Raw genomic sequence first — 234,421 nt, forward strand, 5'->3', positions numbered from 1 at the left:
AGGAGGAGATGTACCCAGAATTCTAACCTCGAGAGTGAAGATTGAAGGCTGAAAAGCAAACCAGGGAAGGGAGTATGCTGGTATTGGAGCTGACCTAGGGGAGGGGTGATTTGCTCCCAAAAGTGCCTGGGAGAAGCCACGACAGTCCTCTAGATCTGAAGACATCTCTAGCTCATGGGATCCTCCTCCAAACCACAGAGGCTCTTCCCTCATTCAAACAACTACTGAAATTGTGTGTCCTCCAGAAACCCTGGCCGTGTGACCCTAGGTGCAGTGAGGAGCTGCCTGGGCAACGCAGGGAGCAAGAGCTTTCGGCCCATCTTGATGCTACAAGCACTTACAAATATATATATACCAAATGACATTGTTGAGAGTATCTAATCACCATCCCAAAAGGAGGTATCAGGTCATATTTTTTTCCCTCAATTGCACAGAGTCTACGTGCTACAAGAAGTGTGAATTTGAATATCTGAGTACATCTGTGCAACTCAGCCACACACTCTTGAGTGTCTGACTTTGGGTAATTTCCTCCAAGAGCCTCGGTTTTCTCATCTGTGGAATGGGGACACCGATTCTGTTACGCCCTCTCAGGGGCCTTGGAGGGAACTAACTGAAATAACGTGAAAGCCCGAGGCTTTGTGCGCTCTTAGGACACCATAAGCTCGAAGGCCAGGAGGGCTGGGTATAGGCAGAAACCCCCGGGCGCGCAAACAACTAGCAGCGACCTAGGTCAAGACCTTCTGAAGATGTTCCTTTCAGAAGGCTAGGGGAGCAATTACCCATCGGCAGAAGAACGGGTTGTAATATCTTCCCAAGGCGCACACGCACTCTAGCTACCGCCCCGCCCCTACTACTACCAGCCCCTCAGGGCAACCCCGAGAGTTCGGGGTCAAGCAGGCGGCGCCAAGAGCTCTTTCCTAAAACTGAACCCCGCCCACAGCAGCAGGAGCCTCAAGTGCAAGTCTGGGGCTCCGAAGTCTCGTCCCCGCCGGAACCTCGCGCTGTTACCAGGGGGCCCTCCGGGTCCCGGCTCATTCCTTCCCTTCTCCGTCGGAGGCGCACACCGGGCTGGGCGACCACGCGGGCGGCAGCGGCGGCGCCAGGCCCCGCCCCCGCCCCCATTATCATTAGCAGATATAACCCTAAACACTTGTTCTTTACCTCCTTTCTCCCTCCAGGCATTGGTGAGGCAGCCTGTCAATCAGCGCTCGGGCGGCAGCCCCCCGCGCAGGGGCTCGGCGATGCCAGCCTTCGCGACAGGCGGCAGTGGCGGCGGCGACGGCGGCCACGGCACAGACAGCCACCCTTCCACGCGCGCGCACTCGGGCAGAGCCGTTCGGCGGGCGGCAGAGGCACCCTCGGAGCCCGGCGCCGGGCGCGGAGGGGGCGTGCGACCCGGGACCTGCCCAGAGGCGCAGAATGGAGGAGGAGATGCAGCCGGCGGAAGAGGGGCCCAGCGTCCCCAAAATCTACAAGCAGCGCGGCCCCTACAGCGTCCTCAAGACATTCCCCAGCAAGAGACCGGCGCTGGCCAAGCGCTACGAGCGACCCACCCTGGTGGAGCTGCCGCACGTGCGGCCGCCCCCGCCGGCCTTCGCGCCGCAAGCCGCGGTCTCCATCAGCAGCAGCGAGCCGCCGCCGCCGCCACCGCAGCAGTTCCAGGCGCAGAGCTCTTACCCACCCGGGCCCGGCCGGGCCGCCGCCGCCGCCGCCTCGTCGTCGTCTCCGTCCTGCACTCCCGCCGCGTCCCAGGGCCACCTGAGGACCCCAGCGCCGCCGCCCGCGGCCCCCGCCGCGTCGTCGTCCTCATCTTTCGCCGCCGTCGTCAGGTACGGCTCGGGCCCGGCGGCAGCCGCCGCGGGCAGCAGCAGCGCGGGCGGCAACGGCGCCAGCCTGGAGCTCAGCGCAGGTACCAACTCTCGGGAGCAACTTTCCGTCCCGCCACGGGTTGGGGGAGGGGTGGGACCCGGGAAGGAGAAACCGGGGAACGAGGAGAGCCTCCCGCGCGCCGAGCCCAGCGGCGGGGGGGGGGGGGTGGGAGGGGAGAGCGGGAGGCGCCCAGAGCCGGCTGAGGGAGCATCGGGACGTCCGAGCGCACCCCCGAGGCCTCTACGCGCCGGCAGCAACTTCTGGAGGGAGGTTCACCGCCGCCGCGTCCGGGGCTTCCGATGGAGCGCGCGCCTCTTAACAGGTGGCTCCGCCGCTCGCGTCCCGCTCGGTGCCTGGGGAGCGCGGCAGGGGCGATCGGCGGGGCGGGGGCGGGGCGCGGGCGGGGAGTGGGGGCGGGACACCGTGGGGTGACAGCGGCGGTGGCGCGGGGAGAAGCGGGCGCTACTCTGGCGGTTCTCGGGGACACCCTCCCTTTCCCCTCCGCTGCTTCACTTTCTCCTTCTGCTTCTTCCCTTTATCTGCCTCTCTCCTCCGTTTGTTCTTCCTTCCCTTCTCATTTGCCCTTTGGTCCTCCTCTTCTCGCTCACTCTGTCGCGGTCACGCGGCTGGCCCTAGGGCTGCTTTCCTGCTTTTTTCCGGGCGAGCGCGCGCTGTCTCTGCCTCTCCCTGCCCCCCTTCCCCCGGCCACCCCAGAGTCCCCGCCGGTGTGTGCAGGACGCGGGGCTCCTCTGCAGCCGCCACGCGGGTGGAACTGGCGCTCGCCCCGGCGGCCGCGACTTCAGGGACGGAGACCTCCCGCCCCTCCCCCCAGCCCCGAGAACCCCGGGCGCTCTGGGCCCCGCCGGGTGGGCGCTGCTGCACCGCGGGGTCCCGGGCCCCGCAGAAATGACTGCCTTTCGGGGAGCACCCACCCCAAGGTACGCGACTGCTGAGGAAAGCCGGCTCTCCAGCCCGGCGGCGGGAAGGGCGACGGGCTGGTGGAGAGGTCACAGCCTGGGGCCTGCGCCCAAGTGTGCTCTCTGCTACCCGAGGACGCGCAGCCCCGTGTATCCCGCCGCTCAGAACGAAAAGTTCCTGCTCAGGCCTTTTACGGCACTTTGGAGCCCCCCAAATCCTGCATATCAGTGAATCCACGGCTTCCTTTTTTCCTAATGAAAATAGGAGCATTGTCTTGAAATGCGTTATAGATGCCTAAGCTCATGTTCTGTTGTTTGTCAATATTTTGACACAAGAAAGATTGGTTTTGAGAAAGAAAATCTAATTACAGGTTATAGTGAAGACTTGCTCTGTCACGTCCCTCACTGGCTGGGAGATGTTGGCGAGGTTTTTATGTGGATATCCTTATTGTTTGTGAGGTGTGGTTTATTTCCTGTATTTTAATTCCGTTGTGCTTTATGTTCCTTGTGAGGCTAGCCTAGTTTCACTTTCCTCGTTTTTCTTCTGTTTTCCCCCCTTCTTAGTGAGGTTTGTGTGCTTTCTGGGCTTGGGGTCTGGTTTTCTTATATACTACTTGTTGTTCACTCCTTGTTTATTTCCCGGCTCTGCTTTATCTTCCTTTATCTTTACATTGTTCAGAAGTTTGGGTCCTTTTTCCACATTCTATATTTCGCTTACTCCTTTGCACAGCCTCAGTGCCACCATGTTCATTGGGGTTTTCCCCCTCTTTATCTGCCCAGTTCAGTCTTTAATCTCATGCTGCTTTCTCCTTTCAGTCTTTGCTGACTGTCTTTCTTTTACTTTGATTAATACAGTATAAATCTGCCCCTTCTCATTTCCATTTTCATCCATAGTTTTAACCTTGCTTTTTCCCTACTATTTTTCCTGTATTTCTTTTTTCTGCACCAGTCACTTGCTATCCTTTCCATGGTGCCTTCTACTCTGGCAGTTTCCCCACTCTTTTTATCCATAAGGAGTTTTTGTTGTTGTTTCCTTCTTACCTTGTTGTGAATGTCCTCTTTCAGTGTTTCTTCTAACATCCTGTTTAGTTTGTCTCTGTCCCCAGGTGGAAATCATATCACTGAATTTAAAGGAGTGGAAAGGGGCTTTTTGATGTCCCTCCAACTCCCTATGTTTCTTATTTCCTTTTATTTTCAGTGCTGCTGCTGTTTTTTTTTTTTTTTTTTAAGAGAGGTCATAGAGAGGTAGGCTAGATAGCCCCAAGAACAGGATGCCATGTGCTTGTTGGAAAGATGGGAATTGAATGGTAGGTTTCTGCCATGCAGTGAGGAAAATGGTCAGGGGCAAAAAAAAAAAAGACCATAGTACTAGACATCATGAATTGTGGTCATACTATTAATCATTGGGGGACAAAGCCATCTCTTAACAGGCACAGTGACGTGAGTGGCCATCAGAGGGACAGTCACCTGAAGAGCTGATTGGCTCTTTGAGGAACTAGTGGTTCCACTTTGAACCAATAAGCATGTGTGTACAGACAGTCATCCTAGCACACTGGGTGGGGTAGGGGTAGGGGTGGATTTGCTTGTTGCACCCTCACAACAGTGGTACTGCAGGGTCTCAGGCTACCTCATAAACTGAAAACAGTCAAAATGTCGATGAGATGAAATGAGTCAAGGATGGAAGAGAGATAACTGAGTGTCCAGAGAAAATGCAGTGAAAAGATGAAAGGGTTGAAGTGAACCTTATTTGCCATTAAGGACCATAAACCATTGAGAGGAGAAATACATGATTAAAATAGATTTTTCAACATTCTTATAAAATCTCCTGAAGAGTATAATTTTCCTTAAAAGCGGTAATATGCCATGGTTCTAAAAGCATATTTTTCCTCTGTGGGAGGCTTAGAGTTAAAACCCACATAGATCTTGATATGCAGCCTAAATTTGGCATCAGGAAATGGGAAATTGCATCTTTAAGCAGAGTACAATCAAAAATGAATTACAATAAATCCTATATAATTGCATAGGTCATTCTCTTTAATGAGATTTTATTAACCTGACTGTCAAGCTTTTGAGTCAGGCAGATATTTTATCTTCTTCAACTGATAAAAGTGTCAGCTATAAACCACCATATAAATATTCATAAATCTACACATCTGTGGCAGCCTATCAGCATCATTCTTTTGGACATTAAAAGCATTCTAATTACTTTCTGTCTAGCAGAGCTGAAATGCTGCCTGTTATAGTATGTGCTTGGCAGGCATGATTGCTTTTGTTTGCCATCACAAATAGCAGCATCCTATTTTATATACCGATGGTCCAGAAAATATTCAGGGATTGACTGAGCAGGATGAATATTAGGAAGCACCATCTGGTTTTGATAGCACTGAGTATATTAACTCATCTGTTAATTTTTGACACATCATTGATTTATTTATTTAGAAAAATTGCATCCTGTTTTGCTGTGTTGATATTTGCCATTAGGAAAAAAAAATTGGATGGCATTTTTTTGAAAGACATACAGTAGTTCATTGATTTAAGACAAGGGTGATGCTTCCAAAGATGCTTTCATTTTCTAACTTCTATTTTCTATGCCACGAAGTCCTCTCATAAAAAGAAGTTATATTAATGTTTTAAGGAAATTATCTATTTTGAACTAGTTGCAAATCCTTTGATAGATGTAATATATGGATACATGGTAGTATAGGTCACAAAAAATTTTTTTCTGCTTCTGCATTTTTAATATTAATATATTTCACCCTTTGTGGGCTAAAATCAAAAGATTACCACTAATCTTGACTACTGTGATCTCCTTCATAGAAACAGAATACTCTTGGGGATCTGCTGTGATGGGCAAATTCCATTCAAGGCTTTACTTACAAAGAAGGATGTTAAAGTAGGGAGCCTGTGTTTCATTGCTGAGTTCCCATCCCTCTTCTTCACTTATCAGATTTAGGATGGATTAAACCACTTAAAATCTGAAGAAATTCTAGAAATGAATTTTTTAATTACAAAAATAACATGGGTTCGGATTCTGGAATCAGACTAGGCACAAGTTGCAACATGATATTAGATCCCAACAGATTGCACAATAAAGCAAAATAAATTAGAGAGATGTGGTCATTTTAGAGTGCTTTGTGATTGTGATTTATTAACGTTTTACGGTGTTTACTTTTAAAGAAGTTAGGAATAAACTAGGTTGTTTTAAAGCCTCTCTATAAACTGTTGACTTTGTACTTCCTTGCCATCACTTGACTGGAACATTCTGTGCCTAGCGGGGGAAGAGTTTAAAAATTTCAAAATACATGTTCACACTTTGCTCAGTTAAGAATCGTGGATCATTGGCCATTCAATCGTGTTCATATGAAAACAGAACTTTTCTCCATTTCTTAGCAATAACGGACATCACACAGTACTTGTGTTCTAATTATATTCTGTATGGAAAGCTGAAGCATTGCTGGCTGCAATATGTGTTAAGTGTAAAGATTTGCCATTTCCCACCAAGTATAATAGTAATATTTATCATCATACTCTTCAGTGTATTGACATAAAATACTATTCAAATATAAGGGAGTGAAAAGAAGAGAATTCAGCTTTAGGGCTACAGTTGGCATTTTTACATATATCAGTTCTGAGAACAAATTCAGAATGAAGCATTTGAAAAAACTGCAGGCAAGAACAGTTTTATGATTGTAACTATTCTCTGATATTCTGAGTGCACTTTATACATTATCTTCATAATGTAGTGTATTACATAATGATTTTTTTCTCAGCATGTTACGAGTTTATCCTTCAGTTAAGAAAACAAATCATGCTTGTCTCTACATCAGATTTTTTTTTTCCCTTAAAATCTATACCCTAACGTGATTTATCAATATGATTAAAACAACTGAGCTCCTTAGGACATTGGACAAATACATTCGAGCAGTTCTTTCTAGGCAATTCTGTTTTAGCCTTTCCTTTCATATTTTGTTCCTTTCATCAAGGTTATGTTATAGGTGTATAGGCTGTAAATCAATTGGGACTATTCTGATTAAAATGCAAACAGTAAATACAACTTTAGATCTAGAATAGGATTATAGGATTAAATGAATGAAAACTGCTAGTGTGCTAGAATTGAGAATCCCCAATCAATATCATCCTTTGATTTTACTAATAAAAGAACAAAAAGCCAGGAGTAAAGAAATGAGAATGCAGCATCCTAAACCTCCCCACTTGTATGGTTCAACTGTTTACTTTCTTGTTTATTCAGTTTTGGTCATTGTAAGATATAATACTCAATTATTTGAAGTCTTTCTCTATTAAGTTTTGGTTCAAATCATGAGCTCAATTATTCCTTTCCACCTGGCTGGGGGCAGAGTCATCATCACTTCCAGTGTTCAGTGTGCGAAATATCCTTCCCATATCCACATCCCTTTTTCTCCAAGGCAGCAAGCCGACTTTATCTTGGCTGCTACTTCAGCCAAGTTTCCAGCCCATCAATCAGCTCTAGCCTAAAACTGTACCTGGCATCTTGTTCTTTCTTTAGTACTCAAAATAATCGTGTAAAAAATAGGCCTGTGCCTAATACTTGAGGGATTCAGGGTAAGGGTACAAATGCTGTAAACTAAGATACTCTATTTATTTATAAGAGTCCCCACATGTATTCAGTAAATATTTCTTGAGATTCTGTGCTGGCCCTCAAACCCCTGTCCACTCATGGAATATACAGTCTATAAATCTCTCCTGAACTGAAAAGAACTGGCCTCTGTGTTCTGACTTGTCATTTTTCCTGAGAGATTTAGGAATGGGAGCATTTTATAGATTTGGGAGATATGAGAGGTGCTTCCTATATGCTCTGGGCTTTATGTATATTCTTATTAAATAAGTGAAATAGGAGACTTGTACCCCCTTCCCCTGATATCTTAGTTACTTCAGGAAGAATAGTAAGAAAAAACAAAGTAGAGGATGAAGAACCACCTGGAGGTTTCTGAAGGTTGGTTTCACTGGTCATCATCCTGGGTTTTCTAGAGAAATCAATTTCTTAATCACAGCTATTTAGTTTGTTGTCCCCATAGAAGCCCTCAGGCATCTCACCACTTTTCACTTTTCAAGGTTTTTTTTTTCTCTCAGAAAAAAATACAGCTAGTCAACATTTCCAGAGACAGCAAGTGACTAGCTACATTTCTATCATAAACAACGGATATCGGCATCTAGAATCTACAATATTTTGTTTGTTTCCATTACTCCGCGTAGGGTGGGAGAGGAAATGAGAGGTACCCTGGTAGCTCTATATAAGCCCTAAAAAAGTTCTCTCTCTCTCTGTGGGTATTTATTGATATAAATAGCGCATTCTGGGTGGTGGTCCAGAAAGAAGACAATATTCTTGGGACGTTTACATTTAGGGTGAATTTTCAAGCCCCTTAGACTGACAACATTAAATCACATTTTCACGACATTGGATTTTTTCTTTCTTTCTTTTTGAAGTGAACTGATTGTTTTCTGTTTGCTTTTTGCTTTCCACTGATTGACAGTTAATGTGCTTTAGAATACATTTGTGGAAACTAACTGGCACTCTCGGCACATACCATTTAAAAGATTTGGTGGGAGAAGCCCTGAGAAGAGGCACTATTGCTTTTCAGATGCTGCTGCTATAGATCAAGCTAAACACTGGCCTTGACAAGAAATCTAAGTTAGCAGATAAAGTAAAAGAATGGTGAACACAGATGTTGGATGACACAGTCTTGCTTCGGGGCTCCTCACCATTTGCCTTGTAGGCCCACTCTTTATTTTACCGTAGACGTTTAGTGAGCTCTTCAAAAAGACTTATCGTTCTTCTCCATTTTGCATCTGGGAGCAACGTACTCTCAGCAGGGATTGTATCAGCTGATTAATAGCAAGGGCATGAGGGCACTCCAGAAATAGACGTAATGATTGCTGTAAGCCCTCCTGTCAATGAGGAGTTGAGTCTGCAGGGCTGGCTCGATTCATTAGAGTGAGGATATTAATGAAGCCAAAGGTGTTAGTTCAGACCTGTGCAGGCCGGTTAATGCCACGGAGAGGGAGTCTCCATCCGGTGCCCCAGTCTCGCAGTCCAGCCATTTCCCAGAGTCAAGTTAGGGGTAGCTCATCAGGCACCCCACCAGTCACAGAGCAGCCGGAAGCTATGCATCCTATTAGAAGTGGATTCACCATGTCACCTGTGTGTGTAGCAAAGAGTAGAAGTCCATGTTTTTGACATTTTTTAATGTTAAACTCTAGATCGAGGACCTTCCTTGTCCCTTGTCTTGGCTGTCAGTCTCTGATGTGTCTTCTCTTGTATTTCAGAGAGTCGTATGATCTTGGACGCCTTTGCTCAACAATGCAGCCGAGTCCTTAGCCTCTTAAATTGTGGAGGAAAGCTTCTGGACTCCAGCCATTCTCAGTCCATGATTTCTTGCGTAAAGCAGGAAGGCTCAAGTTACACTGAAAGACAGGAGCAGTGCCCTGTTGGCAAAGGGGTCCACAGTCAGACCTCAGACAATGTAGACATAGAGATGCAATATATGCAAAGGAAACAACAGACTTCTGCCTTCTTGAGGGTTTTCACTGACTCCCTACAAAATTACCTGCTCTCCGGGAGCTTTCCAACTGCAAACACCTCCTCAGTCAGTGAGTATGGCCACCTGGCGGATGTGGATCCTCTAGCAACGTCCCCCGTGCACACACTAGGTGGCTGGACCTCCCCGGCGACATCCGAATCCCACGGTCACCCATCCTCTTCTACGCTGCCTGAGGAAGAAGAAGAGGAGGAAGAGGAGGGCTACTGTCCTCGATGCCAAGAGCTGGAGCAGGAGGTGGTTTCACTGCAACAAGAAAATGAAGAGCTCAGAAGAAAGTTAGAGAGCATCCCAGGTACCCTGCCCTGTTACTTGCAAGCCACCTGTAACTCATTCCTTTCCAGTGTCCCATCTGCATGTATGTATGCATGCGTGCATGTATGTGTGGCTTTTTGTTGTTGTTTGGGCCGGCGATGTAGAAAAGTTAGAAAAACGGGCATGCACAGTTTTAGCCTACCAGTGCCAAACAGAAATTTCAGGATGAGCCACTAGCCTTGTCCTGTGTTTAAGCCACAGTCTTCTGGGGTGTAGGCCTGAAAACTATGGTCCAATTAAAAGATGTCTCCACGGATACAAAAGTGATTCCTGGATGTAGTGCCATGAGATTGAAATAGGCCAGGTGCTGTGAGCTTGAATTTTCTTCAAAAAGTGACCCTGGTCCTTTAAAATGGCTTTTGTATTTTTAAAGACTTTGATATATGTGTTTTATTAGTCCATGATAGAAATTAAAATGAAATGATATCTACAGAGGCAGGGCTCAGAGAACAAATGGTCTCTTCTATTCCACTAATTTCTCCCGTCTTGTTAAGTTTCAACAGGCATGGTCTCTTTTTAGCATGCAAACTCCCCCTTAAAGTTAATATGCAACTGTAAACTAAAAGGAATAGCTCAAAAACAGACCAGTTATTAAGCTTGTCACAAACTAGTTGTGCTCCTGGCTAAACACGAGGCATTTTACCGCCTCGCAGAGACACTAGATCTGCAGAGTAGTGAAGTCATTTTTATGGCAAGGTCTTCTCTGGGTTGCAAAGCCATTTTTTTCCCTATTTGGAAAGCTCCTGATTTTGCTGTATCTTTGAGGTCATTCCTGCATGTCTGTGGCTTATAAAAGACATTAAGACCTTTATAATCATGCAGCCCCTTGATAAAAATTTTTGAGCGTGTATCTACCAATGTACACATTCATTGGTTATTTACATACATATACTTACATACTAATATGTTCAAAATAAAGCATACATAACATATTTAAAAATTTTAAGGCTGATCCATAAATAGAAGTAGAAATTATGTTCTTTTCCTAACTCAGTGTCTTTGTACCACCCAATTTGGCAGCTGATGTAAAAAGAAGGAAGTGTTGAAGAAAGTTACCCATTTGCTTATTAGAATTGCCACATCAGAAATTTGTTTTCCTTCTGTCCTTTTATTTAAGAGAATTGCCCAAATAGAGCTGAGGTTTGGCTCAGAATGTTTTGGCATTAGATTGAGTGCAGTTGTGGGAGAGAAGCAAGAGGTGAAGTAAATCTATTCTCTGTTGTTACATTTGAGCCCTGGGGTTCGATGCAGAGTCTTGGCGTTTTCCCTGCCAGGCATGACCTGACTGCAGCAGAGAGGCTGGCAGGACCCAGAAGAACGCAGTGAAACCAGAGCGCTACTGGTTTCTCCAAGTCAAAGAGATATGGGTGCAGCTAACACACTGGGATTTTACAACTTTCACAGTTTCATAAATCATGTTAACTATTGGTTTTACCCCCAAAAGGGTATGTTGCATCTTACTCCCCACTCCTCCTCTTTCATTAGGGGAGAACATAGTGTCCTGGAGATCAGCCAACTGCAGATCCTTACATCAGCCATTCAGAACTGTGGGGAAGAGTTTCAAGAGTGCAAGGACAGGTGACACAAATGTCCAGAGTACTATTGCCTAATTCCGAACCGTAAATATTTGGTGAGCCGTCTGTCCTTGGTAAACTTACCAAGCAAATTTGGGGTTCACTCCACCTCTTGTTTCCTAAATCTGTACAGATGAAATGTCTGTGTCAGGGATAACTCATTGCTGGCCTGCCACTAATCATTGTCCTTCTCTGCTTCCCAGAAAGACGAAAATGCTGCAATTTCTTGAGTCCTCTTGATGGTCAGACATTGAATGACAGTTGTTGAAATTAGGCTAATGATCACCACTGTTACTGTAAACATTCCACCACTGTTAACTGTAAAGAGTCCCCTCCATGAACTTGAACCAATTCTACGTGGAGAGCCATGATTGCTTTAAATAATCCATACTGAAATTCAACTATATAGAGGAAAATCAGTTTGTCAATTATGAATAGAAAAAAAAATAGTGTGAAATGCAGGAAAGATTAGCTATTTGTGATTACTTAACTCATGGATTCATTACCTAGGGATACCTTAGTATTGGGTGTCAGGTTGAAAGTGCCCCTCGAGATGAAAGACTTGAATCAGAGAGAGACATAACTGCCCTCTTGCCCTCCTCACCTCCCAACCTCCATCTTTGGCTAAACAACAAACCAGACTGTGGGTGATCACCCAAGAATCCGCTTTGGCATTCTACGAGCTATGCCTTTGGTGTGGGCAGGGCCAGGGGGAATCTGTTACTTTTATCCATATGAAGAAAAGTACAGCAATAATACTCTGGTTTTGCACATAACAAGAATATTTTGCAAGCAGTAACTTTCCTGTGAGATTTGGGATCGATTTTCCCTAAGCAGTATCCGTGCTTCCCAATGATCCCAGTAGGCCTCTGTTATCCTAGAGGCCGTACATTTCCATAGAAGGACCTGGGGCTTTCTTCCTGTAGAATCTGCCCGTATGTTGTACGATCACTCTTCTTACAGCCAAGCAGGATGGATGAGTACAAAGGGGAGAGGAGCATGCAGCAGTTAGCAGAGGAAATAAGGTGAACAAGATGATGGGGGCACCTGCAGTGGGTCAGTTCAGGGGCAGTGTTCCTCAGGCACTTTCCTCTCTCTCCAGAGTCAGGCTGTTGAGCAACTCTGAGATTCCAGTTTCTTTCTTTTTTTTTTTTTCCCCTGAAATAAAGCATTTATATCTGGGAGCAGTTCTTGAACTGAGAGTTCAAAAGAAATGAACCTATTATATTAGTCTACAGGAAAAAATGCTTTCACTTGGGCAGCTGTAAAAGGGGGAAAAGAAAGTGACAGCCCTCACCAAAAGGAGAGACTGGGGAGGGGTATTCTTTCTGGCACCACCCGAGAGGGCCTTTGTTTATTGTATTATTTGTGAAACATTCAACAAAGTCTTATTGATTATCAACTACATGCAAACAAGGGGCTTCTAGAAAGTGCTGTCTTAACTTACTTTCCAGAGTTACCTGCAGATATAGGCAATTAAATATTTTATCCCAGGAAATAGCATTAGCACATTTTCTTTTGCATTAGATTATCACACTAGAAAATAGAAAGTCTGTTGAAAAGTTTAAATTTTTTAAAAGAAAGTGAAAATAGGTTAAAAGAAAAAAAAGGTCACAAAAGGAAGACATTTGGATCAGGCATACAAAGAACTGAGAGGTTATTAAAAGAAGAATGGTGGGGCTTCCCTGGTGTCGCAGTGGTTGAGAGTCCGCCTCCCGATGCAGGGGACACGGGTTCGTGCCCCGGTCCGGGAAGATCCCACATGCCGCGGAGCGGCTGGGCCTGTGAACCATGGCCGCTGAGCCTGCGCGTCCAGAGCCTGTGCTCCGCAATGGGAGAGGCCACAACAGTGAGAGGCCCGTGTACCAAAAAAAAAAAAAAGAAGAAGAATGGTGATGGGCAAACTTCTCTATGGAGAAGATGTCAGGTTAGAGTAGTCACATTTATTCAGAAAGCTTACAGTCAGCACTGGGTGAAGAGAACTCATAAGGGAGGGTGGATATAAAATACCGTATTTCATCTAATTTAAGCCCCCATTGAATGTAAGACACACCAATACTTGATGTTCCACTAAGGAAGAAGAAAAAACACTGCAAATCGTAATTGCACATTATAATTATTCTTTGAACACCAAGTTCAGAGATTTAAAAATATGATAAAATGTGGATGTTAGGAATATAAAATACTGTATGGTAATTTAAAAAATCACTTCCACACTACTATATATAAAATAGATAATCAGCGAGGACCTACTGTGTAGCACAGGGAACTGTACTCAATATTTTGTAATAAGCTATAAGGGAAAAGAATCTGAAAAAATATATATATATATATATAAACTGAATCACTGTGCTGTACACCTGAAACTAAGACAACACATTGTAAGTCAACTATACTTCAATAAAATTTTAAAAATAATAACTTCCAAAGTAAAATAATTATGACACATTAAAAATACCTTGAAGTTTTCTAAGTGCCAAATATAGAGAAGATATACTTATTGTTGATATTAGTAAAGAACTTTCTAAAAAGTACATTTATGGTCATCTCAATTTATCTTCATAACTCCAAACAAAAATTAATATTCCCATTTTACAGGCAAAGAGGTTGCAACCTGGACTGGTAAAGTCTGTGGCAGACCTCAGATTAGAATCGAAGCCTCTTGACCCCAGAGCTAGTTTATTACCCTCTTCCACCCACAAAATGTAGTCGATTCTCATTATTTGCAGTCGTTCTATTCTGTACAGTCACTGTGAGCACTGAATCAGCAAGGCATTACTCTGAGGGGAAATACAGCCCTCGGTTCCCGAGAGCCTCTGGTCGCAACATTTTCATCAGCCAATCACAAAACCTCGTTTTAAGTATGTTTTTGTTTAATGAGCCCTTATTTAATATATAGTATTAGTTGGTTAAAACTGAATTCACAGCCAGCAACGCTGTGACTCAAGCCTGAACAAAGCTTATCTAACACGCATTTTCCCCTTGAAGCACATCACAGCCTTACGCTCAGGAACACTTAGACACCACTTCAACTCTCCGTTTGGGGCTCCTTTTTTTTTTTTTTTTTTTTTTTTTCCGGTACGCGGGCCTCTCACTCTTGTGGCCTCTCCTGTTGCGGAGCACAGGCTCCGGACGCGCAGGCCCAGCGGCCATGGCTCACGGGCCCAGCTGCTCCACGGCATGTGGGATCTTCCCAGACCGGGGCACGAACCCGTGTCCCCTGCATCGGCAGGTGGACTCAACCACTGCAGCACCAGGGAAGCCCTGGGGCTCCTTTTAAACAGCGAAATCACCAAGCAGAAAAAGCACAAAAATGCAAAAACCATGGCACTAAACAGGACATGAAAAGAACCCTTGTTATCGTATGAGGGCTGAAATGAGCAGGCCACGTGTTACCTTGTTCAGCCTCAGCCGGGGGTGTGTGATTCCAGAAATTCAGATTTCTCAGTGACTAGCCAAAGTCCGCCGTGACCACGAGAGCACCCCAAATACAGATTTGACCATTACAAATACATTTTAGCCAGTAGACAAATTCGCAGATCCAGAACCTGCAAGTAAGGAGGATCAACTGTACTAACTCAGGAGGCTACAAACTAGGGAATTAACCTTAGATCACGTACGAAGTGCTGATCCTAAGTAAGGATATTTTCCGTAAGAAGATTTTAAAAAGATAAATCAGTGTCCGTTTTTGGATAACTAGTTTTGTAAGATCAAAAAGCCCTTGGAGTAAGTGCAGTGTCGCAGTGCTAGTGCTCACCCGTGCTCGTGCCACCCTCCAGCCCACGTGCCCAGAAGTGCCTGTGGGAGAAGGCTCGAGTCGACTTCTGGTCCCGAGAAACACATTGATCATACTTAATGTGCGCGTTCTAAGGAGAATGAATGTTCTGGGTAAAAAACTAGAGCAAGTGATAGGAACAGAGAGCAATAAAGGATTGAGTTCTTTTACTCAGAAGTTGGTAAAAGTCAGCACAACTGCTGGCGGTAGCTGCGAGACTTGAGGGACACAGAACAGCGCGGGCTGAAGAAAATGGCCCTGGAGTCAAAGCTGGGTTTGGATTTCTGCTCCTGCCACTTGCTATCTGTGGTTTTAGGCAACTTACTTAACCATTCTGAGCCTCGGTTTCCCCTTTCTGTAAGGTGAGGTTAATAATACTGGAATGCTGGAAGTGTTAAGTTCATTAAGTAGCCACCGAGTGCCTGCTAGGTGTTCCAGGAAGCACTCAACAAAGAGCAACCTTAAGAAACAGAGAGGGACATAGTCCTGTGCCTGATCATACAGAAGTCTTAAGTGGTTTTCTCAGATTGTTGATGGTAGTCTTACCTTGTAAAGAGGTCAGCATTCAGTTAGTTACCCAGGTTGGGAGCCGCCGCAATTCCATCCATAACCACCTCTCTCCCTCCTTGATGTCAGCCTCCTCTACTCTGGATTCCACCTCGTATATACCCACCGGTGTGGGGTCCTCCCCCCTCTCCCCACTGCTTTCATCCAGGCCTGTCTCACCATATGGACTCTTGCAATAGCCACTCAACTCCCCCAGACGCCAGGCTCTGCCAACTGAAAAGGCCCACGTCACCCACTGCTGAAAAGCCTCTATTGGCCCATGGAGCAAATTCCAGCCCCCTCAGTGTGGCATGTGACATCCTTCACTGCCTTGAGTCTTCCTGTTCATTTCTGGAGACTCGCCCCTCAGTTCCCACCATAGACCGAGTGTTCCAACGCCTCTGGACAATTTGTGATTCCTGAGCTGCCGTGCACTTGCTTCTGGTCTTCCCTTAACTCCTGCTGTCCTTCCAACATACCCTCCTTTTCCCCACTCGAGAAACTCCTACTCAGCCATCAGTACCCAGGTCAGGTGACACCCCTCCATAACAAACCCCTCCCCCAGTTCCCAGGCAGAATTAACCACTTGCTGTAGTACATCATGCTTGCTTCTGTTGAAGTCTGTATCAGGGTCAGTTTTTACTCTCTGTGTGTCTGTCTCTCCTGGGGTCTTGATATGAGGAGAGGCAGGCTGTGTAAGGTCCTTGAGGATAGAGACTAAGTCACAGTCATCCTCATAACCCCGATTCCCAGCCCAGTGTCAGGCACATTCTATTCTGTTGTAGCAACTACACATGTCAATTAAACAGAGACAGGACATTGTGATAATCAAGAGAATTACCATGCATCTGTAGGCTGAGTAACACTTAAAGTTCATTGTTTATTTCTAGACATTTACAATTGAGGAACTTATACTTTACGGAGACGATATGAATAGGACACTTGAAATAAGCACACAGATGGCATGGTTGTCAGAGGACAGTAAACAATTTCAACCTCCCTATAAAATTGTATGTGGTATACTTTGAGGTAAACGTTTTGAGTCTTTAAAAAACAATTATAGGGCTTCCCTGGTGGCGCAGTGGTTGAGAATCTGCCTGCTAATGCAGGGGACACGGGTTCGAGCCCTGGTCTGGGAGGATACCACATGCTGCGGAGCAACTAGGCCCGTGAGCCACAACTACTGAGCCTGCGTGTCTGGAGCCTGTGCCCCGCAACAAGAGAGGCCCGCGCACCGCGATGAAGAATGGACCCCACTTGCCACAACTAGAGAAAGCCCTCGCACAGAAACAAAGACCCAACACAGCCAAAACTAAATAAATTAATTAATAAACTCCTACCCCCAACATCTTCTTAAAAAAATAAAAGCGGGGCTTCCCTGGTGGCACAGTGGTTGAGAATCTGCCTGCTAATGCAGGGGACACAGGTTCAAGCCCTGGTCTGGGAGGATCCCACATGCCGCGGAGCAACTGGGCCTGTGAGCCACAACTACTGAGCCTGCGCGTCTGGAGCCTGTGCTCCACAACAAGAGAGGCCACGACAGTGAGGCCCGCGCACCGCGATGAAGAGTGGCCCCCACTTGCCACAACTAGAGAAAGCCCTCGCACAGAAACGAAGACCCGGCACAGCCAAAAATTTTTAAAAAATTAATTAATAAACTCCTACCCCCAACATCTAAAAAAAAAATAAAAAATGAAAAGAAGGGCTTCCCTGGTGGCGCAGTGGTTGAGAGTCCGCCTGCCGATGTAGGGGACACGGGTTCGTGCCCCGGTCCGGGAAGATCCCACATGCCGCGGAGCGGCTGGGCCCGTGAGCCATGGCCGCTGAGCCTGCGCGTCCAGAGCCTGTGCTCTGCAATGGGAGAGGCCACAACAGAGAGAGACCCGCATACCGCAAAAAAAAAAATGAAAAGAAATAAAATCTTGCAGCATAGGAAATAAACACACACTTTTTTTAAAAAAAATAAAAAATAAAAGCAATTATATAGCAAAGTAGATTAAATAATGCTTGAGGAACAAGAAGAGAAACTGATCAAGATGTTAGTGCAATGATCTGCCAGGAAAATTAGGTACTCGAGACCCAAGCACCCTTAATATGGGCAAAAACAGAATCAGAGCAGTTCTCCTTGGAAGGCCCTTACTTAAGTGTCTCTCAGACAGTACAGCTGCCAACTGTGCAGAGTCAATTCAGTTGCTAAATGTGAGCCTTGTCTTTGGTCTTCCTGGCCTTCAGCCTTGTGCCCAGATACCACCCACAAGACCCACTTGCCTTCAGGAGAGCCTTACAGCCAGTAAAGTCACATGAAATTCCAATTTCTTCCAGCGCATGTGCATCAGCCGGCATCGCTTGGGGCTTAGCACTGCTGCCTAAATACTCGGGGTGTAGAGATGGGAGAGTCATCCTCCAAGCCCTTCCAGGGCTATACAGGCAACACTGAAGGTCATATATAGCAAAGGAAGGAGAGATAACAGTCATGTAGACATTCTTCAAACAACTTCTAAGTAGTTATAATCCATACCCACTGTAGAAATTTTTTTAAACTGGTTTTTACAAGGATGATAAAGGATAAAGGTAATAATAACTGCCCTAATTCTGTTACCAAAATATAATCATTTTTAATTATTAACACTTTGGTTTATTTCTTTCCAATCTGTTCTCTGTGCACATAATTACTTTTATCATGGTTGAGGTCACACTGAATATTCAGTTTTGTAAGCGTTTTTGTGCTTCACTTAAACACTTTTTCCCTAAACATATGTAAAGTATGGATAAAGTATCAGAAGAAGTTTCATTCAAATCTTAGTCAGTCAGTGAGTATTTACAAATTTTACTAAAACTTCCAAACTAAATTCAGAGTAATACCTCTCACATGTCACTTGGAAAAGCAGTGACATATACACAGTTGCATTGCTGCTACAGAGATCCTTCTTTTCAGCAATGTGTAGGAGGGACTCACACACAGAAGTTAAATGGAGTCCCAGATGCCACACAGTTAATGAAAGGCCAGAACTCAACAGCAAACTTGTTTCCCGTCTCCGTTAGCTTCTCAAGTCTTCTGCTTTTTTCCTGTAATCAGTGCCCATTGCCAGAAGATTCATTCTCACTCACTGTGGCATCAGCAAAGTGGGTTAGACTGTTTGTTTGTGGAACTCTAGTAATGTGGGAAATTATTGTTTGTCACTCAGTTAACTTGCTCAAACTTTTTGGTGAACACTGCAAACCTTTGCAGAAATGGTGTGGTTTAGAAAGTGGATTTTCTAGCTCTCAGTGACTTAAAAGTCTCTGCTCAGCCATACCCAGGGTGAAAGTGTCTGTCGGAACACAGAACTGTTGGCCAGTAAGTGCGCCCCTTAAAAGGAACTAGGGCAAGGTCTGGCAGAATTATAAATAAAACACAGGGTTTAGTTACATCAGGGTGGGCTCTAAAGTGGGTTAGTCTTTTAATAGGATGATGAAATTAGAGGTACTTGACAGGTTTTATTAAACTTTGGTTTAATAAAAGTCCTACTTCAAACTGATAACACACGTGCCTTCTTTTTGTTGAAGGCACAATCTTGTGGTTGTCCCGAAAATGCTTCTTTAATTTGAAGAATATATTCAAATGGGGCTTTCCTGGTGGCGCAGTGGTTGAGAGTCCACCTGCCGATGCAGGGGACACGGGTTCGTGCCCCGGTCCGGGAAGATCCCACATGCCGCGGAGCGGCTGGGCCTGTGAGCCATGGCCGCTGAGCCAGCGCATCCAGAGCCTGTGCTCCACAACGGGAGAGGCCACAGCAGTGAGAGGCCCGTGTACTGCAAAAAAATATATATATATGTGTGTGTGTATATATATATATATATATATATATATATACACATATATATATACACATATATATATACACATATATATATATATCTTCAAGTGACTATACAAGAGTGACCTATGACACAGGTCTGTAAGACACAAATCTATAAGGATGTTATTTAAGAAAATATTTTTTGGCAAGAAGAAAAATTTCCTAACCTACTTCTACTTCTTATCATTCAAATTCTTCAAAAGGATGTTGATGTAGTTTTTGATTTATGTTGCAATGTGATGTCACCTGAAAAACCCAGAGCTATTAGCAGGGGATAAAGATAATTTCAGTTTGCTCTCTTAAAAAAAAAGTGCTGAGAAAAACGAAGTGAAGAAAGCTCAGTGGTGATACTTTAAAATTAGGGTTTAGGTTAAATATTTATTATTTTCTTCAATGTGACAAAAACATCTTAAGAACACACACAGCCAAGACAGATGTCAGACTCTATGTTGAGTTAACATCTGTTCAGTTTTATTGTGATTATTCAGAGATTCTGTAAGACTGTGCCTCACAAAATATAGTGCAACAGTTAATGAAATACATAATAACCGAATCTGAATTGGACCAGATCAGGTGAGTTTCTGGAGAGGGGAGAAGTGAGACACTTACCGGAAAAACTACGTGGTCAGGTGTGTCTGTGTCAGGAAGCAGGTCTAAAGTGCATGGCTTACTACTTTGCTGAAGAACTAGGAATGAATGGCACTACAAATGAGCATTATATCATTGATCCAAAACCAGTGAAACATTAGTTTTCAGTACTTTAATTTTAAAAAGTACCATCGGGTGCTAATGTTACAACTTGAGTCAAAGAAGACATGTCTCTTCTGTGAGTTGTTCAGTGTGATATCATTATTAACCCAAATTCATCTTAGAGTAGGTTTGACTTAAAAGTTTTCAGTGAGCTGTGCTGAGCCTAAAAATTCTCCCCGAACCGTAGCATCTGTTCTATATTTACAAACTGAAATAACTACAGATGTCAAATGAGAGAAGATTCTATTTCCTTTAGAAAATGAGTCTTTTTTTTTAGAAGTTTGCATCAAAAATCTTTTTAAACCTTAAAGCTTTTTATTTTCCCGGCACAAAATAGCTAATGTGCAATTGTTGCAATTTCTTCTACCCAGTGCCCTGCCAGACGGTTTTAGACTACCTGAAGACGGTGCTTCAGCACTACAACCAGCTTGTGATCCCACAGCCAGCCGACCAGCCGGCCGAGGTAGGTCTCATTCCATTTGGAATTTCCTTAAGATGAAGCATCTTGGTAGTTTACCCATGTATATATATACCAGAACAGATTGGCTAGCAAAATACATGTTTGACTCTGAGGTTTATGGGTGAGTATATATCCTGTGGAGAAAGATCATGCATCATGAAGATTTAACTCTGTACTCTGAGGGGGAGAAAAAGAAATAGTTTAAATCCTGTGGGCAAGTCTCCCCCCATCCTTTTGGCACAGAGAACCCACCTGTCGTTCCCTCAGGCAGAGCCAGTGTTTGTTCCAAGTCTTCCCACCCTGAAAATCAGCCCTCCTTCGATTCTCCCTCCATCCCTCAATGATTATCTTTTCTTTCTCCTTCCATCACCCGAAGCATCCTATCGGCACCTTCATCCTACACCACAACACATCCCGCTCCTTGAAGGTCGGGCCCAGGTCTCGTCCCCATTGGCATCCCCAGTGCATGTCATCGAAGGCATTTGCTGAATGGGGACCTCATTCTTCTCCGTGATTAAACACTTGAAAGACTGGTGTATATTCATTGCTCCACTCTCAGTTCTCCTTTGCCCTCCCCTGCCTCCGTAAGCCAGCTCCACCTCCATGACGCAGCGAATGGTCTGCAAGAGCCCCCCAGCCTGCTACTCTCCCAGTTGTCCAGTCCAGGGGCCCATTTTCCAGCCCCCGTCATCCACAGGGCCTCACCCCTCCTCCAGCTGCTCCCTTTCTCTGGGGCTTTGTGTCAGGACTCTTGTGGTTCCCCGTCCCTTTCTTATTAAGCTTTAAGGAGTTTTCCAATCACTGTTCTCTGGACTTTGATCTTTCATCTCTCCACTGCCTTTCTCTGCTCAGTTACACTCTCTGAACATCAACCATGTGTGGGTTAACGAGTCCCAAACCTAGATCTAGACCCCAGTCCCCAGGACTCAACTCCAGACCACTGTGTCCTACTGCCTGACCAGTGGAACTCACGATGCCTCCTCTGAATACCCATCGTTAACTCCTGTGTCCTCTTCAATAAAAGCAGCACCAGCCCTGGGCAGAAACTTTCAAGGCATCACAGACTCTTCCTCTTCCTCATTCCTCGCAGTCACATTGAACAGTCTCTTCTCTCTAGTTCATTCTCAGTCACATGTCACCTGGGCTGTTGCAGTAGATTCTTTCTTCTCCGTGCTCCACACTGGAAAGTTGTTTTTCTAAAATACAGATCCAAGGGCTTCCCTGGTGGCGCAGTGGTTGAGAGTCCGCCTGCCGATTCAGGGGACACGGGTTCGTGCCCCGGTCCGGGAAGATCCCACATGCCGTGCAGCGGCTGGGCCCGTGAGCCATGGCCGCTGAGCCTGTGCGTCCGGAGCCTGTGCTCCGCAGCTGGAGAGGCCACGGCAGTGAGAGGCCCGCGTACCGCAGAAAGAAAGGAAGGGAGGGAGGGAGGAAGGAAAAGAAAGAAAGAAAAATACAGATCCAAAATAAATGTCACATGCTTAAAATCCTTAGCTCCCTAAAATAGGGTCCACATTTTTATTTATTTATTTTTTTAACCGACCCCTCTTTTAAACTCAAAGTCTTTCCAATCAGTTCCTTTTCTTTTTTTAAATTTATTTATTTTATTTGGTTGTGCCGGGTCTTAGCTGCGGCAGGTAGGCTTCTTAGTTGTACCTTGTGGGCTCCTTAGTTGCAGCATGCATGTGGGATCTAGTTCCCTGACCAGGGATCGAACCCAGGCCCCCTGCATTGGGAGCTTGGAGTCCTACCCACTGCACCACCAGGGAAGTCCCGGGTCCACATTTTTTAACTTGACATTACTATTATACAAAAAGCACATCTGAAAAGCCCACTTCTTCCAGAAGCTCTTCCTGATTGCCACACCCCTCTGTGCTCAGAGAGCACATTGTTCATGAGACTAAATCAGAACTTACTTAAAAGTTAATATACACCTCCGTCTTCCATCTGGATATGACTCTATGAAGACATTAAATAAGTGCTGTTGAAATTGGTTTGTTCAAAGTGACTTGACATAGGTCAGAGTTGGTATAGGTCACCAATACCCTTTTGGTGGCTAATATGAAGAGAATTCTATAAAAATATAAAAATAAGGGGAAAATCTACATTTCCTCCAGATAGGACTATTTAAACCTTTATTACCCATCATCATCGTTATTACTATATTATTTTTATTGTCATTTCAGGCAAATGAGCATCTTCTCAGTAGCATTATTTAATCACATTTGATTTCTGTTAGCTGTGCTGAAACAGCATGGGTAACCTCATCCACAACACAGAGCAGTCTGAGTTGTTTGGGGCTATAAATGACTTTCTCTCTTACTCCTTCCTTCCCTCCCTCTCCCTCCCTCCCTCCCTCCCTTCCCTCCTTCCTTCCTTCCTTCCTCTCTCCCTCCTTCCCTTTCTTTCTTTCTTTCTTTCTTGAAAATGACCTCCAAATGGTATTTCTACATTTTGGAAGAGCTGTTGAGCTCTTCTGTAGGAGTGGATGCTTTCAAGCTTGGAGAGGGCACCTTCCCTGGATTGCCAGCTCTCTCATCTCAAGTACCTCCCATCTTGAAGTAGCCTCAGCTCTTGTTTTAGGGGCAACTCTGAATATGGGGACAGGGTTCCCAGCTGTGCCTTCTGACTTGTGAGACTTTGGGAGAGGATTTAACCTTCTTGGCCAAACAGCCACGGGCATCCTGGCTTGCCAGATGAGCTCACACACCCGAGGGAAAGCTGTTTTTAAAACATACAGTGTTAGGTAAATAAAAGTTTTGAAAACTAGCTGCACAGTCTCCTTTTGTAAGGCTGACAAGCGTACTTACAGAGACAATGACCAAGAGGATGATTTCAAATTAAAGATGGTGGAAGGCCTCTGTCCTCAGTAGCCCTTTTTAATGGCCTCTTGTCTTCGGTGCTCTCCTTAAAGTTCTTTAACTTTGCCAATTTATACACAGTAGAAGCTCTTCAATGTCCCAGTACCACAGAGGTTTAAAGAAAAGTAAGAGGGCTTCCCTGGTGGCGCAGTGGTAGAGAGTCTGCCTGCCGATGCAGGGGACACAGGTTCGTGCCCCAGTCTGGGAAGGTCCCACATGCCGTGGAGCGGCTGGGCCCGTGAGCCATGGCCGCTGAGCCTGCGCGTCCAGAGCCTGTGCTCCGCAATGGGAGAGGCCACAACAGTGAGAGGCCCGCGTACCGCAAAAAAAAAAAAAAGAAAAGTAAACTCTTCATTGTAGCCACCGGTATTGAGTGTCTGCTCTGTGCCAGCAGCGGTAGTATTTACTGCATCAGTCACCCACCGGATGGATGTTCATTGCACCTAGTATATGTCAGGCACTGTTCTTCCTTGCTATCTGCCTCCTCCTCCCCCCAGCCATAACCTTCTGTTCCTTATCTTTGTGGAGGACACCCCCGTTGCACCTGGGAATCATCTTCACTCCTCAGTCCCCCGTACCCTGGCTCAGTGGATTGGTTGCCTGACCACCTCGGGTTTACATCTCTCATCCTCACTTCTCCATCGGCACTGCCCGTCACTCCAGTCGTCCCTCCATCTCTCCCCTCCTGCCGTGAAACAGCAGCCTGGGCTGAAGGACCCTTCGGAACCTCTGGGCTCCCGCCCATCTTTTGATCATACATAGTACACAGAGCCAAGGGTCGGTTTATGCTCCCGAGTACTCGTATTTTAAACCCAAGATAATTTAGTTCTCCCCATGTTATAGACGGGGAAACTTTGGTCCAACAAGTTAAAGTAATTTGCTCAAGAAACAACAAATAAAACCCAGAACAAAGATTTAGTTCAAACCCAGGCTGACTCTCAATTCAAACCACAAACCACCTCCCTCAGCTGCTTCCCTTAAAAAGGACACAGAGTCACACTCAAGCTATTTCAAGGGAGTATGAATGCTGCGGTGATGAGTTTCCATGGGTATAATTCAGTCACAGTTTCATAGCCATACCTGCCGCCTCTTTCTTTCCTGTTGGCTCCTATACCATTTGCCCTTCTCAGAGCTTAACTGAACAGAGCACTATTTAAAATTAAAAGCTATCAGTTCCAAATAGTGCCAAATTTATAACCTGTAGTAAATTTGCAGAGTTGTAAAACTGAGTGAGTTTCCCTTCTTTATTTTGTACACCTTCATTACTGGGGAAGAAGTACATTAAAACTGAGATCATGGGTTAATTAATTTGTCCTGGACTGTAGAATTTTATGGACAACCAGAACTAAAATAATGGTTGTGTAGGTGCAATTGACTAAACATGGCTTATAAATGTTACAGAAATTCCTGTAATTAGTCCCACTGCAACTATTTAGCCTGGGAATTTTATAGCAGACATAAATTATGAAGGTGAAAAGTAAGAAAAATCTTGAGTTGACATAGTGGCATTTGCAGAAGCTATAATTTGAGGAAACTTGTTTTGCATTATTATTAGTGATTATTTTTTTCTGTTTCCACAATTCCCCCTCTTTAAAATTCACTTTTTAATGTTTCCACTGAAATACAATGGCTATCAGATATTAGGTGCATGAAACACAAAAAAATACCTTATGGAAGTAGCCCACCAGCATCATTTCTAAAAGTACTTAACCGCCAACCAAAGGATGAAGAGACCTGTTTGATCACACTCTTCAAAGTCATTTTTTGCATATTTTAATAGACTGAAAAGGAAAGTTACAGGTTATATTTAAATAGTGTTCCCTGTCATTGGGGTCTTGACACATTTTAACCTACCTGTTAAAATGCAAGTTATAAATAGCTCCTCTTTCAAAGGTGTTCATTATACCTCATTGGCTCTTGTTATAGAAAATGCAAATGTAATTTGAAAAGTGCCCCGTTCTGAGTGTGAGCAATTACTTGTGCTCTGCAGTACCTGGTTCATTGTCAGTATAGCCACTTGGTTAAAAAGCATGTTTGCCTTTGAAATGGAGATCGCCTGTGCTGCTGGCTGGCTCGCCAGCTAAGTAGGTAATGAGAAAATATTTCGCTTTTCCAGGGAAGCAAGCAGCTGTTGAACAACTATCCTGTCTACATAACGAGCAAACAGTGGGACGAGGCTGTAAATTCTTCAAAGAAAGACGGGAGGCGGCTCCTTCGATACCTCATCAGATTTGTTTTCACAACCGATGAGCTTAAGTACTCATGCGGCCTTGGGAAAAGGAAAAGGTCAGTGCAGTCAGGAGAGACAGGTCCTGAAAGACGCCCTCTGGATCCAGTTAAAGTAACATGCCTCCGAGGTACTGCATCCTTCCACTCAGTGTCCATCTGTGATCTCATTTCACCGCATTGGCTGTGGCTCCCCCGTGCAAGTGTTCAGCCTTTACTGTATTTTGGTTTTTTTCCGCTGAGACGTTATAGGCTTCATGTGGCCCATCTCCTTGGTATCAAGAAGTTCTTTAAAAATTCTTCGTTTGCTTTAGCACTTAATGGCACATAAGCACTGCATAGCACCTCATGTTTCACGCTTTAAGTTCAGATTTTCTTTGCTGCCTGGGAAGGCAACCTCCAGCAAAACTGGAGCACTGGGGAAAGCACAGAGGAAAAGAAGCCAAGGAACCTCAAAAATTATCCCAATTTCATTTGCAGCCTATGACGCCCTCCCCCAATCTAGCTACCTTCTCAAGAATACTTGCCCCAACTCCTTAAATTTATTTAGAATTAATTTTCCTTAGGCCTAAAGTATTTCTCGCCCACTCAGATTTTATTCTGTTCGTTTTTTTTTAAGTTTCTCTATTAAAAAATACTACTCAGATAATACCATTTCTGCAGCATTAACAGCTGATTACTTTGTAGCTGATCCACACTATGGATAGGCCAGGCAGAGGGTAAGGAGGTGTATACGGTTGATTCAGTGGTTGCAAATAAATAAACACAGACAAGTGGAAACATTATAGTGCCAACAAAAGCGCATTCACACCTGAAAAATCCATATCAAATAGCTCAAATATTAACCTATACAGTTCAAGAGTGATTTTATTGGTTGGAAAGACAATAATGATTTACTCTGGATAGGGATCGGAATATTTCCTGGTGAAGAAATCACAGTGAAAAACCTTATCACTGACAAGGCCTTAGTCATCAGAAGGGACACTCACTCCTACACCCCTCTGGGCCTGCCCACAGTGACTGTCAGCATGCCTAAGGTGCCTGTGTAGTATTTGTTAGTAGTGGAGATCCCCAGACCCACCCTGAACTTCTGATTCAGGGCGTCTGGCGTGAAGACAGAGGAGGCACACATTACTGTACCTCACGACCACCCCAGGTGATTGATGCTGGTGGCCTAGACTTGAGAAAACCACCTAGAATGAAAACACCAGCATTAACTCAGCACAGGTGTGCTGGAGCACCCCCTGTTGGCCAGTCTGAAAATTCTACTTACTCAGAGTGACTGGGTGATGGAAATTTCCAGGGGCTGTCTTAGCAAACTAGCCATAGTTTCCTTTATTCCCCAGCATCATCAGAGCAGACGGAGGCAGCAGAGGCAGTGGTGAGCTTGGGTGTCCTGAGAGCCTGCTCCACGAGTACTCTGGAAGTTGCCCTGAGGCTTACAAGGGAATCAGGATAAGGGGCCCCACTAAGGTATCCCTTTCCAGAAATCCTTGTTAAACAATTTATATTTTAACAAGCAAGTCAGTGAAATTGAGGGATTAATATACGTCTCAAAGCACTAGTGTCAGTGCTGCGGGACCCACTGTGACACCGATGCAGCCCAGGCTGCCTGACCAGAATGTGCACTCTCCAGCAGGGAGAGCTGGGCAGGACCCACAGGCTTCCACCCGCCCATGGGTGGAGAATGCATAGGCAAGAACTGCTGATTGTGTCAGGGGCAGCTGGTTAGAGCATTTATGTCTGTCCCAAAGGCTGAAATCCTGGGGCCTTCCTGTGACCTAAATGGGATTCCCCTCCTGCAGGTTTATGCTTGCTGACTCCCAGGGTGGACATCCTTGTGGTCAGCAAGATTAGAATGGCCAAGGAAGCCTCAGACAGCTGGACACTTGAGGGATGGAAAGCAGGGTGCTTTGGGGAATGAAATCAAATTCTAGGCTGGCCTGTCCCCAGGGTGGTTTGACCCCAGAAGGAAGGGGGGTCAATGATGTGAGGATGCTTCCTATCCGTGTAACAGAATGAGCTCTACTTTTAGCCTGTAGTAGTCTGGCACAACGTTAGGGGGAGTCCTGTTGCAGCAGCGGGCGCTGAGGAGGGGGAGGAGGTGGGAGGTGTCACAGAGCAGCACGTTCTTAGAGGGGCAGGGCTGCAGCAGCATCAGCAGTTAGCCTTGACTTCCTCTCCTGCATACTTGGAGTCTTTCATTTCTTTGTGTTCATATGAGAGTGGGGAATCTGGATAGAGATAAACTACTTAAACAGTCATTGAATACTTACTGAACACATGAGGTAGGGAACTTGAGGAAGACAGAGAGGAATAGAAAACAGAATGCCTGAATTCTGGAGTTGATAGCTTGGCTGGAGATGATTTGAGGACATAATGAATAGATGTGAATGCAAGGAAAATAATAGGGAGAGGACTAGATATTTGAGCACTAGTGGTCCCAGAATACCTGCTTTCTCTCTGCTCAGCATTATAATGACCATGACCTAGGTTTGAAAAGCATTCTTCTGTGTTTCCTAGGCCTGTACCTCAGCATAAGCCATCTGGTTCCTGACAGTTTTCCAGGGCGAGGAGCTGAATAGACACAGTTGTGTCCCCAAGGAGGGCCACTAGGGCTGGGACTTAGGCGGGGTGAATGAGTCTCTCACCTCAGGCATGGAGTTGAAGGGGATGCTCCTGCGTCTCTGCTAAGATGGGCACAGTTCAGTTCATGGGATTTTTCTGGTCCAGGTACTTAAAAGCATCAGCTTCCGTGGGCAAATAGGGTCGGGATTTCACAAATAAATTTCAGACAAATCCAGTCCTACAACCAGAACCACTGTCTTGTAGAGGAAGCAGTGCTGGCGAAGAAATGGTGTGTAAATGGCAGTCACCTTGAACTTTCAGTCAGCTGTGACAAAAAACACAGTTTGACTTAGAACTTTTTCCAGAATGCTCATTTCAGTAGAATTTTTTCCAGAATGCTCATTTCAGTTTACAGATGTCCATATTAAAATAGCTGTGTAGGAACTATACATGTCCCCTGACTCCCTGAGAAAATAGAGGAAGGGTTAATATGAGCTCAACCCAAGGGAGTTTGTTTCATTGGAGTCTGAGCTACTTGTTATATATTCTTTCTTCCAGGCACGCTAATTGCTTTCTGGTGATATTAAATATTTAGAGGAAAAGTCATCTAAAAAATATTTGTCAGTACACTTATAGATATCACAATTAGAGAAATAAAGTATAGCCTATAGTAACATTTTAAGAATGTGAAAACCTCTTCTGAACCAAAACTTAGGCAGTTTCTTACTCATTGAGATTTTATTTTTTTGCACTTAATCTACAAATCAGTAGCTGGTTAAAGAATACCATCTAATGATATTTGCTATGCTTCTGGAGATAGTTAACACTCTAAAAGTGTGAGCATGTTAACAACAGGGTTTTGAAATGTACTCTTAACTTTTCTTACCAAGCATGGTGCATACCACGCCTTGCAAATCAAATTTACCTTTCATAGCAATCGTGCCTTAGAGGGATCACTCTCACTTATGTAATTTTTACTTTTGCACCTGAGTAGAAAATGTGTATGGCGTAAGTTGGGTCTAATAAGTGACATCATCATGGCATTACATTGGATGTCCCATAAAGCCTTCCTTATAGAGCTTTTGTTAAAGTTTAAGCAGCCTTCCTGTCATTCGCTGCAAAAACCAGCTGTTTTTCTCTCTCTTTTTTTTTTTTTTACTGTTGTGTGTATTCCCACAGAATTCATTAGGATGCACTGTACCTCCAACCCCGACTGGTGGATGCCCTCGGAGGAGCAGATAAACAAAGTGTTCAGTGACGCTGTGGGTCACGCTCGGCAGGGGCGGGCAGTGGGGACTTTCCTGCACAACGGAGGCTCATTTTATGAAGGGATCGATCACCAGGCTTCCCAGGATGAAGTCTTCAGTAAAAATTCCCAGGATGGGTCTGGTGATTAGTGGACAAAACCTTTCCACACTAGCAGCCGGTCCTCTCAAGAGTTCCAGTTGTGAATGTTCTGTTACCATCACTTTAGAATCCAAAGCACGTCACTCTGTTACATCCTAACAGAGTTAAGGTTTACACATCCTAAACCTTAACTCTTGACCTACTGCCACAGTTCCTAGTACAAACCCATTTTAGGGCTGTTTGGGAAGTCTATGGAGCCTACAGAGATTTTCAGAATATTTCAGAATATTACATTATACAAAGAAAGTTGATTTTAAATGATGACTAGTTAGACGGTGAGGGTGAAAAAAGAGAGGTGAGCTCCTGGTCACCTGTCTGGAATCTTCAAGTAAGCTCTGTTTCCTGAGCAGAGCTGGTCCCCACAGAGATTGGTTTGGTTAGTGTTCCTGCCCATGGGAGAAGGTAGAGACATGGCGTTATCCTAAGGGACAAGGAACAAGCATTCTCTTAATTTAATTCAAATAAGTTGTCTTTATGTTTTCCAAAGATTTGAATTTATACTTCTCAGCAAAGACATAGGATAGGTCACATTGCACGCTGTGTCTACATTGACAGAGCCTGTTATTAAAAAGAAACCAGAGGTCAGAAGCCACCTGTAGACAATGATTAATTGGAAGTCAGCTGTTATTTTTACCACACAAAAAAATTTCTACTGTGTTGATCAGGAAGGCACTATGTGATCTCTGAAGTTAACAAACAGTAATAGTTTTCACTGTATCAGTCAAGAAACATCCAAAGATTCAAAACCATTTTCAGATGCTCGATTTTGTAAGTTCACAGATCCACAGTTTCCATAGCCTTAAATCGGGCTTTGTTGACACAATGCCAGAGTGATGGGTTGAACAATGAGAATTTCAGTTAGCTAGTTGTTTGGTGCACTGAGGACCAAACAAGTGATGTGACTGATGGTATTCACTGCATTGACCAGATGTTCTGGAATTGTACACACACAGCTTCAAGGCCATTCTGACAACTATGCAATGGGCTTGTCTGTAATTTCTCAGAAATTTGAGGGTCTTTTTGTGCTGAGTTGATCTTTAGAATTTGCATAAATCTTGTTTCTTGTTGTCACCGATGGAAATGTTTCATCCCAACTGTTGTGTGCCCCCTTCCCGCCAGTATTCCCCTGAACTACTGGCTCTGGCTGAGTTAGCAGTGGCCACTCCCACCCACTTTCCCTGGTTTAATTTGTTGAGCTTCATCTGTGAAGTTAGTAGTAATGTCTTTGGAACCATTTCTTATCCACAGATGCTTTCTGAGAATCTTTCTGAGTGCTTCAGGTTTGGGTGGGAGGGGAGGCTTCCTTTATCACCCTAATCCAGACGTCTGCATTCTTTGTAGAGTCGAGGGCTAAATGGGCAACTGTTAGTGAAGGCTGCTAATGTCATCTACAAACATGACTAAGGGTTTTGAAAATGGTTTGGAAATTCATTTAAAGTTTATGAGCATCCATTGCATAAAGAGGGTTTTTTGCCACTTTTTGACAAAGTAAAATAATAAATTACCCTTTATCTTCTATAATTAGCATCAGCTCTGCATGACCCTAGCAATAGGTCCTTCTTTAGCTTTTGTTATGATTATTAGTTTCCCCCACTGAAAAGTTTGTTTATAGAGATGGTCATTTGTCAGATCTGTTAAATGGTATGGGGAGAACTAATATTTCAATCCTGTTTTGGAGCAACTTTGCTAAAATTTGCAGGTAAAGGAAAAGATAAGGGCAAATGCAGTGCTTCTGGGAACGATGAGACTAGTTAGTATCTTTGGCTATCCGAGGAAGAAGGATACTCCCTGAGGAGTTTTCAAGGTCTAGAAGTCAATATCTTATAAGAATCTTTGGTGACATGAAACCTTAGCCAGGAGAAAAATACCACCATAATCTCACCTGTCTCTCCATCTTACTTTTCCTTTCTTTGCATTGGACTTTAGTTATCCTTACTGCTGATTTCACTGTCCTTTTTTTTTCCTATAGCAGCAGTATTTGACCACTGCCTTAAAAAAAAACAAAAGAACTTCCAATTCTTATTGTTTCCCTGAAAGCTTGCGAATTCCACAGATCTTCACATCTACGCGTCATCATGGAGCCGTGTGTCGTGCTGATCTTCGCTGAAGGTGGCGATGGAGCATTTCTGCATTCACTCTCCATAGCCTTACAGGTTGGCATGCTTACGACAAGTGCTTGCTCCACTCCTGTTATCATCCCCTGAGAAGGCTCCTGGGGTCAGGAGGCTCTGCCCCTCAAGACCCGTGGTTGCACCAGCCTTTGCTCGAAGGTACACCTGGTCTCTTCCTCCCACCCCTATTTTCAGGTGAATTATCTCTCTATCAGCTGTTTTCCAATACTTCACAAATTCTAAAATGTTAAGAGCTGCACACTGGTCATCTCTTACGCACATGAGCAATCAAGGTCCAGCAAGATGACTGACTTAGCATCACACAGCCAGTTCCACCGCCTCTCCTGGGTCTAGGACCTACGATCCCCTGTCCCCAGTCAGACGTTCCATTCCACTCTTCACCGTTGATGTAGTTGCTGTGTTCCTTTAGCCGAACCCACCGCCTGACCCGGGCACTAATGGCCCTTGGGCTGTGACACAGTATCTGCTTGGCTGTTCTGCTTTGTCCTCTCCTTAGTCCATGTCACATGCCGCTATTTGCACTTCCCCTTTAAGGCTGGTATATTACCTGGCTCTTGCTGGTTGCCTGCATGGTCACCTGATTTTCAAATCAGGGTTTGCAAGGATCGTTCACTTATTTTTTTGGTAAGGCCATTGCAGCCTCTGTAGCAAGGTTAAAAGCTCACCAGTGAGAAGATTAGATGTTGTCACTGCTCTGTCAGCCTTTCCGTTGATCTCTTTGGAGACCTGGAGACCTGTATATTTTCTTATTTGATCTTCTACATCTTTGGCAGTTGGATAAATTGCTCTCTTGAGCAGACACTCATGTCAGCTTTTAGCAGCTTCCTTGAGTCATTTTAGCATTGGAATAACATAGATTGAATTAAAACAGCTCAGGATGCAGCTTTGCTCCACCTCATTGGTGAGAGAAAAGGTCATAGGTCTGGCCTGACACCACAGACCAAATTTGGTATTTTGTCAGTGACTGGGCATGGTTCATAATCCCATCTATCAAGGGAACCATACCTACTCTCAGTGACAGTGTCTTGATGTGTCCTGAGTTTTCCCAAATTAAAGTCACATCACAAAGAGCATGCCTGCTTTCCCAGTGAATGGAACGCCAAGTGCAGTTCCGCTTGGCCCAGCATAACCCTTCAGTGATCTGTTTGGAGGATGTAGGCCAGGAACCGGGAGATGGGGTGGGGGGATGCGTCATACTCTGCGAGCAGTTACTAAGCTCCCATTTCTCATGGTCTCTTTTGAGGGTCCACCATTCACAATCTCATGGTTTAACCTCAGTATTAAATGCTTTGGAGAAAATCTGTCAATTGAAAATATTCAGCCCTGAACCCAGGCACCACTCTCTTGGTTGAGAATTTCCACCACAGCACTGAGGCTACTGTCACCATTTACGTTTCATAAGGCTTCACTAGGAACGGAGAGGCTAGTACGAGAGCATTTGCTGGAAATGGTCATCATCTCCTTTGGTAGGGGAATTGGGAGGTACGTTATACACGTGGCTACTTCGTAGCTGTAGGACAAGTGGGTCATTTTATATTCTGGATCTTTGTTAGCCCTTCATCAGTCATAAACACATTGACCTGAGAGATTTGTTCACCAGAATTATAAGGCGATATAAATTACTCAATATCTTATTTGATCCAGCTCCTCCATGTGTCAGCGATAGAATGGTTAAGTCCAGTATATTCTTGTAATATCAGATGTTTTCCAAAAATCTAGACAATAATACAAACTTGGGAATCTACAAGTTCGTGATGGCTACATTTTCCTGCCACCTTTAATGGCTTGACCTCCTGTTGCTATCAGAAAATGGATGGAGCATCGAGTAGGATGAAGCATGCACTGTTTTCAGGAAGGCAAACATACGTTGCCCTCATTTGAATTCTGTCATTCAGCGTGTACTCTAGAACCTAAACCTAATACCCACTGACTACCTCCTTAGTTTTTCTTAGATTTCTATCATTTTAAAAAGTCTCATTCTTGGATAACTTCATTTTAAAAAATATTTAAACTTTTCTCATTTCACAGTACAGATGTTTGTAATTTTTGACAGCTCTTATATACCAGTTTTTAGAAATGTAATAGAAAGTGATTTTGCACATATGGTGCAAGCCTTGCTGGTGCGTGTTTAATGTGGTGACACTTGCCAAAACTGCTTGGCAAAACATGTCAAATAGGATGCTTGAGTCAGAACTCTAGTGTAAATGTGTCTAAACAGCAGTATGTATCATTATGATATATTTTTGTAAACATAGTGATGGCTTCTTTCAGTCGTGTAAGTACTGGATAAAAATAACCACTTCACTTGAATAATGTAGAAAAATGTCACCCAGTTGATGGCCCTCCGCAGTTACTTACATTTTATCAGCCAGTGGCATCACTTCTTCTATTTGTGTTATTATTTAGAGGAGAGTGAAGAATTGATACCAGACAACATGGAGTGCAAAAATAATAACTCACCAATATTTGCCTCCTAATTAAAATTCAAAACTATAATGGATATGTTTACACGTTAGAGACCACTTTTACCCTCCACAGTATATTCAATTGCAAGAAACATTGAGAGGTCTGGACTTCACTCATCTAATGACCAGCTCAGTAAGCTTGGCTCTTGAAAGCACTAAATTACCAAATCATTGTGGTAAAAGTGACCAGATTAAATTTCCTCATGACCATCCATAGCTGGCTAATATACAGGCTAGGTTTTCACTGAATCACAATTCCCCAAATTACAGTGAAAATTCATCTGCTAAGATGACTTATTCAGAAGACTCTTCATTCTCAGAATAATTGCCCCACTACAAGTAGCCTGATGGGTCTTGTGCACATTGGAGAACTATTTAGGCCCATTCAAAACCACTAACAATAACAGTAGCTATAGCTTATATACATTGAGCCCTTGTGCACCAGGTACTTTGGTAAGCACTTTAATGCATCATCTCATTTTGATCCTCACAACCACCCTCTAGGGTGTTATTGTTACCACCCCATTTTATTGATAAGGACACTGCCCAAGGTACTCAGCTAATAAGAGGAAATCTTTGGGTTTAGTAAGCAGAATGACTAGTTCAGTTTTCTCTAGTAGTTAAGGTTCTCAACCCCCTTAAACACTTTGGAATGGATTTGTTGTTTAATTGAAGTAGTGGATAAATTAAAATTTGTTCACATTTCTGTCATAGGTTCCCAGTACAAAAACGCAGGGATATAAAAGCAAAACTTTGAACTCAGTGAAGTGATGGTCTTTGGGAACGGCTAGATGGTAGAAATGGCACTGGACATCAGTTAGTCAATGTCCATTCACTTTTCACATTTGTTGTATTCATAGCCTTAGAATTAATGAGTCTGGTTTGGAAGAGAGGGTTTCAATCTATGATGTCACTGTGAGAACTGTCGTGAAGTTTTTGTAGGAAAATACAGTAATCTGTTCTTTCCTGTAGTTGTGGCTTTAACATCTCTGGCTGTGTTTAAGTTCAAGAGCTTGCCATGGCCATCAGGGCCTGGCTTTGTTTCTAAGGAATAAGGGCATGTCAGTCCATGAGAGGGGTCCTGAAACCTTCAAGGTCACTGGTCTAGTCCGACCCTGCCCCATTTAAGCATTGCCCTTGTGTGTCTCTCCTCTCTGGAACTTCATGTAGCAGCCTAACACTGGGGCCAACTTGCCTTTACTCTATTTTCTATGATGAACACTTGTGGAGAAACTGTGACAAATCCATTGATCCTAATATTTTTATTGTTGAAGTCTTGTTGATTCTCTATGAATAATTTCTACTTGATTGTACTGTGTAGAGTTAAAACCCACCAGAGGTATGTTAATAAAACTATAAATGCGTAGTGTAATATAGAATAGCAAGATTTTTTGTGAACAATTTATATAGAAGAGTAAGTTGTTTTTTAAGTGTTAGGCACTTTTCTTTTAGGAACTTAAAATGTTATAAGAGTTTTTTAAACATTCAATATTTTTAATTATAAGAAACATTTGTTACTAGAGCCAATTATTTCAGGTGTTCTAACTGGAGTATTGATTTTATTACCTCATATACCTCTAGAATGCCACATGTTCTGTTGGAGATAAAATTGCACAATAAATGTCAAGTCTCTGTTAAGTGTTTTAACTTGCTTTTTGCATCTTTCTCCAATTCAAGATGCTTTTCTGGTTTGTTTGTTTGTTTGTTTGTTTTTAAACAGAAAAGATGGTTATGTCAGGGAACTGACCAGAACTCATCCAAAAATTCACTTGATCTAGTGAATGAATGGGACAACCAATGATGATCCAGGAGTGACATGTAATCCAATGTTTCTGTACAGTATTTTGTACATTCACATTTTAAACATACATGCTTCTATAGTTCCATTCTATCAGGGAGAGGAGGAACCCTACAGCTGCTACTCTTGACTTTTAACAATAAACAGACGCTGCTTGTTTATGGTTTTTGAACAGTGACCTGACTACAAAAGTAAAGTAGCTATGGCTAAATAAGGTGGTGTAGTGGTGGCTTCCCACTTTTAGTTATTATGTAAAATATAAATCTGATGTATCAACCATTACTGAACAGCAAAACTGCATAAGTGTCATTCATAAGTTAGACTAAGTAAAAACTAAGACAAAACACATTTTTCATTTTAGGGAAAAGATGTTTTATTTTTGCACTACAAGATGCAATGTTCTGAACAGTAGTTTTGGATGAAAAAATAAAAATTTAGTCCAAATAATTTGAGTTTGAATTGGGATATCAATTAAAATGAAATTTAAATTATTTTATTTTTCTAAAGCATAAAAGAGGATTATTAAGTAACCGGTTTTTTAATATTTTATAGCAGGTCACACAGAGTAAAAGCTACAGATCAAAAAAGTATTAGGAACAAATTCAGCAAGGTTGCAGTATACAAGATCGATATACGAAAATCAACTATTTCTATACACTAACAATAAACACTCTGAAAATGAAACTTAAAAAACAATTTTATTTTCAATAACATCAGAAAGAACAAAATACTTAGGAATAAATTTTAAATAAATTTTAAAATTTAAATAAAATTTAAACTGCAAACTAAACACATTATTGGAAGAAATTTTAAAAGATCTAAATAACGGGAAGACATCCCATGATAATGGAGTGGAAGAATCGATACTGTTAAGATGGCAATACTCCCCAAATTGATCTACTGGTCCATTGCAATTTCTGTCCAAATTTCAGGTGACTTCTCTGCAGAAATTGACAAGCTTATCCTAAAGTTCTGATGGAAATGCAAGGAATCCAGATAGCCAACAAAACTTACATTTGTGGTCAATTGGTTTTTAACAAGGGTGCCAAGATAATTCAATGGGGAAAGAATAGTCATTTCAATAAATGATCCTGAGACAACAGGATATCCACATCCCAAAGAATGAAGTTGGACCCCTACTTTTATACCATGTGCAAAAAGTAATTGAAAATAGGTCATAGACCTAAATGGAAGAGCTAAGATTGTAAAACTCTTGGAAGAAAACACAGGAGTGAATCTTCTTGGGTTAAGCCATGGTTTTTTCAGTATGACACCGGAAAGCATAAGTGACAAAAAAAAAGAAAAGATAAATTGTACTTCAAAATGAAAAACTTGTGCTTCCAAGAACAACATGAAGAACAAAAAGATAACCCACAGAATGGGAGAAAATATTTGCAGATTATATATCTGATAAGAAACTTTAGCCAGAATATATAGATCTCTTACAATTCAACAATAAACACAAATAGCCTAATTAAAAGTGGGCAAGGTGGGGCTTCCCTGGTGGCGCAGTGGTTGGGAATCTGCCTGCCAATGCAAGGGACACGGGTTCGGGCCCTGGTCTGGGAGGATCCCACATGCCGCGGAGCAACTAAGCCCGTGCGCCACAACTACTGAGCCTGCGCATCTGGAGCCTGCGCTCCGCAACGGGAGAGGCCGCGACAGTGAAAGGCCTGCGCACCGCGATGAAGAGTGGCCCCCGCTCGCCGCAACTAGAGAAAGCCCTCGCACAGAAACGGAGACCCAACACAGCCATAAATAAATAAATAAATAAATAAATAATTTAAAAAAAAAAAGTGGGCAAGGGTTCTGAATATACATTCTCCAAGGAAGATACAAATGGCCAATAGGCACATGAAAAGATGCACAACATCACCAGTTATTAGGGAAATGCAAATTAAACCACAGTGAAATACCAATGAAAAAGATACACAATAACAAATACTAGCTAGGATATGGACAGATGGAAACCTTCATGCATTGCTGGTAGGAATGTAAAATGGTGCAGTCACTTTGAAAAACAGTTTGGCAATTCCTTAAAAAGTTATATATAGGTTATCATTTGACCCAGCAATTCCACTCATGGGTATATACCCAAGAGAATTGGAGACATGTCTACACAAAAACTTGTACACAAATGTTCACAGGAGCCCTATGATACCAAAAAATGGAATCAATCCAAATGTCCATTAATTGATGAATGGACAAAATGTGGTATATCCACACAATGGAGTGTTGTTCAGTCATAAAAAAGGAATGAAAAGAAATACTAATACATACTACAACATGGATGAACCCTTTAAAGTTGACTACACATTCATGCAATATATTTACTGAGAGCCTGATGTGCTTGGCCCTGTATCAGGTACCATGTCCCAAGAACCAAATAAATACAGCCAGCGGCTGAATAACTAGTTGGAGAAAAATGACCAAGACCTATTATGAATTATGAGAAAATCCCAAGTTCCAGTAGGCAACTTGTTCCCCCAATAAAGCTGTATTTACAAAGCTGAGTCAGGCATAGAATGAGAGAAAGTAAAGGTCACTGAGTCTGTCTCTATCATACCAATATAGTTCAATTTGACCATATCAGCCAAAGTACATGCCAATTCAGGGAAAGAATTATTCATATATAATTTGGTGTGCTCCCAAATCCTGGTTGAATCATTCTATTTGCTCTTTTCCTTTTTCCCCCTCCCCTTAAAGTTGTTGCTCAGGCCTCACATAGACACCATCCTAGTGGTACATACCTGGTGTTTCAACCAGTCTGTCAGGAAACAGATGGCACGGTTGATTTGAGAAGAGCTGGATAAAAACACTTAGTCCAAAGGTGTGAGCAGGGTAGCCTGAAACTACAATGGGGAGCATAGTGTCCAGACCTTGCACTGGCAGGGCACTGTCATCGGCCTGAAGAGGTGAGGTGAGCCAGTGGGTGTACTGGAATGAGGGCTCCCTGCTAGGAAATGTGATCTCCATGTGAGGAAACATGGTTAGACTCGGCAGAGCCTGCAGGGAGGGAGCCAGGAGAATCAGTACCCTTACTTCTCAACTCACTTCTGTCTCCTTATGATGCTCCCCTCTAGCTGAGAGCAACTGGAAACCAGAGGGCAGGAGAGCACCTTGATGTCCACACAGATCAGCCCCCTGGGACGTAGAGCAAGGCGGAGACAGAGTAAAGGGAAGAAGTTAATCACAATTGATCATGGGGATGAGTTAGATAGTTCAAAGATCCCTTTGGTTCCCCTTCACTGAAATCTTGAGAGTCGACATCTTTACATAAATGACCTTTTAATTTTTAATAATTTGAATAGTTAACATTTTTTAAGTCAGTAGTTGAGTGCTTTACTATCGTTATCGCAGTGAATCTTCCTACAGCCTACGAGGTAAACTCTAATATTATCCCCACTCTACAGATGAGTAAACTGATGCTTAGAGACATGTGCCCAAGGTCACAGAGCTAGTGGTGGTGAAGCGCTAAAGGCCAGATGCTGATCCAGGCGGCCCGCTCCAGGTGAGAAGCCCGTGTTTCACTGACTCCAATAAAACTGATCAAAAGATTTGCAAGGCTGAGGAAAAAAGTTGCAACAATGAGGCTGATAAAACAGTAACTACTTCTTAAGTCTACCCAGCTTTGGCTGATCCAACTATAATTCATTTCTCAATGTGGCCCAAGAAGATTGATGCTCAAAATCCTGAAAAAATTCCCAGATGAATGTCGGTGCAGTTTCTGGGTCCCAGGTGAGTCTTGGTTCTGATTCAGTCCTAAAGATCCATAGAGACACAGTCTCAATGCCTCTCTCAGTAGTCCTCTGTATTCATTGATCCTGATGTTTAAGAAATATGCTTGCTTCTATGAATGAATGGAGAGATAGATAGATAGATGATAGATAAGGGGGGATGAGTTACATCAAAATAGAATATCTTGTGGACCTTGTACTTATGCATTGTCAAGTTTTAATAAATGAGGTTAAAACATGGTTTTGAAATACAGCTTTAAGATGTTTATTCTCATCTAACAAAAATGTTATGGACTACAGTGGTTAGAATTCCAGGCTTTCACTCTCGGGGGCCCGTGTTCAATCCCTGGTCGGGGAACTAAGATCCCACAAGTTGCACAGCCCAGCCGAAAAAAAAAAATGTTATGGACCAGATTAATCCTGATTTTTTTTTTAACCTTCTTTACTCCTGAAAAATAAAAATTCATCAAGCCACATGAATACTTAAGAATACCACTAATGAAAATGAAATATAATGAACAGTAAGCTGTGTGGTTGGATAGAAGCAGAGAAATCGGAAAACATATAAATATAGACAGTTTTTAAAAGCTAAGGTCCACTTCCCAGCAATAAGTGAGATTTAAAACATTCTTCACTCTCTGCCAGATTCTAGGAAGAAATTCAGGCCCTGTCAAGATGTGAGGAACAGGGGTATGGAAATGTCTTCTAGTCTTTCTCTTTTTTGGTACCAACGACTATGATTCTTTCTATTTTCTGGCAACATAGAAGCATTTTCAGTTCCATTTTAAAAACATAATTTTTTGTGTTTTTGTGTTTTGTGTGTTTGTGGCTTGTGTTGTGTTTTCTATTAACACTCTGTACTAAATAATTACCCTTTCATTTCTGGTGTATTTTTGAATATGCTGTTTTTTCTGTGACTGCAGAAGAATGTCAAAGTCAAAACTAGGCATGTGGGCTTCCCTGGTGGCGCAGTGGTTGAGAGTCCGCCTGCCAATGCAGGGGACACAGGTTCATGACCCAGTCCGGGAAGATCCCACATGCCGCGGAGCAGCTAGGCCCGTGAGCCATAGCCGCTGAGCCTGCACGTCCGGAGCCTGTGCTCCACAACGGGAGAGGCCACAGCAGTGAGAGGCCCGCGTACCGCAAAAAAACAAAAACAAAAACAAAAAAAACTAGGCATGTGACATGAAATATGTTAGCTTTAAAATTGGTAAAGATTAGGGAATTCTGTCACGATTCTCTTTAAGGATACTAAAAAGGGAAAATCTTCATGAATCTACAGAGAACTATAAACACGTGTTTAATGAAGAAGTGTATAATCCTGATGAAAAGTATAAAGGAAGACATTTCTCTGAAGTGTCAATAACTGAGAAGTTACGGGTAAAGGAAATTTAGGTATCTAATTCAGCAGGCAGTTACTGTCACTTATAGGAAAGTAAGGCCTAGAACACTCTAGTAACTTGTTCAAGTTCATGCAGCTATTTACTAGCAGTGCCTAAATGAATATCAAAACAATACAGTCCCCTAGAACCATAAGATTTTTACAGCTACTTGTCCAAATTTCTTGTTGGTGTTTCCCTTTTTTCTTTGGCTGCCAGGAAGCCCGATGTTCAGTTATATCTCAACCGCAGCTTCTCTTAGCTCAGCTTTTCTGTCTGCTTGTTCTCTACCACCACCAACCATCTTTTTCTGTTCTTGATTTTGCATTTATCTTTGAAAGTTTACTGTAACAGCGCTGTATTATGATGCGCTATTTTTACCTGGAAATGGATGAAATATGGATAATAAGTTTATTCGAGTGCTTCCTAGAACGTAAGTTGTCATGTTGAAACGCTAAGTCCAGAAATAAGAAATCTCCTTCACACCTCCTACCACCTACTCCACCCACCTCTCCCCAGGACTGACAAAAACATTTCAAACTATTTGTTCCAACTTATCTATCTATCTGGAATTTATTTTTTCCACCTGCAGTCACTTCCCTTCCAGGGTTCTATCCCCTCTTTGCAATGAGGATAAGAATCTGGCGGGTGACAGTAAAAGACAAATATCATATGATATCACTTGTATGTGAAATCTAAAAAAAAAATTGTACAGATAAACTTATCTACAAAACAGAAGTGGAGTCACAGATGTAGAAAACAAACTTATGGTTGGGGGGGAAGGGGGAGGGAGAGAGGTAACTTGGGAGATTGGGATCGACATATACACATGACTATATATAAAATAGATAACGAATAAGGACCTACCATATAGCACAGGGAACTCTACTCAATACTCTGTAATGACCTATATGGGAAAAGAATCTAAAAAAGAGTGGATATATGTATACGTATAACTGATTCACTTTGCTGTACAGCAGAAACTAACAACTTTTTAAATCAACTATACTCCAATAAAAATTTAAATAAAGAAAACATCTGGTGGGTAAGGAAAAGTGAGGAACTTGTCCAGAGGTGAAGACATGTAACGTCCAGGGGACCTGATCCCTCTCTCTCTGGGGCCCTAGTTAGGAGCCTTTGAGCAGAATTAGCTCTGAACAAATATCTGTTGTCTGAGCTGAGTTGGAGGGGAAGTAATTTTAGGTAGTGAGAAACCACGGTGGTTTTAAGCTACCAAGGTCTCAAGGTTATTTTGTTACTGCAGCATAACTTAGGCTATCTTGACTCACACTCACACTACAAGATTCTAACTCTTTTGGGTCAATACCACTCTGAAAATCTTATAAAAACACAGGACTCTCTCCCTAGATACACTCAGGATTTTCCAGGAAATTCCAAGGGATTCTTGAATCCCCTAAATTTTACCCATGGTCCCATGTTAAGAACTCCTAATCTAGAACCTTCTCTCAGCTCAGAATCACTTTTTCCCTGAAAGCTTACCTTACAGGTTTTTTGTTTGTTTGTTTCTTCTTATAGTACTTGTTGGCTATATAGGAAGGCTTTGGAGTAAAATATGTTGCTCTAAAATATTTAAATGAAATGCCCAAATTATTAGTCTAGAAAGAGGGTATCAGAAAGACATATGGATGAACCTGTTCCAAAAATGAAATACCGCTATTAAAAAAGGATTGTGCTACAATTATTATCGAAACAAATCAGCTTTGCTCCCCAAAATACCCTAAAAACTAATGCATATATCTTCTCAAAATTATGCCAAGCCTTAATCTGGTGGGTTCTTTAATACTAAAAGCTTTAAGGTATACTAATAAAAATATTTATAAGGAAACACTTTTTAAGGACAATTATTCTGTGCTAGAAACAATCCTTCCCATTTTGTCGAGCAGACAAGCCTGCCCATTTATACTGCAGGCAGGCACGCACTACAAGTACAGCCACCCACATCATTCCCTCCATGTTCCTGCCTCCCCTCCCTCCCCTTCGCTCTAATCAGAAGAGCAAATGCAATTGTTTGAGTGTCTTTACTCTGCAGTGATACCTGTTCAGCAAGCAGATGTTTCTATCGCCTAGGTACTCAGTGTCTAACCAGGAAAATACTTGCAGAATGTTTAAAATCCGGTCACTTAAATTTGTTCCTAAAATAAAGCAACTTTTACAAGCAAGTCATCAGATAATGATCCAATGTTTTTGTAAAGTACCTTTAAAATCATTGTTTCTTGTCTCTTCCTGCTCGATTCTTATCTAACAATTAAACTGATTTTATTTCCATCTCCCTTTTGAGCTATCTGTAATCAAACACCCAATTTTATATTTCTTCTTCTTTCTTTTTTTTTTTTTTTAAAGCATTTATTGAGTCTTTAGTGTGTGCTAGGCACAATGCAAGTGGTCGGTCCTGGGCCTGCCCTTGGGTCTTTGGTTCCCTGTCACCAGGAAAAGATGGGATGCAGAGGAAAGAGTATTGTGGTCTTTTCAGAGTGACACTGGGCGGCGGCTTTCATACCGGCTGCAGCTGGTCACTGGGCTCCAACCAGTGGGCTCTGTTTGGAGAGAATCAGAAATAGCCCCTGCAAGATCTGGTCTTGTTGAGACAGGGAAGCAGGCTCTTTCCAGAACCATGCCTGGCTCAGCTTCTCCCAGGGCACAGCTCAGGATGAATGCAGAAGGATCTGGGTGAGCCCCTTACATGCTATAGGTTACATTGGTTACAACTTATTTTACTGCTCTTTTAAAATCATCCACAGCCATTTTTTAAATGGACTGCTGGAAGTGAAGAGTTTTCTTCTCAAGTCCTATGATTAAAGCCTGTACTGTAAAGAAAAATTCCTAGTTAAATCTTTACTCTTAAAAAGCCATCATTCTGGGACTTCCCTGGTGGTCCAGTGGCTAAGACTCCACGCTCCCAATACAGGGGGCCCAGGTTCGATCCCTGGTCAGGGAATTAGATCCCACATGCTGCAATTAAGAGTTCGCATGCCGCAACTAAGACCCAGCGCAGCCAAATAAATAAATAATATTTTTTTAAAAATCATTCTTTTCACAAATTGGAAAGAAAAGGATTAATAACTTTCAAGATAATTGCCGGTGACAGCCCTTCATACTCAAGAGACTCTGTTAGAAATATATCACGTGGCTCCAAGCATGCTAAAGTTGAAAGAATTGTTTTATTACTAACTTACCTTACTTATAGTCAACTTCTAGCTTGGTGGCTTTGTAATAGTTTCAAAGTCTTCAATATGTTTGTATAAGAAGAAAATGACTGTAAAGCAATTATACTCCAATAAAAATGTTTTAAAAAAAAGAAAATGACTTTTTCCATTGAGGACCTGCAAATAGGTCATCCTGTTAAACTATCATGGTATCCTGCTGCTTTCATAGCATTTATGACAGTATTATATATATTTGTATGATTCTTTGTATAAAGTTTGTATGCCTCATGAGACTTTTAACTCTATGATATCAGGGGACATAATTAATTCTTTCACCTTTTTATATCTTTTGCCTACGACAGAACCTGGCATATTGTATGGAGTGTCAAAATATTTTAACGTGTTAGTGTACTGTGCTCATGTATGTGTATATACATAGATAATGAACACAACAAGAAGCTTTTAAAAGATTTGAAGAGGTTTGTGGGAAATGACTTAGGTTGTCCTCACTGTGGCAGTGCCGGCACCATTTCATCCCACTCCCTCAACTGCAGAGAATCTAGGCACATCCTGACCTGTGATGGAGAGTGAAGACAGATGGGAAACCCCTCAAGAAATAATTCTATATAGCTTCATTGTAATTCGAAAAGCAAGAATTTATTTTAGTTATACAGGCATGCGGAAATGTAAATGTCAATCATATTCACAACCCTTAGAAGACATAGGGGTTTAGTTCTCCAAATTATTCTACACACAGGTAGCTAGAATGTATACACACACACACTACTACAGTAACTTGGCATTAGATAGAGTGCAGTGACCTTGGAAGACAGGGGACCTGAATTGAAATCCCAGCCCCAATACATACTGGCTGTGTCACCTTAGGCAAATTACTTAAATCTCTCCAAGTCTCAGTTTCCTTATCTGTAAAATATCTACCTCTTTGAGTTAACATAAGAATTGAAGCTAACATCTTGCTATTTGTTTTCTATTTGTCTCATCTTTTCTTTGTTCCTTGTTTATTGACTTGTTTTGGGTTTATTATTTATTATGTTTCCATTTTATCTCCACTGTTGGCTTATTAGCTATACCTCTTTGTGTGTGTGTGTGTGTGTGCGCGCGTGTGCACTTGTGTGTTTTAGCGGTTGCTCCATGACTACAATATACATCTTTAACATCGCAGGCTGCCTTGAAATAAAGACATACCACTTCATTAACAGTGTAAGAATCTTACAACAATGCACTTCCTTTGCGCTATTGCTGTCATATATTTTAATTCTACATTTTATGGGTTTTTAAACTCAATTCCATTTTGGTCAAAGAACATACTTTGTATGATTTAAATCCTTTTAACTTTATTGACACATGTCTTATGGTGAAGCACATGGTCTTTATTGGTAAATATTCCAAGTGACCTTCAAAAGAATGTTCATTTCTGTTTTGGAATGGAATGTACTATAAATATCAAATAGGTCAAGTTAGTTGATAGTGTCGTTCACATCTGTATGCTCACTGATTTTTCAGTCTACTTTTACTGATTATTGTGAAAGGGGCGTTGTGTGGATTTATCTATTTCTCTTTCACTTCTATCAGTTTTGCCTCACGTATTTTGAAACTCTGATAATGAGACTGATTTCTTTAACAAAGAAACCAGAATTTATATGTTCAGATAAGTATTATTCTTCAAATTAGTAATTGCCTTGAAAGGACATGAACTCATTAAAACAATATTCATGTTGTTTGTAGGGCTCCTCCTACAGAATGAAATGATAAGCTGCAAACACAAAATAGATTTCATTACAGTGTTCCTTATTTTTAACCCAAAATAATAATAACAAGCATACCCATCCACCATATTCATCAGTCTTGGATCCAGCTAGTTTTGACTGCTTCCCAAAACATTCCATTTATCCTCAAAAGATGAAGATATCTGTCACTTCATCAGGCCTATTTTTACAAATGAGTTACAAATACTATAGTTAAATCCCAAGCAGGTGTTCCAAACATATCCTAAAGATGACAGCATTGTTAGACTAAGGCAATAGCTTACACAAGGGATTATTTTTAAAGGAACACTTAGTTGAGCTTTAATGTTTATTAAAAATACTGTTGACATAATTTTATGATCATACTTTGGATACAATTCAGTATTTACTCCCAATAATTAATTATGTAAGAATGCATCCTTTATGAGAATTCATAGTGATCTCTCTTTAAAAAGTGTTTCAGGGCTTCCCTGGTGGCGCAGTGGTTGAGACTCCACCTGCCGATGCAGGGGACACGGGTTCGTGCCCCAGTCTGGGAAGATCCCACATGCCGCGGAGCGGCTGGGCCCGTGAGCCATGGCCACTGAGCCTGTGCGTCTGGAGCCTGTGCTCCGCAACGGGAGAGGCCACAACAGTGAGAGGCCCGTGTATCACAAAAAAAAAAAAAAAAAAAAAAAAAATAGTGTTTCAATTTTACAACCACAGTTGTAAATGTCTTTAGACATCAAATGTCTTTAGAGATAGATTTATTGTAAAAGATGAGATATTACTGTGTCAGCAGGCTTAATATACAACATCTGAAAATAATCTTAGCCTTTGATAGTCAAAGTGTGGTCCATGGGCCAGCAGCTTCAGCATTAATTACTTTAGAATTAATTGATACCTACTGAATCAAAAAATCTTCATTTTAACAAAATTCCCAGGTGATTTGTATACAGGTTAAAATTTGAGAAACAGAGCTCTAGCTGATCCTATGAAGAGACAACAAAATTTACAATGCCAATGAAAATAACTAATGAAGATAAGGAAACTCTTTTCTGATAGAATAGTCAGTGATGACTATCTTTATTAAGGAGAAAATTAATTCTACAGTTAAGTTTTAGGAATGTAAATCTTCAAGAGGAATTCAGCTGAATTTAGTGGACCACAGATGAATTTCAAAAAAATTAAGTAAGTAAACCATAAAACTCCTAGAAGAAAACATAGGCAGTAAGCTCCTTGACTTCAGTCTTGGCAATGATTTTTTTGGATTTGACACCAAAAGCAAAGACAACAAAAGCGAAAATAAACAAGTGAGACTACATCGAACTAAAAGGCTTCTGCATAACAAAGGAAACCATGAACAAAATGGAAAGACAACCTACCAAATGGGAGAAATATTTGCAAATCATGTATCTGATAAGGGGTTAATATCCAGAATATATATAAAGAACACATACAATTCAGTAGCAAAAGAAAAAAATCTTGATAAAAAATGAGCAGAGGATCTAAATAGACATTTTTCCGAAGAAGACATACAAATGGTCAACAGGGAACATAAAAAAGTGCTCAACATCACCAATCATCAGGGAAATGCAACTCAAAACCACGAGATGCCACCTCACACCTGTTAGAATGGGTATTGTCAAAAAGGTAAGAAATAATAGGCATTGGTGAGGATGTGGAGAAGAAGGAACCCTTGTGCACTGCTGGTGGGAATGTAAATTGGTGCAGCCACTGTGGAAAACAGTATGGAGGTTCCTCAAAAATTAAAAGTAGACCTATGATATGATCCTGCAATTCCACTTCTGGGTATTTATTTGAAGAAAACAAAAACACTAATGATGCTCATTGCATCATTATTTACAATAGATATGGAAACAACCTAAGCATTCATCAGTGGATAAATGGATAAAGAAAATGTGGTATACAAACCAAACAAAAACAAACACGTAGATGCAGAGAACAGAGTAGCGGCTACCAGAGAAGAAGGGTGTGGAGGGTGAAATCGGTAAAGGGGATCAACTGTATGGTGACAGATGGAAAATAAATTTTTGGTGGTGAGCGTGTTGTAGAAATATACACATGAAACTTACATAATGATAAATGTTACCTCAATAAGAAAAAAAAGAAAAGAAAATGTGTGTGTGTGTGTGTGTATACACACACAGTGGAATGTTATTCTGCCATAAAGAAGGAAATCTTGCCATTTGCAGCAACATGGATGGACCTGGAGGGTGTTATGAGCAGTGAAATAAGTCAGACAGAGAAAGACAAATAGGATATATGATATCATTTATATGTGGAATCTAAAAAACAAAACAAACAAAATCCAAACTTACAGGGCTTCCCTGGTGGTGCAGTGGTTAAGAATCCGCCTGCCAATGCAGGAGACACAGGTTTGAGCCCTGGTCTGGGAAGATCCCACATGCCACTGAGTAATGAAGCCCGTGCCCCACAACTACTGAACCCGCGTGCCTAGAGCCCATGCTCCGCAACAAGAGAAGCCACCGCAATGAGAAGCCCACACACCACAATGAAGAGTAGCCCCCGCTTGCCGCAACTAGAGAAAGCCTGCGCACAGCAACAAAGACCCAAAACAGCCAAAAAATTTTTTAAAAAATTTAAAAGACAAGTTCATCATAGGAAATCTCTAAATGACAAAAAAAAAATCATGTATGAGCATTGTTACTATTTAGTGTGTATATTTCCTTTTAGGCCTTTTTCTATGTACATAAAATTGAAATTATTCTTAATATACTCGGGTCCTATTTTTATTTTTCCACTAAAAAATTAGTCTTAAGCATTTCTAAAGTTGGCAAAACTAATTCTTGATCATAACATATTTTTGTATCAATAATGAAAAGTAAAGGACGTCTCCCACCCCAATCCCAACCTTTAACAGTAACAACTTAAAGTGATAGGTATGTATTCTTAGGTTTTTCTTTATCATAAGCATTTTGTCATCTTATTAAGTATTCTGCCAAAAATGATTCCAAAGACTGCATTATGGTCTGTCTATCTTACAAATACGCGATACTTTGTTTAACCATTTACCTAATTTTTTGCAAATTTTTTTATACTAGAGCAATGCCGTTTCCTTAGATTGCATTCCTACAAGTGAAATGACTGGGTCAAAAGGTATGAACATTTTCCACTCTTGATACCTACTAGAAAAGTATCCTCCAGAGAGGAGGCCCCATTTCACACTCCCATAAGCAACATATCAGCATGCCTATCTCACAAACCTAGTTCTGATGAAGATTAATATTACTCCACTTAACTGTTTTTGGATAAGCACATTATTACACTGTATTGTAATTATTTGTATGGGCTTCTTCTTTGTCAATTAACTAGAGTGTGAGTGTCTATGTCTTTTTTTTTTTGTCCCTGCCATGTGGTGTGCAGGACCTTAGTTCCCCAACCAGGGTTCGAACCCACACCCTTGGCAGTGAAAGCACGGAGTCCTCACCACTGGACCGCCCAAGTCTAGGTCTTTTTTATCTTTATACTTCTAGAGACAGCATCATACATAAACATTCACTTATCAACATATATTTATTGAATGCCTACTATGTGTCAGATGCCATTCTAGTTTCTGGAGATCCAGCTCTAATGGATGTTACATTCTAGTGGAGATAGACAATAAACAAGAATAAAATTATAGTATGCAGGTAATAAATGCTATAGTCAAAAACAAAGCAATGAAATATTAGAGGGGTAAGGAGAGAAATGGAGAGGGTTTGCTATTTTATAAAGGGTGGTGAGGAAAGAGCTCACTGATAAGGTGTCATTTAAACAGATATTTGAAGAAGTAAAGCAGCATGCTGTGCAGGTATGTGGCGGGAAGAGTGTTTCAGACAGTACAAAGCCTGTGGGTTGAGAGCATGCTTAGGATGTATGAAAAGCAGAAAGGAGGCCAGTCTGGCTGAAACAGTGAGGGAGAGAATAGTAGAAAATGGGGTCCAAGAGATAGTGGAGAAACTCATCATGGAGAACTTGTAAGCTTCCTCAGAACAGATGATGTTATTCTGTATGAGATGAGAAACCACAGGGAGGGCTTTGAGAAGAGAAGGGACATGATCTGACATGTTTTCAAAAAATCACAAGCTGCTGTGTTGAAATAGAATGTGTGAGCTATTAGGGGGAAATCACTTAAGAGGCTCTTTTGAAAATTCAAGCACGATATGATGATAGCTAACGTTAAGATAATAACTGAGATGAGGAGAAATGGATTCCAAATATATTTTGGAGGTAGAGCCAGTAGTTCTTGCTAAGGGGTTGAATGTCCATTGTATACGAAATGGAGAGGGTTTGCTATTTTATAAAGGGTGGTGAGGGACACTTTTTTAGGGTTTTCTTCCCTAATGTTCAGAATGTTGACTGTGTATTTGAATAAGAGATGAAGTTCAAACTATTTTGAAGATGAGAAATTTACTTGTTCAAAGTAACGCTAACTAGTTGGTAGCCTTAAGTTATAGCCCAATAACTAATTATATATCAATATATCTTTAGTACTGTCTGAAAGAACCTTTTGTGATAATGGAAATGGTCTATATCTGCATTGTACAACATGGTAGCCACTAACCACATGTAGCTATTGAACACATGAAAATGTGGCTAATGCACTGGGGAACTGAATTTTTTATTTTATTTAATTAATTTAAACATAAATAGTCACAAATGTCCACCATATGGTAAAGCACAGCACTATATTGTGTTACATCCTCTTGATACAATAATTTTCAGTGAACACAAAACTTTGAAAATTGGCTGCTTACTTTTTTTCTTTATCACATGATTTTAACTTTTTAAAAAATATTTATTTATTTGGCTGCACTGGGTCTTAGTTGTGGCACTTGGGATCTTCATTGTCACATGCAGGCTCTTAGTTTCGGCACTCAGGATCTAGTTCACTGACCAGGGATGGAACCCAGGCCCCCTGCATTGGGAGTGCAGAGTCTTAACCACTGGACCACCAGGGAAGTCCCACTGGCTGCATACTTTTTAAATTATAAGATTCATTAACGTTAAAGTATTTTACCATCTGTGTAGAAGAGGAAATATATACTATAAACTTGTATATATGTGTGTGTGTGCATATATACATCAAGTATCAATAAGGATACATCACAATACTTGTAACATTAGCTGCCTCTGGGAAGAGAATGGGTAACTAGGGGTCAGACTTGGGAAAGAGAATATTCCCTATATATCTGTTTTTTGGTTTGTTTTTTTTAATTTAATTTTTTTATACAGCAGTTTCTTATTAGTCATCCATTTTATACACATCAGTGTATACATGTCAATCCCAATCTCCCAATTCATCACACCACCACCACTCCCTGCTTCTTTCCCCCCTTGGTGTCCATACGTTTGTCCTCTACATCTGTGTCTCAATTTCTGTCTTGCAAACTGGTTCATCTGTACCATTTTTCTAGGTTCCACATATATGCATTAATATACGATCTTTGTTTTTCTCTTTCTGACTTACTTCACTCTGTATGACAGTCTCTAGATCCAACCACGTCTCAACAAATGACCCAATTTCGTTCCTTTTTATGGCTGAGTAATATTCCATTGTATATATGTACCACATCTTCTTTATCCATTCGTCCATTGATGGGCATTTAGGTTGCTTCCATGACCTGGCGATTGTAAATTGTGCTGCAATGAACACTGAGGTGCATGTGTCTTTTTGAACTATGGCTTTCTCTGGGTCTATGCCCAGTAGTGGGATTGCTGGATCTTACGGTAGTTTTATTTTTAGGTTTTTAAGGAACCTCCATACTGTTCTCCATAGTGGCTGTATCAATTTACATTCCCACCAACAGTGCAAGAGGGTTCCCTTTTCTCCACACCCTCTCCAGCATTTGTTGTTTGTAGATTTTCTGATGATGCCCATTCTAACTGGTATGAGGTGATACCTCATTGTAGTTTTGATTTGCATTTCTCTAATAATTAGTGATGTTGAGCAGCTTTTCATGTGCTTCTTGGCCATCTGTATGTCTTCTTTGGAGAAATGTCTATTTAGGTCTTCTGCCCATTTTTGGATTGGGTTGTTTGTTTTTTTAATATTGAGCTGCATGAGCTGTTTACATATTTTGGAGATTAATCCTTTGTTGATTCATTTGCAAATATTTTCTTCCATTTCAAGGGTTGTCTTTTCATCTTGTTTATGGTTTCCTTTGCTGTGCAATAGCTTTTAAGTTTCATGAGGTCCCATTTGGTTATTTTTGTTCTTTTTTCCATTACTCTAGGAGGTGGATCAAAAAAGATCTTGCTGTGATTTATGTCAAAGTGGGCTCTTCCTGTTTTCCTCTAAGAGTTTTATTGTGTCTGGTCTTACATTTAGGTCCCTAATCCATTTTGAGTTTATTTTTGTGTATGGTGTTAGGGAGTGTTCTAATTTCATTCTTTTACATGTAGCTGTCCAGTTTTCCCAGCACCACTTATTGAAAAGACTGTCTTTTCTCCATTGCATAGCCTTGCCTCCTTTGTCATAGATTAGTTGACCATAGGTGCGTGGGTTTATCTCTGGGCTTTCTATCTTCTTCCATTGATCTATGTTTCTGTTTTTCTGCCACCCTATATATCTGTTTGAACATTCTTAATTTTGGGTCATATGTTTTGTCTATTCAAATATAAGTTTAAATTTCTTTTTTAATTTTGGTTAATGCTAATTTCTATAACTTTCCCTAAATTTCTTTCCTGCATGGTTCAAATCAATGACTGGCAAGTGAACTAAATACAGTTTTCTGGATATGTCTCTAAGGTGGCCTTTAAGTAATGCTTGAAAATAAATCTCGAGATGACACACAATTCCTCAGCATCCACACATGTCAGTGTCCCAACCCCCACCCGACCCCACCAACTCCCCTGTTCCAGGCAGTTCAAGTTAGATCCAGCTAGTTGTTCTGTCTACTGAATATTAATTCATTTTCTCATTTTATACCGAAATGAAAATTTTGTCTCCACTTTCTATACAGTGTTAGTTTTCTTGGGCTCTTCTGCTTAGCAGAGTGACTTGTAGAGAACCAGACTATGTGAGTTCAAATCCTGACTCTGCCCCTTATCAGCTGAGTGTCCTCAGACACATAACTACTGTATCTCAGTTTCCTCATCTGCAAAAAAAAAATGAGTAATAATTCCCTCTTCACTGGCTCTTTGTAAGGATTAAATGGGTTAGAACAGGCATACCTTGTTTTATTGTGCTTTGCTTTATTGCCTTCACAGATACTGTGTTTCTTACAGATTGAGGGTTTGTGGCAACCCTGCACCGAGCAAGTCTATCAGCACCATTGTTCCAACAGCATTCACTCACTTTGTGTCTCTGTGTCATTTTGGTAATTTTTGCGTATCTCAGACTTTTTCATTATTATTATATTTGTTACTGTGATCTGCGATCAGTGATCTTTGAGGTTACTGTTTTAACTGTTTTGAGGCACGAGGCATGGTGTGCCCATGTAAGATGGCAAACAGTGGATAAATGTGTGTGTTCTGACTGCTCTAACCAGCCATTCCCCCATCTGACACCCCTCAGGCCTCCCTGTCTCCCGACACAACGGTATAGAAATTAGGCCAGTGAATAAGCCTACAATGGGCTCAAGCATTCAAGTGAAAGGAAGAGGTGCACATCTCTCACTTTAAATCAAAAGCTAGAAATGATTAAGCTTAGTGAGGAAGGTGTCTCAAAAGCCAAAACCGGACAAAAGCTAGGCCTCTTGTACTGAACAGCCAGGTTGTAGATGCAAAGGAAAAGCTCTTGAAGGAAATCAAAAGTGGTACTCCACTGAAAACATGAATGATAAGAAAGCAAAACGGTCTTATGGCTGATATGGAGAAAGTTGTAGTGGTCTGGTTAGAAGACAAACAAGCCACAACATTCCCTTAAGCCAAAGCTTAATCCAGAGCAAGGCCCTAACTCTCTTCAGTTCTGTGAAGGTTGAGAGAGGCGAGGCAGCTTCAGAAGAAGAGTCTGAAGTTAGCAGAGGCTGGTTCATGAGGTTTAAGGTAAGAAGCCGTTTCCACAACATAAACTGCAAGGTGAAGCAGCAAGTGCTGATGTAGAAGCTGCAGCAAGTTATCCAGAAGATCTAGCTCAGATAATAAATGAAGGTGGCTATATTAAGCAAGATGGCATGTAGGACTTTCATAGCTAGAGAGAAGTCAGTGCCTGGCTTTAAAGCTTCAAAGGAGGGGGCTTCCCTGGTGGCGCAGTGGTTGAGAGTCCGCCTGCCGATGCAGGGGACGCGGGTTCGTGCCCCGGTCCGGGAGGATCCCACGTGCCGCGGAGCGGCTGGGCCAGTGAGCCATGGCCGCTGAGCCTGCGCTCCGCAACGGGAGAGGCCACAACAGTGAGAGGCTCGTGTACCGCAAAAAAAAGAAAAAAAGAAAAAGAAAAAAGAAAGCTTCAAAGGAGGGACTTCCCTGGTGGTCCGGCAGGTAAGACTCCACGCTCCCAATGCAGGGGGCCCGGGTTCATGCCACAACAAACATCCCGCATGCCACAACTGAGACCCAGCGCAGCCAAAATAAATAATTTTTTTTTTTAAGCTACAAAGGACAGACTGACTCTTTTGTTAGAGGCTAATGCAAGGGCTAATGCAGCTGATGACTTTAAGTGGAAGCCAATGCCCATTCCAAAAGTCCTAGGGTCCTTAAAAGTTAGGCTCAATCTACTCTGCTTATGGTCTATAAATGGAAGAACAAAGCCCTAGATGACAGCATATCTGTTTACAAGATTAACTGAATATTTTTAAACCAACTGTTGAGACCCATGGCTCAAAAAAAAGGTTCCCTGCAAAATATTACTGCTTATTGACAATGCACCTAGTCACCCAAGAGCTCTGATGGAGATATATCACGAGATTAATGTTTTCATGCCGCTAATACAATATCCATTCTGCAGTCCATGAATCAAGGAGTAATTTCAATTTTCAAATCTTATTTAAGAAATACATTTCATAAAGCCACAGTGATTCCTCTGATGGATCTGGGTACAGTCAATTGAAAACCTTCTGGAAAGGATTCACCATTCTTGATACCATTAAGAACATGAGTGGTTTGGACTTCCCTGGTGGCGCAGTGGTTAAGAATCCGCCTGCCAACGCAGGGGTCACGGGTTTGAGCCCCGGCCCGGGAAGATCCCACATACCGCGGAGCAACTAAGCCCATGTGCCACAACTACTGAGCCTGCGTGCTGCAACTACTGAAGCCCGCATGCACCTAGAGCCCGTGCTCTGCAACGAGAAGCCACCACAATGAGAAGCCCGTGCACCGCAACGAAGAGTAGCTCCTGCTCGCCACAACTAGAGAAATCCACGTGCAGCAACAAAGACCCAACGCAGCCAAAAGTAAAGAAAATAAAAGAACATTAGTGGCTCACGGGACAAATTATCAATATTAACAGCACTCTGGAAGAAGTTGATTACAACCCTCGTAGATGACTTTGAGGGATTCAAGACTTCAATGGAGGAAGTCACTGCGGGTGTGGTGGAAACAGCAAGAAAACTAGAATCAAAGTGGAGCCTAAAGCTGTGACTGAATTGCTGCAGTCTCATGGTAAAACTTTAACAGATGAGAAGTTGCTTATGAGTGAGCAAAAAGTGGTTTCTCGAGATGGAATTGACTCCTGGTGAAGATGCTGTGAAGATTATTGAAATGACAACAAAGGCTTGAAAATACTATGTAATCTTAGTTGATAAAGCAGGGCTGGGCTTGAGAGGATTGACCCCAATTTTGAAAGTTCTGCTGTGGGTAAAATGCTATCAAATGGCATTGCACACTACAGAGAAACGTTCACGACAGGAAGTCACATGATGCGGTAAACTTCATTATCGTAAGAAATTGCCACAGCGACCCCAGCCTTCAAAAGCCACCAACATGGAGACAAGGCGCTCCACCAGCAAAGAGCCCCTCAAAAGGCCGATGGTTAGCATTTTTTAGCAATAAAGTACTTTTAAATTAAGGTATGTACATTGTGCTTTTAGGCATAATGCTATTACACACTTAATAGACTACATACAGTACTGTGTAAACATAACTTTTATATGCACTGGAAAACCAAAAAATTTGTGTGACTTGCTCTGTTTTGGTATTTGCTTTATTGCAGTGGTCTGGGACTGAGCCTGCAGTATTTCTGAGGAATGCTTGTACATATAAAATGGTACCTGGCATAAACAGTTCAAATTATCCTGTTGATAGCTATTATATACTTTTTTTTTTTTTTACTTTTAAGTCTATTTTAAAACCTCTACAAGCCCTTAAAGACACAGACACAATTCTGTATTTTGCTACACAAATTCTAAACTACAGTCCTTCTATTTTCAATACATTTTGATTTTGGGGTGGGAAATATGCCCTCTCAAAATACCAAATTACTTTGAATAATTACTTTGGTTTAGTTTCTTGTGAAAAAGAAAACACAGTTGCAATTCCTACAGGATTAGTACAGAATTCAACCTGGATCCCACTGCAGGCTGGCTCTAGGTTCTACCTTTTGGTGTTTTTAATTTTTGTATTTTTTCCCCTAAATATAATATATAGACACAGTCTCAAAAGAAATAATCCAACTAACATGTTTAAATAATCTTATTTTGTCAAAATGTAATCATATACTATTTGTCACTAAGGGATATAATTTTCTGAATTTGCACTTTACCAACTACATGACATCCTAATGGTATATTAATAATAGTTCTCTCTATACTTAAAGTGGATCATAAAACAATTATGAGTTTTTATATCTTGGTTTTGTAAAATGAGGACACCCACAAACTAACAAGCATACTCAAGGAATAATAAATTCTGTTCAAAAACAAAGGCATGATTTTTAAAGGTTAGCACATGAGGTAAAGAAGTGTTTAACAAACATTTATCAGCGGGGAAAATCCCAAACTAAGACGTGAACTGCTCTTATTTACATACAGCATTTATTAAGGAAAAATGCACCCTGATGGACCAGGAAAATCTTAACCTGCCACAGAAATCAGACAGATGAAATACAATGTAATAGAAACAAAAATTTTCTCTCTTCCATAAAACCAAGATTAGGGATGCTAGTAAACTTAAATGCAAATATAAAGGCTGCCAGACCAACCTTCTATATAAATGCCTTCCAAACTTCCATTTCAGAGACCAGGATGAGGGATTTACGGGGGAAAATCTTTGAATCAACATTTTATCTTCAATTCTTTGCTTCACTGACTTCTGACAGTTTGGCAAATTGGGGGTCATCACATTTAAAAGAAATGCCAAAGCCTGACAAATGCAATCTAAGAAAAATAGTATAAATTCCAAATGCCTGTGCAATTTTCTGTAGTTCCTAGCATTCTACCCCAAAGTTATCAGATTTAAAACTTAAGCCACTTCCTTTAGATGGTATAATTTTAGCAAAAACCACTATCCAAAGTACAGGATAATTAAGGTAACACTAAAATCATATACCCAAAATTCAAGTCTAATGCCCTTTTGTTGTTCTGGGTTATTTGGTGTGTAGGAGGATGTATGCAGATATTTTGTTTTCGAAAAAACCTGAAAATTTTCCAATCTGATTCTTAGTTTCCTCAGTATATGTTCAGGAATCTCCCTCTTTGGAACTGAATACTACTTACTGGCCACCAACATGGTCCACTTAAAAATAGATCTCCACCCCTCATCCCCCATCTGCCATGGTCTAAAAAATGTGCCAGCTTCCAGTTTGGGGCCTGTTACTTACAGCCAGAGCTGAAAACAAATATACTTCACCTTTGCTGGTTTCCAGATTTCAGCTTAATACAAACAGGAGTCATGGCCTTGACTGACCTCTTCTCTGTCCAACATTACTTTTGCAACTATTCTACTACAGAAGCTATTTTCCTTAAAAATATTAAGATTTATATGCTTAAATATTCAAACACTATGCATAAGGGTAAGACAAAGTAAGAAGTATTAATTTGGAAAAAAACAAAAAATAAGAAACCTGAACTAGATATTATCTTATTTTTAAAGAAAGGGGACCAAATTCCCTGGTTTCAAAATTCAAATTTGACTCGTTTAAAAGGAAGGAAAAAAAAAAAAAAAAGGGGGACCAGTGATGTCATACATTAAATTCCTAGATAGGCTGTACTTCTTTATGTCAAATTTCACTTAAACTTTAAGGTATCAGTGCAGAACAGAACTGCAGTGAAAGGACAGAAACATAAGTCTTCAATTTTTATTTAAGAATAGGTATGACTTCAATCAAAATAAGGTTAGAAAACCCAAAGAAATATCAGGAGTTGGCCTCTTTCAGGGAGTCCTTTAAAAAAATCTACCATTTGGAATAACTACTGCACATCAGCTTTTGAGTTTTTTTTTAAATGTCTAACTATGTGAAAATTTTTAGAGTAATTTTACTAGGAGGAAATTGGATATAATTTGGTACCTTCCCTCATGGCACACTGACATGGAATAAACAAAATGGCAGGTGGGAAAGGGGAAGGAGGAAGACACAGAAAGTATAATTATAAGGGGTAAAAAAGTTTTTTAAAAAGTAGGAGTGTATAATCTGAAACCATAAGAACAAATTGTGTGCGTGTATATACATATATATGTATAAAACAATTTCATATCTTAAAAAATAAAATTGGAATGTTATTTCACTTAAAATGTACAGCACACAAAATGTTTTGTAGTGGTAAAAAGTGTACACCAATGTAAATTTTCACAATTTTCCAGTAAGTAAGTTCTGAATCAAAAAATTACTATTACAAACCCTTTAACCAAATGTTTATTTTTTGTTTCCAGCATTATAACTTGCTATAATTCATAAACTTCAATCTAAGTAAGTTTTTATAGACAATGACCTAGGTCCTTAAGCACTCACTTATCCAGCAAAGAGATTATTCACCCAGCTACCACTCTTGCATGGACAATGCTCACTGGTACCTGAACAATTTAAAGTGCATATGAATTCTTTTGATGAATGGAGACACAGCTGTAGTTTTGCACTAAATTTTCAATTACTGAATTGCATGTTTTTTCATCTTGATACCTTATGATCACTAGAAAGCTACTTATCACATAATGTTATAATCATACATTATGCTAAATGTCCATTTGTAACTGCAACTCATGTTACAGACACACTACTGTCTATATTATACAAAAGTCATGGCCACAAGTTTCCGCATAAGAGGTTTACTTCTCTATCTCTCAAAGCAAGAACTATCCCACAGTTCAGATTTACACAAGTAGTGCCTCTTTTAAAATAAATTAAAAATAAAATGCTGTCCTGTCTGTGAAATTATAAATATTTCTAGTCCACTTTACATAATGTTAAAATGCTTATAAATGCATTATCTCCTAGTAAATACACATTATGGGACTGAAGCCAGTTAAAAAACAAAAACAAAAAATCAGTCAGCACACTGGCCCATGGAAATATCTAGGGCTATTTTATATTTCCTATCACTAGGAAAATTAAACTAAATAAGGGAAAAAAAGCAAAGAAGAGAAAAGAAATTTTACAAAATGGCAAGTAGCATGACCTAAAAGAGTGTACTGAAATCTCTTCCTTCCATTCAGTAACAACGCCCTTTCTGGAATGAACATTTATGGATAACTAGGTTAGGAAAGTGTTCCTCTTAGTGCTCAGGGCAAAAAACACAAGGTACGTTAAAATAATTTCTACATTCTAGAAGGAAAGACAGACTTTGAAATGGAGTGACTGTTTTAAAAACCGCAAACCAAGATTTAGCCAGAATGTTCAAGATTGACAGGTTTTGATGGAGTGAAATCTTCACTGGCAACAAAATTAAAAATCATAATCTTACAGATGCTGCTTATTTTTTACCAATGTGAAGGAAACATGATTGCAAGGTACAATACACACTGACAGCTAAAATGAAAAATTATGAACAATTTAGGTAACCAAAATGTTTCCTGCTGAAACATAAAAACATGATTTCCAAATTGATTCAACTTGTAATATGTCTCTTAGAAGAAGTTGTTTTAGTTCTGTGGACTGTTGAATTGCTCTTTACATAAATATTTCCTCCATCTTAAAAAAAAAAAAAAAAAAAAACGGCTTCTGAATGGCATTGACTCCTTCAGTGTGGGAAAGCAGTCTTGGCAAACGTGTTTCCAAGGCTCCCTCCAAGGTGATTCATTCCATCAAGTCTATAATATCTCCAGATCTACATGTCGAACTTCAGGATTTCGTTTCTGGAAGGAAAAAAAATCACCGCTACATTATTAATAGCAAAAGACAATTTTCTGTTTCCTTTTATTCCTTTTGATCACTAAAGCCAATGAAAACATTTGGTCAAACTATTTCATTGTAGCATACTAGCAAGAGAAATATTTACAGAGGGAAAAACATAAGATCAATAGATGAACAGACCAGTTATACACTCTAAAATATATAGTAAGTAGTCCAGCCTCCCTGAGTTTTGTCCATATGTTCATTAATACAATAATGGATTAAGAATCTAGTATGTGCCAAGCACTGCAAAGCACTGGAAATATGCTCATTTGTGATGAAAATCACTGCAAAGCAATAATAATAATCGAAAGACTAAATTGATATTAACTTATTATATATGTTCTAGTAACAATCCATATAGTCTTGATCTAAGCACTGTGCTAGAAAGTAGAGCTATGATTATTAAATAAGACTCTGCTCCTTACCCTGAGGGACTCAGTTTAGCCAGAGAGAAAAGTGTATGAATATCCTCTACGAGCAAAAGCATTATAGCTAATAGGGACTTCCCTGATGGTCCAGTAGTTAAGACTCCATGCTCCCACTGCAGGGGGCCTGGGTTCAACCCCTGGTCAGGGAACTAGATCCCACATGCATGCCACAACTAAGGAACCCATGAGCTGCAACTAAGGAGGCTGCCTGCCACAACTAAGACCTGGCACAGCCAAAAAAAAAAGCATTATCGCTAATAATAACCAGTTAACATATATTGAGCGGTTACTCTTGTGTCAAGTACTATGCTAATAATAAGGGGCTTCACGGGAAGTGTATGTTTTAAAATCCTCAAAATAACCCAATTATTTCCATTTTACATGAGAAAAATGAAGGTTAAAGAAATTAACTAACCTGTCCAAAGTCACACAGCTAGTAAGTGATGGAGCCAGGACAGATTCCAGGCCTGACTCCAGACCCCAAGGCTCCTATTTTAATGTACTAAATAACTCTGGAAACAAAAACATGAGATCTATTACTTTTGCTCATGAGATCCAGAAAGAATTCATGGAGGATATAGTATCTAAACAAGGTTTGAATACCGTGAATTTTCCAGATAGATGATGAAAAGGGACTAGACAAAAGAAATAGCATGAGCAAAGTCAAGAGAGCCTAGAAAGTATGCACTAGCAATATGGTATAGTTAGCACAGAAGCTGCAAAAAGCAATGAGGTTGGAAAGACAGGCAGAAGCCAGATTGTGAAAAATCTTAAGGAATTTCAGTAACGATGAAAAACATTTTTTAAAAAATATTTTTCTTTATTTATTTGGCTGCTCCAGGTCTTAGTTGCAGCACGTGGGATCTTTAGTTGCAGCGTGTGGGATCTAGTTCCCTGACCAGGGATCGAACCTGGGCCCCCTGCATTGGAAGCGCAGAGTCTTAGCCAATGGACCACCAGGGAAGTCCCTAAAAACATCTTTATTATATGCCTACACTGTACCAAGCACTGAAGTATACAACAATGAATAGGAAATAAACAGCAGTTGCCTCGAATGAACTTATCTCTAGTGAGGAAATACAGGTAAGTAAGCAGGCAATTGTAATAATCTGCTACTACAGAGCAAAGTAAAGATTTGAGGGGATTTTTCCCCTATGGATACATAAAGGAAGGACATCTAACACAATGTGGGGGGGGGATTAAAAGTTTAATAAAGTGAATATAATGATATTGTGAGACTGTAGGACAGAAGAGACTTATAAAATAACTAAATCTATACCTACCTAAGAGGAAATGTTTAAGTCAGGAGGAGCAATGTAAGATTCTTACGTAGAAATACTGCATTAAATATAAGAGAAATACTAAAAGTATTAAAAATGGTTATCTCTAAAGTGTAGAACTAACGATTGAGGAAGGTGAGGCAGGTGACACTTTTGTATAAGCTTTTCAGTTCTGTCTGATTTTGTAAACTGTGTGTATTATTTGATAAAAACCGTATAAATAAATCAACAAGGGGAAAAAAGCTCTTCTAAGGGATTCTAATAATCAGTCAGGATTAATAACTCCTAGCTTAAAAAATAATATCCCAGGAACATCTGCATATTATTCATATTAAACGAATTTAGATATAAAGACAAAAACCTGGTATAATACTGGAGTGTAGCTCCAGCTAGAGCACTCATTCTGTTTAGTGTGCACTGGGATTTTCCTTACAACTAGTGCTGGTCAACTGTACCTAGGGGTGCTTTTCTCTTGGGTCCTAAGGTAAGAGTGATCAGGGACCCCACAAGGGGGTGGCGGATGATACTTTTGTTCTCAATGTTTTCTTTATCTTAAAGGGACCCCACAAGGGGGTGGCGGATGATACTTTTGTTCTCAATGTTTTCTTTATCTTAAACTATTCCCTCTGTCTAGAATTTCTTAAATTCAATATGGAATAAAAAAGACTTCCTCAAACAAAAATGAAACTGAATTTTATTTTCCCATTCCAATCAACCCTTACTCATCCCAATATGACTTGAAAAATTTTAGCTGTTCATGGAAAGTTTAAAATTATTCAATCTAAAAAGCACTATATAACAAATGTGTACTAAGAAAAATCTGATCCTAAGAAAAAGAAACTAAAAAGTTAATTTACTCTGCTTTTTAAAATCAAGTTTTCAGAGAGAAAATTAACCAAATTCCTAAAATGTATGTGTCCATTACAAAGCAGACACACACAATGTGTTTGCTGAATGAATGAGAAAAGAAATAGGATTAATATCCTTAAAATTTAATGTTTAGTGCATAACAAGATATCATGTGCATAGTAGAAATTAACACATTCATATATTCATGAATATATAATTGTTAAATAGAACTGAAAATCAATAATTGGGTCCAACTTATAATTTTCATTCATTTTTTCACCAAATACTTATTGGTCTATTATGTCCCAGGCACTGTTCAATGCGAATTGGAATATTTTACACATCACAGATTTTGTTCCAACACTCACATTATGCAGAGATAAAAACCAAATTACATAATTTATTTTACAATGCTGTAGACTCAAGTAAACTAAATACTACAGGAGGATGTAATTAGAGATGCAAAAGACATAGTAAAGGGCAGAGCATTTAACTGGAATTTATTAGAAATTTGCTATGGCATCTTCCCACTGAATTAATTTCCAATATAATTATTTCCCCCCAAACAAAGAAACTTCATGGAGATATAGGACAAGGGTCTATCTACTGATTGAATATAGAGGTAAAACAACAACAACAAAAATCTATGTTAACAATTCAAACAATTTCAAAATAAGAACAAGATGTATTTCACATTATAATATGGGACTTTATAAATTAGCCTCTATTATTTGTAACATCTTAACATAGTACTATGTAAGTTACAGACTTCAAGCCAAAAATATCGCCTGTTCTAATACCTTAGATCAATGGCATTTACTCAAAGAGATGGCTATAATGCTGCAGAATTTTATCACTGAGTGTGACCTTCCAAAGTAATTCAATAATTATTAAAATTTAAACTTAGAAGGCAACTATGCTTAGATACTAAAAAGGAGCGAAAATACCAATGTACAAAGTTTTTGTTTTCAAAAGAAAATCAGCTTATTTTCATGCATTCTCTTGGTCTGGTACCTTAACTATGAAGAACTTTCTTTTCACTTGAGATTAATTATACCTTATTACCACCTTAGGGATGTTCCCACCTGAAAGTGTAGGCAAAATGTGGCTTCTTGGTTTGAAAGACTTATATAATTCAAAAACACGAGATAATTCAGTCTATTAATGATTTAATAGCTTCTAGTTAAAGCACAAAATTAGCTTAAAAAATAATAAGCATATCTGATTGTGATAAGAGTAAATACAATTAAGAATGGCCAACTTGTTATTCTTAAATCAGCTTCTGACACTGTTTCTATTAAAGAGTAAAGCCAAAATAGTTAGTTTTAAAAGTCCATTATTTTCCTTGCCAGGGAAATAAAAACAGATAGAATGGAAGTGCAACATTTATTCATTCTCCAATCACCCTGCAAAAAAATAATCATCTCACATTTTATTCAGAACAATGGTATTCAAAGCGTGGTTCAAGGATTACTGGGTTACTGAGACATTTTCAGGGGGGACTCCGAGGTCAAAACTATTTTCATAATTACAGTAAGATGTTTTTTGCCTTTTTTACTATGCTGACATTTCCTCTGGTGGCATGGATAAAACTGCTGGCACCTTCACACAACTCAAGGCAACTTGCACCAAATTATACTGGTAGCCATTGTGTTCCTTTATTGCCACCCAGTTTTTTTTTTTTTTTTTTTTTTTTTAAAAGCCAGTTTCGGGCTTCCCTGGTGGCGCAGTGGTTGAGAGTCCGCCTGCCGATGCAGGGGGCGCGGGTTCGTGCCCCAGTCCGGGAAGATCCCACGTGCCGCGGAGCGGCTGGGCCCGTGAGCCATGGCCGCTGGGCCTGCGTGTCCGGAGCCTGTGCTCCGCAACGGGAGAGGCCACAACAGTGAGAGGCCCACATACAGCAAAAGCAAAAAAAAAAAAAAAAAAAAAAAAAAAAAAAAAAAAAAAAGCCAGTTTCACTTTAAAATGTCCTTCATGAAGTAGTAAAAAGTATTGGTTTATTAAACCTCAACCCCTGAATACACTTTAAAAAAATATTCGGTGACAAAATGGGAAGTTGTGCTTCACGCTGAAGTCTGATATTGTCACAAGGAAAAGCATCCCTGTGATTGCTTGAATGAGCTCAATCAGACGGTTTTTATCTCAACACCCTTTTTACTTGAAAGAATAACTAACAAACTATGGTTATTCAAATTTGGGTATTTGGCAGGCATCTTCTTAAGAAATAAACAAAATGAGTCTACTACTTCAAGGAAAACAACAGTATTTGTTGCTAATAATAAAATACAAGCTTTCAAGTCAAAATTAGAATACTGAAAAACTCATATCCACCACCATGAGCCTGACAGCTTCCCAATACTTAGAAATGTATCAACATTTGCATGATGTGCATAAATTCAGTGAGCCAGTATTTTCCAAATGACCAATTCATAATGTTAAAGAATCGAGCATGGGTTAAAAAGATTCAGACACTAAAGATGTTAAAAAAAAAAAGATTCAATCAGAGTATAAAGACAGACCAACAGATTTTAATATAATAGTGTATAGGAGAGTGCTAATCATACTCAAAGAGAGGTCTGGCCTTTGCTCTTGGCTATTGGGAGGTAATATCTAGGTCCTTGGAATATTCTGCCTGATAATTATGTCTTTGTTTATCTTTGTCCACACAGTATCTGCTCTACCTCCAGAAGCAGGTGGAAACTAAAGGTGTCGGCTCTTCCTGAGAGGGGCTGGAGATGAAAGGTCATCCACTCAAGCAGTCAACTACAGAGCCCCAAAAACATTTCTGGACACCAAGGCTCGGTTGAGCTTCTGTGGTTGGCAATACTCCATGCAAACTGTCACACACCACTGTCAGGAAAATAATACCGTCCATGACTCCATGGGGAGAGGACAAGTGAAACTCCAGGTTTGGAACTCTGCCCTATGCATCTCTTCCTTTGGCTAGTTTTAATCTGTATCCTTTCACTGTAATAAACCATTCAGTGAGTTCTGTGAGTCCTCCTAGCGAATTATCAAACCTGAGGGTGGTCTTAGGAACCACCTGAACTTTGCAACTGGTGTTAGAAATGAAGGTGGTCTTCTGGACTGTGCCCCCTAACTTAACAAACAGTATATAAAAAGTTCATCGATATGGTTTCAGATTTCACAGCACAACTATGCTTTAAGAGGTTACCGGTTGTCAGGTTTTGGTGTAATATTAAAAGAGAATACCAAGTATCTGGAAAGACTGTAAGAATACTTAAAAAGGCTCCTCCTTTTTCTTCATATTCTTCAACCAAAATAACGTATGGTAATAGACTGAACACAGAAGCACAAATGGGAATCTAGCTCTTAGGTTTTTGTAAAAATGTAAAACAATACCATTCTTCTATTTATTTCATTTTGGAAATTATAGTTACTTTCCTTCAAACTGTTATTTATATTAACATGAAATACATTTATTATGTTTTCTAAATGAATAAATATTTTTTAATTTCTCAATTTTAATTAATAATTTGGTAAATATAAATAAATATAACTAAAAAAAACCTCTTTTGAGTCCTCAATAATTTTTAAGAATCCTAATATCAAAATATTTGAGAATTGTTCATCTAGAAATTCTGAAAATCATGCCTGATAAGCTCATGAACTATAATATTAACAAAATCATCTTTTTTGAAGGGCTTCTATTAATCCAATCACATATCTAGATTCTAAAAGATAGTAAAATAGTGATAGAAATGTTTCCCTTCAATTTTTGTCTTTGTTTCTCTTCAATTTTTAACAAAACTAAACAAAAACCAACATGAGCTAAAGAAAATACATTGCCTTCAACAAAAGTTATAACCGTTAAAGATCATTTACAAGTTTTCTTCATTGAAAACAATTAGAATTCAAATGTCAATAAATGACAATTTGAGAGCACTGACACTTTTTTAAAGGCAGTCTGGTTAGATAATATTTCAGTAAAAAAACAACAGGTTGTAATGATCTCCAACTGAACAGAAACAAACAGAAAGTATAAAATAATGTCAGACGGGCTAAAGGAGTATGTATGTATATGTTTAAGGTCACACTCTTTTTTTTTTTTTTTTTGCGGTACGCGGGCCTCTCACCGTTGTGGCCTCTCCCGTAGTGGAGCACAGGCTCCGGATGCGCAGGCTCAGCGGCCATGGCTCACGGGCCCAGCTGCTCCGCGGCATGTGGGATCTTCCCGGACCGGGGCACGAACCCGCGTCCCCTGCATTGGCAGACGGACTCGCAACCACTGCGCCACCAGGGAAGCCCCACACTCTTTTTTAACTTCAGAACAGAGTCTAAAGTTTCCCTTTTACCTTTCTCTAGAAACGTTAGAAATGCTTCTTATTTAAAGACAAACAAACAAGGAAAAAAATGTTGATTACTTTAGAAACTAAGCAAGCAGTATAGAATAGTGGTTAAAAGTATGGAATTTGAAATTGAACAGCAAAGGTTCAAATCCCAAGTCCTATACTACCTTGAGTATATTATCCAACTTCTCTAACCCAATCATTTTCTTGCCCATAACTACTGATACATTACGGGGTTACTTAGAAAATAAAAGTATACAACTGATGCAATTAGCATAGTGTCTGACACAGATAAGTAGTCAAAAAGTAGCTGACACTGTATTATATTATTATTATGAATATATCTTACTTTCAGTTCCTTCTCAAGTCTATCTACTTCAGCTCCTAAAGTATCAATAATATTTTCTCCATGTTTAAGCATAAAGGTCTCTAGTTCTTCAGGAGTCTTCACTTCTTGAATTTCCTATAAAGAAAATGATAGCAGAAAAATGAAACAGATTCTTAAAAAAGTCATAGTGGTACACTGATAATTTCTTTTAAAAATTATAACCAACACCGTTAAGTTTAATGAAAAATGAAAAACTTTCAAGCCATAGGCAATGGACCACATATTTCCAAAAAAAAAACTCAATTTGAGAAAAAATTGAGTACAATGGTCTACAGAGGTAGCACTGCAAAATCAGTGGGAAAAGAACAGACTAATCAGTAAATAGTGCTGGGGAAGTTATTTTTTTATAGGAAGAAAATACTAAATCCCTACCTCAGACCATTAAACAAGTAATTCTAAGTGGATTGAAAACCTAAGGGTAAAAAACAAACCTTAAAATTTTTAGAAGAAAAACAGAATATTTTTATGATAATGGGATACAGAAGGATTCCTCAAGAAAGATAATAAAAAGCATAGAGAAAAAGATTACAAATTTGACATAAAATTAAAAACTACATTAAGTCTTCTGTACAACAACAAAGTGGAATGATAAATTATAAACTAGAAAGTTATCTGCATATACACAACTGAGGAAGGATTAGTACCCAGCATATTAAAAATAAAACATTTATAAATCTGTCAGAATAACAGAAATTAAACGAACAAAGAAGCAAGTACAGGAAATCCCAATGGTCAATAAATTTCTATGTTTATTAACCTCACTACTACCAGGGAAATATAAATTAAATCAACAGGATACTATTTCATATCTATCATAATGATAAAAATTTCAAAACTCCATCAATACAATCTAGCGAAAATGTGAAGCAACAGAAACTTTGATACATTGATGGTGGGAGTTAAATTGACACACTTTGGAGAACAATTTGCCAATATCTAAGGAAGTTGAAGATATGTTCATCCAATGGCCCACCTATGCTTTAAATCTAGCTATGTAATGCCCTAAAGAAATTCTTGCACATGCAAACAAGGAAACATGTATAAGAATGCCACTGTGGCACTGTTTCCAATAGTTTAACACTTGAAACAATATAATTGTCCATGAAGTAGGGACTGGATAAGCAAACTGCAGCATATTAGTAAGATGGATTATTAAATAGCAAGTAAATTAATTAGAGGTATATATATTAACACAGAGGAGGAATCTCAAAAACATGCTGTTTAGCAAATTATAGAGGAAACCATATGATACAATTTATACCAATTTTTAAACATCTAAAATGTTACATATTACGCTAAGAAAAATATGTTGAAAAGTATAAAAAACTGAATGGAAATGACAGGTACTAAATTCAAGATAATTGTGAGTTCCGGGGATGGAGAAAAGAGAATGGGATCTATAAGGAGAAACAAGGACTGTAATATTTTTGTAATGATTTCTTTCTTTTTTAAGATCTTAAGCAAGTACAGTACAGTAAAATGTTAATATTCGACAAAGGCAAGTGGTAGCCTCTGCTCTGTTCATTATATTATCCTGTATAAATTTTCTTTTAAAGTACTCTTAATAAAAAAAGCATGGATTCTGGAGTCAGAGAGATCTGAATTCACATCTGATTCCATATGATGGCTCTGCAATTTTAGGCAAGTTACTTAATCTTTCTGTGCCTGAACTGGCCTATATATAAAAATGAAAATATTATTTCTTTACCTCACAGGTTGTTGACAGTAAATAAAGTAACATATATGAAACGCCTGGCACACAACAAGCACTTTAATAATAAGTTACCTCTTCTACTGTCTCTTCTGAACCAGCTGAAACCTGAAGTGACTTTTAAGACTTATAAAAGAAAAAGTTTTCTTAGGAAGTAATTTTTATAACCCTTGGCTAAATAAGAAGAAATCAATAAACACTTTAACTTACTTGTAGCATTTGGTCAAAATCTTGTTTTTCCAAATATGATCTCGTAACAACTCGTCCATCAAAATCTACTTCTGCCTTAAATCTTACTTTCCCTAATCCTAGATCTGTGGCTTTAACGTCATGAATTGCCCTGCAACCAATAACAATACATACAAGTTTATATACACAGACATACATTTTAATGGCAAAAAGTCTAGAATTCTTGTTTTTTACTACCAGTGATGAAAAATGGACTAAGATGGCTTTCAGAGTGTTCGCCATTAAACACCACCTATCATTTTCCAAACAAATGTTCATTTAGCTCTTTTTGCATAATGCCATACGAAGGTGTAAACAATAAATACTATTTTATGGTAATTTGTATATATATGGACTACACAGTTTGTGGATTAAAAAATCAACTCTAAATTGCTTTTCTACAATGTTGTCATTTTATCTTATAATCCCTTTTTCCTTTTTTCAATAGCTTCTTTAAAAGTCTTTATACAACTCTGTGAAGTACTCCATTAGCATGAGGTTAATAATAACTACCTAATGGGACTGATGTGGGGAATAATGAACCAACATATATAAAATGTTTAATATGCTACCAATTACACAGCAGGCATTTAATCAAAAACATTCATGAAGTAGATTAAGATGGCATCTTTACTTTACAGATAGAAGAATCCCAGAGGGGCATAAGAGACCTGCCTAAGGTAACTCATCTAGGCAACAGGAGAGCCAGGACTCACCCCCAGATCTTTAGATACCCAAACCTACTGGTCTTTCCATTACACCATTCTGCCTTCCAGAAAGGAAGCAGACGCTCAAGCATAATTGCTTTTCCATACCTCCTGCCCTAATCCTCAGGAATCAATTTTCTCCAGAAAACTACTGAGAAATTCCTTTCTTTCTAGAGTAATCATTATAATATCTTTTCTTTAGAGAATACATAAGAAAATTATAAACACTCTGAATTCTGAGGACATAGATATCCTACCGGGAAAGCAAGCTTAAGTGAGAATCCAAGTACTCTTAAAACATCTGACTCTAATTTCTGAGAGATCTTAAGCAAGTTACTAAATACTGAGTCTAAAATTCTTTATCTATATGAATAAAGAAGTATAGATGAAAATAAGAATTAATGATTTTATATTTATAAAGTTATGTATGCCCAGACTGAAAAAGAACTTGTCCAGATTGGTAAGAGGTTGTATAATTTATTCATTTAAAAAAACCATATCTAACTCAGTCTTAACAAAAGATTTAAAATACTCATGATTTGACTAATACTTAATTAGCAGTTAATAAAAATGTTCTGATATACTTCTTCCTTATGTTCTTACACATAACTGCAGACAGAAAACTTGATAGGCAGCTTCTATCATGGTTCCCAATGACCACCCCCCAACCCCCTCCTGTGTTCAGGCCCTTGTGCAACCCTCTCTCCTTCAACTGTGGGCTAGACTTAGCGATTTGCTCCTAACCAACAGAACATGGCAAAATGATGAGATGTTATTTCCAAGATTAGATGACGAACCTGTGACTTTTATCGTGTTCACACTCAATATCTATTGTCTTCTCAATATGCGTACTTTGATTAAGCAAGCTACCATGTTGGACAGTCCCACATGGCAAGGAACTAAATCCTGTTGATAATTACATGAGAAACCTTAGAAGCTGATCCTTCCCCAGGAGATGACTATAGTCCCAGCCAACACCTTGACTGCAGTCTATGAGAAACCCTAAGGTAGAGACCTAGGTAAACCGTGCCCAGATTCCTGACCCACAGAGGCTGCGAGGTAATAAATGTTGTTTTAAATCACAAAGTTTTGGGGTAATTTGTCACAGAGCAATATAGATAACTAATACACTGATTAAAAAACTGTATGGGGCTTCCCTGGTGGCGCAGTGGTTGAGAGTCTGCCTGCCGATGCAGGGGACGCGGGTTCGTGCCCAGGTCCGGGAAGATCCCACATGCTGTGGAGCGGCTGGGCCCGGGAGCCATGGCCGCTGAGCCTGCGCGTCCGGAGCCTGTGCTCCGCAACGGGAGAGGCCACAACAGTGAGAGGCCCGCGTACCGCAAAAAAAAAAAAAAAAAAAAACTGTATGAACTTTCTGGAATACTAACATTTATTTTTTCCAACAATTTAATCTACAGATCATCACTATTCCAGAAAATTTCAAATTTGCCACAGTGAGTCTTTCCATTTACAGTTCTTTTTTTAGACTTTAATTATAAACAATATATGCAAAATTATAAACACACATATACCTAGCAAATGGGTACCAAAATACATGAAGCAAAAACTGACAGAAATGAAAGGAGAAATAGGCAATTCAACAATAACAGCAGGAGACTTTAACATCCTACTTTCAATAATGGATGGAACAACTAGGCAAGAAGATCAACAGGGAACTAGAAAACGTGAGCACTATAAAATCTAACAGACACAATGCTCCATACAACAGAAGAATATACATTATTCTCAAGTACACATGGAACATTATCCAAGATAGATCATATGCTAAGCCATAAAACAAACCTCAGTAAATTTAAAATGACAGAAATAATAAAAAGAATGTTCGGCAACCACAATGGAATGAAATAAGTAACACAGACATTTGAGAAACTCACAAATATGTGGAATTAAACAACACACCCCTAATTAACCAATGGCCAAAGAAGAAATCTAAAGTGAAATTAGAAAATGTTTTGAAGTGAATGAAAATGAAGACACAGCATACTAAAATTTACAGGATGCAGTGAAAGCAGGGCTTAGAAGGATGTTGATAAATGTAAAAGCCTATATTAAAAAAGAAGATGGATATCGAATAAAAAACTTAACCTACCATCTTAAGACACTAGAAAAAGAGCAAACTAAACCTAAAGCAAGCAGAAGAAAGGAAATAATACAGATTAGAGCAGGAACTCATGAAACAGAGAAGAGAAAAACAAAGAAAATCAATTAAACCAAAAGCTAGTTCTTTGAAAAGACCAAGAAAATTGACAAATCTTTAGCTGGACTGACCAAGAGAAAAAAGAAAGAACACTCAAATTACCAGAATCAGAAATGAAAGAGGAGACATTAGTACCAAACCTAAAGGGATAAAGAGGATTACAAAGGAATACTAGGAACAGCTGTATACCAACAAATTAGATAACTTAGAAGTAATGGACAAATTTCTAGAAAGATACAAACTACTGAAACCGACACAAGAAGAAATAGATAATCTGAATAAACTAGTAACAAGAGATAGAATGAGTAATCAGAAAACTAACCATGCAGAAAAGCCCATGTCTGGATGGCATCACTGCTGAATTCTACCAAACATTTAAAGAAGAAATAATAACAATTCTTTATAAACTCTTCTAAAAAATCAGAAGAGGAGGAAACATTTCCCAATTCATTCTATAAGGTCAGTATTACCTTGATAACAAAATCAGACAAAGACATCACAAGGGAAGGATATTAATATGGAGTATCTCACATTAAGTTACTAAGCCTAATACTGATTCTAAGAATGCTCAATTTCAAATCTTGATCCAGTAGATAATTACTTCTTAAGAGTAAACATATAGAGCTTAGAATATAAATCTACTACTCACATACTCATTTGTTCTACTGATGAAGATATAGAGGTCATTTTTTAAAAATTAATTAATTTATTTATTTTTGCCTGTGTTGTGTCTTCCTTGCTGCACACGGACTTTCTCTAGTTGTGGTGAACGGGGGCTACTCTTTGTTGCAGTGCATGTGCTTCCCATTGCGGTGGCTTCTCTTGTTGCAGAGCAAGGGCTCTAGGCGCATGGTCTTCAGTAGTTGTGGCACGTGGGCTCAGTAGTTGTGGCTCACATGCTTAGCTGCTCTGCGGCATGTGGGATCTTCCTAGACCAGGGCTCGAACCCGTGTCCCCTGCATTGGCAGGCGGATTCTTAACCACTGTGCCACCAGGGAAGTCCAAGAGGTCATTCTTAAAAGATTTAATTTAAAGATTTTAATTAAGAAAAATACATTCTTATTTTTTTTTTTAATTTTTTTTTTATTTATTTTATTTTATTTTTATTTTTGGCTGCATTGGGCCCTCGTTGCTGCGAGCGGGCTTTCTCTAGTTGTGGCGAGTGGGGGCTACTCTTCGTGGTGGTGCGCGGGCTTCTCATTGCGGTGGCTTCTCTTGTTGAGGAGCACGGGCTCTAGGCACACAGGCTCAGTAGTTGTGGCTCGTGGGCTCAGTAGCTGTGGTGCACGGGCTCAGTTGCTCTGCGGCATGTGGGATCCTCCTGGACCAGGGTTTGAACCTGTGTCCCCTGCATTGGCAGGTGGATTCTCAACCACTGCGTCACCAGGGGAAGCCCACATTCTTATTTTAAAGTTTAATGTACGCGTATGTAGGTAAGTAGTAGAAAATCAGGATTTTTTTTTTTTTTGGGGGGATGTGGACCATTTTTAAAGTCTTTATTGAATTTGCCACAATACTGTTCTGTTTTATGTTTTGGTTTTTTGGCTGCGAGGCATGTGGGATCTTAGCTCCCCAACCAGGGTGAAGTCTTAACCGCTGGACTGCCAGGGAAGTCCACAAAAGCAGGATTTTAAAGGACTGTTCCTTCCCCTTCATTCTGAAACTACACTGCTGCTGAAATTCACTAAAAAGTCCTATTAGAACTCTGCATCTCTTCTGATTACCTCCTAACTCTTCAATTCTTTATTTTTATATCATTTAAAGATAAAGATTATATGGAAAAAACATTTAATATAATCTAAAACAAGAAGTCTATTTTCAAAAAAGTATAAATTATATTCAATTTGGTAATCATATCCCCATGAATAAAAATCTTAAGTTTAATATATTCAATTTGTAATTATAATACAAATGTAAGGCAAATATAAATATGAAGGTTTCATATAAGTGGTTCCACATTAAAGAGGCAAATACTTTGCAAACTTCTGTTCCCATTACATCATCTAACTGTCCCTTATTCTAAAAATTAAAGATATACAGAATTTAAAAGGAAACTTAGGGAGTTTCTTACATGCTTTCACTTGCTTTCTTGTAAGGTTGCAATGCTGCAAAGTAATAAGATTAAAAAGTTCTAAAGGCTAGGAATTCAAAACCTCTTCTGGAAGTATTTACAAAACAAGCATTCTATTTCTTAATACATTTTTGTAAACCTTAACAGCATCACTGGAATAAGCTGACCTTACTGATGGGTCGTTCTCCAGGAGTTCAGTAAGCCGCTGTACTTGTTCTGGCTGGATGGATCGCCCTAAGAGTGCTTCCGTGTTAGTGTAGATGAGGAATGCTGAGACCACACCTAATAAGGTGCCCACACCCAAAGAACCTAGGCTGTCATACAGTGGATTGCCTAAATAAAAGCACAAAAGAAGTCAGTAAATTAACATTTTCTATTATTTCAATGAGCTTTAGTGAGCAAAGAACCAGAATTAGTAAATCAAGGGACTGGAAATTCATTTCTAATGACTTTCTCCTAATAGTTTTACTATTCTATGCAGTTGAATTACTTATGATCTGTTTCTTGCACCTGGTCACATGGTGAGGGTTCAGAGCATTTTCAAATTAGAGACATACTAATAATACAATAAAGAGTCCATTTCTTTTTGATATATCAGTAGCACTTTTCCTATCCCAAGTTGACAAAATAATTGTAAAATCAAAAGCTAAAAGAAATAACCATTTTTGTGTCTTATTCTTACAAAGATTCTGTGAAAGAACTAAGCCATACAAAAAATTATATGAGGCACTCTTATCTCACTGAACCAAGGAAGTTAATTCCTTGCCTCTAATGGCTACCTCAGAGCAGTGGTTCTCAAAGTGCAGTCCTTTGACCAGCAGCATCAGCATCACTCAAGAACGCGGTAGTAATGCAAATTCTCAGGCCTCGCTCAAGACCTTCTACATCAGAAATCTGGGGTTGGGGGTGGGGTGGGTGTGGGTCTAGCGTTCTGTGCCTTCCCAATGCTGCCAGATGATTCTGATTCTAAAGTTTGCCTTAGGTTATTAGGGCTTTATTCTCTTCCAGAACCAATCAGAAGAGTTGACTTATTATCTATGAATGCATAGGTTAATATTTATATAACAGACATAAATAAATATTATACTTTATATCTTTATAATCAATTTTACACACAAGGCTTTTATAATGAAAAGTCTTTTTATTCCAAAGATCAAATGTCAATATTAAATTTAACTCTCTTAATGCTTGATAAAATATACATTTGTTTTACTAAAAAAAAAAAGCTCAATTTACATTAGTTTTATTAACATTTAGTCAAAATATAACACTAAAACTGAATGACTTATTTTGTATTACTAAAGTGTAAAAATATATCGACTTGGGTTTCCGTGGTGGCACAGTGGTTGAGAGTCCGCCTGCCGATGCAGGGGACACGGGTTTGTGCCCTGGTCCCGGAAGATCCCACATGCCGCAGAGCGGCTAGGCCTATAAGCCATGGCCACTGGGCCTGCGCATCTGGAGCCTGTGCTCCGCAACGGGAGAGGCCACAACAGTGAGAGGCCCGCATACCGCAAAAAAAAAAAAAAAAATATATATATATATATATATATATATATGTATATATATCCACTTGTAAAACATAATTCACTAGCAAGTTTGTAATTATAGAGTTCAAAAACAAATATTGCTCTTTAGAAATCCAAATTTAATTAATTATTTTTATTTTAAAATATACATCTATTAATAATCTTAACAAATCACAGAATTATTAGTTGGAAAATATTTTATTTATTTCTTGGCATGTTATTTAATTTAAATGACAATTTAAATAATTAAATAAAAATTAATGTGAAACTTTCTTGAAACAAAACTTTTTATAAGTTTGATTTGACTGGTTTATAATACTATGTAAAAAAAAAATCTATTAAAAGTCAACTTACCTATCAAGTGCCTAAAATTTTGCTAAGTAATAATTTAGGTCTAAAAAAATGTCTAAAATGGTAAGGTCAACCAGAAAAACAATCAAAACAATTAGAAATATTTTGGATCACAGTGAACATCAGAGAATGCTGGTTTAGTCTTAAAATATACATTCAAAATGAAAAAGACCTATTCATATTTCAGGCTATTTTAAGAAATACTGCAGAACTGTGGAAGCTCATCACCTAAAATTATTTAAAATACGCTAGGACAAACAGGTAAGAATGGTAGTACCATTTGAAGAGAATTCCAACCTCAGAAATTGAGTCTTTTCATACTAAATGGTTCCTTTGTGTTTTTTTTTGTTTTTTTGTTTGTTTGTTTGTTTTTTGCGGTACGCTTGCCTCTCACTGTTGTGGCCTCTCCTGTTGCGGAGCACAGGCTCTGGACGTGCAGGCTCAGCGGCCATGGCTCACGGGCCTAGCCGCTCTGCGGCATATGGGATCTTCCCGGACCGGGGCAAGAACCCGTGTCCCCTGCATCGGCAGGCGGACTCTCAACCACCGCACCACCAGGGAAGCCCGGTTCCTTTGTTTTAGAAAATAAAAATAATATCCGCCTGTGCTGTATTGGCCTTCAAAACATTTATCTAGCTACCAAAATGAGGATGGAAGCAACTAAAGAATCAAGGAAACAGGAAAGCAACAGCAGTTATTATTGGTACTAATAGTAGAAAAAGACAGACAAGAGCTACAATGTATATTTATTTGAACTTTAGAGTTTATTAAAGTTCTCTCTCATATATTATCTTAAACCTGTAAGGTCACTAGGACAAATATTATTAATATCTTTATAGGTAAAGAACTTAAAGCTCTGCGTAGTTGTGTAACTTATTAAGTCACAGCTAGAAAAGCTTAGAGCATTACAGAAATGCTCTATTAGCAGCCTTCTTTATTTCTAACTAAGAGAAATTTCTAATTCAAAAATCTGAACACTTTTACCATCTTATTTGTCTTATACAAACAAATGGTTAGTATGAAATTCTCATTTAACAATCTATTGGTTTAAAATTATTCAATGATATAAAGGAAAATTCCCACATATTAGAGAATTATTTTAGTAGCACAAATAAAGCACCTGTAATTTGAGAAATATTTACCTGTTATAGAAGTAAGGCCCATACAAGTGGCTGCTATTGTCACTCCCAACACTGCTGCAGTATCCTCCAATAATATAACATTTGTACTAGGATCACGACTTTCCATTACTTAATCATTGGGGTAGAGACAAGAAAAGAAACTTCTGAAATCTTAATTTGATACTATCAGGTAACAATTTAATAAGTATCCATTAATTTAATTAAATTAAAAGTAAAATTAAGAAGGAGTTCCCTAGTGGCCTAGTGGTTAGGATTACAGGCTTTCACTGCTGTGACTAGGGTTCAATCCCCGGTCAGGGAACCGAGATGCCTCAAGACGTGCAGTGCAGCCAAAAAAAAAAAAAATTAAGATTAAAAAATGTACGAGATCCTGATTTTTAAAACCCTGTTCAATATAAATATAATTTCTTGGTTTAAATGTTAACAATAACAGATATTTAAAGTCAAATTACTTTCCCAAGTTTATTATAATAAGCATACACAGAAATACTGTAGTTCACATAAGTTAAATCCAAATATAAAGTACTGCTGTTCAAATTACACTACGTTTCTCTTTTTAAAAGAGCTGATATATAAGTAAGAGCCACACAGGGAAGACACTGAGATATATTTTGTACACATCTATATGGAACAAAGCAATAATAGCACTAGGCAATTTTAAGGAAATAAAGAAGATGAAATAATACACCTAGGTTTCTAAAATACATACCATACTTGTAAAGTGACATTCCTTTGGCCCGAGCACTCCTACGAAGCTCATTTACAGCAACAAGAAGTGTTGCTGAAAGAAAAGCATTCATATCAGCAAGGAAGAAACTTCATGCCTCCAAACTATAAGGTGGCATCTCAAAAGGTAAATAAATAGGCACAACACTTTAATGCTAAGGGCTGTCAATAAGGAAAAGTTCTATATTAAACCAGTCATTATCAAGACCCCAATTAATCATTATGATATAATGAACCCCATATTTCTAAACCACAATAATTTAAATATCATTACCACCACAACAGCCTTAATTTATTAGACAGCTACTAGCTGGCAGGCACCACACTAAGCATAATCACTATCATCCTCCCAACCTCTTGAGGCAGGTGGTGCTATCACCATTTTATAAGACTGCCAAAGATGAAAGGATGATGCATAAAAAATGACAATGTTTTAGAAGTAAACATACTATGAATACAGCAGTGAATTAGGCAGTTTCATACATGATATTAGCACTTCTCTGTCATAATACTGCTGTGGCTGAAACTTTCAGAAACACTAAAATATTTGTACTGCAAAAAAGACAGTCCTCCCTGATAAACGTTACTAAAACTTGATTTTTAAAAACTCAGTATATAGTTATGTTTTTATACTCCATGGACCTAGAGACTGTCATACAGAGTGAAGTTAAGTCAGAAAGAGAAAAATATCGTTTATTAACGCATACATGTGGAATCTAGAAAAATGGTACAGATGACCAGGTTTGCAAGGCAGAAATAGAGAGACAGATGTAGCGAACAAACGTATGGACACCAAAACGGGGAAGCAGGGGGTGGGGTGGTGGTGTGATGAATTGGGAGATTAGGATTGACATATATACACTAATATGTATAAAATAGATAACTAATAAGAACCTGCTGTATAAAAAAATAAAAATGTTTTTTACTTTCCAAAAAAAGAAAAAGCCTCAGTATATAGTTATGTTTTTATACTCCATTTCAAATGATATGATACTCAAGAACAAAATAAAAAGCTTTTCCAAACTTGCCCCATCTTATAGGAACCACCATAGTACATTATACAAAGAATTTCTTCCCTCAAAGAGGATAAAACTTATATTCCTATTTCCACAGCTTTCTTTAATCAAGAGAATTTAGCAATCTATAAAAATAGACTGCTGAATATATATTACTAGGTAAAGAATAAAACGATTCTGTGACAATACATACCTCCTTCAGATACTAATGATCCTGCTAAAATACAATATGCCTAGGAAATATAAAAATAAAGCATAAGTTGATATCTCACTAAAGAATTACAACAGTTCATGCATAAACTTAATGTTTAAGATGGACACATAAATTCAAATCCTAGCCAGATAAGGATTTTGATGGGAAACAGCTCAAATGAGGACAATGAGATAGATGGTATCTTCATAAGAAACAATTAGAAGTTAAAAATTTGATGGCCATCTCATTTTTTAATACTTGAAAAACTAATACACACACGCACCCCCCCAGAGTAGAATGTTATACCATAACTAAAGTTAAATTCATGATATAAAAGAATTACTTAATTAGTAAAAAAAAAAAAAATTTGAACTTCAAAATGAACACAAGCATTTGAAATCTAGGGTTGTGGATACCAGATGCAGTAAGACACACAACCATACCCAGTAACTTTCGATTTTGTTTGTTTGCCCAGCACCAAGAGAATCCTTCCTCAGTCCCCATTCAGAAAGATAAGCAGTTATAAAAGGTAAACAATTTGGGGGAGGAAGATAACACCACTTTCCTTACAATCCCAGACACTCTTGAATTAGATAAAGATACCAAGAATAGCTTTAATCCAAGATATATAGAAAGAATTAACACAAATTTTTAAAAATTTTAAGTGAAATTCAAATCAAACATCTATAGAATTTTCAATATTACCTTTTCGGAACCCTAGGCTTCCCTGAAACAGAGTTTTAAAATTTTTGAACCCAGTCCAACACTCTTCTAATTCTGTTAAGGAAACTGAGATTTCCAAGGCTGTGTGGTTTGCTTGAGTAAATAGAAATGGTATCGGAATAAGAACTAGAATACAGGTTTTCCTAACTCAATTCTAGGCTCTTTCCACTGAATCTTACTGGCAACATCAGCAAAAATAGTCTGGAACTACACTGTGAGATACAGAAGCTCCACATGCCCAATCTGCACTTGTCAAGGGAGCTACAATCAGAGCTGCCAAGCAGAGTAATCTCCAAGAACTTCCCATGAGAGGAAAAGAAGACAGCTTTAGGGCTTCCCTGGTGGCACAGTGGTTGAGAGTCCGCCTGCTGATGCACGGGACACAGGTTCGTGCCCCGGTCCGGGAAGATCCCACATGCCGCGGAGCGGCTGGGCCCGTGAGCCGTGGCCGCTGAGCCTGTGCGTCCGGAGCCTGTGCTCCGCAACGGGAGAGGCCACAACAGTTGAGAAGACCGCGCACCGCAAAAAAAAAAAAAAAAAAAAAAAAAAAAGACAGCTTTAAGTATCTACAAAGGCCAGTGGAACCAGTGCAAGATGACGTTGGTGCCAGTAAAGTAGTACCTTTCTGTCCCCTATGTCTACCTTCAGTGCTGCCAGAGGCAACCTATGGAGTAGGAGAAAAGAGAAGCCCTTAAGTGAAAAAATACAGAAGGGAACCATACTCCAATTCTCTCAATGTAGGCTTCCTACCGGAATGAGGGAAAGGAGAAAGTTTAACTTTAAATAAAATTCTAACATATGACTGTTACAAAGGAATGGTTATTTTAACTACTGATAGGACATTTATTCTTGGGACTAAAAGTGAATAGAGGTCTTCTGGCTTTTCAAAAGTAACAGCAGAAATTAACAGAATTGCCCAAAATTTTAACCAAGGACGAAATGTTTAACAACTGTACCTACAGAGATACTCTTGCTCAACATCACTGAATCATATGGATTTAGAGGTCATGTCCATCACATTCTAAAAAACACAACTACAGATACATAACCCTATATTACAGTCAAGAAGGTATATTTAGTCCCATTCTTTAACATCAATATGACAAAAGCATTCTACTGTACTTAATCACTATTTCATATTACGTCAAAACTGAGGGGGGAGGAGGGGAGAAGATTACCCATAGAAGAGATTCTATTGGTTGAGGATTAAGCAATCCCATGACTCCATGGTACCAAGATAATCCTGCACCCATCATGAAAATACCAACACCACTAATTAGTGAAGCAATATAGCGCATATTTGAAAATCCATACCTGAAAAAAAAAGATAATATAGTTTACAAGAAATACAAATGATTTCCTCTCAAAATATGTTTAATAGGTCAATGAAAAAAAAACTTCTTATAACATCATTATGTTATGATTTTATATTTAAGTAAAATGTAAGTGCCAAACTCAAATCTAATCAGAAAATCAATATATAAAGTGGAAAAAACTGCAAGATCTTTGAAAACTATATAAAAAGAGAGTGAATATGATTTAATTCAGGTATTTTCTAATCCCTCTTTCATATAATTTTTTTTTTTTTTTGCGGCACGCGGGCCTCTCACTGTTGTGGCCTCTCGCATTGTGGAGCACAGGCTCCGGACACGCATGCTCAGTGGCCATGGCTCACGGGCCCAGCCGCTCCGCGGCATGTGGGATCTTCTGGGACCGGGGCACAAACCCGTGTCCCCTCCATCGGCAGGCGGACTCTCAACCACTGCGCCACCAGGGAAGCCCTCTTCCATATAATTTGCTTTGATTTACTAGAGCAACTTTACTTTTATGTAACACAAATGCAGGCAAAATTTATTTTTTAAATGCATTCATATGTTTAATAAAGATGGTAACATTTATATTTCCTTGTAATGCAGCTTCTAATTGAATATTTGTCTTCTATAATTTATATTTCCTACAATTTATATTACTTATAATTTAATGCATTTTGCTGTTTCTGTATAGTGTAACACAGTAACTAACTACTATCTTTTTTTTTTTTGGCTGCACAGGGCAGCATGTGGGATCTTAGTTCCCAGACCAGGGATCCAAACCACGTCCCCTGCAGTGCAAGTGCGGAGTCTTAACCACTGGACCGCCAGGGAAGTGCCACTAATTACTATCATTAAAAGACTAAGAGCTTCAGTTTTCTGGGTGTTTCGATGGTAATTTTTTTTGTTAAATCTCAGGTTTTTTTGAAAGTCTTTTGGTCAATGTGTGCATTATTCTGTATTACTATATGTACCAATAAAACACTGAGTAATAAGAAATTTAAAAATATGGGATACTACAGGAGGAAAAGAATCATTCATTAATAAAAATATTTTCTGGGAAATTTACTCCCAAACCCAAACTCTATGGCACCCTTCTAGCAGATGCAAATTTAAACAAGGGTTCTGAATTAAAATTGCTTTTTGAATTCTTTTTGAAAATATGTAATCTTGCCATAGGAAATTATCAATTTATTGATGTGATGGTGTTCTATCAGCTTGATTTAGAACAATTTATATTCTTCTAAAGTTTCCCCCCCAAAGTAAGAAAGGAGATATATTTATTTATTTTAGTTAAGGTAAATTAAGATCTAAATTAAATGGCATTACTTTCATTTTATGTGTTTTCAAGGAATTTGGAGATTCTTATTAAAATTTTTTTTTTGGGGGGGGTTGCACTGGGTCTTAGTTGCGGCATGCAAGCTCCTAGCTGTGGCATGCATGTGGGATCTAGTACTGGGCCAGGGATCAAACCTTGGCCCCTTGCATTGGGAGCCCGCAGAGCCTTAACCACTGTGCCACCAGGGAAGTCCCTAAAATTTTTAACTATGTAGATCTGCACTGTCCAATGTAAGTCGCTAGCTACATAAGACTATTTAAATTTAAATTAATTAAAACTAGATAAAATTTTAATACAGTTCTTCAGTCGCACTAGCCACATTTCAAGTGCTCAATAGCCACATGCAGCTAGTGACTATCACAATGAACAGATATAAATAAATATTTCTATTATTGTAGAAAATTCTATTGGGCAGTACTAAAGTAGATTGTTGAAAATATCTTAAGAAGAAATCTTTACAACCTAAAACTTTTAAATTTTACCCTGTTTTTAAATTTTTGGTATATAAAACTGGTCAGGAAAAATTTTTTTTTTCTTGACATAGTAAAATACTATATAATCATGTGTAATTAGCAGACTAGAAAGCTAGCTGTTCTCTGTACGAGCTTACTGATAGTTACAGGATATTCAATAATATGCTATTATTTATAAGAAAACAAGTAAAGAAAGGCATTTATATAAAGCACAGAGGCAGATTCCTTTATGGAAATAAAAGTGTATTTTTTTTTTGCCTTAAGGCAAATTTGGCTGCTCAAATTCTACTACTGAAGCTTGTTAAAAAAAGATAATACACGTGGAATTCAAAAATTTCACCTGGGGCTTCCCTGGTGGCGCAGTGGTTGGGAGTCCGCCTGCCGATGCAGGGGACGTGGGCTCGTGCCCCGGTCCGGGAGGATCCCTTATGCCGCGGAGCAGCTGGGCCTGTGAGCCATGGCCACGGAGCCTGCGCTCCGTGGCGGGAGAGGCCACAGCAGAGAGGCCCGCGTACCGCAAAAAAAAAAAAAAAAATTTCACCTGGTTATGTTAGTAGAAGCAACAGAAAAAAAGTCTTTGTATCAAATAACTAATATAATTCAAAATAATATATTCTAAAGAGCATACTCATTTTACAAATAAGTAATTTTGAAATATTAATAGAATCCTATTTCCAAATCACAACAGGGGGATTAAAATACATTAAGCATGAATTTAATAGAAATTATCACTAAAATTTTAGATTGAGTGGCCTATTAGTCCAAATGTGAAATATATATATCTCCTTTGACCAAATAAAACAGAACTCTAAGATGAAAACACGTGCTTTGTTATTAACTATCAAATACAAAGAGGACAGGATCTCTTTGGTATGTTACAAAGCATAAAAATAATTTGAACCTCATTTTCAAATTATATCTTGAATTTACTTTGACACAGAGGTTGAGTCCTGCATTTTAGATACAACAGCAGAAGAAATGACCAAATCTTTAACACAAAACTGCAGGTCTATAAACTGCAAGAGATTTCTATAATTCAACTACTTGCTGCCAAAACAAATGAAAACAAAATAAAGACAACGTCCTTACGGATGAGTAGGATCTGGTGTTTGAACAGACTTACTGATGCCCAATGCTAGTAAGGCCTATGGAGAAAAGAAGGTAAATAATCATTAGCAAGGGAATATAATAAGCCAGTCTAGAGGGCACAACCTGACAATGACAAAGAAGTACTTAACATGTGTATGTCCAATAGCCCAGCAATTCTTGTTTCCAGTACTTACCATAGAGAAATAAAGGTGAATCGAAAGGGGTTCAAAACAACACTGGATAATTATGTAAAATGTGAAAGCAACCTAAAACTCCTTCAGTGGGGAGTGGCAAAATAAATCATGGTATAACCAAACCATAAATTACTTCTACAACAGTGTAAAAGGGGATAGAGCTCTCTGTACTGACATGGTGAAAGCTCCTAGACATACCATTCAGTGGACGGGAAAAAAGCAAGTTTAGGAACGGTACGTACAATACAAAAGAAATTATGTTTTGTAGTTTTTGTAAATGACAATATAATGTAAAGCACAGGAAAAGGTCTGAAAGAACTCACATTTAACTCTGTTTATACCTCTGAGGAGAGAAGTAGGTTTAGGGTAGTCTGTAATATCTGATTTTTTACAGGAAGAATAACTTGTATAGCTGCATAAATAAAAGACAGTAAAAGTTTTTTTTTTTTTTTGACATGCACCATTTTTTAAAAGTCTTTATTGAATTTGTTACAATATAGCTTCTGTTTTATGTTTTGGTTTTTTGGCTGCAAGGCATGTGGGATGTGAGTTTCCCGACCAAAGACCGAACCCGCACCACCTGCATTGGAAGGCAAAATCTCAACTACTGGACCTCCAGGGAAGTCCCAAAGACAGTAAGAGTGAGTACAAACTGTATATGGACATGATACATTTACATTTCTAGTAAAACTGCAAAACCATGCACATGAAGTATACACATCAATGTATATAGAGCAGTGACTATCTGGGGTGTGGAAGGAAGAAATAAAGATGGAAGACTAGTCATAACTAAAATTTTATTTCTCTAAGGAAAAAAAGTCTAAAGTAAATATAACAAAAATGCAAGTCTTTAATCCTGGTTACCACCTTTCTCTCCTTCCTTCCTCCCTTGCCTTCATCTTTTCTTCCTTTTATTTCTGTTTGTTTGGGGTTTTGTTTTTTGGGGTTTCTTTTTTTTTTTTGCTGTACGTGGGCCTCTCACTGTTGTGGCCTCTCCTGTTGCGGAGCACAGGCTCCAGACGCGCAGGCTCAGCAGCCATGGCTCACGGGCCCAGCTGCTCTGCGGCATGTGGGATCTTCCAGGACTGGGGCACGAACCCGTGTCCCCTGCATCGGCAGGTGGACTCTCAACCACTGCGCCAGCAGGGAAGCCCTCTGTTTGTTTTTTGATTGTATCTTTTGTTAAAAAGAGTTATCCACTGGTACCGCTCAATATTATGCTTGCACTTAGTATCCTTTCTCTTAATTTGACGTAAATTTAGAAACCTGAAAAAAAGATTACACTAGAATTATTTATTTAATAAAAAATACAAAGCTTGAGTGAATACCCTATGTGATTTTTTTTCGACTAAGCTGGGTTTTTTGCATTTTTTCAGTATTGTATCAAATAATCAAATAGGTTAAGTCTTCAAGATTACCAAATTCTTCATGGATGAAGTTTCTCTGTAGGTTACTGGGCATTTATAGAAACATTCCCTCTTGTAAAATACATGGGGATTATACCACCTTGCAAATGGCTAGTCCATTCAGGGACTTCCCTGGCGGTCCAGTGGTTAAGACTCCACACTTCCAATGCCAGGGGCGTGGGTTTGATCCCTGGTCGGAGAACTACAATACATGCCTTGCGGCACAGCCAAAAAAAAAAAAAAGGCTTATACTGATTTTTAAGTTTTGGTATCGGAAATCCAATCCTAAATACACAGAATATTACAAGTTTTTTTCTACTGGATTCCAAAGGAAAAGAGAGTCAAAACTACCTAAAACATAGATGATGGCTTTTCAGTGAATTAAACTAAGAGAATGACAGTAAATTAAGAACATATAATTTTAAAATCTGTATATTAAAACATAATGAAATATTATGAACATAATATTTTAAAATTTTTAAATCTGTATATTAAAACATAATGAAATATTCATAATCAATTCATTATCAATTCACACTATATATATGTATCTGTGTTTATAATATTTACATAATAGTCAATGAGTGTTCAATTATTTTTAAAATACTTAATATTCAGGTTGGCTGTGCAATGAAGTGTGAGATATCAAATGTTTCATAAGTTGAATATGGGCCATTATTTATTAATTCTTCTTATAAAAATAAGATATCATAGACTATCGCTAATCCTGTTCTCACCCAAAGATTAAAGCCAAAGTTCTATTCTAGAACTTAATATAAATGGCATCACACAGTAACTACTCTTTTGTATTTACCTTCTTTTATTCAACATACTGTTAGAGATGCATATATGCTACTGACGGATAAGTATTTCTTTTTATTTCTAGATAATATTCTATTGTATGACTATACAACAACTTGTTTATCCCACTGTTGATGGACATTTGGGTTGATTCCAGTTTTTTGCCCATTATAGCACATTTATGGTGCTAGAAACATTCTTATACAAGTCTTTGTGGACATTTGTTCCCAATACTCTTGGTAAATACTTAGGAGTGGAATTGCTAAGTCAAACAGTAGGCTTATGTTTACAAGAAACTGACAAATTTACGAGTGGCTGTAACATTTTATACTCCACCAGCAATGTCTAAAAAGTCTGGATGCTTTACATCTTCACCAATATTTGATTGTCAGGCTCTTAAATTTTAGCCATAATAGTGGATGTGTGGAGATGTCTTGTTGGGGTTACAATATACATTTCCTGATGATTAATAGTGTTGAGCACCTTTTTGTGTGTCCATCAACCACATTCAGGTATCATTGTGAAGTACCTTTCCAAGTCTTCAGCTTCTTAAAAAGACTGGACTGTCTTTTTAATATTGAGTTATACAAGTTCTTTATTTATCCTGGATACCAGTCCTTTGTCAGATTATATGCTTTGTGAATATTTTCTCCCTATGAGCAGCTTGCTTATTTATTGCCTTAAAAGTATTCTTCAGGGACTTCCCTGGTGGCGCAGTGGTTAAGAATCCGTCTGCCAATGCAGGGGACACGGGTCCAAGCCCTGGTCTGAGAAGATCCCACATGCCATGGAGCAAATAAGCCCGTGCGCCACAACTACAGCCTGCGCTCTAGAGCCAGCAAGCCACAACTACTGCGCCCGCGTACCACAACTACTGAAGCCCACGTGCTTAGAGCCCGTGCTCCGCAACGAGAAGCCACCGCAATGAGAAGCCCCGGCACCAGGACAAAGAGTAGCCCCCGCTTGCCACAACTAAAGAAAGCCCGCATGCAGCAACAAAGACCCAACATAGCCATAAATAAACTAACTAACTAAATAAATAAATAAATAAGAGTCCACCTGCCAATGCAGGAGACACAGGTTCAATCCCTGGTCTGGGAAGATCCCACATGCCACGGAGCAACTAAGCCCGTGTGCCACAACTACTGGGCCCATGTGCCACAACTACTGGGCCCATGCATTGCAACTACTGAAGCCCATGCGCTCTAGGGCCTGTGTGCCGCAACAACTGAGCCCGCATGCTGCAACTACCGAAGCCTGCGCACTAGAGCCTGTGCTCCGCAACGAGAAGCCACTGCAATGAGAAGCCTGTGCACTGCAACGAAGAGTAGTCCCTGCTCGCTGCAACTAGAGAAAGCCCATGTGCAGCAATAAAGCCCCAATGCAGCCACAAAAAAAGTGTCCTTTAATAAGAGTATTTAATTTTGATGAAGTTTAATTTGTAAATTTTTTTATTTTATGGTTTTGTTTCTGTGTTCTGTTTAAGAAATCTCTGCCTACCCAAAGGCTTAGAAGATATTCTCCTAGGTTTCCTTCTAGTATTTTCATAGTTTTAGCTTGTACATTTGGGTCTGTGACCCACCTTAAATTTGTACATGGCATGAGTGGGAATCAAGGTCCTTCGTGTTTTTATCCATGTGGATATCCAATCTTTCCCATACCGTTTGTTGAAAAGTTTCTTTTCTTCACTGAATTGCTTTGGTGCCTTTGTCAAAAATCAACTGACTATGTAACTGAAGGTCTGTTGCTGGACCCTCTATTCTGTTCCACCTGGTCAGTTCTTGTGCCAATACCGCACTGTCTTAATTACTGTGCTCTGAAATAAGTCTTAAAGTCCTCCAAATTTCTTTCATTTTTTTAGATTGCCTTGAATATTCCAGGTTCTTTACATTTCCATATAAATTTTATTTATTATTATTATTTTTTTTTTTTTGGCCACGCCATGCGGCATGCAGGATTTCAGTTCCCCAACCAGGGATCAAACCCACACCCTCTGCAATAGAAGAGTGGAGTCTTAACCACTGGACCGCCAGGGAAGTCCCTCCCTATAAATTTTAGAATTTAATCAGTTTGTCAATTTCTACAAAAGAATATGCTGGATTATATGAAATCTATAGATTAATTTAGGGAAATTTGACATATTAACGCAGTTATCAAATCCATGATCATGGTATCTCTCTCCACTTCCTTAGGTCATCTTTAATTTCCCCTAGTTACATTTTAAGATTTCAGTGTTAAAGTCTTACACATTTTTTGTTAAATTTACTCCTAAGTATTTAATATCATAAATGGAATTTATTAAAAATTTCACTCTCCATTTGTTTCCTGATAGTAGAAATGCAATTGATTTTTTTAAAATAAATTTATTTATTTACTTATTTTTGGCTGTGTTGGGTCTTTGTTGCTGTGCGTGGCTTTCTCTAGTTACGGCAAGCGGGGGCTACTCTTCATTGCGGTGCGCCAGCTTCTCATCGTGGTGGCTTCTCTTGTTGTGGAGCACAGGCTCTAGGCGCGCGGGGCTCAGTAGCTGTAGCTCGCAGGCTCTAGAGCACAAGCTCAGTAGTTGTGGCACACAGGCTTAGTTGCTCTGCAGCATATGGGATCTTCCCGGACCCGGGCTCGAACTCGTGTCTCCTGCATTGGCAGGCGGATTCTTAACCACTGCACCACCAGGGAAGCCCCTACAACTGACTTTTGTATATTAACCTTCTATTGATTTTGAATGTTAAACTAACCATGCTTCTTGGAATAATACTCACTTGATTATGATGTATTACCATTTTTGTGTACTGCTAGATTCAATGTGATTATATCTTAATGATTTTTGTATCTATGTTCATGAGAGATACTGGTTTTTTTTTTTTTCTTGGAATAACTTTAAGGTTTTGGTATCAGGGTTATGCTAGCCTTACTAGAGGAGCTGAAAAGTGTTTCCTTCTACTCTATATTTGAAAGTCTGTGTACTACTGGTATTATTTTTTCGTTAAATGTTTGATAGAATTCTCTTGATAATGTCCCACAGGTCTAAGGCTCCCTTCATCTTTTTTAGTCTCTTTTCACTCTAGTTTTAGTATGAATGTTTTCTACTGCCATATATTTGAGTTCACTGATCATTTTTTCCACGACGTCTAATCTGCTGTTAATTCTATACAGTGCATTTTTCACATCAGATATATTTTTCAGCTCTAAAAGTTCCATTTGGTTCTTCTTTGTATCTTCCATTTCTCTTTTCATGACGTTCATATTTTCTTTTCAATACATGAACGTAGTTATAATAGCCATTTATCCTTTTCTGCTAATTCTATCATATGTCAATTGAGTCTTTCTATTGACTAATTTTTCTCCTGGTTGTGAGTCAGACTTTCTGCTTCATGGTTGTTTAATAATTTTTTTTATTAGATGCTGACATTGTGAATGTTATACTGTGTGTCTGGATTTTGTCTTCCTTATAATAGCATGTGGGGCTTTGTTCTCACAGGTAATTAAGTTACTTGTAAATCAGTGTGATCCCTTAGAGCTTTGTTAGAAAGGTTCTAGAACAGCAGTTGCCAACCTTTTTGGCACCAGGGACTGGTTTCGTGGAAGACAATTTTTCTACGGACCGGTGGCGGAGGGTGTGGGGTGGGGTGGAGATGGTTCAGGAGGTGATGCGAGCGATGGGGAGTGGCAGGTGCAGCTTTGCTCGCTCGCTGCTCACCTCCTGCTGTGTGGATCAGTTCCTAACAGGCCGAGGATCGGTACTGGTCTGCGGTCTGGGGATCCCTGTTCTAGAACAGTCTTTACAACTAAGATAATTTAGCCCTACCACTAAGGTCTGAGCCTTCTATTGGCCTGGGTAATCAATCAGGACTCTCTGTCTCAGAACGTCAGAACTTAATTAATCCAAGCCCATTGTGAACTCTAGGAATTACTCAGCTTAACACTCCCTGCTGGTTCTCTACCTGGTTTCATGGAGCTTTACCCTACACATGTGTAATCTAACACTCAGCAAAGATTCAACTCAAGGAAAACCCTATGTAGACTTCTGTAGCCTTGTAATTTCTAGCCACTTCAGACTCATTAACCCTAATTTCTACCTTCTCAACTCAATGATGGGTCTCCCACCCTGTTCCACTATCACAAATGCGCCTCCAAGCAAAACACCAGAGAAATCACAGAGTTCAATTCACCTGTTCCCCTTCCTCAGGGATCATGGTCTTGCACTGCTATTGTCCAATGTTTGAAAATATTGTTTAATATATTTTGTCTAGTTTTTTAGCTGTTTATAGCAAAAGACTAAGTCCAATCCTCATTAGTCCATCATGGCTAGAAACATAAGTTTTGTACATAATGTTTTGCAACTTGATTTTTTTATTCATATCATGGTTATTATTCCACATCAGTACATAGCTATCTACCATATGCTTTTTTTTATTAGTTTCTGCTTTATAACAAAGTGAATCAGTCATACATATACATCTGTTCCCACATCCCTTCCCTCTTGCGTCTCCCTCCCTCCCACCCTCCCTATCCCACCCCTCCAGGCGGTCACAAAGCACCGAGCTGATCTCCCTGTGCTATGTGGCTGCTTCCCACTATCTATCCTACCACATGCTTTTAAATCCCTAAATAGTATTTCAGAGTACAGACACTTAAAAATTGTATTCAGGGCTTCCCTGGTGGCACAGTGGTTAAGAATCCGCCTGCCAATGCAGGGGACACGGGTACAAGCCCTGGTCCAGGAAGATCCCACATGCTGCGGAGCAACTAAGCCCGTCTGCCACAACTACTGAAGCCTGCGCACCTAGTGCCAAAAGAGAAGCCACTGCAAATGAGAGGCCCATGCACCGCAGCAAAGAGTAGCCCCCGCTCTCCACAACTAGAGAAAGCCCATGAGCAGCAATAAAGACCCAACACAGCCAAAAATAAAATAAATAAATTAAAAAAAAATTGTCTTCAATGTTTTAAATAACAACTAATACTAAAATTAATAATATGTACACATCTCCTTGGCCAAATGTACAAATATTTTCACATTTTAATTTTCTTATGTTCACATAAGCTTTCAACAAAATAGGTACTGTGTGTCATATTTCTCCCACCCTCCTCTCCCCCCACTCAACGGGCAAAATATTATACAATAGTAGTTATTAAATATTTACTGAGTATAAAAATTTAATTCAAGAGAATGACTGTTAGTACTAATAGCAAATGCCTGTATTCTTTCCTTACTTTTACAAAACGTTTTAATCCATTTGACAGTGAGTTACATGAGTTCTCAGGTTTAATTTTATTAAGATTGCTCTCCCTGCTTCTTACCATTTTATTATTATTTTTAACTTTGTCTTAAATATTCTTATTATACCTGTGTCTTTTATTGTAAGTTCTCCCAAATCTGTTCTTACATAACAGGAGTATAAATAAATACTAAAAAGGTTTTCTCCTAACAGGCCACATTCTTTAAAATGTGAAATAATATACAAGTAGAAATGTTGTGTTCTTAAAAAAGGCTTAGATTTGTAGTATTCAAAATCAAAACACTAGTCTAAGGTGAAAATCATTATAATTCATCAATCACATGTGACTATTTCACATGTTTATTCAAAACACTTAAATCCACTGGCTCTTACAGTTATAAGAACTCATATTCACAGACCAAATTTCTACCTAAGATAAGAATCTCTTCTACAATAGCCTCTGTGACTGATAATCTTACACTTCATATTTGATTATTAAACGTTTTTAAAGCGTAACAACCTGCTTTCAAATACTATGTCATATTTCTATGTACGTCATCATTCAAAAGTAAAACAACTTTCATTTTCTTCTACAACCCAACTATAGGAATCATTCCATTTTTAAATATGTCAACTTTTAGACTAAGGTCTCAAAAAAAATATTACTTTAATAAGAAAGAAGCTTTTACCCCTCACCTGATTACAAGTATCAGATAAAGAGTGTATAGCTTCTGAGAACATACTTGCTGAACCCGTATAAATCCAGGCAAGAAATTTGAAGAAACAGTTTAATCCATTGCTAGGAGAGAAAGAGAAAATAACTTAGCATAGGTTTAAATAAAAATTCCCATTAAAAGCTTACTTAATTTACACACACACACACACACACACACACACACACACGATTCTGTTCAAAGTAAATTAGAAAGAATCCCTAGCCTTTAAGATTTACTATGTTTTAGGAAACAGGAGTACAAATTTGAAGAATACAGATTACGGTTTCATTAAATATTTAAATGAAAGAGGAATGATACGTGCCAGCAAATTACTTAAGTATGTTTTGAGAAGATGAGAAAAGAGGGTGTTCTACATATGAACAAAATGGAATCAGAGAGGAAATTATGTGTCTTATGTGCACTTGGTATTGTTCAGTAGGCCAGTGTCAAAGGGAAGACGTTGGTGAAGGTTGGTTTATTTAATTAGGCAGATGCCAGAGGTGAAGACAAAACTAGACCAAATAGTCTGTGTCATACGAGAAGGCCATACATGCTAAAATAAACATGGTTAGCTCTGAGGAAGCCAGCTGTACTCAGATTCCAACAGTAATAACTAGTATAATTTACATCAGGCACTATACTATAGTCACTTACCATGTTTTATTATAACTCTAATATACAAATGCTAACATTGTAGTAGTTACTACATCCTCATGCTAACATTGTAGTAGTTACTACATCCTCATTTTATAAATGAGGAAACTGTACATCCCCTTCCAGCTACCCTTTTCTCCTCTCCTCAATTTCAAATAATTTCTTGAAAGAATTATATCCACTCTTGCTGTCTCAGTTTTCCTCACTTTGCACTCAGTCTTCAATCCACTAAACAGTGGCTTCTGCCGCTAACACCTCATAAGATTGTTTTTATCAATATATCAACTATTTATTGCTATTAAATTCCTGAAAACATTTTAATATTTTCCTTAATCTCACAGAAGCATTTGCCACTATTTTCTGAAAACACCGTCTTCCTTGATTTCCACAATACTCCTGGTTTTCTTCCTATCTTTCTCTTTACTCTTCCTCAGTCTCTTCTGCAGGATCTTTTTCTTCTACCCGTTTCTTAAATGTTAGTGTTCTTCAAGGTTTTTTCTGAAGGGCTTTCCCTTCCTCATACACTACATACACATTCTCCAGGTGATCTTAACTACTCCTATGGCTTTAATTATCATCTATATACTAATAACTCTTGATTCTATATCTCTAATCCAGATCTCCCTCCTGAGCTTCAGAGCCATATATACTAACAATAATAATTATTAAGTACATATTACATAACAGGTACTATGCTAAGCAGTTAATATACATTACTACATTCCTCTAATGTAAAAAGCTTTCATTGTTAATCCTGTTTTATTAATGAAAAGAGTTAATTCTGCTGACCAACTCCCCTTGGGTGCCCTATAAATAACTCAAACTCAAAAAGGAACTCATTATTTCCTTTTCTCCCACCCTGCCCCCTCCTTCCAGCGTTCCTTCTCTCATTGATGGTGCAATATCTATCCAATTGTCCAAACCAGAAACCTGGGCACCATCGTTAACCAGACCACCTAAATACTCTTTGAAACTAACCGTGACTCTCCATCCCTACTAACACTCTCTTTTCTGTATTATTACAAATGACTTCTTCTAGTCTAGTGTCCCCCCAATCCTTGAAGATAAGAATTATGTATTTTACCTTTACATTTCCAGACCATATCAAAATTCCTGACACATGTAACATATGTATTTTAGAAATAAAAGAACAAACTAATGAATTATGGAATTAATGTTCAAACATCCTAAATTAGATTATTCAGTAAAATAGATAAAAGGTAGGCAAAATAATAGGAATCAAGAAGAAAGAGGAGTACACACTGCTATATTTAAAATGAATAACCTACTGTATAGCACAGGGAACTCTGCTCAGTGTTATCTGGCAGCCTGGATGGGAGGGGAGTTTGGGGGGAGAATGGATACATGTATATGTATGACTGAGTCGCTTTGCTGTGCACCTGAAACTATCACAACATTGTTAACTGCCTATACTCCAATATAAAATAAAAAGTTAAAAAAAAAAAAGAAAGAGGAAAAAAGAAAGAGGCAAAAGCATTAATTATGTTCTACCAAGGTTAAGTGGGAGAAAAATAAAAGTGCAGGTACTCTTCAGTAGTTATAACCCAGGTTGCTTTAGTTACTCTAAAAATAACCTTGGCCAATTCAACTTTTTAAAACAAACTTCTATAAATGCCAGTGAAAATGAGAGAAAAATTTTCAGATAGCACCTTTATCTTTATCTAGATACCAAGTAATAAATTTATACATTCAAGGATATATACATTAAAAATATTTCTATTTTAAAAGGCTTATATTTCAGTACTTACATGCAAATGGCAACCATCACCACCTTTCCTGGCCCCTTAAAAAAAACTGATGTCGTTCTAGAGCGTGGCTATAAGACAAAAACAAAAACAAAAAATCTCTAACATTTCCCAGAGAAGCATTGTGACGCTAATAAGTGACTCTTGACACACCAGAAAATACCTCCTTTATCAATGCCTCTAAACAACTAGATTTACTTATTTAATTCTTTTTCTCTAGAATTTCCTGTTTAAGGTGTGAGAAGATGGAAATTGAAAGTACATGTGGGTCCTTCTGCAGAACATTAATTGTTTATTTCCTTGTAATTCATTTCCTGCCTACTTCAGGAAAAATTCTGAGTTGGTTACATAAAAACCAGAAGTAAAGTGATAAAAATGTATTGCACTGAAACACTCTAAAATTTTCCCATTTCTTGAGCAACTTCTTAACTTATAATAAAAGGAACAGCCAAAGCCAACAAGTTTGTTGCTCTAATTTAACTCATGACTGTTCTCTAAAGACCAAAGACATCAAGTGATAAAAATGTGTTTAATTTCAAAACACACCAAAACAAAAGGAAATCAAACAAGAACATATTCAGGGAAAATATTTTTCTTCAGTCAAATGTTCTTCTGCTATTCCTTGAATTTATACTTTCTGTGTTTCTCCTCCTGCTCTTTTCTCTCCTTGGAATGCTATCATCTTCCACCGCAACCTGGGCAAGCTTTACTAATCTTCTTGTATATCCGGCCAAGTGTCACCTTTCTAGGTAAAGCCTTCCTTGGTCCCCCACAGAGAATACTCACTCTGCTACACATTTACTATTGTACTTTACTTTTCTATTGAAGCACGTCATATATTCTGCCTTATGTAATTTATTCAAGAAATATTTATTGTACGAGTACTATATGCCTGGCACAGTTCTAGATGCTGGGACACAACAGTAAACAAAACAGAGTCCCTGCCTTCATAGATCTCACTGCCTAGTATGGGAAGATAGAGAATAAGTCCGTCATATCTGATAGTGATAAATATAATAAAGAAACTAAAACAGAGACTGAGAGAATAGTGTTGGGGGGATATGATGGAGAGGGTTATTTTAGTTAGAACAGTGAGGGAAAGAAGTTCAGTGATGAGAAGGAGGCAACCATGAAAAATCTGGAAGAAAAATGGTTGAGGCAGAGCATACAACACACTCAATGATTCTCAAACAGAAGTAAGTTTCGTATGAAGAATGGACAAAAACAAGGCTGGTGACTTCCTTGTTTGCACAGTGGTTAAGAATCTGCCTGCCAATTCAGGGGACAAGGGTTCGAGTCCTGATCCAGGAAGATCCCACGTGCCACGGAACAACTAAGCCCATGCGCCACAACTACTGAGCCTGCGCTCTAGAGCCCACGAACCACAACTACTGAGCCCACGAACCACAACTACTGACCCCATGTGCCGCAACTACTGAAGCCCGCATATTGCCCATGCTCCACAACAAGAGAAGCCACTGCAATGAGAAGCCCATGCACCAAAACGAAGAGTAGCCCCCAAAACTAAAGCAACAAGGACCCAACGCAGCCATAAATAAATTAATTAAATTAAAAATAAAGATTTTTTAAAAATTTTAAAATTAAAAATAGAACTACCATATACCCAGCAATCCCACTCCTGGGCATAAACCCAGAGAGAACCATAATTCAAAAAGATACATGCACCCCAGTGTTCATTGCAGCGCTATTTACAATAGCCAGGACATGGAAGCAACCTAAACATCTATCAACAGAGGAATGTATAAAAAAAGATGTGGAATATATATAGAATGGAATATTACTCAGCCATAAAAAGGAATGAAATCGTGCCATTTGCAGAGACGTGGGTGGGCCCAGAAACTGTCATACAGGGTGAAGTAAGTCAGAAAGAGAAAAACAAATATTGTATAGTATCGCTTATATGTGGAATCTAGGAAAATGATACAGATGAACTTATTTGTAAAGCAAAAATAGAGACACAGATGTAGAGAACAAACGTATGGACGCCAAGCAGGGAAGGGGGGGGTGGGATGAATTGGAAGATTGTGATTGACATATATACACTACTATGTATAGATAACTAGTGAGAACCTACTATATAGCACAGAGAACTCTACTCAGTGCACTGTGGTGACCTAAATGGGAAGGAAATCCAAGAAAGAGGGGATATATGTCTACGTATAGCTGATTCACTTTGCTGTACAGCAGAAACTAACACAACACTGTAAAGCAACTATACTCCAACAAAAATTAGTTGAAAAAAAAAAAAGTAAGATTTGGGGCTGGTCATCAGAGGAACCAACCATGTAATTAGAGGGTTATAACTTTCCAACCTCCAGTGCTGAGAAGGAGGCTGGAGATTGAGTTCAGCCTCCAATGGCCAGTGGTTTAATCAGTCATGCTTATGTAATGAAGCCTCCATAAAACCCTGAAAGGAGGGGGTTTGGTGAATGTGTGGAGGTTCAGGGAGAGTGGCTGCCCAGAGAGCATGGAAGTTCTGAGCCCCTTCCCACATGCCTTGCCTCCTGCACCTCTTCTATCTGGCTGTTCCTGAACTATACATCCTTTAATAATAAACAGGCAATCTAGTTTAAAAAAAATAAAATAAAGAAGTGGGACAGTAAAGGTAAACTTTCTATACTGGTCCCAATATTAATTTCCTTCTGATAGGAAGGAAAACAGTTATTCTGGAACACTTGTCAATAAGGTAGTAAGTCTCCTAATGGAAAGATAAGGTACTTCTATTAGATTAGATCTATTTTTTCAATGAAATATAAAACAAGGTCATCAGCTGAAGAGGGAAAGTGAGTCTGCAGGAAGTTTGGGAAGAGAGGAAAAGGTATGCAATAAGTATCTCACAGAATGGGAGAGTGAACATACTACGGAAGTTTAGTAAGACTGACAAATATTGAGTGTCCATTGATTTTGTACACTCATATAATAAAGAAAAAAATCATCAAAATGGCTGTGCAATTTTCTCCTCTAAGGGCTGAGCTTCTTGGGTACAAGCAGAGGATTAGCACTTTGAATGTTAAACAAGGTTAAGAGTAGAAGGAAAAAGAATAAAGGAAATTAAAGGTGTATACAAGAGCTAAATCTTGCTAAAAATCTAACAAAATAAATCATCTATATCTATATGCTTATGTGTATAACACAGTTATGAATTTAAAAAGAACTTATGTCCCAATTTTTTTAATTTTAAGAAAAACAGACAGAAGCAAAGAGACTGTAATTCAGTAAATTACAATCTACTTAAGAAAATCTTAGTATAGGATCACAGACATGTTAGATTTTCACCATGGACTGATACTAGGATTTTCTGTGCAACACATACACACATAACATTAACCGAAAGATATCCTTACCTTGGTATTTCCCAGAAACTCTCTATATTCTCTCAATATTTTTTGGTTTCTAAATAACCCTATAAGAAAAGAATTACACAATACATTTAGGTCATACATATTCTTATCAGTCACATTTTAGATTAACACAATTATTCTAAGACTACATTAAATCATCTTCTACTAGCTACCAACAAAAATATGTTATTAGAAGAAATCTGAATTTGCAACTTGATTAAGAAATAGGCAAAGGATTTGAATACTTTTCTCCAAAGATGATATACAGATGGCCAACAGGCATATGAAAAGATGCTCGTATCACTAATCATCAGAGAAATGCAAATCAAAACCACAATGAGGTATCACTTCACACCCATCAGAATGGCTACTATCAAAACAAAAACAAAAACAAAAACAACAGAAAATAACAAGTATAGGGACTTCCCTGGTGGTCCAGTGGTTAAGACTCCACACTCCCAATGCAGGGAGCACAGGTTTGATCACTGGTCAGGGAACTAAGATCCCACACGCCACAGAGCACAGCCAAAAAAACAATAATAATAGTAACAAGTATAGGCAAGGATGTAGAGAAATTGGAAATCTTGAGTATGTTGGTAGGATTATAAAATATTGCAACTGCCATGGAAAACATGGAGGTTCCTCAAAACAATTAAAAACTACCATATGATCTAGCAATCCCACTTCTGGGTATATATGCAAAAAAAATGAAAGCACAGTCTCAAAGAGGCATTTTCACACCCAAATTCACAGCAGCACACAGTAGCACCATTCACAATGGGCAAGAAGTGAAAGCAACCAAAACATCCATGGACGAATAAATGGATAAACAAAATGTGGTATATGCATACAATGGAATATTATTTAGACTTCAGGAGAAAGGAAACCCTGTCACATGCATGAACCTTGAGGACATTATGCTAAGTGAAATAACTTAGTCAAAAAGACAAATACTGTATGATTCCGTTTATGTGAGGTATCTACAGTAGTCAAATTCATAGAAGTAGAAAAAAGAATAGTAGTTACTAGGGGCTCAAGGGAGAGGGAGAAGGGAATTGTTTAACATGTATAGTTGCAGTTTTGCAAGATGAAAAAGGTTCCAGAAGAACATTTTCTGGAAATGTTTCATAACAATGTGAATATACTTAGCACTTCTGAACTGTACACATAAAAACAGTTAAAATGATAAACTGTATGTTGTATTTTTGTAATGAGATAAAGGCAGTCTGCTAAGATTCTCTTCTCAGTATTAACTAAAAAATACAAGAACCAATTCTTCATTGTTAGCTCAAAGTTTAAAAATACAGGAAAAAATATTTTTCTATTACCGTGCTTTCTCAAATTCTGTACTTTAAATATTTCCTTTAATATATGTACAAGGCTATTCATGGTTACCATTATTTTACTAGCAAAATACTGGAAATGACCTCGGAGGAAATAACTGAATAAACAATGGTGTACCCCCCAAACTGGAGTATTATAAAAAAAATGAAGAAATATCTCTATTTCCTGCTATGGAATATTCTCCAGGACATATTATCAAGTAAAAAAAAAAAAAAAGCAAGCACAGAAAGTATGCATAGTATGCCTTATTTATGAAAAGGGGAGTCTAAATTACCAGTATGTATGCTATTTTATTGCATTTTTTAAAATTTATTTTTAATTATTTATTTTTGGCTGTGTTGGGTCTTCGTTCCTCTGCGAGGGCTTTCTCTAGTCGTGGCAAGCGGGGGCCACTCTTCATCGCAGCGCGCGGGCCTCTCACTATCGCGGCCTCTCTTGTTGCAGAGCACAGGCTCCAGACACGCAGGCTCAGTAGTTGTGGCTCACGAGCCCAGTTGCTCCGTGGCATGTGGGATCTTCCCAGACCAGGGCTCGAACCCATATCCCCTGCATTGGCAGGCAGATTCTCAACCACTGCGCCACCAGGGAAGCCCTTGCATTTTTTTTTTTTTTTTTTTTTTTTTTTTTTTCTTTTTGCGGTATGCGGGCCTCTCACTGCTGTGGCCTCTCCCGCCGCGGAGCACAGGCTCCGGACGCGCAGGCCCAGCGGCCATGGCTCACGGGCCCAGCCGCTCCGCGGCACATGGGATCCTCCCAGACCGGGGCACGAACCCGTATCCCCTGCATCGGCAGGCGGACTCTCAACCACTGCGCCACCAGGGAGGCCCCCTTGCATTTTTTTAAATGGAAAAAATAACCCCCAAACTAAATTTTTTTAAATTATTTTATTTTATTTATTTTCGGCTGTGTTGGGTCTTTGTTGATGTGCATGGGCTTTCTAGTTGCAGCGAGCGGGGGCTACTCTTCGTTGTGGTGCACAGGCTTCTCACTGTGGTGGCTTCTCTTGTTGTGGAACACGCACTATAGACGCGCGGGCTTCAGTAGCTGTGGCTCGCAGGCTCTAGAGCGCAGGCTCAGTAGCTGTGGTGCATGGGCTTAGTTGCTCTGTGGCATGTGGGATCTTCCCGGACCAGGGCTCGAACCCGTGTCCCCTGCATTGGCAGGTGGATTCTTAACCACTGCACCACCAGGAAAGACCCCAAACTAATTTTTTAAACAGTTACCTATGTTAGAGAGAGGGAGTAGGGTAGAGAAGACAGACATGGGAGCTAAACTTCTCTGAAGTGTTTTGTCTGGTAAAGGTCACTTTGGAATCGTGTAAACATTTTACAGAATTATAAAATAAAAATAATTTCTCAACATCTAAAGCAAAATGAAACAAATGAAGCTGATTTTACATCTGTTAGATGGTTTATGCATACAAAGAGAAATTAAAAGTGACTTTAAAGCGTAGACATTTGACTATATATCCCTAGTGGGATATATAATAAGGACAAAAAGAAAAACAGAAATCTTAAAACACCTTGACAGCAATATCGATCCTGTTAGTTTGAAACTACACTGTATTCTCTCTGTGTGTATTCACATATAGGAACAAACCAAAAATGTAATTAATTATGTTAATGAATTAAGAAATAAGATTTTCAGTGTAAGAGATACAAAAAGAAAAGAAACAACGTTTATCAGAAAAACCTACGTATTTTTTCTTAAGAAACAAAAAGTATTTCCTAACTCTGTCCACTGAAAAGACCTTAAAAATACCTCAACCTGTTAAGAATGAGTGTCCCTAATGCCCACAGGTCTCTCAATTTTATTTCCTATTAAAAGGAAAGGGTCTTCTATTAGAAATGGCTGATTCTCAATCTGGGGCAGGAATATACTAAATAAACCTGAAACATCTTATTGTACCTAAAAGCAAGGATGCTACAACAGTACCTGGATTATGACAAAAGTACTTCGGAGCCAATCTGAGATGTTTCCACTGGCCAAAGTGAAGTTGAGCACCACGACTTTGCCTACTTTGTTCTTTTCTTCCATTCATGTCTTCTTCACGTTCTTCCTGATCTCCTGATCTCCTTCCTACCCACTGCTGTCCCTCTTGACGCTGAACACCCACACACTCAAAAAACTCTCCCAACCCCTTTTCTTCCTGTGCTACTGACAACTGTCTCATAATTTCCACCTAGAAATTTCATCAGCTCATGAGGAGAAGGAAATATTGTCACCTTTAAGCCTTGGTCCTATGCAGAACTTAGAAATATAGTTAAAGAAGTCAGAATCCTCCTAAATAGGGCCTGACCAAAAAAAAAAAAAAAAAAAAGTCTAATTTTTGCAGACACTAGCACGTCTATCTCTGCTTTAATCCTGTCACATTACCGTTCAGTTCCATAGAGTAACAGAACTGTAACTGTAGTACAAGTATCTAATTCCCCAATGGATTATGCCCTACTCGAAGATTTCATCATACCCTATATTAGCACCTGTACTGCCTATAAAGAAACCCAATGGAAGCCAGTAACTGAATAGTGATACCACAATTCTGGGGCTCCCTGACCCTCACACATATTTCTTTCATCAAAAGTAAACATTTCATGGAATTCTGTGGTGCTCCAGTGGTTAGGACTCTGCACTTCCACTACAGAGGGCACGGGTTCAATCCCTGGTCATGGAACTAAGATCCCACAAGCCGTGCAGTTCAGCCAAAAAAAAAAAAAAAAAAAAGGTAAACATTTCAGCTACAGGAGAGGGTGCGGAGAAAAGGGAACCCTCTTGCACTGTTGGTGGGAATGTAAATTGATACAACCACTATGGAGAACAGTATGGAGGTTCCTTAAAAAATAAAAATAGGGCTTCCCTGGTGGCACAGTGGTTGAGAGTCCGCATGCTGATGCAGGGGACATGGGTTCGTGCCCTGGTCCGGGAAGATCCCACATGCCGCGAAGCGGCTGGGCCCGTGAGCCATGGCCGCTAAGCCTGCGTGTCTGGAGCCTGTGCTCCGCAACGGGAGAGGCCACAACAGTGAGAGGCTCGCGTACTGCAAAGAAAAAAAAAAAAAAAAACTAAAAACAGAATTACCATATGACCCAGCAATCCAACTCCTGGCCAGTTACGAGAAAACCATAACTCAAAAAGACACATGCAGGCTTCCCTGGTGGCGCACTGGTTAAGAATCTGCCTGCCAATGCAGGGGACATGGGTTCAAACCCTGGTCCAGGAAGATCCCACATGCCATGGAGCAACCGAGCCCATGTGCCACAACTACTGAGCCTGCGTGCCTAGAGCCTGTGCTCAGCAACAAGAGAAGCCACTGCAATGAGAAGCCCATGCACCACAACCAAGACCCAAAGGAGCCAAAAACAAATAAATAAAATAAATAAATTTATTAAAAAAAAAAAAGACACATGCACCCCAATGTTCATTGCGGCACTATTTACAATAGCCAGGTCATGGAAACAACCTAAATGCCCACTGACAGACAAATAGATAAAGAAGATATGGTACATATGTACAATGGAATATTACTCAGCCATAAAAAGGAACAAAACTAGGTCATTTGTAGAGATGTGAATGGACCTAGAGACTGTCATACAGAGTGAAGGAAGTCAGAAAGAGAAAAACAAATATTGTATATGAATGCATATATGTAGAATCTAGAAAAATGGTACAGATGAACCTGTTTGCAAGGCAGAAATAGAGACACACATAGAGAACAAATGTATGGACACCAAGCGGGGAAAGGAGGGATGGTATGAATTGGGAGATTGGGACTGACATATATACACTAATATGTATAAAATAACTAATGAGAACCTGCTGTATAGCACAGGGAACTCTACTTCACTTTGCTGTACAGGAGAAACTAACACAACATTGTAAAATAACTATAAGCCAATTAAAAAAAAAAAACATTTCAGCTACAGACTCAACACATCCCTATCAAAACCCCAAGGACGTTTTTCACAGAAATAGAACCAAAAAATTCTAAAAGTTTTATGAAACCACAAAAGACCCCAAATAGCCAAAGCAATACTGAGAGAAAAGAATAAAGCTGGAGGTATCATATGCCCTGATTTCAAACTAAGTTACAAAGCCATAGTGATCAAAACAGCATGGTATTGGCAAAAAAACAGAGACATACATCAGTGGAACAGAATTTAGAGCCCAGAAAGAGACCCACACATATATGGACAATTAATTTATGACAAAGGAGCAAATATCACACAGTGGAAGAAGGACAGTCTCTTCAACTCATTAGTTGGGAAAATTGGGACAATGGGACAGTTACATGCAAAAAGATGAAACTAGGCCATTATCTCACACCTTAAACAAAAATCAACATAGAACGGATTAAAGACCTCAGTGTAAGGCTTGAAACCATAAAACTCCTAGAAGAAAACATAAGCAGTACACTCTGACATCGGTCTTCACTCTATCTTTCTAGCTATATATCCTCAGGTAAGGGAAACAAAAGCAAAAATAAACAAACAGGACTACAACAAACTAAAAAGCTCCTGCACAGCAAAAAAAACCATCAACAAAATGAAAAGACAACCAACCTAATGAATGGGAAAAGAAATAAAATATCTGATAAGGGGTTAATATCCAAAAAATATAGACAACCCAATTAAACAACAACAACAACAACAAAAACCAATTAAAAAATGCAGGGGAGCTGAATAGGCATTTTTCCAAAGACATTTTTTCATACAGATGGCCAACAGAATATGAAAAGATGTTCAACATCACTAATTATTAGGGAAATGCAAATCAAAACACGATGAGACATCACCTCACGCCTGTTCGACTGGCTAGTATCAAAAAGGCAAGAAAAAACAAGTGTTGGTGAGGATGTGGAGAAAAGGAAAACTATATGCACTGTTGATGGGAATGCAAATTAGTGCAGCCTACTAAGGAGAACAGTATGGAGATTCCTCAGAAAATTAAGAATAAAATTACCATATGATCCAGCTATCCCATTTTTAGGTATTCAATCCAAAGAATATGAAAACACTAATTAGAAAAGATATACACACCTCTATATTCATTGTAGCATTTATTTTCAATAGCCAAGATATGGAAACAACCTAAGCGCCCAACAACAGATGAATGGATAAAGATGTGGTATTTTTACTCAATGGAATACTACTCAGTCATAAAAAAGGTGAACTCTTGCCATCTGCTAAGTGAGACAAGTCAGATGGAGAGATATAAATACCATATGATTTCACTCATGTGGAATATAAAAAACAAACAAACAAACAAATGAAATAAATGAACAACCCAAAGCAAACCAAAAATGTAGGTAAAGAAAACAGTAGTGGTTACTTGAGGGTGAAACAGGTAAAATGGATCAACTGTACAGTAACAGACGGAAACTAAATTTTTGGTGGTGATCACACTGTAGGGTAAACAGAAGTAGAAATATAATGTTGTACACATGAAATATATGTTATAAACCAATGTAACCTCACTGAAAAACAAATTAAAAAAAAAGAAACTAGGGCTTCCCTGGTGGCAGTGGTTGAGAGTCCGCCTGCCGATGCAGGGGACACGGACGGGTTCGTGCCCTGGTCCAGGAAGATCCCACATGCCGCGGAGTGGCTGGGCCCGTGAGCCACGGCTGCTGAGCCTGTGCTTCCAGAGCCTGTGCTCCGCAATGGGAGAGGCCACAACAGTGAGAGGCCCACGTACCGCAAAAAAAGAAAAAAAGAAAAAAGCTATAGAGGAGAAAACAAATAATACTGTTTTTATAAAATAATTGAATCCCAAAATGAAAACTGGTATTTGCTAGAAGCAACAAATCAAAGCCAAGAGGTGGGCAACCACTAGGGAGGGCATAGTTATCATAGGCACAGGTCTTACTTACAAGTTGCTTTTCAGTTAACCTAGCTGTAAATTTAATATACTTACTTTCTCTATATTCTATTTCTGCTTCCTTACGAAGTTTTTTCTCTCTGGCAAGAGCTTCAGGGCTTCCCCAAACTTCCAAAGATCTGTGTACACACAACCACCAATAATGACAATTTTAATGACTTTATTATAATCATATTTAAATCTAGATAACTAAAACTATATGAGAATTTAACAACAAAGCATAAGGTCCTTTAGGAAAAATATAAAGCACTTAAATTTTTCTAAATTAAATCTAAACAATAAGAGTAAGTTCAACGGCAAATTTTCTCATAAATTATGACTTTTTTGCTAACTAGTACATACTAGTAACTCTCAGATAAATTTAGAAATGTAAAAATATTCTGCTTTTAAAACATGTCATTTTAAAAATTCTGAGTCTGTCTAAAATACATTTTTATTAATCCCAAATTCAGCTTGTATTTTTATTCTAAAAGAACTATATTCTTACTTTGCCTCCACATCTGATCTCAAGTAAACAGTAAAGGACTCGGTATCTTCATGAGGACTTCGTCGTCTGATTTTTCGAAGTTGTTCTAGATCACTGAAGAAAGAAACATGTTGAATTTATTCAGACAAGGTTCATGTGGTTCATGTACTTAAAAGGATTACGGGCAGATAAAAGCCACTACACTGATCCTCAATTTAATAGCTAAATCTGTACAGCCTGTAAAAAGCAGTTTAAAGATGACATTTTGTACACAAAAGTGACTTAGAGACAGTTGAAACACTAAGAATTATTCTTGGTGCTCAATATAGATACCATAACATAATATGTAGAGAGTCAATTCCTTTATTAGTGCTTGCATTTTATCTGCTAGGGACACACCATTGCAATGTCTGATGTATGAAGAAAGAAAGCGAAAAGTGGAAAGAACATGCATTAGACTATTATCCCTCTATTTAAGAATTTAAATTTAAAATTTACAGTCATTTGTTTATATCCAGATTAATACTAAGTGGTAATATCATTCATAGATACCAAGTTATAAAGAATATGTGTCAATTTCATGCTATTTAATTATTTTCCTTTCTCTTAAATTCTGAAAGGTTTATACATTCATCAAGTCACTGCTAAATAGTCATACTAAATTTGATCATTGGTCTTCCTAAGGAAAGTTTGTAATAGCAACGAAAAGACCTATAAATAAAAATCTGGGGCGTTTCTTGGTGGCCTAATGGTTAGGATTCCAGGCTCTCACTGCCATGGCCTGGGTTCAATCCCCAGTCAGGGATAAGATCCTGCAAGCTGTGTGGCGCAGTCAAAAAATAAATAAATAAAATAAAGTAAGTTCAACAATCAACCATCACACATCAATAAAAAAAGTCTGGACCAAGTAACAAAAGATATATATTCTGGTTCCCTCTCTGTCACTGACTCACTAAATAAGCTACGTCATCACTCTTTATTATGTTCCCTGGTCTATAATGTGGAGATAGCAATACCTAACCTACTTAACTCACAGAATTGTTGTATGTGAAACAGAATATAGTTTTATATCATTATTATAACTGGTTGTTGTTTCAATAGTTATGCAAGTTATAAAACTGATTACAGGAATCCTTATTTCTTGATATTATACCATAGACGATACGACCATGGGCTGGGGGTGGGGTGGGGTGGGGGAGGCTAGATCATCTGATGTCGAAATTGCCAAGAAATCTTGCACATAAATATGGTTCTTCTAGGTAAACACACAAAAGAGGGGGAAAAGTTTAAATTTGTGTAAAATACCTCACTAAATCTCTTTAATTACAAGAAAATTAATAACAAGATACCAGAAAGAAGGAAAATAATTTATACTCAACATGAATCACAGCTGGAGTGTGAACATAAACATAATAAAATTGCTTTACCAAAAAAAACAAAATTTTAAAGTTATACAAATATGCAAATAATCTTATTGATAATTTTGCTACATATTAACATAACAATAAAACTCCTAAGGTTCTTGTGTGACACAAAGATATTGAAGAACCTTCCTTTTTGAGTTAAAGGAGCCAAGAAACACTGGAACTGCTCGTGCTGGAGCAGCCTTCAGTTTAGTAAGCTAAAAATTGTTAACTTTTTTTTTTTTTTTTTTTTTTTTTTTTGCGGTACGCGGGCCTCTCACTGTTGTGGCCTCTCCCGTTGTGGAGCACAGGCTCCGGACGCGCAGGCTCAGCGGCCACAGCTCACGAGCCCAGCCCCCAGACCAGGGCACGAACCCGTGTCCCCTGCATCGGCAGGCGGACTCTCAACCACTGCGCCACCAGGGAAGCCCTGTAACATTTTTTTAACTGAATAAAAATACTTCTTCAATTTAGGAAGGAGCCATGGTAAAGTTTCCACATGGATGTTAGCGGGTAACAAATTCTAGGAAATAACTGGTTATTTAGATTAGATAGAGCAAACTACCCAATTTTTAAAAAATTACTGTACCTGGATTTGAGGCAGAACTCATTCATTGCTCTGACTCCAGTGATGAAATTATTCTGAGTGTACTTTGGTCCATATTCCCTCTTTTTAAGGACTGCTTTGACTAAAACCAAAAATATAGGAAAACATACTAAATATAAATATGCACATTGGAAAACACATTTGAAGATGAACATATGCTGAGTTTTAAGTGGATTCACTAATGAATTCCACAGAAAACTGTTTTTCCTAATGCACTGAACGGCGTCAGAAAAAAAAAAGTTTACTCCAAGTACAGAATAGGACAGAATTACACTTGTGACCACCCAGCTTTATCTCTATAGTTCATCAGTAACTGATGACAAAATGTCAACCCTTTGTCTAAAGGATACCTTGTATAGGTATTACTGGTCTGTTTAAATCGTACTAGTACAATTTAAATTGCTTAGGGCCTAAATGAAAATGAACTGAAGTTTCAATAAAAAATTAAGACGCTGGGGCTTCCCTGGTGGCGCAGTGGTTGACAGTCTGCCTGCCGATGCAGGGGACGCGGGTTCGTCCCCTGGTACGGGAGGATCCCGCGTGTCGCAGAGTGGCTGGGCCCGTGAGCCGTGGCCGCTGAGCCTGCGCGTCCGGAGCCTGTGCTCCGCAACGGGAGAGGCCACAACAGTGAGAGGCCCGCATACCGCAAAAAAAAAAAAAAAAAATTAGACACTGGTTTGGTGTTTTACAAACACTGGTGAAACCAGCATTTTATAAAAAATGAAAATAGAAAGTAATCAAAGAGTACTGCACATAATGAAGAATAAGCACTTTTTGTGAAAACTTTTCAGTTACATATAATAATCTATATATATACTAGATCATTAGTATTTCTTAAGTGGGTTGCAGTCAAAAAAGTCTGAAAGTCACTGGGCAATTTCACATAATGTAACAAAGATGAAGTAACTATAAGGAACATTTTTATCAGTTAAAAATTATAGGAAGTTAATTATAGACTATAGGTAAAATACTGCCTTCTAAATTCTTCCTATTATCAAGTATCAACCTGTTCATAAAAAAGCCAGAGACATCAATAATAAAATAAAATACCAATTTGGCATCAATTATAGTCTATGAATTAAAAATTACAGTCAACATTGTTCTGTTCATTTTTATAAAGTGAGACTTTTGGTCACAAAACACAGATAAATAACATAAGCAAATCTCTGAAAACTGTCACCTAGTCACTTCATATTCTATTCTAATGTCTAGTAACTATTGAGTTTTCTATTGTACTTACAAGTTGAAAGAATAAATTAAGACGAAAATTATCCATCACTACAGTAAGTAAAAAGAATCTTAAAATAACACACGAACTATTAAAATCAAATGCACAAATAATAGTTAACAAGAACATTTCAAAAATAAAGTTCAATATAAAAACCAAAACCTTATTTGAAAAAAAGTATATAAAGAAGTTCAGGGCTTCCCTGGTGGCGCAGTGGTTGAGAGCCCACCTGCCGATGCAGGGGACACGGGTTCGTGCCCCAGTCCGGGAAGATCCCACATGCCGCGGAGCGGCTGGGCCCGTGAGCCATGGCCGTTGAGCCTGCGCGTCCAGAGCCTGTGCTCCGCAACGGGAGAGGCCACAACAGCGTGAGGCCCACATACCGCAAAAAAAAAAAAAAAAAAAAGAAGTTCAGGTTTCTTTTTGCATGAGTTTCTCTAAACTACCTTACTCTAAAAATCCTAAAATTCTAAATCCAAATAAACTTCTCTGGATCAGAGAGGAGAATTACATCGTTCTTCAAAAAGATTAGGGTTTTTTTTACCTTACTTTTAAATAATTTCTTCACAGTAGCTAGAAATCCCTGTTGGCCTTCCGAGCCCAGATTACTGATGATAAGCAACATTAAGTATTCTTAATTGTGACTGTACACTATCATCTCCAAAGTTATCCTAGAAAAGAAGTCCCATTTTTAGCATGATCTTATAGGGAGGAAACTAAGGCTCAGAGAAATAAAGTAAACTGCCCAAAGCCATACAGCTAGTATGTCCTGAAGTTACAAACTGAATCCACTTTTGTCTGACGCCAAAGCCATGGTACTCCTAATCACAGAATTAGTACCTCCATGAAACATGCTACTTTGGAGATGGGAGCCATAGGGCGTTATAAAGAAGAGAGCTGCAAACAAGAATCCCTTCATCACTCAATCACTCCCAGAAAAGGAAATCAGACAAGAATCTCCAAACTCTACCTGGATTTGAACAAGCTGTAGGTGTTGGCCTCTTGTTCTTTATTAATCACATTACTTTTCTAAAAATGATAAAGCAATTGATGATTTTTATTTGCCATTACTCCTTTCTTTGGGCTTTTGAAAAAAGAACTTGCATAAAATTTACGACTAAAATGCAAAGTAAACTTAAGTAGAAAATTAGTTTATAAATAGAATAAATCCTTATGGTCAATATATTTAAAGAAAAATGAATATACCCTTATAACTATAAAGAGCTCTATATAAACTAACTTTACATATCTAATTCAAAACACCATTATAATAAAAAATAGAATAAAATATATTTACCTCGTACTTGGAGAGGTTCTTGCTTAATAAGTGGAGCTTTCAGTTCTGCACCAATATTCTCTGCTGTAAAGTTCATTTTTAAAAAGTTATATTAAGCAGTTGTTTTCATACAAACCTATAAACTTAATTAATATTAGCTGACAATCTGGCAATGTATAAAAAAGATAATATTATCATAGACCAAGTTGGATTTATCCTAGGAATGAAAGAGTAGTTAAACATTAGAAAAGCTATTAATTCCCCTCATTAACAGACTGAAGGAGAAAAACTATAGAATCATTTCAGGAGCTAAACAAAGAGCATTTAATAAAATTCAGCACCCATGCAAGTTTCAAACCTTTTTCAGAAAATTAGGGCAAAAACGAATTTCCTTAAAGGGTAAAGCAAACCTATAACAAACATTGCATTCAATGGTGAAAATTTAGATGCATCACTTTAAAACAAGGGCACATGCTGTCGATTCTTCCACTCCAAACTGTTCTATAGATACTATTCAATGAAGAAAGGATGACGATTAAGTGGTTATTGGAACAACTGTACAACTCCCTCCCCTCCAAAAAATTTAATGAAAGAAAACTGGAATCTACCTCACACCATAAACAACCAATTCCAGGTAAATTAATGACTTAAATAGGAGAAGATATATCCAGCAAATATAATCAACAAAGGATAACTATCAAGAATATTTAAGGGCTTCCCTGGTGGCGCAGTGGTTGGGAGTCCGCCTGCCAATGCAGGGGACACGGGTTCATACCCCGGTCCGGGAGGATCCCACATGCCGTGGAGCGGCTGGGCCCGTGAGCCATGGCCGCTGAGCCTGCGCGTCCGGAGCCTGTGCTCCGCAACGGGAGAGGCTGCAACGGTGAGAGGCCTGCGTACCGCAAAAAAAAAAAAAAAAAAAAAAAAAGAATATTTAAGAATTCCTCTCTATTAACAAAAAGACAACCCATTAGAAAAAATCAGGGCAGAAGACAAGAACAAACTTGCACAGGAAAGGAAATACAAATAACCAATAAACATATGAAGAGATGATAGCCTCAGGCTTCCCTGGTGGCGCAGTGGTTGAGAGTCCGCCTGCCGATGCAGGGGACACGGGTTCGTGCCCCGGTCCGGGAAGATCCCACATGCCGTGGAGCGGCTGGGCCCGTGAGCCATGGCCGCTGAGCCTGCGCGTCCAGAACCTGTGCTCCGCAACGGGAGAGGCCACAACAGTGAGAGGCCCGTGTACCGCAAAAAAAAAAAAAAAAGAATCCGCCTGCCAATGCAGGGGACACGGGTTCGAGCCCTGGTCCGGGAAGATCCCACATGCCGCGGAGCAACTAAACCCGTGCACCACAACTACTGAGCCTGCATTCTAGAGCCCATGAGCCACAACTACTGACCCCGTGTGCCACAACTACTGAAGCCCGCACGCCTAGAGTCCGTGCTCCGCAACAAGAGAAGCCACTGCAATGAGAAGCCCACATACCGCAACAAAGAGTAGCCCCCGCTCGCCACAACTAGAGAAAGCCCACATGCAGCGACGAATACCCAACACAGCCAAATAAACAATAAATAAATAAAGAAAATAAAAAGTTTTTTTAAAAAAAGAATGCAAGGTTCTCAGGTTAGGTGGTAAATTCCCAGGCGTTGATTTTATTATGCTTTCTAACTTACATATACATAGCATGTATTCTTTTATATGTATCAAATATTTTGTAATAAAAATCTCACCCTTAAAACCTTTTCTCTTATATTTATATCTTCATTCAATAATATAACATTTTGGAGCTTATTAACAATAGCTAACATTTACTAAGTATTTACCATGTGCCACATACAGTACACTATGTGTTTTACATGCATTATTTCATTTAATCCTCACAAAACTGCTCTGAGGTAAGTACTATTATTATCTTCATCTTATTCAGGAAGTTTTGGAACTTCCCTCAAAGTCACACAGCTAGTATTTTAAATATGGAAGCACAGTCAGGATTGAAACCCAAGTCATTTCGATTAGTCTCCTCTCTTAACCACTTTCCTACATTACCTCTATGTTTAAAATAATAATTGATTTATAAGTAGATATTTGTGTATTTTTGGGAAAAGAGGATAGAAGTGAAAACTGGATCAGCAACATGAAGATCACTGGCAACCTTCTGACAACAGCAGTTTCAGCAGGAAGAGTAGGGACGGAGCAACAGGTTGAGGTGAGAATGGGAGATGAGGAAGTGAAAACAGTATCTGGACTTTCAGTAAGAGCTGGAAAAGAGAATGGAATCAAGGAAATATTGATTTTATTTTATATAGAGGTGGAAATGATGAAATAAATGCAAATGAACCATTTCTACATATTTAGAATATGAGTATATATAAATGATAGGCAACACCATGAAACCTGACTACTTGGTTACCTGATTTAGACTTCTGCCACCTTATTGTCTGACTTCGGTTTACCATCCTTTTTTTCCTTTGCTTTTATTTTTCTTTTGCCTTTCCTGCCATCTGTTAGATTTATAAAGTTTTCTATATCCTCCTCTCACCCCACGCCCATGCTGGTTTCAAATTTATAAGATTATAGTTCTATTGTTTTCATGATTCCATTTAGAAATTTAACATACATACTTTCCTATAAATCTTTCTAACCATCTGTTAAGTTATTCCCCATCTCTACCTTCCTCTGAACAAGAAAAAAACCTTTAACCACTGAAAACTTCTTCTATCTTATTACTCTTGACTAAAATTGTAGCATTTAATATAAAATGTTTATTATTTTTACTATCAATAATTAACATTCCAACACATTTTATCCACTTCTTGCTTTTCACTGTCCCTTTTATATCCTAACGCTTCTTTCCCTGAGTTTACTCTACATCTTACAGAAATACATATTTGAATAGTTTTTTTTAATGTGGGTAGGTTAGTAGTAAATGATAGTCATCTTTATATATGTGAAATGTTTTTATTTTGCCTTCCCTATAGAATGATTATTTAGACAAGTATAAAATTCTAGGGTAACATTTATTTTTCCTCTTACCCTTTCATGGCTATTACTCCAAATCACTCCTCCCTTATTTTCTGCATATTGTTGTAGATAAAAAGTCTACTTCAAGAAAGCAACAACTGTACTGATAGCAGGCTGACTTTCTCTTTGGAAACTTTTAAGTTGGGTTGTTTCTTGTTTCAGTTTTGAAATCTATGGGTTTCTTTTCATTTACCCTGTTTAGTGCTAAAAGTGTATTTTTGATCTGAAGATCCTTGTTTTTCTCAAATTCTGAAAAATTCTCATCCATTATCTCTTTATATATAATTCCTCCACCATTTCTCTATTTTCTCTCTCTCTCTCTGAAATACCCATTAAATATAGGCTAGAGCTTCATGCCTTTTTAAAGCTCTTTCATTTTCCTGGAAAATCTTTTTGCTTTCCTATGCTCATTCAGGGTGAATTTCAATTTACTAATTCTCTACTTGACTATGGCTATTTAATCTATTAAATTCTTACTTTAGTGATTACACTTTCATTTGTAAGCTCTATAGTTGGCTCTTTCCCAAATTTCCTTGTTCTTTTATTTCTGCCAGTTTGTGTTTCAAAATATGAGTACTTCATTTATTCTTTTGAGGATATTAAACTTATTTAAAGCAATTCAGGGGACTTCCCTGGTGGTGCAGTGGTTAAGAATCCGCCTGCCGATACAAGGGACATGGGTTTGAGCCCTGGTCTGGGAAGATCCCATATGCCGCGGAGCAACTAAGCCCGTGCGTCACAACTACTGAGCCTTCGCTCTAGAGGCCCGCAAGCCACAACTACTGAGCTCGCGAGCCACAACTACTGAAGCCCATGTGCCTAGAGCCCCTGCTCCACAACAAGAGAAGCCACCACAATAAAAAGTCCGGGCACCGCAATGAAGACTAGCCCCCTCTAGCCACAACTAGAGAAAGCCCGCACACAGCAACAAAGACCCAACACAGCCAAAAATAAATTAATTAACAAAAATAAATAAATAAAGCAATTCGGCTGTTATTTTAACATCATCTGGAGTTAATTCATATTTGATTGTTGATTTTGCTGGCTTTCTTAGCACTAGGATTTACTGAGATATAACTGACATATAATGTTTTATAAGTTTAAGGTATATAACATATTGATTCGATTCATTTATATATTGCAATATGATCCTTCGTGCACTTTTAAATTTTAGAATTTGCAAACTTATTCTGAATAGGATATATCCTTTCACTCTCCTCCTCATGCTCTAGTGCCCAGAACTCAATCTGACCCTTCTGTCCTGAACCAGACCTCACACACTGCCAGTTTGAAATTCCGACCCCTCAGTTCAGTCTCCAAACCAGCAAACAGCAGGTTTCAGTTCACGTTCTTCCTCTTGCCTCCCTACCCAACAGCCTCCTACAAGACAGAACCTCAGGTAACAAACAGAAGAGGCTAGCTTCAGCCTCCTGTTTGAGGGTGGGTGGCTAAGTTCATGCAGTGAGTCTGACTCCAATACCCGGGTATGCATGGAGCATTTATAGATCCATTACCCCAAATGAGCCAAACTCCTGGCTGCCAGTGCCTGCTTACAAACCCAGAGCCTGGCATGTTCTGTTCCACTTCTTGGACATAACATACCTTTTTTTGAGTCCAGCTACTCCTTTAGTTTTCTCTTTGTATATTTTGTCTATCACTCCAATAAGTGAGAAGCAGAACAGTTACCTCAGAGCATCCATTCAACAAGGCTATTGCTATCTTGATCAGAATTTCTCCCTATCCACTGATTTCCCTTCTTTTAATGCTCTTATGTATAAATTAAATGTCAACAGAATAGGCATTAACAAAGGCAAAATTCCTGAAATAAAAGCAAAAAAATCTTACATGTAATTTTTAATATATCTCTTAACTTTTCAGCAAAAGCCACTGGGGAAATGACTTAACATGGTACTTTTTCTTTCTTTTTTTTTTTTTAACATCTTTATTGGAGTATGATTGCTTCACAATGTGTGTTAGTTTCTGCTGTATAACAAAGTGAATCAGCTATATGTATACTTATATCCCCATATCCCCTCCCTTTTGCGTCTCCTCCCACCCTCCCTATCCCACCCCTCTAGGTGGTCACAGAGCACCAAGCTGATCTCCCTGTGCTATGCAGCTGCTTCCCATTAGCTATCTATTTTACATGTGGTAGTGTATATATGTAAATGCTACTCTTTCACTTCGTCCCAGCTTACCATTCCCCCTCCCCATGTCCTCAAGTCCATTCTCTATGTCTGTGTCTCTATTCTGTCCTGCCCCTGTCTGTGTCTCTATTCCTATCCTGCCCCTAGGTTCATTAGAACCATTTATTTTTTTTCAGATTCCATATATGTGTGTTAACATACGGTATTTGTTTTTCTCTTTCTGACTTACTTCACCCTGTATGACAGACTCTAGGTCCATCCACCTCACTACAAATAACTCAATTTCGTTTCTTTTTATGGCTGAGTAATATTCCATTGTATATATGTGCCACATCTTCTTTATCCATTCATCTGTCGATGGGCACTTAGGTTGCTTCCAACATGGTATGTTTTGATAACTAAAACATACAGAAAATCCCAAAAGGCTTTATTTTAACTATTCATCAGATCCTAAGTAGGTTATGATGGCATATTAGTAAAAAAAAAAAAAAAGGCTTAAAAACACTTCTATTTAATTAATTAATAACTATGGCTTATAACATCTGACATTGATCAGTTAAATAACTGATATTTTATTTTTGTCTACCTAAACAGCAAACTAATTCTAAAGCATCTTTATCTATAGAATCTATATATCAATTACTTAAAATTTTTGTTTTGGGGAATAGAGCCCTGGGCAGAGAAAAGTGAAGGGATAGGGTGGTAGAATAATAAGCTTTTAACACTCACCTAGTGTCTGAACAATGGAAATCTACTGTCTAAAGTTTCACAGACAACCCTCCTTTCTACAATGATCAAAGTCATTCAAACAAATCACATAAAATAAGTTGCTCTAAAACTGATACTTCTGGATATTCTTCTCACCACAAACTGTCTAGACATTACTAATTATATAGTGCTACGAATCACAGGGAGGTTCCTGGTAGCCTAATGGTTAGGATTCTGGGCTTTCACTGACATGGTCCAGGTTCAATCCCTGGTTGGGAAACTGAGATCCCACAAGCCACCCAATGCAGCAAAAAAGAATCACAAACAAGAAATGCTAGTAAATGGCTCAAACACATGTATGAATACTTTTTTTGTACACCACCATCTTAATAAACTTACACTGGATCACTGGAGTAGAATCTTTATGATTTCAATAAGTAACCAGACATTCTCTTCATGAATATCTCTAGAAATTTGTTTTAAGCTCAAGCCCTGGCTGTTTGCCACACATCTGCTGTCATTAGCAAAATTAAAACTGATTTTACTAAAATTTAAAACCTCTGAATGCTCCTTAAAAACTTAAGGATTCCTTAGCAAGTCTCTGCCTCTTAATGAGCTGTTTCTGACTTTATCACGTGATCTGAATTATTCAGAAGTCAATCTCAAACTCTTAAATATACAAATTATCTTTCAATCAAGCAATTACTTGCTGTCTATCTGATGGTTAACAAGGTCTAATTTGGCCTAAGCAAATTCTGAAAACTTAAGCCCAAAATAAAACCATCAATAAACAATGTACTCCGAATATAATAAAATAAACTAACATCTTAATTTCAGTCAGCAGAGGAAAAAGAAACCTAGTCACAGATTTCAATTTCAAGCCTTCTGTATAGTGGAACCAACATTAAATATTTTTGCCTGCGTCGATGTTCACCTTCAGAAGAGCATTATAACATGTTTTACCTTTAATTATATTATTTCATCATCTGTTTCTTCTCCCATTTCAATGTTCTAATAAATATGTTTATTTCTGGAACTTAGGGACTCATGACACTCTCCATTCCTTCATCCTCTAATATCAAACTCTCAATCAATATTTACCCCAGCAGTTCTCCATCACCACAAGGAAAAGAGAAGAAACTGGCTAAAAATGCATAGTAAGCCCAAGAGAAGATGAGGCTTAGGGAAAAGGATGAAAAACAGGCATCATAAACATAAACGCAGGTTTCTCAAGGAATCTGTAAAATCTTCCCTGTGAAAGACATCCGACTATAGGAAAGACAGTCTTGAAACATTTATTATTCTTCTTCAAATACTCTCTTCTCCTAACACCATACTCTCCTTGGCTTTTCTTTTACCTCTCCAGACTGCACCTCCTCAAGTATTCTTTGCAAGCTCCTCCTCTTCCACTTGTCCCTTACTCACTGGGGATTTTGTACTAGCTCTCATCTCCCCAATCTAAACTCTCTCCCTATACTGTCTCAAACACACTCATGACTTCAGTTACCAGCTGGTGTAGCTAATAACTCCTAAATCTCTATCCCCAGGTTAGAACTCTATGCATTCACTTATTTACAAACTATTAAACCCCTACTATGGGTAAACCACTGCTCTAGGCACTGAAGTTCCTGCTATCACGAGGCTTGGAAACGGGGAAAAATAAAGCAGATACTGAAAATATCTGTCAGTAATAAGTGCTAGTTACACAGAGAATTAAAATGAGTGTAATATTAAAGACTGACTGGGTGTGCAGAGCTGACATGTCATTTAAGATGTAAATAACCAGACTTCCCTGGTGGCGCAGTGGTTAAGAATCTGCCTGCCAATGCATGGGACATGGGTTCGAGCCCTGGTCCAGGAAGATCCCACATGCCGCAGAGCAACTAAGCCCGTGCACCACAACTACTGAGCCTGTGCTCTAGAGCCCACAAGCCACAACTACTGAGCCTGCGTGCTGCAACTACTGAAGCCGTGAGCCTAGAGCCCGTGCTCCACAATGAGAAGCCTGCGCACCACAATGAAGAGTAGCCCCCACTCACCACAACCAGAGAAAGCCCGCGCGCAGCAACAAAGACCCAACGCAGCCAAAAATAAATAAATAAATAAATTTATATTAAAGAAAAAAGATGTAAATGACCAAAAGGGTCAGCCACAGGGCTTCCCTGGTGGCGCAGTGGTTGAAAGTCCACCTGCCGATGTGGGGGACATGGGTTCATGCCCCGGTCCGGGAGGATCCCACATGCCGCAGAGCAGCTGGGCCCGTGAGCCATGGTCACTGAGCCTGCGCATCCAGTGCCTGTGCTCCGCAACGGGAGAGGCCACAGCAGTGAGAGGCCCACGTACTGCAAAAAAAAAAAAAAAAACGCACAGGGAAGCACATGATACAATGGCAGAAATATGTCCAAACATATCGATGATTACAGTAAATGTAAACAGACTAAACTTTCAGTTAAAAGACAAAGATTGGGCTTCCCTGGTGGTGCATTGGTTGAGAGTCCACCTGCCGATGCAGGGGACATGGGTTCGTGCCCCGGTCCAGGAAGATCCCACATGCTGTGGAGTGGCTAGGCCCGTGAGCCATGGCCGCTGAGCCTGCGCGTCTGGAGCCTGTGCTCCGCAATGGGAGAGGCCACAACAGTGAGAGGCCCGCGTATCGCAAAAAAAAAAAATAAAAGAAACCTAAAAGAAAGTACAACTTTCAAGTACAACTTTACTTGATTCAGTGTGCAACAGGGAACAATATTTGAAAAGCTTCCAAATGTCACTAAATTCTGCCATTCTAACAGAAAAAAAATTTTTTAATTTCAAACAAACTAATAATGATTTTTATACCCAATAAAACTATGGCTTAAATTCCTACTTTAGAAAAGAAGAAAGGTTCAAAATTAATGAGCAAAATAGCTAACTGATATGATAGTTAAAAAATGAATAACAGAGTAAATACAAAGGAAGCAGAAAGGAGAATATATTTAAGGTAAGAGTGGAAATTAATGAAATAAGAGACAAACATATGATATAAAGAATCAAAGTAAAAAAAGTTACTTGGAAAAATAATAAAATAGACAAAGCTTTGGCAAAATTAATCAAGAAAATAAGACAAACACCACTAGGAATGGAAAAAAGGGTGTAACTACATATGCTGCTAAAAGTATACAGAGAGTACCATGAACTTCATGTCAATAAATTAAAAATTTACTTGAAGTGGATAAATTCCTAGAAAAAAACAGAACTTACCAAAATTGAGTCAAAAAGAAATAGAAAAATTAAAAGAAATTAAGTTAGCAGTTTAATGACTCCTCACCAAGAAAACACTAGTCCAGATGGTTTTACATATAAGTTCTATCAAACATTCAAGGAACAAATAATCTTATGCAAACGATCCCGGTATACAGGAAAAAACTATTTTAAAAGATTTATACATACCTGCTTCATCAAATGATGGCACTTTTTCCATTTTGTGAGTCTGTGATCCCTGTCCTTCTTTCTGAACATTTGTGGAATACAACTTTACTTGATTCAGTGTACAACAGGGAACAATATTTGAAAAGCTTCCAAATGTCACTAAATTCTGCCATTCTAAAAGAAAAAATTTTTTTAAATTTCAAACAAACTAATAATAAGGATTTTTATACCCAATAAAACATACCTATGATAAGAGAATAATTTTACAGAATAACAGTAAAACTTTCATCCTGTTAAATATCCAAATGCACAATGCTAAGCCACCCTTTCCATGGAAGTGTTTCATTGAGCCCTAGGTATACAGGGTCTATATTTTGTAAAGGAAAAGAAAATATTCCTTTTTGTCCCCTAATTTGCAAATTTATTTATATGGAAACTTTTAAAATTATATAAAGTCAAAATATTTGTATTATTCAGCTGTTCTGAAAGGTCTCTGGCATTTACAAGGTATTCTTTATTTTGTATGCTGGTTGCATGATAAAAAAATGACATATAATGTACTTTTCAGAATAAGAACTCTTAGAGGGGGAAGGTCAGGAGGGTGTCCTACTCAAAACTACCCTGCATCTTCCTTCTGCTAGGTGGAGATTGAGTCATCTTTCATTTCACAATCAATATGTGAATTATATTAATCAGTCATTCATACTGTCACTGATGTTTTTAAGTCAGATAATTAGATCAACATTTGGTGAGATTTCTCAGTATATGGGAATTCTAATTGAGGGAAGAATAGAAGACTAATTACAAAGCACTTTAGCTGTTGCATCTGGGTTGACTGTGAGCTTTAGAGGGCTGAAATACAGAAGGAAAATATATTCCACATTTGCATCAAAGTGGTAGAAAAGTATATCTATCTGTCTCTACTCTCATGTGACCCTCTTGGTTTTATTTTTTTACGCTGAGTACTTAAAACTCGAAAATCTTGTTTCGGTATAATTTATATATTTTCTAAAGATTTAGGTGAAATAATGCAATTATATCATTAGAAACAGTCAAGTTTCTCCAAGAGTGGAGGGTTAAGCACTAAGAGTTGAAACTTTTCTAACTGCTTAATAATGATCTTCCCAAAATGTTAATTCATGTATGTGCATGTGTAGACTGCCTTCCAAAATCAAGAAAAATTAATTTTTTAATGGCTCAGAGAATTCATCAGGAAAAATTATTGTGAACACTGAAGATAATCTGAAAAGCATGAGGGGCATAAGGCAGCATAAGTATTCATTCAAATTTCAGGCTTAGAACTTGCTTTCTTCAAAAACTTTCTGATGTCAACTTACTCTTTCATTTATTTGGCAAATATTTGTTGAAGACCGAGTATTTTTTGTTTGTTTGTTTTTTGCGGTACGCAGGCCCCTCACTGTTGTGGCCTCTCCCACTGCGGAGCACAGGCTCTGGATGCGCAGGCTCAGCAGCCATGGCTCATGGGCCCAGCCGCTCTGCGGCATGTGGGATCTTCCCAGACCGGGGCACGAATCCGTGTCCCCTGCATCGGCAGGTGGACTCTCAACCACTGCGCCACCAGGGAAGCCCAGTTGTTGTTGTTTTTCATTAATAAATTTATTTATTTATTTTTGGCTGTGTTGGGTCTTCCTTGCTACGTGCAGGATTTCTCTAGTTGCAGCAAGCGGGGGCTACTCTTTGTTGCAGTACTTGGGCTTTTCACTGCGGTGGCTTCTCTTGTTGAGGAGCACGAGCTCTAGGCACGTGGGCTTCAGTAGTTGTGGCACATAGGCTCAGCAGCTGTGGCTAGCAGGCTCTAGAGCTCAGGCTCAGTAGTTGCGGTGCACAGGCTTACCTGCTCCATGGCATGTGGGATCTTCCAGGACCAGGGATCAAACCCGTGTCCCCTGATTGGCAGGCAGATTCTTAACCATTGTGCCACCAGGGAAGTCCCCCAGTATGTTTTTTTGATCATTTGCCTCTACTTATTAAAGGCTGAGTAAAGTGAATATAACAATGTATCTTCTTGCACGTTAAAATACGTAGACTACCAGCAAAATTAATTAGTGAAGAAAGGGTTTAAAGCAAATTCTCCTAAGAAACCCACCCTCCAGGAAAGCATCTTCTTCACCACAGCCACTGGTGTTCTGACTTGTCAGCCTATTAAAAATATCTTTTGTGATTATTACCTAACAAAAACACTATGACACCAACATTTTTTTTTACCCACTGATGAAACACTTCTATAGAGACTGTGCTAAGGTGTTTAAAGAGGGATTACTACAGTCTAAAAATCCTTCCTCAGAAGAGGACAATGTTTTCGTGACTTGATCCTAGATCTTTTTCAAGGTTCTCCTTAATTTTTAAAACATGTTATTACAGAAAATTTCAAAATTATGCAAAGGTAGAAAAAAACAGTACAATAAACGTACACATACTCATTACTTCAACAATTAACAACTCATGGCCAACCTTGTTTCACCTCTGCCAGGACCTGCATCTCCCCACCTACATATTAATTTGATGTAAATCTCAGACATTAAATAATTTCATTCATAAATATTTCAGAATGCATTCTAAGAGATAAGAACTTTTTAAAACATAGCCGTACCACCATTGCAAGTAAAAAAATCCTTAATATCATCAAGTATCCTCAATTTCCAATTTCCACTGTTACAAGTCATAATTTTTGTGTATGTGAACAGATCCTAATTTGGTCCACATACTGCAATTGACTGAGATGTCTTTTAAGTCTCTTTTCTACAGGATATGTGTTTTACAGCCATTTTTATATTGAAGAAACCAGCTGTTCGTACTAAATTTTTGTCCTGGTTGTTTTCCAGTCTGAATTTTACTGATTTAATTCCCATGGTGTAGTTTAACCTGTACTTCTATGCGTTCTATAAATCGATGGATATAAAGGCTTTATCCAAATTCAGGCTCCCTTTTATTAGGACAACACTACTTGATAAGTGGTGATGTGTTCTTTAACCAGGAGCCACATAATATTTGGTTATCTCTATTTGTGATAGTGTCTGCTGTTGTTCAATGCCTAAATCATTTATTCCTTAGGTGGTTACAAAATGGTGATACTATAGTTTTATCACTTCATTTTTTTGTCAGAATACTTCTACAAAGAGAAAATTCCCTTCATGTATTTGGTTATCCAGCAGTATAGTTCATATAAGAAAGTCAGGCTAAATGCTTAATTTTCTCCCTTTATTTACCATTACCAGTTCTCAAAATAATGAGTTCACTACCTACCATCCTGCAATAGTGACACAATAATTTGCATGTGTATGTATCATTATGATTCCATAGATTTAAACATTATTTGATGTATATCAATCCATTTTAGTCATTATCCTGATTTATGTCCAAACTGTCCATCCCGTTTTGGGCCAGTAGGGGTCTCTTCAAATTGACTCCTGTGTCCTTTTTGTTTTTGGCCTCTCCGCACGGCTTGTGGGATCTTAGTTCCCTGACCAGGGATCGAACCCTTAACTTCAACAGTGAAAGCGCAGAGTCCTAACCACTGGACCGCCAGGGAATTCTCAACTCCCGTATCCTGTGACACTATCTTAGTAATCTTGATAGCTTCCTTGCTCACCATTTCAAAAAGTAATTAATTTTTAACTTTAGTAGAATTTTAGGTATCAGCTTTAAAAGTACACATTTGCCATGAATACAAGATTGAAAATTACACAGAAATTGCAGAATATGTTTCTACCTTTAACATTTTATATTCTAAAAAATACACAGGACCATATCTGATTCAATAAAACAAACAGAATACCTAACACATAGCAGTAGAAACTCAACCATTTGTTGAATAAATTACTGAATTTGTTAATTAATTCTAGGAGGCAGAAAAACAGTAAAAAAAAATTAACCACCATTCATACCCTTTCTTCAAGGTGACTTCTAAAATAAGCTAGGTTATGGTACAGATTAGTCTTTAGTTTGGTGCTCACTACTCTATGGGCCTGGACAAGGAACTTCTCGTTGCTGCATATACAAGGCTGTTCATGGAGACTGCAGAGCTACTGGTATCTTATCAGTCTAGTCGAAACAATCACTTTTCTCTGCTTTTATTTTACTGTTACTGCCTCTGCAACTCCTAATAACTTTGCTACTGATCACCCTTTGTCCTCTCCGATCTTGTTTGTCACCTACCACTTACTCTGGCTTTTGGAGGAAATTTAGCCTTTCCATACTACAACAATACAAAAAACTCTTTTTCTCCCATGCAAACGGACAATTCTGTCTACTGTGTATGTTGCTTCTGCAATAATAATAACTAAAAACAAACAAAAAGATTTCTTAACGGTTTGAAATGTTTTGCTTCAGGCTAACTTCAGGACCAGAGACAAACTTGCACCTAAGTCTTCCAGAGATCAGTCTCTTTTCTTAAGAGACCATTACAGGGACTTCCCTGGTGGTCCAGTGGTTAAGACACCATGCTCCCAATGCAGGGGGACCAGATTCGACCCCTGATCAGGGAACTAGATCCCGCATGCCACAACTAAAGATCCCGCAGGCAGCAATGAAGACCCTGCAGCATGCAACTAATACCCAGCACAGCCAAATAAATAAATATTTTTTTAAAAAAACAAAAAAAAGAAAGAGAGACCACTGCAGATGGATGGACCTAGAGATTATCATACTAAGTGAAGTCAGACAGAGATAGACAAATATCATATATCACTTATATGTGGAATCTAAAAAATGATACAAATAAACTTATTTACAAAACAGAAACAGACTCACAGATATAGAAAACATACTTATGGTTACCAAAGGGGAAAAGAGGGGAGGGATAAATTAGGATCTTGAGATTAACATGTATACACTGCGATACATAAAACAGATAAACAACAAGGACCTATTGTATAGCACAGGGAACTATATTCAATACCCTGTAATAACCTACCATGGAAAAGAATCTAAAAAAGAATATATATATGTATATTCTGAAAAATATACATTCTGAAAAAGAATATATGTTTGTGTGTATAACTGAATCATGATGTTGCATTAAAAAAAGCAGGAGACAAAATAATACAGCTTGATTTCAACTATTCAAAAATGCTACTGGTGAAATATCTGGATTATGCATAATTTTTACTCTATACTTTATACTTTTCTGTATTTTCCCCAAATGTCTAAAATTTTAAATTAAAAATACATCCATTGTTAAATTACTTCAAATATTATACTGCTAATAGTAACACACTGACTATCTTTAGTTTACTTTTATGCTTTCAGCTAACAAAAAATGCAGGAAAATCCCTCTTATGTCTAATCATCTGGCAAGCAAAAGTGTGACCTAGACCAGGTGGCTCAACCTTCAGGACTATTGCTGATGTGATTTTTCACCAGAACAGAGTAAGCAATAGGGAATCCTTTTTTTTGGAGTATGTAAAGAATATACAACTTCCTGCACTGCATCTTGGCACACCAACTCTACTGCCTTGCTTAATTCTTGTAAACATTTGCTTAGGAAAAGGGGAAATAAAAATATCAAATACATTAAGGATTTGCCAAGTGCCACTGTACTAAGTGCTTTACCTGTATTATCACACTATAATTTATATCCCAAAATATACCTCAAAGCCATCTACATCTCTCCATCTCCATTGCTAACTACCATGGTCCAACCACAATCCTGTTTGCGTAGGTAACTCTAATTAATAGCCCCCAGTGATCTCCTTATTTACACTCTTCCCTTTCCATTCCATTCTCTACATAGTAGTCAGAATATTTTTTATTTATTTTTTAAAAAAATTTTTTGCAGTACGCGGGGCCTCTCACTCTTGTGGCCTCTCCCGTTACGGAGCACAGGCTCCGGACGCGCAGGCTCAGCACCCATGGCTCACAAGCCTAGCCGCTCCGAGAATGATATTTTTTAAACACTTGCTTTTTTTTTTTTAAACCTACAACCCAAAAGGCTATGATGCCTCCCCAATCTCATTTCACACACCCCTCCCCTTCCAACCACACTCCAGCCACAGCACGTTTCCTCCTGCTCCTGAATACAAGTCTAGTCTCTAGGGTTTCTATTTGCTCTGCCTGGATTGCTCTTTGCCCCAGATATTCATCTGGCTTGCTCATTTTCATTTTTCATGCCTTGGCTGTTTCCACCTCCTCAGAAAACCTGGAGTCCCAGGCCAGCACAGCTAATGAAATGGCCCCTGCTGGCTACCTTCTAGCCCATCACTCTGCTTATTTCCTTTATAGCATTTAGATATGTTTTCTCATTCCTCATTTCCAAAAATGGTGGAAACTGTGTCTGTCTTGTTCAGTACTGCACCACCAGCAACTACAATGCCTGGTACCTCTTTCCTGAATGATTCTCACTCACAAAAACCCTATGAAGCACATACCGTGGTTAACCTCATTTTACAGGTAACCCTATTATTAACCTGAACTACACAGAATCATGCTGTCAGCCTGCCAAAATGGTCTTTTATAACTGTCAATGTTCCTATTAGTTATTTAAGGGGCTAAATTCCCACTCTACTTTTCATATGGTAATACTAGCAGATTGCAGACAGAAATTTAAAAAATACAAAGGTCAATTTCTATATTTTTATTTAAAAACTATACTTTTATTAATCTCCGACTTAAGCAAAAGCATGTTATCTGTTGATTTGGCATGTAGTCCTTAAAGGAGCATCCTCCCATCTCAAATCACTGTCAAATGAGGCAAGACATAAATACATGAAAAAATAAAATAAGTGCTTATGCAAAGCCAAAAGAACTTTTTTTAAAAAGGGCATATTTACTAGAGAAACTAAGTAATATATATATATATATATATATATATATATATATATTTTTTTTTTTTTTTTTTTTTTTTTTTTTTTGCGGTATGCGGGCCTCTCACTGTTGTGGCCTCTCCCATTGCGGAGCACAGGCTCCGGACGTGCAGGCTCAGTGGCCGTGGCTCACGGGCCCAGCTGCTCCGCAGCATGTGGGATCTTTCTGGACCGGGGCACGAACCCGTGTCCCCTGCATCAGCAGGCAGACTCTCAACCACTGCGCCACCAGGGAGGCCCTAAGTAATATTTTTATCATTTGAAAGTATATGTTTGTGTAGATCATTTGAAAAACACTAAAGTTAATAAAAAAAACTTTTTCTAGAGAAAGTCACTAGTAATATCATAGTATATATTCTTACATTTTTTCTAGTTTCAAGAGCATTTTCCCACGCCACTAAATATTCTTCTACATTATGATTTTTTTTAGAAGTGTTTGCATCTATCACCAGCCCTTAATAACTGTACCAGGGCTTCCCTGGTGGTGCAGTGGTTAAGCATCTGCCTGCCAATGCAGGGGACACAGGTTCAAGCCCTGGTCTGGGAAGATCTCACATGCTGCGGAGCAACTAAGCCCATGCACCACAACTACTGAGCCTGTGCTCTAGAGCCCGTGTGCCTAGAGCCCGTGCTCCACAAGAGAAGCCACTGCAATGAGAAGCCAGTGCACCACAACGAGGAGTAGCCCCCGCTCACCACAACCAGAGGAAGCCTGCGCACAGCAACAAAGACCCAACACAGACAAAAATAAATAAATTTATAAAAATAAAATAATTGTACCATAACGTTTCCAACTCATCGTAACTGTAAACGTTACCTATTTACTACTATTAATAATAAACTTGTGCACAGACTTTAATATGTATCTGATTATTTCTTGAAAGCAAATCCCTTTAAATATAATTGTTGGGTGAGAAGTCATATACCTTTAAAGTTCTTCTTTTTTTAAAGTAAGGTTTTATTTATTTATTACTTATTTATCTTTTGGCTGCATTGGGTCTTCATTGCTGCACGCGGGCTTTCTCTAGTTGCGGCGAGTGGGAGCTACTCTTTGTTGCGGTGTGTGGCTTCTCATTGCGGAGGCTTCTCTTGTTGCAGAGCATGGGCTCTAGGCACGCAGGCTTCAGTAGTTGTGGCACACAGGCTTAGTTGCTCCGTGGCATGTGGGATCTTCCCGGACCAGGGCTCTAACCCGTGTCCCGCTGCATTGGCAGGTGGATTCTTAACCACTGAACCACCAGGGAAGTCCTAAAGTTATTTTTAACATAAAGAATAACTGACCTCCAAAACACTGTTCAACTAACTATATGTCCCAATCAGTAGTAAGAGAGTTCCTGCTTTTCTGCACCCTCAATATGAAGAATCACTATGAAAAACTTAGCTAATATGAGACAATGAGTAGTAAATCCTTTAGACTTATATTGCTATGCTTATTAGTAAGTATGAACATTTTTGCACTTTTATTGGCTACTCGAATGGCTTTATGAAAGCATTCATTTCCTTTGCCCATTTTTCTACTGGAATGTACAATGGTTTGTAAAAATTCTTTATAAATTAGGGATACTAACTTTATAAGCGCACTGTGCAATACAGTAGTCACTGTTTACTGAGCACTTGAAATGTGGAGTCTGTAAGATGTGCTATAAGTGTAAACTGGACTCCAGAGACGGTTAAGAAAAGATAATGTAAAATATCTCAATAATTTTTATATTGATTACATGTTGAAATATTTTGAATATACTGCATAAAATATATTAATAAAATTAATTTCATCTGTTTTTACTTTTTAAAATATGGCTATCAGACAAATCAAAATTACATACATGGTTCACATTACATTTCTTTTGGACAGAGCTGCTCTAGAATATTGTCTTCCTTTTTGCCTTTAAATGTTTTCAGTGTTAGTTTGACCCACAGACATTTCTCATTTTTAAGTGTGCAAATGAAGCAGTTGTTTCCTTCAAGATTTCCTCCTCGACTTATTCTTTATAGGTTTTTCCCAGCCACACAGCAGTTTTAGAAGCATAAACTAAACTTTATTTCTTGACAAAGAAAAATATTTATTTTTTAGAATTTTTCCCAAAAGTTCTGCAAATATTTTCTTCTTACGTGCATCCAACTTAGTACTCTTTTTAGTTAGTACTCTTAGTACTACTAGAGTACTTAGTACTCTTTTTCTAAATTAGTACTCTTTTTCTAAATAATTTTTTTAAGCTTTATCATAATTATGGCTGCCCTTTTAAAAACTGTTTCAGTATTTTTGAAACTAAATTTGCACAAACAAGGTTATTTTTTACATCTACTGTTTTTAAACATGAAAACACATTTTAATTTTTTGGTAATAAACATTGCAAACAACTTTGCAGTCATTCCGACTGGAGAGATAGGTGATTATTATCTGTAGTTCACAGAGGGATGAGACAAAGAGCACATAATTTTCGACTTGACAGAGACAGAGAATAATGGATTACAAATTACACTATTTCAACTTCTTTTTACCCACCCTTAAAGGGCTGTTTAGACTAAATTCAACAGCCACTCCACGTAATTTAAGTGTAAAATGCCGAAATTGCTTGGTCAATAAAAGCAACTAGGCCAGAAAGTTTAATTGGGGATTTTGGAGTACAGTACAACCAGATGAATCATTTTGTTCATAAGAGAATCAGGTACATTTCCATTATAGGAAAACTCCACAATTACACGTTTTTATCACTACCAAAAAGCCCCAAGAACAGTGCTTTTAAAATTAACCCTTCCGAAATTTTAAGAGCCAGTTTTTATATTTATTGCAAATAAAAGATAGGACCATATTCTAAAATAATTGCACAGCATAGGCATTATTTTAGCTTATGTTACTTATAAACTTGAATGACTACGACTTTCAACTTCTACTGCAAGGTCACAAACATGCTACAAGTTTTTTCAAACATAAATTTTGGGTAAATGTTTCTGTAAATACTCTTTTCATCCCCAAGACTCTGGGGGATTAGATTAGGGGTGGATTTGGTTCTGTCTCTTCCCTCATTGTTCCTAACACTTCCCAAGTGTCAAGCAACCTATGGCATGCCAATGACAGTAAAAACGGAGGTAAGCCTAAATAAAACTTGCAAGTTCAAGGTTATTGTGTAAACTGTCAATTTAAATTTGAGTCAGAAAAGACAGCTGAAAAAGAGGGATACAACCTGCCGACAACCGCTTTTTTCTGGGTTACAGCTCCAGCAGACACTTTTTCACCAAAAAGATTGTTCAACCGAACTGGGCTCATTCAATAATTGTAGGATGGTCATACCCCCATCTTAAAGGATGATTCGTAAAAGTTGCGTAGCAACCCCCAAATTCCTCCTTAGAAAATTTAATAACACAGGTTGGGAGTACGAGGAAAGGAACAGGGTAAGAAAATCTATTCGGTCAAAGTGCTCAAAAAAGGTAAGGCGGTGAGCTCAAAAGACCCTGGAACTTTGGGGAGTCAGCAATTTCGCACTGCCTGCAGGGGGAGGCGGGCGGTCACCGCCGGGCACTGCGATGCTCACGTAACGTTTTATCTGAAACGAAGTGGTCCGTTTCATGGATGCGACCAGACCCGAGAATTGCCCCCAAATGCCCGCGGGGGCCTCGCTAGGACCGTGGGCGAGACCAGGATCAGGGAGGCCTGTAGGGGCCCCCGCCGGCTGGGCAGGCTGAACTGCAATGTCAAGGTTCTGGGGCTGGGAAAGGGCAAGGCGGCATACTCCCTAGGCGAGGCGCCCGGCCTTGTCTTCCAGTCCGGCTTCCGCAGAGTCAGAGGCCGGCGCAGGACACTCACCCTGGAGGTCGCTGGAGCCGCAGGCTGCCGCCCTGCAGCGCAGACGGAGCCGGCACAGGGAGGACCAGCTACATCTGTGGGCCGCGGCGGCGGCGGCCAAGCCCGGTAACATCCTGGCGGGGCAAAGGACCCCACTCGGACACCGCCTGCTACCTCCGCGCTGCCGCCGAAACCAACTGACTCCATAGACCGGACACTACAGAACACCGACGCCTGCGCCGCCGCAGGCGGCCTTAGCGAACTCGGAAATGGTAACATTATTTAATGACCTGGCCGCGGACGCAGCGGAAATGACGTACGCGCGGAGCACGAATCGCGAGACCTTGCCCCGGAAAAGCTTGGTAGGGCGTGGCTGCGCAGAAAGTTTGGCGTGTTCTCCTTGTCTTAGCGAGCTACTGCTTTTGCACCTTGCTTGGGTATCTACAAATTAATTGTTTGCTTCTTAACCTCCCGGAAAGCCTTGGCAGAAGTGACAGCCGTTGAGGGCTCTGCCTAGTTTTCTTTTTTCTGGGCTCAGATCCTGGACCATGGTGTTGGAAAAGGGAGGTAAGGTGGGAAGGAAGGACAGTGGCCTTCTGAGCCTCTCCCTCTCCAGGGCCTTTCTGGATAATCCCAAGCCTAGGCTAATTTGTCCTCAGTGCCCTCGGAACCTGGAACACAGTACATCACAACAGCGTTGTGTAGCCATTACCGTGAAGGCAAGTACCCACAGAATCAGTTCTTTGGCAAGAGAATTAATTTAGGCTGATTTTTTTTTTTTAAGGCCCAAAAGACTCATCACCTTTGACCTTTACCCTACCTGCCTAAAAGAATGTAGATAGAGAACTTGTTCCTAGAAGGGAGCTATCACCATAGATAATTGTAGTACAAACTAGGTATATAGACAGGGAGGAACCTAGCAAAGTCGGCTTGTTAAAATTCCTCTCTATCCTATTGTCTCTGTGGGCCCAGCAAACATTTGTTTACCAAACATTTGCTTTTTTGTCTCCTTGCCAGTTACCTTCCTCCCCTTGGAAGTCCCGAACTATTACCCCCAACATCCTCTTTTTTCTTTAGCTGAAGATGGTATTCAAGGTGAGGGTTTTGGAGAGTTAGTCAGTTTTCCAGGGTCTCTCCCATGTATACATGTTATTAAACTTTTGTTTGATTTTCTCCTGTTAATCTTTCTCATGTTAATTTAATTCTTAGACCAGCTAGTGTAACAGGGAAGAGCCAATTTTGACTCCATGTTGGATCTGTTTCTTTGACTTTAGCCTTTGCTTTTCGTTGCTTTTGTTATTTAAATCATACATGATGGCCTGCCTCAGGGAACCCTACCCGCCTGTGAATGGCTGCAAGAAAGAAGAAATTAACACATCTCCTCCCCGAGCCTGGCCATTCCAGGAGACGTTTTGCAAGACTGATGGCCCTTTTTACTTTACTTCCTTCCCATCTCTCCCTCTCTATTCTGCCTTTTTACTTTACTTCCCTCTCTGACTCTATAAAAGTAACTGGCATCCAGTCCCTGATAAGATGGTTTTTCAGAGACACTAGTCTGCCATCTTCTCTGTCTGCCAGCTTTCCGAATAAAGTCGGGTTCCTTGCCTCAACACATCGTCTCTGATTTATTGGCCTGTCGTGCGGCGAGCAGAGAGCGAGCGTGGACTCGGTAACACTAGAACTTAGAAGGGTAGAGGAAAATTTCTTCCTCCCCGACGCTATAATAGGCCTGTTTAGTATCTACCCTGTTGCCCTGTATACTTTTCTTCAAAATGTCTAAAGATATTTGAAATTATATATATGCATTTTTTTATTTTCTGTCTCTCAGAATAAAAAATAAGCATCATGATGCTGAAATCTTGTGTTTTGCACACTGCTGTTTTCCAGGGGCTAAAACAGTGCCTGACACAAATAAATTAATCGAATGGAATGCATGATGGTTTGTTTTAAAATTAATGAGTCATTTAATTGTAGTATTACTGTTGTCGAACCTAAGTTCGTGTGTCCGATGCACAAAGAGGCCAAGCAAACCAAGACGTAGGAGTCTGGAGCAAAGAAAGGTTTATTGCTGGGCCAAGCAAAGCCAAAACTCCCTGAAGGTTTTCAGGGAAAAGTTTCTACTGGCAAAATTCGGATGAAGGTCTGCAGGGTGTGTGACCTTCCTCTGATTGGTTGGTGGTGAGGTAGCCGGTTGAGATTGAGATTCCAAGAATCTCAATCATCAGCCTTCTGGTTCCAACCAGTCTGGGGTCCACATGGCTTGTGCTCAGCCTGAAATTACCATCCTCCACCTGGGTAGGGAGCCTTAGTTTCTGTAGAAGAACTCAGAGATATATTGTTATGTATATCTACTGAGGAGGAACCAGGACCCTGCTTTATTGTTGCACTATTGTTTCTTGACTGTTCCTCCTTTGTTTCTGCATTCCCTCACTTCCCTAATTAGTAACTTTGAATAACTCGTAACTTGGAGAGGGTCTGGGAGGCTGTAGCCTTTTTCCTATAAGTAAGAAACAGGGGACATGGAAAGGCCCCACAGGGTCCTGCTCAGTTTCACTACAAAATAACTAATTCAAGGGGAAATACATTAGTATGTTCCCAATTTTAAGAGAATCAACACAGTCTTTTATGCTGATTGAGAAAGTACAACCAGATTAGTGAGGTGATAGTGATTAAATTATCACAAGAATGGTAAGCAATTTAACTTCCTATGACAAACATAGATTAAAACATTAAGTGGTTAAACATTAAAAAATGCTGTTCCTGGGACTTCCCAGGTGGTGCAGAGGTTAAGAATCCACCTGCCAATGTAGGGGACACGGGTGCGAGCCCTGGTCCTGGAAGATCCCATATGTCGCGGAGCAACTAAGCCCGTGCGCCACAGCTACTGAGCCTGCGCTCGAGCCCGCGAGCCACAACTACTGAGCCCATGTGCCACGTGCTCCGCGACAAGAGAAGCCACCGCAATGAGAAGCCCGCGCACCACAGCGGAGAGTAGCCCCCGCTCGCCGCAACTAGAAAAAGCCAGTGCGCAGCAACAAAGACTCAACGCAGCCAAAAATAAAGAAATTAATAAATTTATTTCAAAAAAAAATGCTGTTCCTTAAATATAAGCTCAAGATTACTGAAAAATCTGAATATTACTGGAAAGTTCTTATCCTTTCCTTATAAGTAGATTTTAGCAGAAATCCAGCTTTATGATATAAAATACATAAAGGCTTAACTCTAATTTTATGGTAACTATATGTTGCATTAGCCTTTACTATATTGCTAACTTAAATGCTTTGGATTCTTAAAGTTGGCCCCTAGTTTCAACTCTCATTTTAATCAAGACTGGTCAAAACTTCATAGGATTTATTTTTATGTACAATAGGATTTTTGTTTATATGTATTTTCTAATAATTCTTAGAGGAATATTCATTCCTTTTGTGATAAGAAACATTTTTTAAATACATTTTTTGCAGGGTTCTTAAAATAATTTTAATAACAGCTGTGTGATGTGCAAAATGTATTGCTGGTGTATAGCACAATTTCACCATGTGCTAGTTTTTTCCTACCTTCCTTTCCCCTGATATAGCTGGGCAATATGCCATAGTAATATAGCACTGTATAACTTGACTTATAGACACTATTAACTTTAATAAACCTCTAGAAGACTTGACTTGCCAAAAGTTTCAAGAATAAAGTGAATCATGCTGTGTTATCTTTTTTAACCCTCACAATGCTGTATCACATAATAAGTTCTCCATGGACTTGTATTAAAATACTTCTGCACTTGTCTTGGTATTTACACCTATATTGTCATCATATATTTGTCTTGATGGATAGGCTCCAAAATTTCCCCAAGTGCTGAAAATTGAGGCAATGTTGTAAGCAGTTAGGGTCGGGGAGCCCCTGGAAAAAGAGAACCAGGAATGGCTTTCTTGACAGATGACATTTTTGGCCTAAGCCATCGTGTGCTCTAAGCCTGGCCACAATGCTTGCCCTTGAATAGGTCTTAGTAATTAATGATCTCGAGGGAATGCAGAAACAAAAGAAAAGCAGTCAAAAAACAATAGTCCAGTGATAAAACAGAGTCCTAGTTTCTCCTCAAGGGATATATATAACAATCTGATACTTATCTTTGAGTTCTGTAGGCACTAAAGCCCCCACCTAGGTGGAGGATGGAATGATGATGAACTTTCCTGACCCTCCTGACTTCAATCAACTAAAGTTTGGACTCTGTCAACCTTTGCCCCAATTCTATACTGAATTCTCCTCTGCTCAAGCCCCTTCATGAACATGCATGTACCCTTAGCTAAAAAATTCCCCAATTTTGCTGTTCAGGGAGACACTGCTTTGGAAAGGCTCCTCAGTGTTCTCCTTACTTGCTGCAAGTAATAAATCCTTCCTTCTCCCCCTCTTTGGCTTGGTTGTGTCTCTTGGATGGACACCCACCAAGAAGCAAACCCAGTTTTCAGGTAATGAAACAGGAGGGAAGGGGGCAGGGCACAACTTTTAAAAGAATGACATAGCCCGAGGACACGACATAAACTGATTAGAACCAAATAGGTCCAAGATGGCAGACAAGTTGATTTCCACTAGACCTTGAGCCTCAGTATACAGACCTCATTGTAACACACCCACAGGCGCCATGACAGTTCCAAGGCCAACCATAAAGGTCAAAAAGTAGGCGGTGGCCCAATTCCTGGAAATCCCCACCCCTTCCCCAAAATAGCTGGAATACTCCTCCCACTCATTAGTCTATGAAATTACCCACCCTTATAAAAACTGACAATCCCATACCCTGGTGCTGCTTTCACCTTCTGAGATGGACAACACTCTGTCTGTGGAGTGTGTTTCTCTCAATAAATCCACTTCTTACCTATCACTTTGTGTCTCACTAAATTCTTCGTGTGATGAGACATCAAGAACCTGAGCATCATTAAGTCCTGAGACCAGGTGTGTGATCTCAGTTAAAGATCATGGGTTCAAGTCCCAATCTGGGTTTTGGCTGGGTTTCAGTCCCTGCCCGTGGGTTCAAGTCCCAATCTGAGTTGCATGGTTTCAGTAACAGCATCAGTTTTAGAGTTCCTTAGGGAAATTTCCACTGACCCTAAATTCTTTGAGAAATCTCATCCTTCCTTTAATGCTCAAATTGAGACACATTCAGCAGGTGCCTATACGTACTAAACAGGTAAGCATCATGGAGCTTATTTTCTATTGGAGGAGACAGAAAATTTAAAAATAAACACATATAATTTCAAATAGTGATAGTAGTAGTAGCAATATTGATCATTTACTAATTGCCATACCCTCTATTTGCATTATCTCATTCATAACACCTTAGCAAGTTATAGATGAGGAAACTAAGGCACATCTCTCTCTTAACTACCAAACTTTACTTTCTAAGCCAGTGGGTTTTGTCCTTTGGAAGAAAATATAAGGTCTTTTGCTGTTTTCTGAACAGTAAGTCAAGAGAGAACATTTCCCCAGATTTTATATCCCATTTTTTTTGTGAGCAACATGATATTAATTTGGCTGTTTCATGAGAATTTTTGATTATAAATAGATGCCTAAATATAGGGAATGCTAAGTCAGATAGATGGAAATAGAAGTAGGAAAATGGGAAGTGTCATTTGATTATTATCATTAACCACAACTCCTGCAACATTTTCCATTAACTCTGAGGAAGTTCCACATCTTACAGAAATTCCACATCTTACAGCTTCTATAGTTGAGCTGACTATTCCTTGGTTTCATCCTGTCTATAGCGTTGGGAAAATAATGATTCTGATCATGAGACCAATTTAACTGTTTATCTGGAAAACTTAGATAATCCATTACAAGATGAAGTCAGTGGCTTTATCCTGAGGCTTACCAAGAACACAAATTCAATTTTGAACACGGATATATTTGTTGGTGTCATGATGTTTTTCCCTGTGAAGTTGAGAAAGGAGAGAGTTTGCCTATCTGAACACTTCAAAAAGAAAATGACCACACCAAGGGTGTCATTGCCTGCTATACAACGAAGGTCAGAAGCAATGGGGGTCTGCACAGACACATGTTACGTGTATAGGCAAACGTCTCCTGCCGAAGCACAGGAAGTGAAATGTGGAATTGACATAGTTTCTGACCAGATTGCTAACTTTCATCTCCATTTTTCAGAAAAGGTGATTGATTTTCCCAAGATCACTCAGCAAGGATGTGCTAGAACCTGGAGTCAGACTCAGGCCCTCCGACTCCAAATCTGTGTTTTACACTTCAGTGAAGGTGGTGTAGGGACAGAGGTTTATGGGTTTTCCCCCAGCATTATTCTATGAAGGTACTTGTGGGGGGGTTTTTCTCAATTATTTGTGAAATAACCATAGAGTACTCCACTACCATTAAACTTAGAGGTTCACTCTTCCACTTCCATGTTCACTCTTGCCACTTCCATGCAAGAATAAGATGTCTTCTTTGGTGTCTTCAAGAAGAGGAGACATATCTCCATCGCCATTTGGATGTTTGCTTAGCCACCAAGCTTACTGACCTGTCCCAATGCTATGAATTTGGAGGAAACTTTTGAGCATTGAAGAGAGATGGTACAGCGACTAGAGAGAATTTCTGTGATATGTAGACTATGGATCCCGTCTGATCCTACAGATCTCAGAGTTGGAATCACCGAGAGTATATGAGATGGAGGCCTAAAGACTTGCCATGGAACACAACATGGGGCAAGAGGTATGTATGTTTCAGATGAATGTAGCTCACCGCTGCCAGCTGGGAGTGAGCTGACAGATACAGCAAGTCTTGCAAGGAGCTACCAAAGAATAGGGGGCTCTTGGGATCGGGTTTCTCCTCAGTGGGGCCTGTTGGGATCCCCATTCATCCTCACTGACAGTGAGCAAGATAAGCCACACTGACCTACAGAAAGGGGACAGCAACCTTACCACAGTTAGGCAACACTTAAGGTATTGTCCTTTCGCCTTCTTGACCTCCTGACCCCACCATCAGAAGAGCAAGCAGGCTTTCCCCTTAAATGTTACATGACTTTTGGTTACATTCCTAAAAGGCTCTCTCAGCCTCTAGGATGTTTAGGAAACTACTTGCTCCGTCCCCAGCATTCCACTCAATTTCCTCATCCACCACCTCCTCCCGTCTTTCACAATTCTGCCCCTCCAGCCTTACCAGCCTGCCCGCCCCAGCTCAGTCCCGTGTTGTCCCGCCCAACCACATCATGCTGGCTTTGCAGCAGTCATTCTCAACCAGTGGCAACTTTTGGCAATGTCTAGAGACATTTTGATTGTCACAACTGGTAACTACTGGCATCTAGTGGGTAGAGGTCAAAGATGCTGCTAAACATCCTACAGGGTAGCCTGTCACAACAAAGAATTAGACTCCTCGAAATGTCAACAGAGCTGCTGTTGAAAAACTCTGCTTCTGAGTCACAATTCGAAATTACATATTAAAGGCAATGCCCACCAGCTTCTACCAAATGTGCGTGTGTGTGTGTGTGTGTGTGTGTGTGTTTGTATTTTTTTCTATAAAGATGTCCTTTTTCTTTTTTTAAATTTATTTTTATTTATTTATTTTTGGCTGTGTTGGGTCTTCGTTGCTGCGCGTGGGCTTTCTCTAGTTGTAGTGAGCAGGGGCTACTCTTCTTTGCGGTGCGCAGGCTTCTCATTGTGGTGACTTCTCTTGTTGCAGAGCACAGGCTCTAGGCACGCAGCCTTCAGTAGTTGTGGCACGCGGGCTCAGTAGTTGTGGCTCATGGGCTTAGTTGCTCCGCAGCACATGGGATCTTCCCAGACCAGGGCTCAAACCCCAGTCCCCCGCATTGGCAGGTGGATTCTTAACCACTACACCACAAGGGAAGGCCCTGTGTGTGTATTTTTTTAACTCCTAAGTCCTCACATATGCATCTTGATACTGACAGGTTTTCCCATCCACCAGCTCTGTCCATGTCTGAAGCCACTTCCCCATCTCAGCATCACTGGTGGGAATTAGGGAGAGAGGAATAAGGAATACTCTTCATCTTTGCCTCCAGTATCTATGCAAGTGGGGATGGGAAGGTAAAAAGATACACAGGACTAGATTCTTGCTCTGTTTTATTCTCAGCCTCTTGTGAACCCGTCCTCCAAATGTTTCCGCAGTGTGGACATGCTTCATTACAGCTGCTTTGTTCCCATCAACTTCACTCCACTATCTCCTAACACCTCCAACATTTGTTCTTTTGTCTTTCAGTAGCTTGCTGGAAATACTTTTGCGTGACATCAATCTATATATATCAGATTTCTGTGAAATTTGACAGATTACTTAATCTTTCTAAAAATATCCAGGCCTTTATTTTTAGCTTTTTTTTTTTAAAAAAAAAGGTTGGATTGAGTCAATTCTGGTATTAATTTTGGCTATGCCATATTTACTTCTGGACGCAGCAGTTATAGAGAAACTGAAATGGGAAGAAAAGACTCCTGTCCCTGCCCTGTTTCCTGGTTAAGAAAGAGCCGACTTTGAAGAAGGGAAGCCAAAGCATGGCTTGTAACAAGCTGAAAATATGCCCTTGAGAGCTGAAGCCTAAACTGTGCCCAAGAAATGGTAAATAAGCTTGACCCTGGCTTTGGCTTATTTACAATAAGAAAAAAATCAATTAAAGAATTTCACATTCCTCTTTATACTTAAACAGAAGTAGACCATAAAGAGCCACTACACTTTCTAAAGAATTAGGACAAATGGAAGAATTTAATAAATAGAAAAGAATTAAACAAACAAAAGCAAAATTTAAAGACTGCAGCAAAACATTAAAAAAATGTTTTTTTTTAAAAAGCTAGAGGACTTCCTTGGCAGTCCCGTGGTAAAGACTCCATGCTTCCATGGCAGGGGGCGGTGGTTCCATCCCCGGTCCAGGAACTAAGATCCCGCATGCGGCTCGGCTCCGCCAAAAAAAAATTGAGAAAGTGTCAAAAGAATAATTACTAAACCCACATGGTTGTGACAGATGTTACAGTCAGAGGCCATAGTACAAAAAATAATTATTCATTAACTTGCACTGTAGCATCTGCTACATGTTATTTCAGCAACTGAATTGTGCAGAAATGACAGTGAATTCTAAAGTTAAATATCTAATAATTTAGCAGAGTCATTCCTGCTTTCAAAAAAAAAAAGAAAAAGAAAAGGAAAGGAAAGAAAAATTAAAGGTTATTGAAAAAGTGGTTATGTGGTGTCAAGACTAGTCATAGAATCTAATATACCATTTGAACTGGGCAACAGGCTGCTCACCGACCTTGCTGCTGAATACTGTGGATTTTATGGTAATAGACATGACGCTCTGAGATGGCCCAATATCTTACACCCCGGCTGTTTTTTTGATAATGGGCTCACACTCTTATTCCTTTTCCATAAGTGAAGCATCACGTTGTTTACTAACTCCATCCCCCAGCCAAGGAATACAAGTCCATGATGAAACCGAGGCAATGGGTTTTGGTTGTTATTTACCAGCATGTCAAATGAGAAAATATGCAACTGATAAAGCTTAGAAGCAAGGTCAGGAATAAAGAAAAGTAAATTTGAAAGCAGGCAGATTGTTTAACAGTTGTTATTGGAAACAAATTCTGGATTAAACAAAGTTTTTTAAACTAAATTTAGGCCTCTTGACCTGGAATTTTTTTCTGAATGATAGAATTCAGTGCCAGTGAAGGACATTTATATTTTGTGGCTGCCCAGCATATTTTGAACACACTTCCAATATCTGGAGAATCTCCCACCTTGTGGGTTTACCTCCCCAAGGTAGAAGGCTGGCACTTGCTTTCCCAGGCTCCTTTCCAACTAGGGCCCACAGATGTGACAGAGGCTCCAACCAACCATCAGAAATCCGTGAGAGGCCTCAATTTGCAAGAAAATAATGGGAAAAGCATGGCATCTCATGGAACACATTTTGACAAGGGAAGAGATGTGAGGCACAAATACACAAATTCAGAGGCAGTAGAGACAGAAGTCCAGGGGCGTGTCCCAGCAATAGTGACGACTGTGTCAATGGAAACTGAAATAGGAAGCTGCGTTGTTCCTGGTTATAGAGCTTCCAAGCCTGAGTCTCTGCTCCTTTAAAAAAATGCTGTTAGCTGCCCAATATCCTTTCAAAAAAATCCTTTTCTGTTTAACTAACTGGGGTGGATTTTGTTCAAATTTTTATGTTAAAGTCCTGCCCCCAATGTGACTGTATTTGGAGATAGGACCTTTAGGAGGGAACTAAGGTTAAATGAGGTCATAAGGGTAGGGCCCTAAGCCAATAGGTGGCTTTATAAGAGGAGGAAGAGAGAAATATCCTTCTCTCTCTCCCTCCAAGTACACACATCAAAGAAAGGCCACCTGACCATACAGTAAGATGGTGGCTACCAAGAGGCCTCAGAATGAAATCTACTTTGCTGGCACCTTGACCTTGGAATTCCCAACCTGCAGAACTGTGAGAAAATTAATTTCTGTTGTTTAAGTCACCTAGTTTGTGATACTTTGTTATGGCATCCTGAGCAGACTAATACACCATATAATGGAAGAGAAAGGTGGTTTACTCTATAATAAAGCAGTCTTAATGTTGGTCAATTCAATATACACACAAAATCCTAAAGGATGTTCAATCGCAGCTTCATTTTCAGGCCATGCAATCCAAACAACACAAAGTCGACAAGTACACAAGCCAGTGGAGTGTTTTAATCTGTTCAACTTGCCCCTAAGCTCCATTCACAGCCATGGAGTCTTAGTCCCAGACTCTGGGGGAACAGCATGTGGTAACACCAAGGTCACCAGAGAATCTTTGACAATCTCCTTCATACCTTCCATATCTGTGTTGTTGAATACACTAACCAGTAGTCGTATGTGGAGAGTGAGTCTTTGATATATGGCTAGTCTGAATTGAGATGTGCTGTAAGAATAAAATATATATTGAAGGCTTAATATGAAAAAAAGAATGTAAAATTATTAATAATTAATAACTGTTCATGTTTTAGATATAGTGAGTTAAATAAAACATATTATAAAAATTAATTTCACCTGTTTCTTTTTACTGTTTTAATATGCTACTAGAACATTTTATTTTTATTATTATTATTATTTTTAAAATATTTATTTATTTAGGCTGTGCCCCGTCTTAGTTGTGGCATGTGGGATCTTCACTGCGGCATGCAGGATCTTTAGTTGTGGCATGCGAACACTTAGTTGTGGCATGTATGTGGGATCTAGTTCCCTGACCAGGGATCGAACCCAGGCCCCCTGCATTGGGAGCAGGAAGTCTCAGTCACTGGACCACCACTGAATTCCCAACTACTAGAACATTTTAAATTATATATGTGGCTTGCATGTGTGCCTTGCATTATATTCCTATTGGACAGTGCCGCTCCATACACACACGCAGTCTCTTGGCTGTGTTGGGTCTTTGTTGCTGCACACAGGCTTTCTCTAGTTGCAGTGAGCGGGGGCTACTCTTCGTTGCGGTGTGCGGGCTTCTCATGGTGGTGTCTTCTCTTGTTGTGGAGCACGGGCTCTAGGCGTGTGGCCTTCAGTAGTTGTGGCACGCGGGCTCAGTAGTTGTGGCTCGTGGGCTCTAGAGCACAGACTCAGTAGTTGTGGTGCATGGGCTCAGTTGCTCCGTGACACGTGGGATCTTCCCAGACCAGGGCTCGAACCCGAGTCCCCTGCATTGGCAGGTGGATTCTTAACCACTGCGCCACCAGGGAAGTCCCTCTTAGTCCTTTTGATACATTTGCTCTTTCCTTAAAGTCTCAGCTCCAGTTTTTCCTGGGTCTTGCCTTCAAAGGACGTTGTCAATCTTTCTCTGCTCCAAGTGGTTCTGCTTTTGATAGTGATCACGTTTCAAAACTTGAGTATGCTTGAGGTGGGGGTGGGTAGTCCTCACGGGGGTCTGATTCCCAGGTAAAATATCTATTGCAATTAGATCTTTCCACATTGCACTGATACTTGTTCTCCTTCACTGCCTTAGGTAACATTTTTAAAACACTCTTCTACAGAAGAAAAAAAAAGGATGAACTTTATTTGGGAAAATAAACTAACAACAAATACACAAAAAACAAAAAACCTTAACCCTTCTATTAATGTAGGCTTTAGAATTCAACATTCTAGAAAAATGGAAGGAAGTGGTAGGGAAGAAAACCCAGTCCTGTCATACATACATTAGTGATCTGGATCCTATATTACCCTCTGTTCTTCAAAAGAGGAACATATGTGGAAAGTAGTTAAATGGATTACCCAAGGTCATAGACCTGTATGAAGTAGTTAGTACTGAAACCTGGGTTCTGAGCTTTATTCTGTTCTCTTACCATTATATCACAGTATCATGTAATCTCCAATATTTAGTGACAATTCAAAATTTTACAGTACCTGGGTAGGGGAGAAAGTGGGAGGTGGTCATTGTTACAAACATCAATTATTACTAAACAGTACCTGGAAAATAATTATAGTTATTTTCTGACTATTTGGGATATAAATAAGTGGGAAGTTATGTTAACAGCTATTCAATTTATTCAATATAGCACTCCACAGAATTGTCCTAAATTATAGATGACAACGATGACAACCAAAATGTTTTGAGCCCTTTATGTGAAGCACTATGCTAAACACTCTATATGCTTGAGCTCATTTTATCATTTCACAATGGATAGGATATTATTATCCCCATTTTACAGGAGAAACAGAAATCACACACCTAAGAAGTGACTGAAACCAGGTCTGTCCAATCTCAGAGCCCTAGATCCTGGCCGTGCTCTACTGCTTTCCAGTGATCTTATCTCTGCTATTTCCTATGTGTCTCAGGTCATACTCATATCTAAAGAAAATAGAATTGTAATTCTGGGCAACATTCTCTGCACATTAACAGATAAATTTAGTTTCGAGCATTTCTTAGACTATTTTTCCATCCTTCTTAAGAATTCATTTGGGATCGTTTAGAAAGAGCATGTTTTGGAGAGGACTTTCAATCATTTACTGATTTTGATGAAGTACTTCTGGAGAGAACTCTTGCAATTACAGAGGCTGATCTGACTTTGCCAAGTAATAGCACTTTTGCTTTCTGTCCCTTGCATAAACTTTTATGTCCCTGGAATTGTGAGAGTTAAAAAAAAAAAATCCACCTGTCAACGTAAGGCTTTGTACTTTAATAAGGGAAAAAAGAACAACATTCTCTTACAGGGTCCAGAGTTTCTTTTTTGCCCTGAAAGGTGCTGACTTAAAACATGGCAACATAAATTTTAATCAACACTGACTCATCAAGTAGGATTTTGAAGGAAGTTCTTTAAATTCCAGGAGTCCCAGAATCTCCTAAGGTAAAATGAGAAGCATAATATAAAATGTAGCTATTTGTACAAAACTTCACAATGTACAAATATGTTCACCTCAGACAATCCTCAAAATAATTCTCTACTGGCCATATTATACAAATGAGGAAATTGAGACCCAAGGAAATTAAAAGAATGTCTGTAAAGATTGGAACCACCGTGTGTGGACTTTTTGACATTACTCCTGATGATGCATGTATTTTAACTCCTTCATTATGTTTTAACATGTGAGTTAGTATGTCACCTGAATCTATCACCAAAAAGAAAACCAGAGACATCCTGAATAAAAAAGAGCCCAGAGGGCTTCTCTGGTGGCGCAGTGGTTGAGAGTCCGCCTGCAGATGTAGGGGACACGGGTTCGTGCCCCGGTCTGGAAAGATCCCACATGCCGCAGCGCGGCTGAGCCCGTGAGCCATGGCCGCTGAGCCTGCGCGTCCGGAGCCTGTGCTCTGCAACGGGAGAGGCCACAACAGTGAGAGGCCCGTGTACCGCAAAAACAACAACAAAAAAGAGCCCAGAGTATGTGGCAAAGCCTTTATTTACTTTTCCCATGGAGTCTTTTATCCTATCATAGCACAGATTCTACCTCTCCACCATCACTTTCCCTCTCTATTCATCCCTTCTCCCAAATCTTTCGCTATCTCCTGCCTCCCATTATCTTGGACTGGCAATAAAGGAGTTTCCATCTATCTGGGAAGGAGGCTTTGGGTCCTTCAGATTTTTCAGAATGAAACACCACCAAAGGAACCTTTTTTTCATTTTTCTCTTGTTAATGCTGACTAGTTCTCAAATCAACCTAAAAAAATCATGTTAAACAGGAAAAAAAAATTCCCCCCCTCACACACACCTTAAAAGCAACCCCAAAATGGCAAAATAGAAAGAATTTTCAGAATGAGTGAATACACACAGGTAATCTATTCCAGCTCCAGGTAAACTTAGGGTAAGGGGTGGGAGCCAGAACAAGACACTGAAGGCACGAGGTAAAGAAGAGGCCCCACCCCAGGAGGGGAATCTAACAGAAGTTTGCATAACAAACAACTGCATTTGAAGTCTAGAGACAGCTAGGAAAGTTGCCTTTTTCTACCTTGGTGTCAGGTGGAGGGAAGAAAAATCTTCCCTAAGAATTCATAACCACAAGCCAGTATTCATAACATTTGTACCCTAAATTTACACTTCCTGTGTGGGGAAAATAAAGAGCTAAGAGCTAAGAATTGAATTTAAGTGGTCCCAGTGTGTAATGCCCCAAGGCACCTGGCAGAAGCAAATTTAAATCCTTTTAACCCAAAGCTCTGTTGCATGCTCGAATTTCTAAAGTTTAATGGGGAAAAAAAAAAAAAAAAGGCAGCAAGTGTGTATAAATTCCAAAATAGTAGAGTGGGAAAAATGGGTTGAAAAAAAAAATCTAAGGGAAAAAACCACACAAACAACAAAAGACACAAGCAAGAAAAGAGGAAAAGGGCTTCCCTGGTGGTGCAGTGGTTGAGAATCTGCCTGCCAATGCAGGGGACACGGGTTCGAGCCCTGGTCTGGGAAGATCCCACATGCCACGGAGCAACTGGGCCCGTGAGCCACAACTACTGAGCCTGCGCATCTGAAGCCTGTGCTCCGCAACAAGAGAGGCTGCGATAGTGAGAGGCCAGCGCACTGCGATGAAGAGTGGCCCCTGCTCACCGCAACTACAGAAAGCCCTCACACAGAAACGAAGACCCAACACAGCAAAGATAAATAAATAAATAAAATTTTTTAAGAAAAGAGGAAAAAAGAAACAGAAAAGGCAGAACAAATAGCACAAAATATAAGACTCTAGAAATAAACTCACATATATCAGTAATAACAGTAATTATAAGTGGACTAAACTATGCAGTTAAAAAACAAAGTTATCAAACCATTTTTAAAAGTTTAGCTATATATTATTGCTAGTCACGTTTCAGTCAGGGAAGCAGAACTTTGTGTTATGAGACAAGGAATTTATATTGAAAGTAGATTTTATACAATTGTGGGAGGAGGTGGAGACCTCAATATCCAGAAAGGGGAGATAGATAATCAAAGATACTGACTAGTCTCCTAAGCACTGCCATGAGTGTTGAAGACTATAAGGAAAAAATGAGAAACAAAGCATATCCCATCTATCGCGAAGTGGATATGGAATAGGAATTTGTGGAGAGTACTATGGGAAGTTATTGCCCCTGTGAGTCTACCATCTCTGGGTCCGCAGCCAAGCAGTGGAGGCCGACGTGGAGCAGTCTTCAGGAGGAAGAGCTGTAAGAAGCACAAAGAGAAAAACACGCTGGACCCTGCTGGGCATCTGTTGCAGTTACTCATCACCCTGTCTACAAACCTTCAAAGTAAAGGCCACTCCTTCACATCTACCTGTCAATTCTCACACAAATTCCTTTTGGGAGCCAAGTCTAACCCAGAAAAGGAAATTCTGGGAAAATGTAGTTCCCAGCTTGATTGAGCTGACAATAGAACAATCCAGAATAACTGTTTATAAGAGACACATCTAAAGCATAAAGAACAGGAGTGGGAACAGACACATCAGGCAAAAACTAAGCAAAAGAAACCTGGTGTACTTGATTAAAATCAAACAAAACAGATTTTAAAGCAAAAGTTGTTTTCTAGAGTTAGGGGGCCATGATATAAAATGTTCAACTGGAAGATAAAATTCTAAAGTAGCCTACACCTAATAATATAGCCTTAAAATACATAAGGCAAAAATTGAGAGGATTACCAGGAGAACTTGACAAATCTGTTATCATAGTGAGAGACTCTGACATACCTTTCCGAATAATAGTAAAAGCAGATGAGAAATAAGAAAGAATATACGAGATTGAACAACACTAATAAAAAGTGTAAAGGAAAAATAGTGTGTTGTGAAAGAGAAGCTGGGGAGATATTAGGTATCTTAGATTAGAGGTTGAGGTTTTGCCAGGTGGATACAGCAGGACCATGGGGCAAGTGTTGAGGACACTGCCAAAAGAAAGTTTCAAATGATGTCAAGGTGCTTGGAGAAAAAGGAAATAAAGACAAAGATAAGGTGAGGAAGAGGGAAAAAGTAGGACTGCCTGTGGAATGATGTTTCGCCCATTGGCCTTCCAAGTGTGCTGGTGGGCTTTTCACCTAAGCTGAGCTCTAGGCTTAGAGAGAAGTCCTTTCTTCTGGATTTGTCTTTCTGTACCTCAGAGTATAAAGGGGAAAGGTGTCATGGAGTCACTCAACTAAGCCTTAGGCCACAGGGGCCTGAGGATCTCTTCTTACTTAAGAGGTGCCTACTCTGCTTTCCCTTCCCCTCCTCTCTCTGGTCAAAATTGAGAATTATTGGCAAGAGAGTATGAAGAAGATTGAAGCATTATAGGGTTCAAACCTAGGTATTTTCTCTCACAAACGGCATCTGAGTCGGGACAAGGCCTGTGACAAGGATGGAGCACAAAGGAAAGAGATAGAGAAGATCTTTAAGCCTGTTTTAGTCAGCGAAAGATATGAGTTCTTGGGGTTAACGTAATCCAGCCCAACTCACCAGGACCGGAAGTCAAAAGGGTCTAGTACAGAACCCATTACTATTAACAGTGTGAACTGGCCCAGGAAGAGACCACAAGCTGGTGGCCCATAGCTAAATTGGGTCCACAGTGTGAGACTGGCAGTGTTTAGAACGTTTTCTTAACTTGAATTTGAATGTCATTAGGGGTACTTTCTGTCTCAGTTCAGTCTTCCCACTCTCCTGACATTCCTGTCACTGGCCAATTCACCTATTCTTGTTAGGAAACCTAAATACATTGGTGTTTGTGGCATTATCCCTTCAGTTTATTTTCCTTGGGTAACAGTAAATACTGAGTTGAAAACCTGGGATCCTGGCCATCTGTTTCTTTTTAAGAGCCTTGATCAACATAAATAGCAACAATAAAAACCAAAACCAAACAAAAAATCCTCAAAAGATTCTATGTGACTTTGCACTGTGATTTACAACCAGATTTACTAAGTGGTTAATTACAACCCAAATTAATTTTGCATTTTTCAAAGGCTTTTTTATATTCCATTTAATGGTAAGAATAAACAGTGAAAATATAGGAGATGGGCTACACAGTCTTAACTAAAAGATTATATGGAAATGACACTAAAATAATTAACCAGTGTTAAGTTCTACTGATGTCTGTGAGTGATAATGTATTATTTCAAGGTTAAAAAAAATGGGTATTTGGTGTAATTAATATGCAATACTTTTTTCTTGGCATGGTAGTTAGGAGATTCATTTATAAGAGAATCCTATGACAACCAAAAACAGTTCACTTATAGAAGAAGAGCATCTACCTCCTCTTATCCTTGCTCAAAACTTTGAAGACACGTAAGAGTGTCCAAGATGACCTCCTTAAGGTTGGACAAACAGCCCATGTATGGAGGCATCTCCTAAGTATCGAATCATTTATTCTATAATTTTTTGTTTTATTTAAAAATATATATTTATTTACTTTGGCTGCGCTGGGTTTAGTTGCGGCATGCAGGATCTTTAGTTGCAGCATGCTGACTTCTTAATTGTGGCACGTGGACTCTTTTTAGTTGTGGCATGCGTGCGGGATCTAGTTCCCTGACCAGGGATCGAACCTGGGCCCCCTGCATTGGGAGCGCAGAATCTTACCCATTGGACCACCAGGGAAGTCCCTATTCTGCAAAATTTTAAAAAAGAAAGAACTAATCTTATGATACCCAAATTATGATGGTATCCCAAAGAACATCCATAAGCTGTCATAAGACTGTTACTTAGACTATAAAAATGCGCACTCACTCAGTGAACGTGGGCTGAATGAGGGCTCTAATGATTTCCTTCACAAATTATCAGCCAGGAATTCCCGCTGACCTGTCTGTGGAAATTCGGTTTCTCAGCCATAAAACAGAGATAAAAAGTCTACTTGCTTCATAAATATAATGGAAAAATTCATTAGCTCACTTAGGCACCTTGGAAACTAATAGTGATTATTAACCAATGAAAATGGTCTAAAAACATTTTTTAACATTAAAAGGTAGAAATCGTTAGTAAGAAGGCCTTTATATCCTTGATTGGGTGTTTAATGTAAAAACCACTGGAAATAAAATCAAGAGTCAAGCAATGTTTCTCTCCCTCCACCCCTTGCCCATGGCTTTTTATTACAGGCAAAATGAGAGCCAATAGAATTATTTTTCCAAAAACTTGCCACCAAGGGGCACTTTGCTTGTACTGTAATTAAAATAAGATTCTAACGTTTTAAAATTTGAGAATCTGATAACTACCAGTATATAGAAAATGGAGTAGGAATGATTTTATTAACTAACTTCAAAGTTTCTTCTGCATTTTATTATAGAAAGGTTAAAAGATATGGATGTTATCAAAAGCATTTCAGGGACTTCCCTGGTGGTCCAGTGGTTAAGCTTCTGTGCTCCCAATGCAGAGGGCCAAGGTTCGATCCCTGGTCAGGGAACTAGATCCCGCATACTGCAGCTAACAGCCTGTATGCGGCAGCGAAGATCTTGCATGCTGCAACAAAGATCTCGCATGCAGCAACTAAGACCCAGCGCAGACAAATAAATAAATAAACAAATAAATAAATATTTTAAAAAGCATATCAGTACTATATAAGTATGTATAGTTAATTATAGCTGCACAAAACCACTTTAGAGCAAGTATAATGAACATAAAAGCTCAAGTGGAGTTGTAATAAACCTTACAGATTCTTTGATTTTTACCACAGTAAGTTAATATTCTTTCTGTTAAGGAAAAAAAGTCCTCTGGTAGGTTCTAATTATAAGGGTAAATGTTTAATTACTCACTTTGAAAGAATATTTTATTCCCAGCAATATATCCATATAACTAAAAATATCAGAGCCCAAATTAAAATATTTTTCTAAAAACTGTTCCAATATTTTTGTAAGAAATGTTCTGCTTTTATTTTGAAATTGAGGATCATCCTCATGAAAGGAAAATATAACGTTCATATTAAAAACTTCAGTTCAAAATAAGTCTAACAATACAGTAAGCTCTAAAGGGAAGTTTAGCCTTTCAGACAAAGGGGTAAAGGGTAATTTGTAAATACCTCAAAAGATTAACTATATACTTTGTATATTACTAAATGGAACTGTAAAACATGAACCTGATAATTCACAGTATCAAGGACCATTATTTCAGATCAGAGAAACCTGCATATACAACTGTATTTTTTATGAGTTAATGACAAAAATGATACCCATTTTATTCTGGATCATTGCAAGTTTCATTTCTTTGTCTTGAGGGTTTGTAGTTTGTTACTTAAATGAAATGGCCTATTACTCTTGGAAGTCTAGGCATAAATAATTGTAGAGCTCCAGATTTAAATAATTTAAATGAAAAAACTACTATAAACTACTGTTTTCTTTTTAAAGGCTATCATTTTTTTAAAAATTGGGAATAAATTGACCTGAATTCCACTATTTAATTATTTGGAAATATCTACAGTTTTAAAGGCAATTTAATAAGAACAATGGTTCTAATGTTATTTATCTCCATCTTTGGTTAACAGCACTCCCTTCCTTTGAAGCAATGCCCTAACCCCTGTTTCAGGTAAGACTGCCAAACTCCCACACTCTCCATGTTTTCAAGGAAAAAATCCTTGGATACACTACCTCCTTTTGGAGGGAGAAAGTGAAATGGGAAGGCAAAATCTTCCCTACCTCTTTCCCTAAAGGCTGGTGGTTTCTGTGTCTTTCTCTGAGGGCAGCAACACAGGGGAAAAAGTCTTCCTTTTACTGAAAAACACTAGAATTTTCCCTTTCCCTAATGTTATGCTTATTGTTATAAAATTGTGTTAAGTCTTTTTCATGTCAGAGCGTTACTGTTAATCAATCACTTCTAGACACCCAATCTAAAAGACCTATACTGTTAATTTTTTAATACTGATCTTAAAAAGGATCCTTATCTTTTATTTCTTTTTAATAAATTTATTTATTTTGGGCTGTGTTGGGTCTTCGTTGCTGCGCACAGGCTTTCTCTAGTTGCAGCGAGCGGGGGCTACTCTTAGTTGCAGTGCGTGGGCTTCTCATTGCGGTGGCTTCTCTTGTTGTGGAGCACAGGCTCTAGGCTTGTGGGCTTCAGTAGTTGTGGCACATGGGCTCAGGAGTTGTGGCTCACGGGCTCCAGAGCACAGGCTCAGTAGTTGTGGCACACGGGCTCAGTTGCTCCGTGGCATGTGGGATCTTTCCCAGACCAGGGCTCGAATCCGTGTCCCCTGCATTGGCAGGCGGATTCCCAACCACTGTGCCACCAGGGAAGTCTCAGGATCCGTATCTTTTAGAAACACAATGTAATTTTTACTTAGTGGTATAGAATAATGTGAATTATTTAAACTAGAAGAAAAAGTAAATAGAGGTGAAAGTAGACTGGGGTAGCCATGGTGGAGGATTTAATGAGGGCTGGGTGATAATAATATGGAGGTTCATCATACTATTCTACTTTTATGTATGTTCAAAACTCACCATAAGAAGTTTAAAAAAAACCAAACCTGGGCTTCCCTGGTGGCACAGTGGTTGAGAATCCGCCTGCCGATGCAGGGGACGCGGGTTCGTGCCCTGGTCCGGGAGGATCCCACATGCCGCGGAGCGGCTGGGCCTGTGAGCCATGGCCGCTGAGCCTGTGCGTCCGGAGCCTGTGCTCCACAACGGGAGAGGCCACAACAGTGAGAGGCCCGCGTACCGCAAAAAACAAAAAACAAAAAACAAAAACAAAACCTTTGTTGACAAATCGCCTGTTTGGACTGATAACTCTCGGAGATCTTGGCTGACAACTTTTTTTTTTAATGTTTATATTATTTTTATTAAATTTTATTTGTCTATAATGTATACATCAGTAGTATAATGCATGATGGAAAATTCATGGTTTATAAAATGGTAATGAAATTACCCTCACCTTAGTCCCCAGGGTAGGCAACAAATCTATACACAGGCATGCAACTATACATCTGCTTCTCTCTTAATCTTATATCTTAAAGATTTTTCCACATCAGTACATCACAGAGCCTCCTCATTCTTTCGCATTGTACTCTGGATATGTTATTTACCTATGCCATTACTTAACCGTGTCCACTGAAAGGAAAACAAACACTATTTCTTCCATTACTCACACTCATAATACTTAAGATGCCAGATGTGTGGGTTTTCCTACACCAAGCAATGCTGTGATATTCTGCAGACACCAACTGGGTGTCCTACAGTTCAGTTCAGTCTGACACTATCCATCTGATCCCACAAGTTACGGGCTCAGGCTCATGGTGCTGCCCCCACTTCAGACACCAATTGCAAGTCCCAGGTTGTCACCTACCTACTCTTCTGACTGGCTGGCTATAAATCAGCATTCCTATAATCACCACCTCAGGTTTGATACTTTGCTAGAACAGCTCACAGAACTCAGGGAAATGTGTTTACTGCTTTATCATATAATAAAGGATATGGATGAACAGCTAGATGAAGAGACATCATGAAAGTCCAGAAGGGTTCCAAGTGTAGGAGGTTCTGTCCCCATGGATTTGGGTTGCACCACCCTCCCAGCACATGAGTTTGTTCACCAATCTGGCAGCTTTCCAAAGCCCACAGTTCAGGGATATTTATGGAGGCTTCATTATATAGGCATGATCAATTATTAACTCAATCTCCAGCTTCTTCTCCCAGGAGGAAGGTGGTGTTGTTACCGAACTCAGGTTCTGCTGCTTGCCGCTGGAATGCCAATACTCAAGAGATGAGAGTGTTGGTTGGAAAGGAAAAGTTGCTTTATTCAGGAAGCAATCTGGGGAGAAGATGGACTGGTATCCAAAAATCAACTTTGAAGATTCTGCTTGACTATGAAAGTTTTAAAAGGGAGAATCATTTGGGGAAGAGGGATCTGACTTCCGGTGTGCACTTTCTTCTGATTGGTCTATGGTGAGGTAAGAGAGCCGTGTTCAAGGAATCTTGTGCTCAGCCTTAAGTGACCATTCTCCACCCAAGTGGGGGCCATAGTTCCTACAGCACCCAAAGATATTGTTATATTCCTTAAGGAGGAACCAGGACCCTGCCCCACAGCTGCACTATTGTTTCTTGACTGCTCCTCCTTTGTTTCTGCTTTCCCTCTCCTTCCCTGATAAGCAATGGCTGACCACTTCCTTGAGGAGTCACTCCATTCAACCAGGCTTGGGGAATGAGATGACCTTTCCCTCCCCAAAGCTCAGAATTATTTCCTAAACAGGTTCAAATATTCCCATATGCTCAGGGAAAGAGCATTATGAATTAACAATGTATATGTTCCTAAGAGCCGATACCACTGAATCTTTAGGAAATCAATTCTCCTAACACTCAATTTATTGAGCTATCAAACACTTTTCCCCTTACACGGACAACTCATTTACGAATTCAATATTTATTCACCTCTCAAAATTGCCTTTATACAACTGATTTCCATAATGCCTCTTAGACTACAATCTCTAAGTGGACAAGGATTTAACTCGCTTGTTCAGTGTTTTGCTTAGTACCAGTTATTAAAATTGCCACACAAAATATCTGCCAACTCTAAACATCTGGAAGGGAAATATATTCCTCTATGTTATCCTGTGTTGATTTTTGACTCTGAATATACTGTATACTGTGAATCATTTTAGGGTTACAAATAACTCATCCACTAGGCTGTAAATTTCACTAGACAAAGAAGTACAGGAGAGCAAGCAAGAGAACAGCTGAGAGATGCACTATAATTTTTTTCTTTCCAGTTTCACCTTAGACCACATTTTTTCCAGTTTCATACTAGATCACAAAATTACACCAGTTCTATTGTTTGTGATGAGCTGAAGACAAAAAAAGAAGTTCAAATTCACCTTATTCTAACAATAAGGCAAGGAAGAGCAATGGAAAGCTAAATTCTAATTGTAAATGTTTTTTTGCAACATAACATTTTCAAATCAGCTTAAATCCAGAGAAAATTTTATTATTATGCAATTTGATTTTTACATCAATAAAATCTTAGATATAACAATACAGATGAGGGAACAACAATTTAATTTGTATTGAAATAAATATATTAGATATACAAAGCACATATAGTGAAAAAGGGTCACAATAAATTACAAGTGGAGACATCATTTTGCTCAATCACCAAAGAAAGCCCTTGACACTTCCAATTTCACACCATCAAATTTATCATTCTTGCTGATTTAAGCAGAACACAAAACAAATATGGATCCCAGGGCTTACTTTCACAGGTACCAGCACAGATAATTTAGTACGGTGATTCAATTTGAGAATCAGTAGGGACCAGTAAATCACTGCATAAAAGAAAGAGTGAATGAGGTCCTTTTTCCTTAGTGTCAGCAGGCTAGGATTATTATGTTTATTAGATTTTCTTGAAAGGAGTTCACATTTTCTCAAATATTCAGGAGCAATATTATGTCCCCTCTGAGCCCTACATTAGCATCTATGTGCTTTGATCTTGAATGCAGGGGAATGATGAATTTTTCAATTTATTTTATAAATTTATACAGTCTGGGTAGTATTGGCCTGAAGAGTATGTAACTCCCCAACCTGTATAATATTAGATATTAAAAATGGATTCAAAAGAAGTTACTAAGAAATGCTGACATACTGTGTATACAAATTTTTTAGTTCAATATATCCCATTATATAGAGCACCAGAAGTAATGCATTTATATATCAAGCAGTTTTTTATGACTCTCTTTCTAATCCTTGTGACCCTTTTACATTTGTTCCAATATATACACATCACAAATGTTACCTGCCCAAGACTTTGCCCATTTGGTCTCAACTTACAGATACATACGCAAACAAAAATTCATATCAAAAGCATTTGTCTTATTTTAAAGTTACAAAAGAAAATAGTCTAGGTTGGAACTAAACTGTCATGAACCAAGAACAAAAAAAGGTTAGTTTAAAAGTACTGAGCAAATCAAAAAAGTAGCTCTGGAAAACTATGATGGAAAAAGTGAAATGATTCTTGGGCCTTTCCTTCTTCTGGAATGTGAGCTAATTTTTAGATTCCAGCAAAGATACCCAATAATAATTTTTCTCTACAATTTTCTAAGAAAAAGAATCTGTTTTAGACTAAAAAAATACTGTACTTTATCTCTTGTCACATAACTCAAATTCAGTGCAAGTCAGTTTTCCTATTTGCACTGCACAACAGGAGAGAGACTACTCTACAGTTAATCCCTCACACAGGGATGTGTTCCTTTCTAAGAACCCTCCCAAATACCACCTCTGAAGATAAACATGTCATAGAGTAATTACTACCAGGAAACCTCCCAAACTTTTAGCAGCTCCTTTCTTATCCTTAATATCAGATCCAGTCACAACTTTCCACCCAGAATATTATAACAGGCCTGCTCATTACAACAATCTCTGGAAATAACTCCTGGATTTATAAAACATATATGCCTTTGGTATATTATCTGTTGAGCTACACTATCATATATCCTATGTTCAATTCTCTTAACTCTAGAGAAATTCCAACGAGATGATAAGTGAAACTATCAATAGTTGTCTCTGCAACTCAAACTGAATTTACAAATCTAGGTACCATTCCTAATATCCAATAATTTCAATATGCTTTTGTATTATTGTGAAAAGTCTAAATTTTAAGAGATGGAACTAGTTACACCTTGTACACCTACAAAATGACCATGAACAAGTTTTAAGTACCATTTTTCTACATACCTGAAATGAAGGAGAAAGAGCAATTTTATAATTGATGTGTTTAGGTAATTTAGGCACTTATGAAAACAAAAACAAAAACGCAGAGAGACCATGATCTGAATAACACCAATAATTGTGGCCTATTCTACTGTTTACCTAGAAAGCAGATATTAACAGGGTACTTCTTCCAGCTTTTGAACATTTCAATATTTTAAAAATGTACTCATAGTAAATGCTTACTAAATATTTACTGAATATTGAATAATTACATATTAAAGAGTCATGGAATTCAGGTCCTTAGTTTTATGCTGACTTAGGATTTAGTGGCATTTAACCTTCCAACATAGCCCGTAAAACAGCTGAGGACTACTTGAGGAAAGAGTGCCACCTACTGCTCATAAACATAACTGTGGTTACTTTCTCCCTTGAGGTTTTCATTACAGAATAAAAATCAGTCTCAATTTGGGTGACAGCATTGAGGGTAGCAGATCAAAAGGGGATTTGGGTAGATGGGTGGATGGGAGCTTCAGAACTATATTTGTTTTGTTTTTTTTGCGGTACGCGGGCCTCTCACTGTTGTGGCCTCTCCCGTTGTGGAGCACAGGCTCCGGACGTGCAGGCTCAGCGGCCATGGCTCACGGGCCCCCTGCATCGGCAGGCGGACTCTCAACCACTGCACCACCAGGGAAGCCCCAGAACTATATTAATTAAAACAGATTCCTTAGCATTAGATAAGGATCTTTACCACAATCCCTCAAAATTAATTTCATTCTTATCTCAAACTTAAAAAAAACAAAAACTCTCAGTTCTGCTCGTAGCATTATATACACACTTATTTTCCTTTTTCAGATGAATAATATTCATGTCCTAAACTCACAAACCTAAACTGATTTTTGATCCTGATTTTTAGGAGGAAAAGAAGTATTCTGATAGCTTTACAATTCTTAGTTTTGCAACAGACCATAAATCCTTCACAACTTCTGGTTTAATGTTAAGGATGCCTTGATTTTCCCCGTAAGGGAGGTTCCTAAATAACTAAATTCAATTTTTTTTTTAAAAAAAGGTTAGCTTTCTTTCTTGCTTACTTCTTCTAGGAGCATCTACCTTCGTGAATTTTATGCCAAGAAAATTTAAATACAAATTGTTATTTATGAAATTTCTCTTTAGACTGATGTTAAATAGTTAAAATTCATGAGGAATCAAGTATACAAATGGAATACAGAATCTTTGTTAGAAATAAAGTAGATTTTGTTCCACCTGTCCAAGAAGGTTTAATATCTAAAAGTACTAGAAGAACAGCAGCACTATACCACTTCCTAAAGAATTAGATATTCTGGATGTTAAATCAACTTTTTTTTAAACCTGTAAGTAAAAATAAATTCAGCTATGCAGCTATAATTTCTCCTAGTACATTCATTCTAAACACTCTATTTCCTTAATTTTAATTTGATAGATATGCAAGTTACCCTATAATTTCAGATGTCAAATTAGCTAGTTGTATGTATTCATACTGCAAAATTCCTAACTACATGTTCATGCTAACTAAACATCTAGTAATGCTCAAACTGTAAGATTTATTTTTTCATGAGTTTCGGAGTGTTTTGTTTATAAATCAAACCTTCCTTTAAAGAACATGAGCATATCAGAAATATAACTCCTTTGTGTGATAAAAGCATTGACTTTTGAAGCACAGAGGGTTTTAAATTGTAATACTATTAATGTTAAATTATTTTTGTTAAACATGAATTATTTCCTTTAGGAAAATCCTTTTGACCAATAGTAATTTCAACATAAAGAGGAAAAACTAAAAACAGAGGCATACTTACAGATCATTCAAAGAAACATCATGGTAGAAACAGAGCACACAAAAAGAAAATTAATAAATGGAAAAACTGGTGAAATGTGAATAAGTTCTGTACCTTAATAGTTAATAGCATTGCTCCAGGGTTAATTTCTTAAGTTTTGATAAATGTTGTATAGTTATGGAAGCTGTTAACACAAGGAGAAGCTGAGTAAAGGGTATATAGGAACTCTCTTTACTATTTTTTACAACTCTTCTACAAATCTAAAATTATCTCAAGATTAAAAAAAATTGTAAAAGCAAACAAAAACACCTAGTAACTTAAAATTATGCCTTCAGCTGCCAAAATTTCTTGATACAATTCAAATTTTTAAAAACGTCATTAGAAATCAATAATATATTGTTTACTTAACCTTATAATTACTTTATTGCTCTAGAAAATTTAGTTTTTAAAACCATCAGATAGTGATACATAGTGATAGTGAGACTGCCCCACCCCTACAATCAACTGTATATTACCAGGCTTCTCTAACTTAGTAGATAAATATTACAAAATTACAAAAATAGCTGGTGACAGTTGAGCTATCAAGTAGGTATCACATTTCTATAGGTCAAAAAGTTGAAAAAGAAAACTGATGTTACTGATAAGTCACTGAGTATACTGGAGAAATCCAAGTTACATGCACATAGAAGAAAACTGGTCACAAAAAACCGTTACATTACTCTGTATTTACATTTTGCAAGGTTTTTAACATTTCCAATCATGCAAAAAAGATCAGAATGAATTTTTAAAAGGAGTTAATGGAAGCTCAATGAACACATTTAACATATTATACAACTCAAATCACAGTTGCATAATACATCCAATCCCCCCAAATGCAGCTGTGCGTTACACCACCGAAACGTGCACTATTTCCCCCACAACTCCTCCCCTGGCTCCATTCCCAGGCAATAACCTTTCCTATAAACCTTTCTATTTAACCTTTTAAGTCAGATTTGATGGATAAGTATGTATAATCTTCGTTATTATTTCAGAACAGATACAAAGTTTAGTCATGTGCTCAACCTTCAGTTACATTCCTTTCAAAAGGCATCTGAATTGCTGCAACTGTCTATGAAAATCAAGCCTAAGAAACCGAGAAAACTCGCAGTCAAGAATCTGATCTAAGTAATTGTATAGACTACAGTAATACTAAAACCTATGTGTCCACATTTCTAAAAGAAGGATTTCCTATTTGAGAAATGTTACTCAATGGGTCTGTGAAAGGAAAACTGTCCGACTACTGTATTGCTCTCTGATGTAAAACGCCTAGGTGACCACAAATATTTACCCAATTGGTCAACAAGCTTTCAGTTCGGCCTTTTTTAAAAAAAATATTCAAAGCCACAGAAGTAATTACGAAAATAAAATTTTGGAAGGTCATAGTATAAGATACATATAGAATTCCTATTATAATGGAACATCCAAAATAAATCTGTCCTAACAAAGCAGCACAAAATCAATTTAAAAGCAATTTGAAATTAAATACAGTGGGAAGTGTTTTTGTTAAAATCATCAACCAAAATTACTGAATGGCAAAAGAATACTGTCTCAAAATATATTGAATTTACATGTTAATGTTACTATAATGAACTCATGCCAGATATAAATTCAGGTTACCAATTAGATGAAAAGAAATTTTAGAGCTATTTTTTACCAGAGAAATAAATGTACTTCATGATAAAGGCACAGCAGCATCTAAAGAATTTTTGATACATTTATCACAAGATTCAAACTTCCCTAACTATTAACAATACATTACAATAAAGTTTCTCAGAAAGTGTTTAAAAGGCTTGATTTAACATGCCAGGAAAATGATCATTTTTCTTTCGAGATGCATTTATGTAAATTGCATTGAGGTCAGTTTTACACCTGGAATTAACCATCCATAGCAGAAGTACGAGCAGCTAACAATGCTTATTTATATTATATATAACTTAGCTGGATGTTAAACTATGCAACTGTTGGTGCCAGTCTGCTTATAAAGGCAATGCTCTGGAGACAAAGTCTTCTCACAAACAGTGGGCAAGCAGGTTTCATTATTAGATGTTCAACAACAATCCTCAGTTCATTAAACAAGGTCCTGCAACATAAAATAGTTTTCTTTCAGGAACCCAATGAAAAAGCAACGTAATGCAAGAGCAAATGCTAATGAAGGACTTTCCCACAGCCATTAAAGAATTTGAAGAAGTAAAAGAAGTAACCAGGATGCACTGTAGGGAACATACAAAATAAAATTCCCCAAATCAACACCTGTTTCCTTTTTTGGGGAAAAAAATCATTTAACAAAAGCATTTAATAAATGGCTCTCTCTGAGGGCTGAGATTAGGGATGATCTGTATCTTCTTTACAGTTGAGTCACATAATTTTCATATTTGACTTGGGCAAATTCAACTAGTTCTAAAAAAGAGACCAAGAAAGTGAAAATTATATAATATGAGCAATCCCACCTACTATTTCCTTAAAATAACATACTGCCTCTTAGAGCTTTCCTCATCTGAACAATGGGGTTATGTACTTATTGGAGTCATAGAGAAGTTTAAATGAGAAAACACAGAAGATGCTCAATAAATGTTACCTCCCAACTGGATCATTCCATTGATCAAATAAGCTCTTGTTTGCCTTCAGACTAAATCCCACCTCCTCAACATCCCATGCCTTGTGCAATCTTGTCTCAGTTGAATTTCCTGCTTCATTTCCTATCACTCTCTGACATGATGCCCATGTTACGCTGCCTGTTTTAAGCCCAGGCTGGTTGTGGATCACGACTTTGCCTTAACTGTGCCACTTGCCTACGAAGTACTCTTTATTACATACTGTAATCACACACACATCATACATATTGTACAGGTTAGTAGAAACAAAATCATGTATACTGTACTGTAATTTATAAGTGCTTTAAAGAATCATCTAGGATAATTTTGGCTGTTCATAATTTTTATGTGCTGACTCATCCTACATAAAGACACAACTTCTACCTTTTTGTATGCTCTGTGTTATTTTTATGGTTAGGAGAAGGCAATAATCTGTTTTTAAAAAGGATGTAATACACTCTCACACAAAAACAGGAAGGAAATTTGGAAAGATGCACATTTATCTAAAAACCTGACCTTCCTCTTGTATCTCCTATCTTTGTGACAGCCACATTACTCATGACTCTCCAAGGTTCCCAGGCCAGAAACCTGGAGGTCTTCTTTATCTTATACTTCTTCCCTAAGCTCCAAGTTCCAACCCTCCTAAATAGCTTTCAAATTTATCCCTTTTTAACCACTGAATTAGTTCAGGCTCTGGACTTCTCTAACAGTTTCCAAATTGGTCTTTCTGTCCTTTTGGTGAGCCTGAAATCCATCTTCTGGAATAGTATTTCTAAATCAGACCATATCGTGTTCTCAACCCCTTCACATTACAAACTTCAAATGCTCTTCCTACCTTAGAATAAAGTCCAAACCCTTCCACATGATCTAGTTCCTGTCTCCCTTTCTGTGCACAGATCTTCACTACTTCCCTATATACTTCCTCAACTCAAGTGACAACTACTGGCTTGCCAAGCGCACTCAGGCACCCACATGCCAGAACTCAGACTTCAAAAAGCTTGGCCTTCTATTACCACCTCCTCCGTGAATTCTCATCTGTCTCCCTCTGCACTGTGTGCCTTCACAGCACCTTCATCATCATACTGACTTATGTAGCTATCTAATTCACTCAGCTCTAAGTCCCTAGAAAGCAGGTATTTCAATCCCACATTAAACTTGTTATCATCAACACACAATCACTGTCTTCAGAATAAATGAGGCTAATGAATCAAGTTAGAGGGCATCCTGAAAACACTCTAGTTAAACCCCTTCAGGTTACCGATGAGGCACACCTCATTCTCGTATTCATGGTTCTATCCCTGGCATAAACAACAGCACTTTCAGTGGTGATGAAAATGTCTATCTGTTTGTCCAGTGCAGCGGCCATCAGCCACGCATGGCTTCTGAGCACTTAACAATATGGTTAGTGTTGACTCAGGAACTGAGTTTTAAATTTTATGAATTTTAATTAATTTAAGTTTAAATGGTCAAATGTGGCTAGTGGCTGTCCTATTAGCACAGCTCTGCACAATCTACACTAGACATGAACAAAGGACTCATACCACTAACTTGAGAATAAATATCATGGTAAGTGAACATGGTACAAACTGGCTATATAGACTGTCTCATAACCCTTAATAAAAAAAAAAAGTATAGTGTAGAAAATGTAGTTTTATAGCCTGCTTATCAATATTTATAAGACCAAATATTTTCCATTACCTTTCCACTGTTTTGATTAAAACGTGTACTAATGTGAGATGTTTAATAGCACTTATTTGTGTTACCTTACAGCACTTCTATCCTTTCTTTTCTATTCCACTGAACACTTCTACATTTTTATGGGTGATGATATGATTTAAGGATATGTGGAGAAAACAGGAGTAGAGAAGAAGAGGATATAAAGAAGCAGAGAAAAACAAATCTACTGATGAAAACTGGATGCCAGGGTAGGGAACCAGGATATAATGTCTAAAATGAATACAAGAACCAGAAAGAAAAAGGGAAAAACTCATGGAATCAAGTAAAATTAAAGGTTTATTTTTGACTAGGAACTCATTAAGAACATATGTCTAAAGAAAATAAGCTCTATTTTAGGAAGTACTGTGAAAAAGACATTGTCTGTGAGAGCATAAAAACCCCTTCAAAGGAGAATCAGAAGCATTAAAAAAAGGAAAATAAACGATTTATTAAGAACCTAATAGAATCTAAGCACTTTTAAAAACACTACTTCATTTCACCTCCAGGAGGTTTTTCTCTCTGTCAGTGAAGAAATGAAAATTTAAGTAACTCGCCTGAAGTCATAAACCTGTCAAATGATGGACCAGCATTCAAATTCAGTTTTTACTTTGCTTGAGAAAATATAATAGAGATCATGCTAACACACTCACTGGATTTCTGGCTGAATTCTACTACATGATGAATTTATTTTAAACGTGAAAACAAAAACTACGTTAACTTTAGTATCTGAGTAACATATTTAAGAAGCTATTAAAAACAGCTATTCAGGGACTTCCCTGGTGGCACAGTGGTTAAAGAATCCACCTGCCAATGCAGGGGACATGGATTTGAGCCCTGGTCCGGGAAGGTCCCACATGCTGCAGAGCAACTAAGCCCGTGTGCCACAACTACTGAGCATGCGCTCTAGAGCCTGTGAGCCACAACTATTGAGCCTGCACGCCTAGAGCCCGTGCTCCGCAAGAGAAGCCACCACAATGAAAAGCCCGCCAAAATAAATAAATAAATATATTTTTAAAAAAAGAAAAAAGAACAGCTATTCATTTTTGTTTGCTTCTAATTTTTGAGATCAGAAGGCATACTTTATTGTACATTAATTTAAGCCTCTGTTCCTCAATATTATGATAATTTACTAAAATATTTCTCTGCTTCTTCATTTTTCCACTCCAAACAATTCTGCACAGGCTATCAGAAAACTATTATGATCTTGTCAAAACCATCATTCCTATACATCCAAAAAGTAAGTTCTAAACTTCTTACCCTGAAACTCAAGAAGTTTTATGATATGGCTCCAATATACCTTTTAAATCTTTGCTCCAACCACTCACCATACAGAATTTCCCTTATAGTCAAATAGGTCTACTCAATGCCCCTTAAACTCTGCTTTTATCTTCTTGCCTCTGAACTTGTTCTGTTTTCCTACCTAAAATGCCTTTCCTTATTCTGTCTATTCAAAGGCTTTAATCCTTCTAGAACAAATTAAAATCTCTATTTTGTGAAACTTTCCTGGGCTCTTCTCTCTTCTGGCTCAATGATCTCTCCCCTGTTGTGGACTATAGTACTTATATAGTAGAATAAACATGACAATTCATCATAGATTGACATATGAATATCATATCCTAAACTACTGCTTCCTTTCTTATTATTTGACATGTGTTTTTTGTTTCTTCAACTAGGAAAGTGCCTTGAGAGTGGGACTTATGTCCTACACATTTTAAAACTCCTTAAACTTTGGCACTGTTTTAGAAGTGGTCAAGAAAAGTCTAGTCTTAGTGTCTGAAAAGAAGTACGACTACCTCCTCATCAATCCTAGGTAGTTCTAAGGCCTAGAACTTAAATTCACAAAAACATTGCTTGCTTCTAAATTCTAACATAAAAGTTAAACAACTCTTAAAAGTTACAAATACTGTATTTCACAATACTCTTAATAAATAAAACAGGTTTAAACTAATCACCAGCTTACCGACAATATGGATTTCTTCGAGAGGAGTATCGAAGAGTAAGGAATCTATAGTATATAAAAGGCTGGAGCAAACTTCCTTGACCACTGAAATAAACAAATACAAGGGCAATAAATACACATCATCAATTCATATGTTTACTCTCAAAATTTAAAAGCAATTTAATTGGAGAATGTGTGTCTTTATTCATCAAATGGTCACAGTCATATCTATCATTATCTAAATCCAAGTTATTCATGTATTTATGTAGGTATTACTTTTTAAAAAATTTTTAAAGCTTTAAAATAAACCAGCAAATATTAAATAAATGCTTCAACAATTACTACTAATAACTGATAATAAAGTTTTAAAACTTTATAAGATATTTAAAATGAAAAGTAATTTATTTTATATAAGCAAATAAGAAAACTAATAAAACCACAAAAGGTCACTAGTAAATTTACATAGCCTACACTATTTTTCTTCGTTTAAAAAACAATGACAATACCTCAAGAGTCATATTATATGTATATGAAATTCTAAGTCTGGAATACTTTCCTAGGAAAAACTATCTTAAGATATTCACTAAAATAACTACAGATAAAATGCAGCAACAAACTAACATGGATAGTTAGGTAGCAGGGCTAAGTAAATCATATGTTTGACGGCCTTGGTATGCAACTACTTAAAATCTTGACTATGAAAACTACACAGTAACTCTGAAGAAAGCAGAATATAAAGCTATACATATTACTACGACTATATTTTAAAACTTTTTTGGGGAATAAATGCACTAAGATGCTAAATACGGTTTGTTTTTTAGGTTAAATTTTTTTAGTCCCACCCCTCACCCCCCACCCCCCTTTTTTTTTTGGCCGCACCATGAGGCTTGCGGGATCTTAGTTCCCCAACCAGGGATCAAACCTGGGCCCCTGCAGTGGAAGCGTGGAGTCCCAACCACTGGACTGCCAGGGAATTCCCTTTTTTAGCCTTTTTTCCCCTAAATTGTGTGATATTACTGTCATAATAAAAATTTACACGATTACAAACTTATAACTAAATGTAATATCCACCTTCCCCAATAAATCATATAAAACTTTAACTCTTTAAATTGAGAAATTCACATATTACAGAAAATGTTAAGTAGAAAAGAATATTCAATAAAAAATTTTTCCACCAGCCAAGTTAGTTCCTTCCTCAAAGTCACAGCAGTTTCTAATACATCCTTCCAGAAATTTACATAAACAAGTGTATATAATGACAAACACACAGTGCTCATTTTGTAATGCACTGAATCCATTTAACTCTAGGAGGGAAGTGGTATTATCATTCTGATTTTAAAGATGAAGAAACTGAGGCAGGAAGAAATATACACGTCTTTAAACACACACACCCCAAAATATAAATGGGGAATACCCTACACAGTTCTCAACCACTTTTAAACTTACTATATCTTGGAGATCATCCCCTATCACAACACATAAATTACTTCATTCTTTTCACAGCATCAAATATTCCATCTTATGCATGTTCTATTATGTAACAAGCTCTCTACTAATGAATAAAACTACAATGATCATCCTTTTACTTGTCTTTGCACATGTGTGCGTATATATGTAAGATAAACTCACACACTACACGTATAAGAAAAACTCATAGAATGTTCACTTTTAAATACAGAGCTTTATGCATTACTGCTACAAGTTTAACTTAATAAAGCCTCCTAATATCAGACTGTGCTTCTACCATGAAAGGTAGCATTTAAGGAATAATGACTTAAAATTGTTTTTAATTTTACAGTTTGCGTTGTGGTCAAGTGACACACTTGAAACATGAATAGTTTTTCTTATTAGGGATTGAATAAAACTTTATTACTTAATTTTAATTTTTTAGAATAACAAAGTGATTCCCCTATTTAAATATTTTTGGTAAATTCTCATTTCCTTTACAATCTTAAAAATTAAAATCAACTTGTACATAATAAGTGTTTAAATAAAAGATTGTAGCACAATTGACTTAATATACCAATATAGTCAAAACTTGGTGCTCCAACAAAAAATTCACTACAGTTCCAAAAATGAGGCCTTTTTTTGTGGGGGGGGTGCTGTGTTGGGTCTTCACTGCTGCGCACGGGCTTTCTCTAGTTGCGGCGAGCGGGGGCTACTCTTCGTTGTGGTGCGTGGGCTTTTAAGTTGTGGCTCACGGGCTCTAGAGTGCAGGCTCAGTAGCTGTGGCGCACGGGCTTAGCTGTTCTGCGGCACATGGGATCTTCCCACACCAGGGATCGAACCTGTGTCCCCTGCATTGGCAGGTGGAGTCTTAACCACTGCGCCACCAGGGAAGTCCCAAAAATGAGGTTTTTGTTTAAGTGTGCCTGGCATCTCAGCATTTCATTATAATTCTCTTAAGCTTACCTAAAAGGAGAACAAATTATTTTGTTTATTAACCAGAATGTGGAGGTTTCAGATATAGTCACCAATTACCTCCACATAAAGAGTTAGTTTTGGTAGCTACATTTTAACTTTCACCCAGGTACATGAAACAAATCACAGAACCTCGTGTGACTCAAGACCAGATGACCCAAGAAACAGAAAAATGAGCAAGAAAGTAAGAGGGCAAAAGGTTCCTTTTACCAATTAAAATGTTTAAGTGTATGATCAGGATCACAAAAAGGAGATGAACTAACTTCTAGGGTGAAAATTTCAGAGTGGAATAATTGACAAATACAGTTGCATCAAATTCTATACCCAACATTCATGGTACGTTACAACTAGAAGGAGTTTTGGCAATTACTTATTTCAACTACTACTAATTTTTTAAGTGTAGAAAATCAAGGCCCAGAAGGCTAAGTTAGTGGTCAAATCAACCAGAATCCAGCTCCCAAACACCCAACAAGAAGTCTTCCCATTGTATCATTCCAGGACCCTATTTAGATTATATTATTTAGTTTGGAACCCCACAACGTAAGCAACATGTGGTGATCCTGGAGTTTTCAGAGGAAGATATTATTTATAAGAATGGTACAGATGCATTTATGAGGAAATCTAGAAAACTCTATTATCAGCTTAAAGAAAGACTGCTAAAGAAAGGAGTAACTATCAGGTATATAAAAACCTTACTAGTTAACCAAGGCAATGAACATTAAAATGAAATATTTCATAGACAAAAACAAGTTTGTTACAAATTAATGAGATTATGGAAAACAGGTAATACAGACCTATTAGAGGACAATTTGGTATGGTCTATTAAATATAAAATGCACCTAGTTTAGACTCAGCAAAAGTACAGACTCGCACAAAAGTATAAGCAGACAGGTAAAAAAAATGTTTACTGCATCAACATTTGGAAAAGTAAAAATTTGGAAACAAATGGCCACCAACAGGGGAATGGGTAATAAAATATAGTATAATAATATGATGGAACACTATACAGCCATTAAATGAAACAAACCAGAAATATGAATGTCATATAAATAGGTCATGAAAACATACTGTATATGAACGAAAAAAGCAAGATGCAGACAACTGATGCCTTTGATGTAAAATAAAAACTAAACAAAGGGACTTCCCAGGTGGCGCAGTGCTTAAGAATCCACCTGCCAATGCAGGGGACATGGGTTTGAGCCCTGGTCCGGGAAGATCCCACATGCCACGGAGCAACTAAGCCTGTGTGCCACAACTACTGAGCCCATGTGCTGCAACTACTGAAGCCTGCACACCTAGAGCCCGTGCTCTGCAACAAAAGAAGCCACCACAATGAGAAGCCAGCGCACTGCAACAAAGAGTAGCCCCCGCTCGCCTCAAGTAGAGAAAGCCTGCGCGCAGCAATGAAGACCCAGTGCAGCCAAAAATAAATTTATTTTAAAAACCCCAAAAAACTAAATAAAGCCCCGCACCCATAAAATAATAATATATATTTTCTATCCATCTGTGCAAGTACTTTAAAAGAACTACATACATGTACCCATATCAAACTCCTTAGCTCTGGGAAGGAGAGGACAGAATCCAACTAGGATTCAGTCAAATGGTATTTTAGCTTTTATTTGTAATATCCTATTACTTGAGAAACTGAAAATTGAAAAAGCAATAATCTGGGCAGAAATGTGGTTTTAAAACTTAAATGCAAGAATATAGATAGAGAGGTCAATACTATCCTAATGTTCTATTTTTAAAAGGAAGGCTTTCTTTATTCATGCATTCCTTCTATAATTAACATACAAACAAAATATGGAGGTGGCAGTAAGCAACTAATAATACAAGACCTGAATTTTTCAGATTTTTCTCTAGTATGGGAAAAATCATCTCAATAATGTTAGACTGGACTAAACTAGCCTTCCTAAGATTCTTTCAAAAGTAGTTATTCTGAAATTAATTTTCAAAATGTTAAATGATAAATCACAAGGAATAATAAAGAAGACAAATGCCTAGGTTTATCATAGTAAACTACAGGAGTTTACTATACTCTCATGTTCTCTACTATCATGTGAAAAGATGATTGCTAAGATCCATCTAAGCTCTGAATCTCAGTATGTACTTCAATAGATGTAAGCAGGATAAAATTTGAGTTGATACATTTACTATGTTCACTTAGACACCAGCCTCCTAAAAGAAATATATTTTTATTCTTACCTAAAAAGCATAAAAACTGTAGCAGGCATCAAGAATATTTCATTACAAGCAATGAATTTCAGAATATTCTGTTGATTAGCGCTTAATTTATCCAAGAGAGATCTCAGCAGGGGTAAACTATTTGAACCCTTTGCCTAAAACATAAGAAAACAAACATTAGAAATAACAAAAGCATTTTCCATCACTCAATTATTTTCTTTCTTTAGATAAACTGCATACCCAATACACAATACAACCAAAAGACAATTATTTGAAAATGATGATATAAAAATCTACAAATTATTTAGGGACAAAAGTTAATGTATTTTCCTGCTTTATTGTATTTTCTATATTTGTAGAGTTAAATAGAGAAACAGCTTCAATAAAAGTCCTTTTCATTCATAGACATTTTATCTTCCTTATTTCAAGAAAAGTGGTGGTTATTTCTCTCCAACCATAACAAAACCTGGCTACCCAGAAATACAGTTAAAGTATCTGTGACTCCCTACTTGATTAAAGGTAGAAATTACAGAGTCCAATTACTGCTGTGATCCAAGAACTATAGGGATAAATAAGAAGGCCAACACAAGGCAAAATTTTGGATACTTTAATTCAAATTTCAGTGCATATGCAGTCAATCTGCCTGGCACACTGAAGTTATTATGCTTAATGATCCAACCCAGTAATAAGAAAAAATTTTAGGAAAGTAGCAGTTCTGAACATCAGTGTAAAATAAATTTGGTACACTCTACACACATGGTATGTTAAAATTACTGACAGAACAAGAGATCTCTGACAACTTATCAAATCAAAAATATATGATTTTTTTAAATAAAAAGGTCTATTTCAAACTTCAGAAATTACTCCAGGAACTGGGGGGTAAACTTAAATACAACCCCTTATCTACAAAATGTACTATTTTATTGAAACTTAAACAGTAAAAAATACCAAAACTTTCAAATCACGAATTTAGAGCAAGTTTGTACGGAATACAGGACCTTTTTGTGACAAATGTCCAAATGTCTTAAAACTCAAATTTGTGTTAACTATCTGTATCTGTCTTAAAACTCAAATTTGTGTTAACTATCAGGAGTCAAAAACAAAAAACAAAGGCAGCACAATTTTACTTACATCAAGGACCTTTTTCGTGTATGTGGCAGCATGAAGTAAAGAAAATAATAAGACTGGGAAAATACTCACTGAAGAAAATAATTAAGGAAAACATTAAAAATTCATCAAGCACTTTGCAAAACAGGCTATGTATTACGTTCAAATATACAGATCTAAAATGGCATCTGCTAAAATGAGTTCAGTGATGGCTTTTGGTCTACTGATACACTTTATAAAATGAAGGTTTTTTTAATCTGTAAAGAAGAAAGTCAACTTTCATTTTTTAAACCTCATAGTTCTTTTTATGAAGAAAATAGTGAAAAAAGCTTTTTCACCTATTCCTATTGGATAAAATATTGCGAACATTGGCTAAATTAAGTTGAAATCTAGGCCATCTCAAAGCGTTAATACAGCTTTTAACCCTACAATGGTCATCCTGGACAGAATAACTTAGCCTTCAAATACCAAAATAGTCTTTTGTACTGCTTTCATCAACTCAGTTGCTTAGGAAAGAGTACAGAGTAATGGTTTAAAGAGTGGTTCTCAAATTTTCCTCAACTAAAGATCTTTAATTCTTTCTTTCCTACAAGGACCCCATTATTTTGAGATAATGTTCCAATCAAGCTTTTACAGTTAATGTGTTCTCAATCTGTACAAATAAAAAAGACAGTGTATATTTGGTTTTGCATATAGTCAATTGAGAGTCTCGTCAGTTTAATTACAGATGTGAGCAAAGAATCCTTATATTTGAGTTTCACTGTTTGGCTTTATGTCATAGATAAAATATACAATTTTCATTCAGCTTTTTGAAAAATGGAAATTGCTCAAAAGACTTTACACCAATTTCTGCTAGGTTGATAACAAAAAAACCCCACTTGTCCAAGTTATTTCCATGAAATGATATAGACAGTTAATTATGAAGGGCAAAAATACTTGTCCTAAAAATAGTAGCAATTTCCAAGAAATAAACCATTATATTTTTCTACACCAACTGAAAGCTTGGTGTGAGGGAAATGACCACTATAGCATAACCCGAGTATCAAATTCATTATAACCATAACTCATCATTTAAGACCCAAAGGTTCCTAAGTTCCAGGTGGCTAGTAAAACAATGACCTATAGCCAAGTATTATAAGAATCCTAACTCTCTAATATAAACGTTCTCTGATTAATATCCTCACTAATTCTTCTGTGCCACTCATAAAATTTAAGTAAAACGCCAATCTCCTGAGATCACACACACACAGTTTTACACTTTTAACAGAATCCTTAATTCAGAGTCAAGATATCTGGGTTTCACTCTTGGCTCTGACACTAACTTCATTTCCCTAGGCCAAGTTCCATCTTCTGTCATATGAATTTGCAGCGATCAAACCTAGGGATTTCTAATGAGTCTTACATCTCTAACATTCTATAGTTCACAAATCCCTGGTAAGAGATTCATAACCTTAGCATTCATTGTTACCTTTAAACTACTTAGAAAACACAAGGGGTGAAGAGCGTACAATAGAAAAAGGACAATACAACACCTTTCTAAGAGCAAAGATCAGAACATGACTTTGGGATCACCTTTATTAACATAATACCCAACTACTTTAGCAATCAGATTAGTATTTCTTGCCAATTAATAGTTTGTTATTCCCACTGCATACTCCCCCCCCATAAGAATCTAAAGAACATTAAATCCTTAATCTCCAACATTCCCTAGAGATGGCCTAGCAAATAACTAATTGGATAGAAAAGGCAGAGAGGTTGTCTTCACTGTCATGAGTCATTTGGCATCGTCTCAGGATTCACTCAATAAAACTGTCCCAGAGGTCAGTATTGATGTATTCAATTTGCTCTATATTAATTATCTAGAAAACACAGCTTCTATCATTTGTTTTTCTTTTCAAAGAAATTTTAAGCTAGTAAGGGCAGAAATATGAACCTCTATATAATTTCCCATTATATCTCAGAAAAGCAAGAATTTTAATATTGGTGATTATAAAGGACCTCAATGAATGCGGCTGACAAATGCAGGTCAACCCGATGATATGCCAAACAAATGTGCTTATCATTTACAGTTGTAGTACAACAATTACCTAGTGAGTTTTACCTACATTACTACTCACTTGCCAATGTGATGCCAGGCAAGTTACTTTAAACTGTTTGAGCCTCAGTAGCCTTATCAATAATATAATGCTCACCATACTTTTTTTCAGAGTGTTGCAAGGATTAAGTATGTCAAATCTGTATATACTGGCAAAATAGGTGCTCAGAAAAATATCACTTTCCTCCTATTCTCTTTTCCTTAAAACTTATAAACAATCTATTTAAAATTTGATACTTCATGAACATAGAAAACATTATCTAAATAGGCAGTATTTAGTGTTAGAGATATATTTTATTGTGCTTTCCATTATGTACAGTTGTATCATAAATATTCAAGAACACTTAAGAACAGTACTTCTGAAAGTACAGAATACTTCCCTGAGGGATGACTCATGGCGGGGCAGGGGTGGGGGGTGGACAACCCATTAAAATGATTAAGTTTAGGGAACACTGATAACTCTTAGGTCTCACAATGCACACTACCATATCAAAGGTCCTACAGTAAAGAAATCTATTTAACAATGTTTAACCTGTTGCTTCCCAAACATACCAAACTGCAGAATCCCTTCCCTCCTTTTCAAGAATATCTACTTTTATCCCACAACATACTTTTGAAATGTATAAACATACAAATTCCAAATGAATTATTTAATTCTCATTGGCTCCAGAGAGTATCCATGTGTCCTTATATTCTACTCTATCCATAGCAAATACTAATTTCTATTTATTTTATTGATTAATTATCCCATTCTCAGCTTAAGTAAGTTATTTCTTGATTAATTTCAATTTGTTTCTAGCTCACTGGGAGTTGAAAGAAAGAGCTGAGGACTTCTCTTTTCTTAAGGCAAGGCATCTGGGCACTTTCCCAAAGAATGTGTGAATTAAATGAAGGAAACATATATTAAAATAAGTCCTCCATAGGCTTGTGCTTTGAATCTGAATTTTAAAATATCCATTGCTAATAAAGAAGCTTACAAGAGGCAAGATCAAAGATACAAAGTTTAAAATTCCCAGTCAGCTCTTCAAAATTTGGACTTCACATTTCAGAGTCAGAAATTCTTACACTTAATGTATCTTCATTCAAATGAAGCGTCAACAAACCAACCAACCCAGGCTTCATGGAACACCCTCATTGCTGAATCCTTCCTGTAGCAAAAAATAATAAGAAGAGATCTCCTATACACTCAGTAGGCAATTTCACTGTCAAAAAGGTACAAAAGGATACTTGTAACAGGGTAGGAATTGACAAAGATGAGTGAATACAACAGGTAGTGGCAGCTGTCCTCTAACAAAGCCTGGGCCAGGAATGCTCTGCTTAACTGGAAGTGTGGTAATCTTTGGTGCAGCCTCAGAGCACTAGTCAGAGCATTTGCCAGCAAAGCACGTTGGTAAAAGCTTGCTGCTTCATGCAACCTGCAAATTACCAGGGGAGAGGTTATTATGAGATGTAAACAACTACTGTGTCTCTTCCTCCTTTGTGAATTGCATCATAATTGCACAATACCTGTACCTATTACTTGTCAATAGAAAAAAAAATTGCTTGACCCTACTATACCTTTTTAGAAGCATCACTTTATATATATACCCAACTGAATTTTTATTTATTTCTATTGAAGCACAGTTGATGTACAATACCCAATTGAATTTTATAAAGCAGTCATTCTTCCTTTTAACAATCAAAAGTGCAAAAAAAACATGAACTTATCTCATCCCCACAACCATTTTCTCTCAATTTTCAATGTGATGTTACTTTTCACAAAGCACATGATATAAAATATACCTCCAGTTGGTATTACTAGAATATTAGTGCCTTAAGGATGAGACCTGTGTTTTATTTGTCCCTGAACCTCTTTCAGTTTAACAAGTGTGACACCTAAAAGGTATTCCAGAAAAAGTGAACAAGTGAATACCAAAGGCAGAAACATGTATAATACATACCCAAGAAGAGGCAGAACAAACAAAGCAGAGCAGTAAACTGTGAACAAGCGAGAAAGCCACATTGCCGTGTCCAGTTTATTGGCCATCAAGAATTGCTGAATGTAAAAAGAAAAATATTGTAGTAAATTAAGCTTGCAAATTATGTTTTTAAGGATAACTATTATGTAGTTTTATTCCTATTCAAAATGTCTCAATGCCCCTGTAGCAATTGTGTTTTTAAGATCATTAAGTGTAAACTCTTAGGGCAACTGTTTCATGTATATGCTCAGTAACAAAGCCAAACTCCCTATAGTTTTTTTTTTTTAAATAAGTTTGTTTGTTTGCGGTGGCTTCTTTGCTGTGAAGCATGGGCTCTAGGTGCGCAGGCTTCAGTAGTTGTGGCGCACGGGCTTAGTTGCTCCGCGGCATGTGGGATCTTCCAGCACCAGAGCTCGAACCTGTGTCCCCTGCACTGGCAGGCAGATTCTGAACCACTGCGCCACCAGGGAAGTCCCCTCCTTATAGTTTTGATATGGAAAGCATAGGAAGTACTTAAATAGAAAAATACCAATTGACATTAAAAAAAAAAAGACTAAGTAGGCAAGAAAAATTTAACTACAATTGTCTGTATTCCTTCAACACTTGTAATACTGGCTTCACCTACTTTAAAAGAACATTAAATAAGAATTAACTGCTCTCAAGAGAACCATAATGCCTATTCTTAGAAAAAAGTCTCAAATTCAAACAGGCAAGTCTCAGGTCTGAGTAAAAAGGCATCACACAAAGCCAGTTTGGACTATATCAACCTTACAAAGGAGAAATGTAAAACCATGGTAATAGTCACTTAGCCTCTGGATGATTTGCCAATGTACACACAAAGGCCTGGCATACTGTAGGGGCTCAAAATATAGCTGTCAGGTGTTAATGGCACCTGACATTGTGCCATTATTCACACCTCCGATTTTATGACTTTCTTCATCCTCTTGAAGCTCCCTGACAAGTCTTAGCCTGGTTTCTGCGGCCCTGGATTAAACTTCCATTATCACTTTCTTCTCCATTTTTTCCTCATTCTATCTTTTCTTTTGCTTCATTTTGCCAACAGATGTGTCCATCATCACGAATGCAATAACTTAAAATCAGTTTTCTCATTCAAACTGTATTGTGTATTCAAATTCTAAAGTGGCTTTTACATTTTTTGATAGAACCTACACAAACAATTTTTACATCAAGACCCAATACAGGGCTTCCCTGGTGGCGCAGTGGTTGAGAGTCCGCCTGCCGATGCAGGGGACACGGGTTCGTGCCCCTATCCCGGAAGATCCCACATGCCGCGCAGCGGCTGGGCCCGCGAGCCATGGCCGCGGAGCCTGTGTGTCCGGAGCCTGTGCTCCGCAACGGGAGAGGCCACAGCAGTGAGAGGCCCGCGTACAGCAAAAAAAAAAAAAAAAAAAAAAAAAAAAAAAGACCCAATACAGACATATGTGAGTATATAAAATAAAAATCTCACAAAAACAATATTTATCTTTACTATGTGTGATAAATTTTGGTATTTTGTATTCTATTTAATGTTTTATAAAGTGTTTCCATGAAAAGGATTTCAAATCTCACTAATAGGTCTTAACCTGGAGCCTAAAACACTGCTCAAAGCAATCTAACTTATTTATCATTTGGAAGAAGATATAAAAAAAGCTTTGGGGAAAAATGCAAGTATCTTTTAAAATTCAAGGATGCTTTTTATTTAATTTTATTGCATGCTTTCTAACAGTATGCAGGTAATTTCAGATATATGCCTCCACTTTATTCTACCCAATCCTACTACTGTTACTCTTCTAAATTTAAATGATCACCAGTAGTCAAGTGGAAGGATGAATCCAGCTTACAGTGCTCAGTTTCTCTACAAATATTCAGATTCTACATGATAGTTTGAAATTTAATTTTAGAACATTTTCTTTAAAACCTATTTGTTTACGGTGCTCATTTGGTGATAAATCACTAAACTGTGCATTTCATCTTGTACACTTTTATGCATGTGCATTTTACTACACAATTAAAAAAAGGTTTAAAAAAGCATATTGGTTTACTTTTTAAGAGTGAACTGACTGACCATGTTACAAATAATTCAGGCAAAAAATATAATGCATCTTTGGGTGAAAAAACTATTGAGGTGAAAAATTATTCACATAATCTTAAAGTATCATGACATAGAACACTTTTTATTTACAAAGGGAAACAAGTTATCTTTACAATAGAAACTCTGGTGGACACCACCTTAACCAAACGATCAAACTTATCTCCAATGATGAGATAAATCAACATAAAATGTTTCCTGATATATATAATGCCCTGAGAAGAACGGAATATCACTTATTTAATATTCCTACCAAAATGTTTAACCTGAATCCAGTCATCTGTAGGGGGAGGGGGGGCGGGAATCAGACAGCTCCAATTTGAGAAGCGTTCTGCAAAACAACAGGTCTCAACTCTCGAAAGACAAAAATGGGAAGAGGAGGACAAGGGAACTGCTCCAGACTAAAAGGGACCAAAGGCCAGAAAACGCAATGCACACTTTCTGATTGAGTCTGGATAAGGAGGAAGCAGCTTTAAAGGACAATTGAGGAAATCTGAATATAAATTGTGTATTAGGTTGATAACACCTATCAACGTTAAATTTCCCAAATTTAACTGCAAAAATTGCTGTGATAACTGCACTGTGGTCACGTAGAAGAATACTTAAGTACTTATGGGTTAATGATCATGACGTAAGCAACTCTCAAATGGTTCAGCAAAATTAAGGGAAGAAAAAAAGAAAAAGTGTGCATATAAAGAGACGTTGCAAATGCTTGAAAAGAAAAAAGTCACTCGGCTCAGTTCACATACTTAGTGTTTAAAATTAGAGGACAATTATGCTTCTGGTACAAGAAACTAGTAAGCAGCAGACCTGCATCTTAAAAATAAAAAGTTACAAAAGCATAATAACATTTCTTTTCGTAAACGACGAAAGGAAAAGAAAACGACCGCTCCCCTCTTTCTGCTTAAAAACGGGCACAACGGTTCTGAGCCAACACGCGTGTGCGGAACAAGGCGTGTGTCACGCCTCGATCTCAGGTGGCATCTTCAACCTTAGGACACAGGGACCGAGGGGTGGGAAGAAGCAAGAAGGCCCAATCTCCGAGGCATACAGGAGGGCATGCAGGTGAGGGCCACCTGCTCCAGGCCGGCCTGGTGTCGCTTCAGAAACAGAAACCTGTAGCTGCCTCTAACGTCTTCGCTCACGATCGGCCCTCCCCCCACCCCCACCCGCACCAGTAATCCCAGTCCTGAAAGCAAGGAGCCACTGCAACGCCTCGGACCCGACTTCCAACACTTCCCGCTCCTTCCTAACTTGCAAATCAAGCCACACGGCCCTGCCCGCTCACTTACCACTGCGCCCGCCCCTTGGGGGCCGTTCGGGGTCGTATCCGCCATGGGGATGTCACACACGCGTCTGGGACGCTGCAATCGGAAAGGGAAAAGAGCGAAGGAAGGTCAGCGCCGGGGCCGCGACTCCGGGAACTGGCTTTCCTGCTCCCGGCGGGAGCCTCCGAGCCTCCGCAGAGCAAAGGACTCGCCGCTTCAGTGCAGCGGACTGTCCCGCGGGTACCCGCAGCGGCCGGGAAATACCTGTCCGGCACCGCCAAGGGCGAAGCTGGGTTTCTAGAAAGAGCGGAGCGAAGGCGGAGCTTCGGAACAAGGCCCAACAGGGCCGAGCTAAGACCGCCGGCTCCAGGTTATTGCCGAACCCGGAAGTGCTCCCTTCACTTCCGTGGGGAAGAGGCGGTGACGCAGAGGGGAAACGCGCAGCGGTGCCCTGAGGCATGACGGGAAGTGTCGTTTTTCTGGCTTCGGCTTCCCGTGTCGTGCACGCCCGTTGCTCTGTAAGCTAAGAAGCGGGGCTGGACAAGCAGCTTTTGTCTCATCGTCACAGGTCAAAGATGGTCCTCCCTGCCCATGGCAAACCACGAAGGCTCTCTACTCCCTGATATAGAAACCTCAGAAATGTCTTTGCTGTTTTGTTCCAGGGGCTCACGAGGCCCTGTGGTGCTACTTCTAACAGTTCTTTCAGCAAGCACTTCCTGAGGCCTGCTGTGTGACGGGCTCCATACTTGGCAAGGAGGATAAAAAGATGGTTGTGACACAGACTGCGGGAGAGATAGGCAAGATGAAATCACGGCACACTGCTTGTGTCCTATGCGGAGAGGCCGAGTTAATCACAGGAGGCCCTAATCAGAGGGGTCTGGGAAGGGTTCCTGGAAAATCTAATTCTGGCCCTAGGTTTTGAGGTAGTTCAAGGAGAAGGTAGCTACATGGGGGAGGGGATTGCAGACGGCAACAGCGCGTGAAGCAACAGGACAGAGAACTTGTTCAGTATAACCACAATGAACATGCCAGTGGAGGCGGGGATGGGTGCGGGAGGCGTGTGTGCGTGTGTGTGTGTGTGTGTGTTCGGGGGAGGATGTGCATTGTGCAAGATCTGGGTTAGAGAGGCCAGCAGGTGTGCTAAAGAGAGGATATGAACTTGACCCTAAATCCAGAGAACCATGGTACAATTTTAAGAAGTGTGACATTGTGAGACATAAGAAGATCACTCTGGAAACAGGATAAGAAGATCACTCTGGAAACAGGATAAGAGGATGATCAGAGAGGCAAATCAAAAGCCTGGTGCTTAATAGGGAGGCCATTGCATATATATAGCAGAGAAGTGATGGGATTCTGAACCAGGCAGTGTTACGGGGGAAGAGAAGAGGAAAGATGACTTGGAGAGGCCATCCAAGATTTAGATGACTAGATATGGGTGTGCTGGAGAAGGAAGGTCATCTCTTTTTTTTTTTTTTTTTTTTTTTTTTGTGGTACGCGGGCCTCTCACTGTTGTGGCTTCTCCCGTTGCGGAGCACAGGCTCCGGACACACAGGCTCAGCGGCCATAGCTCACGGGCCCAGCCGCTCCGCGGCATGTGGGATCCTCCCGGACCGGGGCACGAACCCGTGTCCCCTGCATCGGCAGGCGGACTCTCAACCGCTGCGCCACCAGGGAAGCCTGGAAGGTCATCTTTTGAGACCTAGAGAAGAGCTGTAGAGAAGGAAGACTTGGAAGAGCAGGACATTGAGAATAAAATCTGAGGGGTTTGGGGGGAGGAAGCTGACTAGAGATATACAAGCAGCTGGTACACCACTTGAAAACCATGACTCTGTAATACTCTGACTTCTCTTAGATGTGTAGATTTCCACCAGTAGCCATGAGTAGTTTAGGAGCTAGTCTGCTGTAGCTGACAAGTCAAATGGTGCCATCTTGAAATCACAGTAGGGGCTTCCCAGGTGGCGCAGTGGTTAAGAATCTGCCTGCCAATGCAGGGGACATGGGTTTGAGCCCTGGTCCGGGAAGATCCCACATGCCACGGAGCAGCTAAGCCCGTGCGCCACAACTACTGAACCTGCGCTCTAGAGCCCACGAGCCACAACTACTGAGCCTGCATGCCACAACTACTGAAGCCCGTGCACCTAGAGCCCGTGCTCAGCAACAAGAGAAGCCACCACAATGAGAAGCCCACAGACTGCAACGAAGAGTAGCCCCCGCTCGCCACAACTAGAGAAAGCCTGCGCACAGCAGCAAAAACCCAATGCAGCCAAAGATAAATAATTAAATAAATATTTTTTTAAAAAAAGAAACTACAGTAAACTTCTGTTTTTCTAAGGCCACTGCCCAAGTTCAAGTCTTCAGGAACTTCAGCCTGGATTACCCATCTAAAGTAAAATGCCACATCTTCTGCACTCCTTACATATCATCTACTCCATATTTTTATAGCACTTATTGAAACGGTTCACCTCTGATTGGGACTTGAACCCATGTGCTGAGACTCGAACGCAGCCTAAACCCAGAATGGGACTTGAACCCACAGACTTTTGATTAGAATCAGTCAACTCATGTCTGGACTTACTGAGGCTCAGATTCTTTGTGTCTCAGCGCAGAAGGAATTCATCGAGAGGCAAAGTGATAGGCAAGAAGTAGCTTTATTAATATAGGACGTTTGTGAGAGATGCAAGCAGGTAGGCGAGGGAGCTCTGCCCCAAGGATTAAGTGGGCTACATTTTTATAATCAAAGGAAAGTGGAGGAGGGAGAAAAGACCCCCTTCTTTCTCATTCTTCGAGTAGCCATCAGGTTTACATCAGTAGTTCCTCCTTCTTATGGAGCAGGAGAGTGTCTGACCCTATGAGGTCAAACTAGGACTGTCATAAGCATTTATTCAAATCAGCAGAAGGGTGGTAACATTTTTTTTTTCACTTAATGACCTGGGGCATATCTCCTGCTTTATAGTTAAGCAAGGCTGCTTCGTTCCATGACATTTCTTTCTTTTCATTATTTAAAAATTTATTTTATTTATTTATTTTTGTCAGCATTGGGCGTTCGTTGCTGTGCACGGGCTTTCTCTAGCTGTGGTGAGCGGGGGCCACACTTCATTGCAGTGCGCGGGCTTCTCATTGCAGTGGCCTCTCCTGTTGTGGAGCACAAGCTCGAGGCGCACGGGCTTCAGTAGTTGTGGCACACGGGCTCAGTAGTTGTGGCTCGCGGGCTCTAGAGCACAGGCTCAGTAGTTGTGGCGCACAGGCTTAGTTGCTCTGCGGCATGTGGGATCTTCCCGGACCAGGGCTCAAACCCGTGTCCCCTGCATTGGCAGGTGGATTCTTCTTTTTTTTTTTTAACATCTTTATTGGAGTATAAATGCTTTACAATGGTGTGTTAGTTTCTGCTTTATAACAAAGTGAATCAGTTATATATATACATATGTTCCCATATCTCTGCCCTCTTGTGTCTCCCTCCCTCCCACCCTCCCTATCCCACCCCTCTAGGTGGTCACAAAGCACCGAGCTGATCTCCCTGTGCTATGCGGCTGCTTCTCACTAGCTATCAGGTTTACATTTCATAGTGTATATATGTCAATGCCACTCTCTCTTTCTCCCAGCTTACCTTTCCCCCTCCCTGTGTCCTCAAGTCCATTCTCTAGTAGGTCTGTGTCTTTATTCCCGTCCTGCCCCTAGGTTCTTCATGACCTCTTTTTATTTTTTAGATTCCATATATATGTGTTAGCATACGGTATTTGTTTTTCTCTTTCTGACTTACTTCGCCCTGTATGACAGACTCTAGGTCCATCCACCTCACTACAAATAACTCAATTTCGTTTCTTTTTATGGCTGAGTAATATTCCATTGTATATATGTGCCACATCTTCTTTATCCATTCATCTGTCGATGGGCACTTAGGTTGCTTCCATGTCCTGGCTATTGTAGATAGAGCTGCAATGAACATTTTGGTACATGACTCTTTTTGAATTATGGTTTTCTCAGGGTATATGCCCAGTAGTGGGATTGCTGGGTCATATGGTAGTTCTATTTGTAGAATTTTTTTTAAATTTTTCTGCTTTATAACAAATTTAATTAGTTATACATATACATATGTTCCCATATCCCCTCCCTTTTGCATCTCCCTCCCACCCTCCCTATCCCACCCCTCCAGGCGGTCACAAAGCACCGAGCTGATCTCCCTGTACTATGCGGCTGCTTCCCACTAGCTATCTACCTTACGTTTAGTAGTGTATATATGTCCATGCCGCTCTTTCGCTTTGTCACAGCTTACCCTTCCCCCTCCCCATATGCTCAAGTCCATTCTCTAGTAGGTCTGTGTCTTTATTCCTGTCTTACCCCTATGTTCTTCATGACATTTTTTTTCTTAAATTCCATATATATGTGTCAGCATACAGTATTTGTCTTTCTCTTTCTGACTTACTTCACTCTGTATGACAGACTCTAGGTCCATCCACCTCATTACAAATAGCTCAATTTTGTTTCTTTTTATGGCTAAGTAATATTCCATTGTATATATGTGCCACATCTTCTTTATCCATTCATCCGATGATGGACACTTAGGTTGTTTCCATCTCCAGGCTATTGTAAATAGGGCTGCTATGAATATTTTGGTACATGACTCTTTTTGAATTATGGTTTTCTCAGGGTATATGCCCAGTAGTGGGATTGCTGGGTCATATGGTAGTTCTATTTTTAGTTTTTTAAGGAACCTCCATACTGTTCTCCATAGTGACTGTACCAATTCACATTCCCACCAGCAGTGCAAGAGGGTTCACTTTTCTCCACACCCTCTCCAGCATTTATTGTTTCTAGATTTCTTGATGATGGCCATTCTGACAGGTGTGAGATGATATCTCATTGTAGTTTTGATTTGCATTTCTCTAATGAGTAAAGGTGTTGAGCATCCTTTCATGTGTTTGTTGGCAGTCTGTATATCTTCTGTGGAGAAGTGTCTATTTAGGTCTTCTGCCCATTTTTGGATTGGGTTGTTTGTTTTTTTGTTATTGAGCTGCATGAGCTGCTTATAAATTTTGGAGATTAATCCTTTGTCAGTTGCTTCATTTGCAAATATTTTCTCCCATTCTGAGGGTTGTCTTTTGGTCTTGTTTATGGTTTCCTTTGCTGTGCAAAAACTTTTAAGTTTCATTAGGTCCCATGTGTTTATTTTTGTCTTCATTTCCATTTCTCTAGGAGGTGGGTCCAAAAGGATCTTGCTGTGATTTATGTCATAGAGTGTTCTGCCTATGTTTTCCTCTAAGAGTTTGATAGTTCCTGGCCTTACATTTAGGTCTTTAATCCATTTTGAGCTTATTTTTGTGTATGGTGTTAGGGAGTGATCTAATCTCATACTTTTACATGTCCCTGTCCAGTTTTCCCAGCACCACTTATTGAAGAGGCTGTCCTTTCTCCACTGTACATTCCTGCCTCCTTTATCAAAGATAAGGTGACCATATGTGCGTGGGTTTATCTCTGGGCTTTCTATCCTGTTCCATGGATCTTTCTGTTTTTGTGCCAGTACCACACTGTCTTGATTACTGTAGCTTTGTAGTATAGTCCGAAGTCAGGGAGCCTGATTCCTCCAGCTCCATTTTTCGTTCTCAAGATTGCTTTGGCTATTCGGGGTCTTTTGTATTTCCAAACAAATTTTGAAATTTTTTGTTCTAGTTCTGTGAAAAATGCCAGTGGTAGTTTGATAGGGATTGCATTGAATCTGTCGATTGCTTTGGGTAGTAGAGTCATTTTCACAATGTTGATTCTTCCAATCCAAGAACATGGTACATCTCTCCATCTATTTATATCATCTTTAATTTCTTTCATCAGTGTCTTATAATTTTCTGCATACAGGTCTTTTGTCTCCTTAGGTAGGTTTATTCCTAGATATTTTATTCTTATTGTTGCAATGGTAAATGGGAGTGTTTCCTTGATTTCACTTTCAGATTTTTCATCATTAGTATATAGAAATGCCAGAGATTTCAGTGCATTAATTTTGTATCCTGCTACTTTACCAAATTCATTGATTAGCTCTAGTAGTTTTCTGGTAGCATCTTTAGGATTCTCTATATATAGTATCATGTCATCTGCAAACAGTGACAGCTTTACTTCTTCTTTTCCCACTTGGATTCCTTTTATTTCCTTTTATTCTCTGATTGCTGTGGCTAAAACTTCCAAAACTAAGTTGAATAAGAGTGGTGAGAGTGGGGAGCCTTGTCTTGTTCCTGATCTTAGTGGAAATGGTTTCAGTTTTTCACCATTGAGGACGATGTTGGCTGTGGGTTTGTCATATATGGCCTTTATTATGTTGAGGAAAGTTCCCTCTATGCCTACTTTCTGCAGGGTTTTTATCATAAATGGGTGTTGAATTTTGTCGAAAGCTTTCTCTGCATCTATTGAGATGATCATATGGTTTTTCTTCTTCAGTTTGTTAACATGGTGTATCACGTTGATTGATTTGCGTATATTGAAGAATCCTTGCATTCCTGGAATAAACCCCACTTGATCATGGTGTACGATCCTTTTAATGTGCTGTTGGATTCTGTTTGTTAGTATTTTGTCGAGGATTTGTGCATCTATGTTCATCAGTGATATTGGCCTGTAGTTTTCTTTCTTTGTGACATCCTTGCCTGGTTTTGGTATCAAGGTGATGGTGGCCTTGTAGAATGAGTTTGGGAGTGCTCCTCCCTCTGCTATATTTTGGAAGAGTTTGAGAAGGATAGGTGTTAGCTCTTCTCTAAATGTTTGATAGAATTCACCTGTGAAGCCATCTGGTCCTGGGCTTTTGTTTGTAGGAAGATTTTTAATCACAGTTTCAATTTCAGTGCTTGTGATTGGTCTATTCATATTTTCTATTTCTTCCTGAGTCAGTCTTGGCAGGTTGTGCATTTCTAAGAATTTGTCCATTTCTTCCAGGTTGTCCATTTTATTGGCATAGAGTTGCTTGTAGTAATCTCTCATGATCTTTTGTATTTCTGCAGTGTCAGTTGTTACTTCTCCTTTTTCATTTCTAATTCTATTGATTTGAGTCTTCTCCCTTTTTTTCTTGATGAGTCTGGCTAATGGTTTATCAATTTTGTTTATCTTCTCAAAGAACCAGCTTTTAGTTTTATTGATCTTTGCTATCGTTTCCTTCATTTCTTTTTCATGTATTTCTGATCTGATCTTTATGATTTCTTTCCTTCTGCTAACTTTGGGGGTTCTTTGTTCTTCTTTCTCTAATTGCTTTAGGTGCAGGGTCAGGTTGTTTATTCGAGATGTTTCCTGTTTCTTAAGGTGGGATTGTGTGGCTATAAACTTCCCCCTTAGAACTGCTTTTGCTGCATCCCATAGGTTTTGGGTCATCGTGTCTCCACTGTCATTTGTTTCTAGGTATTTTTTTATTTCCTCTTTGATTTCCTCAGTGATCACTTCGTTATTGAGTAGTGTATTGTTTAGCCTCCATGTGTTTGTATTTTTTACAGCTCTTTTCCTGTAATTGATATCTAGTCTCATAGCATTGTGGTCAGAAAAGATACTTGATACAATTTCAATTTTCTTAAATTTACCAAGGCTTGATTTGTGACCCAAGATATGATCTATCCTGGAGAATGTTCCATGAGCACTTGAGAAAAATGTGTGTTCTGTTGTTTTTGGATGGAATGTCCTATAAATGTCAATTAAGTCCACCTTGTTTAATGTATCATTTAAAGCTTGTGTTTCCTTATTTATTTTCATTTTGGATGATCTGTCCATTGGTGAAAGTGGGGTGTTAAAGTCCCCTACTATGATTGTGTTACAGTCGATTTCTCCTTTTATGGCTGTTAGTATTTGCCTTACATATTGAGGTGCTCCTATGTTGGGTGCATAAATATTTACAATTGTTATATCTTCTTCTTGGATCGATACCTTTATCATTATGTAGTGTCCTTCTTTGTCTCTTCTAATAGTCTTTATTTTAAAGTCTATTTTGTCTGATATGAGAATTGTTACTCCAGCTTTCTTTTGATTTCCATTTGCATGGAATATCTTTTTCCATCCCCTTACTTTCAATCTCTATGTGTCTCTAGGTCTGAAGTGGGTCTCTTGTAGACAGCATATATATGGGTCTTGTTTTTGTATCCATTCAGCCAATCTGTGTCTTTTGGGGGGAGCATTTAGTCCATTTACATTTAAGGTAATTATCGATATGTATGTCCCTATTCCCATTTTCTTAATTGTTTTGGGTTGGTTATTGTAGGTCTTTTCCTTCTGTTGTGTTTCTTGCCTAGAGAAGTTCCTTTAGCATTTGTTGGAAAGCTGCTTTGGTGGAGTTGAACTCTCTCAGCTTTTGCTTGTCTGTAAAGGTTTTAATTTCTCCATCAAATCTGAATGAGATCCTTGCTGGGTAGAGTAATCTTGGTTGCACGTTTTTCTCCTTCATCACTTTAATTATGTCCTGCCACTCCCTCTGGCTTGTAGAGTTTCTGCTGAGAGATCAGCTGTTAACCTGATGGGGATTCCCTTGTGTGTTATTTGTTGTTTTTCCCTTGCTGCTTTTAATATGATTTCTTTGTGTTTAATTTTTTGACAGTTTGATTAATATGTGTCTTGGCGTATTTCTCCTTGGATTTTTTCTTGTATGGGACTCTCTGTGCCTCCTGGACTTGAGTAACTATTTCCTTTCCCATATTAGGGAAGTTTTCAACTATAATCTCTTTAAATATTTTCTCAGTCCCTTTCTTTTTCTCTTCTTCTTCTGGAACCCCTATAATTCGAATGTTGGTGCGTTTAATGTTGTCCCAGAGGTCTCTGAGACTGTCCTCTGTTCTTTTCATTCTTTTTTCTTTATTTTGCTCTGCAGCAGTTATTTCCACTATTTTATCTTCCACCTCACTTATCCGTTCTTCTGCCTCAGTTATTCTGCTATTGATCCCATCTAGAGTATTTTTCATTTCAGTTATTGTGTTTTTAATCGATGCTTGATTCATCTTTAGTTCTTCTAGGTCCTTGTTAACTGTTTCTTGCATTTTGTCTATTCTATTTCCAAGATTTTGGATCTTGGAAATAGAATCTTGGATCATCTTTACTATCATTATTCTGAATTCTTTTTCAGGTAGACTGCCTATTACCTCTGCATTTGTTAGGTCTGGTGGGTTTTTATCTTGCTCCTTCTCCTGCTGTGTGTTTTTCTGTCTTCTCATTTTGCTTATCTTACTGTGTTTGGGGTCTCCTTTTTGCAGGCTGCAGGTTCGTAGTTCCCGTTGTTTTTGGGGTCTGTCCCCAGTGGCTAAGGTTGGTTCAGTCGGTTGTGTAGGCTTCCTGGTGGAGGGGACTAGTGCCTGTGTTCTGGTGGATGAGGCTGGATCTTGTCTTTCTGGTGGACAGGTCCATGTCTGGTGGTGTATTTTGGGGTGTCTGTGGACTTATTATGATTTTAGGCAGCCTCTCTGCTAATGGGTGGCGTTGTGTTCCTGTCTTGCTAGTTGTTTGGCATAGGGTGTCCAGCACTGTAGCTGGCTGGTCGTTGAGTGAAGCTGGGTGCTGGTGTTGAGATGGAGATCTCTGGAAGATTTTCGCCGTTTGATATTTTGTGGAGCTGGGAGGTCTCTTGTGGACCCGTGTCCTGAAGTTGGCTCTCCCACCTCAGAGGCACAGCACTGACTCCGGGCTCCTCAATTTGGGATGATTTGTTGTCAATTCATGTATTCCACAGATGCAGGGTACATCAAGTAGATTGTGGAGCTTTAATCCGCTGCTTCTGAGGCTGCTGGGAGAGATTTCCCTTTCTCTTCTTTGTTCTCACAGCTCCCAGGTCTCAGCTTTGGATTTGGCCCCACCTCTGCATGTAGGTCGCCGGAGGGCGTCTGTTCTGTGCTCAGACAGGGCAGGGTTAAAGGAGCCGCCGCTTCGGGGACTCTGGCTCACTCAGGCCGGGGGGGAAGGAGGGGCACGGAGTGCGGGTGGAGCCTGCAGCGGCAGAGGCCGGCGTGACGTTGCACCAGCCCGAGGTGTGCCATGCGTTCTCCCAGGGAAGCCGTCCCTGGGTCCCGGGACCCCGGCAGTGATGGGCTGCACAGGCTCGCCGGAAAGGGGTCGTGGACAGTGACCTGTGCTCGCACACAGGCCTCTTCGCGGTGGCAGCAGCAGCAGCAGCCCCAGCGTCCCATGCCCGTCTCTGGGCTCCGCGCTTTCAGCCGTGGCTCACGCCCGTCTCTGGAGCTCCTTTAAGCAGCGCTCTTAATCCCCTCTCCTCACGCACCAGGAAACCAAGAGGGAAGAAAAAGTCTCTTGCCTCTTTGACAGCTCCAGAGTTTTCCCGGACTCCCTCCCGGCTAGCTGTGGCGCATTAGCCCCCTTCATGCTGAGTTCTCGCCGCCAGCCCCAGTCCTCTCCCTGCGCTCTGACCGAAGCCCGAGCCTCAGCTTCTAGCGCCGCCCGCCTCAGCGGGCGAGCAGACAAGCCTCTCGGGCTGATGAGTGCCGGTCGGCACTGATCCTCTCTGCGGGAATCTCTCCGCTTTGCCCTACCCAGGTACGTGGGAGTTTCTTGCCTTTTGGGAGGTCTGAGGTCTTCTGCCAGCATTCAGTAGGTGTTCTGTAGGAGTTGTTCCATGTGTAGCTGTATTTCTGGTGTATCTGTGGGGAGGAAGGTGATCTCTGCTTCTTACTCTTCCGCCATCTTCCCCGGAAGTCTATTTGTAGATTTTTAAGGAACGTCCATACTGTTCTCCATAGTGGCTGTATCAATTTACATTCCCACCAACAGTGCAAGAGTGTTCCCTTTTCTCCACACCCTCTCCAGCATTTATTGTTTCTAGATTTCTTGATGATGGCCATTCTGACCGGTGTGAGATGATATCTCATTGTAGTTTTGATTTGCATTTCTCTAATGATTAATGATGTTGAGCATTCTTTCATGTGTTTGTTGGCAATCTGTATATCTTCTTTCGAGAAATGTCTGTTTAGGTCTTCTGCCCATTTTTGGATTGGGTTGTTTGTTTTTTTGTTATTTATTTTTTTTTTTAATTTTATTTTTAAAATTTATTTTTGTCTGCATTGGGTATTTGTTGCTGCACGTGGGCTTTCCCTAGTTGTGGTGAGTGGGGGCTACTCTTCATTGAGGTGCATGGGCTTCTCATTGCGGTGACTTCTCTTGTTGTGGAGTACGGGCTCTAGGTGCACAGGCTTCAGTAGTTGTGGCACATGAGCTCAGTAGTTGTGGCTCGTGGGCTCTAGAGCGCAGGTTTGGTAGTTGTGGCACACGGGCTTAGTTGCCCCGTGGCATGTGGGATCTTCCCGGACCAGGGCTCGAACCCATGTCCCCTGCATTGGCAGGCGGATTCTTAACCACTGCGCCACCAGGGAAGCCCCTGGTTTTTTTGTTATTGAGCTTCATGTGCTGCTTGTAAATTTTTGAGATTAATCCTTTGTCAGCTGCTTCATTTGCAAATATTTTCTTCCATTCTGAGTGTTGTCTTTTGGTCTTGTTTGTGGTTTCCTATGCTGTGCAAAAGCTTTTAAGTTTCATTAGGTCCCATGTGTTTATTTTTGTTTTTATTTCCATTTCTCTAGGAGGTGTGTCAAAAAGGATTTTGCTGTGATTTATGTCATGGCAGGCGGATTCTTAACCACTGTGCCACCAGGGAAGTCCCCACAATATTTCTTGAACGATTATTAACTTACAGTGGTCTCCCTAAGTTCCCTAGGTTTCCCTATCTATAATCCCCTACTGGGACTTCTACAACTACCTGTATAACTATCCTATTCCATCCCTATTGTTATCACTCTCTAACATTTCTTATAATTATTTGTGTACCTACCAGGAGTGCACGTGTATGTGTGTGTGTGTGTATATATGTGTGTGTCTCTAAGCTTGATCTGCCATAACAAAACATCAGGCTGGGTGGCTTAAACAATAGAAATTTATTTCTCACAGTTCTGGAAGCTGATAAGTCCGAGATCAAGGTGCTGGTTTGTAGGATTCATTCTGAGACCTCTTCTCTTAACTGGTAAGTGGTTGCCCTTTCACTATGTGCTCACATGGCCTTCCAGGTGGGTGCATGTGTAAGGAGAGGGAGGGAGGGAGGGAGAGAGAGATGGAGAGAGAGGGAGATCTCTTCTTTTTTTAATAAGGCCACCCTGTCCCATCAAACTAGGGGTCCACCCTTATTACCTCACTTACCCTTAATTACCTCCTAAAAATCCTATCTCCAAATATAGTCACATTATGGGTTAGGGCTTCAACATATGAATTTTGGAGGGACACAGTTCAGTCCATATACATGTTTTACTCATTTAAAGGATCCTCTTATTACAAAAATACTAAAATATAAGTGTCTTCTATTGTAAATTCCGTATAGCCAATTGATTCTCACAGAATACTGTTGATTTTTGCTGAACTCTTGTATACATAGCAACATATGTTTGCAGTTGATGAACCAGTGTAGTTCCATGAAAGTTGCTTGATATTTTTTTAAGCAGTAAGATGAAAGTGACATATATTGATACTTTACTCTTTCAACAATGATGTGATCAGCTTCTTTGCTGACTTGAATAATAGTTTCTGAATATTGGAAGACTGCTTACTCAGTTTTTTAATGCTATTCACAATGTAACAGCTACAGACATAACACATTTTTAAGTTTATATTATTAACATTCTCTTCATCACTTTTAAGTCTAGACTATCAACAAAACTATAAATCAACCTCTGATTTATGGTGTTTGCTGATATTTCCATGGTGTAAATGCTGCCACCATGATCAATTTCAAACTGTCAACATAATGTCACTGAACATGTATTTGGGAAGAGATGAGCATTACACCCCATTATATAATATTTCCATTGTGTAGATACCATAGAAATAAATAAAATATCTAACATTGATAATTGTATACAATATAGTGATGTAGTAAAAATAATTAGGAACTGAGTTTTGAATAGTATCTATTTTTAATATAACTTATTATAAATGTATACAATTAAAAATTTTAATAACAGCTGTGCATAGCAGCCAGCTCACCAGTTCTTAAGAATTTGACAGTCAGCTTTTGCAAGCCAATATAAGCTGGGTCCTACATACCACTATGTATCTTTGTTTATGACATTCCCTCAGCCCTTTCCTCCCATTTCCTTTAGTATTAGACTTTTCCTTAGTTAAAAAAAAAAATTGAATCTTTTCCATGGAGCAACATGGCAGTTAAACCTTAATCAAGAGATTAAATTTAGCACCATGAATGTAGTGGGTTATCTTGACACTGTCTCCTGATGTGACATAATATTCATAACATTCTCTAAAGAAATTCTTGACAGATTATCTACTCCAAATCAAATACAGCCCATCTAGACCTAACTTTTAGTTTACAGAAAATGTAAAGAGAGTAACAATTTAAACAACACCATGAGACAAAAATCAAAATGAAGTACCTTCTACAGAATAACTGGCCTGAACCCTTCAAAAAGTAAGTATCAGGAAGCAACCTAAATGTCCATCAACAGAGGAATGGGTAAAGAAGATGTGGTACATATGTACAATGGAATATTACTCAGCCATAAAAAAGAACAAAATAATGCCATTTGCAGCAACATGGATAGACCTAGAGATTGTCATACTGAGTGAAGTAAGTCAGACAGAGAAAGACAAATATCATATGATATCGCTTATATGTGGAATCTAAAAAAATGGTACAAATGAACTTATTTACAAAACAGAAATAGAGTCACAGATGTAGAAAACAAAGTTATGGTTACCAGAGGGGAAAGGGTGGTAGGGATAAATTGGGAGATCGTGATTGACATATACAGACTACTATAAATAAAATAGATAACCATAAGGATCTACTGTATAGCACAGGGAGGTTTACTCAATACTCTGTAATGGCCTATATGGGAAAAGAATCTAAAACAGAGTAGATATATGTATAATGTGTAACTGATTCACTTTGCTATACAGCAGAAACTAACACAACATTGCAAATCAACTATACTCCAATAAAACTTTTTTAAAAAGTAAGTATCATTATAAAAGGTGGGAGAGTTATTCCAAATTAAAAGCATGTACAAAGTGATAATAGCCAAATGCGTGGTTTGACTGTCTAGATTCTAGATTGGGAACTAGTAATAAAAGAAATTTGGGAACAATTATATACATTTGATTATGGAATGGATATTAGATGACATTATGCGATTATTGTTAATTATTTTTGAGGGGTGTGTGATTTACAGGTAAAGTTTCTGGATGTCTGCAACTTGTATTCAAAAGTTTCAGAAAAGGATCACCTTCCTCCCCACAGATACACCAGAAATACAGCTACACGTGGAACAACTCCTACAAAACACCTACTGTACGCTGGCAGAAGACCTCAGACCTCCCAAAAGGCAAGAAACTCCCCACGTACCTGGGTAGGGCAAAGCGGAGAGATTCCCGCACAGAGGAGCGGTGCCGACCGGCACTCATCAGCCCGAGAGGCTTGTCTGCTCGCCCGCCAGGGCGGGCGGCGCTGGGAGCTGAGGCTCGGGCTTCAGTCGGAGTGCAGGGAGAGGACTGGGGTTGGCGGCGTGAACACAGCCTAAAGGGGCGAATGCACCACAACTAGCCGGGAAGGAGTCTGGGAAAAAGATTGGACATGACGAAGAGGCAAGAGACTTTTTCTTCCCTCTTTGTTCCGCGAGCAGAGGGGATTAAGAGCGCTGCTTAAAGGAGCTCCAGAGACGGGCGTGAGCCACGGCTGAAAGCGCGGAGCCCAGAGACGGGCATGGGATACTGGGGCTGCTGCCGCCGCTGCGAGGCCTGTGTGCGAGCGCAGGTCACTGTCCATGCCCCCCTTCTGGGGAGCCTGTGCAGCCCGTCACTGCCGGGGTCCCGGGACCCAGGCACGGCTTCCCTGGGAGAACGCACGGCGTGCCTCGGGCTGGTGCAACGTCACGCCGGCCTCTGCCGCTGCAGGCTCCACCCGCACTCCGTGCCCCTCCCTGCCCCCCGGCCTGAGTGAGTCAGAGTCCCCGAAGCGGCGGCTCCTTTAACCCTGTCTGGTCTGAGCGAAGAACAGACGCCCTCCGGCGACCTACATGCAGAGGTGGGGCCAAATCCAAAGCTGAGACCTGGGAGCTGTGAGAACAAAGAAGAGAAAGGGAAATCTCTCCCAGCAGCCTCAGAAGCAGCGGATTAAAGCTCCACAATCTACTTGATGTACCCTGCATCTGTGGAATACATGAATTGACAACAAATCATCCCAAATTGAGGAGCCCGGAGTCAGTGCTGTGCCTCTGAGGTGGGAGAGCCAACTTCAGGACACGGGTCCACAAGAGACCTCCCAGCTCCACAAAATATCAAACGGCGAAAATCTTCCAGAGATCTCCATCTCAACACCAGCACCCAGCTTCACTCAACGACCAGCCAGCTACAGTGCTGGACACCCTATGCCAAACAACTAGCAAGACAGGAACACAACGCCACCCATTAGCAGAGAGGCTGCCTAAAATCATAATAAGTCCACAGACACCCCAAAATACACCACCAGACATGGACCTGTCCACCAGAAAGACAAGATCCAGCCTCATCCACCAGAACACAGGCACTAGTCCCCTCCACCAGGAAGCCTACACAACCGACTGAACCAACCTTAGCCACTGGGGACAGACCCCAAAAACAACGGGAACTACGAACCTGCAGCCTGCAAAAAGGAGACCCCAAACACAGTAAGATAAGCAAAATGAGAAGACAGAAAAACACACAGCAGGAGAAGGAGCAAGATAAAAACCCACCAGACCTAACAAATGCAGAGGTAATAGGCAGTCTACCTGAAAAAGAATTCAGAATAATGATAGTAAAGATGATCCAAGATTCTATTTCCAAGATCCAAAATCTTGGAAATAGAATAGACAAAATGCAAGAAACAGTTAACAAGGACCTAGAAGAACTAAAGATGAATCAAGCATCGATTAAAAACACAATAACTGAAATGAAAAATACTCTAGATGGGATCAATAGCAGAATAACTGAGGCAGAAGAACGGATAAGTGAGGTGGAAGATAAAATAGTGGAAATAACTGCTGCAGAGCAAAATAAAGAAAAAAGAATGAAAAGAACAGAGGACAGTCTCAGAGACCTCTGGGACAACATTAAACGCACCAACATTCGAATTATAGGGGTTCCAGAAGAAGAAGAGAAAAAGAAAGGGACTGAGAAAATATTTAAAGAGATTATAGTTGAAAACTTCCCTAATATGGGAAAGGAAATAGTTACTCAAGTCCAGGAGGCACAGAGAGTCCCATACAAGAAAAAATCCAAGGAGAAATACGCCAAGACACATATTAATCAAACTGTCAAAAAATTAAACACAAAGAAATCATATTAAAAGCAGCAAGGGAAAAACAACAAATAACACACAAGGGAATCCCCATCAGGTTAACAGCTGATCTCTCAGCAGAAACTCTACAAGCCAGAGGGAGTGGCAGGACATAATTAAAGTGATGAAGGAGAAAAACGTGCAACCAAGATTACTCTACCCAGCAAGGATCTCATTCAGATTTGATGGAGAAATTAAAACCTTTACAGACAAGCAAAAGCTGAGAGAGTTCAACTCCACCAAAGCAGCTTTCCAACAAATGCTAAAGGAACTTCTCTAGGCAAGAAACACAACAGAAGGAAAAGACCTACAATAACCAACCCAAAACAATTAAGAAAATGGGAATAGGGACATACATATCGATAATTACCTTAAATGTAAATGGACTAAATGCTCCCCCCAAAAGACACAGATTGGCTGAATGGATACAAAAACAAGACCCATATATATGCTGTCTACAAGAGACCCACTTCAGACCTAGAGACACATAGAGATTGAAAGTAAGGGGATGGAAAAAGATATTCCATGCAAATGGAAATCAAAAGAAAGCTGGAGTAACAATTCTCATATCAGACAAAATAGACTTTAAAATAAAGACTATTAGAAGAGACAAAGAAGGACACTACATAATGATAAAGGTATCGATCCAAGAAGAAGATATAACAATTGTAAATATTTATGCACCCAACATAGGAGCACCTCAATATGTAAGGCAAATACTAACAGCCATAAAAGGAGAAATCGACTGTAACACAATCATAGTAGGGGACTTTAACACCCCACTTTCACCAATGGACAGATCATCCAAAATGAAAATAAATAAGGAAACACAAGCTTTAAATGATACATTAAACAAGGTGGACTTAATTGACATTTATAGGACATTCCATCCAAAAACAACAGAACACACATTTTTCTCAAGTGCTCATGGAACATTCTCCAGGATAGATCATATCTTGGGTCACAAATCAAGCCTTGGTAAATTTAAGAAAATTGAAATTGTATCAAGTATCTTTTCTGACCACAATGCTATGAGACTAGATATCAATTACAGGAAAAGAGCTGTAAAAAATACAAACACATGGAGGCTAAACAATACACTACTCAATAACGAAGTGATCACTGAGGAAATCAAAGAGGAAATAAAAAAATACCTAGAAACAAATGACAGTGGAGACACGATGACCCAAAACCTATGGGATGCAGCAAAAGCAGTTCTAAGGGGGAAGTTTATAGCCACACAATCCCACCTTAAGAAACAGGAAACATCTCGAATAAACAACCTGACCCTGCACCTAAAGCAATTAGAGAAAGAAGAACAAAGAACCCCCAAAGTTAGCAGAAGGAAAGAAATCATAAAGATCAGATCAGAAATACATGAAAAAGAAATGAAGGAAACGATAGCAAAGATCAATAAAACTAAAAGCTGGTTCTTTGAGAAGATAAACAAAATTGATAAACCATTAGCCAGACTCATCAAGAAAAAAAGGGAGAAGACTCAAATCAATAGAATTAGAAATGAAAAAGGAGAAGTAACAACTGACACTGCAGAAATACAAAAGATCATGAGAGATTACTACAAGCAACTCTATGCCAATAAAATGGACAACCTGGAAGAAATGGACAAATTCTTAGAAATGCACAACCTGCCAAGACTGACTCAGGAAGAAATAGAAAATATGAATAGACCAATCACAAGCACTGAAATTGAAACTGTGATTAAAAATCTTCCTACAAACAAAAGCCCAGGACCAGATGGCTTCACAGGTGAATTCTATCAAACATTTAGAGAAGAGCTAACACCTATCCTTCTCAAACTCTTCCAAAATATAGCAGAGGGAGGAGCACTCCCAAACTCATTCTACAAGGCCACCATCACCTTGATACCAAAACCAGGCAAGGATGTCACAAAGAAAGAAAACTACAGGCCAATATCACTGATGAACATAGATGCACAAATCCTCGACAAAATACTAACAAACAGAATCCAACAGCACATTAAAAGGATCGTACACCATGATCAAGTGGGGTTTATTCCAGGAATGCAAGGATTCTTCAATATACGCAAATCAATCAACGTGATACACCATGTTAACAAACTGAAGAAGAAAAACCATATGATCATCTCAATAGATGCAGAGAAAGCTTTCGACAAAATTCAACACCCATTTATGATAAAAACCCTGCAGAAAGTAGGCATAGAGGGAACTTTCCTCAACATAATAAAGGCCATATATGACAAACCCACAGCCAACATCGTCCTCAATGGTGAAAAACTGAAACCATTTCCACTAAGATCAGGAACAAGACAAGGCTCCCCACTCTCACCACTCTTATTCAACTTAGTTTTGGAAGTTTTAGCCACAGCAATCAGAGAATAAAAGGAAATAAAAGGAATCCAAGTGGGAAAAGAAGAAGTAAAGCTGTCACTGTTTGCAGATGACATGATACTATATATAGAGAATCCTAAAGATGCTACCAGAAAACTACTAGAGCTAATCAATGAATTTGGTAAAGTAGCAGGATACAAAATTAATGCACTGAAATCTCTGGCATTTCTATATACTAATGATGAAAAATCTGAAAGTGAAATCAAGGAAACACTCCCATTTACCATTGCAACAATAAGAATAAAATATCTAGGAATAAACCTACCTAAGGAGACAAAAGACCTGTATGCAGAAAATTATAAGACACTGATGAAAGAAATTAAAGATGATATAAATAGATGGAGAGATGTACCATGTTCTTGGATTGGAAGAATCAACATTGTGAAAATGACTCTACTACCCAAAGCAATCGACAGATTCAATGCAATCCCTATCAAACTACCACTGGCATTTTTCACAGAACTAGAACAAAAAATTTCAAAATTTGTTTGGAAATACAAAAGACCCCGAATAGCCAAAGCAATCTTGAGAACGAAAAATGGAGCTGGAGGAATCAGGCTCCCTGACTTCGGACTATACTACAAAGCTACAGTAATCAAGACAGTGTGGTACTGGCACAAAAACAGAAAGATCCATGGAACAGGATAGAAAGCCCAGAGATAAACCCACGCACATATGGTCACCTTATCTTTGATAAAGGAGGCAGGAATGTACAGTGGAGAAAGGACAGCCTCTTCAATAAGTGGTGCTGGGAAAACTGGACAGGGACATGTAAAAGTATGAGATTAGATCACTCCCTAACACCATACACAAAAATAAGCTCAAAATGGATTAAAGACCTAAATGTAAGGCCAGGAACTATCAAACTCTTAGAGGAAAACATAGGCAGAACACTCTATGACATAAATCACAGCAAGATCCTTTTGGACCCACCTCCTAGAGAAATGGAAATGAAGACAAAAATAAACACATGGGACCTAATGAAACTTAAAAGTTTTTGCACAGCAAAGGAAACCATAAACAAGACCAAAAGACAACCCTCAGAATGGGAGAAAATATTTGCAAATGAAGCAACTGACAAAGGATTAATCTCCAAAATTTATAAGCAGCTCATGCAGCTCAATAACAAAAAAACAAACAACCCAATCCAAAAATGGGCAGAAGACCTAAATAGACACTTCTCCACAGAAGATATACAGACTGCCAACAAACACATGAAAGGATGCTCAACACCTTTACTCATTAGAGAAATGCAAATCAAAACTACAATGAGATATCATCTCACACCTGTCAGAATGGCCATCATCAAGAAATCTAGAAACAATAAATGCTGGAGAGGGTGTGGAGAAAAGTGAACCCTCTTGCACTGCTGGTGGGAATGTGAATTGGTACAGTCACTATGGAGAACAGTATGGAGGTTCCTTAAAAAACTAAAAATAGAACTACCATATGACCCAGCAATCCCACTACTGGGCATATACCCTGAGAAAACCATAATTCAAAAAGAGACATATGGAGAAAATCTTGTCTGAAGTGCAGGGGACGAGGCCTCCGAATGCGGCCCCCTATGAGCAAGTGGAACTAGACTGAGCACAGAGGAAAGAACAAAAGAGTCACCTTACCTCCACTTAGAAAATGTTAAAAAGGACCAGGAGAACCAGAGCAGCATCTCCTGATGAAGTTGGGGACATTATACCTCCAGGATGTAACCTGAAGAGGATGTGATGCCCTCAATGACTTCTTACATGGATCTGAGAAGCTTGACAGTGATGACCTCCTGGATAATCCCGGGGAGGCCCAAAGTGCCTTCTATGAAGGTCCTGGGCTCTCCTTGTGATGTGTGACCCATCAGCAAGTCTGAATCTACTTCTAACGTGATCCCTAATCCTTGCGCTTCTGGCCTCTTCACTGCTACTCCAGCCCAGGCCACCATCTCCGCTGAGAGCCTTCCAGCTACTCTCCAGGATTCCCGTCTTGCCGCCCACGGCCCCCACACAGCAGCTAGAGCTTTGCACAGCCTCCCCTGGTTCCCGTGGCATAGTCTGTGCTTTGCCACACCGTGGCCTGGAAGTGGGTCTCAGCCTCAGCAGCCTCCTCATTGTGGCTTCCCACCCCTGCGCCATCCACCTGCCAGCGTCTGCCACTCCCTGTCACTCCTTCGGACTTGGCCCCCTGCTGTACTTTCCTCATGTTGCTTTGTGGTGGACACAAGGTCTGACTCCCCAGTGGCCATTTCTGCTTCCTCTTCTTTTCCTGGCAAATGGGACTCCAGTTTTGACCGGGTGACAACAAATTTGAGGGAACACACTGGTTCTCCCCAGTCCTGGAACTGGGGAGAACCGGGGGGAGAACACAACTTATGCTTTTGTCCTGGAGACAAATCTTGAGGGTCCGGGATAACGGTGGCCACTTCCCTTTCCACTGCCAGGGATCAGTTTAGAAAGAGCACGGGCTACAGTTCTGGCCGAGGAGACGTGAGGGGAGTTCTGTTGGGCGCTGCTACAGGCTTTCCTCACTTTTAAAAAGGGGAACAAGGAAGGGAGGGAGCTGCTCTCTGCCCTGCACCCTCCGAAGTTTTTGGTGCTCGGCAGCGTAGAAGAGGGGATTCTTGCCGCTGCTGCTGCAGCCGACTTGCAGACGCTGGCCACTGCTGGCAGGCCTTGACTTCACCGCGGAGCCACTGGCATCACCACGTGTCCTGAGAGCTTAAACCTAGGCTGACTCCTTTGTTATTACGGCCAAAAGCATACGCACTATAGATATCTAAACTCACCTTTTTGCTGCTTTATCACTGCTACCTTCCCGCTCCTAAAATGTAAGCTCTGTGAGGGGAGGGGCCTTCTCCCTCCATCACTATGTCCCCATCACGTGGACTGGGCATTGTCTGGCACAGCTATAGTAGGTGCTTGATAAATGCTGGCTGCATTAATGTATGAGGCTCCTCCAGGGCAGGGACTCAGTTTACTCGTCACTGTGGCTTCTGGGAGCGGCAGGGGCTCAAAAGCCTTCACTGGATCAACAGGCAGGGAAGCCAAAAGACAGCTGCTTAAGAACCCAATTTAATAAGATTTACAAGTCAACACGTACAAAAACAACCTCACAATGTACAAGTCATGGCAAGACTAGGGACAGAATTCGAAGGCAGAGAAACCCCCGGTAAGGGGCCCCAACACGGTGGAGATCTGAAGGTATTTCCCACTGATTCTCTACATCTTGGCCTTATCTAACAAATGTAACCAAAGCCTGAAACTGAGGCTAAGATTGAAGAACTACCCAGAGCTAACCTTTCCCTCTCCAAGCCTCTCTGCTCTGGAAGGAGTGGAACTGAAAGAAGGCAAGTGACTATGGACCTAAAGAGAACAGAGCCTCTGGCACAGCTGACAGGGCCTTCACAGTGGTCAGATGACTGTGCGTCCCCTGCCTGCTCGTGGCATAATGGCTTTCATGTCTGCAAGCTGGGCTGCCCGGTGGGGACAGGGACGGGGCCAGGGAGGCAGAGGGGTGCTTTGGAGTGGCTAAAGGAGACGCGACAGGGCTGGAGGTGCCCGTCCCAACTGGCTGCCCACGCAGAGGGCCGATGCCAGCCCCCAGCTCGCCCTCCTTCTCCTCCAGTTGGAAGGGCTCCACGGGCCCCCTTGCCCTGACGGTGGGCTCCACGTGGTCTTGAAGCCGGTGCCACTTCATGTGGGCATTTCGACTCTTGATCTTGTCAAACACCCTGAGGAGGCACCAGAGGACACAGGGGTCAGAGCAGGGGGAGGCGGGTAGCCCTGAGGGGGGGACCGCAGGGGGCTGAGGGCAGGCGTTGTGGGAGCATCCAGGGAAAGGGCAGTACCTCTCACACTCCCGGCAGGGAAAGCAGCCCTGGCCCTTCCTGCTCCCCGGCAGCTCAGGGGTCCGCTTCGAGCTGGCGTTTGCGCTGGATTTGGGGATGGACTCCCTCCTGTAACTCTTAGTCTTTCTCTTTAATTCGGGGGTTGGACGGTGGCTGGGTTTCCTCCGAGGGCTACAAGTGACCTGCAGAGGGGGCAGAGATGATGAAAGGGTGCTGACCGCCCCGCTGCCCTTCTAAGGGAGAAGCAGGTGTCCAGAGCACAGACGTCGCGGGGTGCACCCCCCCACCGACACCCAGCTTGGATGGGCACCGGGCATCCAGATCCGTGCTGAACTCCTGAAGCCCTACCCCGAGACCCTCTACCTTCGCTTCTGTCCTGTCTGCTTCATCCAGCTCTCTCTTGACCCTCTTTTCCGGCACTGGGGCTCGGCCGCAGTCAAACTGGATCATTTTTTTCTGGATGTAGTAGTACTCAACACACTGGACTACTGTTTTTGTCTGGACCTAGTGGAGGAAGACAGAAGCCGGCTAAGGACAGCGCCTCAGGAGCAGCAGTGAGTATGGCCTTGACGCCCTAAATCCCCTCCCCATGGGGCCAGCCGCCACTTTTTGAAAGCCCTCCTGAAACGTCTCTCCCCTACGGCTTGGTATGCTCCTCTGCTACGATGGACAGAGAATCACAAAGTCCTCCTGGGGATGAAGGAGTTCAGAGAGAAGCCACCAGAGTCAACACCGTCTAAGCTCTGCACGCTCTGAGCAACAAGGCTGGCCCAGGAATGCTTCTCTCCAGGAAAACGCACACAAAGGTACACACGGCCGCCCCGGGCCTGCTGGCACTGGCCTGGAGTGTCGTCAGCAAGACGGCCCTTGCAGTGGCAGTAGGGGAAGAAGGCTTACCCACAGGCAGCATCATGGATTCACAAGGCTGAGTCCCCTTGCTCCAGGACAGCTGCCCCTGAAAGCGGCAGGCTGCCAGCTGCCACCCCAGCCAGAGAACTAGAGGATTACTGGCTACAACCAGCTTATCTCTGGTTACCAGGACCCCGGGGGCGAACAGCCCGTGCACCCTGGCACACCTGGCCCCGACCAGCCACCTGCAGAAACCGGGAGCCAGAAAGGGGCTCTGGGAATGATCCAGCCCCAGAAGGTGGGCGGGGAGGGCTGAGGCCCAGAGAGGGGAAGGCGCTGGCTTAGGGAGACAGGTCTCCTCAGTACAAGGGGGCAAATCCTACGAAGAAGTGGAATGGGTAGAAGGAAGACGCCACGTGTCTGGTACACAGCAGGTACCCAGTGAGGCTGGCAGTGAGGTTGGGGGAGCACATGGGGGAGGGCAAGTGGGGGTCTGGCCACTGCCCTGCCCTGGGTGCATGTGTGCGCACACACACACCCCTGGGCCCAGCTATCAGGCGGGCAGGGTAAGAGGCCTCCCTGGCCTGAGTCTACCCATAGCGGCCGGCAGTGGCCGGGAACCAATGACAGCTGCGGTCATCACCTCCCGCCTCTGCCCTCAGCCACCAAGGTGGGCAGCAGGCCACCCTCGGCCCACACTCAGGGAAGACTCGCAGAGGGAGAGCGGTGACAGGCGCCCAATCGCTTCCTTCCTCCCTGGCAGTCCCAGGCACAGGCTCAGCTGCCTGTCGGTGGTGGGGAGGGGGGCGTTTCCAGGACTCCTGTACGAAGTGCTGACACAGGGTGAGGCCTCTGAGGCAGGTGAGGCAAGCAGCGAGGCCCCGGGGAGATGGCCACCTGCTTGGGGAAACCGGGCAGTGATCCACATGGGCCCTCCGGTTCTGCTTCACAAGGCAAGCGGCCAGGGGTGGAGGCAGGGGGTGTCCAGGCCAGGCTCCCATCTGATGGGAGCCGAGGGCTGCCCCTCACCGGACGTTTATCACACGCCAGGGGCTGTGCTGGGCACGTCTGTGCTTTATCTCACGTGTGGTCTCTGCTTTACCAGACCAGGAAATGGAGACCCAAAAGATTAGGTGTCTCCCCGAGGTCACAGGGGAGCAGGCTCCCCCGGGCCTCAGAGACCACAGTGAGCCCCACCCTCCTTGACTGGGGTGGGCAGTCGAGATGCGGTGGTGCCGGGACGCTACTGCTCCCGGCTCTGCCCACACTAGGCTCTCCCCTGTGCCACAGTGCCTCCTGTTCCCTGAGAGCCACCGCCAGTGCCAGATCCACCCCTTCCCACCCTCAGCATCCAGGGCAGAGAACCAGGCTCGCTGATCTGATCCCTAGAGAAACCAAGTTGGCCTCTGAGCCCCAAGATGGGCACGTCACCACACCTAACAACTACTGCCTTCCCACCACTGCCTTCCCACCAACGCCTCAGCCACCCTCCACGCTTCTGGAGGCCAGGCACCGGGCCACACCCCCGACCCGGGCCCTAGCACCCCACACACACCCTGCAGAGCATCGCTGCTAGCTGAAAAGGCTCAGGTCAAAAGCTGGGGAAGGACGCGACATCACAGTGCCAGGTGGGGCCTGTCCCCCGGAAGTGCGGAGGCTTGTTTGAAGAGCAAGTGGCGCTGTGCACGTGCCATGAAGCCTGGCCTCAGCTCCCGCCCCAGACATCTGTCCTTCCAGTCACTCTGGAGCAGCAGCTGAACATCACAGATGCTAGGGCAGCATCTGCAGGTCGACCGGTTCCCCAGAGAGAAGGCAGGCTGGGGGTGGGGGCCCTCTGCAGGGGATGCACAGACTTCTCTGGGTGATTCGAGCTGAAAACAAACCGAAGGTCACCCTGGGTCATCATCACATCACCACGTGGCCTGCTGTGGCCCAGCGCTGCCAGCCAGGTGCACTTGGCTTTGTGCAGAGCGACGTCCCACCCAGTCACAAGGCCTCCCCTCGGTTCTTGCTGAGCCTGAGCTCACACGTGTGAGACACCCGGCTGCACAGGAGCCACCTGTCAAGTCTGGGAACAGAGAACAGCTACTTGGTCCACACAGACGTCAAATCCTCCACTGGGAACTAGATGCCCTGATGGCGATAACGAATCCGCCACCAATTCCCCAGCGCTGGTGTGTGAACCAGTGCTCACAGATCCTTGGAGAGACCCCTGGGCACTGGTGCCAACTGCCCTCTCTTGGGAAGGATAGGCCTTTATTCCAAGGTGATGCATCTCCTTTCTTTAAAAAAATTAATATTCATATATTTCCCATTCTCTTATGAGTGAATAGTGATAGTACATGGTCATTTAAAAAAATGAGCTTCTTAAAATTAAAAGTTGGCAACCGAAAAAAAAAAAGAAACATAAAATGTAGAAACACTTTTCATTAGGATTTATGTTTTGCCAGATAATTTCACAGAAATTTAATTAACTTTACTAGGATACCAGGGTATCTTTGTTGTTCATGTTTTTGTTATTATTTTCATATTATTTGTATGATAACACTATGTCTATGGAAGACATTGTATAAATTGTTTGAACTACTATAGCTAATAAATGGCAAAGCCCGGATTAAAAAAAAAAAAGAGAGAGACATGTACCAAAATGTTCATTGCAGCTTTATTCACAATAGCCCGGAGATGGAAACAACCTAAGTGTCCATCATCGGATGAATGGATAAAGAAGATGTGGCACATATATACAATGGAATATTACTCAGCCATAAAAAGAAATGAAACTGAGCTATTTGTAATGAGGTGGATAGACCTAGAGTCTGTCATACAGAGTGAAGTAAGTCAGAAAGAGAAAGACAAATACCGTATGCTAACACATATATATGGAATTTAAGGGAAAAAAATGTCATGAAGAACCTAGGGGTAAAACAGGAATAAAGACACAGACCTACTTGAGAATGGACTTGAGGATATGGGGAGGGGGAAGGGTAAGCTGTGACAAAGCGAAAGAGAGGCATGGACATATATACAGTACCAAACATAAGGTAGATAGATAGTGGGAAGCAGCCGCATAGCACAGGGAGATCAGCTTGGTGCTTTGTGACCGCCTGGAGGGGTGGGATAGGGAGGGTGGGAGGGAGGGAGACGCAAGAGGGAAGGGATGGGGGAACAGATGTATATGTATGACTGATTCACTTTGTTATAAAGCAGAAACTAATAAAAAAAAGTTTCAGAAAAAAAAATAGGTAGATGGATGGACAGATAGAACAAAAGTAAATGTTAACAGTTGTTCAATCAAGGTGGAAGATATGAGTATTCATTCTTATTCTCTGATTTCATTTCTGTGTTCAGATTTTCCATATTAAAAAGTTTAGAAGGGACTTCCCTGGTTGCACAGTGGTTGAGAGTCCACCTGCCAATGCAGGGGACATGGGTTTGAGTCCTGGTCCCAGAAGATCCCACGTGCCACGGAGCAACTGAGCCGGTGCGTCATGACTGCTGAGCCTACGCGCCACAACTACTGAGGCCTGTGCGACTAGAGCCCATGCTCTGCAATGGGAGAGGCCACCACAATGGGAGGCCCGTGCACTGCAGAGAAGAGTGGCCCCCGCTCGCCGCAACTGGAGAAGGTGCGTGCAACGACGAGGACAAAGTGCAGCCAAAAAAAAAAAAAAAAAGTTTAGAAGAGAACAGAAGGGATTTTGTTATAGCAATATAATGACTTCTGAGTTTTAATATGCCAAAAATCATACAGTAATTTATTATCAGGTATTGTATATAACAATCAATCAACTGACAGCTCAATTTGGTCCTCCACTGGTATTGAAAACAAGTAATTGAAAGTGAACAGCAGCAGAATATGCCACTTTGCTATAAGGGTTATTTTAAGCTGAAGGCAATTGAGAAGCAGTAGGTACAAGCTCTCTGCCCTCTCCTCCATTTGCCTAAAAACAGAACATAAATTTGTAAAGTTCTTCCCCCTCCTCTCTCTACCAGGAAGGACAAAAGTTACCCTTACCAGCCCAGACATGGCACCAAAGCAATCTATTGTACATAACAAACTTTACTAACTAGCCTTTATTTTCCATTAGTTCCCGTATATATTGGCCTTCCCACAATTTGCCACCCTAGAAACTCAAAAGTCCTTTTCCTTTATTTTGTCACTTCTCTTTTGTTTGAGATGCTACATAAGCCCAAGTTCTAACCACCCCTTTGAGTTACTCCCATGTGTATGAATCATGTTAATAAACTTCAGTTTGTTTTTCTTGTTACTCTTTTTTGTCAGTCTAATTTATAGGACCCCAGCCAATGAAACTAAGAAGGGTAGAGGGAAAAAACTTTTTTCCTCCCATGCAAAAGTCATCCAGATTGCAAAAGGATTTATTTACATGGTTACTGAGTCCAATTTTTTCTCAATATCTAACCTGATATTTTAAATTGTCCCTTTGTTCAGTGCTCTAGAAAATTTGACAGCTACTGAGACTCAGAAGATTGAGTAAGATGCCTTTCAAAATATGAAAAGGAGATGAGAAAGAACCAGTGTGACAAGTTCTTAGAAAGATAACTTTTAGGAAAACAAGTACATGGAAGTTATGGTTTGGTCCATTCCATTAAAACTATCAGTGCCAGGGTTTATCTAGTGGTGCAGTGGCTGAGAGTCCGCCTGCCGATGCGGGGGACGTGGGTTCGTGCCCCGGTCCGGGGGGGTCCCGCATGCCACGGAGCGGCTGGGCCCGTGGGCCGTGGCCGCTGGGCCTGCGCGTCCAGAGCCTGTGCTCCGCAATGGGAGAGGCCACAGCAGTGAGAGGCCCGCGTACCGCAAAAAACAAACAAACAAACAAACAAAAATCAATTCTGCCGTGAACAGCTTTGCCTGAGCATTTATCTAGAGTAAATATTTGAAGTGGAAGGGTAAGCCATAGGATATCTTCAACCTTGCATATAAAAATAATTGCAAATTTACTCCTCTGAGTGGTTGTACTTAGTGTATGAGAATATCCCTAATCCCTGCCAACACTTGTTATTTTTAGTTCTCACCAATCTTATGTGTATGAAATGGCATATCATTGTTTTAATTTGCATTTTCCTAAGTAGCAATGAGGTTGAGCATCTTTTCACAACTTTATTGGCCATTCAGGTTTTCTCTTCTTTTGCCTCTCTTTCTATTGTGTTGTTTGTCTTTTATTATTATTATCCATTATTATTTGTTGGAGTTTTAAAAATTTATGTTTAAATGTTAAAATTATGTTTTGATACTAGTCCTTTGTTATGAGTTGAAAAATTTCCTTTCCCTTTCAAAGCTGAATCAAGATACTAAGTGAATACCTGGGGGATGGATGGAGGAACAATCTGTCCCACAACCTTAGACCCCAAGCTGAACTAGAAACTGCCAGGCCTGGCTCCATGAAGCTGCTAAATTAAGATAAATGAAAAGGGGGCACACACCAGGTTGCTTTCCAAATCTTGCTGATTTATGAAAGATGATATTCCCCATCAAAACTCTTTTTAATAGTTTGACTTTGTTTTCCTGACTGAATCAACTTAATCATATTATTCTAACAATTGAGTTATTTTGATTTCATTCTCTTTGCCTCTTCTGCATTCTCAGATGTGCTGAAAATACACTAAAAAGGACCACAGATCTACATCTACAAGTACAGCCTACAATGGAGGTTCTAGAAAGATTTCAAAGAAGAAATAATTTCTTTTGAATGGTTAAAAATAAGGGGATAACTACCATTCTTACAAATGGTGCTCACTTTTAGTGACAGATTTTCTTTTTCTATTGTCTTTCCCTGGAGCTTAAGCCTCTCAAAGTCAGACTGTATTTTCTCCATTTCTGTGTCATTCCCCCGGACTTCAAACAAAGCTATAGATGCTGATATGGATCCCAGGACAGTGTTTCAGGAAATTTAGGGACAGCATAAAATATACTGAGGTCATAGTGGGAGAAGTTGAAACCACTTTGCCAAGACATTTGGTTCTGTAAGAGCTTTCGCTGTTAATGTTGACTATTGAATGCCATGACATCTATCATTTCTCTTCTGTGGGAAGTATTGTGAATAGTTTTGTGATTTGTGTTATGTTTAATGTATGAATGATATTTAACCCCCTTCTTTGTTTTTTTTTTTTTTTAATTTATTTATTTTCGCTGTGTTGGGTCTCCGTTTCTGTGTGAGGGCTTTCTCTAGTTGTGGCAAACGGGGGCCACTCTTCATCGCGGTGCATGGGCCTCTCACTATCTCAGCCTCTCTTGTTGCGGAGCACAGGTTCCAGATGTGCAGGCTCAGTAGTTGTGGCTCACGGGCCTAGTTGCTCCGCGGCATGTGGGATCCTCCCAGACCAGGGCTCGAACCCGTGTCCCCTGCATTAGCAGGCAGATTCTCAACCACTGCGCCACCAGGAAAGCCCTGTTTTTGTTTTTTAACAATTGGAGTTCGTCTTTTCTTTCCCTAGTGTATTTCTTTACTTTCTTCTTCGATCCATCTGTTTGGTAGTGTTAATTAAATAAGGAGGCCATTGGACCAAAGTGGTTCTAATACCTTATCAGCCTACTAAGCAAACCAAAACCTAAGCCTGTTCATATCTCAAGGTTAAGAAATCAAAACCTAAGGACAACCAATTGCAAACAGCCAACTAGGCTTTTCCAAATAAGGCAAACATTTAAGCTGTAGCCAATCAAATAGTTTCCTTGCTTTGCTTCTGCCCTTCTTCTATAAAAGTCTTTCCCCTAGTTCCTGTCAGTGGAGCTTCTAAGTACTTCTGGTTTGGCAGTGCTAGATTAGAATTGATTTTTGCTGAAATAAACTCTTAACATTTTTAATATACCTCAGTTTATCTTTTAACAGTACTGAGATAACTTCCCAAATCTACATGGTCATCTTAGTCAGGACTCTCTTGATTGCAAGTAACAGAAATTAAGCCCAAATGGACTTAAGGGGGAAAAGGGACAAAATATTGATAATTGGCTACTTTGAAGAGACCAGAGTTAACTGATCTTATAACAGGCATGACTGAGCCTAAGAGTACAAATGATATCAAAGGAATCTGAGTTCTGGTTTCTGCTTACCTCTGAGTTGACTTCATTGTCAAGCTGATCCTCCCTTAACTCCAATTCATATTCCACCAGGTTAGCAAGACCAGCCCATAGAAAGTGCTTCTTGCCTGGTACTTTCAAATAATGGTCCAAGGTTGATTCTCAGTGGGTCAAGTCTGGTCCTATAAATTCTTAAACCAATCAGTGAGACAGAAGGGCCAGGCTGAGTCATTCACCCCCATTTGTTTAAATGGAGTAGTAAGAGGAATATGTGTGGAATCAGCCTCATCTGAAACTCTGAGTGTGTTGCTATGAAAAGAATGAGGTATGAATGCCAGGAAAGCAAAAACAATATAATTCTACTTCAATCATCATTTTTTTAGCTCATGCTTTTTATATTTTTGCTTTTTTTGTGTGTCAATCAGTTTCTACTTGATAAGAGTTTCCATAGGATGAGAGTCAAGTTCTAAGCTTTACCCAGCTTATTTTAATTGAAAGAAAGAAAATTCTGCTGTAACACAAACCCTGTAGCTGAAGCAGTTGGCTACCAAGAGGCCATTACTCCATTTGGCTAGAAATTGGCTGATGGAGCAAGAATTGATTCCAGAGTTATTGATGATTTGGCTCTTCCCAGTTTTCAAGGGGAATTCTACTGAACCATTGAGTCATCAATTTGCTCATTTCTGCTTCCATCAGTGATTAATGATCCTGTGGTTGGATAGAGCATTTTTGCAATTGCTAAGTGCTGAGTCACTCATCTCATTAGGAATACATTCCTCCTTTTATTTGCTGCCCCAAAGTAAGCTCCATACGCTCTGCAGTTATAGTGTGAGGTCTTAATTTGTGTGTGTGTGTGTGTGTGCGTGCGTGTGCACCTGCCTTTGTCCTTGACTAAGCTATTTTTAATCTCTGTAATTAATCAGCAGTGTTTCTTATTTTAGTTTTCTATTACTGCTTAAAGAAATTACCACTAATTCCGTGCCTTAAAATAGCACAAATTTACCATCTTACAGTTCTGGAGGTCAGAAGTCCCACATAGGTCTCCCTGGGCTAAAATCAAGGTATCTGCAGGACTCTATTCCTTTTTTGGAGACTGTAGGGGGAAATTCATTTCCTTGCCTTTTCCAGCTTTTAGAGGCTACTCCATTCCTGGCTTCTTGAACCCTTTTCCCATCTTCAAAGCCAGCAATGCTGCATCTTTCTGACCATCCTTCTGTGGTTAACAGCACCCTCTGACTGTTTTGCTTATCCTCTTCCACTTTTAAGGACCCTTGTGATTACATTGGGCTCAACTGGATAATCCAGGAAACTCTCTCTGTACTAAGGTCAGCTGATTAGCCATCTTAATTCTATCTGCAAACTTAATTCCCCTTCGCCATGTAACCTATTTACAGGTTCTAAGGATGAGAATGTGGACATCTTGGAGGTAGGGGGAGGCAAGCACTATTCTGCCTTTCACATCCTCAGACATATAAAAAATTCTGCCTGGATGGAGGTGGGATTGACTTCCCTACCCACCCACTCCTGTAGAAAAATCCAGTTTTGCTTCCATTTGTAAATTCATTCAACATTTCTTTACTCCATATAAATTTGACTTCTCCTTTGAACCACTTTTAAGAAATTTCCCAGTTCTCTCATCACTTAATGAGCTACAGAAAATCTTTGACATATGTTTACACATAATTTCTTATTTTATAAATATTATACATTTATAATATGTCATAGTTTTACCTTGTTTTGAAAATATATCAGACACTTAGCTACTAGAGATAGAAATTATATATATATATATATATATGTTTGGGCTACACCCTGCAGGCTCAGAAGCCCTGCACTTGCCCAACTTTAAGACAGAAGAAAGAGCATGGAGTCAGCAACAGAGAGTTCAGTGGTTTAATGGACAGGGGGATTTACAGGGTCCTGGAGCGACACCCCTACCGTGAACAATGGGCAGGACATGGCAGTAGTGTTTGCTCCGGGGGGGCGTGGAGGTGGGGATCGTGGAAGGGATTGGGGTTTACCAGTTATGGGGGAGCTGACATCAGGTTGGTTCATCAGTTACCAGGGAAACTAGCATAAGGGTACGTCCCTCACCACCCCTTTGATATGCTATCTTGGTGGCTAAAGTTAGAACAATCTTTAGCTGGGGCCTGGGGCAAGTACGTAGGAAGGTCGGTCAGGTGAGTAGGGTGAAGCAGGAATTGGTTGAGCAGGGGATGGACAGAGAGCAAGAGAACAGCCATCTTGGGTGGCCTGAGCATATATATATATACACACTAGAGATGTTTTCTAGGGCTTCAGAAAATGAGGATATCCACCATCTCTTCTATCTTCTTATAATTTCAACATGGGCAGGAGATGGACCTGGCTGGGACTGTACTGCCTACTGGTTGAAAGTCAAAGATCAGGTTACTTCCCCCGACATGTGAAACTCACGTTTTTTTTGTTTTGTTTTTTTTTTGAGGCACAAAATAAGATCATATTTATTTTAATGCTGAAAGAAACTCACGTTTGTATAACAATCAATTCAAGGGAATTGTTTCAAATCATCTGTTCGTTACTCTACCTGGATCCCAGAAGTTTTAAAATCTACATCTTAAAGCTGACAATTAGCTTTCACCCTACCTCTAGTCATTGACCGACAAATAGTGTTTCGGCAAGATTAAATGAAAAATTTAAACGTTTCTGGGTAAAAGCGTAAAGTCCAGTTACTCTTCACAAGGATGTTGGAGAGTTCTCTGTTCTGATGAGTAGCAATTACCCTAGCTCTATTTTCTTTCATCTCAGGCACCTAAACTCACCCTGACAGAGTAACTTACTTTACCTTACCTACATCCCAATAGATCAAAATTTCCAGTAGTCTAGAAGAAACAAGGAAAATACGAGACAATAAACTTGACATATCCTTATTAGTGTGAAAATTAATAAAGGGAAAGCTCACTAAAATGGAGTCAGGAGGCCAGAAGGGGGAGCTCTCATGCACACAGCACTCAACATCAATACTGATCCCAATAGGAAGAGATGTACTTCGCATTTCCAGCAGAAAGTGACACTACTTCACCACCATCAGCCAGAGGAGGAAAGATATTCTCCTTGCCTGGCAAGAGCTCATCCAGTGACGGACTGTCACAAATCAGCCAGTGAAAGGCCACTATACCTCGAACTCCCAAATTCCTGCAATGTACTTTTTGTTTATAACAGCTCCTCCTAACTTGCCCTTCTCTTCTATGAGTTTCCCCTCCTTTGTTTTAAAAGGCTTGCATGTAGTTCACCATAGTTGCATGTCCCAAATAACAATTCTTTGCTGCTCCTGCATAAACCTGTTTTGCTGGTCAAATAACTGGCTGTTTTATTGTTTTAGGCTAACATTACCAATCCAAATCCTTTTCATTTGCTACTTTGACACAGAGGAACTGGACAGTAGCTCTATAGATTAAGATTGTCCTACCCATCTGTGCTTTAATTATAACAAAATTTCAGTAAAATAAAAATGAGCAATAAATTATGATGATAATAATAATAGTAAAATGAGTATCACATAATGGAATTTGTAGGCTTGTTAGAAACCTGAAAAAGTCAGTTTGTGTTCTAAATGGTATTTAAGTGTATTTATCCTTTTCATCAGAGTCGAAAGGAATAATTTTTATTTCTTTTTAATTTGCTTATCTTCTCTCCATTAGTAATGAAAATAATTTGTATTTTAGATGATAGACTTACTATGCTTTAATATTTTTTCATTATGAAAATAATATATGCTTATATTAGAAAATTTGGCAAAAAAATTTTAAAGTAAGAGGAAAAGTTATTTACAGTACTACCATCCAGACAACCATTAGCTTTTATTAAAGCCTAAGTGTTTGTTGGACTTTTCTCTTACATTGTAATATTCATCCATATAAAATTTTTTTATATTACTCTTTTCACATAATACAATAAGCAATCCTATGTCATTGTTACTTAAGTTTTATTGGCTACATAGTATTTCACCAGCTAGGTATTCCATAGTTTAAGTAATATTGTTATATTTGTTATCTTTATGGCTATAATAGGAATTTGACTGTTATGGTGGCTTAAAAGATATTTATTCATTTTTTATTACTGCTTGATAATTAAATAATTCATATAAGAAGAACAAAATTCTGTAGTTAACATTTTCAAAATTTAAAATTCAGATTTTTTTATTGAAAAAATTCTGCAATAGAACCTTAAAAACCAAACAAACAGGGACTTCCCTGGTGGCGCAGTGGTTAAGAATCCGCCTGCCAATTCAGGGGACACGGGTTCGAGCCCTGGTTGGGAAGATCCCACATGCTGCGGAGCAACTAAGCCTGTGCGCCACAACTACTGAGCCTGCACTCTAGAGGCTTTGAGCCACAGCTACTAAGCCTGTGTGCCACAACTACTGAAGCCCGAGCACCTAGAGCCTGTGCTCCGCAACAAGAGAAGCCACCGCAACGAGGAGCCCGCGCACCGCAATGAAGAGTAGCCCCCGCTCGCCGCAACTAGAGAAAGTCCGCGCACAGCAACGAAGACCCAATGCAGCCAAAAAAAAAAAAAAAACCTTTAAAACTCAGTGCAACTCACTAGACCATTTGTCCATGAATTCAACTACAGTTTTAAAGACAATAAGAAATTCTCCTTTTCCTTGACATCAGTATCATTGTTACCCATATTGAATAACAATAGACATATATTGATCACTGACCATAAGCTTAGTAAGAGCAGCTTGTAAAAATAGGCACTGAGCATATAATACGAACATAAAATGGAAGTCAGTTTTAAGCACTAGTTCCTTCCATTTTATTCAGAGCTGTTTTTTCAATATTCATTCATTTATTCATTAAATATTGAAGGATCACTAACTAGGTACCAGACATTGGAGAGAGGAGAGTTAATAAAAGAGATGAGTGGGCTTCCCTGGTGGCGCAGTAGTTGAGAGTCCGCCTGCTGATGCAGGGCACACGGGTTTGTGCCCCGGTCCGGGAAGATCCCACATGCCGCGGAGGGGCTGGGCCCGTGAGCCATGGCCGCTGAGCCTGCGCGTCCGGAACCTGTGCTCTGCAACGGGAGAGGCCACAACAGTGAGAGGCTTGCGTACTGCAAAAAAAAAAAAAAAAAAAAAAGAGATGAAGGCCCTGTCCTCTTACAGCTTTCATTCTAGGGCTGGCTGTGTCATCTTCAAACTATTTATTATGGTATATTCAATGTCCTCTGGGATCTGGCTGCTAATGATGAAGAATCAGAACACTGTGCTGAGTTACTCAAAAGGCACTGCCCTTCTCTTGGCGCTTATGTCCTCTGTGGTAGCTAGTTAATATGAACATGACCACTCCTACTCCTAGACTTGACATTGTAAAGGGAAGGAATGTTTATGGAAACTCAGGAAAAGAAAGCCATGAGGAGAGGGCTGTCTTGGCAGCAGCTATAACCTTTGGTCTAAGAGGCAGCCATTCTTCAGCAACCCCACAGGGAGAAAGCCAGGGATTAAAAACAAAACAAAACAAAACAACTCTGTTCCTACCTCCCTCTGATCTCCTACCAGGGATCCGCATTGCCCAAATCCAAATTGAAGCTAAAGAGCAACTCATGTAATCAGCTTCCCAGGGCTAAGAACTGAGCAGAGAAAGGTAGAGAGTGGATCTGGATGGACAAACAGAAGATATTCAGCACAAACCCTATGAAATGGGTAGTATTATTGTGCCCATTTTACGGATGTGGGAACTGAGGTACGCACAGTAATGTGCCCATTAGATAATGGGGGGGGGGACAAAACTGGCATTTAAATCCAGAGTCTGTGTATTTACTATGTATACTGCCATTCTTTCTCCGTATCTCCCAAATAGTGCCATACACAGGAGAGGTCCTCAGTAAATACCTTTTGAAAGGAAGGAAAAGGAAAGAGGAAATAAATGAAACTATTTGTGAAGAATTCAAGTTAGCTCTCTAGAAGAATATCCTGGGTTAACAAAGGCAACAAATGCTCATCTGGCAAATTTTCATGAACCAGATAAATCCTGGTTTTTAAGGATTGCTCAAGTTTACTCCCCCTGAAGGTGAGGGGTGTGAATGAGAGAGGCTCTATCCAAGGCCCTGTCTTCATGATTCTCTCTAATCAAAAAAAATATTTTTACTGTGGTAAAATATACATGACATAAAATTTACCATTTTTAAAAAATAAATTTATTTATTTATCTATTTTTTTTTGGCTGCATTCGGTCTTTGTTGCTGTGCACGGGCTTTCTCTAGTTGCGGCAAGCGGTGGCTACTCTTTGTTGTGGTGCGCGGGCTTCTCGTTGCAGTGGCTTCTCTTGCTGAGGAGCACAGGCTCTAGGCGTGTGGGCTTCAGTAGTTGTGGCTCACAGCCTCTAGAGCTCAGACTCGGTAGTTCTGGCGCACGGGCGTAGTTGCTCCATGGCATGTGGGATCTTCCCGGACCAGGGCTTGAACCCATGTTCCCTGCATTGGCAGGCAGATTCTTAACCACTGCACCACCAGGGAAGTCCCAAATTTACCATTTTAAAGTGTACATTTCAGTGGCATTAAATACATTCACATTGTTGTGTAACCATTATCACCATCCATCTCCAGAAATTCTTCACCTTCCCAAATTGAAACGCTGTACCCACTAAACAATAACTCCCTACTCCTCCTCCTCAGCCACTGGCAACCATCATTCTTCTTTCTGTCTCTATGAATTTGACTATTCTATGTACCTTATATAAAAGGAATCCTATTGGTACAGCCACTATGGAGAACAGTATGGAGGTTCCTTAAAAAACTAAAAGTAGAGCTACCATATAATCCAGCAATCCCACTCCAGGGCATATATCCAGAGAAAACCATAATTTGAAAAGGTGCATGCACCCCAATGTTCATTGCAGCACTATTTACAATAGCCAGGACATGGAAGCAACCTAAATGTCCATTGACATTGAATGGATAAAGAATATGCGGTACATATTTACAGTGGAATATTACTCAGCCATAAAAAGGAATGAAATAATGCCATTTGCAGGGACACGGATGGACCTAGAGATTGTCACACAGAGGGATTAAGTCAGAAAGAGAAAGACAAATATCATATAACATTGCTTATATGTGGAATCTAGAAAAATGGTACAGATGAACTTATTTGCAAAACAGAAATAGAGTCACAGATGTAGAAAACAAACTTACAGTTACCAAGGGGGAGGAGGGTGGGATGAATTGGGAGATTGGGACTGACATATATACACTATTATATATAACATAGGTAACTAATGAGAACCTACTGTATAGCACAGGGAACGCTACTCAATGCTCTGTGGTCACCTAAATGGGAAAGGAATCTAAAAAAGAGTGGATATATTTATATGTGTAACTGATTCACTTTGCTGTACAGCAGAAACTAACACAACATTGTAAAACAACAACAAAAAAATACTGATCCCCCAAAAATTAATAAAAAAATAAAAGGAATAATACACTATTTGTCCTTTTGTATCTGGTATGTTTCATTTAGCATAATGCTTCAAGGTTCATCCATGTTGTAGCATGTATCAGAATTTCATTCCTTTATAAGGCTATATATTGCATTGTACATATATACCCCATTTTATCTATTCACCCATCAATGGACATTTGGGCTGTGTCAGTCTTTTGGCTATGGTGAATGACACCACCACGAACAGTGGTGTACAAATATCTGTTTGAGTCCCTGCTTTTAATTCTTTCAGATATATACCTGGAAATGAAATTGTAGGATTACACAGTAATTTTATGTTTAATTTTTTGAGGAAATGTCATACTATTTTCCATAGTGGCTGCACCATTTTTCATTCCCACCAGCAGTGCATATGTGTTCCAATTTCACCCTATCCTTTCCAACACTTGTTGTTTTCTGTTTTGTTTTGTTTTTAATAGTAAACATCCTAACAGATGTGAAGTGGTATCTCATTTTGGCTTTGATTTACATTTTCTTAATGATTAGTGGTGTCAAGCATCTTTTCATGTGCTTATTGACCATTTATATATCTTCTTTGGAAAAACGTCTAGTCAAGTCTGTTATGGCCTGAAGTGTGTCTCCCCCACCAAAAAAAAAAAAAAAAATCATATGTTGAAACCCTAACCCTCAGCTCCTAAGAATGTGACTGTATTTGTAAATAGAGACTTTAAAAATGTAACTAAGTTAAAACGAAGCCATTAGAGTGGGCCCTAATCCAATCTGACTGATTATAAGAAGAGGAGATTTGAAGACACCAGGTAGATATCAGGGATGTTTGTGCACAGAGAAAAGAACACAGGGAGGATGTGCCATCTGCAAACCAAAGAGAGGGGCCTTGGGAGAAACCAAAACTGCAGACACCTTGATCCTGGACTTCCAGCCTCCAGCACTGTGAGAAAATAAATTTCTGTTGTTTAAGCTACCTAGCCTGTGGTATTTGTTATGGCAGCTCTGGCAAATTAATATATAAGTCCTTTGTCCATTTTTCAAACTGGGTTGTTTGATTTTTTGTTTTTGAGTTGTCAGAGTTTTTTTATATATCCTACATATTAATCTCTTATTAGATACATGATTTGCAAACATTTTTCTCCCATTCAGTGGGTTGCCTTTTCACTCTGTTGATAGTATCCTTTGATGCACAAAAGTTTTTAATTTTAATGAAGTCCAATTTATCTATTTTTTCTTTTGTTACAAGTGCTTTTGATGTCATATCTAAGAAATCATTACCAAATCCAATGTCATGAAGCTTTCCCCCTATGTTTTCTTCTAAAAGTTTTATAATTTTAGCTCTTACACTTAGGCCTTTGAGCCTTAAAAGTTATTTGTTGAGCACCTAATCTATTTACAGAATTAGGTGTTGAGGGGGTAACAAAAAGTGCTAAACTTTGTTTTTAGTAGGCAATGTGTGATACAGAAACTAATGCAAATAAGAAAGGAACATGCGTTATAAAAAATTACCAATCGAGTGCTTTTGGATGTTTCATAGGAATGACAGCTCAGGGAGGATTTCATGGATGACATTTGAGCAAGCACTTGAGAGATATTTAGATTTGAACTTACAGAGATTGGGTAGGTGGGCATTCCAGGCTGAGGGCATATTGTGAGCATGCACGGGAACTAGTGGTAGTTCATTGGCTAATGTGTGGAATATGTGTAAAAGAACAACAAGAATTAAAGTCCAAGACAGGGCTTCCCTGGTGGCTCAGTGGTTAAGAATTTGCCTGCCAATGCAGGGGACACAGGTTCGAGCCCTGGTCTGGGAAGACCCTACATGCCGTGGAGCAACTAAGCCCGTGTGCCACAACTACTGAGCCTGTGCTCTATAGCCCGTGTGCTACAACTACTGAGCCTGCGTGCCACAACTACTGAAGCCCACGTGCCTAGAACCTGTTCTCTGCAACAAGAGAAGCCACTGCAATGAGAAGCCCATGCACCGCAACGAAGAGTAGCTCCGGCTCACCATAACCAGAGAAAGCTCACATGCAGCAACAAAGCCCCAATGCAGTAAAAAATACATAAATTAAAAAAACAAAAGCCCAAAGACAAGCCAAATGCATGCATGGGAGAGAGAACAAACCAGAAAATGGTTAATTAAATCCAAGACATCCCTACTGCAAGGGTTCCAGGTTACCTTTCTGGGCTGTTAACCAAACCTGAGAAATCTATTGTTCTGCACAGCTTGTAGACTAATAAGAACAGCTCTTCCTGCAAAATGAAATTTTATTAAAGAAAAAGGAAACCTATAACTATTAGGTGTTATGCCACGGATAAATTCCTGTGATCCATAGTCTCACCTTGTTCCACAGTAAGCTAGGGAAGAGTCAATCGTATTGGCTTACTCTGGCCCCAAGCTGGTTTAGCAGCACCTCCTGAGTCTAATAATGCCCCTGTATTCTAGTTGAGCTGCCACAGGAGGCTGAAACCTGACAGGATTGCCTTAACAAGGCATAAATGGTTTTCCACTTCTGTAAACGAGGGGCAGATTCTAGGTCTTTGGTCTGGATCTTCCCACACACTGCTATTTCTGGGTACATCTCCCAGTTCAGCTTTCCACATGCACTACCTAATATTTTGGGAGAAACCCATGCATTTCTTTTTAGATGTACAACAATTAGCATATTTCTGAAAGTAATCTACAAAAGGGGTACATTTTGTTTGCAAAAAATTTCAGCATAATAGATAAGCAATAATAATTATTATTAAAAGCTACCATAGGGAGTTCCCTGGTGACCTAGTGGTTAGGATTCTGGGCTTTCAATGCCGTGGCCCAGGTTCAGTCCCTGGTTGGGGAACTGAGATCTTGCAAGCCACGTGGAGTGACCAAAAAAAAAAAAAAAAAAAAAAAAAAGAGCTACCATAACCTATCTAGAGATAGTCCCAAAATTTTATTCTATGCACAGGTATCACATGTATAATAAAACTCTTGCTTTTAATATGTTCACCAGTTCTGCCTGGAAGTCCTCCAAGGACACCTCACTTATACTTGAAAAAACCTTTTATCCATTTTATTTACTTATTTATTTATTTTGGTCACGGCGCACATCTTGTAAGATCTTAGTTCCCCTGGCAGCGACAGGGTCGAGTCCTGACCACTGGACTGCCAGGGAATTCCCTTTTTAAAAAATATTTATTACTTATTTATTTGGTTGCACCAGGTCTTCGTTGCAGCAGGCAGGGTCCTTAGTTGTGGCATGTGAATTCTTAGTTGCAGCATGCATGTGGGATCTAGTTTCCTGACCAGGGAGCGAACCCGGGCTCCCTGTGTTGGGAGCACAGTCTTAACCACTGCACCACCAGGGAAGTCCCGGGAATTCCCTTTTTAGAACTGAGTTTCCTTGTTTGCCAAGTCGGGTAAAGTAAAAATAAACACTCAACAATATCTATTATCATTAGCATTATTATCAAACCAGTCTATCAGCTTCAGTCATCACATGGCTGAATTTCTGCATTACAGCGGCTGCCGTAATCCTAATCTTCTGCCTGAAAGCCTCTTTGGCAAAGCTGTGCCTTGGGCACTGTACCTAATGCAAACTTCAATGTCCATGCCAAAGGGCATTGTCCAGCTAAGCCTCCAGTCCTTCCCAGCCTTCCAGTGCTCATATGCCAGTACTCTGTTGTGAACAGCAGTGGGGAAAAGGGCCCACTTTGGATTACATGTGGTCATTGAGTTTTGCAAAGCAGCTCTGTCTTCGTCAGAAGTGGATTTACTGTGAAGTTAAAGAAGCTTATGCTTCAGTTTCCTTTACTTCTGTGGGCTCTTTCCAAGACCCTGTGTTGTGTTTACAGTTAAGATTACTATCTCCTTCTATTCTAGCTTCTTATCTCCCTTGTGTCAAAGGGCCCTAGTGGCTGCAGGAATTTTGAGAATCCAGCAAAAGGAAAGTTGATTTGCAAACACACTTAGTTTAGGTTTAGTGGGATATAGTTAGGTGGTCCCTAGTCACCTTGATGTATAGGTATTTAGTTATGTTAAGACATTCAGGCTTAGGAATGGCTTCCAAGAATATTCCTACCACTGCGTGGACTTACTAGTGCTGTGATATGAAGGTGCAAGAGTAGAGGTGATCTGAACATGACTTACAGCACCTTGCAGTAAAAGAAAGACTAAAATATGTGGAACTGAAACCGTGCACCTCAGATTGGGACTTGAACCCACGGGCTGGGACTCAAACCCAGCCTAAACCCTGATTGGGACTCAAACCCATGTGGCTGGGTCTTGAACCCAGCCAAAACCCACAGTCTTCCGAGATCACACACCTGGTTTCAGGACTTAATGAAGCTCAGGTTCTTGATGTCTCATCGCAGAAAGAATTCAGTGAGAGACAAAGTGATAGGTAAGAAGTAGATTTATTTAGAGAGAGACACACTCCATAGAGTGTGAGCCATCTCAGAAGAGGAGAAAGGCACCAGGGTATGGGGTTGTCAGTTTTTATAGGGGTGGGTAATTTCATAGGCTAATGAGTGGGAGGAGTATTCCAGCTATTTCGGGAAGGGAAGGGGATTTCCAGGAATTGGGCCACCACCCACTTTTTGACCTTTATGGCTGGCCTTGGAACTGTCAGGGCGCCTGTGGGTATGTCATTTAGCTTGCTGATGTGTTACAGTGAGCATATACTGAGGCTCAAGGTCTAGTGGAAGTCGACTTGTCCATCATCTTGGACCCATTTGGCTCTAATCAGTTTATGTCATGTCCTCGGGCTATGACATTCTTTCAAAGGTTGTGCCCTGCCCCCTTCCCTCCTGTTTCAGAAGTATTCACTGTTGTTCTATGGAAAATTCTCCCAATCATCTGACATGCAAAATTGCAAGTGAATGATTGGGTTTTCATCAAGACTTAGTTGAAATGGAATTTCTCTCCTGTCAGCAGCACACTTGATAATGCAGCTAATACAATTAAAAATATGCCACCACAGATTACTTAATAAGCTAATTAATGAAGAGAAGTAAATCATATGGATACTTTGGAAAAATATTTAAATTTAAATTTCTTGCTGTTTGGACATGCAATACTGCTGTCAATGAAGATAACACAAAACTCACAATGAAACAGGAGGGAAGGGGGCAGGGCACAACTGTAAAAGAATGACATAGCCATAGGACGTGACAAAAACTGGTTAAAATCAACTAGGTCCAAGATGGCAGACGAGTCAACTTCCAGTAGACCTTGAGCCTCATTATATGCTCATTGTAATCCATTAGCATGCTAAATGACATACCCACCAGTGCCAGGACAGTTCCAAGGCCAACCATCAAAGATCAAAAAGTGGGCAGTAGCCCAATTCCTGGAAATCTCCACCCCTTCCCCCAAATTGTTGGAATAATCCTCCTGCTCATTAGCCTATGAAATTACCCAGCCCATAAAAACTAACCACCCCATATGTTGGGGCCTCTTGCCTTCTGAGATGGCCTATACTCTGTCTGTGGAGTGTGTTTCTCTCTAAATAAATCCACTTCTTACCTATCACATTGTCTCTCACTGAATTCTTTCTACAATGAGACATCAAGGACCTGAGCTTCATTAAGTCCTGAGACCAAGTGTGTGAGCTCAATTAAAAGACCGAGGGTTCAAGTCCCAATCTGAGTTGCCCGGTTTCAATAATGTCCAACTACCATGAGTTTCATCGATTCAAGGATCATGAATTCACTACATAAGAACACTCATGTGAAAGGCCTTCATATATTCTTATAGTTCATACATGAAAGAAACTTGATTGCAGTTTTCTCAGATTTGACCATAATTCCAAAAATTTAATTACCAGGAATGTCATATGAATCTGAAAGGAAATTTCCTAAATTATCAGTAACAATTTTTTTCAGTCAATCATGCTAAAGGAAGGATTTTCTGATATCGCTGCAGAAAATAAGATTGCAAAACTGCTTTCTTGTGAAGAGGAGATCAGAGATTTTACAGTCAAAACATGTATTGAAAAAATTATTAGAAAGGTATATGAGGTAATTAATTAAAAAACATACTATGTTATTTCCCTAGATTTTTTAATGATACTTGTGGTATTTGTTAGTCCTAAAGTCTTATAATATTTTGAGATTTTTTTTCACATTCTAAATAAATTTTCATTTGTGTAACTTAACTTTATTGTTTTGTTAATATTTATTTATTTATTTGGCTGCATCAGGTCTCAGTTGTGGCACGTGGGATCTTCATTGCGACATGCAGATGTGCGATGTCTCGTTGTGGCGTGCGGGCTCCTCTAGTTGCGGCACTTGGGCTCTCTAGTTGTGGTGCGTGGGCCCAGCTGCCCTGCAGCAGGTGGGATCCCAGTTCCCCAATCAGGGATCGAACTCGCATCCCCTGCATTGGAAGGCAGACTCCCAACCACTGGACCACCAGGGAAGTCCCTGTGTAACTTAACTTTATATTAGTAATGTGGGGTTTTTTTCCTTACAGAATGTCCCTAAATATGTATATGTTTCAGGTCCCTCAAAACCTGGTCTTCATTTGTTTATGCAACAAATATTTGTAGAATACCTACTACTATGTGTCAGGTGCTGTTTGTTGCTGAGAACACAAGCAGTGAGAAAAGCAGGCACAGGTTGCCACATAGAATTTCTACCTAGAGTTTCACAGCATGTCTCCTGAGAGTTGCATCAACTTCTGGCCCTCACCTGCCAAATTGGAAGAGATTAAACTCGGTTCTGGGGCAGGAGGGAAATCTATCCCTAGTTTTTGGCCACCTTCTGGGGGAAAATTTTCTTCTCATTCAGGTTACATGTCCTTCAAGGGAGGACTGTGGCTCTGTTCTGTGTTGTCATCATTCTGGCACTCAGGCTGCAGGAGCATGTGATCTTGTAGCACAGGGAAAAGAGAACTGATAGATCATGAGATGGCTTTTAAAGCACCTGCTCAGAGTGGTATACGTCATTGCCACTCACATTTTATTGGTCAAGGCAAGTCACATGACCAAGCCTGAAGCTAATCGGGTGGGAAGTAGAGTTCTCCAATAGTGAAGGACTCCAAACATGACTGTACATATTTGACACAATAATACAGTCTACCTCATAAGCCCTCAGGGGTTAATTAGAGATAAAGGTATTTGAAATGTTTGTAAGATACGTCTCTAGAATGTTGGCTTTCACATATCCATTTGTAGGGTGTCATTAAAACTAATAAACACACATGTAATCATGTTGTCTTTACTGAAGTACTTTAAAGTAGGTTATAGATCAGAACGGTCCAACAGAAATGTAATGCAAGCCATGTATATAATTTAAAATATTCTGCTAGGGCTTCCCTGGTGGCACAGTGGTTAAGAATCTGCCTGCCAATGCAGTAGACACGGGTTCAAACCCTGGTCCGGGAAGATCCCACATGCTGCGGAGCTACTAAGCCCGTGCACCACAATTACTGAGCCTGTGTGCCGCAACTACTGAAGCCCGCGTGCCTAGAGCCCGTGCTCCGCAACAAGAGAAGCCACTGCAATGAGAAGCTCACGCACTGCAACAAAGAGTCACCCCCGGGCTTCCCTGGTGGCGCAGTGGTTGAGAGTCTGCCTGCCGATGCAGGGGACACGGGTTCGTGCCCGGGTCAAGGAAGATCCCACATGCCGCGGAGCGGCTGGGCCCGTGAGCCATGGCCGGTGAGCCTGTGCGTCCGGAGCCTGTGCTCCGCAACGGGAGAAGCCACAACAGTGAGGGGCCCGCATACCGAAAAAAAAAAAAAAGAGTCACCCCCACTCGCTGCAACTAGAGAAAGCCGGTGCGCAGCAACGAAGACCCAACACAACCAAAACTAAATATAAAATCATAAATAAATTTATTTAAAAAATGACATTTACAGAATCAACTATCAGATTATTTGTGGGATACATTAAAAATGAAATTTTCATCTCCAACTCTAAAATCAAAGAACATTATTAATATTGTGCAATATTAATTATGCAAAATAGGTGGAGGATCACAGACTTGCAAATAAATTGCCAATTTATATGGAAGCTATTCACTCTGAAGACTCCAAGAGGTATCTTTGAAGTACTGTTTGCTTCAATTACAGGGAAAATCTCAGAGATTCATAGTGGTTTCTAAAGCCTTACACTTTACTTGATTCATTTTTTTTTTTTTTTTTGCGGTACGCGGGCCTCTCACTGTTGTGGCCTCTCCCAGTTGTGGAGCACAGGCTCCGGACGCACAGGCTCAGCGGCCATGGCTCACGGGCCCAGCCCCTCCACGGCATGTGGGATCTTCCCGGACCGGGGCACGAACCCATGTCTCCTGCATCGGCAGGCGGACTCTCAACCACTGCGCCACCAGGGAAGCCCAACTTGGATCATTTTTGAAGTTAAAACATTTCTTTACATCCTATCACATCATAAAACAGAACATACCCTCTATATTTTTTAAAATATTTTTAAAATTAAATTTATTTATTCATTTATTTTTGGCTGCATTGGGTCTTCGTTGCTGCACGCAGGCTCTCTCTAGCTGTGGTGAGTGGGGGCTACTCTTTGTTGTGGTGCGCGGGCTTCTCACTGAGGTGGCTTCTCTTGTTGAGGAGCACGGGCTCTAGGCACATGGGCTTCAGTAGCTGTGGCACGTGGGCTCAGTAGCTGTGGCTCGCGGGCTCTAGAGCACAGGCTCAGTAGTTGTGGCGCATAAGCTTAGTTGCTCTGCAGCATGTGGGATCTTCCTGGACCAGGGATTGAACCCATGTCCCCTACATTGGCAGGCGGATCCTTAACTGCTGCACCACCAGGGAAGCCCGAACATACCCTCTATTGACTTCTATGGAAAAAAATCCAAGAATGCCCAAGTCAAGTTCTTTTGTGTATAAATAACCTCTCTGTTCAACGTGGAAAACAGGAAGTCCTAAAGGGAGAAGTGATGTGCAGAATAAGCAAGACCTAAATGAGGTCTGACTTGCTGGTGAGCACTCATTTACCTGGAAATGGACGGGAATAGTGACTATAAAGTAACATTTTTACCTCCTAAAAATACTCACTGATAAGAGTGTTCTGCAAAGATATGATCAGGATAATCAACTATGTATAATACACACATACACTCTCTCTTCTTCACAAACCCCAAAGGAGTGTTGTCTTCTTTTCTGCTGAACAAGTTTGATCCAACCTCTACTCTGTGCTGGGGATACATGCAGTTGAAGACCCTCTTTTCATGGAGCTACCATTTTAGTAGAGGAGACCAAAAAAATGTATATTGTTTTATGATATGTTCTACCAAGTTTCTTGAAGACTTAACCTTTGCAACTGAAATGATGTATTGCATCGTATGAGGAAGTAAATATGATGGTTTCACCAAATTTATAAATTTAGGGCCATGTTTTAAAGTCTACCTCTTCTGGGGTCATTGTGGCAATAATGGGCTGGTATTAACCCCTAGTGCAGTTCTGTTGACAACTTAACTTAAAAGAAACAGCCACGGCTGTTCTTGAGAACTCTTTTTTGTCACACAGAAGTTCTTTCCACTTGCAGCAAACGTAAACACTGCTTTCTGTTTTGGGCCTCTGTTGTTCACACCATCCTATACCATTCTACTGATGTAGAGGAGATAACTTTTAGAGTCCAAAAAAGTACTATATGAATACAGGTTGAACCGTCAATTTTCCCATAACAGAACAAGAGTCTGGGCCCTCTGTCTACCTCTTACAGTTCCATGAAAGGCCCACTGGGAGAAAAACACATTGGATTTGAGTCATTTCTTACAAGGATCTCATTTTTCTCACATTTCTTCTCACAGCTGTTCTGATCTGCTTCCCAAACTTCAGTCCTAGCTCCCCACAATATACAAAATAAGATTCAACCATAATTGTCAAATAATTCAGGAAATCAAGACAATAACTGAACTTACAATTACCTATGCAAGACCATTTGGTCTTTATATAAAAGGAAGGGCTCAATTCTGAAAATTTTTTTAACATCTTTATTGGAGTATAATTGCTTTACAATAGTGTGTTAGTTTCTGCTTTATAACACAGTGAATCAGCTATACATATACATATATTCCCATATCTCTTCCCTCTTGTGTCTCCCTCCCTCCCACCCTCTCTATCCCACCCCTCTAGGTGGTCACAAAGCACCGAGCTGATCTCCATGTGCTATGTGGCTGCTTCCCACTAGCTATCTATTTTACATTTGGTAGTATATGTATGTCCATGTCACTCTCTCACTTCATCCCAGCTTACCCTTCCCCCTCCCCATGTCCTCAAGTCCATTCTCTACATCTGCGTCTTTATTCCTGTCCTGCCCCTAGGTTCTTCAGAACCATTTATATATATATATATATATATATATATATATATATATATATATATATATATATATATATATATATATATATATTTTATCATCCACCTCACTACAAATAATTCAATTTCATTTCTTTTTATTGCTGAATAATATTCCATTGTATATATTTGCCACATCTTCTTTATCCATTCACCTGTCGATGGACACTTAGGTTGCTTCCATGTCCTGGCTATTGTAAATAGAGCTGCAATGAACATTGTGGTACATGACTCTTTTTGAATTATGGTTTTCTCAGGGTATATGCCCAGTAGTGGGAATGCTGGGTCGTATGGTAGTTCTATTTTTAGTTTTTTAAGGAACCTCCATAATATTCTCCATAGTGGTTGCTATCAATTTACATTCCCACCAACAGTGCAAGAGGGTTCCCTTTTCTCCACACTCTCTCCAGCATTTATTGTTTGTAGATTTTTTATGATGGCCATTCTGACCGGTGTGAGATGACACCTCATTGTAGTTTTGATTTGCATTTCTCCAATGATTTGTGATGTTAATTCTGAAATTCTTGTAGGCATTCCCTCCATCTTCCAACATACAAAAAGTGTCAAGATTTTTAACTGCAAGCCAGAGGAATCAAATCCGGCTGTTTTAAGAAGAAAGGCAATCCTTTAATAAAAGGATATGGAACAGTTCACCCGGAGATCAAAGCTTAGAGACTACACAGCTGGAACAATGCCCCAGATCACGCTCTGGAATTGGTCCCGAGAGGCCACCACTGCTGCCGTACTGGGCCCGGAGACCACAACTTGAAGCACCTGCATGCCCCACACAGAACCCAAAACGCCTGTGCTAAAACCACAGACACCGACAGCTCTTCAAACTGCGCGTATCTGCCACTCTCTTCTGCAGGGTTCTCCTCAGATTCTGCATCTTTCAGCACTTTTCTTCTGACCGTGATGCCATCGCAGGCCTGGCTTGAGCTGCAAGGGAGGCTGGGAAAGTGAGTAACTGATACTTTCAGATTCCTGGGTAGATTCTGCCTCAAAAGGTAGGTCAGATGCCTCTGACCAAGGAAGGGGGTTCCGATGCAATGGTAAATATCTCCCTTACTGGCTAAACCGCTGATGGCGCCACCAGGCCCTGATGAACAAGCACGTGAGCTAGGAACGGGCTTGAGACTTTGCTCTCTTTACCATGAAACAGGGCAATATGAGGCAGCTCTGAGGAAAGGGCAACCCTTCCTACTGCTCCCTCGACTTGCCCCTCCGAGCAGCTAAACACAGCTCATTCCTTCAGAGGGCGCTTAGAGTTGTCCTGTCCCATGCTGTGACCTGAGCTAGAAGGCCTTCTGCCTCTCAGCTGCCACCTGTGTGACCCACACGGTCTGACTCCAATGCCACTTCCTCCAGGAAAGCCTAGAAGTTAATTTGCAAAGGAGCTTCATTGCAGCCTGATCTCCTCACGGGAATTACTACTCTCTCTGCTCTGGATGCTCCCACAGGGCTCTGCTGACCTTCCAGAGCGCTTATCCACCTTGCAGTGTTGTGGTTTGTAAGCGCACCCAAAGTTCAGTAGAAACTCCAGAACCTCCTTGGAGGAGGAATTAGTGCAGGAAAGACGAGGTAAGGTGGGAGCTTGGAGGCTGGCGCTGTGTCTGCTTCACACTTTACATGAGACTGGGACATCGTCGATTTCATTTTGAAGATGGGGTTTCAGAGGAGCTCAACGTGTCACCAATTCCCCAGCTATATCTCCCCTCAGCTCTGCTGCCTTTTTCGTGTATGGGGCTCCATCCAGGCTCTGCAGCCAGCCCTCTGTCCTTTCCCGGTTGTGCTGTGTTTGACGAGTGACTTGTCACACACCTCACGGGGTTGTGCTAATACTTGCGAGGTGCCAACAACAGGGCCTGGTGCCCTTTGCCCCGTTAGTTGTTTTTTGTTGTTTTGGGGGGGTTTTTTTGGCCACGTCGTGTGGCTTGTGGGATCTTAGTTCCCCCACCAGGGATTGAACCCGGGCCCTCAGCAGTGAAAGCGCCGAGTCCTAACCACTGGACCACAGCCCCGTTAGTTATTATCATCACAGTCTTCTAGAGGGCAGAGGCCTCTTGGCTCTCTTTTGCACTCCTTGCTTATAGGAGAGGCTGGTCAAGTCCGTTGAAGTGAGATCTGGCATCTGGAGGGATTTGGGGGGAGGTACACTGCAATAAGATCCTGCCCCAGGAAGGAGAATCCTGAGGTTATCCACCTCTTAGGGCTGTCTCAGCCTTCAGGGGCCGAAAAGGTGGGAGGTGGAGCTCAGACTGACTGTTTGCAATCATGTCAAATAGGTGATCTTGGAAAGAAAAAAAAAATGTTCACCTAGGCCGTAGAACTTCTTTGATCCTATTGTGATGAGGTATTACCTAGGGCATGTTTATTTTTGTGCCAAGAAACCCATACTTCTGCAAAAATGGCTGTTCATCATATGCATCTTTCACGTGCATAGGGATCATCCAGGATCTTGGTCAAATGCAGATTCTGACTCAGTAGGTGTGGATGAGGCCTGAGATTCTGTATTTCTAATAAACTCCCAGTTGATGCTTTTGCTGCTGGTCCATGGATCACACTTTCAGCAGCAAGGATATACAACATGGGTGAGGAGGGGAAAAAGGCATATAAATTTTTCTTCAATATCAAAAAATAAGCAGATATCCAGGCCTAGGCAAGCCCATTCTAACTTGCGCTGTTTCAAGGTATCAGTGGCTGTGGAAGAGTTTCTCCATAATGTATTTCCTTAGCGTCCCCCCACCAGGTGACAATGGAGTGGCCGCTTGTTACTACGTAGAAAGGAAATATGAATTATTTATCTAAACCTGATGACAAAATTAATCACAGCAAGATGAGTAAAAGCATTTGGACAGGTGGGGACCATCAGATTAGGCGAATATTAAAAGTGGATTGAAAGGGTTATGTTACATTTCTTTGAATCCACCACATACCACTGCATTAGAATCATCTGGGATGTTTATTCAAATGCTGGTTCCCGGGTTCCACCCCCAGGTATAATGAATCACAATCTTTGCAGGGGGCCTGTGAGTCTGAATCTTTAATAAGGAAACACCTATCCAACCAATTGTTACACACATTAAAGTTCAACGAATATGAGTTTAGAGACTCTGAGGTCTCTGATAAGACATTGTATTCTGTATTGTGATGATCTCACAATACATTAAATTGACAACGGTGTGATGGTGGTAGCCCCAATCCTTACCTTGCCCTAAAATATTCTGTGATTTCAGCATTGGTTTCTTACCTAAATCTTGAAGGAATCTTTGGATTCATATAAATATGCTTAGAATCCACTGATGATCTGGTCCTATTCTTGGTGTTTTTTGTTGATATTCAGTAAACACCACTAATACATATGCAATATAGCCAAGTCAATGTTATTTCCACAATTTGTACACATAATAGAGTATTGAATACGTCCCTCCTCTATATAGCAAGTATAGAATCAACTAGATGAAGTAAATTGCTACCAAAACCTACAGTGATTTACTTGGAAATATTTTCTTCCCCAAATCCATGGAAAAATGAGAGCATCTAATAGAGAAAGGAAAATAAATTCATGATATCACTAGAATGAGTAGCATCCTTTTCTAAGTGACTGTGTGAGGAGAACAATAGCCGTTTGGGGGTCTTTTTCAGGCTAAGATAAGGTGGTCGTCTCTTCAGCACCCGCACTACTGAGCTACAATTGTATGTATAATTGTGTGGTATCTTAAAGGCATTTCTGTGTAGTTTTTATCAGAGAACAGCAGAAGTTTACCAGAACCAAAAATACTTTTCTTCACATTGTTAAGAGGACTTTCATGCTTTTCACCCAGTCTTTAGAAAATGAAAAGCTAATGCCATGTAATCACAATTTCCTGGGATTCTGAAAAACCATTAAAGAGGCACATTGATGCTCTCTGAATGGAAACACTGTAGCACGTTTTGGATTGGCTCTGTTGTGGGATCCTTGACACTCATATGCTCAAATCAGAGTTTTCAAAGGTTCCTTTTGTATCCAAAACACCCAGACAGTCTGATTTCAACCATGCATGTGCTTCTGGGTGAATGCAGATGGCACTTTTTTTTTTTAGGGGGAAAAAAGGAAACTTAATTAAAGCCAATATTAATTACCTCAGTACTCCAGGCTTGAGATTATAAGAACTTCATTTTTACATGAGCATAAAATGCAAAGTTTTAACGTTATATTGAAAAAAACTAAACTGTTTTCCCTTTCTAGATTTAGTAAAAACCAACCAAATACCATATTAAATGAGCTTTATTAGAAGCAGCGATAAGCAGGAAGTTTTCTGGTCCCATCAATATTTAATTTAAAGACAAAATAACATGCTGTGTTACTAGATATATTAGACTGTATTTTGAAACCATGTTATTCTTCTTAGGCCACCTCAGTGGCCTCCTCCTCCTTATATCTTCAGATATATCTGTGAAGTATATGATTGTATATAGAGTCCTGAGGCAGTTTCCAAGAGCCTGACTGATTCCTAGGAAAACAGTTGTTCACACACAAAATTGGTTTGTGGAGTTCTCCCAGATATGTGCAACAGCCAACATAATTTATGAATGCTTATTGCATACTGAGCAGTGTACGGGGAAACCCACCCAGTGTCAGACACAAAGTGATTAAATAGTGTGGCATGGGAGATGTCAGCTCCATGTTTCTGGGTAAGGGAGATGTTTTTGGTTCTTTGAACAGGAAGTGGCCCTTGCTACCAAAAGGGACATCAAACCTCTTTGAAGATCAAGGCCACGAAGCAGTCAGGTGGGAGAGACAGAGAGCTGCAGCCCCAGCCTGCCATGCTCTGGGTGGATAAGCAAGTTCATAACAGCCTGAAACCAGAATTAATATTTTGACAGGAATAACATGAGTCACCCAGAAAAGGAGTGCTTCAGAACAGGGCATGCTCCACAGCCATTCTTGGGAGGATGAACCTGCAGGATATTAGGGTTTGTTGTATAGATTTCATTCTGGAGTTCAGTAATTTTCAATAAATCTTTTCATGACCTTCATGAAGGTCAAAGATCGCCTTTAAGGTATTATGTGTAGAAATGTGGACAGGGTTCATCTAACTTGAACAAGAGAAATTGCCTAGAGAGGATGAAACCTCCCTTACCAACTTGGGTAAGACCCGTTTTGGTCTGGGTATGCTACATGTGATTCTAATGTGTGTGAAGAATTGAATACGTTATCTTGAATTAGATAGTCAAATAACCAGGTTTTGGTTATGTAGGATCCACCACGGTTTTGTGAAAAAGAAATGAATGACAGGGGCTTCCCTGGTGGCGCAGTGGTTAAGAATCTGCCTGCCAATGCAGGGAACAGGGGTTCGAGCCCTGGTCCGGGAAGATCCCACATGCCGCAGAGTAACTAAGCCTGTGTACCACAACTACTGAGCCTGCGCTCTAGAGCCTGCGAGCCACAACTACTGAGCCCACGTGCTACAACTACTAAAGCCCATGAGCCTAGAGCCCGTGCTCCACAACTAGAGAAGCCACTGCTTCGCATCGCAACGAAGAGTAGCCCCACTCTTCGCAACTAGAGAAAGCCCACGCGCAGCAACGAAGAACAAATACAGCCAAAATAAATAAATAAATAAATGAATGAATGAATGAATGACAAGCTGAGAGCTGCGGTTTTGGCAAAAAGACTTGAATAATCTAAGCTCATTGATAAGGATATTTATTGTACCCTTAATACATACAGTGCTAGCCTAGGTGTCACAGTGGTGAGGGTAGTGGAAAGTACAGGAAGGGAAAGGGCGACGGTTCTGCCATAGGTTAATTTTAACCTCTACGATGTCTACATTGGCCGCACAGTACTGGCAGCACTGCTCTGAAGAGAGATCCTGTGGCATCCTGCAGTGTGCTGCGTCTCCTGAGCAAGGCCATTTAGCATCGGGTTAAGAGCATGCTCTCTGGAGCCCGATTGCCAGGGTTTAAATTCCAGCCCCATCATTTCCTTGCTGTGTGGCAATTCTGTTTCTTCACTTGCTCAAGAGGGACAGCAGCCATACCTATCTTGTGGGAGAGGGAAAGTTAAAGGAATTAAAATATCTTAAGCACTTAGTATAATTTATATAAGTATTAGCTATTACCATCAATACTGAAATTGACATTTAGCAGTCCATGTATTCCATTACATACCGTGTACTAATTTTTTTGCAAATGATCAAATCTATGTAAGCTGTAACAGTGATAGTGAGATAACCTACTAATTAGAATTCACAACTCCCCAATCACTCCAGGAAAATGGAAATTTGCTGTACAAAGATTAAGAAAGACCCTGTCCTTGTACTTGAGGATGTTTCCAGAATATCTGGAGGAATAGTAGAGCTCTGTATATTTTTGAATTTGACACATTATGAATTCAATTCCTACTGTTCGTGTGAATATAACTCATACCACTTAAAGAAAAATAGTTCAGACCTGAAATAGCAAAAGCACTAGATTTCATGTGAGCTGACAGTTCTTGTCCACCAGGGGGCAGTCCACTCATTAAAACCAAGGACAGAAATAACAAGAATAAATAAAATCTGTAATTAAAAAAAAGAAAAATCACATTTTAAGGTGGTTTCAGTTTCAGTAAACCATTTACTAGACTTACAGCCACAGAGCAGAATTGGTCATTGTTCTTACTCTCTGATGGATGATCAAGAGACAAGAAAGCAAGAGGAAGTACTAATCTACAATCCAGTCCCAAAGCTGGGCAGATAAATGAGCCACCAAGCATACCCTACGAAGTGAAATGGACCAAAGCAAAACTCACTGTGCAGAACAGGATTCAAATGCAAGAGAACTAGTGACAGTGAGTGGGACAATTAGGCCTCAAGTACATAGTATATATGTGTTCATCAAAGAGTGTCTAGCATTTCCTGCCTCCTCTCAGATGTGGTAAGAAAAACAGCAGCTGTAAAAGCAGAAAATCTGTAAGCTTCTCAGATAGGAAGTACACCCTTAAATTCAGGATTACTAGTGCACATTTTGGCAAATCTGAAAGACTTCACATCCAAATAAATGGTCATATTTCATATGCCCAGAATTGATATTTAGGCCTAGAACAGATGTGCCCCACTATCAGAATATAGAAACTATACTTAGTGACAAAATGAAACTAAACACTTTTTTTTTTTTTTTTTTGGCTGCACTGCGTGACTTGCGGGATCTTAGTTCCTGACCAGGGATTGAACCCGGGCCTGGGAATGAAAGCACCGAGTCCTAATCACTGGACCACGAGGGAACTCCTGAAATGAAACATTTTTAACTTTGAACTTTCTTTAAATTTTGGTGAAGCTGATGCTGTATGTCCATGGAGCACACCTTGTGTAACACAGAACTGAGGGACAGTTGGGTTCAAATGTGCTGTACTTTGCAATTAACCAGGAACTAGTCGAGTGGAGTGGAAAGATCAATGATCTCAGAGTTAAAAGAGGCAAATGTAAATTCTAGTGTCTCTGCTTTTCAGTTATATAGCCTCGAGCAATATACATGTCAGAGAATTTTAGAAAACTACGAAGGGCTCATAATTTAAGGCATGAGGAAGAAATACAGTCAAATTAGATCTCTATGTCTTTTTCTACCATGTGGAGCATGAACATATATATTCATAAAGCTTTCCCAATTACAAAGCACTTTTCAGTGCACAGTCACCCCAAAAGACCTTCCTCAGATGGGATTTTGCAAGAGCCAAATGAGATAATTCACACAAAGCACTTGGATGCTGCCTGACCATCAGAGCAAGCACATGATGAATGGCATCTGTTATTATTGTAGTTTGGTCTTCCAACATCCTGTGCACTGGAGATTGTCATCTCCACATTGCCAGATTCTGAAAACTGAGGTCCAAGAGAAATAAAGTGACTTGTCCAAGGTCACATAGCAGCAATATTAGAACCTGGACTTGAGGGGGGGGGATAAATTAGGAGATTGGGATTGATATATACACAATACTATGTGTAAAATAGATAACTAATAAGGACCTACTGTGTAGCACAGGGAACTCTACTCAATACTCTGTAGTGACCTATATGGGAATAGAATCTAAAAAAGAGTGGAGATATGTATATGTATAACTGATTCACTTTGCTGTACAGCAGAAACTAGCATAACGTTGTAAATCAACTATACTCCAATACAAATTTTTTAAAAAAAGAACTTGGCGGTGAGCTCATGTATGTTTTCTCCTCTTCTAGTGCATGTTCCTAGGCACTATGCATGATAAACATGAACAGTATCATAAAGAGTTATGATACTGTTATGGAAGTTTTTTTTCTTTAAAGTGTATAACAAAGTAAAAGCCCAAGTCAGATGCCCCACCACTGGCTTTGTTACCCTTCGGGTCCTGACCTTGTAGTTTCCCAGACCTCCAAGTGTTCTGTCAATGCCTCCGTATAGAGCAGAGGTTCTCCCCCACCTGCCACCCCACCCAGTTTTATTTAGATGTAATTGACATTTAACATTTTGTAAGCTAAAGGTGTGAGCAGCGTTTCTTAAACTTTGATGCCTGTAAGAATGCCCAAGTGAGCTGTAAAAAGTACTGAGGCTCAGATTCCAAACCAGCCTAATTAAATCAAAATGTTGCATGAGGCTTCCCTGGTGGTCCAGTGGCTAAGGCTCTGCACTCCCACTGCAGGGGGCCCGTGTTCGTGTTCGATCCCTGGTCAGGGAACTAGATCCCACATGCCGCAACTAAGAGTTTGCGTACCACAACTAAGACCAAATAAATAAATAAATAAATAAATATTTTTAAAAATCGGAAGGTTGCATAAGAGATTTCTTCCTCTTCTGCTCTGTCCACAGTGAGAATGTGTGAAGCTGGAGCTCAAAGCCAGGTCCTCCATTTCCAGATCCAGTGCTCTTTCTGCTGCCACATGTAAACACTAACAGTCTCAAGCGAGCCCACTGCTAACACCGGGCACCAATCACCAACAAACTAGACTTTAATATAAAAGATGGAGGATAGTTCAAAGAGGTGAATTGTAGGGAAAATGTAAAGAGTTTAGGAGACATGTAACTTGAGGAGGAGTTAAACTAGAGAGAATGATAAATGTGCATTTACTGGCTCACTTTTCCGGACATGGGGGAAGCATGCCAGCATGAAGTACCCTCCTGGGTTGAATGGAAAAAAAAGAACTGGTCCACAGAGCACTGCTTGACTGCATTGCTTCTCTGTGGAAGCTGAGGAAGAGAATTAATCAGCATGGCAGGCAGCTCTCAGATAAAACTTCCTTGATGAAAATTACTGTTGGACAGAGATGTATGTTCTGAGGCTGAGAATGGTTTGGTAAATGTTTTGTACTTAATAAGGGTGTATTTTTTTAGTACTCTTATCTTTCTTTCTTTCTTTCTTTCTTTCTTTCTTTCTTTCTTTCTTTTACAGTATTACAGTAGGTCCGCGTTGGTTATCTATTTTAAATATAGCAATGTGTACATGTCAATCCCAGACTCGCAAACTATCCTCCATCTATCCTCCCCCCATTTACTATTTATTTA

The 234,421-nt window shown here is 39.8% G+C and overlaps 4 protein-coding genes across 6 annotated transcripts; 1 reads left to right on the forward strand and 3 right to left on the reverse strand.

The window, feature by feature from the left end:
- Nucleotides 1-1,292: 1,292 nt before the first annotated feature.
- On the forward strand, nucleotides 1,293-35,911 carry BEND4 (BEN domain containing 4). Of its 2 annotated transcripts, none has more exons than XM_081237806.1 (5): nucleotides 1,293-1,909; nucleotides 9,090-9,656; nucleotides 20,532-20,623; nucleotides 25,598-25,838; nucleotides 29,455-35,911. In XM_081237806.1, the coding sequence occupies exons 1-5, from the start codon at nucleotides 1,420-1,422 to the stop codon at nucleotides 29,670-29,672; spliced, it is 1,608 nt and encodes a 535-aa protein (XP_081093932.1). In that variant the 5' UTR covers nucleotides 1,293-1,419; the 3' UTR covers nucleotides 29,673-35,911. The 2 variants fall into 2 exon arrangements, with proteins under 2 accessions (XP_081093932.1, XP_081093933.1); XM_081237807.1 differs by having other exon boundaries at nucleotides 25,598-25,767; nucleotides 29,455-29,532.
- Nucleotides 35,912-56,813: 20,902 nt separating this feature from the next.
- Nucleotides 56,814-130,861, reverse strand: SLC30A9 (solute carrier family 30 member 9). Of its 2 annotated transcripts, XM_081250393.1 has the most exons (18): nucleotides 130,629-130,861; nucleotides 120,027-120,179; nucleotides 110,745-110,807; nucleotides 108,202-108,301; nucleotides 106,231-106,323; nucleotides 105,780-105,862; nucleotides 98,529-98,587; nucleotides 95,167-95,234; nucleotides 92,724-92,826; nucleotides 84,411-84,466; nucleotides 81,378-81,513; nucleotides 79,477-79,516; nucleotides 78,251-78,322; nucleotides 77,542-77,649; nucleotides 74,687-74,852; nucleotides 69,506-69,635; nucleotides 67,546-67,659; nucleotides 56,814-60,289 (listed from the first exon to the last, which is right to left on the reverse strand). In XM_081250393.1, exons 1-18 carry the CDS (start codon nucleotides 130,738-130,740, stop codon nucleotides 60,245-60,247), a joined length of 1,701 nt encoding a protein of 566 aa, XP_081106519.1. In that variant the 5' UTR covers nucleotides 130,741-130,861; the 3' UTR covers nucleotides 56,814-60,244. The 2 variants fall into 2 exon arrangements, with proteins under 2 accessions (XP_081106519.1, XP_081106520.1); XM_081250394.1 differs by lacking the exons at nucleotides 67,546-67,659; nucleotides 69,506-69,635.
- Nucleotides 130,862-157,770: 26,909 nt separating this feature from the next.
- On the reverse strand, nucleotides 157,771-177,181 carry TMEM33 (transmembrane protein 33). Its single transcript, XM_081254320.1, has 8 exons — nucleotides 177,046-177,181; nucleotides 176,806-176,877; nucleotides 173,407-173,501; nucleotides 172,694-172,881; nucleotides 169,396-169,463; nucleotides 168,286-168,419; nucleotides 163,681-163,764; nucleotides 157,771-159,493 (listed from the first exon to the last, which is right to left on the reverse strand). The coding sequence occupies exons 2-8, from the start codon at nucleotides 176,848-176,850 to the stop codon at nucleotides 159,364-159,366; spliced, it is 744 nt and encodes a 247-aa protein (XP_081110446.1). The 5' UTR covers nucleotides 176,851-176,877; nucleotides 177,046-177,181; the 3' UTR covers nucleotides 157,771-159,363.
- Nucleotides 177,182-198,562: 21,381 nt separating this feature from the next.
- On the reverse strand, nucleotides 198,563-226,567 carry LOC308628261 (uncharacterized protein; the record flags this gene model as incomplete). Its single annotated transcript, XM_081255082.1, has 6 exons — nucleotides 198,563-199,186; nucleotides 199,304-199,485; nucleotides 199,667-199,807; nucleotides 207,219-207,319; nucleotides 225,711-225,862; nucleotides 226,470-226,567. The coding sequence occupies 6 exons, from the start codon at nucleotides 226,565-226,567 to the stop codon at nucleotides 198,811-198,813; spliced, it is 1,050 nt and encodes a 349-aa protein (XP_081111208.1). The 3' UTR covers nucleotides 198,563-198,810.
- Nucleotides 226,568-234,421: the final 7,854 nt, after the last annotated feature.

The sequence above is a fragment of the Mesoplodon bidens genome (genome assembly GCF_964165515.1).
Source record: "Mesoplodon bidens genome assembly, chromosome: 1".
NCBI classification, from domain to species: domain Eukaryota; kingdom Metazoa; phylum Chordata; class Mammalia; order Artiodactyla; family Ziphiidae; genus Mesoplodon; species Mesoplodon bidens.

Bases quoted from the DNA above. Each gene is read 5' to 3' on its own strand.
- BEND4 (XM_081237806.1), top strand. From the start codon at position 1,420: ATGGAGGAGGAGATGCAGCCGGCGGAAGAGGGGCCCAGCGTCCCCAAA. The intron at 9,657-20,531 runs GTACCCTGCCCT...TCTTCTACCCAG, and splicing joins AAAGTTAGAGAGCATCCCAG to TGCCCTGCCAGACGGTTTTA. The intron at 20,624-25,597 runs GTAGGTCTCATT...TCGCTTTTCCAG, and splicing joins CAGCCGACCAGCCGGCCGAG to GGAAGCAAGCAGCTGTTGAA.
- SLC30A9 (XM_081250393.1), bottom strand. From the start codon at position 130,740: ATGTTACCGGGCTTGGCCGCCGCCGCCGCGGCCCACAGATGTAGCTGG. The intron at 120,180-130,628 runs GTGAGTGTCCTG...TTTTTCTTTTAG, and splicing joins CGGCTCCAGCGACCTCCAGG to AATGGCAGAATTTAGTGACA. The intron at 106,324-108,201 runs GTACAGTAATTT...TTCTTTCTTCAG, and splicing joins GAGTTCTGCCTCAAATCCAG to TGATCTAGAACAACTTCGAA.
- TMEM33 (XM_081254320.1), bottom strand. From the start codon at position 176,850: ATGGCGGATACGACCCCGAACGGCCCCCAAGGGGCGGGCGCAGTG. The intron at 168,420-169,395 runs GTAAGTAAAATT...CTTATGTTTTAG, and splicing joins ACACGAAAAAGGTCCTTGAT to GCAAAGGGTTCAAATAGTTT. The intron at 163,765-168,285 runs GTAAGAATAAAA...TGTTTATTTCAG, and splicing joins ACAGTTTTTATGCTTTTTAG to TGGTCAAGGAAGTTTGCTCC.